Below are 288358 nucleotides of genomic sequence, written 5' to 3' on the forward strand. Positions count from 1 at the left end.
GTCCATGGTCATCTGTAAATGGCGCTCATGCTGTGCCTGGTTCAGCTCCTACTGCTCCACAACTGCCGCCTGCATCTCACTCAGGACAGTCAGATTCTCTGGTTGCTTTTTTTCCTCTTGCCTGGACAATAATGAAGAAAAAACAAAAAGGTAGAAATAGGAGTTGGTTTACCAAAGCATGTTCAATGCCGGAGAGTGATTGATTATTCCATTGACTTTCGGACACTCGCAGTAAAGAGTGATTGGAACTCTTCTTCCCTGTCTGACACTTTGATGACAAAGGGGTCATTAGGTGTCTTCCTGCCAAGTAGGAAGACACCCAGGGATCACCAGGAATCCCAAGCGCAGAGAAACTCTGAAACGCCTTCCCGGCCACTACTTCACGCCTAGCTCAACTCTACTTACTTGACTCTGGGGCTGACACCTTCTGGATCGTGGTCTTGCCATGCAGCTGGATATTAACCAGTAACCCTCGGTCAAGTCAAACACTGACTATGTTTACAAGCAAATATTCAGATTTTTGCTACTCAAATTTAATAGTAATAAGACAGAACTCATGGTGGTGGCCCCTGCACCACAGTTCAGGAAAGTTGGAGACCTGGCCCTGGTTGTGGATGGCTGCTCCATTTCCCCATCTCCTGAGGTGCGCAACCTGGGCATCATCCTGGACTCCACTCTCTCCTTCCGGTCCCACATCAACAACATCACCAAGTCCGCCTTCTACTACCTCAGAAACATCTCGACTCCGGCCTTCAATCACACATTCACTAACAGACAGACACTCATCCATGCCTTCATCACCACCCGTCTGGACTACTGCAATGTGTCCTGTCTGGACTGCCCACCAAGGCCCTTAGTAGACCCCAGTATGTCCAGAAATCTTCTGCCAGGGTTCTAGCCCACAAAGCCCTGGCAGCATATTACTCCCATCCTCCAACAGCTCCACTGGTTGCCAGTCAAGTCACCTACAAGATCCTCCTGCTCACCTACAAATCTCTCACCACAATACTTCACAGATCTCCTCTACCCCTACACTCAGTCACGTTCCCTGCGGTCCTCTGACAAGGACCTGCTGGACACCCCCCACACCAGGTTGCGGACTTTTGGGGACAGGGAAAAGGTCAGTGTTGCGATGTTTCCGCATATTCAAAGACCTGTTGAAATCCAAGTCTTTCATGATGTTTAAAAGTAGCTGTGTTTCTCCTTTTCTTTTGGACATGCATCTGTACCTCAGCCTTGCAAACTGTTGGCTGGTTATGTTTAGCTGCCTGGAAGGTGCCGTTGGAGGCAAAAAAAAAAAAAAAAAAAAAAAACCGAGTTACCAAAAACACACACGATCTTAAGCCAAAAACCCAGATTAAGACTAATATTCCAAATGCACCCGAATAAACTGGCATAGTCCACATATCAGAAAATGCTATATTCAGAAAAAGGCCTTATTCTGAATATTCAAACGGAATATGCTGTTTACATAACCTGAATCAAATTCTGAATATTTTGTTTTTTTCGGAATAATAGTTGAATATGTAAACGTTTGTGTCGTGCTATTGGGTTCTTGGGTCTTACAAATTTCTTGGGTCTTACAAAACCATGAACACCCCAAAACCACTTCAGCTATTTTAATGTACACAGTGCAATACTTATTACACATTCAAAACTAACAAATATTTTTAATAACTTAGTGCAGACAGTTGAGTTAAGACTTGTGAGTCTCTCCTAAAGACATGTTATGAAAAAAAACTAACCATATTATTGGTTCCTCCTCATTTCCTCTGAACATTCTCAAGAATGAGTCGTCCTCCCTGTGGCTTCACAGATGGCTGAATATAAATGAAGGTTAAAGTCATGCAAATATGAAAACATCCAGCTTTTAAATTGAACTAAGATGTTTTCAGTCTTGCGCACATACTGCATAACAACTTTATAAGTTGAGAATATGTCAATGTTCATCTTCCATTATGGGACATCTTTACGAGTAAAACTGAAAATGTGGGCAGGGTATAGGCAGGATGATGTGATTAAATCATTCAAAAGTGGCAGTGGCTTAAAGTGCCCATATTATGAAAAAAAAAAACTCTGGGATTTGGGGTGTTCTTTTGTGTCTCTGGTGCTTCCACACGCATACAAACTTTGAATAAAATCCATCCATGCTGTTTTGAGTGAGATACGGTTTCTGAATGTGTCCTGCCTTCAGTCTCCGGGTGACCTGTTCAAAATCGGCATGGCTTGTGACGTCACAAGCCGAAACGAGCTGGCTAACCGCAACCGTTAGCTCGTAGCATTAGCCTGCTAACGCTAGCATGCTACCTCATTCTCAATATCTGAGGATGATGATAGCTCCCAAAACGACAGGCTTGTCTTACCCAGCTAAGGGGTCCTCACATCTTAAAAAGATGTTTCAGTACATTTTCAGGTAGATATTTCGATGAATTGACCACATTTTTCAAATCTAAACTCTCGTCATCTTTGCCGATTCACACAGTTGCGGGGAAAAAAAAGTTTGGTATTCAATTTCAAATGAATTCCATTTTATTTATAGTATCAAATCATAAGAGTTATCTCAAGACACTTCACAGATTATAGTGTGGGCTAGACCCACTCTAATTAACAAAGACCCAATAATTTCCCACAAGCAAGCATTTGGTGAAACAGTGGTGAGGAAAAGCTTCCTTTTAGGCAAAAGCCTCGGACAGACCCAGGCCCTTGGTGGGCGGCAGCTGCGGGTTTGGACACAGACTGATACAGATAGAGAAATATGATTCATAATTATAGCAGTTGGTATGATGAACAGTGGCAATTATGGTAATAAAGATAGAACTATGAATAGAAATAATAGTTGTAGCAGTTCAGGGCGTATCAGAGCGTTGCAGGGCATAGCGACGTGTTGCGGAGCGTAGTAGTACCCTGAGAGGCCACAGCATGCAACAATAAGACAACACATGCAAATAGCCCACACCACAACGGAAGTGTTTCCAGGGGACACTTAAGTGATGCACACGTGCCTCAACCATTAACATTTCCGGTACATAGACAGACCAACAACAGGACAATTTTAACAATTTGCCATTTTATTCATCACTAAATTCACTTCTGAGTATGTTTTAGGTGAGAAATGAACTCTTTAGATTTCGAATATAGACAGTCTTGCGACAATCGTTGCCGAATTGAGAATTTGCTTCAAAGTTTTCGGAATTGAGTAGCTCCATAAAGGGATGAGACATCCAGTGGTGTGTTTGTTTTCTGATTCATTAGAAGTTGAGTTTCAGTCTGTATGATAAATGAACAGTTGTACATAAAGTGGTAACATGCTATGACATGTTATGTAGACTAAAGGGGAGACACCAACCTTTATAATTTGAATTGCTAATTTCCATCTGTTGTCCCTAGGCATATACAGTGCACTACAATATAGAAATGATAATTCCACATAACACTAATAGGGACACCTAGGACACGCCAGTGCATAGGCCTACTTTTTATAATTTAAACTGACTTAAAACTAATACACTAATAGTCAGGATCGCGTTCCACTCTTTTGAATAAGTTAAGGGTGTTAGAGCTAAACCATAAACAATACAATTAAAGTTCAATTCTTTAGAGTTCTCAATAAGTTCTTTGCATGCTTGAGATTGCAATATGATTGCAATATGAAGATGCAAAGAACGGACTTGTGTTCTTGGGGAGAACGTTCTTGCTGGTTGTTCTTGGAAGAATGATCTCGCAAGTTCACAAGCACAGAAAATGATGTTAACAGTTTGAGATGATGCGTTCTTGCTGGTTTAGCGCAACACCCCCCAGCACAGAGGCTACTTGCAGTGTTCCAAAATACCAGCTAGAAATATAAGCCACAATACAACCACTTTGTATTTAAACAATCTCTGGACAAGAAAACCTCACAATATTACAACTATTGTAAAAATATTGAAAAATAAAACTTGAGCTTTAATTGTATCATTTATGGTTTAGCTCAAACACCCCTAACTTATTCAAAAGAGTGTAACGCGATCCCAACTATTAGTGCACTGTATATGCCTAGGGACAACAGATGGAAATTAGCAATTCAAATTATAAAAAGGTTGGTGTCTCCCCTTTAGTCTACATAACATGTCATAGCATGTTACCACTTTATGTACAACTGTTCATTTATCATACAGATAAAAACTCAGCTTCTAATAAATCAGAAAACACACCAAAAAAGTATGAACTAAATACCAAATATAATGTATATAGCCCATGTCATAATTTAAACAAGTCTCCTGAAGAGAAATGCATCTCTCTTCTCAGCTGCTTATTGTTGCGTGCTGTGGTTTATTTGCATGTGTTGTCTTATTGTTGCATGCTGTGGCCTCTCAGGGCCACCGTATAGTAGGGCACAGCAGGGCATCAAGCAAGACCACGGCAGCTGCAACCATGATTTAGGTGCAAGCCCCAATCCAAGGAAAACTGTGAAGGGAGAAAACATAAGGGCTCCAGGGAATATGCTCCCTGGAGATAAGTTAGTAACAAGCATTACTGGGACATGAATGAACACGGATGGAAAAAGAGAGGAGATCAGTTTCTCAAAAGGAAGTCCCGACAGTCTAAAACTATAGCAGGATATGAGCTGGTCCAAGGCAGACCTGAGCCAGCCCTACAATGGTTGGTAGATGAATCGGACTATGAAGAGAAGCAGAGAAGAGAAGGGGCGCTGTGTCTGTAACTATACTTCTAGTTGATGGTTCCAAAGCGTCAGAGATAAAATAGGCAGAGAAAGAACACTTGCAGATATTTGGAGCGTACTTGGCTAAATACGGACTTTGAATTGGAACATTGTGTGTGGAGCATGAATGGACGTGCTGCTCCAGAGGTTGATATACTTTATAATCCACTCCAGATGTAGAATGTTAGTTGTTGAACAGCCATCACCTCTTAGGTTAACCCAGATAGAGAGTGTGTGTGCGTCTTTTCCTTTTTATTGTTTGTGTTTCACCAGCAGAGTTAGACATCAAAATAAACTAAGATCAAGTTTCAAGTATCACACACATATTTCCAAAAGTGACTACAAGTTATTTTTACTGAAGGAAATGTCTATTAGTTTTAAATTAGATTACATGGGAGCTTCAAATGTCAGAATATCACAACATTTGTCCTCAGATGCTTGTCATATTGCAGTGTTACGGTCAGTGTTATATGAAGTGTGTGGTCCATTGTCCGAGCCACACTAATCCTTGACAATGCATTACTCAATGTGCAGCTGTAACAAATAGCTGAGAGGTGAGGAACTTGTGAACAAGTCTCAAATTTCAAGTCCTCCTGTTAAAGTGCCCATAACTAGGAATAAATACCTGATATACCTAGTTAGATGTAGTGGGAAACTCTCAATAGCAAGACAGGGAGACAAACCAAACCACTTAAGCAGTGTTTTTACTACCCCTGTCTCATTAAAGATGTCTCAATTTTAACTATAGCAAGTGATTTGTCCCTAAAGTGGAGCGACTTTTATATGCTCATAAATGGTTAACAGGCAGCCTGTAAAGCTCCACACAGGAAGTACAGATGGCTGATGGAAAGTCAGGACTGCCCAGTGAGAAATCTTTGTGCTTCTAGGCACTATTTGTTCGGTTTCTACGATCCAGTAGTCTTACATAATTTTTATTTTACACAGTTGTTTCGGTTTATCATTACAATACCGCCCAAAGTTAATAAAGCAGGAAACACCATACAATCCTACCTGCGGCCTATCATCCAGGACGCCTCCCCGCCCTGTGGTGAATACACTTCTCCCCCGCGGACTACCAATACACAGCAAACCTATACGGATGCCACAGCACTTAAAACGGAGCTGCTCTTGTCACAGCTACTGTATATTTAAAACCGAGCTTCAAGCAGCCTTAGGTGAGAACATTTCTTCCATTAAGACTGAGCTGTTTGTTTTCAAAAGTGAATTATCCTCCAGCATATCTGCTATGCAGCAAAACTTTGCCGTGCTGAAGAGTACTGTAGTGGAAATGGAGCAGTCTCTCACCACTTGCACCGATGATATTGTAACCAATAGTATAGCCAAAGTGGAGCACTTGACTCAAGATATGGTAAAACTGGAAAATAAGTGCTAGGATTGGGCCAGAATATTCAGATCATCGGTGTCCCGGATGAGGACTCAGCCTCGATGTTCACCGCTAATGTGTCTAAACTGCTGATGGAAGCCTTCACACTCTGTAAAGAGCTGCTGGTAGATAGAGCCCATCGGGCGACCGCCCCACGCCATAGTGGCAAAGCTTTACTACTACGCCAACTGCACCGAGATTCTCAGGAAGGTGAGCGCGCTACAATGCGTTTCTCGATCATACACCCAAGACGGCACGGGCCCGTGTACTTCCGCTTTCAACGAGGCTACTACGCGTCAAGGGAATTAGGTTTGGTATCGTTCACCCGGCATGGTTGCGCATCACCTATAACGGGATGCAGTGCAAATTCAAGTCAGGTGAGGAGGCCAAGACATTTATTAAGCAATTACTAAATAAAGACGCAAGCTTGTGCATTTAATAGCTGTAATGCTCTTTGTCCATGCGTATTTTACAAGAGTAATTCAAAAGTCCTGGGCCTCATTTATCAACTGTGCGTATGCACAGATGTGTGCATATTTAATGCATAGGAACATTGCCACACAGTGTGAGATTTACCAACGTGTGCTTACACTTAGGAATGTGTGTAAATGTAAGCACAGCACTTTGTGCTGTTTGTCAGGAATGGCTTGGACCCAAATGCAGTTTAGATGATTAAACAAAAATGAAGTACATACCAACAAATCCAGAAAATAACAGGCAAAAACTAACTCCAAAACAGAAGAACAGGATCACAAAAACTGGAACTCAGAGATGAAGGGTCGATTCCAGACACACACAATCTCACAGAACACAGCAACAGACTAAAACAATCCAACACCACACAAAGACAACACAGAGATTAAATAAACCAGGTAACGAGGACTAACAAGGGACAGGTGACACTAGGCTTGGCAAACAGGTGAAACACATTAGGGCAATCACAATGAGGGAAAACTTAAGACAGGAAGTAATCTAGACAAGACAAGGGAGACAAGACGGACTTCAAAATAAAACAGGAAACAGAACAAAACAGAAAATCACAATCATGACAATAATTTAGTTTCAAACAATTTGTTATATAGCAATTCAAAATACAAAGTCTTTAGTGCAGCTTTACTGAAAAACTCACTAGAGTACAATATTAAACTGCTTTTAGGATGAAATCTCATTTCAACCTGTATCGGTTTCAATATTGTCTCAACCAAGAAACTAAGACGAATTAAACAAAAATGTTGTTTATTATATTTTTGGGTTTGGTTTGCAACACAAAGTAATACTAATTGCTGTCTGGAAGTTCTAAAAATCATTATGAATTAAAGTTTTTTTTAAAGTTTTAAGTACTTCTAATTTGCCGTCTATCCAATTTGTTACCTGATATGGGAACATATCACATTATATAATTTATGTAAAAAACTGTACCTCAGTGTATTAAAATGATTGCTGAGCCTAAACTGCACATGTACAACTCCTGTTTTTCTCTTATCTCTGTGTGTGTGTGTGTGTGTGTGTGTGTGTGTGTGTGTGTGTGTGTGTGTGTGTGTGTGTGTGTGTGTGTGTGTGTGTGTGTGTATATATTATCTGGGAAGTCCCTAACCTTGGCTGTTCTCTGTAAGGAAAGGATTTCTCCAGTTTGCATGTAACACACTGCTTTTCTATTTCAGATCTATGGCATCATTGATTCAAAAATGTTGTTACATTAAGGTTAGTCAATTCAATAAAAATGACATAATTTATAAAAATCAAAAATCAACAGATAAGAAAGATTTTATTTAGCTCACACTGGGAAAATTCCCTAGTTACAGCAGCTCAAAAGTTCAATCACAAAAATATATTTAGTCTTTGTCAGCTTTATTTTTACAACTTCTAATCAACTGCTTTTTAGATTTTTTGCACTTTACTTTTGTATTTTCACAATTTCCATCAGCTTTTGGCATTTCGGAAAAAAGCATATCTACTCCATTAATAGGAAAACTATCATTTAAATATCTTTCAGATAAAGGCAAGCAGTAGGTCATATATAATTAACTTCTGAGTAAAAGTAACTGGGAAATTTAACTCCTATACAATCCATCTATAGGAAACCCATTATCCTAATTCAGAGATATTGTATATACAGTGGGGAGAACAAGTATTTGATACACTGCCGATTTTGCAGGTTTTCCCACTTACAAAGCATGTAGAAGTCTGTAATTTTTATCATAGGTACTCTTCAACTGTGAGTGACGGAATCTAAAACAAAAATTGTTGATTTTTTGTCATGTTGATTGAATGTATGATTTTTAAGTAATTAATTAGCATTTTATTGCATGACATAAGTATTTGATACATCAGAAAAGCAGAACTTAATATTTGGTACAGAAATCTTTGTTTGCAATTACAGAGATCATACGTTTCCTGTAGTTCTTGAGCAGGTTTGTACACACTGCAGCAGGGATTTTGGCCCACTTCTCCATACAGACCTTCTCCAGATCCTTCAGGTTTCTGGGCTGTCGCTGGGCAATACGAACTTTCAGCTCCCTCCAAAGATGTTCTATTGGGTTCAGGTCTGGAGACTGGCTAGGCCACTCCAGGACCTTGAGATGCTTCTTACGGAGCCACTCCTTAGTTGCCCTGGCTGTGTGTTTCAGGGCGTTGTCATGCAGGAAGACCCAGCCACGACCCATCTACAATGCTATTACTGAGGGAAGGCGGTTGTTGGCCAAGATCTCGCGATACATGGCCCCATCCATCCTCCCCTCAATACGGTGCAGTCGTCCTGTCCCCTTTGCAGAAAAGCATCACCAAAGAATGATGTTTCCACCTCCATGCTTCACGGTTGGGATGGTGTTCTTGGGGTTGTACTCATCCTTCTTCTTCCTCCAAACACAGCGAGTGGAGTTTAGACCAAAAAGCTCTATTTTTGTCTCATCAGACCACATGACCTTCTCCCATTCCTCCTCTGGATGGTCATTGGCAAACTTCAGACGGGCCTGGACATGCGCTGGCTTGAGCAGGGGGACCTTGCGTGCGCTGCAGGATTTTAATCCATGACGGCGTAGTGTGTTACTAATGGTTTTCTTTGAGACTGTGGTCCCAGCTCTCTTCAGGTCATTGACCAGGTCCTGCCGTGTAGTTCTGGGCTGATCCCTCACCTTCCTCATGATCATTGATGCCCCACGAGGTGAGATCTTGCATGGAGCCCCAGACCGAGGGAGATTGACCGTCATCTTGAACTTCTTCCATTTTCTAATAATTGCGCCAACAGTTGTTGCCTTCTCACCAAGCTGCTTGCCTATTGTCCTGTAGCTTGTGCAGGTCTACAGTTGTATCCCTGACACCCTGTCCTATCCCTGTCCTTACACAGCTGTCTGGTCTTGGCCATTGTGGAGAGGTTGGAGTCTGTTTGATTGAGTGTGTGGACAGGTGTCTATTATACAGGTAACGAGTTCAAACAGGTGCAGTTAATACAGGTAATGAGTGGAGAACAGGAGGGCTTCTTAAAGAAAAACTAACAGGTCTGTGAGAGCCGGAATTCTTACTGGTTGGTAGGTGATCAAATACTTATGTCATGCAATAAAATGCAAATTAATTATTTAAAAATCATACAATGTGATTTTCTGGATTTTGCACCTTTGTACCTATGATAAAAAATGACAGACCTCTACATGCTTTGTAAGTAGGAAAACCTGCAAAATCGGCAGTATATCAAATATTTGTTCTCCCCACTGTATAAGAGATATTAAAGTTAATTTTACTCGAGAACCCAACGAGGAGGCCTTCTCCGCACTATGGAATAGTACAGACAATGACCTAACGAAAAGCTCTCTACAGCAGCTTTTGTAATACTACGTAGAATGTGATAATCATGATACAAGAGTTGGTGTTGTCAGTTGTTTATCTTGTCAGAGTCGATGACGTCTCCCCTATCTGGTCTGAGAGGACATGAACACACCGTGCTCAGACAAGGACACGCAATGGCTCCATGTTATCTTGTTTAGAGTTCAAGTATAATATTATTCTATGCAAAGAGCTTAATAATAACAAGAAGAGAAAGTATGTAAATCAAAATTTCTCTAACACCTAACCTTAACCCTAACTCTACCATAACCATAACCATTGCTAATGCACTAATCATAGTGCCTTCCAGGTAGCGCTGCCTGGAAGGAGATGTCGGGGGCTTAAAACACAGATAAACTGCTTGAACACAGTTTTAAAAACTCTACAGACTTATCCCATGACTTTAACCACAACCTGCACAACACTGGATTTACAGCACTTTGTTCTAATGCTAACATACTGCTGAAAACTGTACCACCACACTACAACAACTACAAAACTACAACCACGCATTCAAAATGGTACAGATTTCAGCCTGGTGCATTTCAAACACTGCTGACTGCAATGGTTTCTTGTTTTAGACTTGTTAGTGAACACATACTGTATATACAGTATATAGGGAAAGCTCATAAAGCCTTTTTTGAAAATAAAGAAACACCAAATAAGAATGAAACGGTGACATATGGTACATTGTACCGTTTGAGAGAAACAGCGAACAGGTAAAAGAGCAAGGATACCAATATGTCCAGGTAAAAGGTTTGCCGTTACATACACAGTTGTGAAAATGTGAAAAACACCTCCTTTACTATAGTAAAACTGCACACTTACTGTTTTTCACAAAGTAATGGAGTAATGGGAACACCACGGTCATTTGTATTTAGAGATAATGTACTGTAGGTTCATGCTAAGAGAAGAAATCCAATTTGTTGATAAAAAACTTGTAAAACTTCTGGACTATTACCTACCTACCTCCCTGATTAGTTTGTAACACTTCCAGTAATTATGTAAATTACTACAGACAAAATAAAAATATTTATTTACTGTAGGTAAGCAAACTGAGGATTTTCATTCATTGTTGTTTACCTCAAAACTGGTATAAAATAAAAAAGGAAAGAAAATAATTTCACTCTTTTCTTACAGCAAATATTGATTAGTGTGAAGTCACTCAAATCATTGAAACTGTAAAGATGAAAAAGTTTGTTATTTCTGTATTGGTGTTTGATGATAGTGTTTTTCGCAGTGTGTTCTGAGTGACAGTGTGTGTTCTCTAGATAAGGATTATTTAGCCTAAAGTATTTTGCTGCACTGAGCCTGTTTTGAGAAGAGTTGTGTTCCAAACATGGAATGTGTTTTGCAGGAGATGTGAACTGTTTAGCTTAGGTGACTGTTGGTAATGCAGACTGTGGTTAGAGTTTTGCACATGTGGCTTCATTTGACCAGTGTCGTTTAGCAATCGAAAAAAACTGTAAACATAATAGCAGTCATTCTCCATGAAGAATCATAATACATTGAGAAATGGCCTGTTTTATTTTGCCTTTTTTATTCATTGAATTCCTTTAATTTCTTTTGTTTGTTTTTGTTTTAGTCTCCAGGAAGTAGAGTTGTTGAGGCTCTCTCTCTCTCACACACACACACACACACACACACACACACACACACACACACACACACACACAACACACGTAAACACATCTCAAGTCCCTCTATAATAGGGAAGGAAGGTAACAGAGCTACCCAGGTCTGCTGATGAAAAGATAAGAGAGAGAGAGACAGAGAGAGAGAGAGAGAGAGAGAGAGAGAGAGAGAGAGAGAAATGTGAAGATAAAGCTTGGTGGCACATAAAGCAGTTCACACCATATATTACGGTTAAGTCCAGTATTAACAATTCCACTCCCTTCCTGCCATTCAAACTCTTTCTGACTTATGACCTGTGTGTGTGTGTGTGTGTGTGTGTGTGTGTGTGTGTGTGTGTGTGTGTGTGTGTGTGTGTGTGTGTGTGTGTGTGTGTGTGTGTGTGTGTGTGTGTGTGTGTGTGTGTGTGAGAGAGAGACAGAGAGATGGAGGGAGAGAGAGTGAGACTATATAGGAGGGAAATGGGGGTACTGGGTGTGCCAGCTGCTTAGATAACACAATAGAATAAGTCTTTGTAAGTGTGTGTGTGTGTGTGTGTGTGTGTGTGTGTGTGTGTGTGTGTGTGTGTGTGTGTGTGTGTGTGTGTTACATAAGATAAAGATTGACCTCTATAATAAATGTAGACTGGAATGTTCAGTTACAGGTTACAAAGAAACTAAACTCGAAAAATCTGTGAAATCTCTGCCAGAGATTCTATTGAAAATAAATCACACACATTCATATAGAAGTGTTTCCTGTAGCTTACAACTAGGAACCAACAGGAGTAACAGTCTGTTCTCTGACCTGTTATAAAAGGTGTCTACATAAAGAGTAGCTTGATTTTGTTTAATAACTGATATTTGATGTGATGTTTGGGATGGAACCAAAATCACATGATTGGCTCCATTAGTTCAAGGAAAAAGTGAAACCAATATCTGTAGATTGGATTCAACTAGATTTAAACCAAAAGTAAATCTAAGGTAAAATTGTTAAAAAAATAAATAAAAAAAAGTCAGCTAAAATGGACAGATGTGGTACTGTAAGTAGCAAATCACAAAGTCACAAATGTTTCTACATTATAGAAAGCTAACGATATGAGACACAACACAAAATTCAGTTTACAATTGTGCTTGTATTTATTTCAGGCAGACAGAAGGATTTCAATAAGGTCCATGAGTCAGACATTGGCATTGAAATCAGAACAGGCAGCCACTTAGATTGAATGATGATGTTTTTGTCCTGCTAGCAGCAGACATTAGCTGGTTGGTCTCTCGTGTTTGCATTTTCGATGGGTTTTGAGGTGAATTTTCAGAGTAAGACAGAGGGGGGAGAGGGACGGAGGGAGGGGAGGCACTTCAAGTGACACATGCGCTTGTGCTGATTGAGGTTGTTGTTAGTCTAATTTCACTCAGGGGAAAAATGTCAAAAAGACAACAAAGTTTGCTTAACTTTTTCAAATACGCTGGCCAGTGGGATCCCAAACAATCAAAAATCGTTTCCGCCGATCAAGAATGTTGAGACATTCGTACCCATGCAGTGCATGCGTTACAGTAACACATTCTGACGTGTCACAGATTTCGGCTGAACACCGGAAAAGCCTGTTAGTGTTATTGTATCCAGCCAGGTAAAAGGTAGCAGGAGATGTCTTTATAAAAAATTGTATGTTAATTTTATTTTAGAAGTTATCTGCTGTAGTTATTGCTGATACTGGGCCAGGACCATCACAGGAAAGAAGGAAATTAAGCAAAGAACAACTAAACGTTAAAAGGGAAAGTGAAAGACGACGGGCGAAATCAGAGTCACACTCGGTCGGGCTTTCAACAGATGGAGACAATTACGTGATTGTAAATGATTCAAAAATGTTCCGGAATTGGCCCTCAGGTATGTAATATGTCTATTTCATTCATAAAATAACTATACAATGTGTTGGTATGTCAGTAGCCCACATTAAATTCCATTTAGCCTGACGTTTTATTCCATGTCCGTCTGTGTCCGTGGGTTTCATGAAATGCACTATATTAATCTGAGTTATTATGTTGGTTACTACAACAATCTTAATGCTTTGTCTTGTGACACAGTGACAGTGATACCAGGTGTAGCTCACGCTACAGCCAAAGTAGGCTGTTACCGTATGCAACACTTGAAATGCAACGATGCATCTGCAACGTAGTCTCTTATTGTAAATGAAAGATTTTCTGTGTAAGCAAAATATTCATCGCAACTATGACCTAAATGGAAGTCAATACTGGAATAAAGCATAGATTTTAACCACTATATTGGCCAAAGACATGATAGCATATTGTGTTTAGAATAGTCTCGCTTTGCCAGACCTTCCTCCAGTGCTGCAGAGGAAGGTCTGGCTAGTCCATACCGCATTCTGGGATGGGACAAAAACATGTTCTAGTTTATTGGCATTTCTTTAAACCAATCACAATCGTCTTGGGTGGCGCTAAAGGCCAAAATAGCCTTGGGAAGGAACTTGTTTTAGTGGAACATGTGTACGTTCAAAAGTTGTTTTAGTCATGCAACAGAAAACTCAGATTGGAAAGATAGTCTAGCTAGCTGTCTGGATTTACCCTGCAGAGATCTGAGGAAGAAGGTAACAGACATCCGGCCGATAAGAGTGAAATCCGGCAGAATTTCCTGCGGCAATGGAGCAATCCCGGTAGTGGAACGTCGTCGATATAGACTATGTTTAGAATAATGACACTTTTCAATAACACCATTCATTCACCATTCGGGGTCATTCTCCTGGTCATTCCCCTTGTAAACAAAAAAACAGTCGATTGTAGAGCAGGGGTCTTCAATGTTTTTTAAGCCAAGGATCCCTTTACTGAAAGAGAGATGGAGCAGGGACCCCCTACTCACATTAAAGTGAAGTTGCATAATAAACTGTGTTTACAATAATGTGTAGGGCGGCCTAAAACCTTTATACCTTTTAGTGCATAGAATACTAAGCTATTGAAATAATAATTGTTGGCATCATTTTAAAAATCATGTTTTACAGTTTTTTACGATCGCTATGACACTTTTTTCAATACTTTTAACAACTTTCCTAAACTCTTAACACAGTTAGCACAACATCCCTCTGTGTAGGCTATACAATTAACACATTTCTTGTTGCTTTGACATAAAATGCATACAGTTAACACAAATTTAAAATGCTTGAACTTTTTTTACACACAAGCTCCACCAAGACCAAAACAATGGATTTTTATTGCCAAATTTACAAATGCTTTCACTCTGTATGTCAGAACAGATAACATCATGTTCTAAACCTAACTTATAGGCTAAAGATAGTGAACAACTGATCATATCGTAAATTGAAACACAAATATATCCCCTGCATTTTATATATGCATTTATTGAGAAACAGCTGATTGAAGTTATGCAAATAGATCAATCACAGCTGATTCCCTTCTATGAAACACACTCAGGTGTTGAGGTTCTTTCAATCGCATGATCGTACAGTAAAAGAAGACCTATTTGAACAATATACTGTAGATGAACACAGAAAATAAGAAAAATGCATTCACGAGGGAGAGGAAGAGGAGTACCAGGACAATTCTGTCTCTGTCTCCTTTTTTTCATAAACCGTACATTCTATAAAGCTACTCTGAGATGGGTCATTCATTTTTTGTATTGAATTTCTGCAACAAAAGAAACAAAATGGTGGCCGGGATGGATCAGTGAGGTTGTATTGTTAATTATTACTGCTTTAATGCTGTTCAATTGTTCTGTTGCTGTTATTTTGTGTTCCTTTAACTGTAAAGTGATTTTACACTTTAAATAAATTTGATTAATTGATTGATGTCTACCATTTACACTCATGTTATATATCGGTGTTATTTTTAAACAGTGTTTTCAGTGAAATTACCATAACCTTATGATTATGTTTGTCAGCAAATGGTTTTTACCCTCTGCAGCCTGAATTTTATGAAGGCAACATATTCATATGATTATTAGTTTTATTATTATTACATGATATATTATATAAGTCTGAGCTGAGCATTTGGCTCAGCTTTCTGTAAGGCCTGCTTTAACAAGCTGCTGATACCACCTGAAATATCCCTTTACTGTGTCTCCCACTGTTTTATTGTCTCATGATGGGCTAAATGCTGATTTCTTCTACACTGGGAAGAATTAGAGTTTATTTCGCATAAAATTGGTCTAATTCAAAAAGTCCCATTGAGCCTGTGTGCACACAGACACACATCCTACACATCAGGTTTTTATTTAACTCATATGAGTGTCTCCTGTGGGTCAATAATATTCAAACCATCTACTAGCTGTGAATAATTGTGAATGAAAGCAGCAAAGATTAAAAACAGCTGTGTATGTATGTGTGTGTGTGTGTGTGTGTGTGTGTGTGTGTGTGTGTGTGTGTGTGTGTGTGTGTGTGTGTGTGTGTGTGTGTGTGCAATTCTTAGTCCTAATTTTGACATCCATAAAATCATCTTAAAAGTGTAGCAAGCATTACAAACAGAGGCAGGCTGCATGACTGTACAGTTGCATGACAAACAAACAGCCACATGGTGAATTGCAATCACAAGTTAACTGTTTGTTTGTCTGCCTGTCTGTCTGTCTGTCTCCTCTCATCCCTCCCTGCAAATTCTTGCACAAATTCTTGCACAAAACATGCAAGAATTAAATCACCATTCCAATACCATGGATATAGTGCCACTCGACCAGCCATGCCAAAACACTAATTTATGAACTGGAAAATAATCTCAAAATAAAATAGCACAACATGGTGTCAACATAAAACACAGAGCTTTCAAGCCGGTCGAAAACAAAATACTTTCACCCAGAAAACACCCGTTCGTTCCTCGGGAGTGTTTTAACCACCATCTTTTTCCTAAACTTAACTGTCATCGCTGCATGACGCACAGTTTTTCTGGCTTAACTCCACTACCACGGCCCCTGAAAGGACTGTCATCTGGCGGTGCCTGTACCCAGCTCACAGTCACCTGTTGGCGGCTAAACAACAGCCGCTGTTAGCCGGCGTCCCAGAGTTCAGTAAAGTAAGTATTAACTAAATACAACCAGCAACTGCTGCTCTGATTTTATCGTTCTATGGCCCTATGTGTTTACGTTACAGCACTTTACTTAGTTTAAAATACTTCTATTTTAGGTATATAATATATGGTCTATTGGTGAAGTAGCATTGATCACTTCGAGGGGGGGATACATTTTGTTCCCACTTGGGATAAAAATAATTCAGCAGAAGCAGGGATATGTAGACCAGAAAGGGGGAAATCCCACACCCTGTGTACATCAGATGTTTATTCTGATGAAGCTGGGAAGCATTTAAAGGAGCATGTCGACCATCATGAGATGCTCAGAGGAACACAAAGACACATAAATAATGATGAATGACATTATGTAGAGTCTGATCCAGACGGCTGGGGCTGTGTACATTGATTTTTGGCACCATGGCCACCATTGTAGATCATGCATTGTTGAGCTTGCTAGCTTTTAAGAGAGGCAGTGACTGGCTGAGTGACTGTTGACCATACGACTGTCATGAGAGTGACTTTATGAAATAAAAATGTCACTGAGAAAAATGACAAAATGTAATAAAAGTATGACTTGAGTATGATGATATGATTATTTATTTTGATAGGTCTTTTTGTAAATGATTTAATAATGAACACTTTTGTTAATATTGACATCCCTGTTATATTGTTTTGGTAATGTTGCTTGTTGTGATCTGTCTTATCGCAGGTGAAAGACAGGATGACCTAGAAGTAGATATGAACTAATCTCTTTTCAGCAGCGCAAAAAGTAACAGTGTATGTGTATTACACATTCAGTAATATGTTTTTGAATAATATCGAAATGAATCACCCTAAAAATTCTACTGTATGTAATAGAATCTTAAAGCAGGGGGAATCTGAAATGTAAAAAATACACTTTTGGTTGCAGGTACATTGGTAGGTGAGCATGATCGAAGCAGACATGTGTGACAAACCAAAATATGTGGACAGATATTAGAGATGAAGCAACTTAATGGCTTTTAAAGAAAGCCTTCTGAAAAAACTGTTCACAAACAGAATCGTTGATCAGTTTTGGCTCACCGGAGTGAAGCATAGGACCATTTCAGATCAGGGTGTTCACATAAAAAGTATTGTTCAATTTTTACATGGTGTAACCCAATAAACTGCATCATCTGACACTTTTGGACTTTTTTTGCATTTGTGATTATGTATCCTGCAACAAAAGCCTGAAATGAAAAGGCTGTAGGTGTAGACTGTGGATGCAAAATCACTGAGCAAACCATTTAATATTCCAGCTGCAACAACGGAAATTGTGGACAAAGTTAGGGTTAAATAAGTGTGTGTAATCAATTTGAGTTTGAATAAAAGTATGTGATGTATCCAACAGTACTGTCTGTTACAGTATGTACCTATGAAACCTCTCCACCATCTGACCTTCCACTAACTCTGAACATGCCTGTCAGATGGATGCCTATCAGCCAAAATACGTTTTTATTTTTTTTAACATCTTTGAAGCTCTCGCTGGCTGTACTGCGTGTGTGTGTGTGTGTGTGTGTGTGTGTGTGTGTGTGTGTGTGTGTGTGTGTGTGTGTGTGTGTGTGTGTGTGTGTGTTAAGAGAGACAGAAACAGTGAGGCAGAGTTACTACTTCTCTCCTCTGGTTATGAAAACATAGAGACCGCCAGCACTGGCAGACACTTGGTCTAGCTAATATTAAATCCCTGAAAAACACATATTATTCTATATAAGGTCGTTCATTTTGAGTTCTAAACATGGGAATGAAACAGTCAATCACACGGGACATGAAATATTTAATGAACATGAACCTTTATTTATGGCAGATCACCTCTCACATCATTGAGAGAATGTTTTCAAAGGGATCTGCTGGAGTCCAGGGGGATGTTCAGGTTCAGGGAGGTTGTCGTATCAAATATTTGACATCTTGATTCACTTTATTAAAGTGCTGTGTGCTTAGTGGAGCATTATAGCTTTCAGCAAAGTAAGGAAAACATGCATAAGCACACATGCGGAACAAGACATGAAGAAATGTATGATGCACTAGCTCATATATATATGATTGTATTATGAATGGATAAATTAGAGGTCCAAAAACATGTACTCTGAAAAAAACTACAGAAGAAAGTGGGACCCAACACCTACAATTTTGCACATGGTGCATTTTGCAGCCACACATTTCTATCTGGTTAACTCCATTGCATGGATATTGTTTTCATAATAGAAAAACACTGAGATAAAATGCCACAGAGATGCAGCCTGACCTAAGTTCTAGAACTATCACTTAAATAAAAAATAACCTGTGTTCTTGGGTTGTTGGGCTTTGTCAAATAATAACTTAGAACTTAGAACCATGAGAAGTATTGCTGGATTCAAACTTGAACCAGCAGACACTTGAAAATCTGGGCCTGAGGCGTAGTTTGGCTTTGGTCAAGTTGAGTCCTCAAATTTCCATGGGGTCAGATTGCTCAAAGACCTTTTTCATGAAAGACTATTAACGACCTTGTTCGGCCCTAACGTATACATCTTGCTTGGCTTTGGTCTACCAAACCCACTCACTACATAATAAAGTCTGTTTAACACATGCTGGGGTCAGCACAGTCTATATTCCCTGGTATTGCTGGAGAGACAGATTCTTCAATGTTTTTAAGACGTCAAAAAGTTGTGATTCACCCAAAGTTTTAGAAAAGTGTTTTGCAAAAACTGCTGTCATATTGCAAAATACTGTTATCATTGACCACTGTTCACCTTAACTGTTTGGTCTGAATTGCTCCCAGGCCCTGACATTTCCTGAGGGGATGGCCAATCATTTAATGATTCCAGATCTCTCATTCTGTACCAGCCAGCAAACTGTACTGTAGCATACAATGCTTAGCAACAAGACTTTAGCTCCATGAAACACACAAGAAAGACTGAACCGCTTGAAGCCTAAAGTGCTTCCAGACACCTTAATGTCACAACTGTTACTCATACACAACTGTGGCCAACAGAGTTTGACTGGTCCGCCCAAAGAATGTATGCCTTCTCGACCCAATGTGTAGGAAATGAGTCAAAAGTTAAAGTAAACCTTTCTGCTAAGATGCATATTGTGATATTACTAAAAGTAACCTGGAACAGTTCAACAGTTAAAGGTCAGACAGTGTTCATTTTATGTGTGCGTTGGGGGTTGTAACCAACACAATAAAGCAGTAGTCATTTACCCTTAACGTTTGGTTCTCCTCCAAATGTGACTAAATACTGCCACCTGTTGGTCTGAAGAAGTACCCTCAGAGGTTTAACATCTACACTAGTATGGTCCTTCATAGAACACCAGCAGCCTTGAACTGCACTGCTGCAAGCAAATGCAGCAATAACGTCCTTCTGTTAAAATCAGCTAAAGGCTGCCATTTTGTGGTCTTATTGAAAGACTAAAATAAAGCAAGATGATGCTTGCAGCATGGCTCTCCACTGATGATATTTTATTCATTCATGTTTTCACTTATACAAGAACAAAAAAGGAAAGAAGGATTTTCTTTTGAGTCACATGTGTTGTATAAAGTTAACTATTCATTCACAATACCATTGACGGTTTGCACGTTGTTTGATGTGGAGATCCATGATAATAGGATTTTCAACAGCTTTAAAAAAAGCCAATGAGTGAATTATCTTAATATAAATTAATTTGTTAAATATGCTTAAAGGTGCCGTAGGTAGGATTGCGAAGATCCAGGACATTTGAACATCGACAACTTCTCAGTCCCTCCCCCCTTTCCGCTAAAGCCCTGCTTCAATTACTTGTAGTTCTACTCGAACATAGGGTCAGTTTCAGCAAATATGACAGAAAGTTAGTTTTAAGTAAGTCTTACCTACTGCACCTGTAAAAAAAAATTACAAGTTCTCAGTAATTTTATTTATTTATTTTTGAGTTTTTGTAAATAATGATCTTATAGTTTTGTTCCATAATGTCCATATTTCAGAAAATGGACATCATCGGGCAAAGTATGTTCATATATTATGATGGACACATGATGCTTTCCAATTTTGGACTTTTGGCTACAAAACACTTTGGAAATCTTGCCAAATAGGGCAAAAAATACATTTGACTAGATTTAGAGTAATTTCAAAGATGTTTTCAAACCAGCGGTCATGGCCAGATGGTCGCACGACATGATATTTTGACACTTTAAATACCAGATAACAAATTACAAATAACTAATGGTTTTTGAAATGTAAAGTGAATAAACAAACAAACAAAACTAGATTTTGACCTCTTTAAGACGAGACAAGATTGGGTAAAATGCAGGAGACATTTAAGTTTTTGCTGTGCTTTTAAAGGTGCATATTACCAAACACATTTTTTAATTAATCCAATTCCCATAATCTAATTGCCGCAGGCGGTCAGTTACCTGCTTTGCCTGGTTGGTAATCCATTGTTTGCTTTGCCATTGGTCCCATTGGTCCAAATACCAGATTCTGATTCCTGAAGAACAGTTATGCTGTCAGTGATACAAAGCCCTTTCAGAGAACTTACCACCCACATGAGCCTGCCAAGACTGACTGATCTGACTGAGATCATTGTGTGGTACGTCTAACCCTTATTATTAACCTCTTCTACAGTAGATTGATGAAAGTGAATGCGCTGTGGGAGGGCCCAGCCTTCTGGGACTGTATTTGCTGTTAATTCTGTTAACAGCAAACTGGCTTACACTTTTTCATCTGACCTACTGGGTTAATTAGCAGCTGCAAATCATTTTTTGATGTTTGTTTTAAGCTACGGGGGAGTAAGTGCCAGATAAGAGGGGTTTACTGAAGCAGGTAAATTCACATAATGTCAGCTACATTGGCAGTCACACAGAAGCACTGAAGTAACTGCCAAATACTTTGCAAGGTTTTAACAGCATCTGTCCAAGTCTTTTCCTCTGTGTTACATCAAGCAGAGAGTCCAGAACCCTGATAAAAGGGTCATCCCAAAAGATTCACTCCCAAAGAGGTTACAGAGTTTTCTGCTGAGAGATGATTTACAGTGATGGTCAGTTCAAAGTACAATGATCTTTAATCACCTCCCCAGCACTGAAACATCACCTCCTGAAAGGTAGATGTTGCTTCCTGCTGCTCAAAGTGGGAACGAAAAATTGTGTTTACTCCAATTTCTGCAGCCAAGAAGTCTTATTTTGTACTTATATTGTTTGAGTATCTTATCGTTCCTTGTGCTCTCACAAGGGAATAGCCTTAAAGATAAAAATCCTAAAAAACAGAAGGTGCATTATGCTTTTCTATTGAGTTACGACAGTATAGCTACAAGCTATACTGTCGTAAGTGACACAATTTGTGACACAATTTGTTTGTGTTGCTGAAATTTAATGCTGGGGTTTTACCTGTGAAACATAAAATGTCTCTAAGATTCAAAATCAGAACGGCTCAATGCATTGCTATAGAATAAAAAATATGGGGATTCTAAATGGATGGTTAGATCAACCCACTTGAGTACACAGAAAAGCAATGCCCTGTGGTCCCCTTGACACTTGGTCTCTCTACTCTTCGTACAGTGTGCATGAAATATGTCACATTTAAAGCTGCATACATGACTTTCATTTGGCTGTTTGGGGTCAGCAGAACAGGTTGAAAACACAAATTGACATAGTATGATCTTTTAAAGTTGTCATGGCAAATGTCTAGCCAACAAACAGCTGATTATTCACACATAATGTCTGGAAACTTTGATGAAGGTGGAGTTTGCAGGCCAGAAAACTAAAACAAATGTCTTTTTATGATTACCCTTGGGGTCATTATATAGAATGTAAAAGAAAAGATGGACAACATGTCTCCACTTCCTCCCACTGTGAAGCCAAAAATATCCCGGAAATAGGCACCGGTATCTTGTAATTATGGAGCCAGGTTCTGCGCAGTGGAGCTGCCGTATGGAAGTCCCGCACAAAAACCTGCCTGACCAATCGCAGTTGTCAATCATGACGATTCAGCCTGTTTTTGTAACATCAAATAACTAATAAAATCCAAACCTAACACTCAGTAGTGTGATAAGAACATCCTAAATTGACAGAAAACTGGAAACAGGAAACATTCATTTGACTTGTAGTAAATCTTTGTTGTCTTCCTAGCCCTTACAGAAGGTTTTGTATCCAGCCTAGAAGTCCAGAGTTTTTTGGGGTCTTTGTGCCATTAATCCATACTGTTACATCCAAGATTGATACACTGTATGTAAGAAATGTAAATAGTTTGTCCTTTATACATTATATAACTCATTATAATGTTCAATATGTTTATTTTTGCACTGGATGACTCCAAATATATAGAAGTGTTTTAGACAACAAATGTTTGTGTGGCATTGCTGTGTGTGTGATATCAATATATATCTGTGAGATTAATGTTCCGTTCTATTTATTTATTTGTCTTTATGGGCCTCCAACCTTTTTAACATTCAAGTTACCTCATTGCAGCACAAATATGCTAATAGCCCAGTTTTTCCTGAAAAAAAAATGATGTTCATAGATTGACTGTGGTGACATGGTTTGATGTTTTTATAGAAAATAAAACCAGATGGACCAGAGGTTGTCAAAAATCCTTTAGGGCTCTGGGATATTTGCAATGGCAGACCGTGCGGCTCACACCTCTTATTTCCTGACGTTTGCCTCCCCACCGTTATGCTTTGGGTCCCACTTTCGCATGCTCCCCGGGTCGTCGGGGCGACTGGCGCCTGGTGCCAGGGAGGCTTGGACCCCGTCATAACTGCTTACAGTTCTAGTTAGGGCCAGAGCATGAAAGTGCAAAGGAACCTATTGTTTGTCTAAAAGTATTCCAATTTACATGAAACTTAGAATGTGTGGTCTACATGTGATATTGCGTCTTACTATTTTTACCAATTCCTCATTGCATTTTTTGCACAAAAATTTGCATACATGTCACAACTGGTGAAAATTACAAAGTTCTGTAGTGATTGGGCTCAGGCGTTGCCAGGGCGCTCCATAGCGCCTCCTAACGTGCGCCTTAAATTGGACAAAAGTAATAAGTTAATAGTAGTGAGTCCAATCAGCACGAAAACTGGCATAAAGACTCAGAGGACCCTCGTGACAAAAAGCTATCAAAAGAATTTTAATAGCTAAAACAATGCGCAAGTTATAGAGGACGAACTTCCTGTAGGTGGGTGTCGAAACCGGAACGGTTGTATCTTACACACGGCTATTCCGATGGACACAAAACTTAAGACAGTTGTTCCTCATGTGCCAATGAGGCTGTCAATCGGCCTTTAGATGGCGCTGTTTTCATTTTTTTAATTAATTAGCAAATTCGCTTTGAGGGAAACCTACTTTTTTAACTCCTCCTAGAACGTGAGTCCCATCTGCACAAAAATGTACAAGTAGACCCTCATGACAAAAAGTTATCAGAAGAATTTTGATAGCTAACACAATGCGCAAGTTACAGAGGACCAATTCCCTTTAGGGGTCTGTCGAAACAGGAAGTTGTGTATCTTACCAAGATTTATTCGGATTGACACCAAACAACACAGTTGTTCCGAATAGGGGTTTGAACATCCATGCCAAATTTAGAGTGAATCGGCCATTAGATGGCGCTGTTAGAATTTTCTTTATTAATTAGCTACATCGCGATATATGGGAAAAATACTTTGTCTAACTCCTCTTGGGCCGTGAGTCCAATCTGCACGCAGACTTGGATATAAACATATTCAAAAACTCACCAAAATTGGCGGTCGCATCAAGTCTGGTGAACATTTACGTAGTTTAAAGCACGCATATTATGCTCATTTTCAGGTTCATAATATTGTAGAAGTTAGTTGTAGTAGTTGTATTTTAAGGTTGTAACAGAATAGGTTTACATGGTTTAATTTTCACAAAACACCATATTTTTGTTGTACTGCACCGCTCTCTCTCACTGCTGCAGATCCTCTTTTCAGCTGGTCTCTGTTTTAGCTACAGAGTGAGACCTCTTTTCTTCTTCTTCTTCTTCTTCTTCTGTACTATCTTTGATTGCACTCGCACATGTGCAGTAGCTCAGATGTAGATCTAACTAGCTCCATAGACAGTAAAAGAAAGGCAGTTTCTACAACATAGGTCAACTCAAGGCAGGATTAACTGGGAGACTTCTAAATGAGGGTGCACATATAAGTAGTTCTTTTGTAGATTATGGTGAACTTGTGTGTGTTGTTGCAGTGCTTTGCTATTGAGAATGCTAACGCTAATGCTAACGCTATGAGCTAATGGTTCCGGTTAGCCAGCTCGTTTCGGCTTGTGACGTCACAAGCCGTGCCGATTTTGAGGGTTAAGGGTTTCGGGACATGGCTCACTAGCGCCCCCTACACTGTTAAAAAAATGTAGCCCCTGCAGTGCGTTTAACGTATACTCACAAAAGTTGGTACACATATGTAACATGTCAAGATGTACAAAAAACGTCATTGGAGCCATACCCTAAACCCAACAGGAAGTCCAACATTTTGATTTCAAAGTTCGAAATTAGTGTGATTTTGGCCATTTCCACATGTCGTACTTTAAAGAACTCCTCCTAGAGATTTCATTCGATCAACATCAAATTTGGTCAGTACCATCTTAAACATTAAAGATGAAAAGTTGTTAAAAGAAAAACTTTTCGTCATAGGGCATTGACATCTACATTGGCTCAAAACTTTTCAGAATTCATAAGAGTCCAACCCTGAGGACAAATAAAGGCCGATATTTACTTAAAGTCATAGCGCATCAAGATGCTATACGAACTCCTCCTAGAGATTTCATCAGGCGGACTTCAAATGGTCTGTACCATCTCAACACCTTAAAAATGAAAAGTTATTAAAAAAAACTTTTCGTCAAACTGTGCGGGGTGTTTAGGTGGCCTGAGTTAAGTGGTTACTTACTACCACTTACTCAGGCCACGTCTCTTTCATAACATTTGAACCGTTTAAGGTAGAGTCCTGTGTTAGGTGTCATTGAACTCAGCAGAGCCTTCCTTATTCAGTGGTCATGATTTGCCCCGCCCCCTATGCTTAAGCAACGCCCCCTTTCATAACATTTTAACCGTTTAAGGTAGACCCTTGTGTGAGGTATCATTGAACTCAGCAGAGACGTCCTTCAATGGTGATGGTTTGGCTCGCCCCCTATGCTTAAGCAACGCCCCCTTTCATAACATTTTAACCGTTTAAGGTAGAGTCTTGTGTGAGGTATCGTTGAACTCAGCAGGGAGTTCCCTTTGCATTGGTGATGATTTGCAGTGTCTGTGTGCCGCGCAAATTTAATGAACACTTGGTTTTGCTATTTATTTGTGTGTGTGTGTGTGTGTGTGTGTGTGTACATTTCAGTTGTTACTCTCACATAAATCATACAATATTATAGAAATGTGTGATGAGATTAAACGTCTTTTATTGGCTAATAATGAGGTTTTTGAACCAATCTGGCAACACTGCTGTAGACAGGTCTACCTTAAACGGTTCAAATGTTATGAAAGGGGGCGTGGCTTAAGCATAGGGGGCTGAGCAAACAATCACCCATGAAGAAGGAACTCTCTTCTAAATTCAATGATACCTCACACAAGGGTCTACCTTAAACAGTTCAAATGTTATGAAAGGGGTGTGGCTTAAACATAGGGGGTGGGCCAAACCATCACCAACGAATAAGAAACTCTCTGCTGAGTTCAACGATACCTCACACAAGACTCTACGTCATACAGTTCATTAGCTATGAAAAGGGGCGTGGCTAAATTATAGGGGGCGGGTCAAACCATCACCAATTATACCTCACACCAGACTCTACCTTAGATGGGTCAGCATTTATGAAAGGGGCGTGGCTTAAGCATAGGGGGCGGAGCAAACAATCACCAATGAAGAAGGAACTCTCTTCTAAATTCAATGATACCTCACACAAGGGTCTACCTTAAACAGTTCAAATGTTATGAAAGGGGTGTGGCTTAAACATAGGGGGCGGGCCAAACCATCACCAACGAATAAGAAACTCTCTGCTGAGTTCAACGATACCTCACACAAGACTCTATGTCATACAGTTCATTAGCTATGAAAAGGGCGTGGCTAAATTATAGTGGGCGGGTCAAACCATCACCAATTAAAAAGGAACTCTCTTCTAAATTCAATAATACCTCACACAAGACTCTATCTTAGATGGGTCAGCGTTTATGAAAGGGGGCGTGGCTTAAGCATAGGGGGCGAAGCAAACCATCACCAATCAAAAACAAACTCTCTGCTGAGTTCAACGATGCCTCACACAAGACTCTACGTCATATAGTTCATTAGCTATGAAAAGGGGCGTGGCTAGATAGATGGATGGATGAAAGGACGGATGGATATATTGAAGATAGATAGATAGATAGATAGATAGATAGATAGATAGATAGATAGATAGATAGATAGATGAATGGAAGATAGATAGATAGATAGATCAATGATAGATAGATAGATAGATAGATAGATAGATAGATAGATAGATAGATAGATAGATAGATAGATAGATAGATGAATGGAAGATAGATAGCTAGATAGATAGATAGATAGATAGATGGATGGATGGATGGATGGATGGAAGATAGATAGATAGATATATACATGGATGGATGGAAGATAGATGGAAGGATGGATAGATGGAAGATAGATAAATGGATGGATGGATGGATGGATCGTAGATAGATAGATAGATAAATAGATAGATGGATGGATGGATAGATGGATCGAAGATAGATAGCTAGATAGCTAGATAGATAGATAGATAGATAGATAGATAGATAGATAGATAGATAGATAGATAGATGAGTGGAAGATAGATAGCTAGATAGATAGATAGATAGAGGGATGGATGGATGGATGGATGGATGGATGGATGGAAGATAGATAGATGAATACATGGATGGATGGAAGATAGATGGATGGATGGATAGATGGAAGATAGATAAATGGATGGATGGATGGATGGATCGTAGATAGATAGATAAATAGATAGATGGATGGATGGAAGATAGATAGATAGATAGATAGATAGATAGATAGATAGATAGATAGATAGATAGATAGATAGATAGATAGATAGATAGATAGATGGATGGATGGATGGACGATAGATAGATAAATAGATGGATGGATGGAAGATAGACAGATTAATCGATGGATGGATGGATGGAAGGATGGATGGATTGATGGCTGAATGGATTGATGGATGCATGGATGGATGGATGGAAGGATTGATGGATGGATAGTTGGAAGGAAGGAATAATTTGTATTGAGCCACAAACTGCTTTTTGTACAGTAAAAACCATATTTCCATTACTAACAAAGCCTTACCATGATGTCTTTTACCATGCGTTTTAATAAAGATGTTTTGATTTCAGAATCATGTGTATTGAGCTCCAAACTGCTTTTTGTGACGTGAAAACCATATTTCCCAAGGCCTTGCCATGATTTCTTACCAGAAGCTAAAATGAAGATGTTTCTATGTCAGAATCATGTGTATTGAGCTACAAATTGCTTTTCAAAACTGCTTTTAGTGATTTTACTGATTTTAGTGATTTCTTACCATAAGTTTTAGTGATGTTGCTATTTCAGAATCATGTGTATTGAGCAGCAAACTGCTTTTTGTGGCATGAAAACAATATTTCCCAAAGCCTTAGCCATGATTTCTTAATAGAAGCATTACTGAAGATATTGCTATTTCAGAATCATGGGTATTGAGCTCCAAACTGCTTTTAGTGATGAAAATACCATATTTCAATCACTAAACACCCTTACCCATGATTTCTTACCAGAAGCATTACTGAAATAGCAACGTTGCTATTTCAGAATCATGGGTATTGAGCTCCAAACTGCTTTTAGTGACGGAAATACCATATTATAATCACTAAACAGCCTTACCCATGATGTCTTACCAGAAGCATTACTGAAGATTTTGCTATTTCAGAATTATGTGTATTGAGCTCCAAACTGCTTTTAGTGACGTAAAAACCATATTTCAAAATCAGCCTTACCCATGATTTCTTACCAGAAGCATTACTGAAGATATTGCTATTTCAGAATCATGTGTATTGAGCTCCAAACTGCTTTTAGTGATGAAAATACCATATTTCAATCAATAAACAGCCTTACCCATGATTTCTTACCAGAAGCATTAATGAAGATATTGCTATTTCAGAATCATGTGTATTGAGCTCAAAACAGCTTTTTGTGGCATGAAAACCATATTTCCCAAGGCCTTACCATGATTTCTTATCAGAAGATTTATGAACATGTTGCTATTTCAGAATCATGTGTATTGAGCACAAAACCGTTGACTGTGACGTAATAACCATATGTCCATCGCTAAACAGCCTTACCCATGGGTATTTAGCTCCAAACTGCTTTTAGTGACGTAAAAAACATATTTCCATCACTAAAAAGCCTTACCCATTATTTCTTACCATAAGTTTTAATGAAGATGTTGCTATTTCAGAATCATGTGTATTGAGCTCCACACTGCTTTTTGCGAAAAAAAAACCATATTTCCATCGCTAAACAGCCTTACCCATGATTTCTTACCAGAAGCATTAATGAAGATGTTGGTATTTCAGAATCATGTGTATTGAGCAGAAAACAGCTTTTTGTGGCATGAAAACCATATTTCCCAAGGTCTTACATGATTTCTTACCATGTTTTAATAAAGATATTGCTATTTCAGAATCATGTGTATTGAGCTCAAAACAGCTTTTTGTGGCATGAAAATACCATATTTCCCAAAGCCTTACCCATGATTTCTTACCATAAGTTTTATTGGAGATGTTGCTATTTCAGAATCATGTTAATTGCGCGTCAACAATCTCCTGTTTCTTGAAAAGCCGGTTACCTGACAAAACAGATTTGCAGTCATTGCTTAGCAGAAACTCTAATTGCGATGTTTCATGTCAGAATAATGTGTATTGAGCTCCAAACTGCTTTTTGTGACGGAAATACCATATTTCAATCAGTAAACAGCCTTACCCATGATTTCTTACCAGAAGCATTAATGAAGATGTTGCTATTTCAGATTCATGTGTATTGAGCACAATACCGCTTTTTGCGAGAAAAAAAAATCCTATTTCCATCGCTAAACAGCCTATTTCAGAATTATGTGTATTGAGCTCCAAACTGCTACTAGTGACGTAAAAACCATATTTCCATCGCTAAACAGCCTTACCCATGATTTCTTACCATAAGTTTTAGTGATGTTGCTATTTCAGAATCATGTGTATTGAGCTCCAAACTGCTTTTAGTGATGAAAAATACCATATTTCAATCACTAAACAGCCTTACCCATGATTTCATACCAGAAGCATTACTGAAGATATTGCTATTTCAGAATCATGTGTATTGCGCGTCAACAATCTCCTGTTTCTTGAAAACCCGGTTACCTGACAAAACAGATTTGCAGTCATTGCTTAGCAGAAACTCTAATTGCGATGTTTCATGTCAGAATAATGTGTATTGAGCTCCAAACTGCTTTTTGTGACGGAAATACCATATTTCAATCACTAAACAGCCTTTTCCATGATTTTTTACCATAAGTTTTAATGAAGATGTTGCTATTTCAGAATCATGTGTATTGAGCACAATACCGCTTTTTGCGAGAAAAACAGCCTATTTCAGAATTATGTGTATTGAGCAGCAAACTGCTTTTTGTGGCATGAAAACCATATTTCCCAAGGCCTTACATGATTTCTTACCGGAAGCATTAATGAAGATGTTGCTATTTCAGAATCATGGGTATTGAGCTCCAAACTGCTACTAGTGACGTAAAAAACATATTTCCATCGCTAAACAGCCTTACCCATGATTTCATACCATAAGTTTTAGTGATGTTGCTATTTCAGAATCATGTGTATTGAGCTCCAAACTGCTTTTAGTGATGAAAATACCATATTTCAATCACTAAACAGCCTTACCCATGATTTCTTACCAGAAGCATTAATGAAGATATTGCTATTTCAGAATCATGTGTATTGCGCGTCAACAATCTCCTGTTTCTTGAAAACCCGGTTACCTGACAAAACAGATTTGCAGTCATTGCTTAGCAGAAACTCTAATTGCGATGTTTCATGTCAGAATAATGTGTATTGAGCTCCAAACTGCTTTTTGTGACGGAAATACCATATTTCAATCACTAAACAGCCTTTTCCATGATTTTTTACCATAAGTTTTAATGAAGATGTTGCTATTTCAGAATCATGTGTATTGAGCACAATACCGCTTTTTGCGAGAAAAAAAAATCCTATTTCCATCGCTAAACAGCCTATTTCAGAATCATGTGTATTGAGCTCCAAACTGCTTTTTGTGGCGTGAAAACCATATTTCCCAAGGCCTTACCCATGAATTCTTACCAGAAGCATTAATGAAGATATTGCTATTTCAGAATTATGTGTATTGAGCTCCAAACTGCTACTAGTGACGTAAAAACCATATTTCCATCGCTAAACAGCCTTACCCATGATTTCTTACCATAAGTTTTAGTGATGTTGCTATTTCAGAATCATGTGTATTGAGCTCCAAACTGCTTTCAGTGATGAAAATACCATATTTCAATCACTAAACAGCCTTACCCATGATTTCTTACCAGAAGCATTACTGAAGATATTGCTATTTCAGAATCATGTGTATTGCGCGTCAACAATCTCCTGTTTCTTGAAAACCCGGTTACCTGACAAAACAGATTTGCAGTCATTGCTTAGCAGAAACTCTAATTGCGATGTTTCATGTCAGAATAATGTGTATTGAGCTCCAAACTGCTTTTTGTGACGGAAATACCATATTTCAATCACTAAACAGCCTTTTCCATGATTTTTTACCATAAGTTTTAATGATGTTGCTATTTCAGAATAATGTGTATTGAGCTCCAAACTGCTTTTTGTGACGTAATAAACATATTTCCATCACTAAACAGCATTACTCATGATTTCTTACCATAAGTTTTAATGATGTTTCTATTTCAGAATCATGTGTATTGAGCTCCAAACTGCTTTTAGTGATGTAATACCATATTTCAATCACTAAACAGCCTTACCATGATTTCTTACCAGAAGCATTAATGATGTTGCTATCATCCATCCATCTACCTTCCGTCCATTCATCTATCGTCCATCCATCCATCCATGTATCTATCTATCTATCTATCTATCTATCTATCTATCTATCTATCTATCTATCTATCTATCTATCTATCCATCCTTCAATCCATCCATCTATCTTCCATCTATCCATCCATCCTTCCTTCCATCCATCTATCCATCCATCTATCTATCTTCCATCGATCCATCCATTATATATATATCTATCTTCCTTCCAAACATCCATCCATCCTTGTATCTATCTATCTTCCATCAATCCATCCATCCATCCATCCATCCATTCATCCATGCATGTATATATCTATCTATCTTCCTTTCAAATATCCATCCATCCTTGTATATATCTATCTAGCTTCCATCCATCCATCCATCCATCCATCTTTCATCCATCCATCTTTCATCCATCCATCCATCTATCTGTCTTCTATCCATCCATCCATGTATCTATCTATCTTCCATCCATCCATCCATCTATCTATCTATCTTCCATCCATCCATCCATCCATCCATCTTTCATCCATCCATCTTTCATCCATCCATCCATCCTTCTATCCATCCATCCATGTATCTATCTATCTTCCATCCATCCATCTATCTATCTATCTTCCATCCATCCATCCATCTATCTAGCTTTCATCCATCATCCATCCGTCCATCTATCCATCTATCCATCTATCTTCCATCCATCTATCTGTCTTCCATCCATGCATCCATCCATCCATCTATCTATCTTCCATCCATCCATCTTATCTGTCTTCTATCCATCCATCCATGCATCTATCTATCTATCTTCCATCCATCTATCCATCTATCTTCCATCCATCTATCTGTCTTCCATCCATGCATCCATCCATCCATCTATCTATCTTCCATCCATCCATCTTATCTGTCTTCTATCCATCCATCCATGCATCTATCTAGCTATCTTCCATCCATCCATCCATCTGTCTTCCACCATCCATCTATCTAGCTATCTTCGATCCATCAATCGTCCATCCATCCATCCATCTATCTATCGTCCATCAATCCATGCATCCATCCATCCATTCATCCATCGATCGATCGATCGATCCATCCATCCGTCTTCCATCCATTTATCTATCTTTCTTCCTTCCATCCATCTTCCATCCATCTATCTATCTTCCAACCATCCATCCATCCTTGTATATATCTATCTTCCATTCATCCATCCATCCATGCATATATCTATCTATCTTCCATCTATCCATGCATCCATCCATCCATCTATCTATCTTCCATCCATCCATGTATCTATCTATCTATCTATAAATATTCCATCCATCCATCCATCCATCTGTCTTCTATCGATCCATCCATGTATCTATCTATCTTCCATCCATAGAAGACCGATAGATGGATATCTATCGGTCTTCTATCCATCCATCCATGTATCTATCTATCTATCTATCTTCCATCCATCCATCAATCCATCCATCTTTCATCCATCCATCCATCTAGCTGTCTTCTATCCATCCATCCATCATCCATCCATCCATCTTCATCCGCTTATCCGGGGTCGGGTCGCGGGGGTAGCAGCTCCAGCAGGGGACCCCAAACTTCCCTTTCCCGGGCCACATTAACCAGCTCCGACTGGGGGATCCCGAGGCGTTCCCAGGCCAGGTTAGAGATATAATCCCTCCACCTAGTCCTGGGTCTCCCCCGAGGCCTCCTCCCAGCTGGACGTGCCTGGAACACCTCCCTAGGGAGGCGCCCAGGGGGCATCCTTACCAGATGCCCGAACCACCTCAACTGGCTCCTTTCGACGCAAAGGAGCAGCGGCTCTACTCCGAGCTCCTCACGGATAACTGAGCTTCTCACCCTATCTCTAAGGGAGACGCCAGCTACCCTCCTGAGGAAACCCATTTCGGCCGCTTGTACCCTGGATCTTGTTCTTTCGGTCATGACCCAGCCTTCATGACCATAGGTGAGGGTAGGAACAAAACTGACCGGTAGATTGAGAGCTTTGCCTTCTGGCTCAGCTCTCTTTTCGTCACAACGGTGCGATAAATTGAATGTAATACCGCACCTGCTGTGCCGATTCTCCGACCAATCTCCCGCTCCATTGTCCCCTCACTCGCGAACAAGACCCCAAGGTACTTGAACTCCTTCACTTGGGGTAAGGACTCATTCCCCTACCTGGAGAAGGCACTCCATCGGTTTCCTGCTGAGAACCATGGCCTCCGATTTAGAGGTGCTGATCCTCATCCCAGCCGCTTCACACTCGGCTGCGAACCGATCCAGTGAGTGCTGAAGGTCACAGGCCGATGATGCCATCAGGACCACATCATCTGCAAAAAGCAGCGATGAGATCCCCAGCCCACCGAACTGCAAACCCTCTCCACCCCGACTACGCCTCGATATCCTGTCCATAAATACTACAAACAGGATTGGTGACAAAGCGCAGCCCTGGCGGAGGCCAACTCTCACCTGAAACGAGTCCGACTTACTGCCGAGAACCCGGACACAGCTCTCGCTTTGGTCGTACAGAGATTGGATGGCCCTGAGAAGGGACCCCCTCACCCTGTACTCCCGCAGCACCTCCCACAGTATCTCCCGGGGCACCCGGTCATACGCCTTCTCCAGATCCACAAAACACATGTAGACTGGTTGGGCATACTCCCAGGCTCCCTCCAGGATCCTTGCGAGAGTAAAGATCTGGTCCGTTGTTCCACGACCAGGACGGAATCCGCATTGTTCCTCTTCAACCTGAGATTCGACTATTGACTATCCATCCATGTATCTATCTATCTTCCATCCATCCGTCCATCCATCCATCTATCTAGCTTTCATCCATCATCCATCTGTCCATCCATCCATCTATCTATCTTCCATCCATCCATCTATCTTCCATCCATCCATCCATCCATCCATCCATGTATCTATCTATCTATCTTCCATCCATCCATCCATCTATATATCTTCCATCCATCCATCTATCTAGCTTCCATCCATCCATCCATCTATATATCCTTCCATCCATCCATCTATCTATCTTTCATCCATCCATCCATCTGTCCATCCATCCATCTATCTATCTTCCATCCATCAATCCATCCATGTATCTATCTGTCTTCCATCCATCCATCCATCCATCTATCTATCTTCCATCCATCCATCCATCCATCCATCCATGTATCTATCTATCTATCTTCCATCCATCCTTCCATCCATCCATCCATCCATCCATCCATCCATCCATCCAGCTATCTATCTATTTATGCATCCATCTATCTATGCATCCATCCATCTCTGTCTTTCATCCATCCATCCATCCATCCATCCGTCCATCCATCCATCTATCTATCTTCCATCCATCCATCCATCTATCTTCCATCCATCTATCTGTCTTCCATCCATACATCCGTCCATCCATCTATCTATCTATTTTCCATCCATCGATCCAGCTATCTTCCATTCATCCATCCATCCATCTATCATCCATCCATTCATCCATCTATCTATGTTGTATCCATCCATCCATTATCCATCTATCTAGCTATCTTCCATACATCCATCAATCTATCTATTTTTCATCCATCCATCCGTCCATCCATCATCTATCTATTTTTCCATCCATCTATCATCCATCCATCCATCCATCTATCTATCTTGTATCCATCCATCCATTATCCATCTATCTAGCTATCTTCCATGCATCCTTTCATCCATCTATCTATCTATCTATTAGTAATGAAAAGCAGGTGCATTTCTGTCTGTGGAGTTATGGAACGCATTGCCAAGGGAATTAAAACAAATCGAGAATGTTTTTAAACTTAAAAAAGGGTTCAAAGATTGATAATAGATAAGTATAGAAATTGAGTAATATTATTCTGTGCGAAGGTGGATAGTCATGTTGATGATGATAAGCATCATTACCATTGTGGTTGTCATCATTAATTATGATATTATTTACCTTAAGGTGGCAATTGCAATGTATATAAGCACTGGAAAGGAGGGTTCGGTCGATAGTCGAACCTCAGGTTGAAGAGGAACAATGCGGATTCCGTCCTTGTCGTGGAACAACGGACCAGATCTTTACTCAACTTTCGTGGAGCCTGACATGCGTTGGCACCCCTTATGTTGTTGTACATTTCAACGCGACGATGACCCTCAACTTTCGCGGAGCCTGACATGCGTCGGGCACGCCTTATGTTGTTGTACGCCTGACATGCATTGGGCACGCCTTATGTTGTTGTACGTTTCAACACGACGATGAGCCTTAACTTTCGTGGAGCTTGACATGCGTTGGGCACGCCTTAGGTTGTTGTACGTTTCAACACGCCGATGAGCCTCAACTTTCGCATACCGTGGAGCCTGACATGCGCTTTGCACGCCTTATGTTCTTGTACGTTTCAACACGACGATGAGCCTTATCTTTCGCGGAGCCTGACATGCGTTGGGCACGCCTTATGTTGTTGTACGTTTCAACACAACGATGAGCCTCACCTTTCGCATACCGTGGAGCCTGACATGCATTGGGCACACCTTATGTTGTTGTACGTTTCAACACGATGATGAGCCTAAACTTTCGCATACCGCGGAGCCTGACACCGTGGAGTTTGATGGTTGTCCTTATTTATTTGAACCCGAGTATACAGACCGAAGAACTAGCCTCAAAAGAGTTGGAAAGAACAAGACAGACAGAGGGGAAACAGGCAGATGAACTTGATGCTCCAAGCAAGCTAAAGCTAGCCTTCAGTAACATCCCGCCGCTATTGGGATGATTATCACAAAAGCCTGGCTGAATACACTCACCGGACAGCAGCTAGCAGCTAACGGCTATCTGGCTGTACACACTCACCGGAGGGCAGCTAGCAGCTAACAGCTACCACACTACTGTTTATTTTAGGGGGGAATACACTTCAAGACGTGACATGACCTGTCCTCTGGAGGACATATCCACACCACCACCGCTCCGTGGATTGTTATTGGGATGATTATTACAGAAGCCTGTCTGAATACACTCACTGGACGGCAGCTAGCAGCTAACGGCTGGATCGATACAAGGACCAGGGTAGGTGAATTTAAACAATGTCTGAGTTGAAAACGCATCTTGTTGACACGTCCTGTTCATGTGCACAGACATATTAATTGCATTTTGTGTCTGTTAAGAGGCACAAAGGCACTCTAACTTGCCCCGACCACTGGCGTTTTAGCTCAGGGGACGCTTGTAGTACGTAGCTGCAGCTTCTCCGTGTAACCTGCACTCATTCGGTTCGGGGTTTTTTCTATCGAAAGTACTCGCGTAGCTATAGCGATCAAGATTAATGTAAAAATTAATTAACTAATGTTAACTATAACTATAAGTTAACTGTTATAAACAGTTAGTCAAGGCATTAACAAATCGTAAATAAACACCTTAGTTAACTGTTATTAACAGTTAGTCAAGGCATATTGATGCATTAAGTAATGGTAAAATAAACACCTTAGTTAACTGTGATTAACAGTTAGGTAAGGCATTAACTAATGGTAAATAATGCATCAATTAATACCTTAGTTAACAACTAAGGAGGTCTGTGGGTGAGATTGCCTTGAAAGGAGGGCCAGTGCCTCCTTGGTTTCCGCCCCCAAATTGTCAAAAGTCAGTTTCATTTGAGCAAGCAGAATTCAACTTTGTTCACCTGCGAGAGCGTTTATGCCCGCTTGCAAAGCAGACAGTCGCGGGCGCTTGGTGGCTGCCCTGTGCATGGCTGCTTATACGCCCAGGTGCCATTCTTTCCATCTCCCTTTGTTTTATTTCACGCTTCAGCTGCCTGTACAACTCTCGATTGTTGAATTGGTGCGCGAAGAGTAATATCAATGTGTGAAATGATATAATTTGCTCGTGAGCATGTTTAATCACGCTTGCGAGATATGACATAATCCTGACACCATAAGGGTGCTTCAAACACATGGTACTATAAACCTCCTTTATCCTCAGGAGAGACGCAAGGTGGAGAGTTTACCAAGCACCCAAACAAAGCATGTGATTTAATCAAAGTGTAATTATTTTTTGTTTAAATTCTGTATACACAGATACTCATACTCTAAATATAAGCTATATGTACATAGGAATGCCTTGATGTTTTGTTAGGTAACCTCATCCTTGTAATGTGATGCTGATAAATGGTTGATGTAACAGTAATTAATATTATGTTGTTAGGCTGAATAATGTCAGTGATATTTATATTCTATTGCAGCTAAATGTCTTTAGATTTCAATTATAGGATATTTAGATTAGTGAGACTAGAATATTTAATTTAAGTTTAGTTCAGGAATAAGTTTAGGGTCAGTAATGTGATGGGAGGGATAATCAAACTCTGGACACAGCCCCCCCTGGACTCAAGACCCTTAAGACTGAACCCCTCAAACTTCCTACACTCTCTCTCTCTCTTTACAATGGTCTCTTAACATCTCTTAAAGATCCCGCATTATACTCATTTACAGCGTCATATTTGTACTCTTGGGGTCTACTAGAATAGGTTTATATTCTTTGATGTTCAAAAAACATGTTTCTCCACCTAAGCTCTTGGCTCGCCCTTCTTGAAAAGCCAAGTCGGTTACACTCTGTTGTGATTGGTCAACCAAATTTAAATAAGTCACTTTTTTCTTCTGTAACCCATTCTGCTGTAACACAAGCTGGCATTGGCCCATGTGCGCATCTATTTAATTTAAACACCACTAAGTTCAAACGAAGTGCTGAAGTAGCTTGCAAAGATCAAACATCCAGCCATTTTTTTCCAGAAACTCATGTAGGAAAGAAACATGTGAATTCGTCTCCAAGGAGCTTCTTTTGATGTGACAACCCTGTTTTCATCACTAAAACAACTTTAGTTGTCATTTCTTAACAGAAGCTCTCATTAACAAGTTTCTATGTAAGAAACATGTAAAACTGAAAACTATTGAAGGACAAAACAATTTAACCCTGTTTTCTTTGTGAATTTCTACGTAATGGTGAATTCATCTCCAAAGACTTGGAGATGATGGGAAAACTTGTATTTATCACAGTAAGCAGATGCGGCGACTGTAGGGAGACTCATAAATGCTGACCAATCAGAGCAGACTGGGCTTTTTCAGGAGGGGGGCTTCTCAGACATGCATTTTCTGCAAATGTTTTGATTAATTTTGATGTTTCTGTAGTGTTTTAATATAAGTGCAACACAATAAGGACACCTTGTATAAATATGCAGCGATTGCTTTATTTCAGTATTTCTTTCTTTTTTTACCACAATAGAATAAGGTAATTTAGATTTATATCCTGTACATACTCATACTTTGATACTTTTTTAGCTGTAGTAAGGAGGGAATCCTACCAAATAAATCACGTCATTACAACAACTTTTACAACTGAAAACATAATGATTTTGTTGTTCTCGTTACATGACAGCTTACCAATATAAAAATCTACCATCCACCAAGGTCATGGTCATGACCTTGTTTGAAACTAAACATTCTCACAAAATCCAAAATGTATTGTTTGTTGACGCCATCACATTTGTTGGCTCAGTAAATTATAAAATACAGTGCTGAAGCACAAATGTTATTTTCAGTGTGTGTGTGTGTGTGTGTGTGTGTGTTAGAATGGGTTGATGCGGAGTCCTGTTCCCAGAGGGGAGAACGGGTTGACTTTTGCCCACATTAGAGCATCATTAAGAGATATCGCTGATTTACCATCCTCCAGCAAAAACATTGGACCCTGCACATAAAAAAGAAAATATGAAGCTACATAGATATCAATGACAGGGCTGGCAATAGCACAGGTTAAATCTGTGATCTGAGCACGTTGACAGCATTATGACTAAAATGGGAAGGGGCATAAAATTGACTAGAAAGTGCTCCGCTTATTTAAGATTCTCTGTATCCTTATTATTGCTCCTTGGTCTTTTGTCACCTGCAATACTGTCCAGTCATATTGCCAGCAGCAGCAAAGAAAGACATCAATAAACTACAAGTTCAAAACTGAACTGTCAGATTGGCACTGAACTGCTCAACACGAACAATGTAGAATATATGCTCATTCGCTTGTCCTGGTTCTCAGTTGAAATTAAACTTCACAATAGCCTTCTCGTGTTCTTTAGAAATTTGGTGTTTAATTAAATATTTCTTAAAAAGTACTAAACCAACAAATCTGGGTACAGCTTTTTTAAGAGCAGTTGCTCTATGGGGATTTATTCCTATCTTTATTCAAAGGATGGTCTTTCAATATGAGAACATTTCTCATAGATTTTATATTCAGATTTTGTAATGAGTGAAACAGGTGATTTAACGCCACAGCAAATTTTACATCCAGTTTAGCAACAAAACAAAATGTTTATGGAACATTACTATGGGTTTGTTTTGAGCAGTGTGCATCCACACTAACCTGGAAAAAGTTTTAAACAGGCCATGGCTCAGTCAAAATTGAATACAGCGTGTCGCGTGAATACGTCTCCTGCAGTGAGCGCTGTTTGTCACTCTGCCTGAGGAAAACACTGCTGTACTTGCCCTGTCACTGTTTCAGTTGCTCACCTCAAAGGGGAGAAAGAGCGGATGACTGTTAGCTTGAGTCGTGGAGCAGACAGCTCTGCAGAGTCATATAATTATGACTTCATGACATTTCATAAAATGCTGAAGCAGCGTCAGACAATAAATGCTATGGTGTTAATAAATGTATTTAGCAGAAACACTGCCCTGGTGAATCGTGTGCTCTTGTGAGGCGGTATCTGACACTGAGGGTCACTGAACATCGTCAGTATGTGATGAGTTGGGAGTGAGAACGGTTTGTCCAAACAGAAGCAACAGACATAACCATCACACAAGGAATGCCATCTCAGGTCAACCCCAAGAACAAATCTCCTTATCCTTATCTATCGGTTGATAATGGCTTGGAACTCCCCACCTCCTCACAAAACCTAATACCACTGACCACATGACTGGAACTTTTTAGCCTTCTGGGGCCTCATTTATAAAACCTGTAAAAAGTTGCGTGAAGCAGGGTGAAATTTGCCGTCGCAACATTCCTCGCAAAAGTTGGGATTTATAAAGAATTTCCATGCGTAAAAATGTGCCCAGTTTTCCGCAACCTTTTGACCATGCGTATGATCGTGTGTAATGCTCCCAAGGTTTTGTAGACTGCGTTTTAGTGAACTCCGATGGTAACACGAACTATCACATGGATAAAGTACTCTGGATGCATAGCACACAGCCTACATGTGAGCACACTCTAAATTTTGATTTAGTTTTCGTAACAATCAATTAGGTCTATCCATGAATTATAAAAATGGATATTTATAAATCTATTTAAAGGGGTGATAGAATGCAAAACCAAGTTTACTTTGTCATAGTTGAATTACGACAGTTCGGTGGGTAAAAAGGACATACAGAGAACCTCAAAGTCCCATTGACACCTCTTTCCTATGCAAATCTCACAATTTGAACTGCTGCTGAAAACGGGATCATGTAAGCTAGCTGTTTCTCCAACTTCGGTCAAGGCAGGATTAGCTGGAAGACTTCTTCTAAACAAGGGTGCACATGTAAGTAGTTCTTTTGTAGATTATGGTGAACTTGTGTGTGTTGTAGCAGTGTTTCGCCATTGAGAACAAGCTAGCATGCTAGCAGTTAGCCCCCTAGGGCCCTCGTTTCGGCTAGTGATGTAGAAAGCCGTGCAGATTTTGACCAGCTCACCCGGAGACTGAAGGCAGGACACATTCAGAAACCCGTATCTCACTCAAAACAGCATGGATGGTTTTTTTTCAAAGTTTGTATGCGTGTGGAAGCACCAGAGACAAAAAATAACACCCCAAATCCCAGAAATAGTGATTTTTTTTCATAATATGGGCACTTTAAGGCCTCCAAGCAGGATTTTGTTTCGATGTTCTACCTCTGTTAGGAACACCTCGTCCTCACAATCACTGAATCGTGTGTTTTCCCCATTTTTCCGTTTCATGATTGGTCATCAAGGGCTTATTTACAAGGCTGTTTCATTGATTATTAGGACAAATATGGGACGACCTTGGGAGGAGCGTGAGGCTTGAAGGTAATGCACGTCCGCATTTATAACGAGAAGAGTGCATACCGGTGTGCGCCGCAAGGTGTTATAAATCACAATTTTGTTTTTTGCGTACAAAAATTCTGACTTTTTGGCGCACAAAATCTTTCAGAATAGAATCTACGCAGTTTTATAAATGAGGCCCCTGATCTTTGAAGACATTATAAATACAATGACTAAATTATAATGTATATTCTTTGTAACAATAGTATATATCTAAGTATATGATCGTACTATGTATTTGACTGTATTATTATGTATGTTGATATAGTTAATAACAAAATAACCAATAGAATAAAGAAAAACACACCTGTATTATTTGTCCAGTGAAACAGGAAAGTTGAACATCTGAGTGGCTTGGCAGATTGGAGCCTGTCACATAATCAGCACCCCACAAGACTAAAGCAGCTGAGGGAGAGAGGAAACATGTTTTACTGCTTTAATTTTATGGATTCACTAGTATTAGGTTTTACACACAGTGCTCCTCAATCAAATATGGACTCTAGGATATCACTGTGAGGATCATGTTTTATTTTATTTCTCAAGTGCCTTCAAAACAATCCAGCTCCAGCTGCTGAGTGGGAAGCTTCACAGGGTTCAGATAGATGCCTACACCATCTCCTGGATTACTGACCGACAGTCTGCAGCGTGTGTCCATCTGCATGTCTGATTAGGTAATCAGGAGCACCACAGGGGGCCGTCCTGTCACCTCTTCTGTTCACTTTATACTCAGACCATCAATACAACTCAAAGTCCTGTCATCACCAGAAATTCTTGGATGACTCTGCAGTTGTTTTAAAGGTGGACAGGAGTCGGAGTACAGGGACCTGGTGGCCAGCTTCTCTGAACCACCTGCTCTTGATCAGACCACAACCAAGGCGATGGTCAAAGCCACATCAGGAGAACAAGGATGGCTGCTGAACTCATAAACATTCTGGGAGAGGAGATGATGGTGGACAAATAATATCTTTGAGTTCACGTTGACAACAGACTGGACTGAAAATGAAACCAGAGTCTGTTTATACAAAAGGACAGCGCAGACTCTACTTCCTGAGGAAACTCAGGTGCAACAAAATTTGGTAACAATTTACTTGACAGTACCGACTTAATCGTGACATGACACTGTCATAACTATGACATGACACTGTCATGAACGTGTCATAAACCTTATAAACAAGTCGTAAACATTTATGACTTCTGTCATAAATGTCATTCGGTTTTTGTCATGACAAGTTGACATTGTTTGGGTTGTCTTGATTATGACAACTTGACATTAATCAAAGTGACATTACCAGAAGTTGTCTTGGTCATGACAAGTTGACATTAAATTTGTCTTGATTATGACAAGTTGACATTAATCAAAGTGACATTACCAAAAGTTGTCTTGGTCATGACAAGTTGACATTAAATTTGTTTGGGATGTCTTTCTAATGACAACTTGACATTAACCAGGATGACATTACCAGAGGATGTCTTTGTTATGACAACTTCACATAAAAGAAAATCCACCTCTTTTTGTATTCATGCAGGTTGACATAATGATTATTATAATTAGATGTGCAAGGTTAGAGACCAATTCTAGCACTTGGTCAGATAGATGTGTGACAAGATATTTCACAAAACTGGCTGTCATGACACTATTATGACAGTGTAATGGATATATTCTTAGACCTCAAGTAAAGTGGTACCATTTTTTATTTGTCATTAAGATATCATGGAGAAGACTTGCTGTCATGACATTATTATGACAGTGTAACTAATAAATATTTTTGACCTCAAGTAAAGTGGTACCATTTTTACTTGTCATTAAGATATCATGGATAAGACTTGCTGTCATGACACTATTATGATAGTGTAACTTATTTACAAGCCCATCAAAGCTAACAAACAAATGTTCTCGTCTGCTTCAGGAGGGAGTGGAGCCCCTCTCCCCCACCTGTGCTGTTTGGTTCCTCCTTCTCTTGATGATGCAGCATGGGACATAATGCCAGGGATCCGTACCGTTCCATCTATACGGGCCCTGGTCCGTTTCCCTGGTCGTCGGAATGCTTGGGGCACTGTCTAAGGAGATGGCCAGGCTGTCCGCATCCCCAGCAGACCAGGGGGCGTTGGCGAGGGCGTGTGGTACTTTGTGTAGCTCGGATCAGTTTAGTCATTTCAGCCACCCATGCAGGCTCTACTTGGGCTCTCACCGTAGGACCACTCTCTCCAGGGCCGTTTTCCATGTTCCCGCCCTCCACAATCTCCCTTTCCAGAGCCAGCTCCAAAGCCTCTTGTATGGAACGGGGATGGGTGAGCTGGGTCTGAATGCGCAGCCCCATGGGGGTTATGGCTTGAATAAACTGGTCCCTGGCAAGCTCCGTCTGTACTGCAGGGGGCATGTGGGCATAAGCCCTCCGGGCTAGAGTTTCAATGTCGTTAGCTAAGACATGGAGGGGCTCCCCAGGCTGCCTGTGTCTGTTGGACAGTTGAGAGCGCAGGAGGCCAGGCTGTTCACAGTGTCCAAAACGTTTCTGTAGGGCTCCATCAAGAGCCTTATAATCGTTTCTCTCTTCTGGGCTGAGCAGTAACAGGCACGCTAGTGCATCATTCATGCATCATAAGGCTAACTGTAGTGCTTTATCGTTCTCTGACCAGCCCACAGCTTGTGATAGCAGTTCAAATTGGGCATGAAATGCCTGCCAGTCTGCCTTACCAGAGTACTTCGGTGTTTTACATGGGGCCTGGTAAGCATCGGCACCGCCATTTTGCCATACATGCTCTCCGCTGTAACACTGTGGTGGAGCCGACGTGCCAGTGAGGAAGCCTTCCTCACGTCCTCCGCTCTGTTGGGGGTCAGCGGAGCCCATTCCCGCGCCGTTGGCCATGCTCCTCGCCGCCAGCTTCAGACGGGCTTTGGTCTCTGCAGCGTGCTCAAACTCCGCCGCCAGACCCTTCGCACGGGCATAACTGTAGCTCACCTCTTCCTCCTTAACTTTCGGCCGTGCTCCTCTCTCGTGCGGCATGTCCATTGACAGTACAAACAGCAGCTCCGCTCGGTAGGCCCGTTAGCCGGCTAGGCTAACACCGGAGAAGAAACCAGTCTGTCACTTTACACCTGACACCAGTGTAATGCTCACCCCAGTGCTGCAGTGTTGAATAAGGAGGTGATGACTGGCTTGCAACTTCGGTGCATTTATTTAGGGAACACAGCTTAACTCAGGTCACTGTTGACCGTGACCACGCCATCCATTCAGTCGGCAACAGCAGACCGAACCCCCGCTCTTCCTCAACCACCCCATCACAAAAACTTGGGTTGTCTCGCGAGACAATCCCCACCCAATAGGTCTCATATAACCACATTGACCTCTGCTGGTAACATTAGTGCATAACACAAACACATGTAAACATCTGCATAACTGATGAACTCATAATAACAGGGACACATTAACTCAGAAAAATCGAGGAAGGGATGAAGTGACCCTGCCCGGAGGAAGCCCGGGGCCCCCGTCTGGAGCCAGGCCCAGATGGAGGGCTCGTCAGCGAGCGTCTGGTGGCCGGGTTTGCCACGGAGCCCGGTCGGGCACAGCCCGAAAAAGCTACGTGGCGGACATCCCTCCATCCCATGGGCCCACCACCTGTGGGAGGAACCGCTGGGGTCGGGTGCGCTGCCACATGGGTGGCAGTGAAGGTCAGGGGCCTCGACGGACCAGACCCGGGCAGCAGAGGCTGGCTCTGGGGACGTGGAATGTCACCTCTCTGTGGGGGAAGGAGCCGGAACTTGTGCGGGAGGTGGAGCGCTACCGGTTAGATCTGGTGGGGCTTACCTCTACGCACAGTCTTGGTTCTGGAACCATACTCCTGGATAGGGGTTGGACTCTTTTCTTCTCTGGAGTTGCCCAGGGTGTGAGGCGCCGGGCGGGTGTGGGGATACTCACAAGCCCCCGGCTGAGCGCCACTACGTTGGAGTTTAACCCGGTGGACGAGAGGGTCGCCTCCCCTACGCCTGCGGGTTGTGGGGGGAAAACTCTGACTGTTGTTTGTGCATATGCACCAAACAAGAGTTCAGAGTATTCGGCCTTCTTGGAGACCTTGAGTGGAGTCCTGCATGGGGCTCCAGTCGGGGACTCCATAGTTCTGCTGGGGGGACTTCAACGCGCACGTGGGTAATGATGGAGACACATGGAGAGGCGTGATTGGGAGGAACGGCCTCCCTGATCTAAACCAGAGTGGTTGTTTGTTGTTGGACTTCTGTGCTAGTCATGGATTGTCTATAACGAACACCATGTTCGAACATAGGGATGCTCATAAGTGTACTTGGTACCAGAGCACCCTAGGCCAAAGGTCAATGATCGATTTTATAATCGTTTCATCTGATCTGAGGCCATATGTTTTGGACACTCGGGTGAAGAGAGGGGCGGAGTTGTCAACCGATCACCATCTGGTGGTGAGTTGGGTCAGGGGTGGGGGAAGACTCTGGACAGACCTGGTAAGCCCAAACGGGTAGTGCGGGTAAATTGGGAACGTCTGAGGAGGCCCCTGTCCGACAGACTTTCAACTCACACCTCCGGCGGAGCTTTTCGTGCATCCCTGTGGAGGCTGGGGGCATTGAACCCTGAGTGGACAATGTTCAAAGTTTCCATTGCTGAAGCTGCGGTGAGGAGCTGTGGTCTTAGGGTCTTAGGTGCCTCAAGGGGCGGTAACCCACGAACACCGTGGTGGACACCGGTGGTCAGGGAAGCCGTCCGATTGAAGAAGGAGTCTTTCCCGGGATATGTTATCCCAGACGACTCCGGAGGCAGTTGCAAGGTACCGAAGGGGTCCCGAAGGGCTGCAGCCTCTGCCGTGAAAGAGGCAAAGCAGCGTGTGTGGGAGAAGTTCGGAGAAGACATGGAGAAGGACTTTCGGTCGGCACCAAGGTACTTCTGAAAACCGTTCGCCACCTCAGGAGGGGGGAAGGGGAACCATCCAAGCTGTGTACAGTAAGGATGGGACGCTGTTGACCTCAACTGAGGAGGTAATAGGGCGGTGGAAGGAGCACTTTGAGGAACTCCCTAAACCGACTAATACGCCTCTATGGTAGAGGCAGAGCTGGAGGATGAGGGGGGGGATTGGCATCAATTTCCCTGGTGGAGGTTGCTGAGGTAGTTAAACAACTCCACAGTGGCAAAGCCCCAGGAATTGATGAGATCCGTCCAGAAATGCTTAAAGCTCTGGGTGTGGAGGGGTTGTCTTGGTTGACACGCCTCTTCAACATTGCGTGGAAGTCTGGGACGGTGCCTAAGGAGTGGCAGACCGGGGGTGGTGGTTCCCCTTTTAAAAAAGGGGGGACCAGAGGGTGTGTGCCACTACAGGGGTATCACACTTCTCAGCCTCCCGGTAAAGTCTACTCCAAGGTGCTGGAAAGGAGGGTTCGGGTCGATAGTCGAATCTCAGGTTGAAGAGGAACAATGCGGATTCCGTCCCTGGTCGTGGGAACAACGGACCAGATCTTTACTCGCAAGGATCCTGGAGGGAGCCTGGGAGTATGCCCAACCAGTCTACATGTGTTTTGTGGATCTGGAGAAGGCGTATGACCGGGTGCCCCCGGGAGATACTGTGGGAGGTGCTGCGGGAGTACAGGGTGAGGGGGTCCCTCTCAGGGCCATCCACCTCTGTACGACCAAAGCGAGAGCTGTGTCCGGGTTCTCGGCAGTAAGTCGGACTCGCTTTCAGGTGAGAGTTGGCCTCCGCCAGGGCTGCGCTTGTCACCAATCCTGTTTGTAGTATTTATGGACAGGATATCGAGGCGTAGTCGGGGTGGAGAGGGGTTGCAGTTCGTGGGCTGGGGATCTCATCGCTGCTTTTTGCAGATGATGTGGTCCTGATGGCATCATCGGCCTGTGACCTTCAGCACTCACTGGATCGGTTCGCAGCCGAGTGTGAAGCGGCTGGGATGAGGATCAGCACCTCTAAATCGGAGGCCATGGTTCTCAGCAGGAAACCGATGGAGTGCCTTCTCCAGGTAGGGAATGAGTCCTTACCCCTAAGTGAAGGAGTTCAAGTACCTTGGGGTCTTGTTCGCGAGTGAGGGGACAATGGAGCGGAGATTGGTCGGAGAATCGGCACAGCAGGTGCGGTATTACATTCAATTTATCGCACCGCTAGACGTAAAAAGAGAGCTGAGCCAGAAGGCAAAGCTCTCAATCTACCGGTCAGTTTTTTGTTCCTACCCTCACCTATGGTCATGAAGGCTGGGTCATGACCGAAAGAACAAGATCCAGGGTACAAGCGGCCGAAATGGGTTTCCTCAGGAGGGTAGCTGGCGTCTCCCTTAGAGATAGGGTGAGAAGCTCAGTTATCCGTGAGGAGCTCGGAGTAGAGCCGCTGCTCCTTTGCGTCGAAAGGAGCCAGTTGAGGTGGTTCGGGCATCTGGTAAGGATGCCCCCTGGGCGCCTCCCTAGGGAGGTGTTCCAGGCACGTCCAGCTGGGAGGAGGCCTCGGGGGAGACCCAGGACTAGGTGGAGGGATTATATCTCTAACCTGGCCTGGGAACGCCTCGGGATCCCCCAGTCGGAGCTGGTTAATGTGGCCCGGGAAAGGGAAGTTTGGGGTCCCCTGCTGGAGCTGCTACCCCCGCGACCCGACCCCGGATAAGCGGATGAAGATGGATGGATGGATGGACATTAACTCAGCTCATTACAGTATTTTTTGTATAAAGGTTGCCTATTTATATAAATGTGCTTTTGATACCTGAAAGGGATTTATATACTTTTGATACCTAAGAGAATACATTTAAGAACGGTTGTACAACCTGAATAGAGGTTTAGATATTTCAATATGGGTTAACTGAAATATGACTTAATTGTATTTTCTTTGTAGCCTAAGCAATAGATTTTATTACTGAATAGTAATTGAGAGAAATGATTTGGCCTTATCTACAGATTGCCCTGGATTCCTTCTTCATGGTGGAAGGCAAACGGAAAACAAACTCATATGGGCCCCAATGTTGAACATCTCTGAACTCTTCTCATCAAAGAACAATTGAGCTCATAGAACTGAAAAGGGTTTCTTTTATGTGCGCACTACTGTGCGATGGCACTTCTTAAGACATGTCTTATCCTTCAAGGGATACTTCACCGATTAAGCATTAAGCTTTGTATCAGTAGAAACCCGGTAGTATTTTTGAATGACCGTGCTTCCCTCCCTCATGTCCCCCTGAGACGAGAGATCTCTGTATTGTGGGTCTGGAAAAAAGCCTCTTATGACGCAAAAATCGTCATTTTGCCCAGAGGCTATGGACTACAGCCAGTAGTAGGAGCTACTTCCGCATGTTTCCAACCCGCCCATAGGGGGTTGGACTGTGGGCTTTCCTCGAGTATTCCCGAGGCAAAACGAAGGTCAGGCATCTTGAAGCATCGCAAACAGGCTCCGTCTTTTCAACAGAAAACGTTTACAACAATTATGTGCATTCAAACTACCACACATGTGTACCACCGGGATACATTGGTACAGATCAGAGAATATGCAGGACAGACGGAATACTCGACACACTACGCGAGCTTCGCCTGCTACGGAGACCAGCACCTCAGCCTGCGGTGTCGCCCGATGCCGCCAGCCGGGGAAAGGGACCTTGACAGCGGTGTGCAGGAGTGGAAAGCAGCTAGGTTCGAAAGCTAACGCTAGCCGGCCACCTGTTCCATCAATCCTGCTTGCAAGTGTCCGCTCATTAGACAACAAACTGGACTACATCCAACTTCAACGAAACTCCCAACACGAGTTCAGAGACTGCTGTGTTTTTGTTGTTGTGGAAACATGGCTGAACAATGGAGGACAGGACTCTGCGGAGGAGTGAGACAAAAAAATCTACCAGGAAATTTTGTAGACCACCGGCCCTCGTGGGGCGGGGGAGAGATGAATGTTCGGAAATAAGAGGTTGCTGCGGCCCGCTGTACAGGTTAGTTTGACCTGCGGGCAGCAGCGGCGGCCGGAGCGGGCAGCAGCGGCGGCCGGAGCGGGCAGCAGCGGCGGCCGGAGCGAGCAGCAGCGGCGGCCGGAGCAAGCAGCAGCGGAGGCCAGGGCGAGCAGCTGCAGCGGCCGTAGTGGGCAGTGGCCAGAGTGGGCGATCACGGGGGGACATCCTCAGCGGTGAAACGCGAACAGGGGCTGGGGTATAACCTAGCTAGGTGGAAAGCTAACGCTAGCCGGCCACCTGTTCCATCAATCCTGCTTGCAAGTGTCCGCTGATTAGACAACAAACTGGACTACATCCAACTTCAATGAAACTCCCAACGCGAGGTCAGAGACTGCTGTGTTTTTGTTGTTGTGGAACCAACAGTGTACCGGACTATCCAGCCTGTTTCTCTGTCGCCAGGTAAGAGTGGAGATGGGCTTTGTTAACACGGACTTGTGCAGAAATGAGCTGCTTGTATCCAACTAAATGCTAACTGCTGGTGGGGTTTGTGACTATTAAATGCCGACCATTCTACATTCCACGCAAATTTACGACTGTTTATAATGGTGTTTACAGTCCACCAAGCGCTAATGCTAGTATGCGTTAGTTGAACTTTATGGAGCATATGTGTGTGCACTGGCTAAATGTAGCCTGTTTCGTATGTCGTTTTTATATAATGTCGTTTTTATATATTTTAAATGTGTAACATCACTAGAGCCATGGTGAAACGTTTTGTGTATATGGTTGAAATGACAATAAAACACATTTGAGTTGAATGCTGCCTCACTGTCTGTCTGTAAACGGTAGGCGTGACTTGGGAGTGGAGTGTAAAGCAGCGAAGCAAGTGCATTCTGGGATTTGGTGTCTTTCATCCATATGAGCCAAAAACACATTTTCTGGCTTATCTCGGCCTAGAAGGCACCAATTTCTATACTTTTTTCACATTCCTACTACATAAGTGACCCAATTTAAAGATATATTCGTCTTTCCAACGGTGAAATATCCCTTTCATGATATCTTAATGACAAATCAGAATGGTACCACTTTACTTGAGGTCAAAATATTAATTAGTTACAATATCATAATAGTGTCATGACAGCAAGTCTTATCCATGATATCTTAATGACAAATAAAAATGGTACCACTTTACTTGAGGTCAAAATATTAATTAGTTACACTGTCATAATAGTGTCATGACAGCCAGTTTTGTGAAATATCCTGTCACACATCTATCTGACCAAGTGCTAGAATTGGTCTCTAACCTTGCACATCTAATTATAATAATTATGTCAACATGTCATGAATACAAAAAGAGGTGGATTTTCTTTTATGTCAAGTTGTCATGACAAAGACATCCTCTGGTAATGTCATCCTGGTTAAAGTCAAGTTGTCATTACAAAGACATCCCAAACAAATGTAATGTCAACTTGTCATGACCAAGACAATCCAAACAATGTCAACTTGTCATGACAAAAACCGAATGACACTTAATGACAGAAGTCATAAATGTTTATGACTTGTTTATAAGGTTTATGACACATTCATGACAGCTTCATGTCATAGTTATGTCGGTACTGTCAAGTAAAGTGTTACCCAAAATTTTCTTTGCTGCAATGTGCATTAGAACCATTGCACCAGAAAACAGCCATGACCCTGTACAACCAGTCCCCTCTATGTTAGGACAGGGGGGTCAGGAGGTGAAGCCTCAACCTTCCCCCTAACGGATTATACAGACCCTCGCATTCTGGACTCATTCACCTTTCATCTTCTTTAAACTATCTGACATATAACTGCACTATTAATTGCGCTATGTCTACCTCCAATGAATATATGTACAGTATTAAAGTCCCTTACTTTTATTGTACAGTGTTGATAAGTAGTATATGTGTGTTTCCTTTTTATTTTATTTTAAATGATCTAGGCTGCTGTAACAGAAAAATGTCCTGCTGGAATTAAAAAAGTAGTTGTAAACGAAACAATCATCGGCCTCATCCGGGACGGTGACGAATCTGCATGCACTTGTTTCAAAACAACCTGGAGCAGAACACTCTCCAAACTGTTGTTAAAAAGTGGACTCTAGTGTGAGACCCCCATCACTGGCCCACGTCACCATACATACCAACAACAGTTTGTCTGGTGAATCCAGTTCTACAATGTAATCATTCAGTCTGTTCTCTGCATATCCATCACTGTGTGGTTTGGATCAGCCACCAAACAGGACAGGAACAGAAAATCATCAGAGCCAACCTGCCCTCTATCCAGGATCTATACTCCTCCAGAGTCAGAAAATGGGCAGGAAGCATCACTACATGGACACAACATGTTTCAGCTTCTCCTCTCTGGCTCACAGTTTCTACCTACAGGCTTGCACTATGATAAACATTTAGCACCAATCCCTGTGCAATAACCCTGGAACACCAAGCATTCACCTGTCAGAAAATAATATTTGAATTTGTGTTAAACACATAATTTAAACATGTAAATATATGTCATACATAAACCACATAAACGGCATATACTGTCATATAAGCAACCTGTTGTATTAATAATTCGTTATGCTTTCCAGCATCATTTGCACTTTTGCATTTCCCTATTGTATTACTGTTTACATGTGTGTATGTATGTATGTATATGCTTATGTGTATATATACTTTTTTTTATATACAAACATATCTGTAGTCAAATGTTTATGTTCAACTTGTTCAGCTTTGTTGTCCTTGTCTTTAGCAGTATGTCTATATCAGTGTAAGAGCAACAAAAGCCGGAATCAAATTCCTTGTACATGTCTTCCTCTACTTTCCTCTACCATTTAAACTGATTCTGATTCTAACTTTGATCAGACCACAGCCAGCATCAACACCCTACCCAAGACATGGGCTTAGTGCTGATCCTAGAAAGTCTACACCAAAATATATAAAAAAAAATGTTTTATGAGCTAGTTTTATAAACTATGTTTTTTATACCAGAGTCTGTTGGCTGGATTCTTCTCTCGAGGCATCTGAACTCTTCTCTTTGACACTCCGATGGAGGACTGTTAAAAACAGAAAGACAGATGCAATTCTAAAGCTGTGTACATAAGCAATGTAGATGTATTATAGTGATAACAGTCACTGTTAGTTTACCTCTGCTAGTAAATTTAAGCATATGGTAATATGAACATAAACGTAGATCTAAAGATGTAGAGCTCAACACTCACATGTGGCCACTTTTGCAGCAGCAGTGTCCACAAAACTCATGTGCTGCCATCCTCCCCTTTATATGACTGCATTATATAAAGCCTACAGGCTAACTCTGGCAATTTGAAGTCTGTTTCCTACACACAAACCCAATAGACTCTGAGCTCCTCCTTGGTGCACCTAACATGATGCTTAATACAGTGTCTCCTTATAAGTCCTTGAACTTGAAAATACATGTATCTTCAAGCACCAGATCTGTCTGTCAGGCAGCAACATGACAATCTTTGTCATCACTCAAGGTCAGGACAACACATCCATCTCCCCAGAGGTGATTCAGCTGCTCTTCATGTATCTCAAATCGTAATGTATCTTGGGTCAGTGGTTAGCACTGCTGCCTCACAGCAAGTAGGCACTGCAGAGTCCAACGCCCGGTCTGGGCAGAGTTTGATCTAGATAACTAGGACTTCAGTTGAGAATTAGCTAACTGACTAACACTGGCACATTAACTGAAATGTTGATTAATATGCATTGTCCTAATAAAAAAAAAACACACGATTAAGTCAGCTTAACTCCCTCCTCTCTTGCATTGCCTTGCTAACTGGCCTCATTATGGCCTTAGCTTTTAGCTCTACTAGGCAGCTAACACTAGGTGTGATTATAGTACCAAGTCGTGACTGTAATGACACCTTCCCTTATTCACTATATTCTTTTTTAAACCTCTTATCTGACTTGGCACATTTAGTGTTAAATTATATCTTTTTACAATATTGTACTTCATGGTGTTATTAATTAACTTTCAATTGTAATACCATTATCTTTGTTGTGTGTGTGTGTGTGTGTGTGTGTGTGTGCGTGCGTGCGTGTATGCGTACATACATGTACATGTAACCTACTTGCTGTTACTTTGTGTGCAGACCCGCCAGGCATCCAGCTCCACAGACAGTTGCTCAATCTTCAGAGGAACACACACTTCCCTCCGCTTTAACAACTGACTGAAAAACAGAAAGACAAATGTGGAAGTTGGACTGACTAACACTGGGATTCCACCAGGCATAGAAGCTCCGCATTCTGTCTGTGCCATGGTTTTGTTACGTCCTCCACCGGGTGTCATACCACACCGGGAACATTTTTAGAAACAGAGCATTTTGCTTCCAGATTCAGTTGATTTGGTCATTTTTCCCGTATATTTGTGCTTCTACCATACAAGTAAGTAGTCTACATAGTAAAATGTTTTCTTCTTTAGCCCAGTTGTGAACGACATGGATCAAAGATTTGTGGCTATGTTTTAGTTGTTTAAATATTGTAGTGATGTGAAATAGGATACACACGGTGTTTATTTTGAAAATTGACCAGATGCTGTAGCTGTTCCACTTCCTGCCCAGCCTATTAAACGCCTGTGGCTCCATCAAAAACCTAGGGAAAGACATAGCGCAAACACACATTAGGAATTTAAGACTTATGGATAGTTAATCCAATTTCAGCCTGATTATGGCAATTATCTAAGTAAATAGTGAATGAGCAGCTTTACGTCAGACATCAAATCATGACCGCAAAACACCATTATTGTTGTATACACTACAGCTATTTTTAAAACATGCATCCTGTAACTGTTTTAGCCTATTTAAATCCTAAAACCTTGCCCTTTGAGCATTTATTCCATATCCTTGATATCAGACGTCAGGTTCTTTCACTAGTTGGGTTTTTGTCAGTACTAGTTGGATACTTGTTTGTACTAGTTGGATATTTTGTCTTACTAGTTGAACAAAATCTTTTACAAGTCCTACTAGTTAACTAGTGAGCCTCAAAATATTTACTAGTTAACTAGTAATGTCAAAAAAGCCTACTAGTGACACTAGTGAGATACATTTTTACTTTACTAGTTAACTAGTTGGGTCCAAAATGTTTACTAGTTAACTAGTGAAAGCCAAAATGCTTACTAGTAAACTAGTTGAAGCCTCTCTTGACCTTACTAATTAGCTAGTGAGCTACAACATATTTACTAGTTACTTAGTGATGTAAAAGAGCTTACTAGTGACACTACTAGTGATGTATTTTTCCTTTTTAAATATTTCACAGTAAAACACATGCAATCATTTTGAATGATCATGAATTATAGCTTTAGGACAAAAACATACTATGTACTTTATTACCTAATTCTACCTTAAATTGCTTTTGTTTGGCTATTTTTAAATTAATTAGCTTTTGTTGTTGTTATATTTCTGTTTATACAATCTTAAGACTAGAACACTGGTACACATGCAGTTGCATAATGTAGTTATTTATGTTCTTAGGTTTGCAGATTTACCATTATAAAGTCAGCTTTATTATGGGATCAAATGCCATAGGATCAATCCCTGATTTTAAGGGCTCCTCATTGTGAAATATGGTATATATACAGTATGTAGAGACACACTGTTAGCTGTCTACATACTACGGCAATATGTTCTATCTACTTACTTTATTTGCATGTTGCAGGTTTCCGCTTTACATGTTACATGTCAAGGCGAAAACATTCACTAGTTAACTAGTTGATGCCTCTTTGGACCTTACTAGTTAACTTGTGTGTTGGTGCAACTGTCATACATGTTAACTGGTGCAATTGTTTTGCATCACTAGTTGAAACAGTGCATGTTAACTATTATTCATTTTCGTTGAACTAATACAATGTGAACGTCAATTAGTGCACCAAAAATATATACTAGTGCGACAAAAAGCCCAACATGTTGAACAAATGTCTCACTAGTGGTGCCCAGTCGCTTACTAGTGCTGAGTGAGGCTCAACTAGTTAAAGGAAAACATGTTCAGGACAGATCCTGAACATGTTTTCCTTTAACTAGTTTCCTTTAACTATGTCCAACTTGTCAGATACAATGTCTTCCACTAGTAAACTAGTGAGGAAAACATCATGTCACAAGTTAACTGGTGACTGTTTTTGGACTTACTATTTAACTAGTTAGGTCAAATGTGTGTACCTAGTTAACTAGTAAGGTCAAAAATGCCCCCCACAAGTGAACTAGTAGACATTTTGGCGCTTACTAGTCAGAGATGGGGACTTGAGTCTTAGACTCGAACTCGAGTTGCACTTAAGTCGCACAAACAGCTGACTTCAGACTTGACTCGGACTCGACCCAAAAGACTTCAGTCTTGACTTGCGACTTGACCCAAAAGACTTCAAACTTGACTCGGACCGGCGCTTCGAGACTTGTCAACAACCTGTTTTCATGCAATTATTGCTTTTTAACTCTAAATGTATTCATGTATTTCTATTTTCTTTTATTGGCGCATATACGTTGGGGAAACGTATGACGAACTGCATGTTCCCTGCCCTTTGCCATAATGTGCAACGTAACCCATGCGCTATGCCTATGTGCGCACACTCACATATAAAAAAAATGCATTGATGATGGCGACACCAAGTCCTCCTGGAGTTGTGCCTTTTGTCATTAGTTTTGCTTTCATTAACTTCGAGCATGTTTAGAGGCTTAAAATACGTTTAAAACATGCCCTGTTTAAGCCTGTTGGGTGCTAACGCTAGCAGGGGGATAACACGGTGTAAGCAGCACCGCTTGTTTTCGTTTTTTTTGCTACTGACAGCACTCCTAATTTCCAAACAACAGAGCTACGTGTTGAAATTGACCGGAATTCTCCTTTAAGTGAACAAGGTTTCACCAAACATTGGGCCGTGTTGACTGTCTTAATTCTGCACATATTTCTGTTACTGTAGTCCTATTTACTATTTCATTATTTCATTCATGCGTGGCACAGCAGATCCGTGTGCACTGTCACCTGCCATGGAGACGCTGTCCTCACTAACCTCTCCTACTCTGAGTCGGATCTCCCTCGCGCTGGACTCAGTTTCACTGAGCGTACTAACACATAAATAAATGCCATTACATCAGCGAGTTCAAACTGCTTATTGTGCGTAATTTGGACTGACATTGAGATGCATGTTGTTCTGTAACTGGTGCGGCGTTGCCACTATTCTCTTGATTTCCAATTCGACATCAGACATTCTTTTGAGTGAAAGAAACGTTACATTTAGCATATATCATCACAGGTAACAAGCTAACCATCGCAAAGTGTTGCGCTAATGCTTGGAACAGGCAAATTGTATCTTTATAGTTGTATCCAAATGATGTGACAGACTTAGGTTAATATTTCACCAGGTCCGAGGGCTAGAGGGGTGTGTTAAGTAGACCCCATAAAGTTATCCTACAACTGATTTTGATACTGTACTGTATGGATGGTAGCTAGAGGACATGTTTTGAATTCATAAGATTTAACAATACAGTGTTAGGGACAGATCAGATGGCTAGAGACTTGAGACTTGACTTGGACTCAAGCTCAAAGACTTGAGACTTGACTTGGACTTACAAAAAATGACTTGTGAACATCTCTGTTACTAGTAAACTAGTGGCTCTTTTGGATGTAACTAGTTAACTAGTAAGGTCAAAATGCCCCGCACTAGTTAACTAGTAGACATTTTGAGCTTTACTAGTTAACTAGTAACGTCCAGAGAAAGTCCAACTAGTAAACAAGTGCATTTTAAAGGTTTCACTAGTTAACTAGTAGGCATTTTGGAACGCACTAGTTAACTAGTGGCTCTTCTTGAACATCACTAGTTAACTAGTATGATTTAAAAGACCCTTACTAGTTAACTAGTAGAGCCATTAGGAAGCCACAAATCCCCCTCTCCCCATCTCTGCATTAGCATTGTGCCTTTCTAGTTAATTAGTGCACACTTTGGCTTTAACTAGTTAACTAGTAGACATTTTGGACCGTACTAGTTAACTAGTAACGTCCAAAAACAGTCCAACTAGTGAACTAGTAGGTTTTTTGGCTTTTAATAGTTATATAGTGGAGGAACCTGACTTTTGATATCAAAGATATGGAATAAATGCTCAAAGGGCTTGCCATAACCCACGGCCGCTGCCACACGAACTAAGCCTCTGTACATGGGGCGCGCCAAACCAGGTGAGGTAACCAGGTGCCCGGAAACAGACTCTTAAACCCCAACAAACCCTAACCCCAACAAAAATAATTTACAGTATAGATTTCCTAATGTTCCTATTCACTTAATGATGTTAAACGTCATTATGACAACTCTGTACATCTGAGACATATAATCACATTCAAGGACTTATCGTCTGATTAGTCCTGTGCTTTTATAATAGATTAATTAACTCTGTAAATTACCACTAGACTTTCTTAAACATAAAGTTCTTGACAACACCACAGACAATTCAGAAACCTTTTTGATACATGCAAAATGTCAAAACCATCTACCTGGATGGAGGTCACGTGGGTGCGTCAAGCAAGATGGCGGCACACTAGGAGAGCTCTGCTCGCCCACCAATATTTACTTAATTTTTCTCACAATACTCCATACTTTTCTGGTAATAGCAGCTTCCTAATAACTTCTGAATCACGAGAGAGGTTATTTGAATCTTAATGGCAACTTCGAAGTACTTTAAAGACAAGATGACAACGAGCCGCATGTCGACCAGGAAAAGCCCACCTCAGAACGAAGACACGGAAACTCTCAGCTCATCACGAGAGAGCGATCAAAAAGTCTCAAACCTGGATAATCTTTTTGCTGAAATCACCAAAATGAGTACCACGCTACAGGGGGTGGCCACAGATATAATAACTATCAAACAAACAACCTCTGAACTGAAGGTCACGGTGAACGGGATACAGGAAAAGTTGGAAGAAGCAGAGGGACGTATCCAGCACCTGGAGGGCACGACAGAGTGGCTTATAAATAACAGGGAACACGATGAAAAAAGGATGGATGCTACGTGGAACCGTATGCAGATGCTTGAAAATCACAGTAAGAGAAATAACGTGCGACTGGTGGGGCTGAGAGAAACCTACGGGACGAACGGCACAATGGAGAGCTGTGTGAAGAGAGTGCTGGGCGAGGGGCTTGGAATTGACGTGAATGGTGAATTTGAAATCGAAAGAGCGCATCGCTCGCTCGCCCCCTTGCCCAGTGACGGCCAGCTGCCCAGACCAGTGCTGATCAGATTCCTACGACAGTCTGCTAGGGATAAAGTAGTGAAAGCGGCCGGAGAAAAGCGCGGGATCGAATGGGAATGCACCCGACTGTCCATGACACAGGAGCTAGCTGAGAAAAGAAAAACTTTCACAACCGCGAAGAGAGCGCTGCAGCGGCTCAACTTGAGATATACGCTGGCTCATCCAGCATCCCTGCGATTCACGTGGAAGGGAAAGAATCAAAGTTTCACAAGCGCCAAAGAGGCAGAGAAGTTCATCAGGATTAACTCCAATACAGATGAATGAGCTGGAAGGCTATGTCTGATTGAGGAGTGTTGCACTGCGAAGATGGATTTGGACTATAATATGGACTATAAAGAAGAAAAGAGGCTGATTAAAGAGGGGACAATGCCTTAAAGAGGTGGGTTTGAGTTTTGAGTTTTGATTGTGTGCTGCCTGAGCAACAGAGCCAGAGAGTGAGCTTCTTCTGGCTGGGTGTACGGTACCCCACTGACCCGAACGCTAGGTTGTTTTTTGTTGTTGTTTTTTTTGTTGTTTTTTTTGTGTTCATTTTAGATGGCTGGAGGAAAGCCAGAGGCCCCACGTGTTTTGTGGGCTTCTTTTGAGTTAGGTGTTTTCTCTCTGTTATCGTTGTGTTATGGTTTGTACTGCTAAGATGTGTGTTAAGCTGCGTTTGGTGACGACAGATACAAGAGCAAATGACGCAAATGAGACATGGCAATTACAAGAAGCGCGTATGGGGGACATAACTAATATTGATATAAAACAGTCTTACAGGCACAGACTACTATTCACACGTAAAATATGTCTAGGTACTTTGTTCAATGCATAAGCTGGAATATCAATGGATGTGGGAACTCTATTAAGAGAGGGAAGGTGCTGACTTATCTGAAGCATAATAAGACGGACATAGCTTTTCTACAGGAAACACACTTTAAAGAAGGAGAAGCACTGAAACTGAAACGGAGCTGGGTCGGACATGTTTTCCATAGCTCATTCTCCAGTAAGCAGAATGGAGTAATAATATTAATAAATAAAAATGTAAGTTTCACTTTACTCAAAGAAGTCAAGGATAAAGAAGGTAGAATGCTGTGTATACAAGCACTGATTAATGGGTCCAAGACAATACTGTGCAATATCTATGCACCAAATAAAGGTGATTCACACTTTTTTCATGATGTGAATAAGACGTTGGGAGAAATGGACGGTCAAATAATTTTGGCAGGAGACTTTAATCAAGTCTTGGATTCCTGTCTAGATAGAAGCAAATTTAGGGGCCCTGTGATGCCTAAGGATAGAGCTGCAATCCATATGATGAACGAGGATTTAGGGTTGGTCGATATATGGCAATTGATACATCCTACTGGAAGGGAATACACTTTCTTCTCACATTGCCAAAAATCTTATTCTAGGATCGACATGTTTATGATTTCTAATACCATTATAAGACAAGTTGTGAAGTGTAAAATAAATGCAATCACCCTCTCAGACCATGCTCCGGTGGAGCTCGGCATTGACTTAAACACTGATGCAGAGAAGAAAGGTAGATACGGAATGAATATGTTGTTATTACAAAATGAGAACTTTACACTCCCGTTGAAGGCGGACATTAAATCTTTCTTTGAAATCAATGCTGGCACCACTAATACAATAGCAATGGAATGGGAGGCGTCCAAGGCTTATATTAGAGGGAAAATGATAGCACATTCATCTAAAAAGAAAAAAAGAGTACACAAAAAAATTAATGGAATTGGAAAATGCGATCAAAAATCAGGAAATGGAACTATCAAAATTTTTTCGGATAAGCTATATCAACATCTATGTAAGCTTAAGTTCTAGCTGCAGGAAATCTATAATAAAAAAGTACAATATGCTTTATTTAGGCTTGGGACAACATTCTATGAAGGGGGTGAGAAAACAGGCAAGCTACTTGCAACTAAAGCAACAAGACTCTCATAATGTGATACCAGCAATTAAAAAAGGCAATACATTAGTTTCCTCAACAACGGAAATAAATGGGGTTCTACAACAGTTCTATGAAGAATTATATACATCGGACATTAATCCCCAACAGGACGATTTGACGGACCTCTTTACTAACATTAATATGCCTAAACTGTCAACCGAACAGATTGAGTGGCTGGACAGCCCAATAACAGAGACTGAAATCAGGAAGGCTGTCTCATGCATGAAAGCAGGGAAGGCACCTGGCATGGATGGATTCCCGGTGGAATATTATAAGCAATATATAGACATCCTGGCACCAATATTAAAAGGCGTATATAATGAGGCATTCACATTAGGATCTCTCCCTCCAACATTCTACGAGGCCTTGATATCTGTAATACCTAAAAAAGACAGGGATACAGCAGATCCTGCAAATTATAGACCTCTGAGTAATTAACCTGGATTGCAAAATTTTAACCAAGATTTTGGCCTTACGTCTGGAAAGTGCATTACCAAGCATCATACATCCTGACCAAGTGGGATTTATAAAATACAGGTCATCCACAGACAATATGAGAAGACTTTTACACTTGATGTGGTCCAGTAGGACAGGAACGGATCCGGTCGTTGCCCTCTCACTTGATGCTGAGAAGGCATTCGACCGGGTTCAGTAGGACATTTTTGTTTTCAGCCTTATCACATTTTGGATTCGGACAAACATTTATTAGCTGTATCAAAACATTATATAAAAGCCCAAAGGCAATGGTTTAATATCACCCCTATTCAACCTCACTAGAGGAACCCACCAGGGCTGCCCTTTATCCCCATTATTGTTCAATATCGTATTGGAGCCTCTGGCTATTTCTATAAAAAGGAATGGAAATATTAAGGGGGTGGATGGAGGAGGGAAAGAGCACAAATTGCTATTGTACGCGGACAACATTTTGATGCTGGTAAAAAACCCATTGAATTCGATACCCCACTTAATGGACACAACAAAGTCAGAGGGTATGCCTATTTCGGGATTATGTAATTCAACTTCAGTGTCACAGTTTGGGTTAAAATGGTTCCAAAAGGGATGAAATATTTGGGAATAAAACTAAGCCAGGATATTAGGCTTACATTATGGGGAAACGTTAATGTTATAACAATGGTGATATCACCACAATTCAATTACATACTTACCAGTTACTACTTCTCCTCAGATTTTTAAACGATATGACACAATAATTAAAGACTTCTTGTGGGAGGGGAAAAGGCCCAGAATTAAGCTTAGCAAAATGTGCTCACCTAGAGATAAAGGAGGACTGGGACTGCCAGACCCAAGATTGTATCGTATCTCCTTCGAAATGGCCAAAATAGCCAAGCACTGGACTAAAGATAATAAATTAGATTGGGTTGCTATTGAAAATAAGTTGGCATTTCCAGTCTTCACCTGACTTATTCAATCCTATCATGTCACACTCCAAAGACATTTGGACTAAAATACATAAAATGTTTAAACTGTCACACCATAAGCAATCCCACTCCTCTCTATGGCATAACTCTATGATTAAAATTGGGAAGACAGTATTTTGGAAGAAATGGTATAATAATGGTATATGTAACATTGCTGATCTTTTTGAAGAGGACTTGTTTGTGTCATACTCAGACTTAGCCAGAAAATACAAGCTCAAGGGGAAAGAACATTTTTGGAAGTACCTACAAATCAGGAGCTGTATTACCACCAAGATTCAGTTCACAGTTGGAAACCACATCATGGCACTTCACACTACCCGAGGAGTGCCATCGAGCTTCCATATTCTATAAAACAACCAACCAACTGTTCAGCAACGACTGTAATAACCTAAAAGTAATATGGGAGAAAGACCTAGGATGTATAATGGAGGACAGGGACTGGTTGAAAATAGTATCTGACAATGGAAAATACATAACAGAAGTAAAAGGGAAATTGACCCAATATAAAATAATACACAGATATTATTGGACACCTTTAAGATTATACAGAATGGGAGTAATGAATAATAATTTGTGTTGGAAATGTCATAAAGAAGTAGGCACTCTGTTACACTGTATTTGGGAATGCCCAACTATCCAGCCCTTCTGGAGAATCATTTTGGAATATTTAGGTAACTGGGCCGGAAGAAACCTACCAATATCTCCAAGACTCTGTCTATTAGGTGACAGAAGTCAATTACACAACATATCAAGTAAAGAGTTCTCTGTAATCATGGTTGGCATTACAGTGGCTGCCAGGACGATACTTAAACACTGGAAAACACCTAAAACTCCGGCATTAAAAGAATGGGCCAACACCATGATAAAAACAGCTTCATATGAGCATATGCTTAACAGGATAAACACTGTAAAAAAAGATAAAGAACCAGAATGGGATAGTTTCTGGACATACATCACACTGACTGATAAGCCTGTATTATGAACAACTGTAATTATTCCAATATTGATGTGCCCCTAAAGCTGCTGTTGTTATAGTCTTGTTGTTGTATATGTGTGCATATGTTTGTGTGTGTATAAGTATATGTGTATATATATATATATATATTATTTTTATTATTACTGTTTTTGTTTGTTCTGTCCATGGTTAAGACTCGGTTTGTATTGTATCAGGAAATGTCTCTGTATGTGATACGCTGAACTGTCATGCACCAAAGGAAAAAGCAATAAAAAAACTTGAATTACAAAAAAAACATCTACCTGGTGTATTCGAAGAGTGCAGGTACAATGTTAGAGTACTGTCTTCTAATGGCCAGCAGACCTCCAATATAACCACACAGGATCAACAGCTCACTGCGGGTTCTACACACACACACACACACACACACACACACACACACACACACACACACACACACACACACACACACACACACACACACACACACACACACACACACACACACACACAGACCTGGTTGATGATCAAGTTTGACAAAATGGAAATTAAAATAACTATTAATACTTGTAATAATAAAGTAATAATTGTTTTTACTTAGTCAACTTTGCTGTGACCAGGCTGTCAGTTCTGATGTAACTCATCAGGTCCAGCATTGGCTGAACACTGTCCACTGTCCAATCAGATCCAGTCATCTGCTCTGGTGAGGAGGAAAATTAAAGAGAGTTTGTGGTTAATCAGTGCTGTAGAAAGACAGAAATGAAGGGCGCTTTCACAAGTCAAGTTGCAACATTGCTGCATTTTTCATTGACCAAACATTGCAAACAAATTTCAAGCGTGGAATAGGTTGAGTGAAACTCGCTGACACTTCCGGATCTTAAAAATAATTTAGCCACACCAAATGTATGGGTTTTCTGGTTTTGCTTAGTGTTTCTAATATTTTAGAAGGCGGCTAACAATATGAGCAGTGGACAAGACAGCAGGTGAGTGAGAGAGCGCACCCTGACCTAACCTAGTATGGTTATAAGTTTTGGATTTGAAAGTTATCTGTTAAACCATATTTAAGTCTGTAGCTTGTGTGCAAGGTTGAATCAATTTAAATTGCAGTTTAGCAAATTTTAGTGTTGGCATCTCAGTGCCTAGAACCCCGGCTGGAGTGAACTGCTGTGGTTGTAGGAGCATCGGCTATCGCAAGCTGCTGTGGTTACAGCAATATAACTTGTGCTGTTGAGAAACAGGGGAAGTCGGAGGATTAAGATTGTGCCACTAGATTGTTGAATGTGGAGGATATAACTGAGATCTGCACACTACACGGAGGGAGGGATTTGCACCGACTTGGTCTGGGTTATAGAGTAGGCACACCCGTCGCTATGGGCGGGCCATAGGGGGCCGGACCCGCCCCCAAAAATGCTTGAGGCCCAGATCTCTTATAATATTTTATATTATCATAGTTGCTAATTTTGTGTTACATTAATGTTGCATTTTTTATCATTAAAACATTAAAAATATAAAGAAACAATGGTGTGATTCTGTTTGATTGATTGACGATGGTTGAAAAGCCCACCAACAGTCTCCTCTGCCAAATTGGTTACGACACCGACGCCTCCTGATGTTGTAGTTGGAGAAGGAGACCCTGGACGACAGTCTGAGCCTGATGCTAGTAGCTCCGTGGAGCCCGACACTGGGCCTGGCAGGACCTGCAGGTCAAGTGCAACCACGACTGGGGCAGCATTTGGGCCACAACTGCCTGTTGTGGGTGTGAGTGACCTCGGCACGGACAAACCCAAACAGGTTGTGTTGAAGAAATATCCAGTCAAAATGTTTGGTTAACAAAAAAAAATCATTTTCCTCTAGCTGGTATTTGAACAGGGACTGGCTTGAGTACTTGGTGGAAAAGGACTCTGCATTTTGTTATGCCTGCAGGAATTTCAAATCTGTATCATCGGACGCAACCTTCTCCATTAAGGGATTTAATGATTGGCAACTGTCGTGGTTTTGGACTTTTCTGTTGCCTGTATTATGATTTCTGTATGTTTCCTGTTCCAGATCCCCGGCTGGCTAGCGGCTCCCCGGCTTGCTAGCGGTCTCCCAGATCCCCGGCCGACTACCAGCCGCTGTGAATCGGCCATGACCAATCCCCCAGAGACGTTGATGGTCTCTGGCGTCCCTGAGGCCACCCCTAAGACTTTGTCAGTCTCTGGCACCCTGAGACCTCCCCTGAGGCCACCCCTAAGACTTTGTCAGTCTCTGGCACCCTGAGACCGCTCCTGAGACCGCCCCTGAGACCGCCCCTGAGACCGCTCCTGAGACCGCCCCAGAGACTCTGCCCTTGTCCTGCCCCCTAGAGACTTTGCCTTTGTCCTGCCTCCTAGAGACTTTCCCTATGTCGGCGGTCAGGCCGACTCCTGCCCCTCGTGTCCTGTCGGTGGTCAGGCCGACTCCTGCCCGTCGTGTCCTGTCGGCGGTCAGGCCGACTCCTGCCCCTCGTGTCCTGTCGGCGGTCAGACCGACTCCTGCCCCTCATGTCCTGTCGGTGGTCAGGCCGACTCCTGCCCCTCGTGTCCTGTCGGCGGTCAGGCCGCCGAAGGATTCTGCCTTCGCCGCCGCCCGCCCGAAGGATTCTGCCTTTACCGCCGGCCGTCAGAAGGGGTCTGCCTTCGCTGCTGCCCCCTGTTCCCGAGTGCCCATGGTTCCCTGTTGCCGAGGCCTCTCTGTTCCTTGTTGCCGAGGCCTCTCTGTTCCCTGTCCCGGGGCCTCCCCGTTCCCTGTCCCTCCCTCTGTTCCCTGCCCCGAGTGGCCCCTCTCTGTTCTCTGTCCCGAGTGGCCCCTCTCTGTTCCCTGTCCCAAGTTGCCTCTCTGTTCCCTATCCAGAGTGGCCCCTCTGCTTCCCCGAGTGGCCCCTCTGTTTCCCCGAGTGGCCCTCTGTTTCCCCCAGGCCTCTTTGCCCTCTATGCTCCCTGAGTGCCCTCTATGCTCCCCGAGTGCCCTCTCTGCTCCACCTGTTCCTGGTGCCCCAGTGCTCTCTATTCTCTGTGCCCCAGTGCTCTCTGTTCCCTGTGCCCCAGTGCTCTCTGTCCCCGGTTCCCTGTGCCCTAGGGCTCTCTGTCCCCGGTTCCCTGTGCCGTAGGGCTCTCTGTCCCCTGTCCCCCTAGTGCCCTCAAGTTCTCGAGTTCCACGGCCCCATTGACTCTCTGCCTCCCCTGGATCCCCTTTGCCCTTTGTAGCTGGTATTCAATTAAAGTGGATGGCACACGGGATCCTTTAGGCCAAGACAGGTGTCATCATTGATGAGCTCACCAGCGCCAGACTCAGCACGGACAAAATCCTGAGTCAGGTTTATGATGGCGCATCACTCATGTCAGGCGGGCATGGTGATGTGCAGAAATTGCTCCAAAACAAGCTGGATCGTAACATACTATATATTCACTGCTTTAATCACCAACTTCATCTGGTTGTGATTCATGCCATGTCCAGTGAATGGACTGGCCACTTGGCAACAGTCAAAGTTGTGGTGAAGAGTTTTCACGACATATCCACATTACTGACCGAGGTGGAAAACACACGAGGCCTTGGAGCGGAGGTGCGCATCAAGGATACAGGGCTGCTTCATGCCATTACGCAGCGCAGTTTTCTTTTCATTGCCCACCTTGTTATGAAACTGTTTTCAAGCCACTTAAATATACCACACCACCTAACAGACTACTACAGGCCGAAGATATGGACTTGTTCACTGCGGTGACACAGCGCTTCTGACTGTGTGAAGACACTGCGTACAGAAAATGAGTTTTCTGCACTGTGGGATCGGTGCGCTCCTCCAGCATCAGTCACCGAGGCTGTGCCGGTGACCGACCCTGGTCCAAGCAAGAGAAGACCCACAATTAACAAGAACCTCCGTGGATTTGCAGTTGAAGAAACAGTTGGTCAGCCACAAAGTGACATTGACGAAAAGACTGAGTTTATGAGATTGTTTTATAGTGTTATTGATGCTGTGCAAGGAGAGATTAATGCACGTTTTGGAGAGCATAGTAGCGAGCTCATTGGCGCACTGGCTGCTTTGAACCCAGAGGCCGAGGATAATTTCCTGGACCCATCAAAGGTAACCCCTCTCCTGGTATTAGCTGGAACTGATGTGGTTGAATCTGAATATACTGTGGCTCTTGAGTTCCTGGTGAAGAAAATGACTGACACTCCGGTTCCCCCCGAAGATGGAAAATGGACGATAGCCAACATCCTCAGCACATTCAACTGTGCACTCCAGGATATGCCGACTGTTCTCACAGCCTACACCCTTGCCCTAACTTTAGGAGCTTCCACAGCAATGTGTGAAAACTAATTTTCCACGCTCAAAAGCGTCTTCTCAGAGTATCGGTGCAGTATGCTGCACAGACGCAAGGCCCAGTTGATTCAGCTTGCTTTTGAAAAGGACCTCGCTCACAAGTTTAAGTCCAAGTGGACGGATACTTTGATGAGGAGGTTCTGCTCGGAGAAATGCCGCCTCCCGCTGTACTGACAGGAGGGACTGGAGAGAGGACAGCGCTGCCTCCACTCAAAGTACCGGTGGGTTCAAAGTCTATGTGCGTTTGTATGTGCGTGCATGTGTGTGTGTCTCATGGCAATGCATATCCCTCTGCTGACTGCTTTAAAATGCAATGTTTGAGAGATGCTTCTGGTGTTACATCTTGTAACAATTGTATTGTAGATATCTGAAATGGGAGTTCCTTCTAGTAATAATTCTATTGCAGCTATCTGGAATGTTCATTCTGGATAGGAAGAATGGCTTGTGGATATCTGAAATTGAAAGCCCCATACACATGAATGGGAAACGTAACGTCATTTGTACTAGTAAGAATGACGTTGTGGATATCTGAAATGACAATTGTAGATAGGAAGAATGTCATTGTGGATATCTGAATTGTTCTTTTTGACAAGAAAGAGTTGAATTATGGATATCTGCAATAACTATCCAGTCTAGCTATTAAATGTTTAAACTGCCAATTAAAATTTTAAAATGATTTTTGATATCTTTTATTTAGTTTTGACCAGTACAATCAAAGTTGTAGATATCTTGAAATACAATTTCTACTAGTAAAAACGTTAGTGTTTTCTTCAATTACCATTCTAACTAGTAAGAATACAATTTTATCCAGTAGAAATGCTATTATGGATATCTAAAATGTAATTACAGATGGGAATAGGTTTTATTCATTAATAAAAAATAAAAAAATGTTTTATTAAAAACTCACTAACTTTTGTTCTAGCTTTGACATTCTCCCACGGGTTCCTGCACCGTTTCTTTTTATCGTCATAGATTTGTTGTATGCATTCGTATGTCTGCAATTGGATATTATAATTAGTGTTTTTTTAGATTGTTTTATTTATCCTGTTTTTAAGAATAAACATTGTTATTCCTTTTTATCAGTTTGAGTTTGCCTCATTTTAAACACCACTGTTTTTTATTACTGCTCTCGTCTCGATTTTAATAGTCTTGCCCGACATGCTTATGAGATGCGGACCAAGGAAGAGAGTTGTGGCTTGCTGTACATCCTGGACAAATTTATACAAAAAGTGGGCTCTCAGGTACGGTGACAGAGGTGGCAGAGAAGTTTTTGGTTTCTGTTGTTGGGACCGCCCGGTGTGGGCCTGGTTTCGTCCATAGGGGACTGTGAGATTAAGTCCTTACTCAAGATGAGATGAGTGGATGGATGATTTTAAGATTGAAGCAGGACACTTTTGCAAGTGAGAGACTGTTGAGTGGTGTCGGTTGTGGCGCAGAATGGAGAGCGAATTAGAGGAGAAGGTTTGGTGGGTATTTATTTTACAGTCCAGTACAGTACTTAAGTAAATGTACTTAGTTACATTCCATCTGTGCATATATCTTTCAAATTCAATGTATTTTACATCAAATCAATTAGAAAGTGCAGATTTTTAGGGTTGGGAAACTGGTCATTTATAGATTAAACTTGTAACTGCACCTGCATGTGGAATGGAATGGCTAAATTTATCTGAGAATACAGTATAATATTGATTAAAAAATAAATAAAAATGTAATGTTTCCTCCTTTAAGATTAAAATCTGATAACATTATTGGGAGGAAAGATGTCAATCACACCAACTAATGGCATTTCAGAAACGCTCAACAGCCAAGCTACCAATGTCAAATGCAAACATATTGCCAACTGTTTCACATTAAAGGTAATTTAAATATAGTTGTGTCATATTTAAAATGTCCAGTTCCCTTCCAGTCGATTCACTCAGTAAAACACATAGTATAGTATGGAATATCACGCCCCCGCGTGGCATCCCATACTATACTATATGTGTTGTACCTCGTTCCTCTCCATCAGGGAACAGAAGTTATAGTCATAACTAGGGCTGTCAATCGATTAAAAAATGTAATTGAATTAATTATGTACTCTGTGATTAATTAATCTAAATGAATCGCATACATAATTTTTGCCCGGTGCTTAACGATGCCTGAACCGATACTCTTTAAGAAAGTTAAAAAAAAGAAAACAAGGGTACTAAACAACAGTCGGCGACATTAAATAACGGCTTGTTTATTTCTAGGCCATATGGTCAAAATTAAATTAGTTAATAATAATGTAATAACTACAACAATAACTTATTTCACTAGTAAATTGCTGTTGAACGACAAAAACAACCACTAGATGGGGAAAAGGACATTTAACAATAACTTTAAATGCACCACGAAGCTGTAGGTTACCAGTTTCATTGAACTGTCTGTGTTTGTTTTTTTTTCTGACAGCGGCAGCTGCAGACTGTTACATCCCGGTGTTGGAATCCTCTACAGTGAAATACAGTCAAACTTTACACCGTTTAGCGTTAGCTGTCAGCATTTTAACCGTGTTTAATCCAGCTACTAGCTAGCGGTAGGCTAACGTTAGCTGCTGTTGAGTATAGCGTTAACTAGCGTTACGTGCAGCGATGTTTCTGTTGTCTGTAATGTCCGTTTTCAGACCATCAGAGAGCAGGCAGCGCATTCTTGTCTCCCTCCTTCATTTTACAGTTGAATGGTGGCTAGAACAGCTCCGGGTCAAAGGTCAATATGGTATGGATTAATCTGCGTTATTTTTTTTAACGCGTTATTTTTTCTCCAATTAATTAATCAAAATTAACGCATTATTTTGACAGCCCTAGTCATAACATTTCTATATTATATTAAGTAGGTAACCAAACAGAGGAATTCAATGATACTGCATTTCCAATACCTTTAACGTGATCCAGCCCTATCCAGAGGGCATTTTCGGGTTCAGAGCTCAGCAGGTGGAATTTAACTGCTGAAAACAAATCTCCTTCACACATGGCTGCTTCTGCCATGGCCTTACATTCCTCTGCTGAAGGGAGGCCGCACTTAAATGACAAACGACACATAATCATAGTCACTATAATCATCACAAATGTTAATGTAAATAAACATAAGATATTGAGCCTCCATTCCATTTAATCCAAAACCTGTCTTAAATTTAATTTAATGATTGCCTACCCACCCTTTTGTGAAATTGGTTGACTTCAGCGACACTTCCTGGGTAAAATGCACACAGCTTAGCCAATAAGATGTGGTTGTCAGGAATCATTTGTAGTAGGTCAGCTGATAGCTCCCTAAACGTAAACAGAGACAAAAGTTTTTCTTTGCATGGACTACAACTTGTAGGTGTGCACTGTAACCCTAGTCCTATAAGCACAAGTGGAGCCCTCTAACTTTAGATCCCTGCTAATCTACAGTCACTGAAATTGATAAATGTAAAGGTGAATTTTGGCTGATTCATAAAGTCCAAGCTAAAAGTAGGTTTGCAGTCACTGGCGGTCAATGGGCTCCCCCTGTGCCAGGGTTTCAATGCGTAACCTTTAAATTCGGGGACATGTATTATAATGCAAGTCAAACAGCCTGTAAACAGATTTTTTTATGGCTGGCACCAAACCAAATATTGTTAGTAGCTATGAGCAACATTGGATTTACAACATGATAAGATCAAAATCAAATCTACATAAAAGTAGGAAAAAGCTAATATAAATACACTACTAATTAAGTGAGAGGAACAATTTGAACTAAGAAGCTAAAACTAAAATACATTTTATAAATATTAAAGAAATAATGCATCATGCTTTGAGAATATTATTTAGAAAACTGTAAAGATTAAAGCCAAACTTTTCATTTTCTTTTATTTAATTTATATTTTTGTGTATGCACATATGGATGTATTTGTATATGTACAGTTGTGTTCAAAATAATAGCAGTCCAACATCACTAACCTCATAAATCAATTTTTTTGGTAGAAGTGATATTTCTACATGGCAAATAATTTACTTGTAAGTGTTGTAGAGTCATAGAAAACCAACAGACCAACAGTCATGACATGCATGCTGCTCATTCTGTGTAACTGAATCTGTAATTGAGGAAGCAAATGTTGTGCATGCTGGTTATAGTGCATTTCACACTGAAATACTCAGCAAAATGGGTGGTTCCAGATATTGCTCTGAGGAACAGCGGACTTTGATTAAAAAGTTGATTGGAGAGGGGAAAACATATAAAGAAGTGCAGAAAATTATAGGCTGCTCAGCCAAAATTATTTCAAATGCCTTGAAATGGCATCCAAAGCCTGAACGAAGCCTGAAAAAACGGTCAACTACCATTCGAATGGATCAAAGAATAGCCAAAATGGCAAAGGCTCAACCAATGATCAGCTCCAGGAAAATCAAATAAGACTTAAAGTTACCTGTGAGTACTGTTACGATCAGAAGAAGGCTATGTGAAGCAAAGCTATCAGCTAGAAGCCCCCGCAAAGTCCCATTGCTGAAAAAAAGACATGTACTGAATGGGTTGAAATTTGCCAAAGGACACACTGACTGGCCAAAGGAGAAATGGCGCGACATTCTGTGGACTGTTGAGAGCAAAACTGTTCTTTTTGGGTCTAGGGGCCGCAGACAGTTTGTCCGACGACCCCCGTGCACTGAATTCAAGCCACAGTACACTGTGAAGACAGTAAAGCATGGTGGTGCATACCAGGGATCATGGATCAGTTTCAATACATCAAAATACTTGAAAAGATCATGTTGCCTTATGCTGAAGAGGAAATGCCTTTGAAATGGGTCTTTCAACAAGACAATGACCCAAAACACACCAGTAAGCGAGCAAACATTGCCGAGTCTACGTGTACATTTTTGTGTAGATGGGACTCACGCTCTAGGAGGAGTTAAAAAAAAGTAGATTTCGCTCAAAGCGAATTTGCATTTTTTTCAACTATCAAAATTCTTTGGATAACTTTTCGTCATGAGCATCAACAGATGGTACCTGCAAAGATTCAAGAACATTAAAATCACAGCCTAGGATGAGTTCGAAAGAATGTAAAACACCTGAAAAATGCATAATTAAAGATGGCCGCCTTCTGGTTGGGCAGAGCTAATGAAGGTAAATGGGAAATATGTCCGCAATGATTAGAGCAATATGGGTATTAAATCTGGTGAAGATCGGAGCAACTATGTCCAAGTTAAGGCCTTCCAGGCATTAGGGGGCGCTATGGACCCCGCTTACAGGTATGGGCCAAATCGCTGTACAGTCTCGCAAAGCTCCCAGGTGTTTATGTGGGCGGCAATTTTTGTGAGTTTTCGTATATACTGAGGCCGTCAAAAATGTGCCCAAGGGCTAAAACCAATTAGGGTCCCATAGGCCACGCCCACTTTGACCAATCAGTACCTTACTGTAGGGGTGGCCTCAGGGGTGGCCAGATGATACCCATCAAATTTTGTAAAAATCGGATGAGCCGTTCATGAGCTATAAACCTTATGTACTTGTCCCCTAGTGGCCAATTTTCGTAAAATGTGTGGGGCACCTCCAGAGGGTCATGGCAAACAAAAATCTTAAGTTTTGCGTTGATAGCAATTATTTTGGTCGAGATATGGCAAAGTTGGTGTTTTCATACTTAGCTACACAAATATGTTTGTGCGTAATATGTGCAATTTTTATCCTATAAAAATTCTTTGGACAACTTTTTGTCATGTACGTCTGGAGATGCTACCTGCCAAGTTTCGTGCAGATTGGTCGCACGGTCTAGGAGGAGTTCGGAAAAGTAGGTTTTCGATAAATCACGATTTTTCACGCATAAAAGTCGAGGCAGAAATGGGCGTGGCCTATATCAGGAGATTCAGCTGGATCCAGGGAACGCGAAGATATATGGCTTTTGAATGTGCGATGTACGGTTTGGGAGTTATAGGGCCAAACGTGTTTTATTTCTGCATTAGCGCCACCTAGTGGTGCATATGAGTATTGTTTTTTTAAATCTTTGCCATTTTCACCAGTTGTGACATTTGTGCAAATGTTGGTGAGTTTTCGTGTATTCTAACCCCTCAAAAATGTGACAAAGGAATCGGAAAAATAATGTGACCAAAAACAATAGGTCCCTTCGCACTTTCAGTGCCTTGCACTTTCGTGCTCGAGCCATAATAATGCAGTAAGGTTCTCAGGCATTGAGAATCATAAAAATATTCTGTATTGCTTTCAACTATTCTGCTATAAATCAACTTGTCTGATTTAAAGTAGCGCTGAGTCAACACACATAGGCATAGGCATAATCTACTTCCTCCTCTTTTGCATCTTTTGTTAGGGAAGTTACCTCTTTAAATTTGCATGTGACACTTATTCATGTGAATGACATATGATGATTCATTTGAATTCATTTATAAACTTCTGGACCTATATTCATTTATATATATAAATACTATATATTGGACTATATATTAAATCCACCTGCTCTATAGGCTAATCTGCTGTGCATTACATTGTTGCTCTGGGAAGCGGTTGTACAATGCTCTTCATCAGAGGTGGAAAACCGAAAGTACAACAGAAATACATGGAGCACAAGTGCAACACTATGGAATGCCAAATCGGTTTCATTACGCCACATTCCTAGTCCGTTTTGAATGGTCAGGACGCCTTTTTTATGTCGTCTAAATGGCAAAACGCCGTAAAAAGCGCAGTGGAAAGCTCATTTAACGCCGCTTTTTACGTGGCTCAGTACGCGTAAGTACAATAATATATGATAATGAGCTCCACCCTGTCTTTTCCAAAGCCAATGCATTTGGACTGTTATCACCCAATCAGTAAAGAACTAGAACAGACCACATTGATCCAACACAGCATAAGTATGAGCAAAGCTCGGTGGATTTGGGAGAGGTTTTTCTCTTTTTGTCTATTTTTCTATTAGTATGGCAATCGGTAAACTAAAATTGTAGGCAGATAAACTGTATTGTGTTTTCATTGAACAGGTAATCATTTGTGGAAGGTTTGCTGCAGCTATAATGAACTAAAGGCCACTGATATTGTCCTAACTCGCTCTTGGTAAAATAAGTGCACCAACCTCCAAAAATTAAAACCACAGACTTTCATCTCGCAAAATGAATGAGCTAGTTTTGATTGAGATCGCTGTATTGTAGCTACATATTACGTAAATAACGTCTGTTTCCCCCTACTTTTATTAACATAATAGAACAAATCCAGTTGATTTGAAGAGCACAATCCAAACATAATGCAGGATCTCCACTAGGGGGCACTCACACACTAGAAATTTGATTTTATAGGCTTTAAAGACTTAAAGTGTATACATCCGTACCAACAATGTATTTATGTAACAAGTCCACCAACATGCTTAGGCCTACTTCTTACATTAGTAGGTAAAAGGACATTTAAGAGTACAAGTAAGTGGCCTAATGATAATAAAGTAAACTTATATATTGAACTCTTCAAAAGTCTAAAATGACATATAGCAGCTTATAGGCTACTGATTGGGCTTATTAAAAATCCAAGTGTTAACAGTTTGTTGGTGGCTTATTATTTATGAAACTGGGGTTAAGATATGTTCTTTTTTTATTATTATTTTTTGGGGCTTTTCCCTTTATTATAGTGACAGTGGATAGACAAGAAAGGGGGAGAGAGAGATGGGGGATGACACGCAGCAAAGGACCGCAGGTCGGATTCGAACACAGGCCGCTGCAGGCCTCGGCCAACATGGGGCACACGCTCTTACTGGGTGAGCTAGAGGCCGCCCCGGGGTTAAGATATGTTCTTTTGTTGACTTTTAATTTTAAACCAACAACTTTACTTGATCTTTTAAATCTTAAAAGCCGTAAAACAAATATAAACGTTGGAGGCCATTATTCGGTGCGCAAAGTCCTTGAAATCCATTCTGCAGTTAGCATCATATAGCCATGGCAAAAAGAAAACAAGGCAGTTTAATTAATTTTGGTTTTACTAAGAAATTGTGTAGCAATGATGTTAATAGCACGACCGATTCACCTGCTGCAAGTCATGTTAGCACACCTCCCGCCAGGGTGACAACGCAAGAAGCTGAAGAAATAATGTCCTCTCTGGCTGAAGATGGTGGTTGTAACAGCTCGTCAGAGGCCGGTCACGATGCTAACCCCTATTGCTCCTCTCTCCCGTTAAATTGGAACAGCCAGCAGTGGAGAGACTGGAAGAGCCAATATACATGGCTATTTGTTAAGGATGGAAGCTTGGGGTGCATCGCTTAGGCCTAATTGAACGGAGGAATGATGGTATTCTTCGGTAGCCTGAGTAACTTTAACCATTGTTAATGTGAAATCTCAAAGACAACTTGATGTTTATAGACTATTTGTGGGTGGCTGTTTGCTGTTTGACCTATCAATTCGATAAAGTATAATAGGGTAAATCCTGTATTTCATACACTTGTAGCTGTTATGTAACTTTGTAAAAAAAAGTGGGCTCCCCCAGATGCCACAGTATAGTTTGAACATTGGTTACAGCCACGACACTGCATGCCTCCCGTGCAACGCTTCTGTCGCGCCGCGCTCAACTTTATTCCTATGGGTGATGTCAAGCAACTTTAACGCGCCCGCAAAGTCATTTGAAAAAATGCTGCGTGTCAAGAAGCTGGCCAATGCCCATCTTTAGGCAAATGAATCCGTTGAATGTGACGCAACTAGATCCTAGTATCCAGTAGAAGCTGGATTAATTAACTTTTGTCAATCTGAAATGAAGACAGATTCAGCAACTGTATGGCCTATTTCTCGCTTAAAATGTTTTCAGAAACACATTTTGGTGAACTATTTTCATAAAATATGAGATCGTATTCCGTCCGAGCCGCCATGACAGTGGCTTGAAATTCTCAAGCAGCCAGACCCACGTGACACGTTCGTCCAATCAGCTGCTGGTCAGGGGCGTGGAGCATCAACCATGGATGTATGACGTCGCGACACCATGCTTCAGTCGTGTCGCAAAAATGGATCTGTACCGTAAGGCCGGCTACACACTGGATGTGGCGTTTCTGTTGCGTGTCAGTTGCGTGTCGGCTGAGTGGCGTTTTCTATGTCTTTGCACACCAGAAACGTGTCTGACGCAGTGCTGCTGCTGCTAGCCTTGTCTGTACACGTTTCCCATTGATAAAATGAAATACCATGTTAAACATAAATATATACTGATTTGATTACAGCAAAGACAACGTCGGCAGTATTGACAGCAAAATAGGCTACAGAATATTTCTTTCTGTATTGACAGGTGTAATTTGTTTTTTAATTACATTTATATCTGCATTTATGTCAAAACCTAGAGACTTTCAAACATCAAAATGTCATTTATTAAATGTGTTCGTGTCAAAATGACATATAAACATCTTTTCGTATTCTATTTTGCCTGGAAATGCTTCCAACACGCTTGCGTGTAGTGTGAAAAATAGGCGTCGGTCCTATTTCTAGCATGCACGTGTTTTCTGCACGGCGCCTGAGACGTGCATGTCACGCAGGCAGTGTGCAAGCTCTAACCTGTTAACATGGGAGCGGAAATAAAAACAGACACGCCACGCAGCTGACATGCTCACGCCACGCAGCCAGTGTGCAGCCGGCCTAATGCAGTGGTCCTACTCGGTCACCATGCTCGGTGATTTAGTCTATTTTATTTTTTTGGGGGGGGGAGGGGACCAGGCAGAGTTTGAGTAAGGCTGCACTAGAAGACTTTGAGTCAGTCATAATATGTAAAGACTGGGGATTTTGCAGGGTCACACATTGCAGGACTACAACTAGATTTATTTTGAAAAATGTAACCAAGCTAGCTAGCTATCACTAGCATTAGCTGGTAACTTGAGGGAAAGTTTTTCACAGTAAAATCACTATTTATTGTAAACCTATTTTTTTTCGAACTCCTCCTAGGCTGTGCATCCGATCTGCACAAAACTTAGCACATAGCATCTCCAGAGGGAACTGACAAAAAGTTATCAAAACTTGTTAGCTCCTATAGAAATGCGGAAATTATGTACAAAAAAACTCTCATATCGTACATCACAAATTTAATAACCTTATATCCACCCATTCCCTGAATGTAGGTGAGTCTCGTGATATAGGCCATGCCCCGTTTTGCATTTGCAGCATTTGACTCTTTTCCAGTGTTGTGTAAAGATGTTCCTGGGAGAACCAGTAGGGCAGTGCACGATGTCGACGGTGGTGATGCCATCCCTGGAGGCGGTTGACTACGTGATGCAAGTTGGTGTAATTAAGCCATCTGATGGTGCCTGCAGCTCACCAGTGGTGTTGGCTGCCCAGGAAGGAAAAGCAGACTAATAAGGTTACCAAAGCCGTTTCTCTGAGGTTGAGGAGAATAAGAATAAGAATAAGTTGAGTAAGCCATCTTATAACGAAGACGTAAGGTAAATGATGAAAATCAACATTGTTTAAGTTTTTCTCCTGGAATTTAAGTTAGGCTTAAAGGTGCTCTAAGCAATGTTGGGTAGGAGGCTGCATCTTTTGACAAAGGAAGAGGAGCAGGCTGGCTAGCGAGGAAGCTGGGATGGCCGAGCCGAAGACCCGCCGAAGTAGCAGCAGAAGACATGGCACCCGGAGTCGGAACGACGGGTAGGCCTCTTTTACCTTTCAGTCCGGGCTGCCTAGCAGTTAGCTCCTAGTATCAAATCTGCAAGCACAACCAACTACCTGTTGTAAAACCTAGACAAACGAGAGTGGGCAGTCCCAGGGTTGGTTATGCTGTGACATGCATGTGATATTTATGTATGAATGAATATCTATATGCACACTATGATATTAACATCTATGCTGGTAACTACTTTATTGTTTATGTATGCACTGTTTTCTGTTTGGGTAAAGATAACAAAATGTAAAGGGTTTAAAAACTATTATTTAAAAAAAGAATGTTCAAAATATGAACTCGGCTAATGATATGTTTTGACACATTAAAGTATAATTAAAAAAAGAAAAAACTAAAACTGGACCGGTGTTAGTTGGAATTTCTTTCGAAGTTTACGAAGAATAATAGAGGTTACACTAACAGGACATGCATGGATAGAGACGTACCATGTAGGTGTCGTCATGTACTTCCTGGCCAAGAGTTCAAGACAGTATGCAGTGCTCTGATTGGCTGCCTCTCCTAGGACGATACCCACACATGCAGCCAACTCCAGCTCATTACCTCGGATATGACTCGACATTGCTAACTAAAAACAAAACACACATACGCGCACATTTTTAGCCACATTTTTAGCCACATTTTTTAAAATCAGATTTCTGATCATTATTAATGATCAATAATGATAAAGGAGTCATATGAAACAGAATAGAATGTGCAGTTTCATATGGCTCTGATATTCTTTCACGATTTGTATACAAACAAATGCAAATACACTGTATGTAACTAATGGTGATATGCACAGATTTTGGTGTGTACCTTGATGTTGTCCACAGCTAGGTGGCAGCATGCTGCCAGGACAGAGCATCCATCCTGGAAGTACCACTCAGCTAGTTCCTTACATACCTTATGGAGGAGACTGGTCAGAAAAAGAGCAAATATAACTAGGAATTTTGATCAGAACACCTAATCTCACAAATATTTTGAGATTCATTTCAGAGAGCAATTTGATCAACCCAAATTCTTCTAGCAAGGATACCACGGTTATTTTGTATTCTGCAAAACTTTTAAGTGAAGAACGAAGAATGTTTCTTCATATGATGCTCTTTTTTTAGATACTATAATTAGTCAGTCCATTTGTCCAAATGACTTGGTATACTCAAACTGCATACAATTAAAAACACTCAATATACACACAAGTATGGGGTTGTAAAAATGAAGCATGATCCATTTACAAGACAGTAAGGTTTTGGATGGAAACAGTGTATTTAGCCATATTTCTGCAAAATATGAGTGTTCAGAGTCTATGGATGGCCAAAAGATAAATAGATTATGCTGATTACTATGGCCATTTTGATTTTTCCACTGGGAAACCTGATCACTGTTGGAATCTATTAAAGGTGTTGTAGGTAGGATTGTGAAGATCCAGGACTTAGCCAAAAAATTTGAACATCAACAACTTCTCAGTCCCTCCCCCCTTTCCGCTAGAGCCTAAACTGTTTCCTAAGCCCCTCCCCCCACAAGGGAGAGCTGTGCACGGTAGAGCACGTGTGAAGAGGGGGAAGGGGAGGAAACCTATCTGCAGCTCGTGCGCAGGGAAATGCTATGAAATGCGTGTGCCTGATAAGTGATTGATTAGACACCCCCCCTGGCCCTGATTGGAGCATCTGAACATGGAGCGGTGGATTATTGCAAATCGCACTACAGGCTGTAGGTGGTGCCAGAGGAGCCAGATTTTTTTTTTTTTTTTTTTTAATTACCTGCTTCATGTAGTTCTACTCGAACATAGGATCAGTTTCAGCAAATATGACAGAAAGTTAGTTTTATAAGGCTTACCTATTGCATCTTTAAAAGTGACATGAATCCAAGCTGACTGCAGCCTCTAGTCTCAGTGATTGAGCAAACTAAAAACATGATTTTGGATTTGGGTTGGATAATATTGAATTGTAGTACTGCTTTCAATTGAATTTTAGTTTCTCATGATGATGTTGATGCTGCAATGTTTTTCCATGCTGAAAAGAATAAGTTGTCAATGATATTATTTATAAAAAGGGTCATATTTAAAGGTGCAAGTAGGTAAGCCTTATACAACCAACTTTCTGTCATATTTGTTGAAACTGACCCTATGTTCGAGTAGAACTACATGAAGCAGGTAATTTAAAAAACAAATCCAGCTCCTCTGGCACCACCTACAGCCTGTAGTGCGATTTGCAAAAATCCACCGCACCCTGTTCAGATGCACCAATCAGGGCCAGGGGGGGGTGTCTAACTGCATGTCAATCACTGCTCATGCACACACATTCATTCTCCCTTGTGGGGGGAGGGGCTTAGGAGACTGTTTTCGGTTTTAGCAGAAAGGGGGGAGGGACTGAGAAGTTGTCAATGTTCCAATTTTTTGGCTAAGTCCTGGATCTTCGCAATCCTACCTACAGCACCTTTAAAAAATGTCATAGTGACATCTGCATTATCACTATCTCAGTATGTGTTCAGAATTTTCCACATTAAATTACCTGTTGGCTGCTGAACTACTCAGATGTTTGCCTTGATATGTCTGTCTTCTGCTGTAAACTGCAGTAAATTGTTTTCCACATAGCCGTAGTACAAAGTGAGATTCTGAATATTAACCCAGTATATTAGCTGAAAGCAGCTTAAGTCCAAATGTATCTGGAACTGCCAGATTTGTGCTGCCCATTTTGGTTAATGTTAGATTTAAGTTCAGTTAAAATTACATACCAAAGGTAAACAATAACAGAATGTTATTATTGGGGTGTCTACTTTACCTCTGGTATTGTTGTCTGTTATCCACGTCATTGGTTGTGTGGTTAACTGGGGAGCTTTGAGGTACACGAATGTTCCCTTCACACGCTCCCTAAAAATATAGAATATCTGTTATCTTTAGAATTTCTTAATATTTTTACAACCATAAAAAATACTGTTCAAGTATTTTCTCATCTCTCTGTCTTTGTCTCCCATTACTTATTTATCCATCTCTTTTCTCTCCATGCACCCATCTGTAACCATTGGTTCAAGTTCTTCCGTTTAAGAAAAATACTGTTACCTGTCATCTCATCAGTGTGTTATCCCCTCCCCTCTCTTTACCTGTGCTATTATTAAGGCTTCTTGCAGTTGTCCTCTGCCAGTGAAGAAAGTTACAAGTTTTTTTATGTCTCCTGTGGCGATGCAGAATGGGATAGCATCATCATTATCCTCAGCCATCAGCTGGTCAGCTCTCCTGTGACATGAGCATATTCAAATTATATATTACAAATAACATAAACAACATACATCACAAATGGTTTTCATTTGTTTTTGTTTGTATTATGTTTGTTTATTAATGAATAATTTCAGTTAAAACCAAGCTGCAAGATAGTAATAATATCAACAATGTCAAGTTGACATTGTTTGCCAAACAAACATTCCTGAAACAATGTTCATGTGGACTATATGTGTCACTGACTCTGCTGTACACACATTGTGTGTTGTCTTTGTTTTTATATTTATTTGTGTATTATTATTTCTTATCTAAAATTATTAAGGGGCCTGTTCAACTTTTTTCTTTTCCTTTTTTTTCTCTCCCTTTTCGACATGTAGACTGCAGGGCCAGGGATCAAACCACGACCTTCAGAATGGTAGACACCCGCTCTACCACCTGAGCCATAGCTTCCTAGCGTAAACAGTGTCCTGGGGAACACTTTTATACAACACACTCTATACAATAGACCAATTCTATCTGTAAAGTGTCCTGACTTAAACCATGGTCTGGGTGAATACTCGATTCTGATTGGCTGCAGGGTGTCCATAAAAAAAGTGGTATAGGACATGTACTAATGGAGTTCTGGTGAAACTGACAGTTTTAAATGAATGTGCTACATAAAAAGAAAATGTGAATCTGTTATTTCCAACACTGTGTGGCGTTAGTGCTTCAGTGCCTATTTATCTGAACACCACAGGATGGCGCTAACACACAAGCTGCAAGAAGTAAGTTACACTGAACTTACTTTGTTTCACAGCGAATAACATCTCACATCCTGTTCACTGTTCAGGTCGCTACTTCAGACTGCAGCTGACAGTACACATAGCGGATAATTTGTTCGTGAAAATCTTTATATTGTTTGGGGGACAATGACATGGCAGATAGCTAGGTTGTCTTGGTGTTAAACATACTGTCATATATATATATATATTTACTGATTGCCAACTATACACAATGTTACTGACTTTGAATTTTACTAGCATTGCTACAGAAAGTCGCCAGATTTGTTGCTAGTCGCTTCTGTGAAAAAAAGGCACTAAGGGGATCTGAAACTGAAACACTGCAAAGGGTTCAATGAGCTGAGTGGACTATAAATATCTCCCGTTGCTAAGCGTGGCAAGTCGTATCTAAGGTTTGTCCTATTTACTGGAACAGTGAACATTGCATAAGAACCTTATGGGATAGGAATGATTGTTCCAGGTATTAGTCAAACCCTCAGGTGGGAATTGAATGGACTCAATGCACAAAAACAACAAATGTAGGTAAAATCTGGTTCTTGTGCCATTGTGTACCGTGATCCAGGTCCGTATTCTGAATATTTATTTGAATTTTGTGTTTTTTATCAAGTTTAGTCCCTAAATCAGACAAAGTAATTATTAATTTTTTTAGATACATTTTTTTATTAGCACCATTTATCATTCAGACATACAGAACAAATTCCACAATATGTGCCTGGTAATATTAGATGGTGCACAGAACAGAGAATCACAAATTGAACAAGAACAAAAACCCTCTCCCACCCCCCACCCTCTGCGGTCTCGAGGAAAACAAAACAAACAAACAGAAATCACACCTTGCCTAGTCACTCTCCTCTAGTTCTTGTGGCGCTGAGGTCATTAGGTCTGATATTTGTGTTGCTGTGCTTTTCCATAGGTTGATAGTTGATGATTTGGCTTTGTTAATCCTTACTGTAGAGAGCTCAAGCATAACTATGTCTAGAAATATGCTAACCACTGTTTTATACAAACCGAGTGGGGGGGAGCCAGCGTTGAGCTATCATTTTCTTGGTTGCAGTTGAGCCGGCTAGCCAAATCTTCCTCTGTCTCTCGAGCAGGTGTAATTTAGAGTCATCGTTAAGTAATAAAACAATCAGGTCAGTAGGAATTAGATATCATATCACATCAGATTTCAAGTTTCCAGAAGTTCATTGGTGGGGGTAAGGGGATCATTGAAAAAATACACACGGGGAACTATGTTCATTTTAACAACAGCAATCCTGGACCGCAGTGACACCGGCAGCGCAGTACACCTAGTCAGATCCCTTTGAACATTACTTAATATAGTTTCATAGTTATCCTGGACCACTCGCTGTAGTGATGCCTGTATGATGATGCCCAAATATGTAATTTTGCTTTGAGTTGGTATTGTACCACTAATAGCTGATGTCACATGCCTGTTATTCAATAAAAGAAGATTAGAGTTATCCCAATTGATTTTATAGCCAGAGATTGAGCCAAATTCGTTGAAGATCTTAAGAATTTTTGGAATAGAGTCCTCAAGATCAGAGATGTACAAAAAAACATCATCTGCAAATGATGATATTGAGCTGCTATTGGATTTAATCTGGACATTACATATTTTATTTTGCCTTACAGCTTGGGCTAAAGTTCAAGAGAGATCACAAATAGCATGGGGGAGAGCGGGCATCACTGTCGAGAGCCCTGTTCGATGGGAAACGGTTGAGAATGCAAGCCATTGGTTGAGACTATGGCCGTGGGATTCGCATATAAAGTACACACCATGTCAATGAATTTGGCCCAAACCAAGCCTATCCATTACATGCCACAAGTAGTTCCACTCTAGGCAGTCAAAAGCCTTTTCCGCGTCCAATGATAAAACTGCTTCCGTTGTTGGAAGGTTTTCTAGGTCTTCTATTACATGAAATAATCTGCGTACATTGTCTGCAGCGTGATGCTTTGGTATAAAGCCTGATTGGTCGGGGTGGACTAGCTTCTCAATAAAGCGTTCTAAGCGGAGTGCCAAGACTTTGGAATAGAGCCTAATAGCAGTCCCAATGAGGCTGATTGGCCTGTAATTTGAGCACTCCGTAAGATCTTTGCCCTTTTTGGGTATGACAGAAATTAGTGCAGTGTTGGTTTGTTGGTGAAAAGTACCCATCTCTATGGCTGAGGTTAAAGCTTGTAAAATGATAGGTCCTAATATGTCAAAGTACTGTAGAAGAAGTTCTGATGGAATTCCATCCAACCCCAGTGTTTTCCCTTTTTTAACTGTTTTTAATGCCTATTTAAGTTCATCTAACGTTATAGGTTGACCCAGTTCTTCTGCCTCCTCTGGGTCAAGAAGAGGCAGATTTAGCTCTTTTAGGAACTCTTGGCACTGTGACGGATCTGGATTGCAGGAGGACTCATACAACTTTGAATAAAAGGATTGGAAAGTGGCATTGATATCTTTAGGATTGCTGTTGATAGTAGCTCTGGACTTGCTTTGTTTTAATTTCAGAGACAGCTATTTGCTTGGTTTGCAATTGAAGTAATAATTTTGCTCACTCTGTGCATTATGAATTCAGCTCTAGTTCTTAGCAAATCATTTAGCTCTGCTCGAGTTGTGACTAAAAGAGTATGTGTAGATTTAGAAAAATACGTCTTTAGAGACTGCTCCCAGAGATTTACAACGTTCTTCCCACTCCACAATCCTTGCTTCTCTTTTTCTCCTCAAATTGACCGCAAAGGAAGATGGGAAATCTCTAATAAATCCTTTAGTTGCTTGCCAAATGAATGCCGGTTCCGAGACTGAGTCAGTATTGATTGCTATAAACTCAGCCAGTTTGGCTCTAAACTCTACATCAAAGGCTGTGTTCTGGAGAAGGGAGTTATAAATTGCCACCTTCTAGATCTTTCTCCTAACATATCGCAATGGAATGTGGTTATCAGCGCATTGTGATCAGACAGAATTGCTGGTTCTATTGCTATTGTGTGGAACATTGCCTTAAGCTCACTAGAACACAAAATATAATCAATGCGGGAGTGGGTGAGGTGACGTGCGGAAAAGGTGTAATCCTTGCTAGTAGGATTGTGCATCCTCCATACATCTGTAAGATGGTGGGATTCCACAACTGCTCTAAACATGTCTGATGTGTTTCTGGGTCTTTGTGTGGTTGACCCCTGATCTATCCTGATTTAAATCTAGAACTGCATTCATGTCCCCCCTATAATTAGTGAATATTCATTGAGAGAGAGCAATTCATTGGTTAGACGCTGGAAAAAGCTTACGTCATATGTAGACGGTGCATATACCGAAACAAAGGATATTTTCCTACTCCTTATTTTGGTGCATATATAAGATATCCTGCCTGATAGATCTTTACTACTTTTATCTACAGAGAGTGTGCATTTCCGCGACAGTAACACAATGGAGCCCTTGGTTTTGGTGTCATCACTAGATGAAGCAGCAATCTTGTAGTATTTATTTTGTAGGCGGTTACATCTCTTTTATGTAAATGTGACTCTTGTATAAGCGCTACATCTATATTCTTTCTTTTTAAGTAGTCCAGGAATTTAGCTCATTTGATCGGTCCGTTTAGCCCTCTGATGTTAACTGAAAGGATTGAAAGTTCAGCCATCTTCAAAATATACACGCATATTTGTCTTGTGTACCCTACCGGAATTTGCTGATAAATTTGTAGCAAAGGGTGAACTGTTAGATCTCAGCAAGGTGTGGTAAAAACATAAAAAACAAAATAAATCCCCCCGATGTGTTGCGGCGAGGCATTCATTTCCGTTAGCACTCTCTTCACTGCGTTGTAGATCACTGATTCAAGCACACTTCGTTGCTTTTCCAAGACCTGATCGATCAAGTCCTCCATGTTCGACACTGCGCTAGCATCAGTTGCTATGTTAGCCGCCGCCATGTTAGCAAATTTCTCTGTCCGAGTAGATAGTTTAGACGACAACGAGACCTGTTTTTTCGCACTTGCAGGCGTTTCACTGAGTCACTGTGATAACAGATAAAACAATTTGGTGTTGAAGAAAAAGGAATAGACCTGTTTTTTCAATGAAATGCAGAGGTGGGTAGGGGCTCTAGTTTTCTGCGTCCATCGCGGTTGCTGGTCACGTGACCTCCACAAAGTAATAGCCTAATTGTAGGCAAATTGAATACGTATGTGGACGTTGATAATGACAGCCTTAGTATTGCATTTATCGCACTACTAGATTTGATGGTTTCAGTCAGAGTGTACAGTACACTCCTTAGTGAATACCTATTTAATAGTACATAAACCCACTCACTGTTTTAACCACACCCTCAACCTTGTTCTGGCATATGGCATCGAAATCGAAGACTTATTAATATTTCCTCAGAATCCTTTATTATCAGACCATTTTTAATAACATTTGAATTTTTATTGCCTGACTACACGCCATTAGATAAAAGTTTTTACACTACTTGTCTATCTGACAGTGCTGTAGCTACATTTAAGGAAGTGGTTCCAACTGCATTTAATTTAATGCCATGCCTCAATATGACTCCTATGTTAACTTTGGTCCCTCCCAAATTGATCATTTTGTGGACGGTGCTGCAGGCTCGCTTCAGACGACACTTGACTCTGTTGCATAAAAAAGATGATTAAACAAAGGACATTAGCTCCATGAAATAACTCCCAAACCCGCGATATAAAACAAACCTTGCAAAAACTTAAGTAAGAAAAGAAAGAAAGTAAATGGCATACCACCAATCTGGAAGACTATTGTAATTCCTCATTATCAGGTTGCTCAAAAAAGTCCATTAAGACTCTCCAATTCTTCCAGAATGCAGCAGCACATGTACTGTCAAAAACTAGGAAAAGAGATCATATTTCTCCAGTATTAGCTTCTCTCAGTAAATCCTTCTCCTAACCTACAAAGCTCTTAATGGTCAGGCACCATTATATCTTAAAGACCTCATAGTGCCCTATTGTTGCAATAGGTTTAGGAAGGGGACTTCCTATGATACACTGAGCTCCTCTTTTCTCCTCTCTCTCGGAGTCCTTGTGCTTTCTGGCCTCGCAGATTTCCTTGGATTGTGGTGGTAGCTGAATCGTGTTTGCAGTTGCTACTACATGGACCTGCTCAACGCCCTGCACTACTACTGTACTACTATTATTATTTTTTTCTTAACGATTTTTTTGGTGCCATTTTAGAAGATATAAAGAGGGGGAATGACATGCAGCAAAGGGCCGCAGGTCGGAATAGAACATTTTCTTTATTGTTACTATAATTAGCACTGTTCATTATACCAACTGCTATAATTATTATGAATTATATTTCTGTATATCTGTATTTATAGCTCTGTGTCCCAACCGGCAGTGGCAGATGGCTGCCCACCAAGAGCCTGGGTCTGCCTGAGGTTTCTTCCTGTTAACAGGAAGTTTATCCTCGCTACAGTCGCACCAACTTCTTGGGGGGAATTGTTTGGTCTCTGTAAATTACAGAATGTGGTCTAGACCTACTCTACCTGTAAAGTGTCCTGATATAACTTTTGTTATGATTTGACACTATGAATAAAATTGAATTCACTGGCTCTGCCTACTGGGACACGTGGAACAGAGCCATCATTAATGTTTTAGTAATACTTGTGCTTTTCTCACTATGAAAAATCAAAATGTCTGCTGTAAAAACAGTCTATAAAAGCTACAACTTACTGTACATCTTAAAATATAAATATAATATTAATTAATTCAGAACAGGTATGTCATAAATACCAACTGCTATGCATTTTTTGTTGTTGACACTGTCAGGGAGGTTTTGATTCAACCCTATAGTTATTCTTGAAGACAGAGTTTGTGATTTTATTATGTTGGATTACATTATTAATGTTTAACATATGAAGTAGGTCTATACCACACAGAGACCTAACAATTATCCTCGCAAGAGCAAGCATTTGGTGCAACAGTGGCGAAGAAAAACTTTCTTTTAACAGGAAGAAACCTCGGACAGAACCTGACTCTTGGTGGGCGGCCTCTGACGCTGCCGACAGACACTGAGACACCATAATTTATTAAGAAAACATTTTTATCATCCTCGCAGTTCACACTTGAACTTGAAAAACACATAGAACAAAACATGACATTATTGTTGTGTTACTTTTATTGTTGCTTAGTTGAAAAGCTGAAAACACAATTTAAACATGGTTTACCTCTGCATGAGTTTCTTCCAGTACTTCATGGAGACTCCTGGTGCCAGAGATAATGCTTTCTCCCACTGAAAGAGAGATAATAATGCTCACCTTGCATTAGTTAGCTGGCAATATAATAATTTTCTTTCTTTTCATTTATATCTGTTTTCTGAAAACAGAAATACAATCATTATAATGGATGTGACCAAATATACTTCAAGCTAAGAACTGACTGGTTTGTCTGAACCTCTTTACACCTTACATCTGGCTTTTGTCTACCCCTGCTGTAATTCTTCAGTCTGTCAGAAGTCCTTCATGCGACTATATGCCATCTCTTTACAACCTCTTTCATCTCCAGTTTGCAATTGCAGGCTCTTGGGCTTCCATTGTGACAAGCAGGGCCTTAACTAGACCAAAAGACATTCACATTGCATGTGTCTTGTAATAGATTTATATTTATATGCATATCTTGTTAATATTAAATTTCACATATGTTGGTAATATTACATTTTACATTTATTTTGTATGCATTTTATTACATACAATTAGGGCTTGACATTAACTTTTTGCTCACCAGCCACTGTGGCTAGTGGTTTCCCAGAAAATACATTTCCAGGAGAATTCCGGATAACTATCTGACATCCCTGACATGGCTCACGCACCGGATCTCGCTTTGCTGCAGGTGCAGCCGTTTTTCTTTGGCAACAGCTAGACAACAGGGACTTTATTTTTAGCGCAGCACTTTAATTTGACATGGTCAAATACCGATACCGGTGTTAAAATGATACTTTTAATGCATTGCCGGTGCCTACACGGTGTCTGAACTGATATTTAAAAAAGAAAAGAGCACAAAATGTCTGTCGGGGACATCAAAGAATGGCTTGTTTATTGCTAAGGCCATATGATCAAATTTTAATAATTTATTTAAAATATAATAACAATAACAACTAGAACTGCAAGCAGTTATGAAGGGGCCCCGGTGAGCACGCGAAAGCGGAACCCGAAGCCGGGCGGCTGGGAGGCAAATGTCGGTAAATAGAAAGGCGCGAGCCGCGACGTCTGCGGTACGTCGCCGTTGCAAACGTAGCGGTCAACAGTTCACCTCCATGTATATACAGACTACCTTTAACAATGATGTACGGATAGGATTGGAGATAAAAATGCCAAACGAGTGTCATGGTAAACAAGAATCTAAAGATTGCCATTGATGGCATTTATTTTGGCCGAGATATGGCAAAGTTGGTGTTTTTGTAGTTAGCAACACAAATTTGTTTGTGCGTAATTTTTGCAATTTTTATCCTATCAAAATTCTTTTTATTAACTTTTTGTCCGGCCCATCAGGAGATGCTACCTGCCAAATTTCGTGCCGATCGGTCGCATGGTCTAGGAGGAGTTCGAAAAAGTAGGTTTTTGATAAATCACGATTTTTCACACATAAAAGTTTAGGCGAAAATGGGCGTGGCCTATATAACGTGATTCAGTTGGATCCAGGGAACGTGTGGATGTATGGTTTTTGAATGTACGGTGTACGGTGTGGGAGTTATAGGGCCAAAGGCGTTTTTTTCTGCTATAGCGCCAGCTAGTGGTGGAAGTGGGTGAATTGTTGCGCCTGAGGTCCTTGCGGAGTTCTGGACCATTCCTGAAAATACCAAAACCCCACCATGTACAGTTTAGGCTGTAGTCGGAGTTTTAGGCGGAGAAGAATAATGAATAATCAGTAGAAAAACAATAGGGTTCTACAGCCCTGCTGTAAGAACGGCATAGCTTTGCTATTGCCCGTTCTTGCAGACTCGGGCTTGGACCCCTAATAACTTATAACTTATTTCACCAGTCAATTACTGTTAAACAACAAAAATAACAACCGCTAGATGGCAGAAGGGTACTTTGCAACAATAGCTTGAGTTTATTAAGATGCACTTGAATGCAAGGGCGTAAATCCCAGGGGGGTCAGGACCCCCACCCCCACATCTAATGGTTGTCCCCCCCTAGAAATATCATTAAAACAATGCTGTGTATTGTAAATAACATAATGATGTATACTTAAAATATCTGTGTAAAGTAGTAAAACAATACAAACCCCAAAAAATGCTTTTTAAGTTTAGAAACATTTTGAGTCCCCCCTCCCTTGCCTCACAGTGGTTTGGTCCACTGCATGCTGTACCTTAGGATCTGCACTAGACTCACAGTCACATCGGGTAGTGACAGGAATGTATAAGCAAGTAGGCGGTTCAAGGCTGTTTTATTCACATTAAACATCGGATGAAGTTGTTCTTTTCTCAAATAGAAATGATTCTGAGTAATTAACGAATTAGTCATGACAAAAAGTTCGCTATGTTAGTGTAATATAATGTAACGTTACCTAGCTTATTTAATAGCTTGTTGGATAGAAATGCACCCACTACAACTAACGTTACCACAGTGATAAGCCTAACGTTGTGTGTGTGAACTGATATTAGGGTTAATATTGAAGATCTAGAGTTGTGTTTTGCTGAATATGAAGTTGCTAATTGCTAATAATTGCTAAGTGGCTAATCAGTTAAATATATATCCTCTGTCCCAGACGAAACCTAATATTTATGTGGAGGACACAAGATCATTTTATAATTATAATATGACCGCGTGGTGAACCTATGAAACTAACTCATATTTAGACATCTGACATTAAAGATTTGTGTTGTTGTTAGCCAGATAAAATGACAGAGAAATGAAAACAGGCATAAGATCCTTTTTCAGTACACCAAAACGCCAAGTAAGTACAATAAGTCCTCATATCAAGACAATTTGGTAACATCTTTATAAGAATGGGTGCTTATGGAAATAGCCTATTAACGTCACTATGTCACAGGCAAAGGAGACAGAAAGAACTGAGGAACAGGGAGACCAGGGACAGTCAGGTGTAGAGTCTCAGGTAAGTGTGTTGAGCTTAGTTCATATTTTTGGAGGTGTGTGGCTGTCAGTGTGAACAGATGAGCTTTACTAGTGGCTCACTAATTTACATTATGATCAGCTAATTTAACAAGTGTACAAAAGCATTGTATTTCTTTTATATGGGGAAATATTTTCAAAATAAGTCATATGTTTTAAGGTATTTTTGTGGCTTGATTGTAAACAACTTAGAAATAAATAAATGGTTTTAAAGAAGAATATTTTGGTCAATTTAGTCAGCTTTTTTATTGAATCAAGAGAAACACTGAAAAAAAGGATAATGGTACAGTCTCCATGCTACACTAATGATAGTATTAAGGCTTTCATCTGTGTACACATGTCCTCTACAAGTATAATTGTGGCTGAATTATTTGTGTCCCCTTCAAAAATTGCTCTTCAGAAATTTTATGATTATTGTCCCCCCCTACTGTTAGATCAGATTTACGCCCACGCTTGAATGCACCATGAAGTTACATCTGTGTTTTTACTTGGACATCTCCGACTACGGTGGCCATGGTGTTTCAAAATGTGCAGCTAGTGTCTTAAGATGCAGACTATTGTAAATCCCGGTGTTGGAATCCTTTCCAGTGAAATACAGCCACACAGACTGTTTAGCTTTAAGCATTTTAACCATGTTTAAGCCAGCTAATAGCTAACGGTAGTCTAATGTTACCTGCTGCCAAGTGTAATGTTAACAAGCACCGAAATGAGGCACTGAAATCTGCATTCAGTCCGGAAGATACCGGTCGTTTAGGAATTGGTGCCATATTGGCACCAGGTTTTGGTACCCAACCCTAGTCAGCACTTGAGTATAGTCTGGATACACAACTTATTTTTATTTGAATATTTACTTTTATAGGGACAAGTATGTAGTATGGATGACGGTACTCATTTTTCTACAGTACCGGAGGTACCTGGGGATGCTATTCTTCTGCACATCAAGTGTTCTAAAAAATAGATTGTATAGCCTATTTATCTCAGATGCTGCAAAAACATTTTTTAATAACTTTTTTATTTTTGTTTTAATAATATTGTTTTAACTGTTAATGAGAATTTTGACCGATTTAATACTATCAGTTAGATAGTATAAATTGGTTAAAACACAACAATACACACACACAAGACCCAGACTAATACAATAAAGCACCATAAAACTGAAAGGGCTAGATCATTCATGACTACATGACTGCTCCCTCTTCAAAAACAGTTTCAGTTTAAGTTTATAATTCTTGTTGGATGCTCCACGTGTTACTAAGCCTGAGCACGTGGGGGAGCCTGATTATGTAGGCATTTATAGATGTTTAAGATTTGCAAATTTAATAAAATGATAAAAACTAATTAATTTAATTTTTTTTTCAACCTGGACCCCATTTCCCATGCATTTCTGTCTAGTAGACTGATGTGACCAAACATGTATGAAATTGGTGTAAATTACCATTTAACATATTTAACTTATTAAGAACATGGCAATGATGTGATCTTATTGGCTTTCTGTCCAAAATTTGATCTATTCTGGGACAAGGGAGAAGGCTCTTGCTTTTTTTGTATTTCTTTAAACCAATCACAACCGTCCTGGGCGGTGCTAAGCCCCAGATGCAGGGGCGGAGCCATTGCAAAATAGAGAGCGGAGACATCATGTCAGACTTACTTATCTAAGCACTGTACATCCGATAAAACAGACTAGTACCAACACACACACACACACACACACACACACACACACACACACACACACACACACACACACACACACACACACACACACACACACACACACACACACACACACACACACACACACACACACACACACACACACACACACACACACACACACACAAAATACCTGTCCCAGCTCCACCATTAATTCACAGTGTCTTTGAATCTGTCCCAGTCTCAGATAGATGTCTGCTGCTTCTTTTAGCCTCTCTTCTTTACTTGGAGCTCCGATGCCTCCTCCAAATTTAGACATCTTGACTATAGTGAGCTCCTGGGCTTCAGACTGAAAGAAATAGAACGAATGGAAGTACACAAATCAGAAATACACTATTGGAACCCAAATACCTCCTGTTTGAAACATCTTGAATAGACTTCGGTTAAATAGAATAGATTTTTTTTTTTTTAATATTAGAAAAGGAGTTAGGACTATTGGGATAATTAGGTTGTGGATAAGGGTTAGTTTAAAAAAAGCCAACTTTTATCTGCAGTTGCTGTGCACGGTAGTACAAAAACAAGCAGGTTTGAACTGTATAAAGGAAACTGTGAGAGACTAGAGAGACCTCTACACCAACAATACCAAAAATATGTGGCTACAATAGCAGGAGAGGAGACATTCTAAAACACTTAACGTAAAAAAGTTTAACGTGGTTTAATTAGGGCTGTCAAAATAACGCATTAATTTCGATTAATTAATCTGAGAAAAAATTAGTTAAAAAATTAGTTAAAAAATGAACGCAGATTAATCCATTCCATATTGATGTTTGCATACAGACGAAAATCTGGTGCCACTGATATGTCTGCGCTTCTCTCTGATGCTCTGAAAAGACGTTACAGGAAACACAAACCCCGCTGCATGTGACGCTAGTTAACACAATACTCAACAGCAGCTAACGTTAGCCTACCGCTAGCTAGTAGCTGGATTAAGCACGGTTAAAATGCTGACAGCTAACGCAAACGGTGTAAAGTTTGACTGTGTTTTACTGTAGAGGATTCAACACCGGTATGTAACAATCTGCAGCTGCCGTCGTAGAAACAACACAGACGAATGAAACTGGTAAACTACAGCCTCGTGGTGCATTTGAAGTTATTGTAAATGTCCTTTTCCTATCTGGTTGTTGTTTTTGTCGTTCAACAGCAATTTACTAGTGAAATAACTTATTGTTATTGTTATACATTATTATTAAATAATTTAATTTTGACTATATGGCCTTAGCAATAAACAAGCCGTTCTTTAATGCCACCAACTGTTGTTTAGTACCCTTTTTTTTCTTTTCTTTTTTTACTTTCTTAAAAAGTATCGGTTCAGGCACCGTTAATTATGTATGCGATTAATTTCGATTAATTACAGAGTATGTAATTAATTAGATAAAAAAAATGTAATCGATTGACAGCCCTAGGTTTAATATACCTAAACAACGATCAATGATCACCAAATTTATCATGGCCATATCTTGTCATGAACACTTAAGCCTGTCAAAAAAAACTAAACCGAAATCCAACGATTATAGAAGTTATCTCACGTTAACGTTTTCTTCTTCATTGGCACCTATGTCGAGGAAAGAGCTTAACGTGGTTTAATGTACCTAAACAACGATCAATCATCACCAAATTTGGTGAGCTACTAGCTTACGTAATAAGTTAGCTAAGGTTTAGTTGAGACTAATGGACCTACTGGCTAATTTACTGTACTTAAAGGAGAATTCCGGCCAATTTTTACGTTAATCTTGATCGCTATAGCTACGCAAGTACTTTCGATAGAAAAAAACCCAAACCGAATGAGTGCAGGTTACACGGAGAAGCTGCAGCTACGTACTACAAGCATCCCCTGAGCTAAAACGGCAGTGGTCGGGGCAAGTTTTAGAGTGCCTTTGTGCCTCTTAACAGACACAAAATGCAATTAATATGTCTGTGCCACATGAACAGGGACCTTACGTGTCAACAAGATGCATTTTCAACTCAGACATTGTTTAAATTCACCTACCCTGGTCCTTGTATCGATCCTGCCGGTAGCTAGCTTGCCCTGCTAGCTGATAGCCGTTAGCTGCTAGCTGCCGTCCGGTGAGTGTATTCAGCGGTGGTGTGGCTATATCCTCCAGTTACTGAAGGCTAGCTTTAGCTTGCGTTTGGAGCATCAAGTTCATCTGCCTGTTTCCCCTCTGTGCCGTTCTTTCCAACTCTTGTGAGGCTAGTTCTTCGTCTGTATACTCGGGTTCAAATAAATAAGGACGACCATCAAATTCAAAAGGCTCTTCCATGTGTTGTATATCTGCTATATTCTCCATTGTTACGTTACTCCAAGCTTCTTCCCTTATAAATAACTCCGCTCTTCACACACTACGCTCCAATCTGCACACTACTGTTTACCTTTTCCTGCTACAACTGAATTCCCAGGAGACAGCTAAGCTTCAGTAACGCTATTACTGTGCAAGCCACAGACATCGTTTATCCCGTTTCCATGTAGTTACATAGTCACTGATATGGTCATAACCACTACAGTGCACAATTACCTATTTTGAGGGGGAAATAATCTAAACCTTTCGCTGTGAAGGCATGATCTGTCCTATGTGGGACATCCACCAGTCCACCGGGCGCTACGTGGATTTTTATTGGGATGATTATCACAGAAGCCCGGCTGAATACACTCACCAGACGGCAGCTAGCAGCTAACGGCTATCTGGCTGTACACACTCACCGGAGGGCAGCTAGCAGCTAACAGCTACTACCGCACTACTGTTTATTTTAGGGGGGAATACACTTCAAGACGTGACATGACCTGTCCTCTGGAGGACATAGCCACACCACCACCGCTCCATGGATTGTTATTGGGATGATTATCACAGAAGCCTGTCTGAATACACTCACCGGACGGCAGCTAGCAGCTAACGGCTAACAGCTAGCAGGGCAAGCTAGCGACCGGCAGGATCGAGACAGGGACCAGGGTAGGTGAATTTAAACAATGTCTGAGTTGAAAACGCATCTTGTTGACACGTGAGGGCCCTGTTCATGTGGCACAGACATATTAATTGCATTTTGTGTCTGTTAAGAGGCACAAAGGCACTCTAAAACTTGCCCCGACCACTGACTTTTTAGCTCAGGGGACGCTTATAGTACGTAGCTGCAGCTTCTCCGTGTTACCTGCACTGATTCGGGTCAGGGTTTTTTCTATTGAAAGTACTCGCGTAGCTATAGCAATCAAGATTAACGTAAAAATTGGCTGGATTTCTCCTTTAATGGAGACACTACAGGTGAACAGCTACAGTAAAATCTGTGTCTAATAACGTCATCACAATCGTCACACTGATATGCAAATTAGGCGTTAACTATTTAAAATGCACTAATTTGTATACATCTGACAAGGTACTGCAGGTGAACAGAATAAACAAAACAACTAAGCATATCAGCACAGAACTTCCCTAGTTAATGAGTTAAGAGTCTTTTTAAAATAACATTTTCTAAATATGTATTTTGGAAGTTTTATTTCCATTAGAATAAAAGAAGACATGGAAGCAAAATAGGCCAAAATCTCTAAATTGACCACAACATGAAAAAGGTGTCCTGTATTAAATAGTAACTTCATCATTTTGATCATAGACTCCTCATCTAATAACAGTGTTTGTTTTATTATTGGTGCAGTGTTTTTTTCCTGTAAATTTACAAAATTGCAGCAAGAGCCTTTTTCAGTATAGTGAGTAGATTTTTGTTGAGATTTTTTATAAAATCTTTTGAAGTGTTATTTATTCCAATAACACCGAAAGAATTAAATTATTAACATCAAGATTACAGGTTTCCCTGAAGTTATAGCATGTAGCCACATCTAGCAGTGTACTGTGTTTAAAACAAACCCTGCAGTAACATCTACTGCATGGATACAGCCCTCACACATCGTGAAAATAACACACCTACATCACAGAGAGGTTTGTTGATTTCAGCTCAGCACTAAATACAATCTCCCACATGAAACTGATTGGCACTGAGTACCACCTTCTGCAACTAGATATTGGACTTCTCGCAAACAGACCCCAGTCAGTCACACCTCCCTCACTGTAGTGTTGAACATGAGCCCTCACCAGGGCTGTGTGCTCAGCCCCCTTCTAATCACGCTTTACACATAGTGAGAACTCTGCTGTGAAGTTTGTGGACGACACCACCATCAGCCAGATTACAAACAACGATAAGACTTCATATCGGAAGGAAATTAACAGTATTGCAGAGTGCTGCTCAGAGAACAACCTACTGCTCAACATCAGCAACACCAAGAAGCTGATCATTGATTTTGGAAAAAAAAAAAAAGAGGCAAAAACTGTCACGCTTCACTAGGACGGGAACCCAAAAGCAGACAAGGACAAGGTAAGTAGAGTGGAAAAAAAGTATTTATTTGGTTTTGGTACGTGGAAGCAGGGGAATCCAGCTGGTGAGGCAGCGGGTGGAATTGAGTCGGCTGACGGATTAGTGCAGACTCCGTAATAAAGGTGATGCAGATGACCAGACGGTGATGGAGAAAATCTTCCAGGTCCCAAAACTGAAGACAGAGGAACGCAGATTAGCAACGGTAAAACGTCACAAAAGAGAACAAACTTCTCAAACTTACTAACTGGCACGCTAGCAAACATACTGGTGAGGATAACGATCCGGCAGGGAATGGATGTCAGTTCACGGCTTAAGTGGTGGAGAGGTGATGATCAGGACCAGGTGTGCAGATGAGATACAGGTGAGTATGATTGCAGATTCTCCCACCTTGCTTCGTCGCCAGGCAACTAGACAGGATGCGTTCAGGAACTCAGAAAAAAAAAAAAGACTCACAGGTGAAAACAGAAACTGAGGCAGAAAGTGAACCTAGGAAGCAGGATTCCTGACAGTACTCCCCCTCCGACGGACGCCACCGGGTGGACAACCCGGAGCACCAGGATGGAGGCGGTAAAAGTCATGGAGCAGGTCCTCGTCAAGAATCTGACGCTGAGGAATCCAGCATCTCTCCTCAGGACCATAGCCCTCCCAATCCACCAGGTACTGGAATCGCCGCCCACGCCTTCTGGAGCCATAATGCGATGTACAGTGTAGACGGGGCCACCTCCAATCATCCGAGGAGGAGGTAACAAGGGACAGAGGAGAACAGGTTTAATGCAGGAGACATGGAAAGCAGGATGGACCTTGAGTTTTAGGAAGCTTCAGGCAGACCACAGCAGAATTGATGATTTTATCCACCACGAAGGGGCCAATGAACTTGGAAGACAGTTTCTTTGACTCCGTCCGTAAAGGAAGGTCTCGGGTTGCCAACCAGACCTTATCCCCAACAGCATAAGTGGGCGCCGGAATATGGCGACGGTTGGCTTGGAGCTGATACCGGTCAGAAACTCTCAGAAGGGCTTCCCTGGCACGATGCCAGGTCCGGTGGCAACAACGAATGTGAGCTTGGACGGAGGGAACTGAAAGGTCCTTTTCCTGGGATGGGAACAGAGGCGGCTGGTAACCGTACAGACACTGAAAGGGGGACATCCCAGTGGCGGGTGTTGGAAGTGTGTTATGGGCATACTCGACCCATGGCAGCTGAGATGACCAGGAGGTGGGATTGGAAGAGACCAGGCAGCGAAGCGCGGACTCCATCTTCTGGTTGGCCCTCTCGGCTTGACCATTAGATTGGGGGTGGAATCCAGACGTGAGACTGACCGTGGCTCCAATGGCCAAGTAAAGGGCCTTCCAGACAGCTGAGGTGAACTGAGGACCACAGTCAGAAACAATGTCACAGGGTAGACTGGATTCTAAAAATCTCCTTGACAAGGATGTCGGCTGTCTCAGTGGCAGAGAGAAGCTTCGGAAGGGGCAGAAAGTGAGCAAACTTGCTGAACCTGTCCACAACAGTCAGAATAACCGTGTTCCCCTCAGAAGAGGGCAAACGGTAACAAAGTCCAGGGCCAGATGCGACCATGGTCGCCGGGGAATGGGCACGGGGTGAAGCAGTCCAGAGCTGGGTTGATTGGATCCCTTATTCTGCGCACAGACAGGACAGGCAGCAACAAAACTTCGGGTCTCCTCTCCCATGGCAGGCCACCAAAACCGTCTAAGTAACGCCATAGTCCGAGCCACACCTGGGTGGCACGTCATCTTGTTGGCGTGTGCCCACTGGAGCACGGCAGAGCGGACTGACTCAGGCACAAACAGACAACCGGGCGGCCCATTCCCTGGATGCGGCTGCGTCCGAAGGGCTGTCATAACCTCCTCCATCTTCCAAGGGACAGCTCCCACGACGAGTTCCCGAGGAAGAATGGTCTCAGATCTGGTACAGTTTTCCTCCATCTTAGAAAACATCCGGGACAGAGCGTCTGCCTTGCCATTCTTCGAGCCTGGTCGAAAGGTAAGAGAAAAGTTAAAACGTCCAAAAAACAACGCCCACCTGGCTTGACGGGAGTTGAGATGTCTGGCGGATTGCACGTATGCAAGATTCTTATGGTCCGTCCAAACAAACGGGTGAACAGCCCCCTCCAGCCAGTGGCGCCACTCCTCCAAGGCGAGCTTGACAGCGAGCAGCTCCCGGTTCCCCACATCATAGTTTCTTTCTGCTGGAGAAAGATGACGAGAATAGAAAGCACAGGGGTGAAGTTTATTATCAGAGGAACTACGCTGGGACAAAATGGCTCCAACCCCAACATCTGAAGCATCAACTTCCACAACAAACTGACGAGAGGTATCAGGCTGAGCGAGGATGGGAGCATTAGTGAAACGCTGCTTAAGATCCACAAAAGCCTTGTCCGTCTCAGGAGTCCAGCAAACCGCTCTGTTGCTTGAAGTCAAAGCAGTTAATGGAGCAGCCACCCGACTGTAGTCCCGGATGAATCATCGGTAGAAGTTGGCAAATCCCAGAAATCTCTGGAGTTGCAACCAAGTACCAGGCTGAGGCCAATCACCGCCCTAACCTTCTCTTGATCCATCTTAACTTGACCTTCAGAGATGATGTACCCGAGGAAGGAAGTGGTATGGGCGTGAAAATCACATTTCTCAGCCTTAACGAAAAGGCGGTTCTCCAGTAGTCGTTGTAGGACTTGTTTAACATGCTGGACATGGCTGGAAAGATCCTTAGAAAACACGAGAATATCATCCAGGTAAACAAACTGACCGACCATATCTCTCAGAACATCGTTTACCATACTTTGGAATACAGCTGGGGCATTGGTGAGTCCAAAAGGCATGACCAAATACTCAAAATGACCCATGGGTGTATTGAATCCCGTGAGCCATTCTTCCCCCTCTCTGATCCGGACGAGATGATATGCATTGCGTAAGTCGAGCTTAGTGAAAACAATTGAACCCTGCAGAGAATCAAACGCAGAGTTCAAAGGCAGAGGATACTTGTTCTTGATGGTGATATCGTTTAACCCACGGTAGTCAATACAAGGCCGAAGGGATCCGTCTCTTACCAACAAAGAACCCCGCTCCCAGGGGTGACGAGGAGGGACGAATGAGGCCAGCAGCAAGAGAATCCTTCAAATAGGTCTCCATAGCCTCGCGTTCAGGTCGAGAGATGCTGTAGAGGCGCCCCTTAGGATAGTAACTGCTGGTAGTCATACGGTCTGTGAGGAGGAAGGGAAAGTGCCTTCCGCTTGCTGAAGACCTCACCAAGACCGTGATAAACTTCAGGAACTTGGGACAAATCCGGGGGGGCATGGTTGGATTCCTGACTGGACACAGAAGGGGAACAAGCAGACTTAAGGCAATTAGCATGGCAATCAATACTCCATTTGGTTATCCTTCCTGTCACCCAATCAAATGTGGGGTTGTGTTCTCTCAACCAGGGATAACCCAGAACCAGTGGAGCTCGAGGTGAGGGCAAAATGAAAAAAGATGTGATCTCCGAGTGATTACCAGACAACAGCATCTTCACAGGTTCAGTCCTCATGGTTATGCGTGCAAGAAGTCTGCCGTTAAGAGTAGTAGTAGCTTCAATGGCTTCCGGGAGTGGTTCCTTGGAGAGCCCCATCATCTGCCCCTGAATCGACCAAAGCATTTATCTCAACAGACAGGTTAGTGTTTGAGTGTGACAGGAAAACTGGGTCTGACTAGATTCTTGGGGGACTGAGGTTGGCTCGCTAAGAAGCCTCCAACACTTAGCGAGCCTAGGAGTTTAACAGGCACTGTGGACATGAGGAGATGTAATGACCCATTTTACCGCAGTAAAGACAGCTGTTGGACTCACATCTACGCTGGCACTCCTCCACAGACAACCCGTGACGTCCCACCTGTATGGGTTCCGGATCAGATGACTGACACTCTCCTTGAATCTCGTGGGACGTCAAACGGCCGGTGAAATCCCGTCTGTGTCTGAACCTGGATGGTAACCGAACCGGTGAATGGTAGGTAGATCCTCCTCGTTTCTCTCGCCTTCTCTCCCGGTATCGGTTATCCACCCAAATGGACAACGCCACCAGTTCGTCAAGGTCCTTAGGCTCGGGATAAGAAATTAATTCATCCTTGAGTCGTTCAGATAATCCCTGATGAAAAACAGCCTGTAATGACTCCTCATTCCACCCACTCTCCACTGCCAATGTCCTGAATTCAATAACAAACTCAGCTATGCTGCGGGCTCCCTGGCAGAGTGAACACAGTCTTTTAGATGCGTCCTTACCTCGGATGGGGTGGTCAAAAAGCTTCCTCATCTCAGCCGTGAATCTCTGGTACGAAAACATGCAGGGATCTTGTCCGTCCCAAACGGCAGAAGCCCACTCCAGAGCCTTCCCACGCAGCAATTCAATCACAAAGGCTATCTTAGCCTTGTCTGTGGCGTAGGAATTGGGCTGCAAGTCAAAAACCAGTCCACACTGCATGAGGAATTAACATTTTCCCAAATCTCCTTCGTGCTTATCAGGCGTTGGTATTTTGGGCTCACAGAACAAAACAGCTCCAGGAATAGCAGGCGTGGACAGAGAAACAGGTGGTGGATTATCTGCAGAAACCCCGAGCTAAGCCTTCATTTCCATCAGAGAGGCAGACAGGTTACTCACAGATGACTCCATCTCCTTAAGCACTATGCTGTGCATAACATCCTTTCCTGTTGGGTAATGGCATGGCGAACAGAGTCCAGGTCCGCTGGGTTCATCTTGGCCGGATCGTTCTGTCACGCTTCACTAGGACAGGAACCCAAAAGCAGACAAGGACAAGGTAAGTAGAGTGGAAAAAAGGTAAGTATTTATTTGGTTTTGGTACGTGGAAGCAGGGGAATCCAGCTGGTGAGGCAGTGGGTGGAATTGAGTCGGCTGACGGATTAGTGCAGACTCCGTAATAAAGGTGATGCAGACGACCAGACGGTGATGGAGAAAATCTTCCAGGTCCCAAAACTGAAGACAGAGGAACGCAGATTAGCAACGGTAAAACGTCACAAAAGAGAACAAACTTCTCAAACTTACTAACTGGCACGCTAGCGAGGATAACGATCCGGCAGGGAATGGATGTCAGTTCACGGCTTAAATGGTGGAGAGGTGATGATCAGGACCAGGTGTGCAGATTGCAGATGAGATACAGGTGAGTATGATTGCAGATTCTCCCACCTTGCTTCGTCGCCAGGCAACTAGACTAGTTCAGGAACTCAGAAAAACACAGACTCACAGGTGAAAACAGAAACTGAGGCAGAAAGTGAACCTAGGAAGCAGGATTCCTGACAAAAACAGACACCCCTGTCTACATCAATGAAGCTGAGGTGGAGCAAGTGAACAGTTTTAGGTTCCTAGGAATCCAAATCACAAAGAACCTGACATGGTCATCTCACATCTCCCCCCTGGTGAAAAAAGCTCAGAAAAGGCTGTATTGCTTAAAGTGGCAATAGACAACTTTTTTGCTTTAACTTATTATTATTATTATTATTATTATTAGGTAGATGTTAACTGCTCAATGTAATGGCTATAGAATAATGACACAATTGGCATTTAGATTGGTTCCCTATAAGCCTCGCTTTCACTATGCAATTCTGACTCCCACTTGGTATGATCCGGGGAATTACTGAGGCTTGATTTATGGCACAAAATAAGAAGGTAGCGCTTGAGTTGCGCTTCTACTCTATGAAGGTTATAAAATATTAACGCAGAGATTCTTAGCCTGAACCAAGTAGATAAAATCTTTATTGCCTCCAACAACAGCAGCACATTACAGCTTCACAACTTTTGTTCTTACCTTTCAAAATAAAGGTCCTAGACTTATACATACACTGCATCACTGCTTACCAGAGAGCATATGGCTAAGAGAGCAACTCAACAAATTAGCTTACAACTCAACAAAATAGCTTACAACTCAACAAAATAGCTTACAGTAGCTATCCCCAGGTAGCATATATAGCGGACGGTGGAACAGCTGAGTAACTGTGGGAATTCTACCCGGCAAAAGAAAAAGAGACCATGATGGAGGAGGCGAAGAGGGGGAGTGATAAAAACTGTTATTTTTACTGACCTAGATCAGTAAAGGTACATGTCCACAGACAGCGTATATTCCATGCTTCCCATATATTGTTTAAAGAAGCAGCCGGGCATTCTGGTAGCGTACTGGTGACTTTCAAGAGGTGTTGAGTTGCCAGTTTATCATTTGCATAAAGGTGAGGTCCAGGCTACTTTATGGCAATCTAAAATGAAGACGGACTCAGCAATTACAATACTTATTTCATGCATAAAATTGAAAAAAATAAGCGAGAATGGCCAAACTAGCTGTCATGTTGGTCTGTTTTGAAATCCGGGAGCACAAAGCCCATGAGTGAAAGCGTTTATCCAATCAGGTGCAGCCATTGCAGTGTGTAGTGCTGTCGACGGAGCAAGTGATACCTAAGTATGTGCTGTCATACCACCAACTACAGAGCAGCTTCTATTATCAGGCTGAGACTTTTTCCAACTCATCCTCTGTACTCCATCATAAAAAATGTAGCTCTCTTATGTAGCTAAAAGAAACATATTGTACCTTTGTACAATATGTTTCTTTTTGTTAACATTTCTGCGGCTCAAGCGGCTACGGTAGTATGCGTCCCTGGGGCCAGAGCAGGCGATGAGCAGGCGATGTAGAATCCCATCTAAAGCTGCTGGCTAAAAATAACTGTAAATACAGTAAGATCATACTCCACGTAGGTGGTAATGATACCCGATTACGTAAATCAGAGATCACTAAAATCAATGTTAAATCACTTTGTGCATGAAATAATGGAATTGGAATTAAAACAACCACTGTAATAATAGAACGGAAAAAGAAAATTAGATGTGGACTTTTAAATATTAGATCTCTGTCTTCTAAAGCAATATTGGTAAACGATTTGATATCAGATAATCAAATTGATATATTCTGTCTTACCGAAACCTGGCTGGGCCACGAAGAATATGTTCTAAATGAAGCCACTCCTCCCAGTCACAACAATACTCAAATTCCTAGAGGCTCAGGTCGAGGAGGGGGAGTGGCAGCCATATTTGCCTGTTAATTTATCCTAAACCTAAACTAAATTCTAACTATTTTGAAAGCCTTGTTCTTAGTCTTCAACATCCAACACGGAAATCATTACGGCCAATTATATTTGTTATTATTTACCGAGCTCCAGGTCCGTATTCTGAATTTTTATCTGAATTCTCAGTTTTTATCATGTGTAGTCCTAAAATCAGGTAAAATACTTATTGTAGGTGATTTTAATATCCATGTGGACGTTGACAGCAATAGCCTTAGTACTGCTTTCAACTCATTATTAGATCCAATTGGTTTTAGTCAGAGTGTGCATAAGGCCACGCACTGTTTTAACCACACCCTCGACCTTGTGCTGGCATATGGCATTGATATTGAGGATTTAATAATATATCCGCAGAATCCTGTATTATCAGACCATTTCTTAATAACTTTCGAATTCTTACTACCCGACTATACAAAATTAGATAAAAGCTTCTACGCTAGATGCCTATCTGACAGTGTTATAGCTAAATTTAGGGAAGATATTCCAACAGCATTTGACTCAATGTCATGCCTTAATAATACAGAGGACCTTTGTGTTAACTATAGTCCCCCCCAAATTGATACATTTATAGACGGCCTGCCTACGGACGACTTTAAACTCTGTTGCTCCCCTCAAAAAGAAGATGATGAAGCAAAGGAAATTAGCACCTTGGTATAACTCCCAAACTCGCAAATTAAAACAAATCTCGCGAAAACTTGAAAGTAAATGGCGTTTCACCAAACTGGAAGAATCTTGTTTAGATTGGCAAAACAGTCTGAAAACCTATAGGAAGGCCCTCAGAAATGCCAGATCAGACTATTACTCAGCACTAATAGAAGAAAATAAGAACAACCCAAGGTTTCTTTTCAGCACTGTAGCCAGGCTGACAGAGAGTCACAGCTCTATTGAGCCATCTATTCTTATAGCTCTGAGTAGCGACGACTTCATGAGTTTCTTTAATGATAAAATTAAAACGATTAGAGAACAAATTCATCACCTTTTGCCCTCAACTTCCAACGGTTCACCTTTAAACACAGGACTACTAGAAAGAACGACAAGACCTGACATATACTTAGACTGCTTTTTTCCTATAGCCCTTCAACAATTAATGGTAAAAGTCTCTTCAGCTAAGCCATCTACCTGTCTCTTAGACCCCATCCCAACGAGGCTACTTAAAGACGCGTTACCCATGGTTAACACTTCATTACTAGATATGATCAATATGTCTTTATTAACAGGTTATGTACCACAGTCATTTAAAGTAGCTGTGATAAAACCGCTTCTAAAAAGAACCACCCTCGATCCTGAGGTCTTAGCCAACTATAGACCTATATTTAACCTTCCCTTTCTCTCCAAAATCCTTGAGAAGGTAGTCGCTAATCAGTTATGTGATTTTCTACATAGCAATAGTTTGTTTGAGGACTTAGTCAGTCAGGATTTAGAAAGCATCATAGCACAGAGACGGCACTGGTGAAAATTACTAACGACCTTCTAACTGCTGCCAACAATGGTCTTGTCTCCATACAGGTCTCACAACGATGCATAAAAACTAGTCCATGCATTCGTTACTTCCAGGCTGGACTACTGTAATTCCTTACTATCCATCCATCCATCCATCCATCTTCGTCCGCTTATCCGGGGTAGGGTCGCGGGGGTAGCAGCTCCAGCAGGGGACCCCAAACTTCCCTTTCCCGAGCCACATTAACCAGCGCCGACTGGGGGATCCCGAGGCGTTCCCAGGCCAGGTTGGAGATATAATCCCTCCACCTAGTCCTGGGTCTTCCCCGGGGCCTCCTCCCAGCTGGACGTGCCTGGAACACCTCCCTAGGGAGGTGCCCAGGGGGCATCCTTACCAGATGCCCGAACCACCTCAACTGGCTCCTTTCGGCGTGAAGGAGCAGCGGCTCTACTCCGAGCTCCTCACGGATAACTGAGCTTCTCACCCTATCTCTAAGGGAGACGCCAGCTACCCTCCTGAGGAAACCCATTTCGGCCGCTTGTACCCTGGATCTTGTTCTTTCGGTCATGACCCAGCCTTCATGACCATAGGTGAGGGTAGGAACAAAAACTGACCGGTAGATTGAGAGCTTTGCCTTCTGGCTCAGCTCTCTTTTCGTCACAACGGTGCGATAAACTGAATGTAATACCTCACCCGCTGTGCCGATTCTCCGACCAATCTCCTGCTCCATTGTCCCCTCACTCGCGAACAAGACCCCAAGGTACTTGAACTCCTTCACTTGGGGTAAGGACTCATTCCCTACCTGGAGAAGGCACTCCATCGGTTTCCTGCTGAGAACCATGGCCTCCGATTTAGAGGTGCTGATCCTCATCCCAGCCGCTTCACACTCGGCTGCGAACCGATCCAGTGAGTGCTGAAGGTCACAGGCCGATGATGCCATCAGGACCACATCATCTGCAAAAAGCAGCGATGAGATCCCCAGCCCACCGAACTGCAACACCTCTCCACCCCGACTACGCCTTGATATCCTGTCCATAAATACTACAAACAGGATTGGTGACAAAGCGCAGCCCTGGCGGAGGCCAACTCTCACCTGAAACGAGTCCGACTTACTGCCAAGAACCTGGACACAGCTCTCACTTTGGTCGTACAGAGATTGGATGGCCCTGAGAAGGGACCCCCTCACCCCGTACTCCCACAGCACCTCCCACAGTATCTCCCGGGGCACCCGGTCATACGCTTTCTCCAGATCCACAAAACACATGTAGACCAGTTGGGCATACTCCCAGGCTCCCTCCAGGATCCCTGTGAGAGTAAAGATCTGGTCCGTTGTTCCACGACCAGGACGGAATCCGCATTGTTCCTCTTCAACGTGAGGTTCGACTATCGTTGAGGTCAACAGCGTCCCATCCTTACTGTGCACGGCTTCCCCCTCCTGAGGTGGCGAACGGTTTTCCAGAAGCACCTTGGTGCCGACCGAAAGACCTCGTCCATGTCTTCTCCGAACTTCTCCCACACCCGCTGCTTTGCCTCTTTCACGGTAGAGGCTGCAGCCCTTCGGGCCCTTCGGTACATTGCAACTGCCTCCGGAGTCCTCTGGGATAACATATCCCGGAAAGACTCCTTCTTCAGTCGGACGGCTTCCCTGACCACCGGTATCCACCACGGTGTTCGTGGGTTACCGCCCCTTGAGGCACCTAAGACCCTAAGACCACAGCTCCTCACCGCAGCTTCAGCAATGGAAACTTTGAACATTGTCCACTCGGGTTCAATGCCCCCAGCCTCCACAGGGATGCACGAAAAGCTCCGCCGGAGGTGTGAGTTGAAAGTCTGTCGGACAGGGACCTCCTCCAGACGTTCCCAATTTACCCGCACTACCCGTTTGGGCTTACCAGGTCTGTCCAGAGTCTTCCCCCACCCCCTGACCCAACTCACCACCAGATGGTGATCGGTTGACAGCTCAGCCACTCTCTTCACCCGAGTGTCCAAAACATCCTCAGATCAGCCTCAGATCAGATGAAACGATTATAAAATCGATCATTGACCTTTGGCCTAGGGTGCTCTGGTACCAAGTACACTTATGAGCATCCTTATTTTCGAACATGGTGTTCGTTATAGACAATCCATGACTAGCACAGAAGTCCAACAACAAACAACCACTCTGGTTTAGATCAGGGAGGCCGTTCCTCCCAATCACGCCTCTCCATGTGTCTCCATCATTGCCCACGTGCGCGTTGAAGTCCCCCAGCAGAACTATGGAGTCCCCGACTGGAGCCCCATGCAGGACTCCACTCAAGGTCTCCAAGAAGGCCGAATACTCCGAACTCTTGTTCGGTGCATATGCACAAACAACTGTCAGAGTTTTCCCCCCCACAACCCGCAGGCGTAGGGAGGCGACCCTCTCGTCCACCGGGTTAAACTCCAACGTAGCGGCGCTCAGCCGGGGGCTTGTGAGTATCCCCACACCCGCCCGGCGCCTCACACCCTGGGCAACTCCGGAGAAGAAAAGAGTCCAACCCCTATCCAGGAGTATGGTTCCAGAACCCAGACTGTGCGTAGAGGTAAGCCCCACCAGATCTAACCGGTAGCGCGCCACCTCCCGCACAAGTTCCGGTTCCTTCCCCCACAGAGAGGTGACATTCCACGTCCCCAGAGCCAGCGTCTGCTGCAAGGGTCTGGTCCGTCGAGGCCCCTGACCTTCACTGCCACCCATATGGCAGCGCACCCTACTCCAGCGGTTCCTCCCACAGGTGGTGGGCCCATGGGATGGAGAGATAGGTGCCACGTAGCTTTTTCGGGCTTTGCCCGACCAGGCTCCGTGGCAAACCCGGCCACCAGACGCTGACGAGCCCTCCATCTGGGCCTGGCTCCAGACGGGGGCCCCGGACTTCCTCCGGGCAGGGTCACTCCATCTCTACCTCGGTCACTCATAGGGTTTTTGAACCATTCTTTGTCTGGCCCCTCACCTAAGACCACTTTGCCTTGGGAGACCCTATCAGGAGCACAAAGCTCCAGACAACACAGCCCTCAGGTTCATAGGGACACACAAACCTCTCCACCACGATAAGGTGATGGTCCCCGGAGAGGACCATCACCTTATCACTATCAGGTTACCCAAATAAGTCCCTTAAGACTCATCAGCTAATCCAGAATGCTGCAGCACGTGTTCTGACAAGAACTAAGAAAAGAGATCATGTTTCTCCTGTATTCGCTTCTCTGCTTGGCTTCCTGTAAAATCCAGGATTGAATTTAAAATCCTTCTCCTGACCTACAAAGCTCTAAATGGTCTAGCACCATCATATCTAGAAGAGCTCTTAGTACCTTATTGTCCCACTAGAGCACTACGCTCCCAGAATTCAGAGCTACTTGTGGTTCCTAGAGTCTCTAAAAGTAGGATGGGAGCCAGAGCCTTCAGTTACCAGGCTCCTCTCCTGTGGAACCAGCTCCGAGTCTGGGTTTGGGGGGCAGACACTGTCACCACATTTAAGAATAAACTGAAAACCCTCCTCTTTGATAAAGCATATAGTTATGAAGTGACGAGATCAAGAAATGCTTGTTACTAACCTAGCTCTGGGGAGTCCTTATGTTTCATTTTCCCAGCATATTTCCTTGGATTAGGATGGCACCAAGATCTTGGTTGCAGCTGTTGCCATGGTCCTGCTTCACTACACCCTGCTACGTTCTGCGGTGCCCTGTAGCGTCCTGCTGAACCTGCTACGTCCAGCCATGCCCTGCTATGCCACGCTACATACTGTAACGCCCTTCAGTGCCCTGCTATGACATGAACTACTACGACTACCATTTTGTAGTGACTGTTCCATTATATTTATTGTGACTATTATTGCCACTGTTCATCACATCCCCAACCAGCACCGTCAGACACCGCCTACCAAGAGCCTGGGTCTGGCCGAGGTTTCTTCCTAAAAGGGAGTTTTTCCACAGCATCATTTTGTGATTAATTACGTGCCACTTTACAACACAGTAGGTGTTTCTCAAAGTCAAGGAAGGATCCTGCGAAGCCGACATTTCGAGGATGCTACGTCATCGAAGTCCGTCGAAGGACTGTTCCAATGTCGAGGATCCTCCGAATTGACTGAGTCCTTCGTTCAGAGAATTTCCAAGGATGCATATGTGTATCCTTCGCGCTCCCAAATCACCCACAATCCTATGAGAGCAACTTTGGCGGGTAATTTAAAATGGCTACAAGCGGAGTCAGAGCGGCATCGCCGAGCACGCAATATGCTTTCAAATGTAAGTATCATCAACATAGAGTAAAAGGGCCAAAACTCGTCTACGTTGATTATAGCGACCCCTAATGGCTGATCTTCACCAAATTTGGTACAGAGCCTCAGAGCAGCATGCCGAACGAGCGCCACAAGTTTCGTGTTGATTGCATTTACTGTGGCAGAGATATTGCAATTGCAAATTTCCCATTTAAATGCATTGAGTTATTGGCCAAAACAAATAAACGTTGCTTATAGCGCCCCGAGCATCGTAGTGGGATGTTGAACAATGATCTCAAGTTGCTTGCTGATAACATTTAATTTGGTCGAGATATGATATGATGCTGATCCGTCGCACGGCCTAGGACGAGTTCAAAAAAAGTTGGTTTTGCGCATTGCGCGATATTGCGGAAAGAAATTAAAGCAGAATGGGCGTGGCCTATATCATGTGATTCAGCTTAATTCAAGGAACACGTGGATGTAAGGATTCTTAATGTGCGATGTGTAATGTGGGAGTTAAAGGCAAAAAAACATTATAGCGCCACATAGTGGTCCACATGTGTAATTTTTGGTAGGTGTGGTCCATGACCCATTGTCTATCTACCCTGTAAATTTAAAGTTGTTCACGTTAGTGTAAGTAGTAAATTTAGACGTGGGTCCCACAGGCCACGCCCACTTTGACCCCTCAGTACCCCACTCTAGGGTTGACCTCAGGAGTGGCCCTAGATGGTACCCAACACATTTTGTAAAAATTGGATGAGTGGTTCATGAGATAACGGTCTAGGAGGAGTTCGAAAAAATAGGTTTTTGATAAATCACGATTTTTCACGCATAAAGATTTAGGCGGAAATGGGCGTGGCCTATATCACGTGATTCAGTTGGATCCAGGGAACGTGTGGATGTATGGTTTTTGAATGTACGGTGTACGGTGTGGGAGTTATAGGGCCAAACGTGTTTTTTCTGCTATAGCGCCACCTAGTGGTGGAAGTGGGTGAATTGTTGCGCCTGAGGTCCTTGCGGAGTTCTGAAAATGCCAAAACCCCACCATGTACGGTTTAGGCTGTAGTCTGAGTTTTAGGCGGAGAAGAATAATGAATAATCAGTAGAAAAACAATAGGGTTCTACAGCCCTGCTGTAAGAACGGCGTAGCTTTGCTATTGCCCGTTCTTGCAGACTCGGGCTTGGACCCCTAATGAATAATCAGTAGAAAAATAATAGGGTTCTACAGCCCTGCTGTAAGAACGGCATAGCTTTGCTATTGCCCGTTCTTGCAGACTCAGGCTTGGACCCCTAATGAATAATCAGTAGAAAAATAATAGGGTTCTACAGCCCTGCTGTAAGAACGGCATAGCTTTGCTATTGCCCGTTCTTGCAGACTCGGGCTTGGACCCCTAATGAATAATCAGTAGAAAAACAATAGGGTTCTACAGCCCTGCTGTAAGAACGGCATAGCTTTGCTATTGCCCGTTCTTGTAGACTCGGGCTTGGACCCCTAATGAATAATCAGTAGAAAAACAATAGGGTTCTACAGCCCTGCTGTGCGAACAGCATAGCTTTGCTATTGCCCGTTCTTACAGACTCGGGCTTGGACCCCTAAAAATCAGTAGAAAGACAATAGGGTTCTACAGCCGTGCTGTAAGAACAGCATAGCTTTGCTATTGCCCGTTCTTGCAGACTCGGGCTTGGATCCCTAATGAATAATCAGTAGAAAAACAATAGGGTTCTACAGCCCTGCTGTAAGAACGGCATAGCTTTGCTATTGCCCGTTCTTGTAGACTCGGGCTTGGACCCCTAATGAATAATCAGTAGAAAAACAATAGGGTTCTACAGCCCTGCTGTAAGAACGGCATAGCTTTGCTATTGCCCGTTCTTGCAGACTCGGTCTTGGACCCCTAAAAATAAAAATCAGTAGAAAAACAATAGGGTTCTACAGCCCTGCTGTGCGAACAGCATAGCTTTGCTATTGCCCGTTCTTACAGACTCGGGCTTGGACCCCTAAAAATCTGTAGAAAGACAATAGGGTTCTACAGCCGTGCTGTAAGAACAGCATAGCTTTGCTATTGCCCGTTCTTGCAGACTCGGGCTTGGATCCCTAATGAATAATCAGTAGAAAAACAATAGGGTTCTACAGCCCTGCTGTAAGAACGGCATAGCTTTGCTATTGCCCGTTCTTGCAGACTCGGGCTTGGACCCCTAATGAATAATGCCCCTAGTGCATTTGCACGGCACTCAGACACTGCAAATCGTCACCAATGAAAAGTTCCCTGCTGAGTTCAATGATACCTCACACAAGACTCTACATCATACAGTTCATTAGCTGTGAAAGGGGGCGTGGCCAAAGCATAGGGGTCGGGGCAAACCTTTACCAATAAAAAAGGAAGTCTCTGCTGAGTTCATTGACACCTCACATAAGACTACCTTAAACGGGTCACCAGTTATGAAAGGGGGCGTGGCTTAAGCATAGAGGGGCGGGCCAAACCATCACCAATGAATAAGGAACTCTCTGCTGAGTTGAATGATACCTCACACAAGGGTCTACCTTAAATGGGTCACCAGTTATGAAAGGGGGCGTGGTTTAAGCATAGGAGGCAGGCCAAACCATCAACAATGAACAAGGAACTCTCTGCTGAGTTCAATGATACCTCACACAAGGATCTACCTTAAGCGGTTCAAATGTTATGAAAGGGGTGTGGCTTAAGCATAGGGGGCAGGCCAAACCATCACCAATGAAGAAGGAACTCTCTGCTGAGTTCAATGACACCTCACACAAGACTCTACCTTAAACGATTCAAATGTTATGAAGGGGGCGTGGTTGAAGTATAGGGGGCGGCTCAGTATCACATGTATAAGTTTCATGTAAATCTGAAACTTGTCCTTAGGCCTGGACCCTTGTCAATCGTAAGAAATTTCGGCCAAATTGGACAATGTACACTAAAGTTACAACAACTTCTTTGTTCATCGATAAATGCTCAAAATGGCCGCCACGCCATGCCCACACCATTGGACGAAAAGTTTTGCTTTTAATAACTTTTCATCGTTAAGGTCTTTAGATGACACAGATTGAATTTGAAGTCGATCTGATGAAATCTTTAGGAGTATAGCACCTTGACTTTTAGGCCTACTTCCTGTTGTCATTAGGGAGCACTATGATTTTGAGTAATTATCGGCCTTTATATGTCCTCATGGTTGGACACTTATGATTCCTGAAACGTTTCGAGCCAATTGGACAATGTAGACTCAAGTTACACCCACTTACTGTTTCGATGGCGAAACGCACAAAATGGCCGCCCCGCTACAGCCATGCCCTATGACGAAAAGTTTTTCTTTTATTAACTTTTCATCATTAAGGTCTTAAGATGGCACAGACCAAATCTGACGTTGATCGGATGAAACCTCTAGGAGGAGTTCGTTAAAGTCCGACTTGTGGAAATGGCCAAAATCACACTAATTTTGAACTTTCAATTCAAAATGGCGGACTTCCTGTTGGGTTTAGGGTATGGCTCCAATGACGTTTTATGTATGTCTTAACAGGGTACATATGTGTACCACGTTTCGTGAGTCTACGTTAAACGTACTGCAGGGGCTCAATTCTTTTTATTTTGTAGGGGGCGCTAGCGAGCCATTTTTGTGTGCCTATTCCCAAAACCCTTAAAATACATACATTTTCACCAGAATTGATGCGACCGCCAATTGTGGTGAGTTTTTGAGTATGTTAAGCCCCTCAAAAAGGCAATTCATTTGCCGGACGAAGGAAAAAGAATAATAATTCCTTCAGTTTCAATAGGGCCTTCGCCGCTGTCAGCACTCGGGCCCTAATAATTCCTTCAGTTCCAATAAGGCCTTTGCAGCTGTCAGCGCTCTGGCCCTAACAATTCGTTCAGTTCCAATAGGGCCTTCGCGGCTGTCGAAAAATATTTATTTAAACATTTCTATATTGACATTTCTATATTGACAACATGAAACAGCACATTCATTCAAACATAACATTTTTATATCTACAACTATATACAACAAGTGGAACATTTTCAACTAATTTATATACAACAAGAAGCAGCCATCAGCCACAGCTGCCGGTGCTGGTGTTGCTTCAACACTGCAGACAGAAGAAGAAAGTTTAGGTTAGTCCAGTGGTAATCCAATCTATCCTGTTAAATGATAATTGTATCTAACATAGTTGCAGTATATTTAATATTGTATCATAAAATGTACTTAATGTACTAGTGATGTACTTTATTATGGTCTTAACTGACACCATTGTGTATGGGTGTTTACCAATGGTGTTGTTAAATTACTTTTCATATGTTGGTTACAGCGTTACAGTACTTTAAGGATAATTGGCAGCTGGTAACTTTGAGGTATGTTATTTGTCTTAATAGTCATAGAAACAACAAACTTTCTTTTATGTACTTGGATGTAAGCTCAGCAGGTTATCTTCCACACTTTTAATTATTCACCTGGGAAAAATAGTCGTGGTCAAGAGGTGCTTCATGCAGTGCAGACACCTCGTTCATCAGCACAGCCCGCCAAGCACCTCCACTCTGGCTCTCCCCACCATCACGCTCCACAGGTGGCTGGTTGTCATCCTCCACAGCCTCTTCCAGCTCATCCCCAACACCAACACAAATGTTGTGTATAATCACACAGCCCAGTCTCATGGCAGTTCGTGAAATGGTCACGTTATTGAATCTATTGATTTGAAAAAAACATATTTGTGATATATTGTTTTTTTTGTGTAGTGATTACGAATTTTAATTGAATGTATTTAAATGGGAAGCATATTTTGTGATCACAAAACAAACTATCAACACAGGACTTTCACCCCAGAGACCGTGGTTCGCGTCCTGCGTGTTGCAGTTCCTTTCCCAGTTCTTTTTTTTCCTAACCTCAACCGTCCTGTTGTGGCGTTTCATGTCCCCGTTGTGGCGTGCCACAGAGACAGAGGATCGTGTCCCTGCGCCCGGGGACCGCATCCCCGTGTGGGTGTGTGGCGTTTAATTTCCCTGTTGTGGCCGTGTGTGGCAGTCTGTCGGTTCATCCTGTTGTTGTCGCCGGCGTGTGGCGTTTAATTTCCCCATGGCAGTTCGTGAAATGGTAACGGTCGAAATTCGTGTCCTGAATACGAAATAAACGAGAAAATCGTGACCTTTACACGTATCAATAAATAAAAATAACGTGACTATTTACGAACTGGCGTGAGACCGGGTTGAATCACACACGCTGTCACCACCTGTGTAAAAGGCAAAGCAAAAGACTTTTGTTGAGATATGAAAAAACATTAACACAGAAGATGTTTTCACTACAGAAATATTGCAATGATTTATTACCTTAGAGATGTTCTAGAAATATGCACCTGAAGTGGGTTTTCATCATTCCAAAGGCAATTTATGTGCAATCTCTGGAATGATGATAATTAAACCGTTGTTCTGCCATGCCTCTTATATGGTGTGATAAGAGCCAGGGGTTCCTGTAGAAATGGGTAGCCACCATCAGTTAGGAGAAAATAGCCAGGTGGAGGGTAAGTCCCCCTAGTGTAGATGGGGCTGTTCTTTAGGATGCGTGCATCATGCACACTTCCTGGGTAACCCACAAAGCTGTCAATAAAGCGATCCTGATGGTCACAGACTGCCTGGAGCACCACGGACGGGAAGAGCTTCTTGTTGTTGTAGTTGTGACCATCAGGGCCGCCAGGACATTTTATGCGGGTGTGGCAGCCATCTACTGCCCCTGCTGCCTTGGCAAACCATCCCTGACCATCTGGAGCTCCTCCTGTGTGACCACAGCCACCCTCTCATCCACCATCCTGTGGACAACTCTGTGGACCGTGGGAAGAGGCATTCCAAAGACCCTGGAGACAACTCTGTAGGTGTCTCCAGGGTCTGGCCCCATCCATGCTGCCTCTCGGTCTTCAGGCCTCTCTGCTACATGGCCTCTCTGTCCAGCCTGAAGTCTGGGCGGGTGTCCTCCCCTTCATAGTACCGCTGCAGTACTGGCATTTATGGCACAGTAATGCCAAGCCTGTGCAACATATAGAGGAAGGTTTAAGTATGATTTCAGTTTTGCCATTTGTTTAATATGTTTGTGTGTTAAACAATTACATGTATCGGCTCAAAACTGATTTGCAGGGGGGGGGATTAACCCTGTTCCCTTTTACAGGTTCATTAACAGCATCAGTTCACCTTGTCATTTTTACTTCATATAGCCTTTTTTTTTTGTTGATCACATATTTTACCACCGCATTTGTTTTAAAATCTAGAACGTTACTGGTCAATAAACTTAACGTTACGTAACTACCATAAAACAGCAAAGCTAATAGTAAGGTAAAGGTAAAGGTACTTTATTGTCACATACACATACTGTACATGTAGTGAAATTCATTGTCTGCATTTAAACCATCCCTCAAGGGAGCAGTGGTAGTATAATAGTAACGTTAAGTAAAAGTAGTAAGTAATAGTAGTTAAGTATAAGCACACCCTACTCTATGGCATTTAAGATTTTTCTCCATACCGGTGACGACAAATAACGTTAACTCCCTCGAGTTTAAAATGTATTGAAATAACATAATAGCGGTTGTAAAAAATTAAATTGCCGAATCATGCAGTAGTTAGCCTATTAGTGTAACGTTACTTATTCACCCTTTATTCGTGTTTTAACGTTACTTACCATCCCACGTCTTTGTCGGCAGAGGTGACACATCAATCTCCTCCTCCTGCGGGCAGCCTGACGCAGATGCTCCCTCACCAACTCCAGCTCCATCTCAGTAAAGATGCTGTCCACTGTTGGACCTTTTCACTGATGTAATTACGCAATGACGCACCCTCGCTAGCCTGTTCCATTTACGTGTTCTCCAACTGCTAAGGAGGAGCCTTGCCTAGCCTCTGAAGGACCTGACTTGGAAGGACCAGTCCTACTAAGGAAGGATCCTTGATTTGAAACGGCTAGAAATACAGCAGAGACCTTATTTATTGATACATTTCAATATCGATCCAGCTTAACGTTACTACAATGTGCTGGTTGACAAGTAGCTAACGTTAATGCTAATGCTTGGTGGGTAACATTATGAGGTTACCACATCGTTCAACACGCTTAAGTTATTTTTAGTATGATTGTTTTGACCACGGTTAACAGCACTGGGCTAACCCACGAATAAGTTCACCAGTAATGTTAACGTTAGCTGTATAGATAGACAACTAATCTAATGCTAATTTAGCCAGCTAGCACACCCTGGTCGGTCTGCTTCACTCCCAGCGCAGAGAGACTTCAGTCAGGATGACAACTGACAACAGCCCCGGGATACAGCAATACGAACCCGGCCAGCACTTAACTCCAGTGCCAGGTGCTTGGGAAACAGACCATATCAGACCCAGGCACCCGAGTCAGAACAGCGTCCATCCATAACGTTAGCTACATCTCCATTAGCGCTACCGGTGTTTGTGCCGAAAATGTCTTTACAGTTAGATAAATTAACCTGACAAAAGGTGGGTTAAGCATCAAAACAACTAGTTAAGATTACAGCAAAGTGAATGGGGGAGATAATTCCAGGCAGCTGGGAAATCTTCTGCTGCCGATTACGGCCATCAAACGTCCTTGCCGACCTGTCTCTCAGCCTCCTTGAGTAACGTTACAACAAACCCTGTCTGCCCCGGTGTTGAAAACATCCAAAAGGTGACATTCACATGTGAAATATATTGTGATAGTGTGGTTTTAGCTGCTTGCTAATGTTAGCTTGCTGGCTCACTAGCTAACTGGTCAGCTACCAACACAAATCGAATCAAGAAAAAATAATTATGTTGGGGAAACTGCAGCTATTTTATTAGAATGACATGAATAAACGTTACTAAACGTAACGTTAATACACTTGAATGGGTAAACTTATCCGTGAACACATGTATTCTAATCGGGGATGGTGTTTAACAATAAAAACTATAACTCCCATAATTCCACGCAATTTCCCAACATCATCAAAAGTCTGTGTTTACCATCCATTCCATCCATCCCCTAGCGGCAGAAAGTTAGATATTGTACGTTTAAAGGGACAACAACTTGCAGCGAACCATAGCTACTCACCGTTTTAAACTTGAGCAGGTGTTTCATGTGCATCACTCCCTTGCTGTAGCTGGCTGGTAGCAGTGAGTCATCCTGGCCGTTAATGACTGACACCAAGTCCCACAGGTTACTGCTGCCTCTTGGAGGCTGGCACAGGATAAAGTACACACAAATGTGTTCAGAAACACACGCAGCACGCACACTTACACAAAAAACAAGTAATATATATAATAACAATAAACTATGTTCAATGTTAATTTTTAAAGCAGTATTTTAAAATTGTATGTAAGACTCTACCAAAACGTGTCTGCTGTTGAGTGTTTTGCAGGATCTGATGCACACATGGAACATATTAGATTAATTCTATAAGGTGCTGCAGGCTGTTTAGGGTTATTTAAATGTGTGTATCACTCTGTTGTGTAAATAACAATACTACAAATTATACTTTTATTTTGCCTTCTCTGTTGTGGATGCAGTGTTCCACCACATGCAGGGAGCAACAAAAGAATGAAGCTTTCATGGCAAAATAAGAAAAAAAGAATTAGAGAAAGTGGTTGGAAATTATTGTTTTAAAATTAAAATAGTAAATTCTTAATATCTGCTTGTGTTTAAGTGTAATACCTGACTGTAATGTATTGACTTTTAATCTCAACCAAAATAAAAGGTGGACCTTTATTTTCATGTTCGTATAAGAAGCCTTCACTTTTGCCATTAATTTACATTTTCTTTAAGTAGACATCTAATAAAGGGAATGCAAGAGAGAGCCTTTTGTTGACTTACCTCAATTGTATTCCAAAGTCAAACAGTTCAAATGAGCCTCATGCATGTTTGTTCGTAGCAATGAAAACTCCTTACATGTGAACATTAGGAAAGCTCCTACTCATTACCAAATAAATCAAATACATGTAACCTTTAATAAGCTGTTATACACGTTTTGCTATTGTTCAAACATTACATCACTTGTATCTGCTAAGTGATTTTTGAGGAGAAGCCATGAATTGCACATTAAGGCCAGATGAGGGAGGCGCTACGGAAGCTGGATGGACTAGACTTGAGTGTGAAATATCCTCCCTCATTTCCCCTCTATCATGCAACCTCCACCCAATTAATCAACCAAATGGTCTAAACTGATCTAAATATATACTGTGCCAGCAACATAACCTTAACAAATTAGGTTTGCAAAAACATTCAGTTTTATACCATGCATTTGTAAACTGATTAGATTTCCAGTTCTATGTAATGTAATATTTAATATCAGCTTGGCACAGAATATAGTAGTTTTTAATTAATTATGAAAACAAAGTCCTATGTAGTTAACGCCATAGGTAAAGTGTAAACACGTTTAGCAGCAGAAACATATTACATGTTTGTACACTCAATCTGAGGCAAAATCATATCCTACTGTGTGTTGCGTACTGTAAGATGAACTGCTGAAAATGCAGACGTGGAAAACAGTCAATCCCAGGTAACAAATGATGGTATCACACTGGTTTAGATGCCATATCATTACATCATGTCATTAGCATTCACATATAAGCATATCATATTTTAAATAATGCACATCAGCAAAGTAAACGGACATGTCAGGCTTTCCCCAGCGTAAAGACGTGTGGGTATGATCCCTACTAATCAGCAGGCGACTTCATTTGCTAGTTGTATTATTTTTGAGCCAGCCCCATTAGATTCCAAAAACTATTGTGTTTTCTTTGAGTATATCATCACATAACATCACCGATGATAAATAAGCATTCAGAATGTAGGTACCGAAAAGCATTCAGAGAACCAGCGGAGCTTCTTGGCCCTGATGTCAAAGCTCAGTTTATCCAACTCCTGCTTGATGTCTCGAGACACTTTACCACATAGCAGTGGTGGTGAGCCCGGAACCATAGCTGTGTCTGCAGACACACACAACCAGCATAATTAAATGAGGTTTTAGAACAGAACACTATAAAATAGAACAGAGCAGGAGTCTTTTCTTACCTGTGTTTCCTATTATCTTTTCCCAAGGCTGGTTGGTAAGGATATTTAGCGGCAGTGGAGAGATGAGGGGTGTAAGAGACCACAGCCTCACTGTACTGTCTCTGCTACAGCTGGCCATGGTGAATGGACGACTCTGATGACATGTTAAACCTAAAGACACACACACACACAAACTCGATGTTGGCAATCATGTATAACAATTCAGCAAACTAACGGACTGCAATATACCATGCCTTTTTAAAACCAATATGATGCATTCAATCTGAGACTACACCCATTCATATTGAAATTGAATGAATTTACTTCCATGTAACTAAAAGTTTTTATTTCATTTTCAGTGAAGAACCTCATTCGTCACATAATGTACTACTGTACTGTATTAATAGTCTAGCAGGTTGTTCTTCCTATAGTTCTGTCTTACCATAGACATCAGCTCCGTGGTCGTAGACTATATCTAGACATGTGCCATCTCTTGTGTCCCACACTCTGATTGTATAATCCCAAGAACCTACAAAATAATACATTTTACAAAAAAAAATGTTAATTTTAAATTGTGCTGAGATTTTTAGCAGGCAGAGATCTAAATAAATATAAACTATTTATTGTTATTGTTGATGTGACTTAGCAAATGTCATCAACGCCAAGACATGTACCAACATTTTACAAAGACATTCTCTTATTGTGCTGTCAGTTTAAACAGGAGGTAAGTAAGTAAGTACAGTTTATTTATAAAGCACATTTCACAGATTAAAAAAAAAATCACAAAGTGCTTCACAATAAAATGTAATACAGTACAACAAATTAAAATACAAGAAAATTAAATACAAATAGAAAACAACCATAAACAACCATAACAAACCCTTGACTAACTAAAAGCCTGCTTGAAGAGCAGAGTCTTCAGTTGCTTTTTAAAAGATTCAACAGAATTCACACAACGCAGAAAGGGAGGCAAAGCAATCCACAGCCTAGGCGCCACTGCCTGGAAAGATCGGTCCCCTCTAGTTTTAAATTGAGTGTAGCACAAACTCTGAATGTGAGGCCAGTAACTTTAGCTTTAACTACTGTCTTACATAATCCAGCATGTTAGGTTCTATTGGCCACCAGGCTGGGATGGGTGTGCCTACCTAGTTCACAGGGCTGAAAAGCAGCTGTAAAAGAGAAAATGTGGAGTTTGAGGAGAGACTAATTGAGAGAGCCAGCAGGAAAGGATTGTGTTCCTGATTAAAAGGCTGGGACTGAAGTGAGGACTGGCCCCTCCAAGAAAGCAATCACCTTCATCAGAGCTGGAGAGCAGCCAAGACCAGCTGCAAAAACATCTGCAGGCATCCTGGCCACTGCGAGAGACTGGCAGCTGTTGGTGGACCTGGAGCAGCAACTCAAGTTCCCCAACCACATTGTGACCACCACCTTAAGACCAGATGTTGTTGTCTTGTCTGAATCCACCAAACAAGTGGTTCTGTTGGAGCCAACAGTCCCTTGGGAAGACCGCCTCGAAGAGACCTTTGAAAAGAAGCTTGCCAAGTACGAGGGACTGGTCAGCGAGTGTCGACAAGCCGGATGGAGAGCAAGGTGTCTCCCAAGAGAGGTTGGAAGCAGCGGCTTTGCAGCCCGATCCCTGTTCAGAGCCTTCAGTGTGTTAGGCATTGATGGAGTGAGGAGGAGAAGAGCCATCCACAATACCACCGAAGCGGCAGAGAAAGCCTCGAGATGGCTATGGCTAAAGAGAGGAGATCCATGGGGGCAAAGTAGCTAGATTCGCCAACTGGACACAAGCTGGGGTCTGATCAGCCTCAGCTGGGTCGCCTGGAGGAGGGTGTACGATGTTGAAAAACCCGAAACACCCAATGATTCCAGGAACATCGCTGAAGATGTGTCCAGTAGCATTAGTTGATGTATTTGCAGGTAGGCCTCAAACCCTTAACTTCAGTCGGGCTGCTAAGCGGTTAGTTTTTCCAGTTTTCAAATGCACGAGTAACCAAGCTCTGGCATAATCCTAGACGTAACGAGAGTAATCAAGTTTTCCCAGGGTTGGTTTAGCCAGGACAGTACCATGTAAGTTTGTACTCTACTCATTTTGTACATGTTGTTGTAGTTTCCTATGACTGCCACTAGAAGTGACTAAAGAGCTATATTTTACTGTCAGCACCTTTAACATTACTGATGGTGTAGGAGTCCTAATAGTGAAACGTTTAAATCATTTTAATCAACTACTTGTTTCCCTTGCAAATTGTATACATCATGTTATAGAGAATAAGAAAATCTAGATAATTGGTATGTCAGCCTTTGTAAATTGATTAAAGAAGACATAAAATGTCATATTAAAGCTGGAGACAACTATAATTTTACAAGAAAGACATTTAATAGGAAACCTTATTGGAACAAAAAGTTTATTTATTTAGAAAAAAAAACAAATAATTCACTTGCCGTCAACTACTCGCGGCATCTATGGGTTTAAAATTGGGTCACACAAGCTGAACTTTGCAGACTCATAAATATCTAGGTTTCTATATTGATGAACATATGAATTTTAGAAAAGGTGTTAAGGTTCTTGCTGATTCAGCACCTACGTATGCGACATGTTACTGCAGATTTCTGTTCGTCTACTTTGGCTCACACACTTCTGGGCATAGTGATACCTCCTTATTTAATCAGAATCAGAAAAGCTTTATTGCCAAGTACGTTTTTTACACATTGTTTTGGTGTTGTAGGTGCATGTCACACATTCTCTAAAATAAGTTCAACAAACAGGTTAAACAGAACAAACAATATAAGTAAAAATAAATGTGTGTGTATATATATATATATATATATATATATATATATATATATATATATACACACACTTCTCCGGGAACCATCACCTTATCGTGGTGGAGAGGTTTGTGTGTCCCTATTAACCTGAGGGCTGTGTTGTCTGGAGCTTTGTGCTCCTGGTAGGGTCTCCCAAGGCAAAGTGGTCTCAGGTGAGGGGCCAGACAAAGAATGGTTAAAAAATCCTATGAAACATCGAGGAAGGGATGAAGTGACCCTGCCTGGAGGAAGCCCGGGGCCCCCGTCTGGAGCCAGGCCCAGATGGAGGGCTCGTCAGCGAGCGTCTGGCGGCCGGGTTTGCCACGGAGCCCGGCCGGGCACAGCCCGAAAAAGCTACGTGGCGGACATCTCTCCATCCCATGGGCCCACCACCTGTGGGAGGAACCGCTGGGGTCGGGTGCGCTGCCACATGGGTGGCAGTGAAGGTCAGGGGCCTCGACGGACCAGACCCGGGCAGCAGAGGCTGGTTCTGGGGACGTGGAATGTCACCTCTCTGTGGGGGAAGGAGCCAGAACTTGTGCGGGAGGTGGAGCGCTACCGGTTAGATCTGGTGGTGCTTACCTCTACGCACAGTCTTGGTTCTGGAACCATACTCCTGGATAGGGGTTGGACTCTTTTCTTCTCCGGAGTTGCCCAGGGTGTGAGGCGCCGGGCGGGTGTGGGGATACTCACAAGCCCCCGGCTGAGCGCCGCTACGTTGGAGTTTAATCCGGTGGACAAGAGGGTCGCCTCCCTACGCCTGCGGGTTGTGGGGGGGAAAACTCTGACAGTTGTTTGTGCATATGCACCGAACAAGAGTTCGGAGTATTCGGCCTTCTTGGAGACCTTGAGTGGAGTCCTGCATGGGGCTCCAGTCGGGGACTCCATAGTTCTGCTGGGGGACTTCAACACGCACGTTGGTAATGATGGAGACACATGGAGAGGCGTGATTGGGAGGAACGGCCTCCCTGATCTAAACCAGAGTGGTTGTTTGTTGTTGGACTTCTGTGCTAGTCATGGATTGTCTATAACGAACACCATGTTCGAACATAGGGATGCTCATAAGTGTACTTGGTACCAGAGCACCCTAGGCCAAAGGTCAATGATCAATTTTATAATCGTTTCATCTGATCTGAGGCCGTATGTTTTGGACACTCGGGTGAAGAGAGGGGCGGAGCTGTCAACCGATCACCATCTGGTGGTGAGTTGGGTCAGGGGGTGGGGGAAGACTCTGGACAGACCTAGTAAGCCCAAACGGGTAGTGCGGGTAAATTGGGAACGTCTGGAGGAGGCCCCTGTCTGACAGACTTTCAACTCACACCTCCGGCGGAGCTTTTCGTGCATCCCTGTGGAGGCTGGGGGCATTGAACCCGAGTGGACAATGTTCAAAGTTTCCATTGCTGAAGCTGCGGTGAGGAGCTGTGGTCTTAGGGTCTTAGGTGCCTCAAGGGGCGGTAACCCACGAACACCGTGGTGGACACCGGTGGTCAGGGAAGCCGTCCGACTGAAGAAGGAGTCTTGCCGGGATATGTTATCCCAGACGACTCCGGAGGCAGTTGCAAGGTACCGAAGGGCCCGAAGGGCTGCAGCCTCTGCCGTGAAAGAGGCAAAGCAGCGTGTGTTGGAGAAGTTTGGAGAAGACATGGAGAAGGACTTTCGGTCGGCACCAAGGTACTTCTGGAAAACCGTTCACCACCTCAGGAGGGGGAAGCGGGGAACCATCCAAGCTGTGTACAGTAAGGATGGGACGCTGTTGACCTCAACTGAGGAGGTAATAGGGCGGTGGAAGGAGCACTTTGAGGAACTCCTAAATCCGACTAATACGCCCTCTATGGTAGAGGCAGAGCTGGAGGATGAGGGGGGATTGGCATCAATTTCCCTGGTGGAGGTTGCTGAGGTAGTTAAACAACTCCACAGTGGCAAAGCCCCAGGAATTGATGAGATCCGTCCAGAAATGCTTAAAGCTCTGGGTGTGGAGGGGTTGTCTTGGTTGACACGCCTCTTCAACATTGCGTAGAAGTCTGGGACGGTGCCTAAGGAGTGGCAGACCGGGGTGGTGGACCAGAGTTCCAGAGGGTGTGTGCCAATTACAGGGGTATCACACTTCTCAGCCTCCCCGGTAAAGTCTACTCCAAGGTGCTGGAAAGGAGGGTTCGGTCGATAGTCGAATCTCAGGTTGAAGAGGAACAATGCGGATTCCGTCCTGGTCGTGGAACAACGGACCAGATCTTTACTCTCGCAAGGATCCTGGAGGGAGCCTGGGAGTATGCCCAACCAGTCTACATGTGTTTTGTGGATCTGGAGAAGGTGTATGACCGGGTGCCCCGGGAGATACTGTGGGAGGTGCTGCGGGAGTACGGGGTGAGGGGGTCCCTTCTCAGGGCCATCCAATCTCTGTACGACCAAAGCGAGAGCTGTGTCCGGGTTCTCGGCAGTAAGTCAGACTCGTTTCAGGTGAAAGTTGGCCTCCGCCAGGGCTGCGCTTTGTCACCAATCCTGTTTGTAGTATTTATGGACAGGATATCGAGGCGTAGTCGGGGTGGAGAGGGGTTGCAGTTTGGTGGGCTGGGGATCTCGTCGCTGCTTTTTGCAGATGATGTGGTCCTGATGGCATCATTGGCCTGTGACCTTCAGCACTCACTGGATCGGTTCTGAAGCGGCTGGGATGAGGATCAGCACCTCTAAATCGGAGGCCATGGTTCTCAGCAGGAAACCGATGGAGTGCCTTCTCCAGGTAGGGAATGAGTCCTTACCCCAAGTGAAGGAGTTCAAGTACCTTGGGGTCTTGTTCGCGAGTGAGGGGACAATGGAGCGGGAGATTGGTTGGAGAATCGGCACAGCAGGTGCGGTATTACATTCAATTTATCGCACCGTTGTGACGAAAAGAGAGCTGAGCCAGAAGGCAAAGCTCTCAATCTACCGGTCAGTTTTTGTTCCTACCCTCACCTATGGTCATGAAGGCTGGGTCATGACCGAAAGATCAAGATCCAGGGTACAAGCGGCCGAAATGGGTTTCCTCAGGAGGGTAGCTGGCGTCTCCCTTAGAGATAGGGTGAGAAGCTCAGTTATCCGTGAGGAGCTCGGAGTAGAGCCGCTGCTCCTTTGCGTCGAAAGGAGCCAGTTGAGGTGGTTCGGGCATCTGGTAAGGATGCCCCCTGGGCGCCTCCCTAGGGAGGTGTTCCAGGCACGTCCAGCTGGGAGGAGGCCTCGGGGGAGACCCAGGACTAGGTGGAGGGATTATATCTCTAACCTGGCCTGGGAACGCCTCGGGATCCCCCAGTCGGAGCTGGTTAATGTGGCCCGGGAAAGGGAAGTTTGGGGTCCCCTGCTGTAGCTGCTACCCCCGCGACCCGACCCCGGATAAGCGGATGAATATGGATGGATACACATACACACACACACAGAATGTATTAAAACCTCTTAACGTTCACTGTACCGTACACCTTGTGGCTGTGGCGTCACTGTAACCTCCACTCATAAATGTTTTTTATAACTTTAAAGCATTACATCTTCAAAATATACAGCCATGCGACACACCAATTGAAAGCTTAGCTTAGCTTAGTGCTTCAAGCTGGATGGGGAGACAGCATCCGGTCCAGCAGCTTTCCTGGGATTCTGTCTCCTGAACAGTCTGTTGACGTCTTCCTCATTGATGGAGAGAGTCGTCACTGAGGTGGGTGGGGAGGTGGAGGGGGGGACCTTTAAGGTGGGGGAGGTGGAGGTGATGCACTGTAGCTGGAGCTGTTGGGAGGTGTCGCGGGGGATGGTATCAGGGAAGACCCTTTGTTGGGAGGTGTTGAAGGGGATGGTTACAGGACTGACCCATTGTCCATCAAAGCGACAGTAGAACCCGTTAAGGTCGTTGGCTAGGCGTCGGTTGTTGGTGCAGTGGGAGACTTTGGGCTTGAAGCTGGTGATCTGTTTGAGCCCTCTCCAGACAGAAGCAGAGTCGTTCGCTGAAAACTGGTTTTGGAGTTTCTCAGAGTACCGTTGTTTAGCCTCTTTCACCGCCTTGCTAAACTTGTACTTTGGTTCTTTAAGTCTGTCTTTGTCCCCACTCCTGAACACCTCTGCCTTATCCAACCTTAACCTTCTGAGTTTGGCTGTGAACCAGGGTTTGTCATTGTTGAAACTCACCCTGGTGCATGATGGAACACAGCAGTTCTCACAGAAGCTGATGTATGACGTCACAGCCTCTGTGTACTCATCCAGACTGTTGGTAGCAGTCCTGAACACATCCCAGTCAGTAGAGTCCAAAACATGTCTGGAGATGCTCCACAGCTACACTGGTCCACTTCCTTGATGTCCTCACTACAGGTTTGCAGAGCTTAAGTTTCTGCCTGTAGGCGGGGATCAGGTGGACCATGATGTGGTCAGATAGTCCCAGTGCAGCACGGGGGACGGTGTGATAAGCATCCCTGACTGTGGTGTAACAGTGATCCAGAATGTTCTCCTCTCTGGTCGGGCATTTAATATGCTGTCTATATTTAGGTAGTATATGAGTGAGGTTTCCTTTGTTAAAGTCTCCAAGGACAATAACTATGGTCCGCTCCACACACAGTATCTGGTCGGCGAGCATGCGCTGTGCGACTTGCACCTTGGCCTGCGGTGGGATGTAAACACCAACCAGAATGAATGAATGGAACTCACGGGGTGAATAAAAAGGCTTACAGTTTATGATGAAAGATTCCAGGTCAGGAGAACAATGCTGCTGGATCACTGTCACGCCGTTGCACCAACCGCTGTTGATGTAGAAACAGATTCCTCCACCTTTAGTTTTGCCGGAGAGGTCTGTGTCTAATAATATCCGTGTTTAATATTACACATAATATATTTTGGACAAAATATTCTTATTTATGTGCAGTACCATAATATATGTAATGGAGTAACTCTTTCTCCACAGCCATGCCCGCACGAGTCTGACATATTTGGGTTCATTTTATTCAGCTTCTGTGAAGTAATATATGTACGAGACAAAAAGCTTACTGAGAAGTTTCTTGATAGCATAGCCACTCGCTTCTTGCTTACCTGCGGTAGCCTGTTGGTACTCCAAAAATAATTCAATTCAATTTATTTAAGAGGGGTGTAATGGCTAAGCCTAAAACTTAAAGCCACTGAGGGGCTGTTAGACGGGCTAATATCAAATGGCTAATGACTAAGCTGACGCGCTCGCTGTATAAACCGCTCCATAGAGTTGAAATAACAGACTCCAATAGCGCTCGTTGCGTTTTATGGACATTTATTGCTCATCACAATGGTCTTCAAATAAAACCGCGCAATCGGCACACAGCACAGATGAGCCTGGTGGAAAATTCGGTAACAGCCTGTTACCTGTTAAAAGGCTCCTACCTAAACAGACATGTGACTCAAAGCACAATAGTGACACATAGATAATGTGTCCTGCAAACAAAATACATTACATACCGGCCCGTGATTGTAATAACTTAAAGGCATTACAATTCCAACATTGATAAAGTAAAGAGCAAAAAGAAACAATTATGTAGCAGGCAAATTTTAGTCACAGGCCATGCAAAGACCCCAGACTTTGTCTGCAGAAGCACTGAGCGAGCAAGTCCATTTTTTTTCTTGGAAAGCCTCCAACGCTCTAAGCAACCAGAAGCCATGGGGCAGAGGGATTTCCTGGTTTTAGATTTCTCCTTTTTTTGATTGCCTTTCCTGCAGCAAAGGTAGATATTCTTGTACCCATCATTTCCATACCAGAGAGGTACTGAACTTGCTTCCATCTTTGTTTTACAGGTCATAAGGTTCAAACAATTCAGGTGGCAATGATGGTTTTCATTTCATGAGGAGAATATGGTTGGGAGTTAGTGGCTCAAGATCATTTGGATCATCTGACAGCTTAGTGATAGGCCTATCGTTTAAAATGGCTTCAGCTTCACACATATCTGCTGTCAAAAAACAGACCTGAGAATCCTTCTTACCATGTGGATTACACGCTCCCAGACGCCACTATTATGTGAGCCTGCTGGAGGATTGAAACACAACTTGACTCCATGTCGCTGCAACACCTCTTGAATCTGTGATTTTGAGTTGCCAGGGGCTCCCTTAGCTCTTTCTCCACTCCTTTGAAGTCTGTTGCATTGTCAGATTGGATGTGAGCAACTTGACCTCTCCTAGCAATAAAATGACACGAAGCATTAACGCATGCATCTGTATCCAGAGACTTTGTCACTTCCAGATGTTCTGCTCGCCACACAGGTGAATATCACTCCATAGCACTTGATTGTGCCTCATTCTTTCCTCATCTCAATTGGTCCAAAATAGTCAATTCCAACCTTAGTAAATGGGTGGAAGATCAGGAAAAATCCATCTTTTGCTCCACCATTCTGCTGTTGTATCTTCTACAGAAGGAACATTCTGTTATGATTTTCCTCACAGCTCAGTTGGCACTTGTAACCCAGTACTTCCTCCTCAGCGTGGACAGTGTACGGCCACTATGGGCAAGCTGTTGATGAATGTGCCTGATGATGAGAGTGGCTATGTGTTGATCCTTTTAAGAGGATGAGTGGATATTTAATTTCCTCTGGCAAGGAGCCTTTTATCAACCGTCCTTCAACTCTCAGGAGCCCACATATGTTCCAACCTGTTTAGCACTCTGCCTGTTCACTGTGGGTTTCCCAGCTGACAACATAGAAATCTCCTCTGCAAATCTTTGTGGCTGACAGTATTGAATAGTGGCAGGCTCGGCCTCCAAAAGATCCTCTGTCGACAAAGGCTGCCCTTTTGGCCCTTGTTTCTTTTGGTGCCTTTGAGCTACTTGCACACGCCTCCTGTGACTCATCTTCAAAAGAGCCTTTCTGACCTTAAGGAAACAGGCCACTGCTACTTACTTTCAGCTTCCTCCTATCTGAAAAGTAGACTATTAGCCAATTGATAGCATCAGGTGAGTCGTACACATTAACAACATTCACTGTGGCTTCCTTCTTGATTTCCAGGTCATCTGCTCCTATTGCAGTCTCCCCAACATTTTCCGGCCAGTCCTTTTCTGGTCCATGCAAAAACTCTGGACCACCTATGGCCCTGCATGAAATCTCTGGATGCGTAATCTGCCGGGTTTTCCTTGGAGCCAACATGTCGCCATTGGGATGTTTTGGTGGCTTCTCTTAATAGACCTTTCTCTTCTGTATCTCTCTTATTGAAATAATGATTATACTGCTGACTCAACATATCTCCCTATCTTGACACAGAAATCCTGTTGACAACTGTTTGTTGCTTGTATGTTGCTGTCGCCACCTTTAGAATGCCCATTAATAACCCAGCCCAATGCTGTCCTTTTAGCATATGGACCGTCCCCACGGCTGTTAATGATTGCTTCCAATCAACAGGTCCACATTAGCCTTTATGCTGGAGATTTTAACAATGGACAAATATGGCCATTATGCCAAATCTCCTTCGGTCACGATGTTGTCTGCACTGACAGGCATTTTCTCTTTGGTGACGAATTCTGGTAGATTATAGAAGAGGTTGCTCTCCAACCCAGATGTTTCCAAGTCGGAACACTCATATGCCGGCACAACCTTTTCCTGTGCCATGATTTGCAGCAAAAAGTGCATTATTCTACCAGCCAGATGAGTCTTTTCATGAGATGTTCTGAATAGAAGGTGGCAGTACTGCCAGAATCCAGAAATGCATAGGTGTTGATAATCCGGTCTCCTTTGATGGACTTGATTTGTACTGGAAAGATGAAAAGAAGACAGCGATCCCTACCGGCCCCTTTATGACCACAGGTTTTATGAGGTGTTGTGATGTTGCATATGACTGTTTCTTTGGAACGTTCTTTGTCTGTGTTGGCTTTATTTCTCCTGTCAATATGAAGCACACTTGGATGGTTCTGACCACAACTGCTGCAGGTCAAACGCTCATTGCAGTCACAACTCCTCTGCCCTGCACATAAGCAACCGAAGCAGAGCTCTTTCTCCTTGAGAAAGTGTATTTTATCTCAGTGCTTCTTATTTTTGATCCTTTGACATTCTTCCAAACAGTGACTTTGAGCACAACACACACAGACTCAATTGTAGAGCCATGACCATATGAGAATCGCCTTTAAGTCTCTGAAACTCTCATCTGATTGCACAGGTGCAATGGTGGTGGAGAAGCTGTTTCCTTTCATTCTGTTTACTGTTTGTGCATTCAACTTGTTGACAACCTTTGGTACCACATTTCCAGATGGTGTGTCCTGAATGTCACCAAAGAGTCTGAGAGGCCTTTGATATGGTTTTCAATGAATTAAACCAAATCCTTAAACAGAGCTCTACGGTTGGATTTTTCCAGAATGTCATGTGCAACAGTTCTCCATCACTCTCTTAATTAAATGGCAACTTAGACAGCATGTTGTTTGGCATGTCCAACTCCTGCATATACTGCAACTTCTCCATGACATTACAACATGAACGCAGGAACAGAACAGGCTTGTAATGCATTCACATCTTCCAAGTTTATTGAGTGCCAAGCCAAAGCCTTTTCCATGTATGCAGCAGCATTATATTTATTTCCAAAATGTTAATGCAGCAGATTTTTATAACCTTGATCATTTTCAATGTGTTGGTAACTATGTACCAGCTCCCTTGGCTGCCCTCTAGTAAACTGCTCTAGGTAATACAAGCAATCACTACTGCTGACATTTTCCTCCACACCTTGTTCAAATGCTCTTTAAAATTAGATATATTGAAGAGGAACCCCATCATTTAGAGGAATATATCTTGCTTGCAATACCATTAAACTTTGTTGTTGAACAAGGGCATTTGTGATTTCATTTTTCCTTTGCATAATGGTGCAAATATTTCCAAGATGCCTGTCATCCACTGGTTGAGCATTGAACAGATAGAGCTGACTTTCGTCCTCTGGCTGCATGTTGCACCGGGGAGGGTGCCTTTTCTCAACTGGCTGAGCATGAAGCAAAGAGGGTTATAAAGTTTTTTTGTGCATCCATGTAACTGTACAGTTGTGAGTTGTGAGGATAAACCCGTTTTTGTGGTTGAGCCATTTGTTGCCAACTAGACTCCTGTGGCTGCTTAACATTTGGTGCTGGGTTAGTTGCTGGCAATGACCAAGCCTTATTTGGTTGCGGTTTGTTCTGCTGTACTGGCTCCTTTGCCATGGGATTCAGCTCATTTGCAGTTCATTTTTGTGTGTGTGCCTTTTTAGGTAGAAATTAATTGCGTTTGATGCTGCTTTTGAAACACTTTGCATATCTGTAAAACTGCTAATTTAGCAGTGGATGCTTCTAGCAAAAGCTTCCAGCTCCAGCTGTTCTTTTTGCCTTTTTAGCTTTTGCTCTTCCAAAGCCTGTATTTTCTTTAAAGCAGTGCAGCTCTGTCTGCCTCTTCCTTGACTCTGACAGAGGAAGCAGTGCTTTATTTTCAACGGCACGCACTCTTTTTGCTTGTGTGTTTGCTTGCATCATTTGAAACACCGTCCTCTCAATTTGCAACATCATCATCATCATCATCATCATCATCGTTAACCTTAAATGCATTTTGTTTAGAACTTGTTATCCACCTTTTCTCATCAGAAATAAGTTTATTATTACTAATCATTTTTGCTTTGAACCATGTCATGCTTTTTCTTTTCATCATCAGGTAGCAAACCCATTAAAGAACCATAAACACCCTTTCTTTAATCACACAATTTGAAGATCATCAAGAGCCAACCCAGTCTCACGGCAGTTCGTGTAATTAATAAAAGTTATTTTTTATCTATTGATACGTGTTCACGGGGACGTTTTTCTCGTTTTTTACGTGGTGGCCAGCACGAAATACCCTACGGGGAAAGGATGCCCCATATGCCGGGAGGCGGCCGTCGGGGTACGGCTGGGGATGCGCGACAATAACGGGACGGGGTGCCTCACACGCCGGGAGATGGCCGCAGGGGACACGCCACAATAACGGGATGGCAGAGGTTGGGTTTAGGAAAAACACTACAGGGAAAGGGCGCCTCACACGCCGGGAGACGGCCGCTGGGGACGCGCCACAATAACGGGATGGCGGAGGTTGGGTTTAGGAAAAACACTACAGGGAAAGGGCGCCTCACACGCCGGGAGACGGCCGCTGGAGACGCGGGACAATAACGGGACGGTTGTGATATGGAAGACTACGGGAAACAAAACGCAACACGCGGGACGCGATACCCGCTTTCAAAATTATTGTAAATGATTCAAATAAGGGTTTCCATGTTCAAAAAGGAGTAGGAAAAAGTTACTTTTCTACTTTAGTTATATACAATCAATTAAATTATTCACTTATTTATACATGTATACACATACATGCCTACTTATAGGCACATATACACATGCATACCCAATTACACATTCATACACAGATCCATACACATTATTTTTTTCTTTTTCTTTTCCCACTATCACCTACCATGTCCATGTGACTCAAAGTACAATAGTGACACCTAGTGGACAATATGTGTCCTACACAAAATACACAAAAATGGCTCTTACAAAGGGGATAGTGCAAATTAATAAAACTAGGGCTCTCAAACGATTAATTGTATTAATTAATACAAATTTAAATTCTATTATTTTGGATTTCAGAACTGTTTTTAAGTACATATTAACAATGGAAAGCAATTCTTACCAGTGTATCTTGATTGGGAATCAAATGAATGCAAGGAAAGTGACTTTATGAACTTGACTTTAAGATTTGCATTTGTTTATTATTTATTTATTTACTGTAAACAAAAGAAAAATTTATGAATCTAGTCACACATTTGTATTTAGAGTCAATATAGTGTGCAGTAACTCCTAAATAACTTTGATTACTCACTGACGTCCAGTGATCACCTTGCATCCCTTTGCAGCAGTTCCAGTTGGGCTGCTTTCTCCGTGTCGTACAGGTTGTGTATGCGTGAAACTGCTGTCCCCCTCGACGGCAATGTATAAGACGGTTCAGAACATGCCAACCGTAGTACTTCTTTAAGACCTGAGTCTTCTACGATGCTGACAGGTCTGCAGTTAGTTGCTACCCATTTTGCAAGAGTGGTTGTAATTTTTTTGGCTTTGGTTTCATCAACAGGTCGGCAAGTAGCACTCTCCAAAATAGTGCTTTGCCTGAGCCTGCTAGCATCAACCTGAGTCACGTTAACTGTACTATGCTTAGCTCGTAGGTGGTAGCTCAAGCTTGACGTGCTTCGGTGATATTTTAATTCGGCTGTACACAATGTGCATATGGCTTTCGACCCGTCTGGGAGTTTTGGAAAATAAAAAGCACCATTCAGAATTTCGTTGCTGCTGTCTTTCTCCATCATGCCTGCAGCCTGCAGCAGCAGGATGTGTTACGAGGAAGTATGGCAGCTTGATGATAAGTAAAGGTGCGGCAAAGGGTCAAAATAGTAGCCTGTTAGGCACGACGCAAAGCCGAGTGAAGTGAAAATAAATTAATAAATGGCGTCATGCGATTAATGTGATTTAAAAAAATAAACGCGTTATGCTCGGCTGTTAATCGCAGCGCGTTAATGCTGACAGCCCTAAATAAAACACTAAAATATTTTTTTAAATATCTGTTGGCCTGTTCAGTCTACATTGGATAGACTCATACACTTGACAATCAAGAACACAAGTAGCCCAACAGTATGGACAATGACGACATATTGATCACAAAACAGCTTGTATAAAAAAAGAGAATTGAAAAATTAATAAATACTTTAAGTGAGATACCTGAAATGAGAAGGTAAGGAATCTCCATGTTCCACATCAAGCCTCTGACAGGAGCTGTATGACCACTTAGCACATTGATACACGCATCCTGTGTGTAGTCCCATATACGAACAGTCCTGCAGTGCACAGACAGACACACAGGGTTTCACTTTTAATTCATTTTAAATGATTACTTAAAAGCCTACTTCAGGCCTGCCTGTTTTCTTTATTATATGCAATGCAGGTATACAGTATACACAAATGTGACTTAAGAGTTTGATAAACTCTCCTATCAAACACAACAAAGTGTTTAACCATCTTACACATTTAAACACTAAAATAGCCTTTTTACAAGAGACCCACCTTATGCCATCAGATCACCTTAAGCTCCGAAAGGGGTGGGTGGGCCAACTCTACCACTCCTCATTCTCAAGTAAGGCCCGGGGGTTGCAATTCTTATTCACAAATCAGTGCCGTTCTCCGTGAACAAAGTGGCGTCTGACACAAACGGGTACTATGTCATCGTCACAGGTAAAATAGGAGGAAATAGCCTGATTTTGGCAAATGTGTATGGCCCAAACTGGGACAACGATAACTTTTTCAAGAACTTTTTTTTCTCTCTCTCTGACTTGAACTCTCACCAACTCATCCTTGGTGGTGATTTCAATTGCTGTCTTGACCCATCGCTTGATCAATCGTCCAATAAGCCCTCTATTCTATCCAAATCATCAAAAATAATTAAATTGTTTATGGAGCAATATGCAGTCACAGATGCCTGGCGCTTTCTCAATCCTGGTACGAGACAGTTTTCTTTCTTCTCCCTTGTCCATGGCACATTCTCCCGCATTGATTACTTTACCATTGATGGCCATCTCCTCCTATCTGTCAGTTTATGCTCCTACTCCTACTACTGATATTGTGATATCAGACCATGCAACAGTGGTTGTTGACACCTCTCTTACTGGTAGATCTGTGTCACATTCCCCCTGGCGCTTCAATTCTTTATTGCTTTCTGACCCAAACTTTGCTATGACTCTTAGTGATCGCATTGATCTTTTCATTTCTACTAATTTAAACCCAGATACATTAGCAGCGGCCATCTGGGAGGCATGCAAAGCCTACCTGCAAGGAGAGGTAATATCTTACTCTGCTTATCAGAAATAGATCACCTCTGAGAAAAATACTAGCCTCGCTAGAGATATATCAGAACTTCAGTCAAAATGTGTGGTTTCATCCAGTGCAGATCTCTCAAAAGAATTACTTGTGAAAATTCGACGTCCTGGCTTCCAATTAAGCTGCAGAATCACTGTTGAAATCACGTCATAATTATGAGTTTGGAGATAAACCAAACTGCTTGCACACCAAATCCAACAAGCATCTTCATCACAACATAATAATAAATTGAATTACTCAGATTAGTACTGGGACAACTATTAATCCACAGGTAATCAACAATCTTTTCAGATACTTCTATGCCACGTTATACACCTCTGAACGTGTAGCTGATGAGACACAGCATGAAACATTTTTCAACTCCTTAGAGATTCCCTCTATTGACAGTGCAGCGTCGTCTAGACTTGATGAACCCTTTACACAGGGTTTCCTGCAGCACTTTGCAGTTAAGGCTGCCGCCTAAGCAACGCTCCCCTGCCGTCTTAACTATTTAGCAACTATTAAGCTTTTTCACGTTAGGACTTATAAAGCCCATGAGAACCGTGGAGAGTTAACCCACAGCTGCTCTGCTGCCCTGCTGAAAATGTGAAGCAGAAACGCATACTATCTGCTTTGAGTGAGTGAAGCTATGGGCTGAGCTAGCTCAGAGCAGAGAGGAAGAGAGCGGTCATGGAGGATAATGGGAGCCATGTTTTTTAAATAGTTTACACCCTCCTGTGCTTCCCCTGACTATATCACTGTCTGTGTACTCAGATAATACTGGTGTTATAAACTGTCTTAAAATCTGGGCACAATTCAAACAACACTTTGCATTCTATACCTGGTCTGGCTCCTGTATACTCCAATCCTGTTCATTCCTTCCATTATTGACAATGCCTTCACAATCTGGAGACACAAATGGATCATATCCTGTAACCATCTTTACATTGATGATATATTTGCTTCCTTTGGTCAGTTAACCCAGGCATTTCACTTGCAGTCAACCCACTTTTTCAGGTACTGCAAATTAGAGACATTGTACATAATCGCTTTCCCAGTTTCCCCACCATCCCTTCTCCCACGCTTATAGACACCATCCTTACAATTAACCCTTACCTAAAAAGTAACATATCAAGAATTTACAATACTCTTCTTACGCACCAATCCTCAGCCTCTGATGCCCCACGCACTGCATGGTCGGCTGATCTTAACATAAAGATAGGCCCTGCGGTCTGGGAGCATGCTCTGAAATGGGTCCACTAATCTTCTGTGTGCGCCCGTCATGGAGTCTTACAATGCAAAGTAGTGCACAGAGTCCACTGGTCTAAAAGTAAGCTAGCTCGTATTTACCCAAGCTGTGACAGGTGCCACCTAGGACAAGCCAATCTTGGCCACATGTTCTGGGATTGTCCCACCCTTGCGTTGTTCTGGAAGGGTGTTTTTGACACTCTCTCAGCCATCACATCTGCCAAAATCTGTCACATCTGCCAAAATCTGTCCCTCACCATTAGCTGCCCTTTTTGGTGTCCTACCTGTCAACCTCTAGCCACCATCCTACTTTTGTGAACTTGTGGCCTTTCTCACACTCTTAGCGGGGCGTGTCATATTGCTACATTGGAAAAACTCCCACTATATTTATTTATCATCATTTATATTTATATTAGAGAGTGTGAATGTGGGTGAGCATAGGCATGTGTTTCTACAACATTATTTGCCATTGTAAGCATTTAACAGCCTGATCTAATTGGTCTATTCTGTTTTTTTGTTTTTTGTTTTTTGTCTTTGTATAAGTTTGCCTGTGAGAACTCCTGTACATATACTCTTGTATTGAAATTTCTATAAATAAATAAAATCATTTTTGATAAATCATTATTGTAGCTCATAATGCAAAAACGCATGTTGTCTTGCTGTGCTAGACATTACTGATGTAATTAAACCTTTCACAACATCTGAAATAATGAAATAACTTGGTTGCTGTCTAAAGTTAATGCGTGGAAAAGACAATCCATTTTCAAAAATCATGAATCGAACTTTGAATCAGTGACTGTTAATTACATTATTGTAACATACAATAAGAGATCCTCAAAAAACTGGACTAATAATAAAAAACTTTTTTACAAAAAGGTTGTTAGCAATGGGACTGGCTCCTCCACATTGGGAGATTTTCAACCCATTTTCAGCCCTCAACTTATAGCCAATCAATACATAATAAGTTGATAAGACACAATGTTCACATTTTGTAATTCACACGTTTACTTTATATACATTATATAATATTGTTTATGTTTAATTACCTTATTTGATTCCTTCTTTTTGTTTTTGTTCGTTTTTGTCCTCCCCCCAAAAAAGACCCTATAGGTCTTTGTACAAGCACCTTATTACGAAACACATTTAAGTTATAGCGGCAGCAACCTCTAGTGGCTGCAGTAGGAGCAAAGGACAAAGTCAGTGGATGTAGTATAAAAAGTGACAAAGTCTGAGTAGAACGTAGATCGGGGTCGATGGATAGGTCAAACAGACACAGGACTTTAACCTCGGAGGCTGCTGTTCGTGTCCTGTGTGACATGTAAGTTAACTTGTAAGTTAAGTTACGTATGTGACTTATTGCTATACTATGTAGCATTTTCCTAAAAACCAATGTAAAGAATAAAAAATGAATCCCTCTCAATTATTACTTGTGACCCACTAGAAGAAGGCTTAGGCCGGTGTTAAAAATGTTAAACCAATTTGATATCAAGCCAATCCCCAGATCGGACTAGTATACCCAATTTTACCACTAGGTGTGGCACTTGTCTTAGCCGCTCCTGCGTGAAATTAATGAGAGAGCCAATAATGAGAGTGTAGACCACATGGTGGACCACATGGTGGACCACATGGTGGACACATGGTGGACCACATGGTGGACCACATGGTGGACCACATGGTGGACCACATGGTGGACCACATGGTGGACCACATGGTGGCGATATTGCACCTCTGCCATGACTTTTTTCCTGCAGTGAGGTTAAGGTTTGCCTCTTTTCAGCAGCTTGACTTACTTTGAGACTGACTATGCCATATATAATCTTGTCACCCCCAAAACATATGAACATTCTAGTAAAAAAACACAATGTTCTCTGTCTCAGACACTGGAGGCTCTGTTAGTTTGTTTATAAACAAACTAACTGACTATCACAAACAATATGACTATCACACTGTCATATTGCTTTTAACCTGTGTAATGCAAGACTCTAGGAAAGTTTAGTAATCTAAGCTACCAGTTATTCCAAATTAAATTAAGCTTCACTACACTGAAGCTAACATCAGCCTGCAAAAAAATCTACATGGCAAAAGTAGTTTACTACATCAAAAGGTATTTTTTTAAACATCCATGTTTACGACACACCCATCTGTATTTGGCGGGGGCGTCACTGATCTTCAGCAGTTTTATTTCAGACCGCAGCAGAAAGCGCCGCTCTGCTTAAAGGAGAACTCCGGGCAATTTTTACGTTAATCGTGATCGCTATAAATTTCTGAGAACTGTATAGCAAAAAAAACATACACAATCGGTCCTAGCAAATTGGAGTTGCTACAGCTAATGCCCATAGCTCCCAGTTAGCTAAAACAGCAGTTTTGGGGGCATATTCTAAAGAGTGCCTTTGTGCCTCTTAACAGACACAAAATGCAATTATAATGCAACATGAACAGGGCTCTTACGTGACAACAAGATGCGTTTTCAACTCAGACATCCTGCTGCTAGCTCGCCCTGCTAGCTGCTATCTGGGATGAGTGTTCAGCCAGGCTTCGATGATAATCATCATGCAGCAGTTCCGTGTGTATTTGTAGCTCATCTATTGTGTGTGACATCGATCTGGTGTTGGTGAGCAGGAGTCTTCGCAGTGGAAATTTGTGTGGTATTTTCCTTAGCCGGGCTAGCAGGCCCGACCGGCATCCTTGCTTCTCCTTCCTCCCCGCCTTCCTCGCCTGACGCGTCCGACAATACAACAAGCGCCCGCTGGTCTGGTGGATGTCCTCCAGAGGACAGATCATGCCTTTGCAGTGAAGTTATTTCCCCCTCAAAAATAGGTAATTGAGCACTGTAGTGGTTATGACCATATCAGTGACTATGTAACTACATGTAAACGCGATAAATGATATTTGGTCTGTGGCTGGCACAGTAATAGCGTTACTGAAGGCTAGCTGTAGCTCGCGCTGAAGTCAGGAAAAGGTAAACAGCAGTGTGCAGATCGGAGCATAGTGTGTGAAGAGTGAAGAGCAGAGCAGGCTTTTGAGTTTGATGGTCGTTATTTATTCAAACCTAAGTATACAGACATCATTTATCCCGTTTCCATGTAGTTACATAGTCACTGATGTGATCATAACCACTACAGTGCTCAATTACCTATTTTTGAGGGGGAAATAAAAAAAATTTGCCGCGAAGGGATGACCTGTCCTCTGGAGGACATCTAGCAGACCAGCGGGCGCTCTTGTATTGTTGTCGGCCGCGTCAAGCAAGGAAGGCAGGGAGGAAGCAGAAGCAAGGATGCCGGTCGGGCCTGCTAAGGAAACTACCACACAAATCGCTACTGCCAAGACTCCTACTCACCAACGCCAGATCGATGTCACACCCAATAGATGAGCTACAAATACACACGGAACTGCTGCATGATGATTATCATCGAAGCCTGGCTGAATACACTCATCCCAGATGGCAGCTAGCAGCTAGCAGGGCGAGCTAGCGGCAGGATGTCTGAGTTGAAACGCCTCTTGTTGTCACGTACGAGCCCTGTTCATGTTACACAGACATTACAAAGGCACTCTTTAGAATATGCCCCCAAGAGATCACGTGACCGACAAACTGCATGGCTGCTCGAAGCTAGAGCTCCCCGCCCCCATCGTTTTTATTCGACGCCAATCCTTTGATTTGTCACCACGGTAACTTAGCGGAATGCCTGCAGGAGTGAAAAAGTAGACCCCGCTGCAGTTTAACCGAGCAAAGAATTCTGCCAACGATGATAGCATGGCGACGGCTAGCGAGGTTTCTGAAGCTAAAGCGGATCTACGTATGGAGGCCATGGCCAGGGTCGTGGAAAGGCAACAAAGCGGGCTTCAATCAGCGGTAAAATTGACACCTCGCTTCAACACATCAGGACAGAACTGGAGAGGCAGGGAACTACAGTAAGAGATTTATTACAGCGACTAGACGAGGCGCAGAAGGACAACAGACAGATGAGAAACACGGTGAAAGCCTGAATTGATGACCAGAGGAAATTTGAGTTGAAGTTGGCTGAACTGGAAGATAGATCGAGAAGAAATAACATCCGAGTCATTGGGCTGAAAGAGGGTAGCGAAAAAGACGACCCAATTGGATTTTTGCAAAAACAGTTGCCAAAGTGGATTCCATCCTTACAGAACAGGGCTACCATCGAAATTGACAGGGCACACAGAATTTACGACAATGGGGCAGCAACACGCACGCTGATTCTCAGGTGTCTAAGATACCAGGACCATCAGGCAATTATTCAGGGGGCGAGGAAAGTACAACAGCAACGCTACGCTTTAAGCCTGACTACAGCGCTTTCACCATACAACGGCGCCAGGGATTTATAGTAGTGCAGAATAAGCTGCATGCTAAAGGCATCACAAACTTTCTTATTTATCCGGCAACTTTGAGAGTAAACCACGGAGGGAGAACAGTCGCAAAGCGCCCAGCGTGAGTGCCAAGTCTCTTTCCTTCATCTCCAAATCTCAACAGAACTTGTCCGCCTCCTCAGGTGCAGTGAATGTGAGCGTTCTCTCTCCGGAGCTGTTATCGGGCCCGGAGGACGGCGTGTAGGCCTCCGGTGCAGGAAGTTGAGCAGCTGGACCCGAGGACTGTGAATTGGCGTATCTGGAAAACTTTAAACTGAGGACACTGCATGTAAGTTTAGCAACCTGACTTTGGAGGGATGTTTGATGAGGCTGAAAGCATGACGGACATGGACTGCTTACTTTACACAGCCTAAGAACACAACAAACACTTATCTTATAATCTATTGTTTCCCACATAGTCTATTTCAGAGCGTAATAGCTGCTCGAAATTATAGTGTATGAACTTGGGAGCCGAGTTATAAGGAGCATCTGATTAGACTACATTTTATAATCTGTCTATTACTCATGTGGATGTCACATGGCTGATTTGTTTTTCATACAGTTCATTTCAGAACTTATAGATGGTTGGGACTTAGTTTCAAGGGTATTTTGTAACATTGTTCATGTTTAACATAGGAAATAATATAAGCTAGCTAGCTAAATATAGCTATAATTAGACCTGTTTCAGTTAACCTGTGACTTTAGACAGGAGGGGCAGTTTTGAGCTGACGTTTTTGTGCGAGCTGCGTTTGATGTGGCCACATATCCTACAGAGAGGGAAGGGGGTCTGCGATCTCAGAGGGCTAAGGGATTTATTTAATTTTTTGTGTTTTCACCACGCTGTGCTTAGATCTAACAGCTCACCCTTTGCTACAAATTTATCAGTGAATTCTGGTAGGGTACTTGAGACATATATACATACATTTTGAAAATGGCTGAACTTTCAATCCTTTCTGTTAACATCAGGGGGCTAAACGGACCAATCAAACGAGCTAAATTCCTGGACTATTTAAGAAGGAAGAACATAGATGTGGCGCTTATTCAAGAATCACATTTGCGTAAAAGAGATGTAAATCGTCTACAAAATAAATATTTCAAAGTTCTAGTGTTCTGCATCTAGTGACGACACCAAAACCAAGGGCTCTATTGTTTTGCTGTCACGGAGATGCACACTCACCATAGACAAAAGTAGTAAAGACTCTTCAGGCAGGATATCATATATATGTACTACGATAAGGAATAGGAAAATAGCCTTTGTCTCAGTATATGCACCGGCTACATATGATGAAAGCTTTTTCCCGCCTAACCAATGAATTGCACTCTCTCAATTAATACTCATTAATTATAGGGGGAGACATGAATGCAGTACTAGACTTAAATCAGGATAGATCAGGGGTCAACCACACGAAAGCCCCAAAACACCTATCGGACATGTTTAATGCAGTTGTGGAATCCCACGATCTTACAGATATATGGAAAATGCACAATCCTACTAGCAAGGATTACACCTTTTTTTTCCACACGTCACCTCACCCACTCCCGCATTGATTATTTTTTGTGCTCCAGTGAACTTAAGGCAATGTTCCACACAATAGCAATGGAACCAGCAATCCTGTCTGACCACAATGCACTGATAACCACATTCCATTGTGATATGTTAGGAGAAAAATCTAGAAGATGGCAATTTAATAATTCCCTTCTCCAAAACACAGCTTTTGATACAGAATTTGGAACCAAACTAGTTCATATCAATCAATACTGACTCAGTTTCGGACCCGGCAAGCCACTAAAGGATTTATTAGAGATTTCACATCTTCCTTTGCAGCAAATTTGTTCCAGTTCAGAACAGTTCCACAAGTTCCTAAAAGAGCTAAACCTGCCTCTTCTTGACCCAGAGGAGGCAGAAGAACTGGGTCAACCTATAACGTTAGAGGAAATCAAATCAGCGTTAAAAACAGCTAAGAAAGGGAAAACACCAGGGTTGGATGGAATTCTATCAGAACTCTTACTACAGTACTTTGACACACTAGGACCTATCATTTTACAAACTTTAACCTCGGCCATAGAGAGGGGCACCTTTCATCAACAAACCAACACTGCACTAATTTCGGTCATACACAAAAAGGGCAAATATCCGACGGAGTGCTCGAACTACAGGCCCATCAGCCTCACTGATATTAAGCTTTATTCCAAAGTCTTGGCACTACGCCTAGAACGCTTCATCGAGAAGCTAGTCCACCCTGACCAATCAGGGTTTATACCAAAGCGTCAAGCGGCAGACAATATACGCAGATTACTCCATGTAACATAAGAAGCCAAAAACCTCCCAACAACGGCAGCAGTTGTATCACTGGATGTGGAAAAGGCCTTTGACTGCCTAGAATGGAAATACTTGTGGCAAGTAATGGAGAGGCTTGGTTTGGAAGACAAATTCATTAACATGGTACGTACTTTATATGCAAACCCCACGGCCGTAGTCTCAACCAATGGCCTGCATTCATAGCCATTCCCCATCGTGCGGGGCTCGCGACAGGGATGCCTGCTCTCTCCCATGCTATTTGCGATCTCTCTTGAACCGTTAGCCCAGGCCATAAGGCAAAATAAAATATGTAATGTCCAGATTAAATCCAATAACAACTCAATATCGTTATTTGCAGATGATATTTTACTGTACATATCTGACCTTGAGGACTCTGTTCCAAAAATCCTTAAGATCTTTAACAAATTTGGCTTAATTTCCAATTGATTTTCCAATTGATTTTATAGCCATAAAATCAATTGGAATAAATCTAATCTGCTCCTGTTGAACAACAAACAGGTGACATCAGCTATTAGTGATACAATACCAACCCAAAGCAAAATTACATATTTGGGTATCACCATTCACGCATTGCTATAGCGAGTTGTCCAGGACAACTATGAAACTATATTAAGTAGGGTTCAAAGGGATTTGACTAATTGGTCTGCGCTGCCGGCATTGCTACGGTCCAGGATTGCTGTTGTTAAGATGAACATAGTTCCTCGTGTGAATTTCTTAAGTACAATGATCCCCTTACCATAGGCGCCGATTTATGTTTTCCTCCGTGGGTGCTCACGGGCGCACGCCATTTTAAAAAAAAAAGTAGTCCAAAAATGTTTGCATTTCCAGTGTTTGCTCTAGAATTTTACCGACCGTTACCTTGAAACCATCCAGAAAATAGACGGTACCGTAGGGTGATTTAATGTCACCGCTCATTTTACACACAGTTTAACAACAAAACAAAACGCTGAGTGAACATTACTAGCTACATTTTTCATGTTGGTTTTGAGCGGTGTGCACCCCCACTAACCTGGAAAACGGTTTTAAATCAGTAACGTTACTACAGTGTGTCGGAGGAATACACAGACTCCTGCAGCGGCAAGTCAGAGGCAGAGGGGCCATCACAGCAGCGTGGCTTACATTAGCTTCTTGTCTCATCTGTGGTGTGATAAACAGTAAATTCATCAACTTCAGTGTCCACAATGCTATTTTCCAATAAACTGTAGCTGTCATATTTCACGGGCGTGAGTGTGGATTTCATGTCACGGCTTTAGTTGCTGTTTATCACTTATTGATTGAAGTAGTACTCACCCTGTTGCTTATTTGGTTGCCATAACTTTGCGAGTGATGACGTCCTGTCACTGTTCCAGTTGCTATGCTCACCCTAGGGGGAGCAAGAGCGGATGACAGTTCGCTTGAATTCAGTAGAGCAGACAGCGCTACAAGTTTATGACTTTTCATAAACAGCTGAAGGAGCGGTGGTGCGCAGTGTACATAGCGGAAACCCTGTTGTACGTCTGCCCTATTTCTGATACCGTGGCACTGGAAATGTTACCGTGGCGGACTGCCACTATGCTATCGAACACTCTTACACGCACTGTATAGTGAGGGGATGGAGCGGGGTCACTAAAGAAGTGTTTTCATCCGAGAGACGCTGCACCTTACCCCCACCAATACATTTCTGGAAGAAACTTGATATTGTAATCCGGCAGTATATTTGGAATAGTAAACAACCTAGGCTTAAATACTCTACCTTGCAACGTACCACGAACACAGGAGGCCTGGCCCTCCCCAACCTTAAAATGTACCATAGAGCCTTTCAGCTATGGGCCCTCAGAGTGTGGATAGACCCCTCATCTACAGTTCCATGGAGAGAAATAGAGCAAAACCTCACTGGAAGTCTAAGACTGCAAGACCTCGCCTTTGCAAGTGTGTGTCCAAAAAAGTGTATGCTAGCCTATGGCCCTATTATCACCAACACATTGACCAACTTTAAACAAGTGGAGGAGCAACTACGCTACACCAATAAGTGGCATTTTAGCACCCCAATTTGGCACAACATGCACTTAATGTCTGGTAACAAACCTTTTGTTTGTAACCAGTGGAGTGACAGAGGTATTTATACTGTAGACCAGTTATTCAATGGGGAAGGTATGTTGAGTTTTGAGGACCTGAGAACTAGCTTTGAGATCCCTAGGACATCCTTTTTCCTTTATCTTTGCTTAAGGTCAGCCCTAAAATGTTATGGAGTAGCATGGGGAAACAGTCTTGAGATGCTAAATTGATGCAAGTATCCGTAGGAGAACTCCCAATAGTAAAGAAATGGGAGCGAGAGCTAAGCCCGGAGGGGAACGTAATTAATTGGGAGACAGTTTGGGACAACATTTCCCACTGTTCCAAGAACCCAAATCACCAGCAGATCCACTTCAACATATGTCATAGGACATATTGGACTCCTCAAAAGAGATACGTCTCTAAAGTCTTTCCTACTCCCTATTGCACGTTCTGTCAACCTGAACAAACTGGAACTTTCCTGCACATGGTCTGGGAGTGTGAACAGGTGCATGAGTTTTGGAATAAAACAACATCAATAATATCTGATGTGATAGGATGTCGAATTCCTACTGACCCAATTGTTTTGTTACTTAATGACGACTCTAAATTACATCTGCTTGGGAGACAAAAGAAAGTTTGGTTAGCTGGCTCAACCGCGACCAAGAAAATGACAGCTCAACGCTGGCTCTCCCCCCCCCCCCACTCGCTTTGTATAAAACAGTGGTTGGCGTATTTTCTGGACATAGTCATGCTTGAGCAACAGCAAGGATTAACAAAGCCAAATCATCTACTTAGACCTATGGAAATGTGCAGCAGCACAGGTATCAGTCCTAATGACCTCAGCATCACAAGAAGTAGAGGAGGGCGACTAGGCAAGGTGTGATTTCTGTTTTTGTTTTTGTTTATTTGTTTTTTCTTTCTTTTCCTCGAGACCGCGGAGGGTGGGGGGTGGGAGAGGGTTGTTTGTCAAGTGTGTTTGTCTGTTCTGTTGTTGTTTAAAATGAAAATAAAAAATAAAAAATGTATGTTAAAAAAGAATATGTCCCCAAAACTGCTGTTTTAGCTAACTGGGAGCTATGGGCATTAGCTGCAGCAACTCCAGTTTGCTAGGACCGATTCTGTTCGTTTTTTTTGCTATCAACAGTACTCATATATTTATAGTAGGGCTGTCAAAATAACGCGTTAATTTCGATTAATTAATCTGAGAAAAAATAACGTGTTAAAAAAATTAACGCAGATTAATCCATTCCATATTGACATTTGCATACAGACGAAAATCTGGTGCCACTGATATGTCTGCGCTTCTCTCTGATGCTCTGAAACAGACGTTACAGGAAACACAAACCCCGCTGCATGTGACGCTAGTTACTCAACAGCAGCTAATGTTAGCATACCGCTAGCTAGTAGCTGGATTAAACACGGTTAAAATGCTGACAGCTAACGCTAAACGGTGTAAAGTTTGACTGTGTTTTACTGTAGAGGATTCAACACCGGGATGTAACAATCTGCAGCTGCCGTCGGAGAAACAACACAGCTGGTGCGTTCAATGAAACTGGTAAACTACAGCCTCGTGGTGCATTTGAAGTTATTGTAAATGTCCTTTTCCTATCTGGTTATTGTTTTTGTCGTTCAACAGCAATTTACTAGTGAAATAAGTTATTGTTATTGTTATACATTATTATTAAATCATTTAATTTTGACCATATGGCCTTAGCAATAAACAAGACGTTCTTTAATGTCACCAACTGTTGTTTAGTACCCTTTTTTTTGTTTTCTTTTTTTACTTTCTTAAAAAGTATCGGTTCAGGCACCGTTAATTATGTATGCGATTAATTTAGATTAATTAATCACAGAGTATGTAATTAATTAGATTACATTTTTTAAATTGATTGACAGCCCTAATTTATAGCGATCAAGATTAACGTAAAAATTGCTCTGAGTTCTCCTTTAAGCTTCAAAATGCTCGGGGAAATGTAGCTTGTGTGGAGCTACCGCACAACTCTAAAAGAGCTAAGCTACTGAAACACTATTCAGAAAACAGGGGATGCTATTGAGAAGTAGTTAAACTAGTCACGCTACTGCCCGGCAATGCTTGCAAAACAAGTTGAATTTAGTGCTGTGACGGCGTCGGCACAGGTTGCTAATGTAGGCTACTTTTAAAATTTTCATAGTGACAAATCCAGTTCAATTGGCTAGCATAAACTCAAACCGGTTTATCCCTGTAAACCGGACTGGACTAGCCTGACAAGCCAGACCCACAACAAGATGTTGGGTCTGGGAACTCACCATTGGCAGGGCTCAATCCGAGGGCCGGAATAAACGGTTGTCTTTCAAATTCCCTCTGCACACAATAGGACAGCGCTATAACCAACCAGAGCAACACTAGTTTATAGATTAACGTATCCGGTCGGCAAAACTCTGAACACATCTTTTTTTTTTAAGAATGACTTTAGTGCCGTTCTTTGCTCAAAGAAAAGCTTAACTCCAAGTATCCAGAGTCGCGGCCAAAGCCGATTTGAAAGACCGCTGTTCGCCAGCAGCAGAAGCCATCGTCTTTGTTTTCAAGTAGCAGGGAATTCACGCGGAACCGTCGTAACTGTGCCGTCATTATGTTAAGCCCGCCCACCAACTCTATACACAATGTAATTGGCCTGGCTAGAGTTTGGCTTTTCCAGCTCCCAAGCCAACGGAGAGTTGCCTGAACACAGAGGCTGCTGTCCAAGCCATGTATAGACGGCAAACTTGAACTCCATTCCACCTTGACAAAGACAGCTTTTACCAGAGACAATATTTTCATTCTTACCTTTCACAATAAAAAGCCCTAGACATATAACCTACACTGCATACTGTTTACTGTTAAGTATTTTGCTAAAAGGATACGCAATATATAGCTTACAATAGCTTAGTATTAGTGCTTCAGCTTCCCGACCGTGGTTGGACAGCACAGAGGGAGTCTCTGGAGCTATTGCCCGTCACTCCACTGAGCAGCCGGCGAAACAAGACACAATACACCTCCTTTGGTTTTGAGGAGCTGCAGCATTATTTTCTCAAACTGCAGACTCTAGCTACTGTACATTCACTTGATATCTTCATCGCTAAACGTTAACTCCTCTGCTGGCGATTATTTCCCATTTCTGTGTTGTTTATCCGGTCATTTCCCCATGTATTTGTGTAAATGACTATACGTAATTGGTCCTGTCATGGTTGTGGTTTTGGTTGTAGTTTTTCCTGCTTTATTGTGTTCAATGTTTCCCTGTTTCCTGGCTTACTGTCTCATGTGTTCTGTTATCTGTGTTTTGGGACCTTTTAGGCTAAAAAAACTTGACCCTCCCCTCACCAGTAATAATTTTTCTATGACCCTCAAAATGATTTGAAAAAGAGGGATGACCCTCCCCAGCAATTTATTGTTGTGCTAGTTTGCGCTTAGTAAAGATATACTGATGCCCTTTGATTTTTTACAGCCATGGCATAGATGAGTTAACCTCTGCTTTCTGATCTTACACATCACACTCCTCTAACATGGTGTGGTGGCCATTTCAGTAGATTTACTCACTAACATTGTTGTGGAAACACAATAAGCATGGAAACTAAATGCACACTTCCTGCATTACTGCATTACTTCAAATACTAAGTTACTCCTCTAGTAAACTAGTATTCACATGAAATAAAACAATAAAACATTGAGACCATTCAGCAAAGGACACTGGGAAATAAATTCAACACTGGTTGCTATGGACTCGTCACTAGGCTTCCTCAGTCATGGTATATTTTAGCACCTAGGTAAAGCTGCTGAAGCTGAACATTATATTCCAAAACATAGATGTTTCTTTTTAAAGCAGATTTTAAATTACATTGTAACAATTTAACAATTCGCCCTTCTGAAATCCAAACGCGGCACGGCTGTCTTGGAACGCAATAGACAGACGGTGGGGCGGAATGCCCCGACACTTACAGTGGGGCAAAAAAGTATTTAGTCAGCCACCAATTGTGCAAGTTCTCCCACTTAAAAAGATGAGAGAGACCTGTAATTTTCATCATAGGTACACTTCAACTATGAGAGACAAAATGTGAAAAAAAAATCCAGAAAATCACATTGTAGGATTTTTAATGAATTTGCAAATTATGGTGGAAAATAAGTATTTGGTCAATAACAAAAGTTCATCTCAATACTTTGTTATATACCCTTTGTTGGCAATGACAGAGGTCAAATGTTTTCTGTAAGTCTTCACAAGATTTTCACACACTGTTGCTGGTATTTTGGTCCATCCCTCTATGTAGATCTACTCTAGAGCAGTGATGTTTTGGGGCTGTCGCTGGGCAACATAGACTTTCAACTCCCTCCAACGATTTTCTATGGGGTTGAGATCTGGAGACTGGCTAGACCTTGAAATGCTTCTTACGAAGCCACTCCTTCGTTGCCCGGGCGGTGTGTTGGGATCATTGTCATGCTGAAAGACCCAGCCATGTTTCATCTTCAATGCCCTTGCTGATGGAAGGAGGTTTTCACTCAAAATCTCACGATACATGGCCTCATTCATTCTTTCCTTTACATGGATCGGTCGTCCTGGTATCCTTGCAGAAAAACAGCCCCAAAGCATAATGTTTCCACCCCCATGCTTCGCAGTAGGTATGGTGTTCTTTGGATGCAACTCAGCATTCTTTCCCCTCCAAACATGACGAGTTTTTACCAAAAAGTTCTATTTTGGTTTCATCTGACCATATGACATTCTCCCAATCCTCTTCTGGATCATCCAAATGCTCTCTAGCAAACTCCAGACGGCCCTGGACATGTACTGGCTTAAGCAGGGGGACACGTCTGGCACTGCAGATTTGAGTCCCTGGCGGCGTAGTGTGTTACTGATGGTAGCCTTTGTTACTTTGGTCCCAGCTCTCTGCAGGACATTCACTAGGTCCCCCCGTGTGGTTCTGGGATTTTTTCTCACCGTTCTTGTGTTCATTTTGACCCCACGGGGTGAGATCTTGCGTGCAGCCCCAGATCGAGGGAGATTATTAGTGGTCTTGTATGTCTTCCATTTTCTTAGAATTGCTCCCACAGTTGATTTCTTCACACCAAGCTGCTTACCTATTGCAGATTCAGTCTTCACAGCCTGGTGCAGGTCTACAATTTTGTTTCTGGTGTCCTTTGACAGCTCTTTGGTCTTGGCCATAGTGGAGTTTGGAATGTGACTGTTTGAGGTTGTGGACAGGTGTCTTTTATACTGCTAACAAGTGCAACAGGTGCCATTAATACAGGTAACGAGTGGAGGACAGAGGAGCCTCTTAAATTCTGTTAAGGTCTGTGAGAGCCAGAAATCTTACTTGTTTGTAGGTGACCAAAAACTTATTTTCCCGAGGAATTGCAAATAAATTCATTAAAAATCCTACAATGTGATTTTCTGGATTTTTTTTCTCATTTTGTCTCTCATCGTTGAAGTGTACCTATGATGAAAATTACAGGCCTCTCTCATCTTTTTAAGTGGGAGAACTTGCACAATTGGTGGCTGACTAAATACTTTTTTGCCCCACTGTAAATTCAACTAAAATGTAACAGTGAACAATCAGTGTTCAACCTGATTGTTCACTTGAGATGCCTATCCAAACGCAGAAACGAAGTGCAGTCACACCATAAAACGTTAAGACATGTTGAGAAAAAAGATCCGTATTTTGCCGTAATCCAATGACACGAAAAAATAAATAATCCACAGCGATCAGTAGATCCACAAAAAGGGTCACAGTGTATCCAGCAAGGCCTATACGGGTGTCACATTCACCAGCCAGCTCCGAACAGGTGAATGAGGCCTCTCTACTGCGCCGTTTAAACAAAGAATGGAATAAACGTATAAAAGTCCAAATCTACACAAAACCCACAATCAATTAGTAAACTGACATCAAATTATATTATATTATTATATACATGGCATTTAGGAAAACTAAATGCCATGCCTCAACAAAGAATAAAAAGACATGACCTATTTTCCTCCGGTGGTCCATTCCATAAATACCGAACGTTCCCTATGTTTCATGCTTAGTTTCCTGTTTTATTTAGTTGTCTCTCTGTTTCTCCTATGTCTTGTCTTGTTTTACTTCCTGCCTTGTGTTTTCCCGCCTTTGTGATTGTCCACGCCCTGATGTGTTCCACCTGTTCTTCAGCCCTCATGTCACCTGTCCCTCGTTTTACCCTTGTTACCTTGTATATTTAGTCTCTGTGGTGTCTTTGTCTCTTGTCGGTACATTGGGTACATCCCATAACACTTAAATTGCCTCCTCGAAGCCTCCACTTGCCTCCCTTCGCATCTTAGTCCCTCCCACCGAGGAGGCCCGGGAGAGACGCAAGGAAATCATCGGAGGAAAAAGGGAACAAGCAAATGTGTTTTTAGAGGGATGAGACGCCCTTTCCTCTGAAGCGTCACATGAATACGTTAGCTGTGTGGGTCGGAGTTAGCAACTCCTTCAGCTGCACGGCTTCCGTGAAGGGTGCTCTCGTGTATCCTTGGCTATAGCTCCTCGATTATCCCGCCTCAATGTTCGGACCTCGGTCCTCGGGGCAGAAATAAGAGCTTTGAGACGGCCTTCACCGAGGAGGGAACAGAACAATATCCGGTTCAGCCGAGGAGTTGTGGAGCTATCAAATAAGGGGAATGAGATTCAGCCTAAATCTTCCCTCCCTGTCATTCCCTGCATCGCTTCTTCCTGGTTGTTTTTCCCTTTTCATGTCTTCTGGTTTTCTAATGGTTTTTGATTGTGGTTTGTCTTGGTGTTGACTGCCTGCCTGCCTGCCTCAGGACACCTTCATTTGTAAGTCTTTTGTTAAATAAATCCTCTACTCTGCATTTTTGGGTCCGAGCCTCGCTTTCCTGACAGGTCCAGTATTAAGCAAGATGTCGGCAGTGGCGAAACAAGCTACAATCTAAGTTATTGTGCAATTGTATGAGAGGCCGTATAGGAAGTAATTCATACTTCTGTCTTACACACACATCATAATCTTGCATATACACCACTATACTCATACACACACACTATTATAATCTTTTTACATGTATAGAGGGTATAGTCGTGTATGTGAGAGAGTAGAGTAGTGTGTGTGTGAGAGTACAGCATTGTATGTGAGAGAGTATGGTAGTGTATGTGAGAGAGTATAGTAGTGTATGTGAGAGAGTATAGTAGTGTGTGAGAGAGTATATAGTTGAATATGTGAGAATGTATAGTTGTTTATGCGAGAGAATATAATAGTGTATGTGTGAGAGAATATTAGTGTGTGTGTGAGAGTTTGATTGAAACGGAAGGGAGTTTTATTACTCAGCTCCAGATTGGTTAACAAAGAAGAAGCAGTATTTGACGGTCAAAATCCTGCACTGTCATAATAGTTTGGCTGAAGTGGCGCTGTAATGGACAGAGAGAGGCTAACTGAAGATGTGGGTCTTCTAAATAATATTTTAGGAAATGGTGAGCTATTGTCAACAATGTCTCGACAATTAAATCAAGTCCAACAGAGCTCTGATTCGGAGATGCAGAGATTATTCAGGGGTGGAACTGCAAATCCAGTCAGACCTGGCTCCAGTGCTAGTGCTACTACTTCTAGCTAGCTCAATGGAACACGGAGGACCCCGTTACCAGACAAGACAGCATTTCGGTGGATCGTCGTCGAAATCCAGGAAGAAGTAAGGTAATTAAAAAAATAGCAAAGGACCCTTTTTTATTAACGTCATCCTAACTGCAGTGTTCCCCCCAAATTCATGTTAGCATGGTCGTGACGTTAGTGCTGCTAGCTAGTTGCTACCCACATACAACATGGGCTAGCCATTTTCCATTGAAAACTCAATATGCAATATTTTCACTTGTGCTAGTTAATATGATCAAGCAAGTTTGAGCAAGCTGTGTGAAATAATTTCAGAAATCAGGTTTCAGAATTAAATCTGCTGTTACATGAGAGAGAAGACACAGTATTTAGCCCTTTGATTAACCACAGTATATGATATTTTACAGTACAAATACATTTGACTTTGACTAGGAGAAAAAGCTAGCAGCAGCAGTTATGGAAGCATATTGGTAGTTATAGTACCCATTGCTGTGCTCCTGTTATTCCATTTCAAACACATTGTAATTTGCTATTCAATGCTCAGCTTATTACAGTGTAGTTCTGCATTTCTTGGATTTCGCCTATCTTTGGGTAAGGAGACATCAGAGTAGGCTGTTTACAGCAAAGATAGCATTAAATGAGCAAGCTCTAGCATTGGCTGGCTAGCTAGCTGAGTTGCAATCATCTGACTGGGTGGCGATGTTAAGCCTATCTGTGTGTGTCTTTGAGTACCATGAAATGTATTATTATTATTATTATTAAAAAGTGCAATCCACATGTTTACATATGTTTATTACAGAATAATAATTAGGGCTGTCAGCATTAACGCGTTAATCGCGATGCGATTAAGGGCCGAGCATAACGCGTACATTTTTTTTAATCGCATTAATCGCATGCCGCTATTTATTAATTTATTTTCACTTCACTCAGCTTTGCGTTGTGCCTAACAGGCTACTATTTTGACCCTTTGCCGCACCTTTACTTATCATCAAGCTGCCATACTTCCTCGTAACACATCCTGCTGCTGCAGGCTGCAGGCATGATGGAGAAAGATAGCAGTAACAAAATTCTGAATGGCGCTTTTTATTTTCCAAAACTCCCGGACGGGTCGAAAGCCATATGCACATTGTGTAAAGCCAAATTAAAATATCGCCAAAGCACGTCAAGCTTGAGCTACCACCTACGAGCTAAGCATAGTACAGTTAACGTGACTCAGGTTGATGCTAGTAGGCTCAGGCAAAGCACTATTTTGGAGAGTGCTACTTGCCAACCTGTTGATGAAACCAAAGCCAAAAAAATGACTACCACTATTGCAAAATGGGTGGTAACTAACTGCAGACCTGTCAGCATCATAGAAGACTTGGGTCTTAAAGAAGTACTACGGTTGGCATGTTCTGAACTGTCTTATACATTGCCGTCGAGGGGGACAGCAGTTTCACGCATACACAGCCTGTACGACACGGAGAACAGGAACTGCTGCAAAGTGATGCACTGGACGTAAGTAAGTAATCAAAATTATTTAGGAGTTACTGCACACTATATTGACTCTAGATTCAAGTGTGACTAGATTCACACATTTTTCTTTTGTTTACAGTAAATAAATTATAAAAAAAATAATAATTCCATGTTTTCCAAAATTCCATTTAAAAAAAAGAATACAAATCTTAAAGTCAAGTTCATAAAGTCACTTTCCTTGCATTCATTTGATTCCCAATCAAGATACACTGGTAAGAATTGCTTTCCATTGTTAATATGTTCTTAAAAACAGTTCTGAAATGCAAAATAATAGAATTTTAATCATGTGATAAAACATGCGATTAATCGCGATTAAAAATCGTTTGACAGCCCTAATAATAATATAAATACTACTAAGTGTGGTAAAGCCACATATTTGTTTTTATATTTCTGCAATCTGCACTTTAGTTTGTGTGATTTGTTTCTGACTTTCATATGAATGTTTACACCAGGCTTGGTCAGTGCTCAACATACTACTGTGACTGAAGTAGTTAAATAAAACATGTCATTCATATAAATTCATGCATCACCTAATTTCATCATCACATACAGGCCTGGCCTCCAGGAAAGAACAGTTTGTTTAATATATCTAACCTTGTGTTGTTCATACTATACAATGATTTATTACAGATTATCTGGGCAATGCTGGGTGTCTAAGGACTTTGAAACACATAGAAGACAACCACTTGGTGGAGGATATCATCATGTTTCAGGTGGTTCATCGAGTCAGTGGAGCACTTCAAAGGTTTGTGTAACTCCATATTTTAGCAAACATAATTAACCCTTCTAAGGTGTTCATATTTTTGTTACACAGCCAATGTTCCCGGGTCTGGTGGACCCACCACATTATTAGGCTTTTAAATCAATACAGCCATAACAATGTACGTAAAAATACTTAACAGAGGTTTACTTTAGCTCAATTACCAATGATATATATCATTTATGGTTCATATTTGCCATTTGCTCCTGTGAGATCATATGATCATATTTGTTTTTTGTGAGTAAACAAGGAAATTCAATTATAAAAAAGGTAAAAAAATAGAAACAAGATTTTTGATCATTATTGGTGCTTATTTCTTAGAACTTAATCTGAACAGGTAAAAGTACTTGAAATGTAACAATTTTGTAACTTTGTGTGGGAATAGCAGGTGCAGAAAGACAACATAGTTTCATAGCACCTACACTCAGACACGCACATATACAGATGAACAGACACACAAAGAGACGCACAGACACACACACACACACACACACACACACACACACACACACACACAGCAGGCCCAATTAGGAGGAGGACACAGTTAAGTTTCATAGCACCTACAATTATTACACTGTAATAATTACACTCGGGTCCAGTAGACCCGAACACCTCATATGTAATAGTTATGTGTAGGGGGTTGTATCGTGTGCAGTCATTGAAAATAAGTTATTTTTTATGTTCTTCACAGAAAATGAGCCAAGCTCAATGAGTTTGAGTTAGAAGAAATAATAAATAGCATAATTTTTCTTTTAGCAAACATTGAAACCGGGTCCCACAAACCCGAACACCTTACAAGGGTTAAGAATAATTAAAGATTTCAACATATATTTTTAAAAGCCAGTGTACAACCTTACAAACACTCCAAATAAAGGCGTGCATATAAAATAACTTAAAGAACATCACGTTTTTGCATAATCAAAAACACTTGTAAGTCATCCCTTTCATGTGCTGTGTGATAATGTATCAAATTTGAAAACAGATATTTGTATCTTTTCATGATACATTTTTACAGATTCAGGGAGGGGATGAAGACCCTTGGTGTTCTTGATGCAATAAGAATGCACCCAGATGCTTTCAGACCGCTGTTTTGTCACGAGCCATCCCCACTCACAGCTGATGTACTAGAACAGCTCTTTGAAATTCGACTGTCAGCAGTGGCCAGCAACAAAAGAAGGGCAGAGGAATGTGTGGTTGCATTTTGGAGGGACTACCTGCTGGATGTTGAGGGTAAGTATTATTGCTAGTTATGGAATAAAAATCTTTTCATATGCCCTTCTGTCTGTCTTTATCTTTCCCTCCTTTTTAAAAGTTTTCTACATGCTAGGTTTAATTTATTTTTTGGTGTTCTTTGGTGTATTTCTTTTTCAGAGCAAGAGGGACCCTTGCAACTCCTGGCCTTTGCGACGGGAGCAAATGCAATTCCACCCCTGGGCTTCTCCCCACAACCTTCAGTGGATTTTCTCCATGAGCTGCAACTCAGACAAGGCCGTCATTTACCCACCGCAAACACATGCATTAACTGCCTGCGGTTGCCAGTCCTGAAAAAATTCGAGGATTTCAAGGAAACTCTGGAATTTGCATTAAAAAACACTCAGGGATTTGGTCAGGAATGACTTCCGAGAACTCCTGAACATACATTATTAAAATCTGTTGCCTGTTGAACTTGACTAAATTGATGAGGCATCGTTGTCAATAACTCACCATTTCCTAAAACAAGACATTATTAATGTCTTGTTTAAACAATTGAAAATGGAATAATCATCTGACTAAAAAGGAAACCATTTTGTTATTTTATTTTATTGTTCAACATTGTTCAACAAGTTCACCAGGTCCAAAAATAATTGAATGCCATGGTTACCGTCATCGGCTAGTGGGTCTACAGTTTCTTGAATTCTGTTCATAACTGTTTCATTGAAAATAAAGTATTTTTTCTGGAACAACATTGTTTGAAGTCTCAAAATGTATTGGGGGGGTCTTCATTCTTTTCAGCGTTGTCACTCCCAACTAAAATGTTCTGCATTGCCTCTGCACTGCCGCGTGCAACCCGGAGTGTGAGTCCGTGTAAAATGATAGAAATTAAGGTCCCGTCGGTCCCGTTGGGTTCGGACAAAGATCTTTGGCTCTACACCAAAGCTTCCCTGATTGTCATCCTCTTCAAACTGCTGGTTAACCAAGAGCAAGAAAGAGATTGTCCGAGTATAACCATTGAGCTCAGAAATTAATCTTTCCAAAATGACACTGTCATGTCCCAAATTAGACTTAGACTTCTCTTTATTGATCCTTTTGGGATGATTCCCTCAAATTAGATATCCAGCAGCAGATTTTAGCAGCTTACAAAACACTCTTTAAATAAAGAGGTATTAAAAAAAAAAAATACAGTATAAGAATAACAATAAACTTTTAGCTAAATATGTTTTACAAAAAGTAAACAAATGTAAACAACAATAAACTACAGATAAATAAAGATAAATATATATATATATGGGACTGTGTATGGTTATATAGGATTGTGTATGGTAGTGTATGGTATTGTCAGTTTCCCTCACAATTCTCTGAACACACAGTATCAGTGACAAAGATAGCAATGTTTCCTCATTACCATTTACTTCCACAAACAAAATCTGACCTTGAAAAATAAACTAAATAAGAAAAAAAAATTGTATCCAACAAGGTTGTTTTTGTCTTTAAAGTTTCTGCTGCTTGATTTAAATGTTCCTTATTGATGCTGAGTTGGTGCTAGCTGTACTTTCAAAGCAGCAAGCCCACCGGATAATGATCATTTAAAATGGCCCCTTTAGTCAATGAGGAGTGAGAATTTAAACTGTCTTCCTGATTGATCAAACCAACTTCCTTTTCAACTGTACTCTCTCACACACTTATATACTCTCTCACACACAACTATACAATCATTCACACACAACTATACTCTCTCACACACTACTATACTCTCTCACATATACTACTATACTCTCTCACATATACTACTATACTCTCTCACATACAATGCTATACTCTCACACACACACACACACACACACACACACACTACTATACTCTCTCATATACATGACTATACCCTCTCATACATACATGTAAAATAATTATAATAGTGTGTGTGTATGAGTATAGTGGTGTATATGCAAGATTATGATAGTGTGTGTAAGACAGAAGTATGAATTACTTCCTATACGGCCTCTCATAATGTTACGCTATGTCAGGTATGTAATTGAAGTTACCGAACAAACACTTAACCTAACCAAACCACTTTAACCATCTGTTTCACAACGTTAACCACTGCAGCCATTACATTCAGGTATGAGGACGTGTTGATCTCATGCCACTGGTGGGGGCACTAATTTAGGAACCACTGCTGTGGGTTGTATTAGAGGGTATTAACAAACGGTCTATGTGTTCGTATGGGTTGGAGGACTTGACTTGTCGTTTTCTACCAAATTACTTGCCGCTGCAGTGAAGATATTACTCATTAAAGGAAAATTAGTAAGACATTATGAAAAGTCTAACTTTCTGTTACTGTACTCACCCATCATCTGATCCAGAACACAGTATTCCCTCTCTTAGTGGAGACCAGCGAACATGGAATACTTTAGCTAAGTGCCCAGTGAAGACCTTCAGAGGCTGATCAGAGCTGGTGGCCAGGTAGTACACGCGAACATTTTTATCTTCACAGCCTGTTGCTATCATATCCCTACAAAGAGAAAGAAAGATATGTGAAAAAACTACCAGATGACACAAGACATTTATTCTTGACAGTATCACTGTAATGTGCTAGAACATCACTATAGCCATGTCCTTTAACTCCCACATAAAACAACCTTCAAGGACTGCCTTTTTCACCTGCGTAAGATTGCAAAATCAGGCACATCTATCAAAAAGATGCATGCATTTGTTACTTTTTTTTTTAAAGTATTTTTTAGGCCTTTAATTAGACAGGATAGGTTAAGATGTGAAATGGGAGAGAGAGAGGGAATGACAAAGGGCTGCAGGTCAGAACCTAACCTGCGGCCGCTGTGGTAAGGATGAGCCTTCGTACATGGGGCACACGCTCAACCTGGTGAGCTATCCAGGCGCCCCGCATTTGTTACTTCTAGTCTGTTCTCTTCTAGTCTTAATTCAATTCAGTTTATTTAAGGAGACAGATTAATTAATTAATAAAATGCATAGGCATACATGGGTTAAAAAAGCCAGAAATGCATGATATTGTTTGTCAAATGCACCCAATTCTACAGACAGTCAGACAGACAGACAGACAGACAGACAGACAGCTAAAATTGACTTGACATGGTTGGACCTGGTCTGATAGTAATTTTGTACTTGTGCACTCACACCAACTGTTCAGTTTAATTGTTTGTTTGGATACTCATTTTGTTCTGTTGTAAGCTATCTGTCTTTTCCTCTCTGCTCTCCTCTCCCACCTACACTCATCTCGATCCTTTGTCACAAAGACAAAGTCAGAGTTGCACACACATTTTTACCTATTTAACCTGGATTTTGTTGTTCTTTTTTTCATTACTTTTTATAATGCTGCTTTCTTTATCTAGTAATATCTTGTAATTGTGTTTATAATAGTTATCAAGGAGTCTTTCAGGTCCAGTTTATAAACTGTTCAAATAAGTGAAAGATAATAGGTCTGCCCAACGCCAATTGCAGTATAAAGTGACTCTAATGCATATTGACTGAGAAAAAGGGCAGATGGATTGAATTCTTACTTGTTGTTCTGGCTCCAGTCACAACCAAACACAGCAGCAGGATGTTTGTACTTATGGAGGATTTTACCATCAATGGTCCGGATGATACTGTTGTCACAACAATATAAAACATTTAAGACTTTTTATGAAGGACAAATATTGTGCTTTTTTGTAATAAAAAAAATATTATCAGAATATGGGTATCAGGGAAGATGAGGACTTACCAGAATCCGTCTCCACTACAGGTAGCAATCCTCTTAGAATCCTTATGGCTCCATGATATACAGAATATACCATTCTTACCATGCTGGAGGAAGAAAAAGAAGTTGTCACTGCAGACACCATCATACCATCCATTATTTATAATAAACTGTAGTCAGATGTTTCACTAAGGGGTAGTTGGCAAGGATAGATTAATAATTTATAAGAGCAGCTTATAAACATTCAATGTATATCATATATTTATTCTTATTCTATTATATATTTATATTTCTTTTTTACCATTTCTGAGATGTTTTCAAAGTACTGTAATGGTAAAAATCTAGAATAAATACATGGAAATAAAACTAGTACTGGTAATACCACTAATCCCATGGTAACAAATGGACATATGTTGGTATACTAACACATTATAACAGTACATGATTTGTAATTTAGATTTTGTCTGTCTAGAAGTATCTGATGCGCAACTGTTTGGCAGAGGCCTATATTAAAAAAAAACCACCCTGTGGTCTATTAAAAAACAAACATTTATTGTTGTAATTATTGCAAGGAAAGAAAGAATGCAAAGAAAATGTATTTCCATTTCAATTTTCTTAGTGAGGACAATAAAGGACCAAGCTAAGTGATACTACATTGATTTCTCAGCAATAATGATACACAGATTCAGTTTTAAAGTAATTTTGCACATAAAGTCAAAGTAACCTCATTAAAGCGAGTGATGATCTTTCCTTTCCTGACGTCCCAGATGAACGCTCCATTACGAGACGTTGCACCTGCAATGCAGTTCAGGTCTCCTTCAAAACACACCAAAAGACACAAAGAAGGTCACTAACTTTCACACAGGCAACAGATGATACGCTTTATTGACATATTGCTATTAGGATGGGACTAGAAGTCTTTTGTACCATTTACCTGACCTGTTTGTGTATGTACCTGTCTTTATATCCAATTCAATTCAATTTTATTGAAATAATAACAGGAGTTATCTCAGGACTCTTTACAGGTAGAGTAGGTCTAGACCACACTATAATTTACAAAGACCCAACAATTTCCCACGAGCAACCATTTGGTGCAACAGTGGCGAGGAAAAACTTCCTTTTTAAAGGCAGAAACCTCGTTACAGACCCATGCTCTAGGTGGGCAGCCATCTGCCGCTGCCGGTTGAGACACAGAGACATTGATACAGATATACAATAATATGATTCATAATTATTATAGCAGTTGGCATGATGTGCCGTGGCAGTAACAATAAAGATAATAGAACTATGACCAGAAATAATAGTTGTAGCAGTGCAGGGCGTCAAGCAGGACCACAGCCGAAGCTGCCAGTGCATTGTGGGCTGCAATGTTTAGGTTATGTGTATGTACATTTGGATCACCTACAGTGGATTGCAAGTGATTTTACGAGTCATTCCTCAGTTCTTCCCCGTTGCAGAGGTTTCACACGTTTGTGTGTGTGGAGGTGGAGTTAATCTACCTGGAGCCCAGGACAAGGAGTAGACCACTCCTTCGTTGCCGGGGGAGGTGTAAACAGCTGTTAGTGTGTTTGTGTCCCAGATTTTGATGGTTCCATCAAAACTAGCTGTAGCCAGCAGGTTGTGATCATCTGGCTTAAATTTACAGTCAAAGATAGTCTCTACATGACCCTGGAAACAATATAAAACAGAGAGAAAGAGCAAATAATTCACAAGTCAAAAACAGTACAAGGCATCTTCTTTTGTTGCTCTGTTTTGTCATGTCTAAGCAAGTGTAGGCTGTTGACTTTACAAAGGATGTTATAGAATACCAAGTCTCGTAGGAAGTCCCACTTCTTGGCTCCCATGTCATAGAGTCCCACCCCTCCATCCATGAAACAGCACACAGCATGGCCAGGAGGCAGAGAGAAAGACCGGTTTTGTGACAGGGTTGGGGGAGGTACAGCCTCACTGGTGGAACTGGTGTGCTGGCTTTTACTGGGAGAACAGGAACTCTGAGCTGTAGAGAAGGGGAGGAAGTAAATGGAAAGAGAAGATATCGGTTGTGTTATTCTAGAAATCTTAAATAAGATAATCCTTAAATCTCTTAACAGTTTGTTTCAACCTTAGTTCAGGGACAGAGTGCTGTTAAACTAATCAAATGAAGCCTTACAAGAGGAAAAGTACTACTGCTCAGTGTTTGAATGGCTGCTTGATACCCAGACAGCGTATTTATTTCAACCTCATCTATGGTGCTTTGGTAGCTGAAGATTTGGATTTTGTATAAACTTGTACTTGCAAGATTTGATATAACCTAATAATAGAACCACTGCAACTTGTAACAGCTACATGGGTGTTTAAGTTTATACCACATGTGTACAGTCAAAAGTTTTTATCCTAAATTTTACCTTTCTTTGCAAGAGGGGAGTTGAGGACATGCAATGCATGAAATCCGGTCTTTTTTAGTTTAAAGCTGTCCAAGGGAGTGGAGCGAGACACATTCCATACCCTCAACACTCCAACCTGGGAGTCTGACAGACAAAGACAAATTAGTTTAAAGAAGGAAGAAGGTCTCTTGCATAATGCAAATGTGATGAATATGGTTCTTGGTCTGTAAACCTGTCCTTTCATAATGCATGGATGGTATTAATATGAACTCCAACTATCTTAAAGTTGTATAATATTATGTATTATTGTGGTTTTAAGAAGCCAAATGTACTCATTTATATGCAAGTATACATCTATACATAGACAGTTTGCACTGTGGCAACAACAGCTGGCTGGTATGTTGGAGGTTAAAAGTCAAGTCTAACCTGTAGCGGTATACACATCAAGGCAGAAATACACAATCTTTACCTCCGGTGATGAACATGCCTGGTGCAGAGGGGACCCAGGCCAGACACTGAACTGATGCGGCAGCTGAGGGGAAGCAGAAGGACGTGATACAAGCCAAGGCCTCGCTGTCCACCAGCCTGATACCATTATGGAGGTTAGACACTGTGATAGAGACAATGTGTTCATCATTTAGCATTGTTGAAGCAGAAGTTGCAATTATAGTCACAGAGATTTTGTAATAACCAATAACTGAATAGACTGGATTAAGTGTTTTGATTATAAAACACTCCAACAATAACTGTACTATAAAACTAAAATCTACTTTATTGTTTTATTCTGTGGGTCTTGTTGTAAGTCTTTTTTCTCCTTTTAAATTCAAATCACTTCAGCTAACATAGCTAAATCCTGGTGATATTAATATTTTGTCCAACCTAGTAAATAGTCAGTTGATAAAGGGTCCCATTCCAGAGCACTGACTGGGTCCTCTTCATCTGTCCCTTCTAATGACTCTGGACGCAGCACATGTTTTTGGCCTTTACTCCCTAAACAAGAGAGGACAGACAGATGTGGAAGGTGTGGGTGTTTACAGAAACATGTCTCTGCTTATAGAACCTAAACAGAAGAGTAGGGTTAGACATTTTAGAAGAAAAAATGTTGATGGTTATAATGAGCTTAATTTCACTGCGCAACAGAGAGAGAATTAACAGCAGTCATAAAATCTCTTCTAATAAGATCGACATTGAGAGCAAGGTTTTATACCATCACAAGGGTAAACTATAATTATAGTGATCTGTATGGAACTGGAAATAGCCATCTGTCTAAAGACCACAAGAGAATGTAAAGGTTACTTCCACCTCCCCCCCGAATTGGAGGTAACGGTACCCATACCGGTACCTCCAATTCGGTTCCGGTACCCAACGGTACCTTTATTCAGTACTTTCCCTCTGCAATAACAACAATTAATTTCAGCTGTAAAAATAATTCCAAACCTATTTATTCTATTTACTTAGACCATCTTGTTATTTATTTAGAACATTTTACACACCACACAAAATACAACACCTCCTTCTCCCCTCCCAAACCCGTCCCTACAACCTATCAAATCAAATAATGTCACGGTTTTGCTCTAGCCAGTTGGCCTTTGGACTTTTCGTTTAGTTTATTTCATTTTACCATGTAACAGTTTTTGAGGTCTTTGTTCTTGTAATTACCTCATGTGTCTCTGTTGTCCTGCCCAGCATGCCTATCCTTGTCAGCCTTTGTGTTAATGTTTCCCTGTTTGTTCATGGTTGTGTGTTGCCCGTGTTCTTTCTGTGTTCTGTTTTTCCTTGTTGTTTTCCTTGTGTTTCATGCTTTAGTTTCCTGTTTTACTTTGTAGTGTCAGTTTCTCCTGTGTCATGTCTTGTTTTACTTCCTGCCTTGTGTTTTTTACGCCTCTGTGATTGTCTGCTCTGCCCTGATGCGTTCCACCTCTTCATCAGCCCTCATGTCATCCGTCTCTCGTTACTACCCTCATCCCCTTGTGTATTTAGTCTCTGTGCTTTCTTTGTCTCTTGTTGGTTCATCGTCTTCACTCTATGTGTCATTCGACACCAGAGCTCTCAAGTTTTATTAAATGTTTGGAGTGAGATTACATCTGGGGGGGGTTTAGGGGGCTCCGGCGACATGCACCCCCGGAGAATTCTTTGGGCCATAAAAGCCCAAATTTGGTGGCCTCTGGCACATTTTAATGCCACTATTCTGTCATATACACTGATCTTAATTATTTCCTATTTTAATGGGTTTGCCTCCCTGATTGTAAATGTTGTTAAAACGTTGTCTAAGCGATGTTGGGTGATGTCACTTCTTGTTGACGTTCGAAGTATTGTCAAACAAAACGAAGTCTAGCTCGCCCCTCCTTCCTTTGTGTTTTAACCAACATAGTTTGTAAATAGCTATTTATATTTCAAAACACACCTATTCCTGACTCATAACTTTTGTAATAAAAATCAGACATTAGCATCCCCTCCCCTACTTAGGCCCCAAACGAGTGCTTAAAGTAGGCTACATACCGTACACATACAGTGGATTGCAGAACTTGAACCTGAGCACTTAATCATGACAATTCCATGTAACACAAGTGTTTTATTATTAATATAATTTACAATTTTAAGAAGATTTAGCTAACATCACCACTAGCCTTTTGGTTTATTTAACATGTAGCCTACCTTGGCCTCTTGTGCTCCGCGGAGATCCGCTCTACAGTCTTCTATTTGTTAAATTTTTACGTTGAAACACAAAAGCAGAGAATATTAATGATTGTGTGAATCACGTTTTACTACTCTGTCCGGCAAGGGAGAAAGTCTAATGCAACTATGATAGGCATAGGTGCCACCCTGTTGGTGCGGCAGCACTCCCTGTTAGATAACTGCGATGACAATAAAATGATCGCTTATAAATATCTCTGGTTGTTGTTTCTGTTCCACGCATTTTGTACGTCATGTTTGGGGTGTGGGATGAAGAGAGGGATAATTTTAGTAACTAGAGGGCTTTTCACCGGGGTGGAACAGCTGATCTCTTCACCGAGGTGGAACAGCTGATCCACTTGTGCCTCTGTTTACCAGTGTCTGCTGCTGGCTCCGAAAGGTCTTTCTCAGCTCTTCGCCGCCTGAAAACCTGGCTCCGAAGCACTATCACTCAGAGTAGACTTTCACATATCGCACTGCTTCACGTCCACAAAGACATTTTGGATGATCTTATATTCAGGGTCTCATGGCAGAGTTTATAAGACGAACTCCAGAGCGCAAATCTATGTTTGGTATACCAATAAGGTAGAGACACAATGTCTAATCTCTGCGTCTTTTTCCCAGATGGTAGCCTATATTTAGCCTAGTATGATTGTGATTTACGGTATGTATGCCTATTAAGAAACAGTCTGTAACTTTTACTTATAACAACAAACAGCGAAGTATGTGACGAGTTCGCTGTGCAGTACGCACCGTCAGCTCAGCTGTAGCCTGCTTCATGGAGAAGAGGGGAGAAACAGAGGTAGAGTGGTCTGCACCCCCCTGCCCCCCTGCCAGCACCCCCTGCCGAAAATGACTTCCCGCGCGTCTGATGATAGGGTTAGTATATTTTCTAAATTATATTTTTATATAATAAAGTTTTGTGATGTTGGCAATTCTATTTTCGAATGACCTTGCTTCCCTCCCTCATATCCCCCTGAGAGGAGAGATCTCTGTATTGTGTGTCTGGAAAAAAATTACATTAGACAACAAACTGGACTACATCCAACTTCAACGAAATTCCCAACGCGAGTTCAGAGACTGCTGTGTTTTTGTTGTTGTGAAAACATTGCTGAACAACAGATATCCAGCTACCAAGCTTATATATCAGATCTAAAATAGTGAGTCTGCACAGAGTGAATCCACAGAACTTCTTACTACGTTAGTGGTTAGAGACACTGGGCTAGGACTGAGTTTCCTTGGCGATTTAGCATTACTGACTCAAGTGACTCACACAACCCGGATCAGTTTAGTGAGTGACTCAGAATAACCCAAATACTTAAAAGGAATCGAGTTTGCCAGGCCTACTGTCAATATGCAAAAAGCACAGATAAGCTCGCGCTTACAGGTACCAACATTTTCCACTGTTTTATTTAACATGAATGGGTCAAGCCCCCAGCACCATGTCTTAAAGCAACCATGGGCTTAGCGGCCAACAGTGAAACTGCACCCCTCTGGCCCAGAAAGACTTTTCCCATAGACTTTGTTGCAAAAGAAAGTTCTATATTTCAGCAGATTTTTTTTTTTTGGTACAACTTACCAGCCCGAACACTTAAAGGGTCCTTGTTTAAAGCGTCATGTTTTAAACATTTTTAATATTCACTAGTAGCCGAATCCAGAGATATTAAACTAGGCATTATGAACGCGCATAATGAACGCGAGCAGACCCGCGGGACTGCACCCACACATGTTGCCCTGCACTGCGCAGGCTCAAATGATGGTTCTCCCAAGGTCCTGTAGCTGTAATAATGGAAATAGCTAATGGCTGTAATTCACCATGTGTTCTATTAGCTAATACATCAATGGTATTATCTTGATACATCCAAGGGATGTATGGATGTATGTATGCTGTAAAGCCTGTAACGTGGATGTAACGTCATTAGCGTTTCCCCAACTGCCAGGGCTATCAGCTAGTAGCTAACATCAGTGGTAGCTAGCATGGATGTATTAAGAGAACAGTAACACTATAGCTAGCTACATATATGTCTACATAACGTTACTACAGACAGCTAGATACTAGCTACTAAGGTTAGCCTGCAGTTTCGAAAGTGAATGGAGCTTCTCTTTATACATCCATGCCTTCATCCCTCATCCACATTACAGGCTTTACAGCATACAGACCTCAGATGTGTCATAAGATAAGTGTTAAACCCTTAACCTAAACCCACATCGGCTCTTAGGGACATATAAGATATTACGTTAACGTTAGCTAGCTACCTAACTAGCTCCATTATTAAGCCTGCATTCTACTTTTTTAGCTTTTAAAATCAACCACTAAAAAGTTACAAAAAACATTTTCCTTATTTTAAAATTAATTATCTTAATTTAAAATTAAAAAATAAAGAAAATGTTTTTGTAACTTTAATACAGTGTTACTATCACTCGACCTGGATGAGGTATGAAGCCATGGATGTATTAAGAGAAGCTTTGTTCACGAAACTGCAGGCTAACCTTAGTAGCTAGCGCTAGCTAGTATCTAGCTAGTAGCACGACATAATGATTACATCTCCTTGGTTCTCTAAATACATCCATCGTTTATTTAGATAAGCATGTAAACGATCAGGAACAATGAAAACACAATGTTTAACGTTAGTTAATATTTTAGACAATGAAACGGCGAGTTCATGAGTTCGCCACGTATAACATGGATGTATTAAGAGAACAACGTACATACTTGTAAGAGACACGAGAGACAAGCTCAAGAACGTGCAGTGTTGCTATGACAACACAAACTGTTGCTAGTTCGCATGTCCATCGTGATGTCATGGACCAGTCAATGCGGAAGATCGAGCTCCATGACTGTGGAACATCCGGGTATTTTCGAGCTCCATGACTGCTTTATGCGCTTTTGAGCAACTCTTATTGGCATGAACGGGGCTTTGCGCCAAACGCTGTATCCAGTTCTCTTAATACATCCATGGAATAGGTCCTCAGTAGTACCGACGTAATTCGGTCAGTAACCAAAAAAGTACCGGATTGGGTACCCAACCCTAGTCCACACATATGGTGGTCCTTATGTAAGGGTTAATGCCCAATAAGGTGTCCATTGTCAGGAATTAATAGACAACGAAGGAGACGTGAACAGTCTTCCACTGAGTCCATTCATTCCTGACTGTGGACACCTCGAAGGGCATTAACCCGCTTATACCATGGTCACTTGCCAAATATTGTTTTTTAAAAGACCATTCATTTATATTTTAATATGTTTTACAATCAAAATCTAAAGTTTTTTCAAACAATACCTCAGTTTTCCTGGTTACATCAGAGGGTTTGACTAATACCTGGAACATTTCCCATCCCATAAAGTTCCTATAACGTTTACTGCTCCAATAAATAGGACAGACCTTAGATATGACTTGCCACGCTTAGCAACGGGGGTATTTATAGTCCACTCAGCTCAGAGAACCCTTTGACTCAGACAGCTACGAGACAGACAGCTAACGTTATGCTAGCAAGATTTTACAGTCAGTAACATTGTGTACGGTTGACAATCAGTAAATATAATCTGACAGTATGTTTATCCAGCCATGTCATTGTTCCCAAATCAATATCAAGACTTTCACAAACAGATATGCTATGTGTACTGTTGGCCGCAGCCTGAAGTAGCGAGTAGCGAGTTCTTTTAATGCATTTCACTGAAACTCTTTGAGTAGGTGTCCTATATTACTTTTTAATGGACACCCTGCAGCCAATCAGAATTGAGCCATGGTATAATGAATTGTAAATTACTGCCTGGCAGAGAAACTGCAATAATGATTGGCAACTAGTTAAGTATTAAATTATATTCAATACTTCCACAACATGTATAGTATACGTCAGCGGTTTTCAATTGGTGAGGCGCTACAGCCCCAAATGTATTTTGAAAAGTTGACTAACAAATATGAAACCGGACGTCGCTTAGCGTCCAATCTCGCTGTAAAAAGCTGTGCAGCTTCAGTTTTATGGATGCGCTCTGCTGTCGACATGTTGCGGCAGATGTGTCGCGTTTGTGTTCCGTGTATTTCTGACGTAGTTTTGGTTTTCCACCTCCGATGTAGAGCAGTGTACAGCCACTTCCCTAAACTTTGTCTCATTCAGAGACCAGAGACCCAAATGGGGCTCTGTGTCTGTAAGAAGGTCAGAGATCTACCGTATCAGCAGAGCAATCACATAATGCACAGCAGACTATGGTGCAGGTAGATTATTTTCTGAAATATAGTGACTTTATTCTTGTAATAGCCTATTATAACTTTATTTTTCACAAAATATCACGACTCCTCCAAACCTCAGAGAACACAGATGGGATGAGTTATATTTTGAATGTGCACAAAGTTTTGGACATGAGCAGAAAACTTGCTCAAACATCTGAAATATTACAGTCCAGGGGTTTATTAATAAATTAAAATGAATAATGTATAATTGAGGTGAATAATTGTCATATGCACATTTACGAAGGTTACTTCCCCAACAAAAGAGGAGGAAAGAGTAAATTATACCTAGGCTACGTGTGCTGACTCAGATATAATTAGAAAAGTCGATCCAAAGGAGAATAAATAGTTGAAAGCAATACAGAATGCCTGAGAGCCTTACTCTTTATACTTTATATTTGGATTGTAATCTGTTTTCCTTTACATAAAGATATTTCCAGCATATTGATTCAGAAAAAGGTAGAAATAGATGCATATAAATTCACCAGAATGCATGAAATGAAGTGTTTACCCCCGCATCATAAGTCGCCACACAAATCTGGAAACAAAACCTTGGCCTTTGGGTTGCCAGGCCAGATATGACTAGGCCAAATGTTGGTGCCATCTAACTTGTCGATTACACATGTTGTAATGTAAGCATGTTTTGTTGACTTGTGGATAGGCCCACTGATGTTCAGTGATTTTAAAAGTAGCCTCAATTAGGCCTGCATGAAGTTGGAAATTATTTGCTGTTGCAAAGAATCGTTTATGAATGCACTTTTACTTTTTACTTTTGCAAGCAGCATTGGACGGGCCCTTACGCCTCTGCACGCATCGGGGTTACTGGCGGAAGCCGCTCCTTGCGACCGTGCATTTGCATGGCTGATGGCTGCACTCAGACACTGCAAATCGTCACTAATGAAAAGGGAAATCCCTGCTGAGTTCATTGATACCTCACATAAGACTCTACCTTAAATGGGTCACCAGTTATGAAAGGGGATGTGGCTTAAGCATAGGGGGGCGGTCCAAACCATCACCAATTAATAAGGAATGCTCTACTGAGTTCAATGATACCTCACACAAGACTCTACCTTAAACGGTTCAAATGTTATGAAAGGGGGCATGTCCTGAGTAAGTGGGGGTGGTTGAAGTATAGGGGGCGGCTCAGTATCACATGTAGACCACACATTATAAGTTTCATGTAAATTGGATGATGTTTGTCATATAAGGTGGATTTCCTATTGCCAGCGGGGGGCGCTATGACCAAAAGTCAATTTTGGCCTAAACATTTCCTCAGGCCTTTGGCCAAATTGGACAATGTACACTAAAGTTATAACAACTTCTTCATTCATCGATAAATGCTCAAAATGGCCGCCAAGCCCACACCTTTTGACAAAAAGTTTTTCTTTAAATAACTTTTCATCTTTAAGGTGTTGAGATGGTACAGACCAAATTTTTAAAGATTATTTTTTTGGGGAAAGGACAGCAGGTCAGATTTGAACCTGCACCGCTACAGGACTCAGCCAACATGGGGCGAACACTCTTAGTGGGTGAGCTAGAGGTTGCCCTGGTACAGACCAAATTTGAAGTCCATCAGATGAAATCTCTAGGAGGACTTTTAGGTCTACTTCCTGTTGCCACTAGGGGGGCGCTATGACTTTGAGCCAATATCAGCCTGTAGATGTCGTAAGGGTTGGACTCTTATGAATCCTGAAAAGTTTCGAGCCAATTGGATATTGTACACTCAAGTTACACCCACTTCCTATTTCGATGGCGAAACGCACAAAATGGCTACCCTGCATGGTCATGCCCTATGATGAAAAGTTTTTCTTTTAATAACTTTTCATCTTTAACGTCTTAAGATGGCACAGACCAAATTTGAAGTTGATCGGATGGAATCGCTAGGAGGAGTTCGTTAAAGTACGATAAGGAAATGGCCAAAATTGCACTAATTTCGAACTTTCAATTCAAAATGGCGGACTTCCTGTTGGGTTTAAGGTATGGCTCCGATTACCATTTTTGTACGTCTGGACATGCTACATATGTGTACCACGTTTCGATTTTGATTCAATTTTTTAAGTTTTGTAGGGGGCACTAGCGAGCCATTTTTGTGTGCTTATTCCCGAAACCCTTAAAATACATACATTTTCACCCGGCTTGATGCAACCGCCAATTTTTGTGGGTTTTTGAGTATGGTAAGCCCCTCAAAAAGGCAATTAATTTGCCGGAAGAATAATAATTCCTTCAGTTTCAACAGGGCGTTCGCTGCTGTCGGCGCTCGGGCCCTAATAATTCCTTCAGTTTCAATAGGACCTTCGCCGCTGTCGGTGCTCAGGCCCTAAAAATATTTACATTTTATCAGTTGTTATTGAAACTCATAATTGCCTGGAACACACAAAAAATGGCATTTACTGCATGCGTAAGAATGTATTTTAATCTAAATTGTAATAAGTTGAGGAAAACATCGGTACCTGGCTGAAAAACAGACAAACTACCGTCGGTGTGTCCGAACACCAGTTTGCCCTTCTTGGTGGGATGCCATCTGAAGAGACAGATATCAGAAAGGAAGGAGTGGGCTTCTTTATGTACTGTGACCCCGGGGTCAAGACCTCCATATACCCAGATATATAGTGGACCACGTTGGGAGACAAACGCCACTCCGTCAGTGAAGTTCCAGCACCAACTTACAGATGCAGGGACACCTGTGAAAGAAAAGGAGACACTGTAATACTTTATGGAGGGGAGGGCATTGCAGTACTCTTACACTCCAGTGTGCCAAAAAACCTGGTGTAGATCATCCATCAACCTTTAGTACTGTCCAGTCTTGCTACAGCCTTTTGTTCTGAAACGTTCCATACGATGAGCAGGTTATCAGCAGAGGCTGATGCAAACAGATCAGGGTTGTCAGGACACCAACTGATGGCTGTTATGGTCTTCTTGTGCTCTGACATGATGGACCTCAACTTAAATTCATTGTACTGCTGGTCCAACTACAAGAAGGAGACAGAGTTAATGACAAGGAATTAAAGAAAGGGGGAAAGCAGATTTTATCCTTATTTTGAAGGTTCAGTTTAGTGATTCAGTTCTGTCCTGAACTGTAGGCACTTCAAACAAAAGGAAAAAAGTCACATGGTTAAATGGGTTGCAGTATATTTGGTTTGAATGCTTTAAATAATTCTGTCTGAAGATTTGAATACACCACACTATGTGTAATTATATTTCATGGGTTTTGCAGCACCCAGAATGTATGTATGTATTTTGGTTTATTGCCTATGGACACATGGCTCATGACAGCGATATCACAATACAGCAGTTCTTCAAAGATCAATATCAATAGAATATAACAAATTGCTAGACAATCTCTTAATGATACATCACAATATCAGTCTAACTATGAATTCACTAGCAAGGACCACACCCTCAACCAGATACATTTGAACAATTTAATAATGAAACATGATTTGGATGCGAGGCATGAAGTCGCTTGTAGTCCTCAGTTGACTTGACGTTGACTGCGTTATGGGGTGGCTTCGGTAGGGAACCCTTTCAAGCTGATCGGAGAGACAAGAGGATTAAGGGTGATAGGCTGTTAGTAGCTCAGGGAGTCAAATATCAGGGTGTTAAGGCACGATTTACAAGTTGAACATTAGTGCAAAATATGGAGGAACTGGTGTTGGGTGAGTGACTGTAGGAAGGGACGAGCTTCTGAACTTGTGAGGTCGAGGGGTCATTCTGCTGCAAACCATCTTCCATGTAGGAGCTCCCAAAACCAGCAGAATGAGCTGCATTTGTGTGCAAATGGATGTTGTGTGGTGAGCAAGTTTGTTCATCATGTAAGAGGTTGTTGCGTTCCAGATGCAGCAAAGGCTGAGACTTGATGAGATTTGCGAAGTGAGGGTTGTAAGAGCATGCCAAGCAGACATGAAGGAAGCGGCACTGGGTTTCAACCTGCATGGTTGAAGTAATTAGAAATTAGACGGGGCAGAGGCAGCGCCCTGGCTGCGGACAGAGCAAGTACGTGATGGGAGGGGTGCTGGCATCCTAGTGCCAGGAGCCCTGGCTAGAGGGAATAGTTGAGGTTGCAGGAGCACCGGCTCAAGTAAGCTGCTTCGGTTGCTGGAAGTGTATGGCCTGGGGGCACTGGCATCCCAGTGCCAGGGGCCAGTGCTAGAGCAAACTGCTTCAGTTGCTGGAAGTGTATGGCCTGTGGGCGCTGGCATCCCAGTGCCAGGAGCCCTGGCTAGGGAGAAGTGCTGTCAGTACTGAAAATAAGTGCGAGGGGACGCTGGCATCCCGTTGCCAAGAGCCCCAGCTAGATCGAACTGCTGTGGTAAGTAAATGTAAAAGTAAGTGCCTGTGGGCACTGGCATCCTGGTGCCATGGGCCCTGGCAAGAGTGAACAGTGGTTGTTATTGAAAGTAAGCACAGTGGGGCATTGGCATCCTGGTGCCAGGAATCCTGCTATGGTAACTAGACCTGGGTAACGAATTCAATACTTTTTAGGCACAGACAGAATTGTCTAATTAGTATTAAATCGCCTCGTCATTTAATACCAAATTTCAATAACTAAGGAGTAAATCTCATCAGCATCAGTGAGCCAATAGGCATGGAGCATGCTTCTACAAAGATTTAATAATGCTGCTAATTGGCTGTCTAAAATTACACGTCGTAGAGACACACAATGCACAATGCCCAGCCCTAGTGGTAACTGGAAGTAAGTGCAGGGGGGCTGGCATCCTGGTGCCAGCAGCAATTGATGGAGTAAGCTGCTGTTGCTACTGGAGGTAAGTGGCAGGCGCTGGTATCTAGGCAGATCCCCGGCCAGAGAGAGCGGCAGCAGTTACTGGAAGTAGGTGGCAAGAGTGCTGGCATACTAGGAGCACCTACTAGAGTGAGCTGCTGTTTTTGCTGAAGTTAGGCAGCAGGCGCTGGCATCAGGTGCCAGCAGTCCTGGCTAAAGAGAGCTGCTGTGGTTGCTAGATGAGGGCATATACGACAAGGGCACTAGCATCACAGTGCTGGAAGCCAAGGGACGTCTGCTGCAGTTGCTGAATGGAGGCGGTGGGAGACGCTGGCATAGCGGTGCTAGATTTCCCTGCTAAACTGGTCTTTGCGATCTATGTCTCATACCTATACATAAGTATTTTAACAATAAAGTTGAACAAATATAAACTCCATAAACATAAGAGCAAGCTGTGATCGAAAGATCTGGGATAATTTCTTGTCATCTGGGGCCCGTTTCAGGAAGGACGTTTAACAAACTCTGAGTCTAACTCTGAACTCTGAGTTGATTTACCCTGAGATCGGAAACTCTGAGTTGATTTTAGTTGGTTCAATCAACTCAGAGTAGGTTCACTCAGAGTTAAGCATGTGCAGCACCACTAGCATTCCAGCATGAATGGAGCAATGATACTACGATTCACCATGGTAACAACCACAAACAAACTGGTCGGCGGAAATACTCATTTGCACATACAGCGACTTTGAACAAATATTTTGTTAAAAAAGCAACACAGTGGGTGCTGCAAAAGAGAGAGAATTTGCTATTTCCTATAATGTATTTCATTTAGGTGCAATCCTGCAGGCAAAAACGTCCTAGGCCTACTAATCCCATTCTGAGGCTGCAGCACCATCATTAACATAATTATAATTCATAATGTTTTATTTCAAAGGGTTTACATCATTCACCTGCAATCCTGTGGAACTCCTTTTTACTGGTTTTGTGTCCAGGGAACACTACAAAAACGTTTAAAAAACATTTAAGTCACATTCTTCTGACGGGGCTTTGCTATACAGTGGCTTTAATAATATGGTCCGCACCACCAATGTTGTAAAGAAAACTGGAGTTTGCAAAAAAACGTAATGTGACACAAAGAATCTGCTGGGATGTAAGAGCATGTCCACGATGGGTGACGTTAGTGATATGAGGATGGATAAGGTTATGTAGGCTACATAACTGATAGACTGGGAAGAAAATCGATACCGCTCAAATAGGTAGGCTAGTATCTGGAAATGAAAATGTATCTATAGTCGGGGCCTCAATATCATCTCCCGACGTATGTTTAACTCCCTGTGAAGTAATTCAGCTTCTTCATAAACGGGATCGCAATGGTCTTGGTGGTGTAGGCTGCTGGAACTGATGTATTGCTGAAGCTTTGGTGATTTTTGTTCTTGTTGATGATCCTTTTTGTTGTTCTGATGCTTTTCTTTTTGCTGTCTTAGAGCTGGAGAATGTAAATGAACTGTCTCTATAACGGGCCTCTGCTGTTACGGGTAGGGTTGGGTACCGAAACCCAGTGCTAATATGGCACCGGTGCCTAAGCAACTAGTATCTACTGGACCGAATAGCAACGTGGATTTCGGTGCCTCATTTCGGTGCCACTAAAATGCCTGCGCTTCTCTCTGATGCTCCGAAACGGACGTACAGGCAACAGAATCATCGCTGCACATGACGCTAGTTAACACTACACAGGTAACGTTAGCCTACCATTAGCTAGTAGCTGGATTAAACATGGTTAAAATGCTGACAGCTAACGTTAAATGGTGTAAAGTGTGACTATTTCACCGTAGAGGATTCGAACACCGGGACGTAACAGTCTGCAGCTGCCATTTTGTGCTTTTAAAAAAAAGTTAACTTATGTGTAAGTTTCCCTCATTCATGTGTTGAGCGCCAACTCAAGGAGCCATGAAGGAGTGATGTTAGGAGCAGCGAAATCTAGCGCCTTATTTTATTAATTAAAATATCGATATTTTGCTCCAGTGTATCGATTCTCGTATCGCACTAAGAAGGACAATGATATATTTTTGTATTGATATTTTGTCCCACCCCTAATCTGTAGGTCAACAATTCATATTGACAGTGACTTTTTTCTTTTAGTATAGTCTAAAATACAAATGTGTGTGATTTTATATTGCATTGACTGGCTATTTATTTGCACCTGTTAACCTTAAAACCATTTTTTTCTTTATGAATGAGTCTTTTGTATTTTAATTCAACTTGTCTCATGTGAGGCAGTTTTGTGTATGGAATTTTCAAATAAAAGAAGAAAATAATCAAATAGTACAGTATCATCATTTTAAACCACTTCTAAATTGAATTTACAGAAAAATGACTGTATTGTCGCTACCGTGGTATAACAGTCAAAGCAGTCTCCGTGCTCTTGCTCTACCCACGGCCCGAAAGTACTTATATTTAATAACGACGAGTTAATAGTTAACGCTAACATTAACTAGCATTACAGTATTATTGAGATATTTATATAATTATAGTGTATTTTATAATTGTATGTGTTGTTAATTGCCCAGTGTCCTAGTGTGTGCTAGGCCTATCTGTTGGTATTGTTATTTAATTACTTTTTGAAAATAAACTAAAACAACAAAAAATTAGATATTTGGCTCAGGAAATAAACATCCAGCACTTGAGAAAGACATAATTTCTGTATCTCCACTTCTTTCCAACCAACAATTTTATATACCATGACAGAAGATTTTGGCCCCTACAGTAAAATAACAAAGTATGTGAGAGTTGCTAGAGCAGGTGAGCAGCACATAATGCCATCTTAGATTTCAAATATTCACCACCCTCATGAACATAAATACACAGTAGTTCACCTGGTAGATGTATATAGCCAAAGTAGCACAGTAGGCAAAGCGGTCTCCACTAGCAGCACACACATCTTTATTCCAGGGCTGACAGCCTGCTGCCAGCAAGCCCACCTGCTTCACCTTGGCCATTATCACCTAGAGACACACAAACACATGCAGACGCTAATTATGTTATATTTAGGAAATTTTACAAATCCAAAGATTAATCTTTTGTACAGCTTTATATGTTCTGTGTATTAATATATTCTGTTTAATGTTCATTAGGTGGCTACAACTTTGTAGACAAACAAGCATTGATCTCAGATGTAAATGTATAAATGAATGGCAGTAGTAAGCAATTGTTTTGCAAATAACTTATTACTAATAACTGAACTTCCTCTCTTATGGATCGATGGAACTACAGTATACAGTTCTATTAATACCAGAGTAACACAACATGCTTACATACTAGGTAGATCCACAGGTTGTAGAAGATAAGATGATTAAAGAGACAGAGACATGTAGAGAGGATTGAATTAATCTGTGCTGTGATTGGCTAAGACTGCTGCGTATTCACTGAGTGAATACTGTTCCTGTGAGGAACTGACTAGTGACTCAACATACAGTATGTCTGAATGGTGGGACTGTACGCATTGTAGCAACTACATCCTCAAACCAAGAGTCTTAAAAAGACTCCTGCAGAAAATGTTGTTTCTTATGTATTAGTAATCCGCAAAAGGATCTTTGTTTAACCAATTCCTTTGTATCTGCAGGGTGTTTCTGAAACGCATCTTCACTAAAGATGCTCTTAGTAATTATAATAGATTAGTATCTCCTACCCACCCACATAAATGTAAGAGCAGCTTAAGTCTATAAACCTGCAGCAAGAACTGTGACCTGTCTGGCGTACTTGATATATTTGTTAATTCCATTTAATTTTTTGGACTTTTATAAAAAAGTGGTTATGCCACAAAAAATTTTTTTGTTATGCTACAAGTGGACCCTTCTGGACATCCCATAATTAAAATGTACCTGTGTTTGTCAGCAAGCTAATGTCTTTGAAACCTCTACCTGGTTTATGTTATGTTAATTTCCGAATGCGCAAAAGCCACTGTTATTTTTTTAAATTCCTGTTTCCATGTAATTTTCCTTTTTTGTAGGGTAGGATTTAGTTCCTCTTCTCTGCTAGATAATTTAGTTATGGTGTCCAAGAGACGTTGTGTTAACTTGATAATGGTGTGTCAACACCTGCATTATATTAATATCGTTCCTATATAGGAAGTTTTTAGGAATTGTCATCACTTGATTTGAGGCTGAAGAGAGTATATTAAACTATATCTTTGCAATAAATTGTGTTATGATTCTAAGAATATCAATTATTTCTACTACTAATTTTTTTTCATTATGTTGTGTTCCTATTGTACTGAAGGTTAAATTAGACAAGTTTCTTTAAATACAATTTATCCATTCACCACGGACAGCAGCATTTAACGTGAGTGTGAAATTGCTCTGACTGCTGTTTTAAGAGAGGTGAAAGTTCATAGAATCACACAGGAGGCTAAACTGAAGAAGGTGGAGGGGCTTGTTTAAAACAAAGGTAAACACACATTTTTGGTTAAAGCATTCTTAGATAAAGCGCAAAGACAACTAACTGAGGTTTAAAGGTGCCCTGCAACACAAAACTGTTGTGTTGAGTCTTCCTGCAGGCTTTCTATACCACACTAGAATGGCTTGAAACAAGGTAACCAAGGCATTCTTTCCACAAAATTCTTTACAGAGTCCATGGTAGAACTTCAGACAATACCACAAAGTAATGAAATACGTGTGGCAGGGCACCTTTAAAGATGATGGTCAAAATATCGTGGTTGAGTTGGTCATGACATATTTTAGTAGTTGCAGACACAGTTGGGCATTAGAGGTAGTACCAAGTTTGTGTGATTCCAGACCAGGACAGTCCTCTGGAAATGGGTTCTATATAGTTTTCTTTTTTCATTGCATATTCTAATATAGTAAATGCTAGTTCTTTTTTATGTTTAACTGGTTGATCACTAGTTAGTTGTAACAACATCAAAATCTATACACAAAAGCAAACATAATTAAACGGTCAAAGCAACAATAGAAAGAAACGTTTAGGGAACTTTTTGTATCAGTGTCTTTTAATTGAATGCGTCGGTATTTTGTCTGTATGCATATATGCTTACATACACACCATCATGATTGCATTTAATTTGCATTTGTTCGAGTTATGCATACTCCACCGTAAGAGAAAAACATAGACACAGTGTGTATTGTATGTGTGTGTGTGTGTGTGTGTGTGTGTGTGTGTGTGTGCGTGTGCGTGTGCGTGTGTGTGTGTGTGTGTGTGTGTGTGTGTGTGTGTGTGTGTGTGCGTGTGTGTGTGTGTGTGTGTTTGTGTCTTGCTGGTTGGCTGTTCGTGTTAACATATTAACAGACAGTTCAGCAACAACATACACACAAACATATAGACACCTTGTGGGCTGTTTATCGTGTGTTTAGGTGTGTGTGTGTGTGTGTGTGTGTGTGTGTGTGTGTGTGTGTGTGTGTGTGTGTGTGTTAGAACAGTGGCGAATTTAGTAATTTGGGGGCCCAAGGCGAGCACAGGCATGGGGCCCTGCCCATCTGTTGTTCTCCACCCTTTTCAATCCTTATTTATCTAAGAAAGTCCTACTTGTAACTTCTTTTTTTGACACAGCAATGATGTCTAGAACTGCATCTGTAAACCACAGCGAACATATTAACAGTTTAACAAATGCACTCACTATAAAATCTTTTCATAAACAATATGATCTCTGTACAAAAAGAATGTACTTCATTGCCCATTAACATGGCAGATCTTCCATGTCATTGGTTGTCATTAATTACCTTGGTTTTCCAGCAGGATCTCTGATAGAGGTTGATGATGGGCCTCTGTCTTCTATCTTGTTATACTAAAGTGAGAAGATACCACACAAGACTATAGAAGGTCAATTATGGAGTTGCAAAAATAACAACAAAATACACTGTTAAAATTATTACAATTTCTCTTTTTCCCCCATCTTTCTTTTCCTTTCCTCCTCTTCATCCGTTTTCTCTCTCCTTTGAATGTTTTTATTTTCATGTCTTTCTTTTCCTCTCCTCTTCATCCCTGTTTTCTCTTTCTCTCCGTTGAATGTGTTTCTCTCTTCCTCTTCTCCTTTGTCTCTGTTTTCTCTTCATTGTGTATGGCTGGGAGGCATAGTTTTTTTTAGATCGTAGTCATACTAAAGTCTAACTTATCATATCTAGCATAGCTTGAGCAACCAGCAACAGGTAGCTCAAGCATGCTTGCGCTTTTTGCTGCTCTTTAACAACATTATTGTTGTTGTCAGTACCAGCTGGCATCGTGAAAAAGGTTGTTACCTTCAGCAGTTGTCACAGTAATGACCACTTGGCACTTTGATCAAGGAACGTGTTACACTACAAGTGGACCTTTCTGGACATCCCATAATTAAAATGTACCTGTGTTTGTCAGCAAGCTAATGTCTTTGAAACATGATGATGGGTTTACCTCTATAAACCTTTTCCCTTTCCTTTTTTCAGAACATCTTGGGTAGCTTTGCTTCATTTTTGCAGGCACCTCTCTTACTGAACAGTCTCTGTTTATACCTGAATCACATCCGCAAATGTGCTCATGTAGTGGGGACTTTGCATTTAGGCATATGGATTTTTAGAAGGATATGATTAATTATTGAAGAGTAAAAGTTTGCTAGCTGAGCAACAACAATTAGATGTATAGCAATAAAAGGTTGTGCGGACATTCCCTGACAATAAATCCTAATGACTTTGGTAATACCAGTGGCGGATCTAGAAAATTTTACGTGGGGTGGCAAAGGGGTAGTGAGAGATCTTGGCAGGGTGGCAGGGGAAGACGGTACATGGGAACCCCCATATGTGAACACACTGCTATGCCCTACTATGCCCTGCAACACCCTGCTACGCCCTGAACTGCTACAACTATTATTTCTAGTCATAGTTCCATTATCTTTGGTGTTAACTATAATTGCCACCGTTCATCATACCAACTGCTATAATTATTATGAATCATAATTCTCTATATCTGTATCCATCTCTGTGTCCCAACCAGGGACGGACTGGGACCAAAAATCGGCACTGGCATTTTGGCCCAGACCAGCCCACCACATAAGATCACAAATACCACCCATCCTTGCGCTCCTGAATATGTAAAAACTACTAACGCCATGTAATGAGTAAGCAAGAATAAGTGAGAGTTGACAAATTAAATACTTTAAAAAAGTGCCATTTATTAATACAATTAAAACGGTGTACTCCTCATCAGTGTTGGGCAAGTTACTTCCAAAAAACATTTCTTTTTAAGATTATTTTTTGGGCATTTTAGGCCTTTATTGGCAGGACAGCTGAAGAAACGAAAGGGGAGAGAGGGGGGAATGACATGCAGCAAAGGGCTGCTGGTTGGAGTTGAACCTGGGCCCTCTGCGTTGAGGAGTAAAGCTTTCCATATGGGTGCCCACTCTACCAACTGAGCTATCCGGGGACCCCCAAAATACATTATTGATTACTAGTTACTGTCATTTGAGAGTGATATATTATAATATTACTGTCTCTGAATTGTAATGCTTTACACTACTTTTGTGAATTTCACTACGGGATCAACAAACTCTTTATCCACTATATACATCACAATTTATTAATATTATTTTGTATTATTAATCTGAATCTGCAAAGTAACTAAAGCTATAAAATAAATAGTTAAGTAAATCGTACAATAGCCTACTTGACTCTGAATTGTGGTGGACTAGAAGTAGGAGAAAATGAAAATACTCCACCTTACAAATGAATCAAAGTAGCTTACTTTCCACCGCTGATAATATCATTACATTTTATGTGTAGCAAGACTAAACATGAATTCCCCGACATGTTATCTGTCAGTTCCTCGGGCACATTGCTGTCGGCACTGACAGGACACAGATGTCCCTAGCCTACAGTCTCTGGTTCTGGCTCTGAACACGGGAACAGTGACGGGACAGCTTGCTTCAACGCAGCATAAACAATTCCGGAAAATAATGTCCATGTCGCAAATGTATCCGTCTCTGCAGTCATTTCAACCACTGAATCCAGCAACAGGAAATAACACTCGCGGACTCTTTTTTAGCGGTGTTGGTGAATTCTTAAAAGAAAAAAAAACGCCACTAAATGTCGGGTTAAAATGCTTTATAACTTGCATTACTGAGATTGTAACGGGTATAATATTACCGACATTTTATTAGTAATGCGTTATATTACTGCGTTACAGCAAAAAGGAATACATTACTGTAACTGCGTTACTTTTGTAACGCGTTACTCCCATCACTGGTTGTAGTCAGTCCCTCCAGGATTTCGGCCTTTTTTTGAGATTGTTGCGGCCCAAAATGCCTGATTTTGCGGGAGCTTTTGTAAAAAAATTACCATAAAAGTTGCAGTGTCTTTTGTATGTTTGTTGCAATGAAGTTGCGGGAGACAGTGAAAGCTAAAAATAATTTACTGAATGAATCAAATTTGAACATATGTGTCAGTGGCTTGTTGATGACGAACATATGGAATGCTGTTTTATTCAATATTCAATATTAAATAAATGAATAAATACATAAATAAATGAATAAATGAATAAATACTTAAATACATGAATAAATAAATACATATGCCTTTGCGAGTGGAGGGTCCGAGTTTTAAACTGATTAGGTGTAATGTTTTCATAACCCAATGTGTACTTCCAGCTTTGGTTGCTCAAGACAGTAGGCTACAGATACAGCTACAGTACACACAGCTACAGATTCAACCAAAACAAACAACTCCTGCCTTCCACAATACGTCTTTTTATTTTGGAATTTTTAATAGAGTACCGAAACGGCAGTTTCACAGGATCTAAACAATCGTTCGAAGTGGTAGACATGTGGCATCATTTCTAGCTACCTAATACATTGTGTTTTAATAATGTGTTTTACCTGCTAGGAGCAGCTTATCCACATATATAGCCTGTGTTTGTATTGAAATAAGAGGCTGCTGCGGCCCACCGTACGGGTTGAGCAGAGGCTGCACAGTTTGAACAGTGAGCAGTGGCCTCACACCAGTGGGCAGTGGCCGCACACCAGGCCGCCGGATGGTGTTGTTATGAACTTGCAATGTATAACTATTATCAGACCGGCCCTCGCGGCCTCTAAACACTACTGGCCCACCGGGAAAAGTCCAGACTCTCCTGATTGCCACTCCACTACTGACTCTCACTTCACCAGCCTTTTTTGCCCACAGCTCTGTTATGAATGTGAGAGATAGCAATGCCCCCTGATTTACATATAAGAACTGGAAATAAATACAGAGGGAAATCAATAAATGTGGCATTAGGAAATAAAAGTCTACGGAAATAAATAAAAGTGGATTTATGAAATAAAAGTCTCTTGAAATAAATAAACGTGGACTTATGAAATAAAAGTACCATGAAATAATTAAAAGTAAAACCTTTAAATATATTTAACTACTTGATTCATTTATATATGAATATTTACATTTATTTAATTATTTATGTATTTATTGCCTCATTTATTTATTTCATTATGTAATTCAAAGGCATTTATTTATTTATTCATGTTTTTATGTATTTATTCATTTATTTATTCATTTATTTAATATTGAATAAAACAGCATTCCATACACATTCATACGGTTTGATAAAGTACTTACTGGACTTTAACTTATCATTGCACTTACAGTAACGAGCGTAGCTGTCCTCAATTTAGGTCATCCTGTACGTCTCATCTCCTGTTTTTCCTGCATCCAACGTGTGTTTGTGCGTGCATGCGTCCGTGCCAGTCATGGGGGGAACTGAGCTGCAGCCCCGCCCACTGCAGAGAGCCGACAGGATTGAAACGGCAGCAGCTTTCAGCGACTTTAGAGCGAAAAATCGTGACAGCGTACATTGATGTTAAAATGTATACAGGTTGGCAGGACAGTCTGAAATGTTTTGCACGGTCTTTCGCTGTACGTTTTGCTGGTAAATGTGAGATGTTCGAGTCACAGACACGTCTCGTCTTCATATCAGAAACAAGGAAATGATCAACCCGTTCTCACTCCTGCTTGAATGCACGTGGGACTGCTGGGATTGGTTGAAGTCGCAGGAAACTTCAGGTTATTCGTCAAATTTGCGGAAAAGTTGCAGTGATTGGTCAAAATTGTGAGTCGCACCAAATTCACAGTGATTGGTTGAATTTGCATGAATTGGTACGATCATGACATCGCGAAATCCTGGAGGGACCGTGTTGTGTTATCATCAACAGTTTGTCCACCACTTGTTTTTGGCTCAGTTTTATCAAGGGGCAAAGTGTTTTAAGGGGAGTTCTGCTTACTGCAGGTTCTACACTCACTCCCTCATCTCTGTCCCTCTCCTCCTGAGTCTCCTCCTCACTGTGCATGCCACTGCTGCCGACACCACCACCACTATCATCAGCCACGGGAGCTGATGAAGGTCCTGCTACTGCCGAAAACATGTCTGTCAATTTGACACATTTGGCAGCATCTGCCTGAAGGGCCTGTTTCTTTTTCCCACGCAGCTTCTCTGCACCTCCTTTGCGTTTCTTCTCCATGATCTCTGTCACTATTCTAGCTTGGCAGATGCACACTGAAACTAGCCCATGGATGTATTAAGAGAACTGGATACAGCGTTCGGCGGGAAGCCCCGTTCATTCCAATGAGAGTGCTCAAAAGCGCATAAAGGAAACATGGAGCTCGGACCTTACGCGTTGACTGGCCCATGACATCACGATGGACATGCGCACCAGCAACAGTTTGGTTGTGTTGTCATAGCAACATGCTCGTTCATGAGCTCCTCTCTCGTGTCTCAAACTCATGAACTCGCCGTTTTATTGTCTAAAATATTCACTAACATTAAACATTGTGTTTTCGTTGTTCCTGATCATTTACATGCTTATCTAAATAAACGATGGATGTATTTAGACAACCAAGGAGATTTAATAATTATGTCGTGCTACTAGCTACTAGCTTGTGCTAGCTATTAAGGTTAGCCTGCAGTTTCGTGAACAGAGCTCATCCACGTTACAAGCTTTACAGCATACAGCCGATACGAGAGAACTAAGGCGATGTAATCACTAGCTATGTCTGTAGTAACGTTATGTAGGCATATAGCTAATTATTATATGTATTATCGTTCTCTTAATACATCCATGCTAGCTACCACTAATAGCTACTAGCCGATAGCCCCACCAGTTTGGGAAGCGCTTCATGCGTGACGTTACATCCACGTTACAGGCTTTACAGCATACATACATCCCTCGGGTGTATCATAAGATAATACCATGGACGTATTAATAGAACACATGGTGAATTACAACCATTAGCTTTATCCATTATTACAGCTACAGGACCTCGGGAGAACAGTGTGAGCAGGCGGGCGCAGTCCCGCGGGTCTGCTCGCGTCTAAAAACTCTGGATTCGGCTACTAGTGAATTTTAAATCTTTTTTAAACGTGACGTTTTAAACAACGATCCTTTAATTGTTCGAGCTGGTTATTTGATGTACCCCAAAAAAAATTATCCGCCGAAATATAGACGTTTCTTTCGCCATGCAAAGTCTATGTGAAAAGTCTTTCTGGGCCATGGGGTGCAGCACCACCGTTATCCGCTAAGCCCATGGTGGCTTTTAGACATGGCGCTCTTCCTGGGGGCTTGAACTAGCCTGACATCGTCATACTCAGATTCTAGTCAGAATGTGAGTCTGAAACCACTCCATTGGGCTGTGATTATGGGGCGTGTTTTAACCGAACAGGGAAAGAAAATTCCTCTGCACTCATGGATAGACCTACAACCAATCAGAGCAACGGAATTCAACTCAACTGTCAACAGACGAGACTAACTCCCGACTTTCAGCTTTTTGAAGCTGGATAATCATTTGTTTTGTGTAAATGTGAATGTGGATAACGTTAGTGATAGTGACATGCTTGCTACAGTTGCATTTCTAGTGATGAATCGGCGAAAACACGTTTTATTTCTCTGATTCACGGCTTTGTTCTAACGCCACTGGGCGCTCTCTCTCTTCAGTCTCTCTCTATCTCTCTCCACCATATAACGCTACCATGCTTTCGGGCAGTTGTTGAGGCTCCGCTCCGTCTAAAACGTTGCCATTTCGTAAAGCTGTTTGTAACGTAGAAATAAAATGGATTATTGATAATTTGATAAAACCAGCTGACTTCTCTCTTGCCGTTGAAACAGGTAAAGTCTCTTACGTTCTAAAACCAGCCTCTGCGACTTGGAACAGCTGAGTCGCAGCGACACTATCAGCTGTGTGTGTGTGTGTGTGTGTGTGTGTGTGTGTGTGTGTGTGTGTGTGTGTGTGAGAGAGAGAGAGAGACGTTACTGTATCTGTAACGTCTCTCTCATCATCGTATAAAGCCCGCCCTCACAATTTGATTGGTCCGAACAGCTCTTGTTCGAGCATAATTGCTCCTCAACGGATCAAGTCCAGACCGAACTTCCCGACCTCGAATGTTGTGGGCGGGGCTAAGTTCGGCTGGCATCCAGGCTACACTGAAACTGCATGCAGGCAGAAATCCCAAAGAGGGTGTTGTTTAAAGATATGATTGGGCCAGTCCAGTGTCAATTAAGAAAACAACCAATGGGCCGCTGAGCTACGTGTTTCATGGGCCGCGTCTATCAGGAAAAGAAAAACCTAGCCTATGTGATATTTTAGACTTAAGTGTTTTGGGCCAGCAGCCCAGTGTCAATTGAAAAAACAATGGGCCAACGATCTAGGCCTACCACTTTATGGGCCGGTTCATGGGCCAGACAAAAACAAAAAGTGTCGGCGGTCGGCCCAAAAAGCACGTTGGCCCACTGGGAAAGTGCCAGATGGCCAGTCCGCCCTTGGTCCCAACCGGCAGCGGCAGATGGCTGCCCACCAAGAGACAAGAGGGTCTGTCTGAGGTTTCTGCCCAAAAGGAAGTTTTTCCTCGCCACTGTCACACCAAATGCTTGCTCTTGGGGGAGTTGTTGTGTCTTTATACACAATGTAAATTATAGAGTGCGGCTTAGACCTACTCTATCTGTAAAGTGTCTTGAGAAGAGTGAACTCTTGTTACGATTTGATACTATAAATAAAATTGAATTTAGCTGAAATTGAATTAAATGGCTTGATCATATTTACTGATACAGACAAATAGAATAGAAAATAGAACAGAATGTGTCTTATTTTATGATCAAACAAATGCTATGACAGAGAAACTGTAAAACATCATTAGATAATATATGTATATATGTAAGTCTTTACATATCTAACCCTATAACATATACAACAGAATGGAAATAGCCCAAAACGGAAAACGGATGTGTAGACATCCCAGTATCAATACACATATTAACCCACGTTTCCTCCCGCTTTTGGTGTTCCTGCATATTTACTAACCAGCAGCTATCGGGCCGCCGGTGAAAGCCTTCCTGTAGTGTTCTCTGTCCTACGGTTGTCTCCGTCATGCTGCCTGGCCCTGTACCCATACATCCACACCCAGTACCGGGGTTAGCTTCTGTTTTGGGGGAAGGGGGCTTTGCATTCTCCTTTACCTTGTTAAGGTAAGCTAGGTTACCCTCCTTGTTCGCGCTTCTCAAATGTACTTTCAAATTCATGGGATTTTTCCCTTTAATAAATTGTCCACATATTTTACCACCTTCCACTGCAAGGCACTTGCTTTTATCTGACACATTCATAACCAAATAGGTCTCTGCCGCTTTCTTCCGACTTTCGGTACCGCTATGATGCCAGGCGACGAGGCGAAGGGCACGGACACTTGTTGTGTTCAAGTTGACATGGAATGTCAGAATTTCTGGGTTCCCAATAGGAAACTATATATGTCTACGGCACAGACTGAAATGTTAACTCTGAAAGATATAACGTTATTTGCTCTATGAAAGACCTTGACAAAGATGAAAAGGACATTTACTCAATTAGTTTATTTTATTTTAGTTAGTTTTGCAAACAGACATTATAGTTTTAGTTAGTTATAATTTTTTTGTAATGCCTCGTTTTTATTTTTATTTCAGTTTACGACAATGTTTTTTCCCACCTAGTTTTTAACGATTATAACCTTGCTGTGCACTACTCAAAACTTTTCTTGGTTGGCAATATCCCCACTTTTAGGCTTCAGCTAATATCTCCAGCTACTATGGCCTGCAAAAGTCAAGATGTGAAAAGCTCTGGTTATCCTTGTATTACATTATACTGTAGCTAATAATAAGTAGTAGTAAGTAATAAGTAGCCTAACAAACATAAAATTATATATATATAATAATATAACATTATATATATATATATATATATATATATATTTATATATATATATAATAAAATATAAAACAGTTATGTTTAGACTAGCCTTCTTAATCCCGTTGTATTTGTTGTTTTCCCAGTTTGACAGTAAAGGATGTCACGTGGTTTAATTTGTGCAGCCTTGTTGCCATGGTATGTGAGAGAAATGCAGTGCATTTTATAGTACTCCTTAACTAATCACATACAAATGGTCGGTCTCAGCAAGCACTGTGTAGTGTGTTGTAACGTAACGCCACCGAAACGTTATGAATTCAAACATGCCAGTTTGTAATATTTTGTGTTATGCTGTTCTTGTCTTTACTAAAATCAAAACTAATCAAAGGGCAGACTGCTCTTACAAATCACGAGGGAGCGATTTGGCTTTTGGCTAACGTAATAGATGCGCTGTTGTTGATGGTGACTCGCCTTTAGCATACGTTACATTTATTACAAATTTAACTATAAATTAAACGTGTGTTTAAACTTCACCTGGGGAAACTGACTTCACCTTCAGAGGCTCGGGGGCAGCTCAGTCGCTCCAATCTTTGCCGGGATCAGGGCCGGATTGAGACTCATTTTCAGCCCTGGAGTTTCATGCCTTAGACCGGCCCACTTTAGTTAACGACTGACTATATTAAAATAATGTAATTAAAACCTCAGAATATAAGTCTGCAATAGGCGCACTGTTCTCTACAGCCTTGTAATTCATTATATTTTTGAAAAATATCATAATTTCCAATTCAGTGCAAAAACAGTAGCCTAAGTTTTGCTTCACAGTGAAGATTTATTAGAACAGTAAATAACAGGACAGTATCAGAATCTATTTTCTTTAAGAATTAGTATTCATAAATATCCAAACATTGAAATGAAGAAAAAATCTAACAAAAACAAATATATAAAACAAAATAAAAAATAAAGGCAAATGGCAAAATATGCAGGCTTAATTCATATTACTTTTATCTTATTCCCTTTCAATCGTGGGCTTTGTATATTCACTATCATTTGATTAAAAACATAATGGGTCACTAGTAACACTTGGGCATAGAAAGTTGTTATATTGTAACTAATGTGATCACTGCAAAAAAAACTGCAGTATTTTTGTCTCGTTTCCAGTCCAAATATCAAAAAAAAATCTTACATCAAGATGCATTTACTAAACAAGTATGAAAAAACACCTCAAAATTAAGTGATTTTTTTGCTTAAAACAAGCTACATTATCTGCCAATGGGGTAAGAAAAATAATTGTTTTAGATTTAGCTTGTTTTAAGCAACAACAAAAAACAAAATCACTTAATTATTAGTTTTTTTTTTCAGAAAACAACACAAGAATTTCTTATGCCATTTCACTTGTCTAGTAAATGTATCTTGAATTAAGAATATTTAGATATTTGAACTGGAAACAAGTAAGATACTAAGTAAGAAAAGCATTTTTTTCAGTGATAATGTTTGCTTATTCACACAATATGGTACAACAGCAGCTTAGTCTTTCACAGTGAGAGCATTAGTCTCTTCACAACTGGGTCCTGGCTCTGTTTCTGACACTAAATGAAATTTATTTCTCACCACAAATATCTAGAGCACTATTTTGAGCAGGGCTCTTCATTACTATTAGTTCTTCTGAATGACAATCCTACCTGCCCATTCTGGTGTATTGGGCTCATGAGTGGAGCTTGGTAACGTTACTGGGCCTTGCTCTTCACTGTTAGCAGCAAACCGGACTAGAGGTGGCTGCTGCTGAAGAGCTACAAGAAAAAGTTTGATACATGAACGGTGGTTTGCAGACAACGTTGTTTTCACGGTCGCTAGCATCTTGCACTGCTGGCCTCGTCGTCTTCAATTGTTTTTTTGAGGAAAAATGTTCTCAGCTTACAAGATTTGGCCGCGTCAGTTTCCAAAGCTTTCTTCTTTTTTATTCTGGCCTTTTTTAGCTGGTCATCATTAACCTGCAGGATGCACTCTGCGAGAAAATATTAAATAAAAAAGAGTGGGACTGCGGTAAAATAATAAATAAAAAAGAGTGGGACTGCGGTAAAATAATAAATAAAAAAGTGGGGCTGCTGTGAGTGCAGGCAGCCAAAGCCCGTCCACGGAAAGCCGTTCCACTCCCTATTCAGCCCCATTGTACCGAATTTGGTTGCAGTTCCACCAGAGTTCCACTGGGGGTGATCGCGGTCCAGTGCTAAATGAATGGGACTCTATCTAAATTTGTCTCTTTGCCTGATTGTCGTTGAGAAATCTCAGATTTGATTGTAGTTTTTGCAAGTTCAACATGGATTATAGGTTAAAAGTTGAATGAACGAGTACTTGTGTCCTTTCGATTTCTTACAGGTTGAGTCGTTGTTGCCCATAACACGCTAGCATTCTGTTAATGAATGCTGATTGGTCAGTGAAGGACTGCTTACGATCAGAGATCCCGCTTGACGGCATCCAAAGCAGAACCAGAATGTCAGAGTGAATATTTTCGGCGTGGTAGCAAACCTCTTTCTAGCACGTGTATTAACAGGGAGAGCCTAACCTGTCAGCTGTGTTGTTGATGCTTCGAGAGAATAAAGGAAGCGACTCAGAGCTTGCCGTAAAGCAGTATCTCTGGCCGTATATGTGTATGACGTCACTGACATTTTAAAAGGCTTTTTAGAACAAAAAAGCCACAAAAATCTAACACCCAGCAGTGTGTATTTTCTTAGCCTCCCCTTTCGAATGCAACACTCAAATTACTAGACAAAAAATGATATCCTGAGAAAAGTGGATTTTGAGGGGTATAGCTCCATAGAGTCCCATTCATTCTGCACTGGCCTGTGAGCGCCCCCTATATGGAACTCTGGTGGAACTGCAACCAGTTCAGAAGCCGGAAGTAACGAGAGAGTGGAACTTCTTCCCTTATTAGAAATTCTTTGAGGCAGCCTAGGGACAGCATCCATATTTCAACCCAGTGCCATGACAACAACGGCCCTCGCGGCCAAAAAAACAGACCGGCCCACCGGGAATTTTCCCGGGTGCTCCCGATTAGCCAATCCAGGCCTGCCCGGGATGCAGGGCCACCACAGCAGCAGGCCGCAGCAGACTCGCTGTGTGCAAGCCAGACTGTGCGAACTCTGCACGTTTGATGCAGGGACATAGCTAAGTATTTGAAGGGGCAGGGGGCTAAGATTACATCTACAAATATTATTTATTATTAATTAATATAAATGAATTGTTTGTTTCAATGTTTTAAGAAGCTTGTGGACATAGTGGCAGTTTGTTTTTACAAGTACAGTTTTTTGAACACCAAAGTTAGAGGAGCAGCTGGGGGGGGCAAGGCCCTACAGTGGGGGGTCAGCTGCCTCCCCTTCCCCCCCTGTAGATCCGCCCCTGTTTATGTAATAAGTTAGCTAAGGCTTAGCTGAGGCATCATGGACCTACTGGCTAATTTACTGTACTTAATGGAGACACTCCAGGTGAACAGCTACAGTAAAATCTGTGTCTAATAACGTCATCACAATCGCCACATTGATATGTAAATTACGCATGAACTATTTAAAATGTGCTAATTTGCATACATTTGACAAGGTACTGCAGGTGAACAGGATAAACAAAACAACTAAACATATCAGCACAGAACTTCCCCAGTTAATGAGTTAAGAGTTCCAACTAAATATATACTTAAAATTAGTAGCTTCGAAAACATATAGCCTATGACGGAAGTTTTACAACTCTGTCCATCAAGGGAAAAAGTCTAATGCAACTATGATAGGGTTAGTATATTACCTTTGCCTAAATAGCTACCTTTTCTTAAATACTGCAGGTTTTGGGATGTTGCGCAATAGAAGCATCAAATGAGGCGCGTCAATTATCGCTTTCAGTGCGTTTGTGCCTTCATCAGCATGAAAAATACAAGGTGTGGCGGGTCAGCGTGTGAACTGGTTGAAATGCGTGTGTCTCACAGTGAATGCGTGAGACTTGAGAGCCCTGGCTGTATTCTCAGTAACGTGACAATCTGCAAGAAACAGGTTGCTTATAAATCACTACAATACTAGTGAGAGCACTGTTTGGCTTAGTTATTACCGGTAATGCTGTTAGCATCGTGGCTAACACTATTGTTTCTTAGTCTCAGAGATGCTCACAAGTCTCTGAGCTAGAGTCCAAGTCAAGTCTCAAGTCTCTCGTGGTAATAATGAGTGTTATATCACCTGCTGGCATTCCATCCAGGCTGCTCAGAACACTATAGCTATATATAAGGAATTTAAAGCATGCAATATGTTATTCTGACTCATTTATCTATTATCATTCGGTATCAGCTTTGATTACTTCAGTATATAATCACTAATCAGTGTAAACAGGCTACTGCAATATGACAAAAAACACCAGGAATGCTTTACTTTCAAGTTAATAACTAATATTATAATATATATAATATTTTGCCTTGTAACATGAACATACAGTACAGTACAGACCAAATCTTGAGGTGCTCAGAGTATCAGGAAGATATACAGTGGTGTGAAAAAGTGTTTGCCCCCTTCCTCATTTCCTGTTCCTTTGCATGTTTGTCACACTTAAGTGTTTCGGAACATCAAACCAATTTAAACAAAAGTCAAGGACAACACAAGTAAACACAAAATGCAATTTGTAAATGAAGGTGTTTATTATTAAAGGAGAAAAAAAATCCAAACCATCATGGCCCTGTGTGAAAAAAGTGATTGCCCCCCTTGTTAAAACATACTATAACTGTGGTTGTCCACACCTGAGTTCAATTTCTCTAGCCACACCCAGGCCTGATTATTGCCACACCTGTTCACAATCAAGGCATCACTTAAATAGGAGCTGCTTGACACAGTAAGGTCCACCAGAAGATCCTTAAAAGCTACACATCATGCCGAGACCCAAAGAAATTCAGGAACAATTGAGAAAGAAAGTAATTGAGATCTATCAGTCTGAAAGGGTTATAAAGCCATTTCCAAAGCTTTGGGAATCCAGCGAACCACAGTGAGAGCCATTATCCACAAATGGCGAAGACATGGAACAGTGGTGAACCTTCCCAGGAGTGGCCGGCCGCCCAAAATTACCCCCAAGAGCGCAGCGACGACTCATCCAAGAGGTCACAAAGACCCCACAACAACGTCCCAAAGAACTGCAGGCCTCACTTGCCTCAGTTAAGGTCAGCGCTCATGCCTCCACCATCAGGAAAAGACTGGGCAAAATGGCCTGCATGGCAGAGTTCCAAGGAGAAAACCACTGCTGAGCAAAAAGAACATCAAAGCTTGTCTCAATTTCTCCAGAACACATCTTGATGATCCCCAAGACTTTTGGGACAACATTCTGTGGACCGATGAGACAAAAAGTGGAACTCTTTGGAAGGTGTGTGTCCAAGTATATCTGGCGTAGAAGGAACACTGCATTTCATAAAAAAGAACATTATACCAACTGTAAAATATGGTGGTGGTAGTGTGATGGTCTGGGGCTGTTTTGCTGCTTCAGGACCTGGAAGACTTGCCGTGATAAAAGGAACTATGAATTCTGCTGTCTACCAAGAGATCCTGAAGGAGAATGTCCGACCATCTGTTCGTGTACTCAAGCTGAAACGAACTTGGGTTCTGCAGCAGGACAATGATCCTAAACACACCAGCAAGTCCACCACCGAATGGCTGAAGAAAAACTAAAATGAAGACTTTGGAGTGGCCTAGCCAAAGTCCTGACCTGAATCCTATTGAGATGTTGTGGTATGACCTTAAAAAGGCCGCTCATGCTCGAAAACCCTCTAATGTAACTGAATTAGGACAATTCTGCAAAGATGAGTGGGCCAAAATTCCTCCAGGACGCTGTAAAAGCCTCATTGCACGTTATCGCAAACGCTTGGTTGCAGTTGTTGCTGCTAAGGGTGGCCCAACCAGTTATTAGGTTTAGGGGGGCAATCACTTTTTTCACACAGGGCCATGATGGTTTGGATTTTTTTTTCACCTTTAATAATTAACACCTTCATTTACAAATTGCATTTTGTGTTTACTTGTGTTGTCCTTGACTATTGTTTAAATTGGTTTGATGTTCAAACACTTAAGTGTGACAAACATGCAAAGGAACAGGAAATGAGGAAGGGGGCAAACACTTTTTCACACCACTGTAGATGGGTATCAATCACGTGACCTTTTTGTTGTGGCCGCCATCTTTAGGACCGTAGCGCCACTAACCGGCGATTCCAGGGTATGATTCCAGGGGAAATGGCTAACGTTAACGTCAAAGAAACGGGCTCTGCTAACATTACTCAGACGAAAATTGCTTATCTCTCTGATAAAGAAAAGCAACGCTATTCCAAGAAAGTTGATATTTTGGGTTTTGATCCGTATTTACTTCCGAATCAATTACTGACCCCGCTGAAATCTGCCGTTAACTTGCCAACATGTCTTTTGGCGACATTTATATCTACCTCATCCACCATCCTTCTCCATACACCGGGGAGTCCCTCAAGGCGTACAAGAGCACTGAAGCTTACATGTATTTTAAATCAGGATGGGTGAATGATCCTCGAGTTTATCATCTGGAGATGAAGAAACTGTTCTTATTTACAGGAAAGGTAAGATATGCGTTTACTTAACTTTACTACGCTACTAACTTGCTAGGTGGCAAAGCTAGCTAGGTCAATGCTAGGATAATAATTAACAATTGCCAATGGTATTTCGTTTTTCATAATAGTGAATTGCAGGAGTCCAAACCAAAGAAGAGTGCCATCCTCTCTGTCATTGAGGGCCACAATATATATATATATATATATATAAGTACAGTAGTTAAGTATTTGTATTTTGTTACATTACAACACTGCCTAATGGAATGTGATGGAAAATATATAAATTGCACATGTATTGTTACTGCAATGTGACCATGTACAATAAACATCACTAAAGTGTTGTAATTGAATGAATAAGAATTTTTATTTCCAAAGTAATTTCAGCCAATATCAATATACACACACATTTGTGATATTCTACTTGTTTTAGAAACAAGTAAACAAGACAAACACAAAACAATTTTACACACTCATAACTAACAGCCTTGTATAAAAAAAAACAAAGATTCAAATATATATTACATTTGTACACAATTGTTTAACATTGTGACACTAAGGAAAACAATGTTACTGACACCCATGCTATTGCGAGGGTACAACAGATTGGCAAATGTTGCACAGAGCACAGCACACTCTGACCATCTTGTCAAGAGATGTAAGCTCTCCTGGAGTTGCAGTCAGGCAGAGAGAAATGGGTATTGTGTTTTGTAAAATGGTGTATTTATTCTTCACAAGACCAATCACTCGTTCAACATGAATTCGAACAGCTGCTAGCCCCCTAGAATACTCAAGTTCACTTGGATGCAGTTGCTTTTTCCCTCTAGTGAAGGCAGGTATTTTGAGATGAGCACTGTACAATCCCACAGCATCTCCTACTGTGAACCCTCGATCTGCTAGGACCAAATCACCAGGTAACAGATTTTCCAGGTAGCCACAGTTCTCTGTAATGTGCCTGTCACTTGCTCGCCCTCCCCAGCCACGAGACACAAACGATATGACTCCCTGTGGAGTTATTAATATCAAGTACTTGGCAGTATTGTGGTGCTTATATTGTGAGTATGTTTGTGCTCGGGCTCTCAAGTTTTTAGGTCTCTCAATGAAAATTTCAAAGCAGTCTATTATGGATGTACAATTTCTGTAACTACTATTTTTGAAACACATGGGTAAACTAATTTGAATCTGTTCCTTACTGGGCCACAGTATGAATCTAAACAACCTATCATGCAAGACTGATGTACTGTTAAAAATTCGGCCCGCAGTAGGCTTTGACACATGAAATATATATGAAAAGAAGTGCAGGGGTAAATTCAGTCTCATTCTCATTAGAGTCATTAAAAAGTTTTGAAAGGGATTCAATCCAGGTCCCACCTTGAGGAACGCTGACACAAAAGTGAAGACAACCATCAGCTTGGCAAAGGATGGAAGGCCAGTTAAGTCCGGCACCATGTCATCATTGTCCTTGAAGGTTTCCTGGGTGAAGGATAACTTGCTAACCTTTTCCCTGAGCTGATAAACCTCTGATCTCAGTGCAGTACACTCTCCTCACAGTTTCTTGGTAGGCTTCATTGGAGCATGGCACACTGCTCTCAGCATAGACTGCAGAATTACAGTAGCTGTGATCAGCTGTCTGACCTCTACCCTCCTGAGCTGAGGTGTCTCCACAGTCATCAATCTGCATATGGCTGCTGTTATCACAGGGTGCCACCAGTCCAACATCATGCATCCTTCTCTTTCTTTTGACAGCTTGCATTTGCTAAAATTTGCTGTAACTATTTATTTTTCTTTTGCGTTGTTCAGGTGTGAGATAAGCAAACAAACTTGGCACATAGTCAGGGTTTAATGGATTCTCGCTCTTCTGACCTACAGGGGTATAATAAGATATAGTGGCACATTAATGAACAGTGTGTGACACTAACAGGAAGGCTACACCGGGTTTTTGACGCGCAAAAAATAGTTTTAGAAAACTAGTTTGTTTTTTTGTTTTTTTACGTATGCACAGCCATCACATCTGGTGTAGCCAGTTCACTGATCATAGCGGAAGGTTACAGTAGACGCAATGCGAACGAACACTTCAGTTATGTCCCTGGTGTACCCTCCCTGTAACTTTAGCTCTACCAGAAATAAGTAACGTTACTTGACCGAAAATAAAATAATGCAATATAGATGAGCAAAGATGAAATAATTGTGACTGATCTTACTTTGTGAATCACTGTCATCATCAACATTGTTGTGTGGCATGTCATCTTATCTTATCGTAGGGTTGCTAAAGTAGCGAGCTAGCTAGCTAACGTCAGTTAAGGAGTTAACTTACCCGAAATAAAGTGTTCATTGCACAGTCTGGAGTGTTCTGTGGGAGTCCACTGATCCCTTTTAATGGCAGCTAACCACTTATGTCTCCTTTCAGTGTTTTTAGGAACATTATAAAACGTATGTCCCGTTTTTTTTGACTTGCTGTTATCACAGCCAACGGCACAGCAGATAGAAGGCATATTTTACTATTTACTTCCGGTCCCTGGGCGGTCCTAAAGATGGCGCCACCTTTAATGTGTGACGTCACAGGACACCCATGTATTGCTAAAATTAATAACTAATCTATTTTCACTTACAGAGTACAACCATGTAATGTGCACTGCATCTACAACTAATGATTATACACTACTGTGATCAACCCATCCCCCAGACTCTCAAACCAAGTGTAACGTTAACTTAATAAAACTGTAGTGTTATATGATCAACAATAAATAATAATAATCAAGTACTGTCGAGTATGAAGTCTTCTGAGAACGTCTCAAGTGAAGTCTGAGGTCACTGTGTGTGCGACTTAAGTGCGACTCGAGTCCGAATCTCAAACTCGAGTCCCCATCTCTGCAGTTTATGACAAATCGTTTCAGCTGTGCTGTGAAATTGTAATTTTCCTACTGGGCAAAAAAAAGTATTCAATTAAATTAAATTTCTAACACAATGTCGTTGTGCTAACCAAGCACCGTTAGCCTTTACAACAGAGCTGCTTCAATACATTTGTTAGATAATGTTTCAATACAGAGTTCTCTGTTGATTTGGGTTTGTCACTGTGGGTTTGTGGTGGAAAATTAATGTAAACAAAGCGCCGTGCAATAAATGCAATGTGCCATGACATAGCTCCCCTTCAAGGCCAATATAGAGGATCTTTGGCCAGGCCAATGTTGGGAGTCCCTCTAGTGGAAAGAAGATGTAACAACAACCACATGTTAATAGTGGCATTGACAATGCACAATTTATGAGGACTATGGTTAACTGCTCCTCAGATCTCTGCAGGCTAAATCCAGACAGCTAGCTACACTATCTGTCCAATCTGAGTTTTCTGTTGCACGACTAAAACAACCTTTGAACGTACAACTGTTCCACCAAAACAAGTTCCTTCCCGAGGCTATTTTGCAGAGGCACTGTGGCTCCGTCCAGCGCTTAGAGATTAAAGATTTCCAATAAACCAGAGTACAATTTTCTCATATGCCAGAATGCTGTGTGGACTAGCCAGACTTACCTCCGCAGCACTGTAGAGGAAGATCTGGCAATACGAGACTAGAGAAACAACTACTTTCTCCCAAAAAAATGGTTTGTATTGAAAATCTGGCAGGTTTAATTATTTTTCTTCTTCTGCACAATTGCACCTTTTTCACAGCAGACTTTTTGACTAACTGTAACAGGAAAAGCACAGGCAGAACTAGTAACTACTGAAAATTAATTTGGGTCTTGGGGGAATTGTTGGGTTGTAAATTTTAGAGTGTGGTCTACACCTTCTGTAAAGTGTCCTTAGATAACTTCTGTTATGATTTGACACTACAAATTAAACTAAGATGAATTGAACTGACATTAACGATGGCCCTGTTCCATTAAGTGTCTCAGGAAACCTTTTCTGTAAGCCAGCTAATATGAGGACGCTGGATCTGGCTCACCTAGGAATACAGCCATGTTTTTTTAATTTCTGTCTGCCATGAAAAAGGTCAGAAAAACTAAATATGCTCATAGGAGACAAATCAAGACTCATCTACCTGAGCTTGACCTGCTCAGGTAATAATAATTTTGTCTTCAGGTAAACACGGTCTAGGTAATTTTCAGGTGAAAATGTCTAACACACTAACCAAACTAGATTGAAAGTTTAAAGTTATGTTACACGTTTACGTTATATAGGCTATATGCCAAACTAAATGTTGTTTCAACTGCATATAGTTGATTCAACGTAATTTGAGCTCATAAAGGACCCGGTTTTAAATCCAGACGCAGACGTATTTTTTTACATGCAAATCGCCAAAACCGTGCTCAATTGGTGCAGGCACCAGGGACGTGACTAGGATCGAAAGACAGGGGAGCCTTAGCCCCAAGGCTATGCAAAACTTTCCCTTGCAAAATCTTACTTCCGAACGTTACTCTAATGTTAGCTTTTAGATACATCAAAGCTGCATGTGGGGAACTTACTTATATTAGGCCAGACTGTGCTCCTGCTGAGTATTTCTGTAGGCTATGACTTAAATGCTAACCATCCCCTTGTGTAAATGGGCACAAATCATTCACAAAAACTTCAACTATTAGGCTCTATCTCAGCAGTTTGATATCTTCAACAGTTTTTATGAAGTTTAAGTTTAGTGTTCGTTTGAGGAAGTTTATAATGGGTGATATCATCATTATAGAGCAGGAGCCCTAAACAAATCATCTTAGTCCCTTCTCAATAACTTGGTCTCACGCCCACAATTTTTCCTTGTCATACAACATATATACATCAAAACGTAGGTATGCTTGTCTTCTTTAAGCCAATGTGCTCATTTAAGCAATAGGACTTATACATTTTGCTTGGTGAGCTTCCAAATGACAACAGTTCCAAATCTTCCTCCATTCGCTGCCCATGTTAAACATCCTTGACATTTACATGCAAAGGCACAGCAAACCACTTTTTTGAATCGCTGATATGCCACATTTTTTTTATTTTTCCACATACATTTTATACCAATACATTCCCAAAGGACTTGCAGCGCTGAAGATGAGGTCATTTCAATTATGCCACCTATAGTTTAGGCCTTTCTTTCACAGGTCGCTCTCAGTGTCCGTTAATGGCAGCAGTCTGACACAGGTGATAGGTTGTTGGCTGATTACAAACATCAGAGATCAAAGCGATCTCCTCTGTGTTTACAAACATGGTGAATGATAGTAAGCATGACGCAGCATTTTCGCCAGACAGTCGAATTGCAACTACAGACAGTAATATGTTGTTCGCTTGCCACTGCTGTGCCACTTTTATTGAGCACGGTTTCCGGGGGCAGTCCCCTGTTTCGGTGACCTGTCCCCGACTGGAGCTGTCACCGGAAATGTCCCCGGTTTTCACTGTGACTGACAGACCCGAAATTGGAATGAAAGAAAGAAAACATTGACCAAACATATAGGCTAGTCGCGCTGACTCGCGCACCCTACACGCGCAAACTCAAGCCAGAGCAAGCGCTGCTCAGCGCTCAGATATGTTCTAGAATGTCCATATTTTACGATGCTAAAATTACTGTTTATTTACATGGAGTCTGGTGGGTTTAGCGAACGCAATTTTGCGGACTTTTTATCTTTAAAAAAAAGGATCTTACTCTAACAGAAAGATCGACCTCCTTAGAAATCCTTTCCATAATGTTGTCAGACACTTAGAATATTAATCTGAGCCTGTCAGCGGCAAAACGAGCACTTTTATGAACGTAAATACAAGCTGGACTATTTACGTCCATTAACTTACATTGTAGCTTGTTTCGCCGTTGCCGACTGCAGCGATCTCGTTTAATACGGCACCAATGTAAAAGGAAAATATTTCCTCAATAGTTTTAAGTGTATTCGATACTCAATGAGCTGTTGCAGAAACAAGCCCAGCGTGAAGCAATAAAGCAAAAGCTGTCAGAGAAATGTAGTGCAGTAAACATTACAACATTTCCCTCTGAGGTGTAGTGGAGTACAAGTATGAAGTAGCAGCAGGGGCGATTCTAGGATCAGACTTTTAGGGGGGCTCAGCCCTTAATGAGAATGTGACACGGATATAGTGCATGTAAAAGTGTTAATCTGCGCCATGAAATTACCAACTTCTTCACAACCGCACACCTGCTCTCCCTCTGATAGATAGAGACTCACTCTCACCCAAAGGTGTGAGTCTGGCATAACCACCTCAACCAGAATCTAAGCTTTCCAATGATATTAGTGCCAGGTTTGCGAGAAAATTAACATTGAATTTACATGAAATGTTATCATATTTGCATTCTGCATAAATCTCTGCACACCATTACTCTCTGTGAAATATTTCACAAACTCTTCACTCAGCACATGCATCGGTACAACAAGGGGTTCCCGGGTAATCCGGTTTTGAAATTGCAACAAAATTTCTACATGGTCTCCAGCTTTGGGCCAAAATTATAATGTATTCTCATGTAAACTATTTATGTCAGCACAGACATTTTTGCAAATTGCTTAGCCAGTGTATCCCACCATAATGGTTATTATATTGCCAGATTCCAGACAATCCCACTTACTTGTATATATCCTACTTACAAATATGAATATATATTTATACTGGTATACTTCCTAGTGACATTAATGCAAAAATATGAAGAAAAAACTATTCAACCTGTGTGTGCATGGTTAAAATTCTGAAGTGCAAAATAGTTCAGGCTACAGCACAAATACAGTATTTACATCCATAGATAAGAATAATCAAGTCTTACCTCTGAATTTCTTTTCAAAGTGCACCAGATTGATGCATTTAAACTTTAAAATAGACTAAATGTTCTTACAGGGGAGCATGCCCATGGACCCCCCTAGGGGGGCTTGTGCCCCAGTGCAGCTCTAGGTCTTGTGATGCCCCTGGGGCAGTGTCCCCGTTTTAAGTTTTACAAAGATAACAACATTACCTTTTTTGGAGGTATTTACGCTTCTGAGCCGAAAATGTCCCCGGATTTTGTCCCAGAAATCTGGTCACCTTACTTTTATAGCACCCACAACTTTCATACAATATGGCTATTATTCATCTTTTAAAGATATATTAATTAAAACAATTATCACTTTTCCACATTTCTTACAACTTCACCTTCTTCTTACACATTTTAACCAGCAATCCAGTTTTCATTAGCTTTTCAAAAAAAACTTTCATTATTCCACATCTTTTTTACGTTAGTGGTGTTATTCAACTTGTCAATGAAATTCATACCAATTAAAACAATTCCCACTTTTCCCACTACTTAAACTTCTTCTTACAGATTTAAGCTATTAATCCAGTTTAGCTTTAGCAATTTAGCTATTCACACGCATTTTCTGCAGGAAAAGCATTTTCTAGTTTAATTTATTAAACCAAATGAATGCAGAAAGTTAAGTTGGTCAGAATATGGCATATATAATAAATATCATGAAATAATTTAGTTTAGGCTATGCCTTAGTGCCTAGACCAGCCAACAAATGCCTGTCCCCAAACTGACAGAAACTAGACCACGGACCCCCATTTGATTAGATTTCGTCCAAGGGACATCTGATAGGATTTTTGCTTTTAGATGTTTTATTACAAAAAGTCTATGACTGAGTCTATGAATGAATCTATGAAACATTGTGTTAATTATGAATGGAATTATAGTGAAAATAAGAGTGAATAATTTCAATTTAGCTGGGGACCCTGGACCCCACTTTGAGAACCATTGCTGAAGACCACTAACATTACTGACCTCAATCCATCCGCTTCCCTCAGAATGAGCTGCCCTGCTAAACTCCTGCTTCCCTCTCTCTCGCTCCCTCTCTCTCAAAATATCTTCCAGTATCCATCTGCTCAATTAATTGAAGAATATAACGGTACAATATCATTAACAGTGACACTATGACATTTAGTTTTCAGTGACAACATTCTGTGGGGACTGATATTGTTTTTAATACTATAGAGATAGCACGCTATATTAATGGCAAAGAATAGAGAACTTCGGATAGCTAACTAAGTTAGTTATTTCTTTAATTTCACTCATTCTCTCTAGCTAGACTATTGTTTACTATAGCCAACTAAAGATCCAAACTACTATCTTTACCTCAAGTAAACGTAGCTAAAGTTAAGCAAGTAAAAGTCATTAACAACAACTTACAATTTCACTGTATCACTCACTGTGTGTGCACTGCAGTAGCAAGTTCAGACCAAAGATTCGCGATTATAGACGAGATGAATCCTGCAGCTACTTGCAACGCGTCGTTCTGAAAGCTGCCAGGTTGTTCTCTTAATACCATAGACAATATATAAGCTTAATACATCCATGGGTTACACCAATGAGACGAGACGAGACAGTGTATCATCTACATAGCCATCGACTCTTTGTACTTCTGTCTAACTTTCGACTTTCCAGCTTTTTTGTAGCTGGATATATTATTTGTTGTTTCTAAATATGGATTTGGATAACGTTAGTGATAGTGAGATGCTTGCTACAGTTGCATTTCGAGTGAGAAATAGGCGAAAACAACGTTTTATTTATCTGATTTCCTGCTTTGTTTTAATGTCGCAAGGCGCTCTTCTCTCTTCAGTCACTCTCTACCTCGCTCGTCCACATACCGTTACGTGCACGCGGGCGCTCCTTGAGCCTCCATCTCTGCCTTTTCCACCAGCTGACAGTTCGTGAAATATAAATAAAACAGACAGACTGCAGTGCACGACGACACAACAGATGAATGGTGAAGGAAGATTGATTCAAAGTAGTGAGTGATACAGAGTGCACTATATATATATATATATATATATATATATATATATAGTATATATATATATATATATATATATATATATATATATATATGTATATATGTATATATATATATATATATATATATATATATATATATATATATATATATGGGCTATATAATATCTTATTATTATTATTATTATTGGGGGAGGGGGGGGGGGTCTAACGGCGTCCCTGGCAGGCATGAAACTCTTATTAACACAGATACCTCGTTTCACACATGATAATTAATGCAATAGCCAGAAATAAATGCTCCTCCGAACCACCGTTAAATAGGCTACCCTGTTTGTAGCTACTGACTAGATGTTTTCATCCCAAATTGCGGCCACCACTCGCCAACCAGACGTGGTTTGGCGTTTCCTATATTTCAATAACATAGATGCATCAACAGGTTTCGGCAGCACAAAGTAATCCGTGTGGACACTTTCTGTTGTTGAGGCACTTGAGTGTCGCAGATGTGGAGGTCTGAATATCACAGATATAACAAACGCGAAATCAGCAGGACTTTGCATCTACGTTTTGTGTGCCTTTGCTACTGATTTATATATATATATATATATTGCAAAATGCTAGCGGCAGCTGACCTTGTACTACTAGGGTATCTGTTTTTCTTCTTACCGTCAGTCGTCAGCTGGCTCGTGCTCAACGGACAGCTCTCAGGTGCTGAAATGCTCCCTGCTTTACTGTCCTCGGCGTGAGGTTGGTCTAACGGCGGCAGTGATTGGTCTGTGGATTCATCATTTTGACCAGCTATTGGCTGTCTGGATTGTCAGTAAAACCTTTTTTATGCGTAATCCAGAAGTGTGATTCGGCTTCTCTCACGGTAGATGCTAGATCGGATCCGCTAGACGTGTCGACGTTACAGGACGTGTCTTGTGGCCCGCCTTCTGCCTCTGATTGGCTTAGGCTACCCTAAACCTAACTACATCGACCATTCTGGCAGATCCGATTTAGGATCAACCTTCTCTCTTTTACGTTCAACAGGACCTTGGCGCTACTGTCTTGTGCCTGGATCAAAATGATCCAGATTGCAATGGTAATTCAACTTCATTTAGGAGATTTAGGGCCAATTCCAAGGATTTACAGTAGCCTAATGTATTACTATAATACAAAAATGTGCATTCAGTGTCATTAATTCTCCCTAGTTTTCCACTGCCAATCGACTGCCAGTGTCAGTAATCTCACTGGCTGTTTTATTGTAATTGTCAAAATGATCCTTAAATATAAATATATCAATTGACCCTGTTTACTTTCTTCACACAGACACAAATTAAAGGATTACGTCAGTCTAAACGGAGCTTTGGAAAGGGAAGGGAACGGCAGAGAGAAGTAATGAGAGAGGAAGAGCACTCAGCCCAGGACAGGATTAGCATTGTGGACATTCGTTTAATGTGAACAAACTGACCTCATATATATGAATGTTAATTTGTAATTGCAGTGAAACTGGCTCAATTTAACACAAACACCTAGCATAAGTGTAAAAATATAGCCGCACAGTATTATTGTATACTATTTTATAAAATATTTAGCTCACATTTGCTTTGAGACATTTCAAAGCCAAAATAATGCACACAAAGATGAAAGTGTACAAGTTCCCTAAATTATTTTTAATACGCTTTCAACTGTGAGGTCAGAGAAAGGGATAGGCTGTGAATACGGAGGGTGAGAGAGGATTAGATTTAAGTTGTCCGTAGGGTAGACTTTCCTCAAATATAACAGTCTTAGCTTATGCATTAATTTGAGGCTTTGTAATCATTTAAGCCTCCATTTTCAGAAGGCATCATGGACCATTGCTATAACCAGTCTCATGTATTATATTAAGTTTTGCTACTGCCCACTGATTATTATTCAATTGTATGTATAGATGCCTTTAGTTTAGACTATAGGGAGCATAACAGTAGCCTGCTAATGTGATTTAGAAGAAAAGAAAAAAAACTAACAGTTGCCAAGTCACTATAAAAGAGCAGTCAGATCCATTACTTTGTCAAAGAATTTGTGCCAAGTTACCTGTATAGCTGGAAGTTAGAGTCACTAACGCTTAATACCCCAAAAATCCAATTAAACACATTTATAATATACAAAATTTTATTACAAAAAAGTGTTCGTTCTACATGAAAGTTTTCAAAACTCCACTTTAAAAATGGCTTCAGACATTTTTAATCAAACTACAGATAACTCTGGTAGTAAAATGACAGTGAAGAAACAGCACCACTAAACCAAAAACATAAGCAGTGCTTCCAGAAACAATACATTTTTTAAAACCGATTTGCTGCTGTCCACTGCTTGTACAGGAGTTAGTCCATTGTATTTTCACAGGAATTCATTCTAGCTGCCCGTTTAGATAGCAATGAGAATCCAAGACGTAACAAACTTGAGTTCAGCAGAAAAACTGTTTAAAATAAAAAATGTGGGGCCTAAGTGACAAAATAAAATCTAAATCCCTGAATTTGAAAAGGAATCCAGGTCTGGTATCCTACAGAGGCAGACCAACAGGGACAGCAGGCTATACTGATGGAATCATCCACACAAAAAATTAAGCTGAACAATGCATTGCAGAACATATAAACCGCTTAGTCATCATCGTCGTCATCATCGTCATCCTCCTCATCGTCATCCTCTTCCTCGTCATCATCATCATCATCGTCGTCAACTGGTTGTGCTTTCTTGGCAGCGGGCCTGCCTGGGCCACTCTTCTTACCAGCATCACTCTTCGCTGAGCCCGATTTGGCTTTGTAAGCAGCAACATCCTTTTAATAATAAAAAAAAAAAGACCGTTTATATAACCCCTTATACAAATGTCAGTGGTTTGGTCAGTAGGGTCTTTTCATAGGTTATAATACAAATCTAAACAGTAACTTAAACAATTGGGCAAAGATGGATACCTTCTCATATTTTTCCTTCAGCTTGGCAGCCCTGGCCTCATAGGGTGCCTTGTCTTTGGCAGTCTGTGTAGACCAAAACTCTCCAAGCTTCTTGGCGATGTCACCTATTGAAATACCAGGATTCTCCTCCTTGATTCTGGGGCGGTGATCAGAGCAGAAGACGAAGAAAGCGGAACTGGACAGAAAAGCAAATAAATTTGTCAGAAAGCACGTAGAAATGTAGCTAGTATTTTGTAAACTTGTGTCATCTCTCAACTCGATAAAACCTAGATGGGGATGTGGGGTTTAAAACTTACGGTGGCCTTTTGGGTGCATTAGGGTCCTTCTTCTTCTTGCCCGGAGCACCTCTAGGAGGGACGTATGTTTTCATCTCTCGGTCATAGCGGACCTTGTCAGTCTTGGCCATGTCCTCGAACCTCACCTTCTCCTTGGCAGACATGTTCTGCAAAAACAGAAGCCACAGATTTTAGCAAACTCAACCTTCTGAATATAAAAAAATATATAACTGTATACCTTTCAGATACATAACAGATTATAGAAATTTGCATCTTAACTTCTCATTGAAAATACTATGAACTAACATCCTTATGTTGGGATATCCTCTCATTTTCACTAAACAAGGTCCATTTGTTAAGTATGCCCATGTCATCAATAGAAAGCTATGCAGAGAGTGGGCAAAATAGGGACACCAAAGCAGCTACACTAAAGGTACTCACTATCAAATCCAATGTACAGTTAATATATTAAATATAAAGCTACTTGTTACATAAATACCTAGATGTGTCAACATTTAGTCATTGTGCAACATGTCTGCTGATGGCAGAAGTTGGCAATTAGGTACACTTAGATTTTTTTCTTCTACTCATTTATCAAAACATGAGTGATTAGTTACTTAAACTAGTTATACGTATATCCAATTACTTCCCCACATGATTAATTTATACTTTGCCTGTTATGTTAACGCACCATATAGCATTCAGTTAGTTTTAATGCATTTCATACATACAATATTCCCATTAAGCCCACTATTTCACTCAGGATTCTCCTTTAAACCATTTTAACCCAAAAATACTGTTATTGTTCCAATTGTAAATTTGACTAATTCATTATTGCACTGGTTGTTGCATCTGCCATTTTAGTTAACCATTTTTAAATGCTGCCAGCACACTGTAGGATGGCTCATGCCAGATGTTGAAATATTCAGTCCATACATTGAAATAAATACTCATTTAAACCCAAATGATCTTTGGGGCAGGAATAATAATTAAAAATGTCCTGGCAGATTAAGTGGTATTCTGTTTCACATTTGTTTGGATGATTATTATTATTATTTGTTGTTCAATGTTTTATTTTATTGACTCACCCGCCATCTCTCAGAGCATTTCTTGGAAAACTCTGAAAAGCCTACACTGGTCCCTGGGTGCTTCTTTTTGTGCTCTTCACGGCAAGTGGCAACAAAGAAAGCATAGGAGGAGGTCTTGCCTCTTGGCTTATTTGGGTCCTTTGTCATGACTGCGATTGATCTAGAAACAAAGGGCAAAAACATCACATGACACAGCGAACCCAGCATCTGGGCATGCAATAACGTTAAAGTTACAACGTCGGGCCTAAATTACTCTAGCTTGTAACGTTTTCTGCATAATTACCAAACGTCACATGTTAATTTAGATTAGCTAGTAAAGTTAAACATGTTGTTATCAAGTCGTTCATTAAGTATTGAAAGTAACATTATTGTAGCAAAAACAGGATAATGAAACGACCACGGGTGTTTAAAGGCTCTAATCGGATTTCATTTTCTCCGGGACAAAAAGACGACACCATTTTGCATCTTCCCGCCTAAACGTGACTGCGCGAAAAGCTTACTAAACCATGTTACCTAAAGCGATTACTTTCAATTTAAGGACTCCTATTCAGCCTTTAACTGTAGGGCAACTAACCAGAGAGTTAGTTTAAACCAAATGGCAAATTCAAACTTGGGGAGCTGCACTCGTTTTACGCTAGCAGCTAAGCTACCAAACGAAATGGCGTTTGAACGGCATGTTGCGCACACAGCGATGTTAAACCTGTGGCCTGTGGCACAATGTCGAACGAGGCCCAAAACTTCGCCGTTTATAATTTGGATTAACCAGAAAACAACGGCTTTCGTCGTCGTCGAGACCTCAAGATAACAGTTATGATCTAGCTAACGTTACGTAGCTAGCTAACAAACATTACGCTGAATATACGAACGACTTAGCTAGCTAATTCACCAATATATAATTTAGTTTGTATAACGTTACATGCACAACTCGTAAATTAGCTAGGTCGTCTGAGACACTAACGTTAAACCAAACTAACAAAGATTAAAAACGACTTCCAATAACAAAATTATCAAGAAATAATTCCAAAAACGGCGGGGCCTTACCTTCTCTCAGCAAGACAAGTTGTGAACGACTGAATAAGGACAAAAGCTCGACTGTTTTGTCACTGCCTGCGACGCCGAACTAACTTAACTACACGTACTTCCACAACTCCTCCCCAACAGCAGCGGATTGGCCAGATTTAAGCATTTACATTTGAATGTAGGGCAAAAAAAAGACACGCCGCTGTGATTGGTTGTATGGTTGCTATCATGTTTGTATGCGTTGTTTGTATGCTCATTGGTTGAACGGGGCTTTTAAACATACGGCGCGAAAAGTTCTTTGTTTGCTTCGAGTCAAAATATGTTCATTACATCTGTTGATGTGTGGTCGGGGTTGGGCTTGTGCCGCGTTGTAACCGTTTGTTTTCTAGATGAGACTGACAGCAGCGGAAACAACTATAGGTCTGTTTCTATTTTATTTCGTTCAAGGAGATTCAAACTGCCTGTTAGGTCAAATCAAAAACAAAACTGCTTCAACTTAAAACTTAATTTGTTTTCGTATCTGGCACAGATGACAGGTAATCTAGAAAATAAAAATAAAACTCGCGTATTTAGATTTTCCCTTCAAAATGCAACATATCACTGTTTATACAGGAATATATGGAATATAATAGGAATATAAGATTGTGTGATTGTACAAAATAAAACAACTAGTCAGATGTTTTCATTTTAGGACACACTGTATCAAATGATAGTATATTCTAGATGAGCACTGAGAAAGTTCAGGAGCAATGACAGTAACACAAACAATGTGTTGTTTTTTAATTCATTGGAGGAATGTGCACAATTGTGAAACATTGAATGTGTCAATTTTTGTCAATAAACTCCATAATGTAATTTTTATTATTTATTATCAATTCAAACAGCAACAGGGGCAAGGGGATGTAAATTGTCTGGTAAAAACAAAGTCACAAAACGTTCAAGAGCATTTGTCACTAGTTGGCAATATTGACAGCTAACATTAGGCCTTCTTCCATTTAGCATTTTATTTTCTGTGTACTGCCTACCATATTATTAATAATTTCAGAGTTCAAAGATCTTTAGGTTTTTTTGGTTTGTTTCCTTCACATTTTTGCCATTTCAATCAGGAGAGACTTCATTTAATAGTGAAATAAGTTTATTGAACATGGTGCATGATAGGATATGTTACAGTCAGGTTTGAGAGAGAACACGCCTGTGCTGATCTATTTCTAAGCATTACGAAAAAAGGTTTGTTTTGATAACATGGAAGTACATATTCTCTATAATCATCAGTAAATGAATAACTGCAGGGGTGCATGCAGGTATTAAAAAAGGGTTAAAGCCTGCTGCTACAAAGGACTAAAAGGACCTCTGCTGCCAGGTTTTCAATGACAGGTTGTATCGACACACACAGCAGACAGCCAACACATTAAATATGAATGCAAACATTTACATTTAACTACAGAAAGTCCCTGTAAGTAAAAATGAGTCAGAAAGGAGTTTCAAAAGAAAATGTGGAATTGATTAGACAGAACCCGGGACAAGTTTTGATGAATGCAAGAAGACAATGGCAATATTTTCAAGAACCCAGACAACCAGCTCCAAATCCCTGTACCAAGAAAGTATGTAACTTGGTGGAGAGATTAGTGCACATATATTAATGCTACAATATGAACATTATTAAATAATTCTAATTGAAACAAAATACTGTGTCATAATTCCACAAAAAATAGAAACTTAATATAATGTATGGAGTAGACTGAATGATGAATTATAATTCCTACTATAAATGATCAATTACAGTCTAATAAACCACAAATAAATAAATAAGTTACTCTTTGTCCATTCCTGCTCAACAGATTACTTCTCAGGGAAGATGGGGTTGACAGATTTGCCTAATTAAAAAGGAATTAATTGAATATAGCTTTGCTCCAATACTGTTTTTTTGCAGTATGCACAGGCCACATTGTATTTCATCACTTTAGGTTATCCAACCTTTTTGGTAGACTGGTGTCTCATGGTTGATCATGTCTGGGATGTTGGTCTCATTCAGTGTAATTAAATGCCCTATACTGTCAGTTTACTGCAGTAGGCTAATCACTCCTCTTTTTTTTCTTTTCTTTTCATTTTTTTTTTTTTTACATGTGATGTAAATGAGAAACCCAGTTGGAGTGGATTGAAGGTAATCTATGTGAGCCTGTGGTCAGACCTCAGAACCATTGTCTTTACAGATGCATATAGAATATGGGCTATCTATTTGGATGAGCTGGGGGTGGGTGGAAAATACATGTCAAAGAAAAACATCAGTAACATGTTTTTCCTTTTATTGGGGCAAATGGTTCATTGCAAATCTATTCCCCACTTAGTTAAGTACTCCAAGTGAACACAGCAACCGTAACAACATGACAGTCTATACAGCACTACAAACTATGGCCTAAAAATGGAGCTCCCATGGAGTTGAACCTTTCTAAAACATTAGCAAAATGAAACAATAAGCCACAGAAAGTTAGTTATGAAAACCTTTGCAGGACACATTTTTCATGCTATTTTAATCCTACATGCTATCCAATAGCAGTAAACATTTGCATGTATTTTATATAATTGTAATTATAACCCTTAACTTTTACATTGTCAGAGATGTAGGCTAGAGCATTGGTTCCCACCTGTAGCACTTTCTTTCTGAGAGTTATGTGAGAAGATCAATACTATGTCTGTGTCATAACCTATAATGAGTTGTAACAAATAGACATAGATTTGTTTTAAGCATTCACAAGCCAAAAAAGCTGTGAACCAATGGGTTACAGCATGATCTGATGCAATGCAATAAACACTGGTTCTCAGCTGCATGTACTGTAAAAGCCGAACATGGTGTACCTACCGTTGGTGTTTTTAACACTTTTTAAGTTTAAGCAAGTTAATCTGTCTCATTTGTGGAGATCCTGTATCTGCCCACAACAAGGTTTACTTATCCTCTGGAAATGTCATGACAATTCTGACGAGAGAGATGTGAAGGAGTTTCCTATCCCACAATGTCTGTATGAACTCAATATGAGAGAAAGCGTCTTTCTCCCCCCAAGTGTGTAAAGTGTCCTTGGAAATCCACCTTGAAAATGTCCATGTTCCTTGGGGAAGTAACCTGCCGAGGTGTTCTTTCTTTGTAGATCTAAGTGGGTGTCATTAAGATGTGATGTCTCCCATCTTCCGAAAATGTAGCAAACTGTGGTCCTTTGTTATGCTATTTAGTTTCTAACCACTTTAAGGCGTGCCAACACTTTGACATCAATCAGCAATATTATGTTTCCATGCTGGTTGTTTGCATTTGCATCAGTGTCTGTCAGAAAATCTTAGCTGGCTAAGTTGATGGTATGTGATCCCCTGGGAAAACACAGGCCACTAGATGACTAGATGGCCGCATTCTTGTTATGAATTCTGTTTTATAATCCCTTTGTTTCCGTCTTGCAGTTTTTCAGCATCATGCACCCCTTCACTGTTTCTCCATTTGTATGCTGTCCCAAAATTCCCTGTATTCCTATTTAAGTTTGCACACTTGTTGAGCTTGGTGAGAGAGAGGCCTTTAGTTTCATGTTGACTGTACACCGCCCGGGGTGCATGGTGGCATGCACTTTTGCGAAAAAAGAAGAAGAAGCTATCTTATTTTGTTAGTAGACTCAGTTATGAGGCTTGAGACGGAAGTGAGTTTACGGAATAAAGGATTTTTTGTTTGAACGGAAATTTAAAGTACAGATTGTGTTAGACCTGTCAAATCAGTACATGATTGGAAATGGCACACCTCAAGAGAGAAACATGCTCTGGTTTATTGGCATGCCTTTAAACCAATCACAATTGTCTTGGACGGCGCCAAGCGCCGGACGAAGCCCTGATGCGGCTGAAAAATAGCCTCGGGAAGGAACTTATACATGTGTGACAGAAAACTCAGATTGGACAGATAGTCTAGCTAGCTGTCTGGATTTACCCTGCAGAGATCTGAGCGGCAATTAACCATATAGTCCTCATAAATCCACCTGAGTTTAAAATTCCAACACAAAGAAAGCGTTAGGGAACAGACATCCGGCCGAAAAGAAGGACATACGGCGGAATTTCCAGCGGAAACGGAGCAATCCCAGAAGTGGAAGGTCGTGGATATAGACTATAAAACACAGGACTTTCAAGCCAGGGAGCGTAGTTTGCTTCCCGGGGAAAACAAAAGACTTTCACCCAGGAAATGCGTGCTCCTTGGGAGTGTTTCAATCCAAAACACGATCTTTTCCCTAAACTTAACTAGTCGTTTTGCTGCCTATCATACTGTTCATAAGAATGCGTTGAAGGGTTGGAACATTCAAATTTCGGGGAGTTCTTTTTGATTCAAGGTTAACTCGGGCAGACCATATCAAGAAAAAAGAAGATAAATGCATGTCATAAATGTGATGAGGTTTTAGACTGGTAAGGAATGGGTTGGATTGATGCAGTATTGCGTTGGGGTCAGCAGCCAGGTCTCTTTTAGGAAAATTGGTTGTGATTCAGGCACAAGCATTGAGAGTGTGCAGTGGGGCTTTTTGAACATTGCCAGTACCTGCCCTACAGGTGAAAATGGGAGAAATTCCATTGGAAATGAGAAGGATGCAACTAATGGTAAATTACTGGGTTTACACTGTGGAGTTGTTGACAGTGTTGGTTGTGTTAAAATGGGTGAAAAAAATTAGGCAAGATAAGGATTTAATATGTTCAGACTCATCCTCAGCCCTAGCAAATTTAAAGTGGAAATGAAACAGCCTGATTTTGACGAGCCAAGTCTTTCCCTTCAAACAGCCGTCAAAATATACTATATAAAGTCCTTCAGTCAGTTACAAGATTAACAAATCAGGGATATCAGGTCAAATTTCTGTGGGTTCCAGTCTATATAGTGTGAGGGGGAATGAGAGGGTGGATGAGTTGACAAAGAGGGCTTTAAAGAAAGGAAATATAGCAATGCAAACCAGTATCAGTAAAGCAGTAGTCAAATGTTTAATCTGGGGGGGGACAACCAAATGTGGCAAGAAAGGTCGGACAGAGAGGGGACAGGGAGGCATCTATACCAAATTAAAAAGAGTGTAAACATTTTGTATTGCACACAGGAGAGAATAAATTGTGTTGACAAGGCTGAGGTCAGGAAAAGGAGTTTGTAGAGCATGTAGTTTTCAGTTCTACCGGGTATGGGACGCATATAGAGGTGATGAGAATTAATCTCAGGGAACTAGGGTGCAGAAATTCACATTAAAAGGATTATAGAGAATCGGTGAGAAAGCACAGGCCAAGGCACTGTTAGTGTTTAATCCCCACACCGGAGCAGAAGGTGGCAGTAATGCACCAATGAGCTGGATGCCAACGGCTGTAAAACACAAACTTTTTACTCGGTTAAGGTTAGGGAACACAGGGTTAAAAAGTACATTGTTCTTATTGAAAAAGGCAAAATCAGAAAATTGTGAAGTATGTGGAAGTAGGGAGACAGTAGAACATGTGTTAACTTGGTGTACAAAGTCTGATGTAGAAAGGGAAAGATTAAAAGACAAAGTGATAGAAATAGCTAGGGAATGGAGTATCAAGGGAATATTAGAAATAGGAGAAAATCAAACTGAGATGAAAAGGTAATTATTAAAATTTTTACATTAAACAAGATAAATAAATAGAATATGAGTAGTATGAGTAGTTTTTTTAATGTAATTTTTATGAATTACTTTCTCCATTAGAATGTGAACTTAACAGGGTCATGTTGTTGCATACTCCGATACAGTAGATGGCGGCATACACCTAGAAGTTGGTTTGTAGCCCGCCATTAAATGAAGAAGAAAAAGACGTTCCAGTTCTGCAGCTTTCCTCCAAGCCGCCTCTGATTATACTCAAAGATCCTTTGTACTGTTATACTGTCGAGAACGACAGACATAGAAGAATACTGGGAGCAAAGCGATAAATTATGTGGACACACACTGACTGATCACTTTAAATCGAGGAAACACAGAGGGACTGTGTCCACAGTGAGGGACAGTGAGACAGCAGAGACAGGATGAGTGAAGCCTCTGGGGACTCGGGCACGCTCTGCCTCTTTGATGTAGACGGCACGCTCACGGCCGCGAGACAGGTATTGTGTGTGTGTGTGTGTGTGTGTATAATGTAGCTATGTTACACTTGACACGTTCATACAATCAAAGCTGGAAGTATGCTACGTTGTGTTAGTGCAACATCCGGCTCCACGTTGTTGTTGTTGTAGTTCTTCCGCCGAGCCATACTTCTTCTTTTTGTTTGATAGCGGGTGACAACTTGCGTTTAAGGTGTATTACCGCCATCTACCGTACTGGAGTGTGGACCAGAAATTACCATTATTTCCCAATTCTTTCACACAATAGTCACCCAAGTAAATACTGGACCAACGTTTTCACAAAATATATCTCACGAACATTCTGACAGTAAAATTGCATTTTCAGACGGACAAATCTGGAGTAAATTAACTTTGTTCGAGGCAACACGGATATGCCAGAGCCGTGAGTTGGCCGTCAGACGGTGCGGCAAAACCGCAGGTCTTTCCATTTATTTCGAATGGGGGTAGGGCGTTTAGGCTGCGGGAAGATAGGCTAATTTGGCTGGGGGGTGCTGCCCATGGATGTATTAAGAGAGTGCAATGTGCGCTGTATGCACACGCTTACACATCTCCTGGTTTTCATCGATTGCAATAACATCACTCCCTTTAAAGCCATTTCAGATATAAATACATGATATACGCACCCTAAATGACCCGCAAATATAGTAAGCTACCCAGAACCGAGCCAGTGTTGCACCGTAATGAATTTATGTTTACATTACGCAGCTTCTTCGCCCCCGTTCTTTTATGAACGGGCAGACAGTAGGCTCGAGCTGCCTGTAGTGTATATATATATATATATATATATCCAAATAGCCAATTTGACACAGTGGCCAAACTGTCTGACCTGTTTTGCCATGGTGCAAACAAAAAAAGTTCATTGGAGCCATACCCTAAACCCAACAGGAAGTCCTTCATTTTGAATTTGATGTTCGAAATTAGTGAGATTTTGGCCATTTCCACATGTCGTACTTTAACGAACTCCTCCTAAAGATTTCATCCGATCAACTTCAAATTTGGTCTGTGCCATTTTAAGACCTTAGAGATGAAATGTTATTAAAAGAAAAACTTTTCGTCATAGGGCATGGCTGCGGCGGGGCGGCCATTTTGTGCGTTTCGCCATCGAAACAGGAAGTGGGTGTAACTTGAGTATACATTGTCCATTTGGCTCAAAACTTTTCAGGATTCATAAGTGTCCAACCCTGAGGACATCTAAAGGTCGATATTTACTCAAAGTCATAGCGCCCCCTAGTGGCAACAGGAAGTAGGCCTAAAAGTCAAGATGCTATACTTTAGTGTATATTGTCCAATTTTTGGCCGAAGTTTCTCATGATTGACAAGGGTCCAGGCCTGAGGACATTTATAGGCCAAAATTGACTTTTGATCATAGCGCCCCCTGCTGGCAACAGGAAATCAGCCTTATATGACAAACATCATCCGATTTAAATGAAACTTATAATGTGTGGTCTACATGTGATACTGAGCCGCCCCTATCCGTTAACCACGCCCACTTACTCAGGCCACGCCCCCTTTCACAACATTTGAACCGTTTAAGGTAGAGTCTTGTGTGAGGTATCATTGAACTCAACACAGAGTTCCTTTTTGATTGGTGATGTTTTACCCACCCTATGCGGTAGCCACGCCCCTTTTCATAACTAATGACCCATTTGATGTAGAGTCTTGTGTGAGGTATCATTGAACACAGCATATAGTTCCCTTTTCATTGGTGATTATTTGCCCCGCCCCATATGCTTAAGTCACGCCCCTGTAATAACTCATGACCCGTTTCTTGTACACTACTGTGTGAGGTATCATTGAACTCAGCATAGAGTTCCGTTTTCATTGATTATGGTTTGGCCCGCCCCCTATGCTTAAGCCACGCCCCCTTTCATAGCTAATGAACTGTATGACATAGTCTTGTGTGAAGTATCACTGAACTCGGCAGGGAGTTCCCTTTTCGTTGGTGATGATTTGCACTGTCTGAGTGCCGCGCAAATGCACGGTCGCAAGGAGTGGCATCCGCCAGTAACCCCGACACACGCAGAGGAGCGAGGGCCCGTCCAATGCTTGCAGCTTTAATTCAAATTGTTTTTTTACTATTTAGTTATTTTGTTGTGGGATTTGTTTTAAAAATCTAGTTTTTGTTGTTATTTTTTGTTATTTAAGATGAAATACAATTTCAATTGCACTTTTGATAGGAGGACACATGTTGTTTTGCACAGTTTAAACAAATAAAGGAATATTTTTTAGTCATTTGTCTGTAGCTCATTCTGTTAAAAGAATTGTGAGAAAATCGTATAGTGAATAGGGATGAGCGATTTGGGGAAAAGAAATCGAATATGATTTTTCTGCCAGAGACTGCGATTACAATTAGATTTGCGATTTAAAAAAAAAAAATCTTAATATATCAAAACTGCTCTATATCTTTATTTGAGGAACATATATATGAATTTCCATGCAACATTATTCCAGGATGTATCTTATTAAAAACAGTAAATATAACTAGAACTGCAAGCAGTTATGACGGGGCCCAAGCCACCCACGGCAGTCGCCCCCGACGCCCCGGGGAGGTCGCGAAAGCGGAACCCGAAAGCTGGGCGGCGGGGAGGCAAATGTCGGTAAATATCGAGAGGTGCGAGCTGCGACGTCTGCGGTTCGTCGCCGTTGCAAATGTAGAGGTCAACAGTTCACCTCCATGCATATACAGACTACCTTTAACAATTCTCTACAATAAACAAACTTCTTAATCCCCCTGACCGCAGGGGACAGCAGAGAGAAATGAGAGAGTGACTGAGAGGGTGGAGGTGGGGAGGCAGGTGTGGTGGTTGAAGGAGCTTGGGATGTGGTCAAGTTGTTGTAAATGGTGTCATAGGCGCCGATTTATGTTTTCCTCCGTGGGTGCTTTGTGGGAAATTAAGAATCGACACCGACATAACCAATCACACTATGACAGATGCTCCACTTAGCACCAACTGCAATGTTTAATTGCACGGTATCTGCGCCTATGTATGATGTTGATTTTGGATTGAAAAAGTGAGAGAAAAGAGTTGCATTTGTCCACTGTGAATAGAAACTTTGTCAGGTGGGTTAAGAAGTTTGTTTATTGTAAAAAACCAGGGGAGCAACGGTAGGAGGCAGGAACGGTAGGAGGCAAACATCAGTAAATATTGAGAAGTGTGAGCTGCAAGGTCTGTGGTACATTCTCATTGCAAATATGCCATTAACATTGATTGAGTAAAAGCGCCAAAACTCGTCTACATTGATTATAGTGCCCCCTAATGGCCGATCTCAAGTTTCGTGTTGATTGCATTTACTGTGGCAGAGATATTGCAATTGCAAATTTCCCATTTAAATGCATTGTTATTGGCCAAAACAAATAAATGTTGCTTATAGCGTCCCCTAAAGGCCGATATTCGCCAAATTTGGTACAGAGCATCGTAGTCGGATGTTGAAAAATGATCTCAAGTTATTTGCTGATACCATTTAATTTGGCCGAGATATGACATGATACGTGTGTGGTAGCTAGCTATGAAAATTTGTTTGGGCGTCAAATGCGCATACTTTAACGTAGCAAAATTCCTTGAGTAACTTTTGGTCACGTCCATCTGGAGATGCTACGTACCAGGTTTCGTGCTGATCCGTCGTTGGTTTTGGGCATTGCGCGATATTGCGAAAAAAACTTTTGAGCTGAAATGGGCGTGGCCTATATCATGTGATTCAGCATGATTCAAGGAAGACGTGGATGTAAGGATTTCTAATGTGCGATGTGTAATGTGGGAGTTAAAGGCAAAAAAAACATTATAGCGCCACCACATGTGTAATTTTTGGTAGGTGTGGTCCATGACCCATTGTCTATCTACCCTGGAAATTTAAAGTTGTTCACGTTAGTGTAAGTAGAAAATTTAGACGTGGGTCCCATAGGCCATGCCCACATTGACCCCTCAGTACCCCACTCTAGGGTTGGCCTCAGGAGTGGCCCTAGATGGTACCCAACAAATTTTGTAAAAATCGGATGAGCAGTTCATGAGATATAAACATTTTGTACTAAGAATCTAAAGTTTAGTGTTGATAGCATTTATTTTGGCTGAGATGGCAAAGTTGGTGTTTTCATAGATAGCTACACAAATTTGTTTGTGCGTAATATGCACAATTTTTATCCTATCAAAATAATTTGTATTGGCACGGTCTAGGAGGAGTTCGAAAAAGTAGGTTTTTGATAAATCGCGATTTTTCACGCATAAAAGTTTAGGCGGAAATGGGCGTGGCCTATATCACGTGATTCAGTTGGATCCAGGGAACGCGTGGATATATGGTTTTTAAATGTCCGGTGTATGGTGTGGGAGTTATAGGGCCAAACGTGTTTTTTCTGCTATAGCACCACCTAGTGGTGGAATTGTTGCGCCTGAGGTCCTTGCAGAGTTTCGGACCAGTCCTGAAAATGGCAACCCCCCACCATGTACGGTTTAGGCTGTAGTCGGAGTTTTAGGCGGAGAAGAATGATGATGATGATGATGATGATGATGATGATGATGAATAATCAGTAGAAAAACAATAGGGTTCCACAGCCCTGCTGTGCGAACGGCGTAGCTTTGCTACTGCCGGTTGTTACAGACTCGGGTTTGGACCCCTAATAATGAAAAGAGGAATAAATAATGTTACACCAAACATTCAACTAAATTCACTTAAAGAACAATTCCGGCGCAAAATGAACCTAGGGTTTAATAACATATGTGTACCGAGTCAAACGTTCTCTGGGACATGTTTTCATGCTAATCGAATGCGTCTCTAGCTTTAAACAAGCTGAGACGCAAATCAGAGCAGAGGGTAAATCACTTTTTTATACCACTAACAAGGCTCAAAATAGCACCACACTTCAACGGTAGCATAATGAGGGTCCCTACATGTAAACCAAAGCATTGAGAACTTTGTAAGTGTACAGACAGTTTATTAAAAAGATAGGCTATAAAGACAGTAGCGTTCATGTTTACATGCGGGCGCCATCTTGGAAAACAGTCATGAGCAACCAGTTCGGTTTGCAGTAGCTTGTTTAAAGCTAGAGACGCATTCGATTAGCATGAAAACATGTCCCAGAGAACGCTTGACTCGGTACACATACAGTGGGGAGAACAAGTATTTGACACACTGCCGATTTTGCAGGTTTTCCCACTTACAAAGCATGTAGAAGTCTGTAATTTTTTATCATAGGTACGCTTCAACTGTGAGTGATGGAATCTAAAAATCCAGAAAATCACATTGTATGATTTTTAAGTAATTAATTTGCATTTTATTGCATGACATAAGTATTTGATACATCAGAAAAGCAGAACTTAATATTTGGTACAGAAACCTTTTGTTTGCAATTACAGAGATCATACGTTTCCTGTAGTTCTTGACCAGGTTTGCACACACTGCAGCAGGGATTTTGTCCCACTCCTCCATACAGACCTTCTCCAGATCCTTCAGGTTTCGGGGCTGTCGCTGGGCAATACAGACTTTCAGCTCCCTCCAAAGATTTTCTATTGGGTTCAGGTCTGGAGACTGGCTACGCCTCTCCTTAGTTGCCCTGGCTCTGTGTTTCGGGTCGTTGTCATGCAGGAAGACCCAGCCACGACCCATCTTCAATGCTCTTACTGAGGGAAGGAGGTTGTTGGCCAAGATCTCGCGATACATGGCCCCATCCATCCTCCCCTCAATACGGTGCAGTCGTCCTGTCCCCTTGCAGAAAAGCATCCCCAAAGAATGATGTTTCCACCTCCATGCTTCACGGTTGGGATGGTGTTCTTGGGGTTGTACTCATCCTTCTTCTTCCTCCAAACACGGCGAGTGGAGTTTAGACCAAAAAGCTCTATTTTTGTCTCATCAGAATAGGGCTGCACAATATTTTGTTTCATCGTCTACATCGCGATGTGCGCATGCGCGATAGTCAGATGTTGACGCTACAGCTTCTTTGCTGCTTGATAAAAAAGTTAACTTTCACCGTTCTCCTTTTCCATGATTGTTACCGGCCGACCCTTCCCCTTTAAGACAGGTGGTCATGTGACGTAACGTTAGTCCGACAGGGGGGTGTTATGGGAAGTGAGGCTCTCCCGTGTGTAGAAAAGTACGGTAAGCGGCAGCTGCCGCTGACACAGTGATGCACATGCTTTTCCATGGGTAATGAAGCTACAGTAGTCAGTGTTTTATGTTCGCTGCAAAGACAAACTAAATCACCTGATTAATGCAACGTAAACACGACATATCCCAGCCATTTTTCACAGCAGAAAGCTGCTACCAGCCATGCTAAAGCTAACATACTTAGCCTAAAGGAACAAGGCGTCTGTCCCAACTAACGTTATGGTTCGGAGCTGTGATGCTGGAAACGTAACACTAATCTACAACAGCAGTCTGTTTCTGATATAACGTAATTTACACTGATTTAAGTGCTCTTGGATACACAGTTTGTTGCAAGAGTGTGACATGCAGGCTCTGCATGCACAGCAAACCAACAATCATGATCAATTTTAATCACTTTATCAAACAACCAAAGCAGGCCCCGCTTAGTCGACCACAACCTGAAATTTAGAGGAAGCAACATGCATGCGTTATTAATATCATTCACTTTAGCCTGGATTGATATTATGTGAATACAATGGTGTCATGTCAGTCAACCAGTGTATTTCTTCCTAATTTCCCTCTCCAAAATCACTTCAGAAGAGTAATCACAGCGCTTACTTGCTTTGGTTTTTGTAAAGCATTACAAAGACTGCTTCACATAAGAAAATTTCCTTTTTTATTTTCTTTGTAGATGCACTCCCCTACAAAATCACCCCAGTAGTTGATAATGACTAAATAGGGCTATTTATGTCCTCTTGTAAAAATTAGTCTTTTTTTCATATCGCAATATATATCGCAGGGGAAAAAAATATCGCAATGTAAGTTTTTTCCAATATTGTGCAAGCCTACATCAGACCACATGACCTTCTCCCATTCCTCCTCTGGATCATCCAGATGGTCATTGGCAAACTTCAGACGGGCCTGGACATGTGCTGGCTTGAGCAGGGGGACCTTGCGTGCGCTGCAGGATTTTAATCCATGACGGCGTAGTGTGTTACTAGTGGTTTTCTTTGAGAATGTGGTCCCAGCTCCCTTCAGGTCATTGACCAGGTCCTGCCATGTAGTTCTGGGCTGATCCCTCACCTTCCTCATGATCATTGATGCCCCACGAGGTGAGATCTTGCATGGAGCCCCAGACCGAGGGAGATTGACCGTCATCTTGAACTTCTTCCATTTTTTAATAATTGCGCCAACAGTTGTTGCCTTCTCACCAAGCTGCTTGTCTATTGTCCTGTAGGAAAACCTGCAAAATCGGCAGTGCATCAAATACTTGTCCTCCCCACTGTATGTTATTAACCCCTAGGTTCATTTTGCGCCGTAATTGTCCTTTAATCGCGGCCTTCACGATTAGCTAATCGCATTGTTTCAAATCTTGAATTTAATTTGAAAACTATTAATCGTTCAGTCCTAATCATGAACTTAAAATCGTGAATCGTAACGTGAGTTGAGTGTATCGTTATCTCCCTAGTTGACATAAATCCTGTCAACTGAAATACATGCAGATTGATAACTGCTATAAGTATTGTAGCTATAATTGATGTGTTTTATCCCATCATGTCAGTAACTTGTGTGTCTGTGTGTTTTCAGCGTGTGACTCCATCCATGGCGGAGTTCCTTCAGAAGCTCAGGAATAAGGTTCGAGTCGGAGTGGTAGGAGGGTCGGACCTTAGTAAGATCAAAGAGCAGCTGGGAGATGATGGTAAGACACACATCTGTACCAATTGCATATCTATCTCTCAAGTATGTAATTACTTTTGACTCTCTGTTTTTCTGTATGTTTATGTGGGCAGTGATCCAGAAAATGGACTACGTTTTTGCTGAGAATGGTCTTGTGGCCTATAAAAATGGACAGTTACTCTCTGTCCAGGTAAGATTTACGGTCACCAAAGCACACCTTTTTGTATAACCTTTAATTATTCAGGGCGGGCCATTAGAGCAAGCTCTCTTTTCCAACGAAGCCCTAATTACAGCACAAATAAAAAACAAATAAAAACGATCTCAATTACAGTAAATAATATGATCATGAAAATAATCATAAAACAATTCCCAAATTACAATATGTAAAAAAATGTATAAAGGAACAATCACAAAATGACAGTACACGTAAACAATAAAAACAAATGAGAATAACTGATGTAGGCAAATAAGAGGGCAATAAAAAACAAGAGCAGTCCCTATGTAGCACATTTTCAAGTATTATCTTGAAGGTCCCAATGGAAACAAGTTGTTCTAATTTGAGAGAATCCTGAAGCCAGTTCCATCTGTCAGGAGCGTTCAAGTTAAAAGTGAATTTTTATGTGAATGCTTTTAAGCCTGTATTGTCAGTCTTTGTTTGATAGATTAAGATTATTTGCCATTTTAATCTTGGTTTTGTGAACCCAAAAGTATGACGATACCCTGCGTATGATGCGTTACCTCATGTAACAGGCCCAGAAGGTTAACTTTGTGTGCTTGCTGTTGTCAGTCCATCCAGGCCCACATGGGTGAAGAGCTACTTCAAGATTTCATTAACTTCTGTCTCAACTACATGGCCAAGATCAAACTGCCCAAGAAAAGGTACAAACCATGAGTCCTGATCTCATTATCAATATTTATTAGTTTTTTTTGGAATAACAGTTCTGTAGTTCTGATGTACTGGGCATGGGAGGGTGCTGGGAAGCTAAGACTGTCAATAATAATGGATAGTGATCATCTGGTTTAGCGTTATGAAGACTAAATTGTAATGTGTAATGTTTTACAGGGGGACATTCATTGAATTCCGTAACGGCATGTTGAACATCTCCCCTATTGGACGCAGCTGTACACAAGAAGAAAGGAAGGAGTTCTATGAGCTAGATCAGGTAGCACACACATTTACACTTAAGCCATTTCTTTGGCTTCAGTGAGAAAATGCATTATTTAAAGCTGTATTAATCAATGCAATGTGAAAGGTGCAGCGGGCAGCTGTTTTCAGCTGAAACGCAGCTACAGAGCCAAATCTTTTTCTCAGGAGTTGATCAGCGTTCCCCTCGCCTTCCCATAACACAGCCTATAGGTGATTATTGCAGCCATTAAAATAGTTCAGTTTTGTTTTTAATGGCAAGGTGGTTATATTTATTTTCGTTTCTTCATTAGGTTAATTTAGAATTTTTTTTTGTTAAATTGATGTTACAGTAACAAACAGCAAACAACAGACTTAATACAAAACAGAAAAATTACATTAAACACTAAGAAAATCTGAATTCTGTAACAGGACGTGCATTCAGTGGTCAGGTAGTCCTTTATTCTATTTTTAAAATCTTCCATGCTAATAAAATTATAATGATTAAGGTGACTTTGTAGCTCACACCAAGATGACGGAGCAAAAACTTTAAAAGCACTTTCACCAAAAACAGTAAGGGTTCGAGGAATGACGTACATCATTTGTTTGTGTGACCGAAGGGTGCAGCTACCGATAGCTTTAGGCGTAGGTAGAGAACATAAATGAGAAGGCAGCTTGTTCAACATGGCCTTTATAAAGAAAAATATACCAGTGCTCCATTCTAAGGTTGTATAAAGAAGACAAACCCACTTTCTCATACAACTTGCAATGATGTGTGCGGAAACCCGAGTCAGAGACAAAACGTAACGCAGCATGGTACATAATGCCGAATTTGCATACATATATAAAATATCACCGTAATCAAGTGCTTCATATTACAATGTTAGTTTAAACATTTTTTTTATCACGACCAGAGTAAAGGAATTTGCTGAGGCAGGCTGCTGCTGCTCGCAACGGTGCACGGAAAAACAAATGGGCTATACAATCTGAACAAATCCACGCTACAGCCAGAAGTCGTGTCCCTTATAGAGCAGCGTGAAGAGAAAGCACAGCATCCACAGTGGAGGGTGTTAGTCCAGTCATCCTTTCTTCTGTAACTCTTCCCGCTGTGCTGGGGACACAAACAAGTATCTATCTATCTATCTATCTTATCTATCTTATCTATCTTATCTATCTTATCTTATCTATCTATCTATCTATCTATCTATCTATCTATCTATCTATCTATCTATCTATCTCTAAACATCGTGCCACTGCGAGCCAGTCTTGACAGTCGTAGTCTTGTGTTGTTTCCACCAGCGCAGCGCATCTCATAGTTTCTTTTTAATTTATTGGATGTCTAATACCCCTTTCAAACTGAGGGCCCAAACCAGGGTTGACTGTGTGTTTGATAGGGTTCTTTCCTCATCGATCTACTTGGACCTGGTCGAGAGTTGGGTTGGACCAGGGTTGGACAAGGGTCGATTTCAAAGAGACACGTCTCCAGCCTGCAGTTCAGTGCGGCTGCTGGGTAGTGCATATCTCTCTTTTTTTCTCTCTCTTTTTTAAAATGAGTCATGAAGCCAACAGCCAAGCCCAATTTTACTTTTAAGGACATCAAACAAAGAGAAATGTTCTCCCCTCGTCTTAAAATATTATAAATCAATACTAGAGTAACCTGCTTTCTTGATTACTGCTGCAGTGAATGAAATGCAGAGGAGAAATCAGTCTCCACAAAATCATCTGTTGACTTTTTGATGGTTATTTATTTGTGCTTTAGAGTGTAATAAATCTGATATCTCTCTCCCAACTGTTCAATGACAAATTCAAGTAGCTACAAAACATAAGTTCTGCTGGTATACAGATGGACTGGAGTATGTGGTGATAGCTGTTCACTAGTCTATATCCACGACGGTCCACTTTCGGGATTGCTCCGGTGCTGCAGGAAATTCTTTTTGCTGATGTGCGTTTCCTTCCTCTTTCTTTGTGTTGGAATTTTAAACTCTGGTCGATTTGTGAGTTTATGAGATAATATGGTTAACTGCTCCTCAGATCTCTGCATAGTAAATTGAGACAGTTAGCTAGACTATCTTTCCAATCTGAGTGTTCTCTCGTATGACTAAAACAACTTTTGAACGTACACGTTCCACGCACTTAAGGTAATTGTTAAGCATTGCTCCTGGGTTGTGACCCAGGTCGTACCTGTGGCCTGGCTTGGTTTGAATTTTCAAAAGAAGGGTTGAACATTGGTCAAATAACCAAGGCCCAACCCTGGTCATTGGTTTAAAAGAGGTTTAAAACATGAAAAGGAGAAGTCTATACAGGCCCGATACCCAGCATGTGTGCTCTGATGTGAAAATTTGCCTGAAGCTTGGCCACAGGGGCATAAATAAGTCGGGCCCCGTCAGGCTCGGCCTAAATGCAGGGCTCTATTTTGTGTGCCTGCGGCCACAAAATGAATGAATCCAGGTTAAACTTTGTCTATCTTTGCAGAGGTATCCGACACTTACATGATAGCAAGATTGTGAAGAATCTACGTATTATGTACAGTGCTGTACAGATTGTCAAACATGCAAATTTGTGATATTGGGCTATATAAATAAAATTTCTTTCTTTTTTGTTTTCATGTTCTTCATTAAAAGCTAAATACAAATTTCCAAAATTGGCTGAAGTTCCTCTTTAACTGAAGCAGCAAAACAGAAACTGTTGGTATAAAAAGATGAAAGGCTATGATTTTTATTTTTTGCTCCTTTCAGAAAGAGAAAATCAGAGAGAAGTTTGTGTCCATATTAAAGGAAGAGTTCAAAGGAAAGGGATTGTCATTTTCAATCGGTGAGTCCACTGCATTCATGACAATTATGCCGTGTTTGTGTTTAGGGTGAATCTGTGTTCGAAAGCTACACAAGTCCATTTAAATTAGTGCTGGGTGGTATGACCAAAAATTTGTATCACAGTATTAAGATTCTGCCGATTTCACAGTATATCACAGTATTTTTTTTTCTTGTGCTTGACTGGGCCTTTATATAGGTTTCTAATGGCTATTATGTCTATAATACTGTCAATACATAGAATATAAAACACATTTCAATGTCATAATTTTTACTAAAAGTTTTGATTACTAAAGGGTTTGCATGGCTACACAAAATTATACAATACCATCATATGAAGGAGAATGCATGAAACAGTTATTTTTGCATTATGCAAAGTAGTAAAATAAGTTTAAATCAAATAAATACACATACCAACAACTTTAATATTGCTTCCTTTTCAAAACAAAATAGTTGTAACCTAAGATTGCTGTATAAACACTACCTGACCACAGGTAATGGTTTGTTGTTGTAAAAAAGTGGGCGACTGAACGTAGCTCCGCTGTCAGCCTCCTTCAGTGTTGTTTGAATAACGTTAGTAGTTTGGCGGAAGCTTTTCGGCGAGGCAAGACATCTTAAATCCAGTGTTTAAATCATTGCTCTGAACTCGTCTTTCTTGACCGTATGTAGCAGGACCGTAGGTGGATTGTTATTGCGTTCATAATGTTGCTCTGCTGCATGCTTGAGGTGACCAAGTAACGTTAGCGCCACCATGTAATATTAGCGCGACCAAGTAACATTAGTGCGACCAAGTAAGCGACGGAGCCATAACGTGAGATACAAGGTAATAGAGCCTTTAATACATTGTTGTGTTTCTTTAGAAATAAACAATGGACAAATAGAGTCTTTAAACGCTTCAGATGTAAAGTTATTGTCAAAGTGACGTCAAAATGAAAGGCAGTCAATGGAATGCTAACGGTGGGTGAGTGCTAGGCAAGGGGGTAAGCTTCGCCTCAGAACGCGTAGCTCCTATGGCGCCATTTTGATGCTAACAAGCCATCACCTTCCATTAGCATTCCATTGACTGCTATTCATTTTGGCGCCACTTTGACAGTGAATAACTTTACATCTGAAGCGTTTAAAGACTCTATTTGTCCATTGTTTGTTTTTAAAGAAACACGACAATGTATAAAAGGCTCCATTACCTTGTATCTCACGTTATGGCTCCGTAGCAGGCGTTTTTTTAAAGAGTCGAAGTACAAGTTTAGCAAGGCAGTGAAGGAGGCTAAACGACGGTACTCTGAGAAGCTCCAACGCCAGTTTTCAGCGAACGACTCTGCGACTGTCTGGAAAGGACTTAGGCAGATCACCACCTATAAGCCTAAAACCTCCCACTCCTTCAATGACCGACACCTAGCCAACAACCTGAACGAGTTCTACTGTTGATTTGAAAGACAAAAGGACAGTCCTGACACCATCCCCCACGACACCTCCATACAGCTACAGCCACTGTGCTTCACCTCCACCTCTCCCACCTCAGCAGGGTCCTGGGCCTCCCCACCAATGCCCTCCATAAAGGTCCCCCACCCACCTCAGTGACGACTCTCTCCATCCATGAGAGGGACGTCAACAGACTCTTTAGGAGACAGAACCCCAGGAAAGCTGCTGGACTGGATGCTGTCTCCCCATCCAGCTTGAATCACTGCGCTGATCAGCTGTCTCCAGTGTTCACAGACATTTTTAACACCTCACTGGAGACATGCCACGTGCCAGCCTGTTTCAAGACCTCAACCATAATCCCTGTCCCCAAGAAGCCAAGGACCACACAGACTTAATGACTTTAGACCCGTCGCCCTGACCTCTGTGGTTAAGTCCTTTGAGCGCCTTGTGCTTTCACACCTTAAAGACATCACCGACCCCCTCCTGGACCCCCTGCAGTTTGCCTACAGAGCCAATAGGTCTTTAGACGATGCAGTCAACCTGGCCCTCCACTACGTCCTCTGGCACCTGGACACTGCAGGAACCTACGCCAGGATCCTGTTTGTGGACTTCAGCTCTGCCTTTAACGCCATCATCCCGGCTCTGCTCCAGGAGAAACTCTCCCAGCTAGGCGTGCCTGACTCCACCTGCAGGTGGATCACTGACTTCCTGTCTGACAGGAAGCAGCATGTGAAGCTGGGGAAACATGTCTCCGACTCACAGACCATCACCATGATGGTGCACTTCTACACAGCCATCATTGAGTCCATCCTCACATCCAGCGTGTTATTCGGTCAGCAGAGAAGGTGATTGGCTGCAATCTGCCGCCGCTCCAGGACCTATACGCCACCAGGACTCTGAAGCGTGCTGGAAAGATTGTGGCCGACACCTCCCACCCTGGACACAAACTCTTTGAGACACTCCCCTCTGGCAGGAGGCTGAGGTTCATCAGGACCAAAACCTCACGTCACATGAACAGCTTTTTCCCCTCCGCCACTAGCCTTATTAACAAGGCCCGGAAACCACCCTGACACTCCACCTTCATGCCACTGTTCTCTCTCTGCTGTAATGCTCTTTGCTCTTTATTTTTTATTTATATCTTTATTTATTCTTTATTTTTAACTTAATACATACTGTGTAAATATATTGTTTGTACCTATACTTATATTGTTTAATATTCAATCTAAAGAATGTGTGACGTGCACCAACAACACCAAAACAAATTCCTTGTATGTGTTAAAAAACGTACTTGGCAATAAAACCCTTTCTGATTCTGATTTTGTAAAAATAGGCTAAAGATTGTGTCATAACCACGCAACTTACTGTCGCATAGTAGATAAATTACCATACAGGAGAAGCTCGCAGGCAGTTTCGACTCACATTAGCTGTTTAAGTTTAATTACTAATGTTAACTAGCATTTTAGTTAGCAATAATTGGCCTGTGCCTATGTTATCTCCTTACATATACCTACGCTCTCCGTCTCTGCAAGATTCGGAATGATTGAGCTTTCTCTTGGCACAGCTACCAGAAGACTTAAAACTTTCAGACAGGTTGCTCACGTCACATTTACGTCGTCTCTCTCAGTTGGAGGCTGCGCAGTAACACTCAGCCATCACCAGAAAAGTGCTTCTAATATCCTTCACTGGTCTCCGTCCAGAGCAACGGGATCTGTTGGTCCATTTGATATATTTAAATGGTGCTAGGTAGCATCAAAATGGCGCCATAGGAGGTGCGCTTTGCTAGAGGCTGGCTTACCCTCTTGGATATGCTACCTGGCTAGCTAGCAGCTATAATGTTACCCAGCATGCCATTCGGTGTGTGTAAAGTTTGTAAATGTACAATTATTAGTGTTACAGATTGTTTATGTCTACAAATAGTTGTGTGCTATGGTGTTTAATCCTGTCAAAGAGAGTTAGCTGTGGGTTATTAATTGTTGTCTTATAAAGTTACAACAATGAGTGAGAAAGAGGTACCCAGTTAACAGGGCCCCGTTCTCAATTCAATTGTAGTTCCCCTTTGCCCTAGCTCCTCTCCGCGGCAATACCGTATTGCAGTATATGAAATAGGAAATTAATACCGGTAAGAACCGGTATACCCCCCCCAGCACTAATTGAAATATGTAGTGAACACAGCATCAGTAGCAGCTTCAGACTTGTCTGCTTTGATTAAGTTATTGATTGATTTTTTATTTTGGGAAAAACTGTAGACATAAAAACATTCTTGCATTCTTGTCAAACCCAGAGGTTAGCACATGAAAGACGTAATGCAACACTTAACTTAACCAGCAGGCTACAAAACAAAACCATATACTAAAAAAGTGGGCGACTGAACGTAGCTCCGCTGTCAGCCTCCTTCAGTGTTGTTTGAATAACGTTAGTAGTTTGGCGGAAGCTTTTCGGCGAGGCAAGACATCTTAAATCCAGTGTTTAAATCATTGCTCTGAACTCGTCTTTCTTGACCGTATGTAGCAGGACCGTAGGTGGATTGTTATTGCGTTCATAATGTTGCTCTGCTGCATGCTTGAGGTGACCAAGTAACGTTAGCGCCACCATGTAATATTAGCGCGACCAAGTAACATTAGTGCGACCAAGTAAGCGACGGAGCCATAACGTGAGATACAAGGTAATAGAGCCTTTAATACATTGTTGTGTTTCTTTAGAAATAAACAATGGACAAATAGTCTTTAAACGCTTCAGATGTAAAGTTATTGTCAAAGTGACGTCAAAATGAAAGGCAGTCAATGGAATGCTAACGGTGGGTGAGTGCTAGGCAAGGGGGTAAGCTTCGCCTCAGAACGCGTAGCTCCTATGGCGCCATTTTGATGCTAACAAGCCATCACCTTCCATTAGCATTCCATTGACTGCTATTCATTTTGGCGCCACTTTGACAGTGAATAACTTTACATCTGAAGCGTTTAAAGACTCTATTTGTCCATTGTTTGTTTTAAAGAAACACGACAATGTATAAAAGGCTCCATTACCTTGTATCTCACGTTATGGCTCCGTAGCAGGCGTTTTTGTAAAAATAGGCTAAAGATTGTGTCATAACCACGCAACTTACTGTCGCATAGTAGATAAATTACCATACAGGAGAAGCTCGCAGGCAGTTTCGACTCACATTAGCTGTTTAAGTTTAATTACTAATGTTAACTAGCATTTTAGTTAGCAATAATTGGCCTGTGCCTATGTTATCTCCTTACATATACCTACGCTCTCCGTCTCTGCAAGATTCGGAATGATTGAGCTTTCTCTTGGCACAGCTACCAGAAGACTTAAAACTTTCAGACAGGTTGCTCACGTCACATTTACGTCGTCTCTCTCAGTTGGAGGCTGCGCAGTAACACTCAGCCATCACCAGAAAAGTGCTTCTAATATCCTTCACTGGTCTCCGTCCAGAGCAACGGGATCTGTTGGTCCATTTGATATATTTAAATGGTGCTAGGTAGCATCAAAATGGCGCCATAGGAGGTACGCTTTGTAGAGGCTGGCTTACCCTCTTGGATATGCTACCTGGCTAGCTAGCAGCTATAATGTTACCCAGCATGCCATTCGGTGTGTGTAAATTTGTAAATGTACAATTATTAGTGTTACAGATTGTTTATGTCACAAATAGTTGTGTGCTATGGTGTTTAATCCTGTCAAAGAGAGTTAGCTGTGGGTTATTAATTGTTGTCTTATAAAGTTACAACAATGAGTGAGAAAGGTACCCAGTTAACAGGGGCCCCGTTCTCAATTCAATTGTAGTTCCCCTTTGCCCTAGCCCTCTCCGCGGCAATACCGTATTGCAGTATATGAAATAGGAAATTAATACCGGTAAGAACCGGTATACCCCCCAGCACTAATTGAAATATGTAGTGAACACAGCATCAGTAGCAGCTTCAGACTTGTCTGCTTTGATTAAGTTATTGATTGATTTTTATTTTGGGAAAACTGTAGACATAAAAACATTCTTGCATTCTTTGTCAAACCCAGAGGTTAGCACATGAAAGCGTAATGCAACACTTAACTTAACCAGCAGGCTACAAAACAAAACCATATACTACTACAACTTGGGACAGTGTGAGACATCAGTTTAGTTGTGGCTGTTTCTTTGTCGGTGTGATGTTAATTTCCCACATCGACTCTTCCTGCCTCTTGGTCTTTGTTTCTCTGCAGGAGGGCAAATCAGTATTGATGTGTTTCCTGATGGTTGGGATAAGAGATTCTGTCTGGGGTTTGCTGAGAAGGACAACTACTCAACCATTCACTTCTTTGGAGACAAGACCAAACCTGTGAGTATGCTAACTACTGCTAGGTAGAATATCAACAGAACGGCAAGCTAAGACCAGACAGACAACCCATCAAGACCACACACTTGGAATATTAAGCCAAGGAATGTTTTTTTTTTTTTACCAGATTTAATGCAAGGAAAGGTGCTGACACACTAGGCAGACAGCAAAGAACTAGTGGCGACGAATCCTGACTCTGGCGTTGCCTGTGTCTTGTCCAAAAAGCTTCACTTAAACACACTGCAAAGACTCCAGCCGACTAACACGTACGTTCTGCGCCTGCGTGAGAGGAAAAAACTGTTAATACCAGCAGGCAGCGGTAATCTATTCATCATTCCAAAAAGGGAAACCGAATATACAAACTATTGCTATGATACATGCAAAACAGCCGCTGCAGTCAAATAGTCAATTTAGCTTAGAAAGGTTCCTAACTGAGTGAAATGACCCGGAAGTAGTTAAGTGGCAGCCATGATAAGAGCTGTTCGGATTGTCTAAGTGATAAGGAAAGGAGCTTCAATGCTTCCTTCATCATCTCCTTTAGCATAGGATACACTGGACCATCCTATCTGAAAGGAAAGCTAAGCTAATTCTGTGGGACATTAAAAAGACAAATTAAAAACTAAAAACTGTAGTTATAAACTTGACAGAAAAAAAACATAACTCAACGTTTAGCTTCTAAAATAATCAATGAAGTTACACTGCAGATTGCTGTCCTCGTGCTTAAATGCACACAGCAGCAGCAGACAGCTCTGCTCCGTTTACAGTTTAGAGAATATTTGCCTCATTAATGATGTATTTTTTTCACCCAATCGCAACCATCTATCCCTTATCCCGAATCTACTGTACATATTATATGTTATATAATATGTACAGTAGATGCATAGCCCTAACAAATTTTGCTTATCTTGCATACATTCGGGAACTCCGGGAACCATCACCTTATCGTGGTGGAGAGGTTTGTGTGTCCCTATGAACCTGAGGGCTGTGTTGTCTGGAGCTTTGTGCTCCTGGTAGGGTCTCCCAAGGCAAAGTGGTCTCAGGTGAGGGGCCAGACAAAGAATGGTTCAAAAATCCTATGAAAAATCGAGGAAGGGATGAAGTGACCCTGCCCGGAGGAAGCCCGGGGCCCCCGTCTGGAGCCAGGCCCAGATGGAGGGCTCGTCAGCGAGCGTCTGGTGGCCGGGTTTGCCACGGAGCCCGGCCGGGCACAGCCCGAAAAAGCTACGTGGCGGACATCCCTCCATCCCATGGGCCCACCACCTGTGGGAGGAACCGCTGGGGTCGGGTGCGCTGCCACATGGGTGGCAGTGAAGGTCAGGGGCCTCGACGGACCAGACCCGGGCAGAGGCTGGTTCTGGGGACATGGAATGTCACCTCTCTGTGGGGGAAGGAGCCGGAACTTGTGCGGGAGGTGGAGCGCTACCGGTTAGATCTGGTGGGGCTTACCTCTACGCACAGTCTTGGTTCTGGAACCATACTCCTGGATAGGGGTTGGACTCTTTTCTTCTCCGGAGTTGCCCAGGGTGTGAGGCGCCGGGCGGGTGTGGGGATACTCACAAGCCCCCGGCTGAGCGCCGCTACGTTGGAGTTTAACCCGGTGGACGAGAGGGTCGCCTCCCTACGCCTGCGGGTTGTGGGGGGGAAAACTCTGACTGTTGTTTGTGCATATGCACCAAACAAGAGTTCAGAGTATTCGGCCTTCTTGGAGACCTTGAGTGGAGTCCTGCATGGGGCTCCAGTGGGGGACTCCATAGTTCTGCTGGGGGACTTCAACGCGCACGTGGGTAATGATGGAGACACATGGAGAGGCGTGATTGGGAGGAACGGCCTCCCTGATCTAAACCAGAGTGGTGGTTTGTTGTTGGACTTCTGTGCTAGTCATGGATTGTCTATAACGAACTCCATGTTCGAACATAGGGATGCTCATAAGTGTACTTGGTACCAGAGCACCCTAGGCCAAAGGTCAATGATCGATTTTATAATCGTTTCATCTGATCTGAGGCCATATGTTTTGGACACTCGGGTGAAGAGAGGGGCGGAGCTGTCAACCAATCACCATCTGGTGGTGAGTTGGGTCAGGGGGTGGGGGAAGACTCTGGACAGACCTGGTAAGCCCAAACGGGTAGTGTGGGTAAATTGGGAACGTCTGGAGGAGGCCCCTGTCCGACAGACTTTCAACTCACACCTCCGGCGGAGCTGTTCGTGCATCCCTGTGGAGGCTGGGGGCATTGAACCCGAGTGGACAATGTTCAAAGTTTCCATTGCTGAAGCTGCGGTGAGGAACTGTGGTCTTAGGTGCCTCAAGGGGCGGTAACCCACGAACACCGTGGTGGACACCGGTGGTCAGGGAAGCCGTCCGACTGAAGGAGGAGTCTTTCCGGGATATGTTATCCCAGACGACTCCCGAGGCATTTGCAAGGTACCGAAGGGCCCGAAGGGCTGCAGCCTCTGCCGTGAAAGAGGCAAAGCAGCGTGTGTGGGAGAAGTTCGGAGAAGACATGGAGAAGGACTTTCGGTCGGCACCAAGGTACTTCTGGAAAACCGTTCGCCACCTCAGGAGGGGGAAGTGGGGAACCATCCAAGCTGTGTACAGTAAGGATGGGACGCTGTTGACCTCAACTGAGGAGGTAATAGGGCGGTGGAAGGAGCACTTTGAGGAACTCCTAAATCCGACTAATACGCCCTCTATGGTAGAGGCAGAGCTGGAGGATGAGGGGGGATTGGCATCAATTTCCCTGGTGGAGGTTGCTGAGGTAGTTAAACAACTCCACAGTGGCAAAGCCCCAGGAATTGATGAGATCCGTCCAGAAATGCTTAAAGCTCTGGGTGTGGAGGGGTTGTCTTGGTTGACACGCCTCTTCAACATTGCGTGGAAGTCTGGGACGGTGCCTAAGGAGTGGCAGACCGGGGTGGTGGTTCCCCTTTTTAAAAAGGGGGACCAGAGGGTGTGTGCCTATTACAGGGGTATCACACTTCTCAGCCTCCCCGGTAAAGTCTACTCCAAGGTGCTGGAAAGGAGGGTTCGGTCGATAGTCGAATCCCAGGTTGAAGAGGAACAATGCGGATTCCGTCCTGGTCGTGGAACAACGGACCAGATCTTTACTCTCGCAAGGATCCTGGAGGGAGCCTGGGAGTATGGCCAACCAGTCTACATGTGTTTTGTGGATCTGGAGAAGGCGTATGACCGGGTGCCCCGGGAGATACTGTGGGAGGTGCTGCGGCAGTACGGGGTGAGGGGGTCCCTTTTCAGGGCCATCCAATCTCTGTACGACCAAAGCGAGAGCTGTGTCCGGGTTCTCGGCAGTAAGTCGGACTGCGCTTTGTCACCAATCCTGTTTGTAGTATTTATGGACAGGATATCGAGGCGTAGTCGGGGTGGAGAGGGGTTGCAGTTCGGTGGGCTGGGGATCTCATCGCTGCTTTTTGCAGATGATGTGGTCCTGATGGCATCATCGGCCTGTGACCTTCAGCACTCACTGGATCGATTCGCAGCCGAGTGTGAAGCGGCTGGGATGAGGATCAGCACCTCTAAATCGGAGGCCATGGTTCTCAGCAGGAAACCGATGGAGTGCCTTCTCCAGGTAGGGAATGAGTCCTTACCCCAAGTGAAGGAGTTCAAGTACCTTGGGGTCTTGTTCGCGAGTGAGGGGACAATGGAGCGGGAGATTGGTCGGAGAATCGGCACAGCAGGTGCGGTATTACATTCAATTTATCGCACCGTTGAGCCAGAAGGCAAAGCTCTCAATCTACCGGTCAGTTTTTGTTCCTACCCTCACCTATGGTCATGAAGGCTGGGTCATGACCGAAAGAACAAGATCCAGGTTACAAGCGGCCGAAATGGGTTTCCTCAGGAGGGTAGCTGGCGTCTCCCTTAGAGATGGGGTGAGAAGCTCAGTTATCCGTGAGGAGCTCGGAGTAGATCCGCTGCTCCTTTGCGTCGAAAGGAGCCAGTTGAGGTGGTTCGGGCATCTGGTAAGGATGCCCCCTGGGCGCCTCCCTAGGGAGGTGTTCCAGGCACGTCCAGCTGGGAGGAGGCCTCGGGGGAGACCCAGGACTAGGTGGAGGGATTATATCTCTAACCTGGCCTGGGAACGCCTCGGGATCCCCCAGTCGGAGCTGGTTAATGTGGCCCGGGAAAGGGAAGTTTGGGGTCCCCTGCTGGAGCTGCTACCCCCGCGACCCGACCCCGGATAAGCGGATGAAGATGGATGGATTGCATACATTTAACAATTATTTTCATAAAATCATCCTGATCGTGATGTATTTAATGTGGATGAATATGAGTGGACAGGAGGGTGAGCGTGAGCAACCAATATAATATAACCGGGTTATCCACATTTATAGACCCTGCATGAAACAACCCAGTGAGAAGTATCCAGATTTGCTTTCTGTAGTCCACCTTGAACAGTGTAGTTTCACCGACAGACCCGAAACATCCGCCGTCGCATGATTACATAGCCGAGTGTAATGCTGCGTTCCAGACGCAATTTTTAGCCCTAAGTTACGGCTTCAAGTCACGACTCACTACTTGGTAGCGTTCCAGCATGTCACCATCCAGATAAACTGTGATTGAGTGAAAGTCGGTTTAGTTACGTTTTATGTGCAGCGGATTTGTGTGTCTGATGATAAAAATAATGACCTTTGGCACACTGTCAAAGCTGGCTAGCTAAACATTGTGCCGATGGCAGGGTTAGTTAGCGCTAGCTGATACTAATCTACTACTGATTTCTAGTCTGCGACATGTTTTGGGCTTCATTTAATAAACATAACCTGTAGTAGTACACAATTGTATTGTTTTGATTACAATGTGTGGAATTACTTTACGTTGCCTATTTATGTCTATTTATTTCTATTTCTCACTGTTAATCACCAGCGTCTGTACAGCATCAACAGGGGTCGCCATTGTTTTTTATGTGTGTAACGTCAAAAACTGTAATTGGGAGTACAATAATCTGGTACAAGTTCATGGGTAGTAAGTTACGGGTTTGACTGCCATTCCAGGGCACTTTCACGAGTAGAAGGTTGTGAAAACACGGGTTACGGGTTGCCTGGAACACGGCATAAGGGCAGATCGGAGTCTTTTCCTAATTCCTTTTGAATTCTCCTGCAAATCTTTCCTTGACCTCATGACGTTTACCATCGGGGTTAAGGAAAAGTGGTTAGTTAAAGTAAAGTAATTTTACTTTGGAGGTAATTTTTTTTAACTTTTTGACCGCAGCCGGTGTTTGCCCTAGCAGGCCATCGGAAGATGGCTAGCCAGATTGTCCATTCCCAGGGCTGTCATCCATTCTCTCTGCAAGGAGTTTCCCTGCGGTGGGTTAGGGTTAACTCCAGATAAATGAGGGTCTGCATGCTGTGCTGTTGTAAAGGTGGTCACGCCCAGGGATGAAGACCGGACAAGACAACCCACTAAGCTCTAGCTGACTACCGTCCCCATTCAAAACCATTTTCCCATTGATTTGGTTGATCCAGAGCAGTTTGCTGGGTATACAGCAATTTGATGTTTCTGCCAGTAATATTAGCAGTTGTTGGAAGAAAATAAAAACCGTTTATAACTCACTTCATGTATAATTTCACTGAAAAGGACAGGACAGATCATCCTCTGTAGACTGAGAGCAACAACTAGTGATTTGAATGGAACCTCTCTTAAGCTAACCTCTGTGTTTCTGTGTAGGGAGGAAACGACTATGAGATCTACTGTGACCCACGGACCACGGGCCATGAAGTCTCCTGTCCAGAGGAAACGCAACAACTTTGTCAGCAGCTTTTCTTCTCATAGAGAGAGAGGAACAGTAACTGTTACTGTATGCTGACATTGTTTTTACAAAATAGACCAGAGGGAATTAGGGGTCTTATTTATCGGTTTAAAACATATCTAGAGATTGAACTACAAAAATAATTCATTTATGCGGAAAGAGCCAGCATCATAGTGTTGTTGCCATTACCAAAGGGTAATGTCAAGGGCGGAGAGGGAACACTTACTGAGTAAAAATAGAAGAGGGATTTCTGGGTATTTTGGTTGCGTTTTGAATGAGATGTAATTGCTTTGAATGTGATTTAATGGTTTTGAATTTGTCGTTTACAATTTTACAGTGGTGTCAGGACTTTTTCACGGATTTTTTATTTTTAAGGAGATTCTGGCTGTGTTATCAACATTATCTCATGGTAAACCTTAAACTCAAACAATTGCCAATTAAATGTGTCCATTTGCAGTTTGTCAGTCAAATGTTATGGCTGTAGCAATGATGTCTTCCTTTTTGCATTTTATGTATAATTTTTTTATTGGGTTCTTTGCTCAGCCATGTTTAGTATCATTCTATCTAAACAAACTGTAACCATAACCACATCCCTTGCTGTGTGCTGTAAGATTCTTCTCCTAGATGCTATAAAACAAGAAGTTATGGTCATCAGTAGACATTAGCAAACTGTACATTCATGTGGAAATATCACCAGTGATTATATCAATATTTTGTGTGGCCCCTATGGTACCTCACAACATTTTTTGAGAATGTATCTGAAAAGTATAGCTTTGTACAAATGTGTGAAGTTCCCAATACATGACACTTGAACTTGAATGTAGTATCAACTTGTATCCAAATTCTGCTGTAAAAGATATGATCTCTGGGAAATGATGAAGCACATAAAGTAAAAAAAAAAAAATCCATGCTTAAAAGTATAATATGAGGATTTAGAAGTGTTATTTTAAATGTTTTGTACATTACAACCACTGAACACAGTCACATGAATTTGTGAGTATTAAATAGAAAAAAAGAAGAAGAAAAAAGGAAACCGGGCCCGTGAGGAAAGGTGTGGATAGCCACAAAAATAGAAATAAAATGTATACATTTCAAGTAGCTGCTTTATCCACTAATGAGTCCAAGCTGTAAGTCAATGTCCTTTATGGTTTGTTTAAGTAGAATGTCCACTTCTGCCTTCTTTTGGCATTCAAATCTCTCCTCAAACCTAGCACAGAAGTCAACCTTTCCATTGTCCTTATTTCTTGTACGACTTCAAACCATTGTTGCCGTTTAGGAGAATCAGGCTTATACCAGCTTCTGGTTATGGCTTTCCTTGTTGCTGTAAGAAGTATATTTACCAGGTATCTGTCCCTCTGTAATGTTACAAGTGAAATATGACCCAAGTACAAGACAGTGCATGAGAAAGAAATCTTATAGCCAAGTACATTACTCAAAACTAAATGTACATCCTCCCAAAATGACGAGTTTTTCACAACTCCAAAAAACGTGTGTGATGTGCTTCTTAGCAGCCACATTGTCCCCAACAGGGCTGGTTTGTTGAAGATGTTTTAATGCTGAACTTAGGTGTAATAAAAAAACGCACCAAATTCTTCCAGTTAAACACTTTCAATTGTTGTGAACTTGTGGAAATATGTTGTTTCACACATTCATACATCTGATGGAATTTCCACTTTTAATTCCTTTTCCCACCTTGATTTCAGATATAATGTTGAGTTGCCCCTACATTCCATAATACTTTCATAAAACATAGAAATGACTTAATAATAATAATGTATTTAATATTTGACCATATCTTTTATAACTGGATAGAATTCTTGGGAGTTCTCCATTTTCAATTCTTTGTTGTAGTAATCTCTAAATTGTATGTACCTAAATAAATCCTGATTGTGAAGGGAACATTGTTCTTTTAATGTTTGGAAAGTCTGTAATTCCTTGTTGTCCATTATCATACATGCTGCCTTATGGTCCTTTTACTGCCCATTGCTTGAATATGGCATCATTATCTCCTGGCTTTAACTGTGTGGCAAAGGCTATCTATCTAAGTACTTTCTGGTCTTTCCTTAGTTTGAGCTGCCTGACAAAGTTAAACCAGAACTCTAGTGCACTAGAAGTTTTAGAGTCTACTTTACATCTCTCTAATCGGGGAATCTCTGTATGTATGTGTATGTGTGTATGTGCGTCTGTCTTTGAACTATCTCATTACAGTTCATCCAATCTAATTCACACTTGGTTTCCTGGGTACCCAATGAACATGGGGTTTGGAATTTGGAGCAGTTTGGACAATGTTGGATATTGGATATTAATAAACTGTGAATTAAACTAAATGACCGAACAATAAATGTTGGGGAAAAAATGCGCTGCCATAATGCTGGCTCTTCCGTATCTACTCTTCACCATAAAAGCCCAGCTTAAATTGACTCAGCATTTCGCTAAGAGGAAACTCAATAAAAATGCATTTTCTAATAATGACAAGACGAGACGGCACCGCTGTCATTAAACACTGACTGTCTCCATGTGATATCATTGACGAAAAAGACAACACTAAAATGTAGTTAAACAAAAACTTCATATTAGCATTCTCCTAAAGGGCCAGATGGGTGGTGCATTGCAATGAGACAATGTCTGTGATTAGCCTACTCCACATTTTAATTGTGATATTTTGATAGTAAATCTGAATCTGCAACGTTCTTGTCAGGTAAATATAGTATAATGTTTTCCTCTGAAGCAGAAGTACACAGTAAGTCAGTAGTAGGCTATACAATGTGGTTGCATATTAAGTGCTTTGGGGTCATGTAAGTAATTTTGGGGTACAATGGTTCTGGAGTAAGCTACAAGCAGGAATACCACAGGCCAAGCAATCAGCCCGTTCCAAACAGGCACATTTTGAACGGGCACTGTACTAGTTTGACTAATAAGGTGATTTTTTTTTCTCCTAACACTGACTGGATCTGATAGCCTTCAACTTATGTCTCAATTTCCTTCCATCTAGCAAAATAGTTGTCATTACACCAAAGAAATGAGGGGCAGAACTGAGCAGGGTAAAAATAATCTTTGAGATTTGGGAGTGCCATTCCTCCTTTATGTTTGGCCAACTGAAGTGTTGCATATTTTATTCTAGGCCTCTTTCTGTCCCAGATAAATCAAGAAAAAAAGTTTGTCACAGGTTAAGAACTGGTGTTGAGGGACCTCTACTGGCAAAACTTGGAATAGATATAGTAATATAGGTGGGTGGACCATCTTTTGATATCTTTTTTAATATTTTGGTTACTTGAATTATAGTTTGCCTCATATAATTTAGATTTTTAACTATGTTCACCCCTAAATACTTTATTGATTCCATATCCCATTTTACGTCATATCTACATTGTATTTCCTTTGAAGGATTATAATTAAATTACAGAAGTTGTGTCTTTGTAATATTTATTTTATAACTAGCATAATAACTAAAATCCTTTAGGATTTCCATCAGTATAGGTAAAGAGGTCTATGGGCCCATCAAATGAACCAAAATATCGTCCGCAAATAAACTAATCAAGTGATCTTTATGTCCAATTTAATGCCTTGTATTTTTTCATTTTTGGCGAATTGCCTGGGCCAGGGGTTCAATATAAAAAGCAAATAGTGTGGGACTGAGACAACAACCTTGTCTAGTGCCTCTCTCCAATGTGATAAATGGAGACAACGATCCATTGACTTTTATTTGCTGTTGGTTGTTGATAAAGTGTTCTAATGATCCCTACTGATTGTTCGCTAAAGCCAAATCTATCAAAAAGTTTGATATAGGAATTAACCCTATCAAAAGCCTTTTCGGCGTCAAGGCTTAGTAGTTTCAACGCTTTATTTTCCTTTTCTGTTCTATCTATCAAATGTCATGTGTTCGCTGGTTTTTAACAAACCCAGTTAGGTCTTTGTCAATTCCAGGAAAAGATTCTCAATTCTTTTTGCAATATAATACATAATACATCGTTGTGTAGGGTTTATAATCTACGTTGAGAATTGAAATAGGTCTAAAGTTACTATATTCCCTGTCCTTTCCCTCCTTTGGGAGTACTGTAATGATTGCCTATTTCCATGATGGCAGAAGTTTACCTTCTCCTTTAATCAAATTAAATGCTTTCAACAGGAGGGGAGCTAGTTTTTCTTTAAAGGTTTTGAACCACTCCGCTGGAAAACCATCACTACTTGGAGTTTTACTTGACTTTAAAGGTCCAATATGTAATATATTTACTGTAATAAATCCAAAAATGACCCCAATGCGTCATCAGATATTAAGGAAACATGCTAAGTTGAAATACTATCTTTTCTGACAACAATGCTAATGCCAGTATTTTAATAATATGTGTGTTGTTATCAACTGCCCAATTTGACAGCCAAGCTGGGTTGCCAGATATACCTGTAAAAAACGTAAACCCAGCGCGCTACAGCTGTAACGTTCTCTTAATACAGCCACGAAAGCAGCAAACAAACGAAGGGGCTCAACGAAGATAAATTCTACCCGACCTAAAAACCCCGGCATGTTTCTAACAGTTGCGTGACCAGAGACGTAACAAACCCAAGGTAAATATTGGAGATGTATTTATTTATTTACGGGCATTTTATGTCATTTCAACATTTGTGTACTCACATTGAATTATATAGCTAGAGTACCCGAGTTGGTTACTCTCAAAAATAAATTGAGACACAGCCAGTAAAGTGATCCCGACTGGTCCTGGCGAATGCCGCCATGCTAACCCTGCTAACTGCTAACGTTACTGGAGGATCAGGCAAGCGAGCCACAGATGTTTACAACATGTAGCCTGTTCAGTGGCCGTAGCCGACAACGGTGAGTTATTTTAAGCCAAGAGAGGGGGGACTGTAAATCGGAAAGAGACGACCATGAGTTTACAGTGTGTTTAGCTATTGTTGCTGTAATTCTAAGCCAATAAAGTGTATTCAGTCGGGGGGAAAGGACAGCAAGGTAGTGTTATTTTTAGCGGTTCCTACCTAGGGTGCCCAGATTTCCCGGAACTAAAACGGGACACTTTGTGCGTGACAGTTGTGCTTGTGCACGCACACGCTATTTAACGTGAACATGTGCCAGCCCAGGTCAGACATAGACACAGACAGAGTAGACACAGTTTTGCCAACAGCACACGTAGGCCTACTGCTCACGACATAATGGGGTATCTCAGTTAATATTCATGAATTGTCTTGGAATGTAGCCTACATATCTAAGAAATAATATTAAAAGACATTGAGTGAGTTTTGTGTGGGACCAACTTTATTTTTCAGAATTAAAGCATTCTTTTGGAAAATGCACCTACTGAACTTGTGAAAAACTTAGTGAAAAGGTATTTTTCATTGCATGGCACTAAACGAATTATTTGGAACTGCTGCCACAGGCTTGAACTAAAGTTATGGTAACAGTTTACGGTAAGGGTACATGAATTATGAATAATAATTGACTTCACTGGTCTCTGTCAAAGTCTATGGCGTCGCTGTGTCCATTTCTTTCACTGTCTATTGTTAAAATGAGACAGATAAGAAGAGGCATTGCAACAATGTTTACAAATATACATTGTAACGCTGGCTGCACAGATTATGCAGACGCAGACCGCTACGATTGACTGACACACACACACACACACACATTGTCATTTAGTTAATGATCGGGCTATAATAAGACTACGTCCATAGTGGTTGGTGTAAACCGGGACATTTTAGCGTCCTGACAGGCTTTTGTCGGGACTCGGGACACGCAACTCAAAATCGGGACTGTCCTGGTCAAACCGGAATGTCTGGTCACCCTATTTCTACCGTAATTCTAACCCCAAGAAGAGTGCCTGTCAGTTGGGTACAGAGCACGTGAGCACGGGTTTCTATGACTGTCAATATAGCCAACGTTAGCTACTCTGCTGTGCTGTGGAGTAATGTCTGGCTATGTGAGACAAGCGTCTAGCAACATTGTTGTGGATGCTGCGGTCTCAGCCTGGCAACCTCCGTGAACTTCGAGTCTGGGGAGGAGGGCCCGGGGGAGACGACACTCTCCAGTATTTTGAATTTGTACTGCAGTAACTATTTTAAACGCTAGCTGTCAGTATTACATATTGCACCTTTAAGTTGGCAATTGCATTATTTATCTCTTCTAGTGGAACATCTGCTATGATAAAATCATTCTGTCTCTTGCCAATACGAGGTAGATCCAATTCATTAAGAAAATGTTCCATTGTTTCTACTTTAGTATCAGAGGTTTCGGTATATAGTTGTTTGTAGTAGTTTAGGAAAATGGCCTCTAATTCTTCTGTTACTGGATTTTTGAGGCTGATATAGATATTAGAGTCTAACAAATATATATTGGCAGATCTTTGTTTTTTAACAAAAACATTTTTGCAAAGGATACCTGAAATGTTGTTATTAAAACAGAACATTTTGCAGTTGAAAAATAAAGCTCTCATGTGGACAAAGTATGATATACTCTGGTAGTGATACCGATATATCTGCAAAATGCTCAAGTTGGACCATAATTGTTTTCTTTCTTGATGTATCATATATATTTAAATGGAAGTGAACAAGGATGTAAATGGATTAAAGGTCCCATGACATGGTGCTCTTTGGATGCTTTCATATAGACCTTAGTGGTCCCCTAATACTGTATCTGAAGTCTCTTTCCCGGAATTCAGCCTTGGTGCAGAATTACAGCCACTAGAGCCAGTCCCACAATGAGCTTTCCTTAGGATGTGCCATTTCTGTGTCTGTAGCTTTAAATGCTATTGAGGAGGAGAGAGGGGGGGGGCAAGGTGGAGGGTGGGGGTGTGGCCTTGACCAACTGCCACTTTGCTCGTTTGAAAGCCATGATGTCTCTCTCTCATGGGTGGGCCAAATTCTCTGGGCGGGCAAAGCAGAGAAAGGGGAGGTAACCTTGCTCCTTATGAGCTCATAAGGAGCAAGATTCCAGATCGGCCCATCTGAGCTTTCATTTTCTCAAAGGCAGAGCAGGATACCCAGGACTCGGTTTACACCTATCACAATTTCTAGCCACTGGGGGACCAGTGGCAGGCTGGGGGAACTCATATTAACGTTAAAAAACCTCATAAAGTAAAATGTTCATGCCATGGGACCTTTAATAAAACAACCACGAGAGCTATCTTTATGAAATATACAGATACCAGTTGTGATTAGAATCCTTAAATGGAGTTTTTCTATTTTGAAATGAGGAATGTTAAGAAAAAGACTCAATACTAAGAAATGCAACATGTTTTATAGCAATCATCCAATTGCAAGCTAGACCGTGGGCATAAAAGCCCTTAGCCATGCACACGGATCACAACATTTGGATTGCACCTGATCAAATCTGGTCATTGACTATTCATCAACAAGGGCTTCATTAGTGTCAGTCCCTTCTTATATTGTGATACTGTGATGAGTGGTTTCAAGGGTTCCAATGTGTTTATTTAATTTGTTATTGGAAGCTGTGTTTTTATGTGCTTCATGTCATGTTAAATAGTAAGTCAGACCCAGTATGTTGCAGTTTTGTTCCCTTTAACAGTGCATTTATTGATAAATCAGTTACATAAATGGATACAGAACACACACACACACACACACACACACACACACACACACACACACACACACACCACAGGCTACAGTGAAATATTCAAGTTGAGATCGAGAGGGGATCCTGGGACTTATAGCTAATTAGATGAAGTCAGTATTGTCACATACACAACAGCATTGTGACATTTGACCTCAAACTGCACACTGGCAGGGCCAATGAAAATTCAGCTTTTGCCAACTTAGTGCAGCAGAATAAGCCAAACTGCTCCCCAGCTTTAAAAGGGGAAACTTTTAATAATATACCAACAATAAAAAGTGGGCAAAATCTTTTTTTTCTTCATTTGGCTGTACAGAGTTGATCTTTTTAATATATTTTTAAGGGATTTCTTAAACTTGGTTGGTTAACTTTCAGCTCGGTTGGAAAATTAGACGTAGTCATATTTTCAAATCTTCAGTTATCTTTTAGCACTGACTTAATGTAGGGCCCTATGAAATCTGTCTTATAGCTTTTTTAAATTCTCAATTAAATTGAATCTAATCTAATCTAATCCAGAAAACATGGATACAATGGCATTTGAAACATCAGTTATCTGGCAAATTTAACTGGATTTGATCGGAAGGGTTCAGTTGGACCGAGGATAAATATTATTACATTAGTGTGGATATCAGGTCCTTATACAATGTTGACAGTACACTGAAACATAACAACAAAAATAAATGGCTTATAATAAACAATAACATTTTTGTTCTTATTGATTCTATTCCTGGTTATGACCATGAGTTCAAACTAGTTAAAGACATCTCCATTCAGACTGTAAATATAACTTAACACTACTACACATTCTCTTCCTTTATCTCCATCATGGCTGAGAGAGCAAACTTGTATTTTGTATTTTTTATTTTAAGCTGGATAACTTTGAATTCTCTTATTTCTAAATACTGATCCCTTATCGCACATTAGTGTTTTATGGAGTGATAGGGAAAAAAATAATTTAAGACTTGAGTGCAACTGGGGACAAGGTTTAATCAGGTAAGGGGAAAAACGGCCTTCCAGTGTTTAGTCCACACAATTTAACATTTTAAATTTTCCTGAGCAGCAACTCTCCAGTTTGATTTCTGTTTTTCCATTCAGCAATAACGCTTCATAAAGGGGTAAGGGGACTGATCTAGGGTGAGCTCATATCTGAAAACCCTCAAACTCACTAGAAACAATCTGCTTTCCTCTACGTGAACAAATATGATAATTTCCCAGAGAAATAGTATTTTTGTGACTCAGAATCAGCTTCTAATTGTATAATTACTGACTGAAAGTAGTTTACTAGTGTGGCCCCTCACACCTAACTTGGTCCAGACTGTGGAATAGGTATGTTATATCTCAAGGAACTTCCAAGGAGATATGACGTTACTGACATGTCTGCCCACGCATCTGCTTCTTCCAGTTTGTTTAAAGTAAATGTCTGATAGCACTACAAAGACATACCTGGGACTATTACTAGTATAATAACACATTATTTTACACTGAAGAAGGATGTAAATGTAAAAAAAATGTAAATAAATCATTCAGTTCATCTTTCATCATGTTGTAAATGATTTTTAGTTGTAAATGATTTGCCTTAAAGGAACACGCCGACTTATTGGGACTTTAGCTTATTCACAGTAACCCCCCAGAGTTAGATAAGTCCCTACATACCCTTCACATCTCCGTGTGTGTTGTAACTCTTTCCGACGGCTCCACCGGTAGCTTAGCCTAGCACGGATCCTGAAGGTAATCGGTTCCATCTAGCCTACTGCTCCGAATAAGTGACAACACGCACGGAGATGAGAAGGGTATGTATGGACTTATCTAACTCTGGGGGTTATGGTGAATACGCTTAAGTCCCAATAAGTCGGTGTGTTCCTTTAAGAGGAGTTTGTTGAAGAAATGGTAAATATGGACACAAGTTAAAGGGTAACTACCGTTTTTTTCAACCTGGATCCTATTCCTATGTTTTTGTGTCTAAGTGACTGATAGGAACAACAATCTTTGAAAATGGTCCAGCATTAAGCGTGAACGCTGTAACCGGCAGCCACACACCGGTCTGCAGTGTTGTCCGACCCTTAGAATATTAATCTGAGCCTGTCAATGGCAAAACGAGCACTTTTGTGAAGGTAAATACAAGCTGCACAATTGTCCTATTAACTTACATTGTAGCTTGTTTCACCGCTGCTGCTGCAGAGATCTTGCTTAATACTGGACCAATGTCAAAGATTGTTGTTCCAGGTTGAACAGGTAGTTACCCTTTAAGGTTGGTCTACTGTTTCATCAGATTGTTTCAATCCCCTCGTCAAGCCTGTGCTGTACATCATTTCAGGCTGGTTTCATGTAACATTTATTTGTATTATCTCACAGTAGTAATAGTGCATTCCTTAAACAAAGTACAACTGATAGTAATTGAGCAACCTAAAATCTGCATCCATATATAAAAAAAATAAAAGGCCTTTCTGGCCTTCTGCAAAAAAATAAAAATAAAAAACAATTAGAAATTAAAAATATGTCAAGATGTCTTTCAGAGTCAAAAAGGTGAACTGAAAAACAGCCAGTGAGGTGTCTCCCCTCTCTGTGACTCCCTTCAGTAGGAGAAGGAATGAGACAAACTACAGTTTGAAAACAAGAGATACAAGTCAGTCAGTTATCTCGTCACAGTTTGCCTCCGCTCCCCTCCAGGTGTTTGAATAAATATATTTATTTATTTTGAAAGTGTAAGAGCAGTCATTTCTTCTCTTACCTTCCAGCCAGGCGACTGGGTTCCCTTTTCTAGTCAGGCAGTAATAAAGACAGCCTCATCCAAGTCTGGGTCCTTGCCATCGTCCCCACGGCTGGACGAGCAGCTGCTGAGGTCGGCCACGCCTGACTCCAGGTCGCTGCGGGTGGAGAGGTCATCAGGATTGGGACTCTTGAGTTGGGTGTGTGGCCCTAGAGGCAGGGTGAGATCGGGGTCCTGGGTCGGAGTCTTCTGGTTGGCTGGTTCAGAAGAGAGCGTGTGACCGTTGTCCTGTGCATGGCTGGTGATTGTATCTGTGTAGGTGGTAGGCGGGTCCGGCCCGCGGTGTGTCTGCCGTAGGTGGCTAGTCCTCCTCCTCGGAACCTCGATCTTCTCCCATGTGATTGGCTTCCCTGTCAGGGCTGCTATCCTCTGCAGAGACAAGAGAACAACAAGACACACTTTTTATTCAAGGTCTTCCAACATCCTGTGTTCTTTAACCCCCCAACAAAGCACAAGTAGACTTTATATTTCACAATGACTGTTTTCCGTCAGATAATTTATACATTTCAACGTTTCCGACTGCACTTGAAAGCAGCTTATTTCACACGGAAGAGAGAAAGAAAAGAAACGATTTAGACATAGCGAGTGCTTTGTTGTTGCAGGGAACATTCAGGTATTACACAAACTCCTGGGCAGTTCAGTGCTTGTGTTTAATTTTTTACCCTCATAGTGTTTTAAAATGTTCTTGTGGCAGAGATAAAGGCAGTGTTGTTTCCTGTTTCCTGTATGGGACTCTCTTACCGCCTCAAACCATAGCTCAAAACACACCGACAAGTCTGATCTCCGGTTATATGATCGGCCACCGCAGCGTGACGTGGGGTTGCGTTTCTCCAAAAGTTGAGTCAGTCTCAACTTTTCGCCACAGCCCCGCTGCATTCTTTTGAGTTTCCACCCTGCGGCAACCCCCGCTGCAACCTAAACGCTCTACCCCCACTTAAAATGAATGGAAAGACCTGCGTTTTTGCCTGACCATCTGACTGCCGACGCAGGTTGTGTAAACGCAGCCTAAGGAGGTGGGAAATGTGGATAGCCGAATTTCAGTTGGACACCAGTGATTAGAGACATAACTCAGTTATTCTCACTATAGCCAGACATCATCTAAACATTACTCGAAGGAGCTGTATGTGAAAACGCAAATGTTGGAAACAGCTGGACCATATATTAAACGGTGTTTACCCTGCCAGCTGCCGATTACAAAGTTTGTTTAATGTCTGATTCAGCCCATGTCTGAATAGAGCAGCTCATTGTCCGCAGAGAATTCACAGCGAGTGGGCATGTTGATGACGTTCCTACCATGCGGCTGGTGCCAAACCTTTTTTATTTTATTTTTATTTATTTTTGGTCATTTTAGGCATTTCTTTTTTCATAAGACAACTAAAGACATGAAAGGGGAGATAGAGGGGGAATGACATGCAGCAAAGGGCCACAGGTCGGAACCCGCGGCCACTGCGTCGATGAGTAAACCTCTATATATGGGCGCCTGCTCTACCAGGTGAGCTATCCAGCCGCCCAGCTGGGGCTAAACCTGAGGAAAACAAACATCAGAGAGTAAAAAAGAAGAAGAGTTGGGTTGGGAACCAGAGTCCCCGTACGGATCGAAGTACCGAGTGTGGACTGGTAGCTGGAGAGATGCCAGTTCACCTCCTGGGCACTGCCAAATCACTCCGCCCAAGTAGCAGTGCTTCACCTTCTGAGAATATAGTTCCCAGTATGTATACGGTTAGAAGATGGCTGTGTCTCATGTGACCTTGTTATTTGTACACGCTGTGACTATACAAATCACAACATGCAAATAGGAAAATATTGGCGTTATTTTATCACTTATTGGGAGCAGTAGGCTTAGATGGAGCCGTTACCTCCAGGATCTGTGCTAAGCGAGGCTAGCGGTGGGTGCGTCAGACAGAGTTATGACACGCACAGAGATGAGAAGGGTATGTATGGACTTATCTAACTCTGGGGGATACGGTGAATAAGCTAAAGTCCCAATAAGTCGGCGAGTTCCTTTAACAGCGCTGTGCAATGCAAGAAAATCTCAAAACTGAACCGGGCAGACACAGCTGTTTTTATCAGACTCGGCCTGGGTCGGGTTAATTAAGTCTACTGCTAACTTATAACATTAATAACATTACCGTCACCAAAATGGCCCGCAAATCAAATCCCCTATTTCACCGTTCACCGTCAAGCCACTAAACATACGACATAAGACGATATCTCTCTCTCTCTCTCTCTCTCTCTCAGTAAGTCAGTAGTAGGCTATACAGTGGAGTTGCATATTAAGTGGGTTGGGGGTCCTTCTGTAAGTAATTTTGGGGTACAATTTGGTTTTGAAGAATTCTACAAGCAGCAATACCACAGGCCAAGCAATCGGCCCGTTCCAAACAGGAACATTTTCAACGGGCACTGTACTAGTTAGAGTTTAATTTAGGCAAAAAAGGAAAAAAACTTACATGATTTCAGTTGGACTTTCTGCTCAGAGAATTGTATTTAATCTCTTATTTAAACAGATTAATTTTGGCTACTAGATGTTGAATATAATAGGGGTCATGGTGGTGTCAAAAAGGTGTCTTTGTGTGTTGTATGCCTTGTCTGGAGCCCAGGTGGTGGTGGTGGTGGGCGGTTCCTCCTGGCGGTACCTCCTGATGATTGGTCAGCTCCTCCTCCAGCTGCTGGGACTCCTCCTTGACAGCAGACAGAAAGTCGACAGGTGACTGGCGAGGAGGTGTTGATTTCTCCGTGTGGTTATAGAGACCCTTCCACATTCTGGAGACAAAAAGGAAAAGAGAAATTAAAAGAATAACTGTTTTATTTAACTGTTTTTCTTAAAAAACAACGTGTAATTATATCTGACTGACAACGAGCTGGGACACTTTCTGATTTTGATAAGGAGGAAAGAAAAGAACAGGGATATCTGCAGTCAGAAAAATAAATTCAAGACTTTTGGGACCGGTTAATGCTTTCTAGAGTACTGTTTGACTGTTCTAAAAATAGATGTGATGTAAAGATATACAAATTATTGTATTACTGTTATTTCGAAAGGCAATAAATACATAGGACAGCAGTATTTATTTTGCCTTTTTTACTGTCAAATGACATGTCTCAACACAAATGTAAATGTCATAAAAACTAAGGATAGACCGACTGTCAGCCCTGGCTGATTATCGAGCCGTTTTTTGCAGTTTGCAGATTATCTGTATCTGCGTTTTATTTGACCGATAACGATAAAGTTAATTAATTAAAAAGAGCGCTACTTTGGCTCCGCTATAGCTCTGTGTCTGTCCCTCTGCTTCGGTTTCACTCCCCACTGAGTCTGACTTAATGTCCCCGCCACAACACTATCTGACTATCTTTTACTGTGTATTATGGTGAAAGTTTCTAATTTATTAAATAATTGCTTAAAGCATTTAAAGAAAGCTTTGTGTTGGAGTTTGTAACATTCCAAAATCTTAATTTTGACTTAAAGATTTTCATTTTCACTGTAAAATGCCTATCGATTCCAAATATCTGTTATCGGTTTCATTAAAGCGTAACCCTCGCCAAAATGCAAAGAGTCAAACTTTCATTTAAAAGCATAATTAGGACGGAAGCGCCACTTTTAACCCTCTGGCGCATAGCGGTCACTACAGTGGACAGCTGTTTAAAAGTCATTTTCTCCAAAATGCATTCGTTTCTATAGTGGAATTGCATATCAGCCCTTAGGATGCTCTCTGCTGCTCCCCTCCATTGAGGTTTATTCAGTGGTTAGTTGTTATAACTACAAGTGAACCTCCTCTGAATCCAAGATGGCTGACAGACAGCCACACTTGTTGACCACTGCTGGAATATCCTGCCAATCCTTCTATACCAGGAGAACCCTAGAGGTAAAAATATGATGATATGCCAGAATACCTAAGGAACAATATTATTCTTTTAGTTTTGAAAATTTTATTTCAAATAAGTAGTAAATTGCAATTAACCATGTGTCCAATGAAGTGAATGTCATGCATTGCTGAGTATATTTTCCAACACAAGTCATATGACACAGTGTCTGGGAGTCACAGGACAGTCATGGAGTCACAGGACAGTGTCTGGGTGTCACAGGACAGTGTCTGGATATCGCAGGACAGTGTCTGGGTGTCACAGGACAGTCATGGGAGTCACAGGACAGTGTCTGGGTGTCACAGGACAGTCATGGGAGTCACAGGACAGTGTCTGGGTGTCACAGGACAGTGTCTGGGAGTCAGAGGGCAGTGTCTGGGTGTCCCAGGACAGTCATGGAGTCACAGGACAGTGTCTGGGTGTCACAGGACAGTGTCTGGGAGTCACAGGACAGTGTCTGGGAGTCACAGGACAGTGTCTGGGTGTCACAGGACAGTGTCTGGGAGTCACAGGACAGTCATGGGAGTCACAGGACAGTGTACAGGACAGTGTCGACTGTCCCGGGACAGTCATGGGAGTCACAGGACAGTGTCTGGGTGTCACAGGACAGTCATGGCTGTCCCAGGACTGTCATGGGAGTCACAGGACAGTGTCTGGGAGTCACAGGACAGTGTCTGGGTGTCACAGGACAGTCATGGGAGTCACAGGACAGTGTCTGGGAGTCACAGGGCAGTGTCTGGGTGTCACAGGACAGTGTCTGACTGTCCCAGGACAGTTATGGGAGTCACAGGACAGTGTCTGGGAGTCACAGGACAGTGTACAGGACAGTGTCTGACTGTCCCGGGACAGTCATGGGAGTCACAGGACAGTGTCTGGGTGTCACAGGACAGTCATGGGAGTCACAGGACAGTGTCTAGGTGTCACAGGACAGTGTCTGGGAGTCACAGGACAGTGTCTGGCTGTCACAGGACAGTGTCTGACTGTCCCGGGACAGTCGTGGGAGTGACAGGACAGTGTCTGGGAGTCACAGGGCAGTGTACAGGACAGTGTCTGACTGTCCTGGGACACTCCTCAGGACACTACTAACAGGACAGGACAGTTTTTGCTACCACTGCTGCTGCAATAGGGCTATAGAATGTTAAAGTGTGTGAAAGTATGGTTAAGAGCTTTTCAAAGCATACAATTAAATAATTGTTCATGGATTTATGATAAAACTCAATTTGATTCATTATTCCATTAAGTTTATACTGTTAATGTTGAGGGCTTATGCGCATGTAGTCCAGTGTAGTGGACATGTTTGTAACTTTCTGAAAAAATCATATTTTTGAAAAAAAAGTGAATATATATATATGTATATGTATATATATTTTTTTTATATATATTAAAAAAAAAAAGTTTTACTCAGGCTTTCATAATTCATGCATCAGAGGGTTAAGATTGACTGTATTTTCGGGAGTGCTAGGGGTACTACTATGATCGCATCAAAATCACTATTTTTAAAACACTAAGAAGGCTCGACACAACATGAAACTTTGCTCGAAGTATCACAAGGGGCTCTATATATGAACTCGGAGATCGACACTTTTTGACTGGCAAGATGGTGGCGAGCGGAAAAACCAACTGCTAAAGTGAGTTGTTCAAAACTTTACTTTTACTTTTTTAGTAAACTCTGTGTACACAATGTTCTCAATGCTCGAGTTCATGTGTAGAGTTTCATGTTGTGTCGAGCCTTCTTAGTGTTTTAAAAATAGCGAATAATCGGTATCGGCTTTGAAAAAAACGTATCGGTCAATCCCTAATAAAAGCTACAGCCATATGTACCACTACATACAGTATTTATCATACACTTCTGAACCAAGAATAATTGTAGCTTTCTGTGGCAGAATCCTAGACTGTATAATATTAATGGACAGAGCATGTGTGACGTCACCCATTGGTTTGTGGAAATCTATGAGCCGTCGAGTTTGCCATCAAGGGCGCAGCCATCCTGGTTGCGGATGTGATGATTTTAGACGAGAGGAAGGAGTGAGGGAGGAGCCACGTTACATTACACACTTTCACTGGCAATCACATCATAGCCACGCCCTAAAACACCCTCTGCTTTATTGCTGATTTTAAAATCAATGAGACCATAATTCAAAAAATTAACATCATTCTGTATTGCAGAAGACTTAAAACTAGCTATTGAGACAATAAACTCATTACGAAAATGTTTACTGAGGTAATAAATCAAGTGAGAAGTGGGTTACTTTCTCATAGACTTCTACAGAAACCGACCTCCTTTTGCAACCGCACGTGTCGCCCCCTGCTGGAATTCAGACAGAATGCAGGTTTAAGGCACTTCCGCATTTGCAGCACTTCGCCGAACCAGATGCTTTGTCCATTAATATTATACAGTCTATGGGCAGAATACAGTCATGTGGTCTCACTGGGTGTGTTTGTGCAGAAACTCACTTGAAGCAATAGGGGGTGGTATTGGGTCGCAGGACGCCCTGACTCTGGCTCAGCTCAGCTTGGTACAAAGGGTTGGTGTACTCAGCCCTGTCCTTCCACAGCTGAGGCCACACAGAGTGACTCCGCTCACGAAGCCTGTAGTCAAACAACACACACCAACCAACAACGCAGTCAGCAACTTTATGATGCTGGAGAGTCAGGAGAGACTAGCGCTGGTTTTCTAGGTATCTATTCTATAGCTTTTTAATGGGTTTATCGGTGTTTCAAGCCCCCAACGTCTCCTTCCAGGCAGCGCTGCCTGTTTTAAGGTTAGGGTTAAGGTTAGGGTTAGGTGCCTTGAAGTCAACGGTCGCAGTGCTGCCTGGAAGGAGACGTTGGGGGCTTAAAAGACCTTAAAGGTAGACCTTGGTCTCACATCACCCTGGATTTTGTCACTGGCCTCCCTGTTTCTCAAGGTAAATATGTCATCTTGACTACTGTGGACCTTTTTCGAAAGCAGCAAACTTCGTGGCTGCCTACAGCTTTGGAGACTGCTAATTTGCTTGTAGAGAATGTGATTCGTGATTCGGGCTTTTTGTAAGGCCTTAGGGAGTACGGTGAGCCTGTCTTTCGGCTATCACACCCAAACCAACGGGCAGACAGAGAGAGCGAACCAGAATCTGGAGTTCGCTCTTTTGTTGTGTGGCTGAATCCAACCCCTCCTCCTGGTGTACACATCTTACCTGGGTGGACTACTCACACCCAACAGTCTCGCCAACTCAGCCTCCGGTATCTGCCCCTTTGAAGCCTCCCTCGGTTACCAGCCCCCACTGTTCCCTTTTCCAAGAGACTGACCTTGGCGTCCCCTCTGTTACTGAGCATATCCACCGTTGCAAGAGGGTCTGGCAGGAGATTCGCATAGCCTTGGAACGCATCCAGGATACCTCACAGCAATCAGCAAATAGACACAGGAACCCAGCCCCTCCCTACCAACCAAGTAAGTCAGTTTGCTCACAGAATCCAGCAAGCTCTCAACCCGCTATATTTATCCGCTTCCTGTTGAAAGGGTCATTAACCCCACTGCTGTCAAGCTCACATTCCGTTATCATGAAGATTCCCCACATTGCTCTCAAATTAAATAAAGAAAGATAGGAATAAAACTCCATAATAAAGTAGATATCATAACACAAATACTGTTGTTACTTAATAATATTTATAATAATTGATAATAAAATGAATAAAACATATCTCATTAAATGAAACTATACTTACCATTTGGACAGAAAAAACTATGCGTACTGTGCTTATTTCTGACAAGCAGAACAGTGAACACCTTTGGTTTAACATGTCTCTTTAGACCATCCAGTGCATATATAGTGTATCTGTGTATGTCAGTCCTACCTCATATCCCTGCGTTCCTTTTGGCAGTTGCCCAGGAAGGTCCCATACTGACTGGAGTAGACGTGTGTGTGTATTGCGATGATGAAGCGCTCGTTGAACTCAAAGGCACATGGGAACTGCTCAGACAGCTGCCACACACACTCCAGGAACTGATCAATAACTGGAGACACCTCTTTAGGATCTCCATCAAGGTGGGCATACCTGCAGGGAAACAGCCCCATCTTAACTGTCCATCACACTACACTCTCTTCAAAAAATCATGTATATAGTTTTTGGTGACCAATTCTTTATTAAATATTGAACAGACATACATAAATATGTATGTCTGAATTCTAAAGAGCTGTGTAAGATATTTAAAAAGAGAATGGAAAAATGCATGTAAACCTGTTTAAAAAAGCACACTTCTCAAATGGTCTCATAAATAATAAATTTAAAATATACGTAGAGAAAACCTAACAAGGAACAAAGATAATCTACTTTTGTCTGTGTTATTTTGAAAATATTACTTTTGAGCTTTTGTAAAATAAAATGTTACCAAACTGATACTATTTCACGAGTACCTCTAATGTTTTAATTTGTTATTCTTAGTTCAAGATAAGGCTTTATATCACTAACAGATATATAGAGACAGTGGAAAACCCATGTCTGACCTTTAGTGATAGTTTTAAAGTTTTCTTTTTACAAATTATTACACATAACTTTCACTAAATGTATTAAAGACTGAACAAAGTTAAAGAACAAAAGCAATAATATCAATGTTCTAATTAAATAGGGCTGTAAAATAGGCTAAGAACTTCATTTTTAATGTGAATATGATAGAAAGTCTGGCTTTTGTTTTAGTAAATATTTTATTTTAGACAGCATAATTGTAAGAGAAAGTAATTCAAATTAAGAACTGGTCTATAAAGATGATGTAAGTCCCGATTGCACCTGTTCCGAGTTAAAGGGTAACTACTGTTTTTTTTTCAACCTGTACCCTATTTTCCTATGTTCTTTAAGTGACTGAACAACAGTCTCTGACATTGGTCAAGTATTAAGCACGATCGCTGCAGTCGGCAAGCTACAATGTAAGTTAATAGGGCAATTGTGCAGCTTGTATTTACGTTCCCAAAAGTGCTTGTCCATTGACAGGCTCAGATTAATATTTTAAGTGTCTGACAACATTATGGAAAGGATTTCTAAGGAGATCGACCTTTCTGTTGTATTGTAAGATCCTTTTTAAACATAAAGAAATCAGCAAAACTCCATGTAAATAAACAGATTTTAGCATCGTCAAATACACTTTATCACTTTAGTCAACAGAAACAAAATAAAACTATTATGTGAAAATATAATAGCTCTATACATGCTAAAAGTATCGTTTAGCGCTAGAAACCTCAGAGCTTTTTCTGGTTAAACAGAAAGGTCTTAAAGAGCTTTAAAGAGCTTAATACTGGACCAATTTCGAAGATTGTTGTTCCACTTACACACAAACACATAGGAAATAGGGTCCAGGTTGAAAAAAATGGTAGTTACCCTTTAATGCAAATTTCAAACTTCCTTTATGTTTACCTTTTGTCTTGATAAATTGAGTATCATTTATATTTCCACAGCACTAATTAATTCCAGTCAAGGGATAGAGATAGATATATATATATATATATATATATATATATATATATATATATATATATATATATATATATATGAACCTGCAGCTCTCTTAATACATCCATGTTCTGGTCCTTTTACTTTTCCATTTTTCCCAAACAATGTTAAAGCAGTTACACACCGGCCAATTATCAGCCGTCGGACAGTCTGGCGAGGTCAGTGACTCGAGTCTGTTCAGTGTGTACCGTGCCGTTGTCCATTGGAGGAGCTATCGGCCTTCATTTTCGCCAACCTGACATGCTCAGTCGGAGACAGGGCAGTCGGGACTCACCCGGAAATGGCAAGCGGGATGAGCGTGACTAAGCCTCTCAAAATATGACAAAAATCTTTTAAACTGACCTTTGTGGATCTGAAATGAAGACAGATTCAGCAACTGCATGGCCTATTTCTCGCTTAAAATGTTTTCAGAAACACATTTCGGTGAACTATTTTAGTACAATATGAGATCGTATTCTGAACAAGCCGCCATGACAGTCTGGCTTTGAATTTCCGGAGAAAACAAACCCATGTGACGGGTTCGTCCAATCGGCTGCCGGTTTTCATTTTTTGGGCGACAATACAGATTAGCGCCGCCTACTGTTATGGAGACGTATTACGTCTCGTCGCTTTGGTGTGTTCCGAGGCACTTTTTTGACCAACTCGGCGAGACTGATCAGCCCAATTGCCTTTTCTGCCGACGGTCGGCCGTCTGGTTGGTGTGTAACTGCCTTTAAGATACCGTGAATGCCATTCAACCCTTCTAGCAAAATCTCACGTTAAAGTCTTTCAACCAGCCCGTTATTACTAGGCTTTTAATGTGAACATTGATAGCAAAAATGGAAATCTGGAAAAACGCAAATTAATAGGTGAATACATTTCCGTTCAAAATAGAAACTCAGAGCAGTAAAGTGATAATAACATGCTGTTGTACAACATAAATTAGTGCTCTGGAAATGTAGTCTATGCTATCATGTAAAAGCTGTAGAAGGCTACAGGTAATTTCAACCTAATCATTTCATGGATATGGTAGTTTGGATATGTGATTTATATACTAGGGCTGGATCCGAATATTCAAATAGTCGAATATTCGTTCGATTTAGGGATTCGAATATCAGTGTTTTTTTTTTAAAGTGCATGCAGGCTGAAATTCAATGCGTTTTGTCTGGACTAAGCCAATAGCTAAATGTACGCTAGCTGCTGACCAATTCATGCAGCGCTATGTTGTCCATCTCAGCCAAGAATGGAGAAATGTTGAGTTACAAGCGAGCAATCTGATCTTTGTAGAGGTCTGTTATATTGTAACATTAGCAGCCTAGTGTCCTTTTTTAGGCGATTTGATAGGGTAAAGATAGTACAGCCATGCATAACGCCAATGCTTTAGTGAGGCACTGGCTGGCTGAGCATTTATTCACAAACACTGCGTCAGTCTTCACTCGTCAGACAGTTCAGCAAAAAAGCAGGTCCTTCGATTTGTCTAGAAGGCCTGCGGCAAAAATTGAGACCGACTTCAACTTTTGGAGAAAAGCAACCTGACGTCACCCTGCGGTGGACAATTATGTAACCGGCCATCAGACTCGTCTGTTTTACGTTGTGAGAGTCCCGTAACGTTACAGTAAAAGGGAAACATCACTACTTCTATCGCTGCCAAAAAAAGTTTTATAATACAGTGGTGTGAAAAAGTGTTTGCCCCCTTCCTCATTTCCTGTTCCTTTGCATGTTTGTCACACTTAAGTGTTTCGAACATCAAACCAATTTAAACAATAGTCAAGGACAACACAAGTAAACACAAAATGCAATTTGTAAATGAAGGTGTTAATTATTAAAAGGTGAAAAAAAATCCAAACCATCATGGCCCTGTGTGAAAAAGTGATTGCCCCCCTAAACCTAATAACTGGTTGGGCCACCCTTAGCAGCAACAACTGCAACCAAGCGCTTGCGATAACGTGCAATGAGGCTTTTACAGCGTCCCTGGAGGAATTTTTGGCCCACTCATCTTTGCAGAATTGTCCTAATTCAGTTACATTAGAGGGTTTTCGAGCATGAACGGCCTTTTTAAGGTCATACCACAACATCTCAATAGGATTCAGGTCAGGACTTTGGCTAGGCCACTCCAAAGTCTTCATTTAGTTTTTTCTTCAGCCATTCGGTGGTGGACTTGCTGGTGTGTTTAGGATCATTGTCCTGCTGCAGAACCCAAGTTCGTTTCAGCTTGAGTACACGAACAGATGGTCGGACATTCTCCTTCAGGATCTCTTGGTAGACAGCAGAATTCATAGTTCCTTTTATCACGGCAAGTCTTCCAGGTCCTGAAGCAGCAAAACAGCCCCAGACCATCACACTACCACCACCATATTTTACTGTTGGTATAATGTTCTTTTATGAAATGCAGTGTTCCTTCTACGCCAGATATACTTGGACACACACCTTCCAAAGAGTTCCACTTTTGTCTCATCGGTCCACAGAATGTTGTCCCAAAAGTCTTGGGGATCATCAAGATGTGTTCTGGAGAAATTGAGACAAGCTTTGATGTTCTTTTTGCTCAGCAGTGGTTTTCTCCTTGGAACTCTGCCATGCAGGCCATTTTTGCCCAGTCTTTTCCTGATGGTGGAGGCATGAACGCTGACCTTAACTGAGGCAAGTGAGGCCTGCAGTTCTTTGGACGTTGTTGTGGGGTCTTTTGTGACCTCTTGATGAGTCGGCGCTGCGCTCTTGGGGTAATTTTGGGCGGCCGGCCACTCCTGGGAAGGTTCACCACTGTTCCATGTCTTCGCCATTTGTGGATAATGGCTCTCACTGTGGTTCGCTGATTCTCAAAGCTTTGGAAATGGCTTTATAACCCTTTCCAGACTGATAGATCTCAATTACTTTCTTTCTCAATTGTTCCTGAATTTCTTTGGGTCTCGGCATGATGTGTAGCTTTTAAGGATCTTCTGGTGGACCTTACTGTGTCAAGCAGCTCCTATTTAAGTGATGCCTTGATTGTGAACAGGTGTGGCAATAATCAGGCCTGGGTGTGGCTAGAGAAATTGAACTCAGGTGTGGACAACCACAGTTATAGTATGTTTTAACAAGGGGGGGGCAATCACTTTTTCACACAGGGCCATGATGGTTTGGATTTTTTTTCTCCTTTAATAATAAACACCTTCATTTACAAATTGCATTTTGTGTTTACTTGTGTTGTCCTTGACTTTTGTTTAAATTGGTTTGATGTTCAAACACTTAAGTGTGACAAACATGCAAAGGAACAGGAAATGAGGAAGGGGGCAAACACTTTTTCACACCACTGTATAAAGGTAAAAAACAAAACACAAGCACTGAACTGCCCAGGAGTTTGTGTAACAACAGGTGACTATTTCCTCCAACAAGAAAGAACGGTCAACAGCTTGATCTCTTTTCTTACTCTCTTTTTCCGGTTAAATGAAGCTGCCTTCAAATGCTGTCGGAAATGTTGAACAAAACCCCACCTCCTCTTCCTCTTTTCTTTTCCTGTAACGCAAGCGCCCATGTGCGCTCAAACTTAACGGACCCATTAAGTTCGGAAGTAGTTTGCAAAAGACTGAGAAACGATTCAATAAGGACATCCTGCTAAAAACTAAAAACTCCTCCAACAGATTTAACCCGATTGACTCGAAAATTGGTCAGTACAATCTAAAGACCTGGGCAAAGCTAAATTGCAAAGCTTTTCATTTTTTATCGTACGGTGTGGGCGTTCCAAGGGGGCAAATTTCGATGTTCCCTCGCCAAACAGGAACTAGTTTGTGACTAGACTGTACATTGTCCAATCTGCCCCAAACTGCTCAAGGTTGATAAGGGTCCTGGCCTGAAGACATGTACATGTTACACTGAGTTATAGTCATAGCGCCCCCTACTGGCAACAGGAAGTTACAGTCTTTACACTTTGATGTCCCTCAACTGACCTTGACGATGCTTCAATTTGAAGATCATGATTTTTTGTTGAAGGGCGTGGCCATGGCTGCATGGTGAACCGGGATGTTACGTCATGAAACAGAAAGTTGTTGTAACTCGATTGGACATGATACACCGTCTCGTCTCATTGGTGTAAACTAGCAGTGTAAACTAGCAGGTTTCAGAACATTGCAGACCTGCGCGTAGTAAGTTTCAACTCGTCTCGTTGCAAATCTTTGGTCTGACCTGGGCTTTACTCATCTATACAGACACCAAACTAACCAAAAGAGACAACAAATTTTTGGATCCATTGTCCTGAAATTTGTTTTATTGTAGCATTTAAAATGGGATTGACCCATTTATGGTTGGCCCTGTCTTACAAAATAAAATACACATAAGTATTGTAATGGTGTTGCTCTGCAGACACTTTTGAAGTGTGTTTAAGTCAGACTTCCAAATAGGCCTGTTGCGATAGTCAATATATGGACTTATCACACGATATATGGAAATGATCTCGGTAGCTCTTGGTGACGCAATATATTGCAATTGCTTATTTTTATAATTGAAAATAAGCAATTTTGACATGCAAATGAATATTACCAACATTTTAGTCGATCGCGCCGCCTCTGTCATCTCGGGGCTCAGGCAGCGTCTCCACACTAGAGTCCGGATCAGGCCGAATTTTTCTGTCCGAACCCGGCCCGCGTCCGACAGAACCGTGACCGAGCCTGGCCCGAGCCCGACAGGCATCAAGAGATTTATGTCCGAGCCCGACCCGAACCCGACACCGTTAAAATCTCATTTTTTTCTCATACTAATGACACATGTAGGCATACATGTGTCATTAGTATGAGAAGGTTTTTTATGTGGAAAGCTTTTATTAAGCAACTGTAGTAAGGCATTCGGAAATGTCAACAGATGAGCGCATCAGCGCACACGGGGCAACAAGCTCACGTTAATAAGCTGTTAAAATCTTCAATGTGTTAACCTTCACTGCTTGCTTCGTTTCTGACCGTGATCAGAAAACCAGGGGAGACTTGGTACCTCCAGGGCCGCCGTTATAACATGAATAACTCTGCTCCGGTCGCATTTACACATCTGCTCCTCTTTCTCTATCAATCTTCTGACCAGCTTCCACATAGACACATACACACACAGACACATGAGCTCTCTTAAAGGAGCCGCAGCACCATTTTACAACAAATGTCTTTTCACGCTGATGTGACCGAGCCCGGCCCGAACCCGACCATAATTTCTAAATATCTGTCCGAACCCGGCCCATCGGGTACCGTCGGGACCCGTCGGGCTCGGGTCATGTATCCATGCCTTACTCCACACACACACACACACACACACACACACAGAGCGGATAGCGACAGGTCAAGAGAAGACGTGAACCCACTGCAGGCCCTATAGTGTTTCGTGACCAGTTAGGAAGAATAAGTCCCAATGGACTTTGTTACAAAGCCGCAATCTTCAGTTCCGGTTTGGGAACATTTTGGCTTTAAGCCGAATGAGAGAGGTGAGCCAATTAACGTGGATGAGCCAGTATGTCGATTTTGTTTAAAAACAGTGGCAGTGAAAAGAGGCAACATAACTAACCTAAAATCTCACCTAAAACGTAACCATCCCACCCAGTTTTCAACCTGGGAACAACAACCGCAGCTGGAGGTGGAGAGGGGTCTTCCAGACAGTTATCTGTTACAAATGCTTTTTCCCGGCAGTGCAAATATAAACGTGACAGCACGAAATGGCGCACGCTCACAGATTGCATAACTCCCTATATAGCCAAAGAGATGCAGCCATTAAACACGGTCGAAAAACCAGCATTTAAAAATATGCTGCAAACTTTTGACAAACCGTACGATTTGCCAAAGAAAACATACATCTCCCAAACTGCCATCCCATCTTTGTACAACAAAGTAAAAGACATTCTGAAGGCGATAAAAGACATCTCCCTTTACTCTGCCACTACAGCACTTTCTGTTAACAAATGTGTATTTATTATTTATTTATGTTTTATTTATTTAGGATATATTTTTTGACATTCTCTTCCAATGTCTAAATATTCTTAAAGTGCTCATATTATGCTCATTTTCAGGTTCATAATTGTATTTAGAGGTTGTACCAGAATAGATTTATGTGGTTTAATTTTCAGAAAACACCATTTATTTGTTGTACTGCACATTGCTGCAGCTCCTCTTTTCACCCTGTGTGTTGAACTCTCTGTTTTAGCTACAAAGTGAGACATCTTACTTCTGTACCATCTTTGTTGGGAGTCGCACATGCGAAGTAAGTACTGCTAGCTTGTCAGTTGCAGAGTATGAGGCAATGCCATGCTAGCAGCTAGGCGAGCATTATAACGTGTTACAAAGTGACACACGTTCGTCACGGAAGTAAATGCTGGACTACAACAGAGCTGTTTGTGAACAGTGTTTTCTCTGGAAGATGGTAAGTCCCTTTGGGGTGGACTTTGGACTTTTTCACTTTGTAAACCTATAACGTGCACAAAAAGATATATAACACAATAAAGGAAAGGGGAAACGCCAAAAAGCATAATATGAGCACTTTAAGAATGAAATGTTCTTTGAGCTTGGAAAGAGTGTGCTTGCATTATTTTGCTATAATATTGTCATATTGTCATTATGTAATCAGTGGCATAAAATGGTCCTTAAAATGACAATAATATCATTCATCACAATTAATTTTGGGATAATATATCGCACAACAAAAAGGAGTTATCATTACAGCCCTAATTCCAAAGTTAATTACCTGTGGGAGAACTTGTGTCCGAAGCAAACCCAGTCTCTCTCTATCAGCACCTAGAAGAGAAGAGAGGAAGAGGTGGAAATATAAAGCAGGAAAGGAAGGAAGGATGGCAGGAATGAAGGAAGGAAAGGAAGTAGGAAGGAAGGAAAGAAAGAAAGGAGGGAATGAAGGAAGAAAGGAGGGAATGAAGGTAGGAAGGAAGGGTAGAGATTTAAGATGTATTAATTTAAAATAAGAAGTGCATATTGATGAACATTTATGTAAATATGCAAGCGTATAGCCACTAAACCTGTTTGAGTCGTGATTCACTCGGATCTTGCACCCGAGTCTTTCAATTGACTCATGAGTCTCTAGTATCAATAACTCAGATCAGTTGAGTCCTACTATAATTATATTGTCATTAATTAAAATGATAACAGCGCCGCACACAAACCTCTTGCAACATTAGCTACTACTAGTCCGAGCCATCTTAGCTGCCAAAAGCTTTATAACTTACAATTTCGTAGGCAACAACAACTCCACATGTCAACTCAAACGACTGAGCGAGCAGAGAGACAGTCCGAGACAGATTATAGGAACTTCCCGACCCGCAGACTCAGAGCCGGAAACATTGCAAGCTCGCAGACCATGGGACTCACTCGAGAACTCATGAGTCCTCCATGACTCATGAGTTCTCGCGTGAGTCAGTCAATCGCGCGAATCAGCCGGCTATGAGTGGATCTGTAGCAGACAAGCGAGGTTTCTCCTCGAGCTCAGGGTAAAGCAAATCCACAATTTTTCCACCATTCTTTCACTTCTGAAATAACATACAATGTTCTGCATGTAGCCTAGCTAGGCCTATTGTAGGTTTTGGTGTATAAATGTAGTATGTTTAAATGCAATTAGGTCGAGGAATACATTTTGAAAGTATCCTTCCCAACACTGGTCGTGTAGCATTGTAGCAGTGTAGCGTCAAAAGATAGGCCTGCAGGCTTCTTTTCTCTGTACAACTACTCGATCAATCTTTCCTAAGCATGTGTTTGTATCAGCACAGCTTCCCTCTAACTCTGAGCTGGGAAATGCCACTGCCTTTATATGGCTCTCAATTAGCTCTGGACCGCAGCACTATCTTCCAGTGGTGAGTAGGGCTGTGACGGTATAGTTTGTTTCTTACCACGGTATGGCGGTTAACCGCAACCCCCTTACGAGAGTAGCGTAAATTAGAGTGAGAATGACAGGGTGCCTTAAGTGAGTGACGTCAGTGTCCGTGTGGTCGCGCAAGGAGAGCGAGCGGTAACGGAGAGTAGCGCATGAGTGCCGCTGTGAGGAAAAGAGAGAGGAAAAAGGTTAGCAAAGTTGATGTAAAGGGAGTTAAAAGTGAACAATAAAACAACAAGCTAGAGCTTCTCGGTAAAGTGAATGGCGTCACCCCCAAAAAAACGTTGGCTTAAACCTTACAACATATGTTGCAGCCATAGACTGTATGAAAAGATTGCAGCACAGTGTTTCCATTTCAGCTCAATGTGAGAGTCTTTACTGAGTTTTGCTGTCATTTAGGGCCACACTGGTTTCTCTCCTCTCCGTTGATCCATTCCACAGACAGTTCAGAAAGCTCTATTGTCAATAAAGTAAAATATAAATACAATAGTTTGCCGACAATGCCGAGTGCAGCCCGTCTAGCAGCTGAGCAGACAGAGAGCAGAGAGGGCGACTCGGCAGTTCGCTAACTTGTTGATCTCTCTACCAATATAAGCCACTCTGTTTTAGGCTACGAAACGTGCATGCAGGCTGTAATTCAACCGTGCTGTTTTATCGGGATAAAGCTATAAACAGAAGGAAACTCCACTAGCTGCTAGTCTAATGTGCAATGGTAAACACTGCAGCTTTTTTTTCTTCTTTTTTTTGTGATGTCACGTGACCGCGGTGTTGCGGTAACTGTCCCAGCCCTAGTGGTGAGTCTACCAAACATTTCTAACTTTACCAAAATCTGGCCAGAGCTAGACACAGTTTGTACTCAATTACACAAATAAAGAAAACTTTATGAGGGGCATTACTCCTTCCATTCCAATCAATGCATTAACCAAACAAATGAAATACAACTAAACACAGAAAACCCCCAAGACTTGGTTCTGTCTCATGATGTCAGTGATGTCATCATTACCATAAATCAAACCCAAATGCTGAGCAGCTCCTCCCCAAACATTCCTGCATGGTGGACCAAACAAAAGGAACAAAGAAGTCTGAGTATGAAGAAAAAAACAATGAACTGTTGAAACCTACATCCTAATAAATCTAACTGAAACAAAACAGTGGTTGTGTGTGAAATTAATACAATATGAAAATAACTAGAGCAATGTGTAAAATAAATGTGGACAAATGTAAACAAGCACTAAGGGACAAGTGGTGAGTGCGTCATCCACTTTGTCAAAGTATTGTGTTCCAGGTCTGCGACGCTCGATATGAAAACACTGACTGCCCAAAAGCACTTTTCCTGAAAGGGACTACACCGTCATCTCTAGAGCATGCTCTAGTCGACCTACTTGAGTTTTTCTTTATAAAATCCTTTAGCAGAGGTTGGGTGAGTCCATGGAGGATTGTATAGACCAAAATAGAGTCTGCATAGTGTATCCCGTCTTCCCAGCTCAGCAGATCATATTTCAAGATGTTACAGTGATTGTACATTTTGGGCTAAGAGGTGGATCACATCAGAAATACGAACTGATATGGTCTTAGAATAAGAATAAGAAATTGTCAGTATTTTGTGTGTGTTACCATGAGTCCTTTGATGGTTCTGTAATATGGGTCCAACAGTATACTGGCTACAGAGCAGGCCTGGGCTGTCCTGTCCCAGCCATCTGAACAGTGAACCAACACACTGATACCTTCATCAGCAACTGCCTGAGAGAGAGAGAGAGAGAGAGAGAGAGAGAGAGAAAGAGAGAGAGCAGTTAAACAACAGCAGGTACCAAGCAGCTGTGTTGTGGGGGCTTCCAGCTTAAATAAACAATTAATGGATACATCAAAACCTAGTAACCAGTTGTTTATCTCAAAAGCTTAACAAGATCTTCAATGATTCCTTGTGGTATTTACACCTGGGTTTTCATGAGTTATACACAGATTAAAATGTTTGTGGTTGCTGTGGGTGTGCATGCATCCGTCTGAGCGCCTGCCTGTGTAGAGGTTTGTGTCTGTCTGTGTACACACCCTGGCTATGAAGAGCCCGGCATCCAGTATGGCTTTGATATGTTTGAGCCAACCAGAGTTCTCCAGACCATACAGGAAGTCAGTCATGGACGGAGATCTCATCTCGCCTACTGCATGGAAGACAGAGAGAGAGAGAGCGAGAGACACACACACAAACACACACACACACACACACACAGGAAAAAAGGAAGATATGCTATCACAAGAAGTCTTTGTATTTACTGATAGCAGCTCTATGTGATAACTTCAATGTTTCCCTTTTTCCATCTCACGCTGCATCTTTGTATCATTTGCTCTAGACACACACACATACAGTGGGGCAAAAAAGTATTTAGTTAGCCACCAACTGTGCAAGTTCTCCCGCTTAAAAAGATGAGAGAGGCCTGTAATTTTCATCATAGGTACACTTCAACTATGAGAGACAAAATGAAAAGAAAAAAAATCCCGAAAATCATATTGTAGGATTTTTAATGAATTTATTTGCAAATTCCTCGGGAAAATAAGTATTTGGTCACCTACAAACAAGCAAGATTTCTGGCTCTCACAGACCTGTAACTTCTTCTTTAAGAGGCTCCTCTGTCCTCCACTCGTTACCTGTATTAATGGCACCTGTTTGAACTTGTTATCAGTATAAAAGACACCTGTCCACAACCTCAAACAGTCACACTCCAAACTCCACTATGGCCAAGACCAAAGAGCTGTCAAAGGACACCAGAAACAAAATTGTAGACCTGCACCAGGCTGGGAAGACTGAATGTGCAATAGGTAAGCAGCTTGGTGTGAAGAAATCAACTGTGGGAGCAATTATAAGAAAATGGAAGACATACAAGACCACTAATAATCTCCCCTCGATCCAGGGCTCCACGCAAGATCTCACCCCATGGGGGTCAAAATGATCACAAGAACGGTGAGCAAAAAATCCCAGAACCACACGGGGGGACCTAGTGAATGACCTGCAGAGAGCTGGGACCAAAGTAACAAAGGCTACCATCAGTAACACACTACGCCGCCAGGGACTCAAATCCTGCAGTGCCAGACGTGTCCCCCTGCTTAAGCCAGTACATGTCCAGGCTCGTCTGGAGTTTGCTAGAGAGCATTTGGATGATCCAGAAGAGGATTGGGAGAATGTCATATGGTCAGATGAAACCAAATAGAACTTTTTGGTAAAAACTCAACTCGTCGTGTTTGGAGGGGAAAAAATGCTGAGTTGCATCCAAAGAACACCATACCTACTATGAAGCATGGGGGTGGAAACATCATGCTTTGGGGCTGTTTTTCTGCAACGGGACCAGGACGACAGATCCGTGTAAAGGAAAGAATGAATGGGGCCATGTATCGTGAGATTTTGAGTGAAAACCTCCTTCCATCAGCAAGGGCATTGAAGATGAAACGTGGCTGGGTCTTTCAGCATGACAATGATCCCAAACACATTGCCCGGGCAACGAAGAGTGGCTCGTAAGAAGCATTTCAAGGTCCTGGAGTGGCCTAGCCAGTCTCCAGATCTCAACCCCATAGACAATCTTTGGAGGGAGTTGAAAGTCCGTGTTGCCCAGCGACAGCCCCAAAACATCACTGCTCTAGAGGAGATCTGCATGGAGGAATGGGCCAAAATACCAGCAACTGTGTGTGAAAACCTTGTGAAGACTTACAGAAAACGTTTGACCTCTGTCATTGCCAACAAAGGGTAGATAACAAAGTATTGAGATCAACTTTTGTTATTGACCAAATACTTATTTTCCACCATAATTTGCAAATAAATTCATTAAAAATCCTACAATGTGATTTTCTGGATTTTTTTTCTCATTTTGTCTCTCATAGTTGAAGTGTACCTATGATGAAAATTACAGGCCTCTCTCATCTTTTTAAGTGGGAGAACTTGCACAATTGGTGGCTGACTAAATACTTTTTTGCCCCACTGTACATACACACACACACACACACACACACACACACACACACACACACACACACACACACACACACACACACTTCTTACCGTCGATGATTTTCTGCTGGCTGCTTCTCATAACATGAATGTTTTCGATGCCAATGAACTGCAGCTTGATGTTGGTGTAGTGGTCCTCGTTCTCGTAGCCTTTACCTGCTGCTCGATTTGCCATGGCGTTCAGCTGGACCAACACACACACACACACACACACACACACACACACACACTTTATATGAGAATATTAGGTCATATACATGGCTCATAGTATATATTATTTACTGTGGCAAAACTTGGATGTGTTGGGAGCTGTTTATGTGTGTGTGTGTGTGTGTGTGTGTGTGTGTGTGTGCGCGTGTGGGAGGGGGATTGTTACCTTGGGCCTGGTGTCCACCACATAGATGTAGTCACTGCCAGGGTTGGACTTCATCAGCATCTGCAGCATCATCTCATCCTCCTGACAGCGTCCACTGAAGCCAGACAGTGGCTGACTACACCGGCACACTGCTGCCTGTATGACAATCAAACAGCATTATCATTATCTCAATAAACATTTTATTAGTACAGATCTTTTCAAGATTAATTCCCCTTGCATCAGTAGAAAGGTCAAAAGTAAAAAAAATTTCCAGCATATGATTTGGATTACAGTGGTGTGAAAAAGTGTTTGCCCCCTTCCTCATTTCCTGTTCCTTTGCATGTTTGTCACACTTAAGTGTTTCGGAACATCAAACCAATTTAAACAAAAGTCAAGGACAACACAAGTAAACACAAAATGCAATTTGTAAATGAAGGTGTTTATTATTAAAGGAGAAAAAAAATCCAAACCATCATGGCCCTGTGTGAAAAAGTGATTGCCCCCCTTGTTAAAACATACTATAACTGTGGTTGTCCACACCTGAGTTCAATTTCTCTAGCCACACCCAGGCCTGATTATTGCCACACCTGTTCACAATCAAGGCATCACTTAAATAGGAGCTGCTTGACACAGTAAGGTCCACCAGAAGATCCTTAAAAGCTACACATCATGCCGAGACCCAAAGAAATTCAGGAACAATTGAGAAAGAAAGTAATTGAGATCTATCAGTCTGGAAAGGGTTATAAAGCCATTTCCAAAGCTTTGGGAATCCAGCGAACCACAGTGAGAGCCATTATCCACAAATGGCGAAGACATGGAACAGTGGTGAACCTTCCCAGGAGTGGCCGGCCGCCCAAAATTACCCCAAGAGCGCAGCGCCGACTCATCAAGAGGTCACAAAAGACCCCACAACAACGTCCAAGAACTGCAGGCCTCACTTGCCTCAGTTAAGGTCAGCGTTCATGCCTCCACCATCAGGAAAAGACTGGGCAAAAATGGCCTGCATGGCAGAGTTCCAAGGAGAAAACCACTGCTGAGCAAAAAGAACATCAAAGCTTGTCTCAATTTCTCCAGAACACATCTTGATGATCCCCAAGACTTTTGGGACAACATTCTGTGGACCGATGAGACAAAAGTGGAACTCTTTGGAAGGTGTGTGTCCAAGTATATCTGGCGTAGAAGGAACACTGCATTTCATAAAAGAACATTATACCAACAGTAAAATATGGTGGTGGTAGTGTGATGGTCTGGGGCTGTTTTGCTGCTTCAGGACCTGGAAGACTTGCCGTGATAAAAGGAACTATGAATTCTGCTGTCTACCAAGAGATCCTGAAGGAGAATGTCCGACCATCTGTTCGTGTACTCAAGCTGAAACGAACTTGGGTTCTGCAGCAGGACAATGATCCTAAACACACCAGCAAGTCCACCACCGAATGGCTGAAGAAAAAACTAAATGAAGACTTTGGAGTGGCCTAGCCAAAGTCCTGACCTGAATCCTATTGAGATGTTGTGGTATGACCTTAAAAAGGCCGTTCATGCTCGAAAACCCTCTAATGTAACTGAATTAGGACAATTCTGCAAAAGATGAGTGGGCCAAAAATTCCTCCAGGGCGCTGTAAAAGCCTCATTGCACGTTATCGCAAACGCTTGGTTGCAGTTGTTGCTGCTAAGGGTGGCCCAACCAGTTATTAGGTTTAGGGGGCAATCACTTTTTCACACAGGGCCATGATGGTTTGGATTTTTTTTCACCTTTAATAATTAACACCTTCATTTACAAATTGCATTTTGTGTTTACTTGTGTTGTCCTTGACTATTGTTTAAATTGGTTTGATGTTCCGAAACACTTAAGTGTGACAAACATGCAAAGGAACAGGAAATGAGGAAGGGGGCAAACACTTTTTCACACCACTGTATGTAGATAATTCCATTGTCTACTCAATTCTTACTTAAAGGGTAAGTTAACAGTCCAATCTTCCAAAACCTATATTCACACTGACCAATGTGTCCTGGTGGAAGTATGACAGAGCAGGAAATCGTCCTCGACTCCTGAACCTTGAGCTGCCCACAATGATAGCGGGTGTGGCCATCTTTGGAACAAACAGCTCTGATGGGTATGTATCGCACACCTGGGAGAGGGCAGACACATGTTTTAACATTATTTTTTTTTTCCGTTGGTAGTATACATTCCCTGAATGGTACCTCTGCTGCTTTGTGTCCCCCCCTCTATCCAATTCCTACACTTACCAGCATTTGACAGGCTTCTGAGGAACTTTGTGCATTATAGCAGTGGCTTCGGCAGGATTCTATTTCATAGTACGCACAAGAACCCACTGAAGCGGTTTACTGCGCCGAAAATCAGCTGTTTTTACAATATTTAATGTGTATGAGAGTGTGCTCCTAGCGTACTTTTATCATATCATGATGACCAGATCATGAAAATATTTTACTGAAGTGTTTTTTAAGAGAGAGAGAGCCTGCACGGATATAAATAACCTGATTTCTCTGTGTGCCATGTAAACATCATATCACAAATATGATCAAAAACGGGATAAGCCTCATAACCGCAATATTCATGTCCATGTTAACACACACGATTCAAACAACATGGTAGTTGTCCGTGGGTTCAGCGATACTCAGCATCCAGCAACCAGTTTATCTATGGCTTTCCCACAGAATTAGATTTTATTTGTGGTGGTAGCTGACCGGTGGAGGGGACCTTTAATTAGCTGCTGCAGCTGCTCGAATTCAGCCAGCGCAAACCTAGTCTATATCCATCAAGTTCCACTTCCAGGATTGTTCAGGTGCCGCCTGAAATTCTGCCGCATGAGGGTTATTTCTGTTGCATGACTAAAACAACTTTTGAACGTACACAACGTTCCACCAAAACAAGTTCCTTCCCAAGACTATTTTGCAGAGGCACCGTTGCACCGTTGGGGAAGAGAGACCGCAGGTGCTCTAGCTAGTACTCTGTATTTAGCTAATTCTTGTTTTAGTTTTTAAAACATTTTTAAGCTTGTATTATAATCTCAATAACAGATAATATTTAAAGTTTTGTTGTATAATTTCGGGTTAACTTACCTCAAGTAACAAGCTGGGGTGACTGAGTTAAGTTACCAACTGGGAACAACTTGTCTGCAGGAGCGAGGAACAAGACCACAGGGCTAGCAACGCTAGCAGGCCCTGGAGAACTCTGGATCATTAGGAATTTACTCTTTTTCTATTCCTTTATTAGCTATAATAAGCTGAGATGATGATGAGGCTTCAGCTAAGCACAACCCTATTTTGACATAATTCTAGTAGTTTTGGAAATATATCTAGTAGGGCTGGGCGATATGGAGAAAGTCAGATATCACAATATTTTTGACCAAATACATCGATATTGCGACGATATTGTACGGTTAACTATTGATGCTTTCACAAAATATTTTTTACAATAAGATTTTAGATAAATAATCATCAATAATGTGGTAAACAGTTTCAAGTGAAATTATAGAGAAAAAATTAAAAAAAACTTTTTCCAGCTATATACTGACTATGTTTACATGCATGCACAAAAATAGTGTGATGTTAAAACAAATCTGCAATAATTCAAATGCTATTCCCTCGAAATGTTTCACAACAGATTTTCTTGAGTAGTATATTAGTATGTTATTATCAATTTAGACAACGTAATTGTATGTCATGATATCTCGATGTATGATTTCATTACAATATGATTCCAGTGAAAGTCGATAAATTATCATATTGACTTATTGCCCAGCCCTAATATCCAGACATATATATATTTTGCACATGCAGATTTGCATATCATAAAAAAGGAGGAGGTCTGCACTCTCTGAGTGTCCTTCTAGTCTGCTTTTCTTTTCCTTGGGAAATACCATCGCCATGGCGAAATGTTACCAGCGGAAACACTGCCATGCCTATACATTTTGAAAGACTCAGTGGGGAAGTGCCACCATTCGACTGACCAATGATGTAACTTCATCACTCACTCAGTCAGTCAGGGACAGACTTTCGCGTTTATAGGGCTGGCCCCACACTGCTGCTGTCCAATTAAAAATGTGAGTTAAGCTCTGTGGTCCTGCTTTGAGAGGATCTGTATGCTCATGATGTTAGAGAAGGAAGCTGCTAATAAGCAGTCAGTGCTGAAAGGAGGGGTGTAGTGACTTATCTATGACCTTGTAAATGGCCTGAAAACAAGGCAATATTCACTGTACTTAAAGGGTAACTACTGTTTTTTTCAACCTGGACCCTATTTTCCTATGTGTTTGTGTCTCATAGGAACAACAATCTTTGAAATTGGTCCAGTATTAAGTGTGAACACTGTAACAGGCAGCCACAGACAAATATGTAACCCTATGAGGCAAATGTGCATCGTCAATTTGGTCCACTAAAAGTGCTGTTTTTTGCCACTGAAAGGCTCAGATTATTATTCTGACAACATTATGGAAAGGTTCCCTACAGAGATAGGCCTTTTTAAAACCTCTTTAAGACCTTTCTGTTTAACCAGAAACAGCTCTGAGGTCGCTAGCGCTAAACCCACCAGACTCCATTTAAAAAAACAATACTTTGTGTGGACGGTTGGCTCGGTTGGTGGAGCGGGTGCACATGTGCAGAGGTTTGTTCCTCGACACAGAGGGTCCAGGGTTCGGCCGACCAGTGTTTTCCTGCATGTCTTCCCCCCTCTCTCTCCCCTTTCATGTCTCAGCTTTCCTATCCAATAAAGGCAGAAATGCCCCCAAAAAAAAAAAAAGTTAATAATAATAATAAAAAAAAAAATACTTTAGCGTGTATAGAGCCAGCATATTTTCACATGTAAATCAGTAAACTATGTGTTTATTTCAACCAAAATTAAAGTTGTGATGGTTGGAAAAGTGGAAAGACGACCCCAAAACGGCTTTTCATAGCTTTATTTTGTTTCTGTCGACTTTGAATGAAGTGTATTTTGCGATGCTAAAATTACTGTTTATTTACATGGAGTCTGGTGGCTTTAGTGAACGCAATTTGGCGGATGTTTTTACATTTAAAAAAAGGATCTTACTCTTTAACAGAAAAGTCCCCCTCCTTAGAAATAATTTCCATAATGTTGTCAGACACTTAGAATATTAATCTGAGTCTGTCAGTGGCAAAACAAGCACTTTTGTAAACGTAAATACAAGTTGGACAATTGCCCTATTAACTTACATTGTAGCTTGTTTCACCGCTGCCAACTGCAGCGATTGTTGCCCATCAGTCACTTAGACACAAAAACAGGAAAATAGGGTCCAGGTTGAAAAAAAACAAAGTTACCCTTTAACAAAAAAACCATAGAGTATATTAGAGTAATAGCTTTAGTAGAGGAGGAGAGCTCCTTCCTGTTTTATGAGAGAAATATCTTTCCTCATTATTTAGCATAAAGTTACCCCTTATCTTATCACTTAAAAAAATACAAACTCCCCAACTGACTGGTTGTCTTATTCCTCTTGAAAAATACCTGACACTTTTTTTCTACACATTATGCACAAGTCACATCAGACTGACCCTGTATTCGCTGTTGGCTGCTGTAGCAACCCACAAGTTATTAGGAACTCCCATCCTCTTGTAGTCGGCCATGAGGTCTATGAAGTTCCAGGACTCTTCTCTCTCCATTTTGTTCACATTGGGATTAAAGGACAGGCAGTACAGCTCACTGTACTTTTCTGAGAGAGGAGAATAATTTTAAATCAGTATCTTACATGCTTTTAACATAAAAGCAATACAATACCACACCTGTTCATGACACCCTGCCAGACACACACACACACACACACACCTGGCCGTGACAATCTGACCAATGAGGTGTGGACGTCCAAACAGTCTCTCTCCTGTGGAATGAGGATCTGGAAGACCCGGAAGTCCTTACAACGCAGGATCAGCTGACTTCCTGCGGGGATGGTGGCTGGCCTCTCCACACTGCTCAACATACTGTGCAACACCTAAACACACACATCTGTCCTATTAACCACTGTGGAAATTCTTTACCCAACATTAAGAGGTGCACACAAACAAACAAAAACACACAATGTTCCATTTTCTCAATCAGATCATTTGTGAAGAACTAAGGAGAGGCTTTTAATGGTGTGTACAGAAGTTAGTGATATCAGCACCATAAAAAAAGCTACAACTCGAGTCACATTACAGTATTGTGTAATATGTCTTGTGAGCTAATTGAGGAAGGAATGTCAACATCAGTTTATGGGGAAGCTCCTGGGCTTTTCTCACAGAAGACAGTTGCTTTAGCAATCATTTTCTTTAACACAGGCTAATTGGAATATGTCTTCTTTGTTCCTGCTAATCCAGTAAACACAGTCTGTGCCTGTTTGGTGAAAACTGACACCCCCAGATGCCTGCTTTATCTAGTCAGGTCCAGAGGGACAGGGCAGTGTCCTCCACCACCACATCCTGCAGGAGATTTGAAATGGGAAAAGGCAGCATCTTTCTTTCCTGAGACTGGAAACTCAGTACTCGCACAATCCGTTATCACAAACAGTGATGAGGTAATACCAACTCTCAAAAACTGGCCAGCTTCTTAGTGCTCTGTCATTATGGCCAGTGGTGCCGGCAGGATTCTATTTCATAGTACACACAAAAAACGCCCGCCGAAGCGGCCAAAATCAGCCCTTCTTATAATATGTAATGTGTATGAGAGTGTGCTTCTAGCGTACTTTTATCATATCATAATGACCACATCATGAGAATATTTTACTGAAGCGTTTTGTAAGACAGAGAGAGATGGATGCGCTCAAAGCAGACAGCTGTACAAGCCTGTACGGAGCTATGAATAACCTGATTTCTCTGTGTGCCATGTAAACATCATATCCCAAAATCAAAAATGGGATAAGCTTCATAAACGCAATATTCATGTCAATGTGGTAGCTCCATCCGTGGGTTCAGCGATACTCAGCGTCCAGCAACCAGTTTATCTATGGATCGAGTCATAAAAATGAACATTCTGATTAATAGTCGAAGTGTTGTTGGTGAAATAAGGTATAATTAATGAGAAAAGTATTACTATGAACAGAGCAGAGAGCAGAACAGAGCTGCTGTCGGCTGCTGCTACTATGTGCATTTACGCATTGTTATAATTAGATGCGTTGCATATCTCACAAAAAAACAATTACGCACTGTGGCTACAGGATTACGGCTGCTGGTGCTGCTGATTATGGCAACTCTACATTTAATAAAACAGAAAAGGAGGTACTGTAGAATGACATGTTGTGGCTGCAAGACCAAAGGCTACCACTGAGGCCAGTGTGTTTCACAGGGATTATTTCATTTCTTGAACTGCTTTAGGCTGTGTTTTTTTTCAAGGGTGATGTTGATGCAGCACCCTGCTTCCAGCTTACCCATGTCTCCTTGCGTGACTCAGGGTTGCTCTCTACAAAGATGGTGTGTGTGGCAGAAAGGTAGAGAGTCCCAATGCTGGCCTTTCTCTGTCCTGACGACCGGTCCAGGAAGCGCACATTTTCCACCTACCCGAGGCACACACACAAAATATCAGAGATGGAAAAATACACAGATCAAACTTGTAACAACAGCTCACAGTGACCTTTGGCATGACTCAACAGATTACGATGTTCACTGAGCTCAAAGGTCATTTAGTAAGCGCTGGCACATAAAAAGAACAAGAACTAGTAATGAGGATTTGTTACTGCAGTACTGCTATCATTACAGATTCTGCATACTTTGCGTGCCCTCTTAACTTATTTATATCCTTTATAAACATTGCCAGACCATAGTGATGTGGTAAAGAGGAGGATGGGGTCCAGAGGCCTGTGTGCCTGTGGCAAGTTGGCAGACAGGAAGAAAATGGTGGTTACCAGCACAATGCTACATCAGAATATCATATACCAGTATTACTGTAATGTCATTTTATTTAGACAGTGACAGTTCACATTTAAACATTAACCTTGTATAACAAAACAAAAAAACAAGGCCCTGGACATACACATACTACATTATTCATAGTCCATAAGTAATATAAATATTGAAAAAAATACGTTGTTGGCAATAAGATCACATGATCATCATGACAGCCACATGAGCCAGGTGTGTTTAAAGCTACGTCAGGGATATGTCCATTATCTTATCGGACACATCGTGTTATCTTCGCGGGATTTTATGTTTCCTGGTGGGTAACGGTAACTTTTTTGTTTGGCTGAAAATAAACTGAGCTATACCGTCTTTGACACAAAGGGGTTTTAGGAACACGGCGCCATAAAATGTCACATTACTGCTAGCATGATATCCGATTTCAGTGTGATCAAACAACGTCTTGCCGCAGACTGTCACATAATAGACAGACGTCAGGTTTGAGATGCCTCGCAGTTATTGATCAATACTGTGCCATGCAACGGAGGCAGAGAGAGATAAGATGGAGAGATACATAACGTTATAGAAGGAGAAGAAGGACCTAGCGTGTCATTGAAGAAATAGCTAAAAGAATGGGCACATCAGCAGAAGAGAAACAAAGACGAAGGACAGAACGTGCGAGGTTATGTCACTGGTGTTGAAATGCGGAGTGCAGTTACCTTGGGAGTCCGGAGGTGCTCCATCACTGACAACCAAAATGGTGGAGATGAAGAAAGAGTGGCCCGATGTGTTTTGTGGTTTTTGCCGTCAGCAGTTAGCTAAATTCCCTGATTTACGTCAACAATTGAGCTGTATTCTCCACGGCTGCTGTACCCGCACTGCCCTGGAATATTTCCCATGATTTCCGTCACCCTGTAGGCCTATCCCGGCTTTGTTCTGTTCAACTGGGACAAAAAAGGATTCTATACCACCACTGCCCGTCGTTAACGGTACCCGAGCTCCAGCTGTCTCTCTCCGTTAGATAGTGACGCTGGTAACAGCTGCTGCGTTACAGCGTTCTACACATACCACTGTCACTTTAACGATGATACAATGCACGGCATCCGGTTAGTCCTCTCAAAATAAAACCCAGGGAAGACGTGGTGTAGTCTACGTGATACGCAGGTATACGCAGTATACCCACTAAGAAAGCTCCAGGATTTCCATATACCCACTTAAAAATGTGCACGTAACAACGTACTTTCTATTATAATTTTGATATATTTTGAATTGTCATCTGTATTTTATTTCTTCGCATAGGCTAAATAAAGGTATTTCCACCCACGGTCCATTCTGGCCCATATAAGCCCATACATATACAGTACAGTATACTCACTACAATACATTAGACTACACCACGTGTGACGGAGGTGGTGCGTCAGTGCGTGCAGTGGCACGCTCACCTGATAGCGTTTCTACATCTACATTTCGCACAAGATATTGCCGAGGATATTTTTGCGGAAAATGAATTCTTCCAATAATTCTAATAGGCCTACTTAATGTCCATAATCAAGTTAAAACAGGTAAGGCTACTTTATTTTTAAAATTGTGACTGAGCGTTAAATCATTGTTGCAAACTTTATACTGGTTTACAATACACAGCGCGTGCGCAATTTCCACCCCCGCCCCTGCGTCTTTAAACGCACAAGATAGAAAAAAAAATCTTGCTTTTAAAACTTATAAATCATGTAATACTGACATAGGCCTACTTGTTGTGTTTTATTTTAATTTTTCAGTATTACTATTCTATCACGCCAGACCTGAATTTAACGGACGTTTATTAATATAAAATAGTTGTGCGCTATAGTTTTAATAAATAAATATGCCTATTAAATATATCGTGAAATAAATAAACGAGGCAATACATATCAAAATAAATGTAAATGTAATTCAATACATGTATATAAATATAAATAAATTATTATTAACTAGGTTTTACATTTATTTATTTCAAGGGACTTTAATTTCATAAGTGCACATTTATTTATTACAGGGGACTTGTATTTCTTTATTTCACAAAGTGGTTTCTCAAATATGCAAAATTTGCTTTTAACTTGGTCTGCACCCCTGCTGTCTGACTTGTCCGTCTCCATCCATCTTGTTGTTTTAGCACCAGTGAACACAAACTGCAGTAGTTTCCAGGCACAATTTTTTCCTTGAATTTTTTATTTATTTTCACTCAGTAATGGATGTGATAATAAATGTAGACAATGTACAATACTTCAATAAGAGTAATGATTCTAAAACATACTTTGAAAAGTAGATATATAGAAAAATATATACTACTCAATTACAGTAAGGTGAGTTATTGTTATTCGTTACTTTATGAAGTAAATGTGGACTTATGAAATAAAAGTCACCTGAAATAAATAAAAGTACAACATTTATTCATTTAACTATATTGACTTATTTATATACTTATACTGTATATATTTACAAGTAGTTATATATTTATTGACTCATTTATTTATTTATTTCAGGATGTATTTCATAGGCATATTTGTATGTATTTATTGATTTATTAAATATTGAATAAAATGACATTCCATACCAGCAAGGCCAGAGCAAATAATACATGAGCTTGCAGAATCTTCCAGCCTGGTTTCAGACAGTGGAGACAATCTCCACTTGTCAGTCTGTATTTGGCCACTAGAGGACAGTGTTAGAAATGAAAATGTCTGCTGTGATTACACCTTTAGTCAAAATTAAGCATCCATTAAAAACCAAGCAAATGAAATAAAATTAACACAAATGTTTGTAGATGATAACAGTTAGTATAAAATCAGCATCAAGTGTGAGCTTAAATGACTTATTGCTACATAAAAAAAGAAAAATGATGGCCAAAAAACCTCACTGAAGATACAATACTAAAAATGCATAAACTATATAATTAGTCCTGAACATGTGAGTAGGCTGTGTGTGTGTGTGTGTGTGTGTGTGTGTGTGTGTGTGTGTGTGTGTGTGTGTGTGTGTGTGTGTGTGTGTGAGTGTGTGAGTGAGTGAGTGAGAGAGAGAGAGAGAGAGAGAGAGAGAGAGAGAGAGAGAGAGAGAAAAGGGGGGTTCATTGCAGGTCAGTCCCAGGCTGCAATTAAAGGAGAATTCTGGCCAATTTTTACGTTAATCTTGATCGCTATAGCTACGCGAGTACTTTCGATAGAAAAAACCCGGACCCTATTGAGTGCAAGTAACACGGAGAAGCTGCAGCTACGTACTACAAGCGTCCCCTGAGCTAAAATGGCAGTGGTCGGGGCAAGTTTTAGAGTGCCTTTGTGCCTCTTAACAGACACAAAATGCAATTAATATGTCTGTGCCACATGAACAGGGACCTTACGTGTCAACAAGCTGCGTTTTCAACTCAGACATTGTTTAAATTCACCTACCCTGGTCCTTGTATCGATCCAGCCGTTAGCTGCTAGCTGCCGTCCAGTGAGTGTATTCAGACAGGCTTCTGTGATAATCATCCCAATAACAATCCATGGAGCGGCGGCTAACGGCTATCTGGCTGTACACACTCACTGGAGGGCAGCTAGCAGCTAACAGCTACTACCGCACTACTGTTTTTTTTAGGGGGGAATACACTTCAAGACGTGACATGACCTGTCCTCTGGAGGACATAGCCACCCCACCGCTGCTCCATGGATTGTTATTGGGATGATTATCACAGAAGCCTGTCTGAATACACTCACCAGACGGCAGCTAGCAGCTAACGGCTATCAGCTAGGAGGGCAAGCTAGCTACCGGCAAGAATCGAGACAGGGACCAGGGTAGGTGAATTTAAACAATGTCTGAGTTGAAAACGCATCTTGTTGACACGTAAGGGCCCTGTTCATGTGGCACAGACATATTAATTGCATTTTGTGTCTGTTAAGAGGCACAAAGGTACTCTAAAACTTGCCCCGACCACTGCCGTTTTAGCTCAGGGGACGCTTATAGTACGTAGCTGCAGCTTCTCCGTGTTACCTGCACTGATTCGGGTCGGGGTTTTTTCTATCGAAAGTACTTGCGTAACTATAGCGATCAAGATTAACGTAAAAATTGGCCAGAATTCTCCTTTAAGGACAGTACAGAGACAGCGAGAGCAACAGATGCGGAAGACCTATAAACGCTAACCAATCAGAACAGACTGGGCTTTTTTGGGAGAGGGGCTTAAACGAACAATGTTTCAAAAGTCTTATTCAGGTTATGTTTAGTCATGTCATGTCATTCTAATGAAATAGCCACAGCGTTTCCCATATAATTACTTAGATTCCATTCGTGAGGGGTAGCTGTGACAACTTAGCAATCAAGCAATTTAACGTTGGCCAGCTAAAACCACAATATCACAATATATTTCGCATGTTAGTGTCACATCTGAGATTTCTTTTCAGCAACAGGGGGAATGGGGTTTTGTTGGCCCCCGGTGGCAGCTCCAGGGAGGAGCTGAGACCTTCAGTTGGCCGCTGTAGTGGCTCGATTCGGCCAGTGTCTGATATGCTCTGTTCTCGGACCACCCCGATGGATCATTACACTTTCTGTTTTTGCCGTTAGCGTTGCTAGCACCCTGCACTGGGGTTTGATCTGGCTGGGTTTGGGGCATAGACTGTATAATATTAATGAACGGAGCATGTGTGACGTCACCCATTGGTTTGTGGAGATCTGCTATGAGTCGTCGAGTTTGCCGTTACAGGCACAGCCATCCTGGTTGCGGATGTGACGATTTTAGACGAGAGGGAGGAGTGAGGGAGGAGCCCTTACACTCTACGTTACGTTACACACTTTCACTGGCAATCACATCATAGCCACGCCCTAAAACACCCTCTGCTTTATCGCCGATTTTAAATCAACGACACCGTAATTAAAAAAATTAACATCATTCTGTATTGCAGAAGACTTAAAACTAGCGATTGAAACCTAAGAAGTGGGTTACTTTCTCATAGACTTCTACAGAAACCAACCTCCTTTTGCAACCACACGTGTTGCCCCCTGCTGGAATTCAGATAGAATGCAGGTTTAAGGCACTTCTGCATTTGCAGCACTTCGCCGAACCGGATGCTTTGTCCATTAATATTAGACAGTCTATGGTTTGGGGTAGTCTCGCATTGCCAGACCTTCCTCCACAGCGCAGCGGAGGAGGGTCTGGCTAGTCCACACACATTTCTTTAAACCAATCACAATTGTCATGAAAGCGCTCTACCATGCCAAGGAGAAGCAATGAGTCTTTATTCAATCCTGGGCAGCCCTGCCTGCAGGGTGATGCAGAGGACAACATGTTATGTAGGCTACTGTAACTATCAGAATGCTGCTGCAGCAGAAATGTCCATTACACAAGGCTCGCTATGCTGCACTGACACACACCATGCCACAAGTAGTAGCATTGACATTACTGCACAATGCCATCTGCAACAGCAGGTGGACATGGGCATTTTTTTAGTGCTGTCAGTTAAACACGTTATTAACGGCGTTAACGCAAACCGATTTTAACGGTGTCAATTTTTTTAGCGCGAGATTAATGTTCTTTTTGGCCTGTCGACTTCTAAAAATTGTCGCGGCAGTTTTAACAAGGTAGGCTACCTACTTGAAAACGAGAAAACAACATCCATTTAAAATCCAGTTGAAGCAAAATCAGTGATTTCATTCTTATCACATTATATATGTCAGAAAATACCTGTTGAAACATGTGAAAAGACTGTAGACTGGGTTGTACTGGATTGCACTCTATACTGTCACTGTAGACATGTAATCTGGAAAACCTGTATGTATCTAACTATACACTGTTGTACATAACTGCACAGAATACTGTACTCAACCTGCACTTTGGTATTTAATGCTTCTTTTGCACTTCTGGTTGGACGACTGCATTTTCATTACTCTGCTAAATGACAATAAAGTTGAATCTAATCTAATCTAATCTAATACTTTACAAATTGGACTGGACGTACTCAACTCATGTAGATGTGGTCAGGGTGCCAAGGTGCATGGCATGGCAGATTTACATTAAATGTTATCCAACAACGCCTAGTTTTACGAAAGACTATAGGAACTCTTAAAATCTATAAAACATTTACTTGGTAGGCCTATAGGCTCTTTTATACAATGGAGAGCAAAGCATGGCAACCCAAATGATCAATAACAAGGACAGGGTATGATAAAATAATAATTTATTTTAACACAGGACAAGTTTAACAGTCCATAAAAAAAGTGGTGAAGCTCAACTAGGTTATGTTCTAGGTGCAGCCGCAAAGGTCCGTTTTCTCTGCCTTGTCGTCTTGTATCAGTTCAGTTTAGTGGCGAGCGGAGCTTCGGCTTTACCTGTCCTCTTCAAAGCGCTGCACTGCTTCCTTTTCGGCAACTCTATGACAAGAAAACTCTACCAGTAGACGGTTAAAAACGCTAACTACTATGATATTTGAATTGTTACGGTAAAACACTAATTTCCAAGCTGCTCCAGAACTCCCAGGACACTCCCAGTGTCACTCCCATGGAGCGACACTCCATGTCATGGAACTCTCATCTGGCATCCAACAGCTCCCTCTAGCCGTCGCCAGTGGGTGGCTACAACAGTAGGATCAAATCAGTGTGTTTCTTCCTTCTTGTCCTTCTCATTTCCTCATCAACGTGTTTCTCCTTCTCCATCAGCGTGTTTCCCTTGCCCCAAAATTGTTTATTGATGGCTTAGGTTGTCAGTTTAGGTCCTCAATCAGGGTAATTGTCCATTGTCAATTCAGGTGCACTACGGCAGAAACACACAAAAAAAAAACGGTTATAGCCTACAAACCAAAACAATCACAAAAGCAACTAGTAAACATGCAAACAGAAATTGAATCATATAAATAATATAATCAATAATTAAAGCACAGGAAATAAAATTAATAAACATGTAAAAAATTTGACAAATCAGGAATAAATAAAGCACAGCAAACAAAAACATACTTGCAAAACAAAAAACAACCAAATACAAATACTCTGCTGTGTGACATAGACACTGACATAGAAAGCTTTGAAGGCTTGGTGCTGGATCCTAAAAGTGAATAATCATAGATAAAGGTACTAGGACAGCACTCCAATTTTTTATTGCCACACAACGACGTGTGTGTGTGTGTACAGGCACAAAAACAGGCACAAAAACCCTACTTTACTAATGTCATTAAGGTAGAGCAGGGATGTCAAACTCAACTCCCCTAAGGGCCACACTTAAAAAATGAGAATCATACCAAGGGCCAGACATAGAGTTTATTGCTTTTATGTCACGGGAAAAGTCAAATATCTTTGACTGTATTATTACATGTCTCATATATTCTTCTCACTTACAGTTTGGTCGACAAAAATGTCGAAGAAAATGCCAAAAACGTTTGGAAAAAGTATCAAAAATGCTGAAAAAAACGTTGTGAAAAGTGACAAAAATTAGGTGGGCCAAAATGTATTGTGAACCTAAATGTATATAGGGGCCGCATCAAAATTAGCAAGGGGCCGGATTTGGCCTGCGAGCCTTGAGTTTGACACGTGTGAGGTAGCCCAATACTGACCCCTGTGGTACGGCACAGGAAATGCTGAGGCGCATTGACCCAAGATGACATACTTGAACAAACTGACTCCTGTTTTCAATGTAGCTTTTGTCATAGGCCACACCTCTGATGCCATACCTTTCCATTTTTGTACCAATATTTCATGATCAACAGTATCAAATGCTTTTTTAAGGTCAATAAATAGTCATTGCATATTTTTTGTTTTCAATACAATTTGTTAATCTTTTTAGAAGCTTGATTAGTGCCATACACGTTAATCTACCTGATCTGAATCCATACTGACTGTCCATTAGTGAATTGTAAATTGTTGAAGCTTGTGACTCTTTGTCACAAGGCTGGACATAACTAGATGTTCTTAATGAGAAGAAACATGAGCAAACATCAGCTGTAACCATGAAAACAGGATTTGTTATCATATGACTGGGTACCACGCTACCCAATCATATGATGACTTAATAAAACTATTACTGAATTAGGATTAATATGTGCAAAATCAAAGGAACAAAAAGCATTACTATAAAAAACAACACTACCAAAACCTGAAATGAGAGTAACCTGGCAGGGATTGTTTTTGTAATGTTTTTATTTCCTACAATTAATCCACACTTTTCTTTTGAATTCATTCTCACATAATAATCCTTCAAACACAAAAGCATCTCGGTGCACATTTTTCTAGCTGCTAAGCAGTAAAGAACTTTCCTGTACCACAAAGAAAAGTCTGGAACTATTGGACATTGTAATGTCAAGTCAAAAATTACTTAGATGCTTGTTTTGGAGTTGGATCTCTGCTATTATTAACTTATGTAGCTTAAATGCAACTGTTGTGTAGAGATATGTAAGCTAACATGACACACACAAATGATGTTTGTTTATTTTGGTTGATGACACTGGTGTATATGTGCACAACTCTCTTGTAATGTAATTTTATTTAAACAGGGACAGTGCACAATTAAACATTAACCTTGAATAAAAATGGAGAGATGCATTGCACCAGGTTGTACCACAGTTACTATTTTCTGCCCGTAGTCCTTGGGCAGGTAGGTACAGCAATACATATTCAATGCAAGTGGAACACAAAATATCAGAATATACAATTTTACAAACACACATTTACATTTACACATAATTACAATAATACGCAAATATGTGCAAAGTTACAGCAATACAATTATCAGGGGCTCAGTTAGTTAAGTTGCATTTTAAGTAGGGTGCTAATACGGTACCGGTGCCTTAATGACCAGTATCTACCAGACAGAATATCAACCTAGGGGTTTATAACACATGTACCAAGTCGACCGTTCTCTGGGATATGTTTTCATGCTAATCAAATGTGTCTCTAGCTTGAAACAAGATAGTGCAAACCGCTGATTAGCTTATAAAGCTATTCGTCGGGGCACGGGTAAAGTAAAAAGAAATCGCTATTTCTATACCACTAACAAGGCTCAAAATAGCACCACACTTCAACGGTAGCATAATGAGGGTCCCTACATGTAAACTGAAGCATTGAGAACTTTGTAAGTGTACAGACAGTTTATTAAAAAGATAGATTATAAAGACAGTAGCGTTCACGTATACAAGCAGGCGCCATCTTGGGAAAACAGTCATGACCAGTCGAACGAACACCATGCAACCAGTAACCAGTAACATAGCTCAAGCACGACGTTCATCGTTCGACTGGTCATGACTGTTTTCCCAAGATGGCGCCTGCTTGTATACGTGAACGCTACTATCACAGGCTGACTCTTGGCGCTTCGGGGTGAAGGTGACGGCAATGGCAGCCGGGCGGACCGCCAGGATACCACCACCGGTGAAATCCAGACATCCTGGAAGGGGATCTCTTTGGCGGGCAAGAGTCCGCTGCTGTGTCTCCTCCCCGTTGGAAGAATTGGAGCTCGAAACAGAAATGAATTATGGAGCCCCATCACTGTGGCGCTCTCCGTCTCCAGAGTGGGATCCCTGCAGCAGCGGCTTTCTCCTCTGCATCAGGTGGGCCCTCTTCCCACTGCTAAGGTTTTTTTTCTCGACCTGTGAGGATGCTGATACGCGCCGTTCACAAGGGTCCAAGGCGACACGGAAATGGGGTTCCCAGCGGTCCCGCTACTTGGGCAGAGCCTGGCCTCCATTCTGCTTCTGAAGGCTGACGGAAGCCCCCACCACCATCTCCCCAGGACCAGGTCCATGCCCGCCTCACCGACCATGGGCACCAGTGTGGCGCCTAGGTGATGCCGGCGCAGAACAACATTACTCTGCTGTCTCTGCCATGACCGCTAAGCCTGTGGCTCCCCCCCCCCGGAGCTAACGACATCTTGCTGCACATGTCACAGCTCCCAGCCAATAGCAGACGTGAGCTCTTGGATGGTTCCATAGTCCCAGGTGGGTTGTTTGGACTGCGCTTTTAGACTGCCACAAGCCTAGGTAGCGCAGAGACTGTGGAAAGACACCTTCTGAGCAGCGCCTCAGCAACAACATCGGCATCAAGACGCCAGCTCAAGGAGAAGGCGCCTGGCAGCCCCTGCTGCTCCTCCCCAAGCCCGGCACTCTGATCCGAATACACATTTTCAGTCGCTGACCCCGCTATGCATCCCCAGCATATTGGCCAGCAACCGCCCTTTCGACTCTGCCTACCATGGCTTGTGAGAAAAGAACAATCGCTTCACACAGCGGTGGGGAAGGCAAGATACTCACTGCTATGTCAACAGACAACACACAGACATGCACACGCCTGCTCTCAGAGCACTATGCATTGTGGAAAAGCCTGTTACCCATAAACACATGGATGTCGAAGCTAATCACAAAAGGCTATACGCTTAGGATCACCAGTCCTCCCCGTTTTTACAGGCTAGTGTTTCCCACAGGTTGAGAATTTACTTGCAGTGGTGGGTGGCACAGGATGTGACGGCACGGCACGTGATGGCTGGATTTAGTAAT

At 41.6% G+C, this 288358-nt stretch overlaps 4 protein-coding genes across 9 annotated transcripts; 1 reads left to right on the forward strand and 3 right to left on the reverse strand.

Annotated features, from left to right (window-relative positions):
- Positions 1 to 38965: 38965 nt before the first annotated feature.
- On the reverse strand, positions 38966 to 177209 carry wdr17 (WD repeat domain 17). Its single transcript, XM_078266972.1, has 31 exons — positions 177087 to 177209; positions 172282 to 172465; positions 171947 to 172177; positions 163477 to 163587; positions 163067 to 163207; positions 162619 to 162741; positions 162043 to 162230; positions 161734 to 161902; positions 160959 to 161050; positions 160259 to 160341; positions 160056 to 160142; positions 158870 to 159034; positions 134380 to 134495; positions 120328 to 120414; positions 119907 to 120056; positions 119691 to 119821; positions 117948 to 118073; positions 92898 to 93053; positions 88148 to 88212; positions 81085 to 81217; positions 80766 to 80854; positions 78805 to 78904; positions 78435 to 78574; positions 70595 to 70706; positions 70316 to 70457; positions 63684 to 63786; positions 63389 to 63490; positions 53599 to 53697; positions 52493 to 52560; positions 41928 to 42025; positions 38966 to 39286 (listed from the first exon to the last, which is right to left on the reverse strand). Exons 1-31 carry the CDS (start codon positions 177207 to 177209, stop codon positions 39167 to 39169), a joined length of 3834 nt encoding a protein of 1277 aa, XP_078123098.1. The 3' UTR covers positions 38966 to 39166.
- Positions 177210 to 205772: 28563 nt separating this feature from the next.
- On the reverse strand, positions 205773 to 209101 carry hmgb2a (high mobility group box 2a). Its single transcript, XM_078267051.1, has 5 exons — positions 208992 to 209101; positions 207951 to 208110; positions 206884 to 207029; positions 206588 to 206762; positions 205773 to 206452 (listed from the first exon to the last, which is right to left on the reverse strand). The coding sequence occupies exons 2-5, from the start codon at positions 208095 to 208097 to the stop codon at positions 206276 to 206278; spliced, it is 645 nt and encodes a 214-aa protein (XP_078123177.1). The 5' UTR covers positions 208098 to 208110; positions 208992 to 209101; the 3' UTR covers positions 205773 to 206275.
- A 5655-nt stretch (positions 209102 to 214756) lies between these two features.
- On the forward strand, positions 214757 to 240153 carry pmm2 (phosphomannomutase 2). 2 transcript variants are annotated; one of them, XM_078267030.1, is made up of 8 exons: positions 214757 to 215061; positions 222739 to 222850; positions 222942 to 223018; positions 223616 to 223707; positions 223892 to 223991; positions 226687 to 226762; positions 232372 to 232487; positions 238159 to 240153. In XM_078267030.1, exons 1-8 carry the CDS (start codon positions 214987 to 214989, stop codon positions 238261 to 238263), a joined length of 753 nt encoding a protein of 250 aa, XP_078123156.1. In that variant the 5' UTR covers positions 214757 to 214986; the 3' UTR covers positions 238264 to 240153. The 2 variants fall into 2 exon arrangements, with proteins under 2 accessions (XP_078123156.1, XP_078123164.1); XM_078267038.1 differs by lacking the exon at positions 226687 to 226762.
- mtmr7b (myotubularin related protein 7b) lies at positions 232498 to 279211 on the reverse strand. Of its 5 annotated transcripts, none has more exons than XM_078266998.1 (15): positions 278609 to 279210; positions 277424 to 277549; positions 275851 to 276013; positions 275580 to 275737; positions 272057 to 272185; positions 270081 to 270215; positions 269756 to 269888; positions 267760 to 267869; positions 267328 to 267453; positions 264580 to 264629; positions 256273 to 256473; positions 254893 to 255027; positions 251217 to 251343; positions 248545 to 248952; positions 232498 to 232763 (listed from the first exon to the last, which is right to left on the reverse strand). In XM_078266998.1, exons 1-14 carry the CDS (start codon positions 278630 to 278632, stop codon positions 248578 to 248580), a joined length of 1992 nt encoding a protein of 663 aa, XP_078123124.1. In that variant the 5' UTR covers positions 278633 to 279210; the 3' UTR covers positions 232498 to 232763; positions 248545 to 248577. The 5 variants fall into 5 exon arrangements, with proteins under 5 accessions (XP_078123124.1, XP_078123116.1, XP_078123134.1 ...); XM_078266990.1 differs by lacking the exon at positions 232498 to 232763 and adding an exon at positions 248133 to 248413; XM_078267008.1 differs by lacking the exon at positions 232498 to 232763 and having other exon boundaries at positions 248133 to 248952; positions 267760 to 267866; positions 278609 to 279211.
- Positions 279212 to 288358: the final 9147 nt, after the last annotated feature.

Source organism: Sander vitreus, chromosome 2, assembly GCF_031162955.1.
Source record: "Sander vitreus isolate 19-12246 chromosome 2, sanVit1, whole genome shotgun sequence".
In the NCBI taxonomy this organism is placed as follows: Eukaryota; Metazoa; Chordata; class Actinopteri; order Perciformes; family Percidae; genus Sander; species Sander vitreus.

Bases quoted from the DNA above. Each gene is read 5' to 3' on its own strand.
- wdr17 (XM_078266972.1), bottom strand. From the start codon at position 177,209: ATGGCCAAGGTGAAGCAGGTGGGCTTGCTGGCAGCAGGCTGTCAGCCC. The intron at 161,051-161,733 runs GTAGATTAACTC...TGTGTTTTGAAG, and splicing joins CTCCTTGTCCTGGGCTCCAG to GAGACCTGAACTGCATTGCA. The intron at 70,458-70,594 runs GTGGGTAGGCAA...TTGTCATTTAAG, and splicing joins TCAACCAATTTCACAAAAGG to TGCGGCCTCCCTTCAGCAGA.
- pmm2 (XM_078267030.1), top strand. From the start codon at position 214,987: ATGAGTGAAGCCTCTGGGGACTCGGGCACGCTCTGCCTCTTTGATGTA. The intron at 223,992-226,686 runs GTAGCACACACA...TGCTCCTTTCAG, and splicing joins AGTTCTATGAGCTAGATCAG to AAAGAGAAAATCAGAGAGAA. The intron at 232,488-238,158 runs GTGAGTATGCTA...GTTTCTGTGTAG, and splicing joins TTGGAGACAAGACCAAACCT to GGAGGAAACGACTATGAGAT.
- mtmr7b (XM_078266998.1), bottom strand. From the start codon at position 278,632: ATGGAGCACCTCCGGACTCCCAAG. The intron at 275,738-275,850 runs GTGTGTGTGTGT...CTCCTCTCTCAG, and splicing joins GGTCAGATTGTCACGGCCAG to AAAAGTACAGTGAGCTGTAC. The intron at 272,186-275,579 runs GTCAGTCTGATG...GCCCTCTCCCAG, and splicing joins CAGCCAACAGCGAATACAGG to GTGTGCGATACATACCCATC.
- hmgb2a (XM_078267051.1), bottom strand. From the start codon at position 208,097: ATGACAAAGGACCCAAATAAGCCAAGAGGCAAGACCTCCTCCTATGCT. The intron at 207,030-207,950 runs GTGAGTCAATAA...CTGTTTTTGCAG, and splicing joins AATGCTCTGAGAGATGGCGG to AACATGTCTGCCAAGGAGAA. The intron at 206,453-206,587 runs GTATCCATCTTT...TATTATTAAAAG, and splicing joins TGAAGGAAAAATATGAGAAG to GATGTTGCTGCTTACAAAGC.